Source organism: Hippopotamus amphibius, chromosome 9 (genome assembly GCF_030028045.1).
Source record: "Hippopotamus amphibius kiboko isolate mHipAmp2 chromosome 9, mHipAmp2.hap2, whole genome shotgun sequence".
In the NCBI taxonomy this organism is placed as follows: Eukaryota; Metazoa; Chordata; class Mammalia; order Artiodactyla; family Hippopotamidae; genus Hippopotamus; species Hippopotamus amphibius.
The window spans coordinates 122,409,710-122,651,407 of NC_080194.1; the positions used below are offsets into that span (position 1 = coordinate 122,409,710).

General features: G+C 57.0%; 17 protein-coding genes, 4 non-coding genes and 2 pseudogenes across 51 annotated transcripts; 10 read left to right on the forward strand and 13 right to left on the reverse strand.

The window, feature by feature from the left end:
* The first annotated feature begins 8,508 nt into the window (after window positions 1-8,508).
* On the forward strand, window positions 8,509-9,041 carry LOC130829113 (60S ribosomal protein L11-like; annotated as a pseudogene).
* A 6,628-nt stretch (window positions 9,042-15,669) lies between these two features.
* Window positions 15,670-16,179, reverse strand: LOC130861033 (nucleolar protein 56-like; annotated as a pseudogene).
* Window positions 16,180-16,461: 282 nt separating this feature from the next.
* Window positions 16,462-16,547, reverse strand: LOC130829576 (small nucleolar RNA SNORD86). Its single transcript, XR_009047600.1, has one exon. It is a non-coding gene; the product is annotated as a small nucleolar RNA SNORD86 (small nucleolar RNA).
* A 10,910-nt stretch (window positions 16,548-27,457) lies between these two features.
* LOC130861199 (NADH dehydrogenase [ubiquinone] flavoprotein 2, mitochondrial-like) lies at window positions 27,458-28,304 on the reverse strand. Its single transcript, XM_057749817.1, has one exon. It carries the CDS (start codon window positions 28,245-28,247, stop codon window positions 27,498-27,500), a length of 750 nt encoding a protein of 249 aa, XP_057605800.1. The 5' UTR covers window positions 28,248-28,304; the 3' UTR covers window positions 27,458-27,497.
* Window positions 28,305-39,814: 11,510 nt separating this feature from the next.
* HS3ST6 (heparan sulfate-glucosamine 3-sulfotransferase 6) lies at window positions 39,815-50,953 on the reverse strand. 4 transcript variants are annotated; one of them, XM_057750164.1, is made up of 4 exons: window positions 50,353-50,953; window positions 47,495-47,560; window positions 43,833-45,286; window positions 39,815-41,480 (listed from the first exon to the last, which is right to left on the reverse strand). In XM_057750164.1, the coding sequence occupies exons 1-3, from the start codon at window positions 50,763-50,765 to the stop codon at window positions 44,671-44,673; spliced, it is 1,095 nt and encodes a 364-aa protein (XP_057606147.1). In that variant the 5' UTR covers window positions 50,766-50,953; the 3' UTR covers window positions 39,815-41,480; window positions 43,833-44,670. The 4 variants fall into 4 exon arrangements, with proteins under 4 accessions (XP_057606147.1, XP_057606148.1, XP_057606150.1 ...); XM_057750165.1 differs by having other exon boundaries at window positions 39,815-43,124; XM_057750167.1 differs by lacking the exon at window positions 47,495-47,560 and having other exon boundaries at window positions 50,383-50,951.
* An 11,568-nt stretch (window positions 50,954-62,521) lies between these two features.
* On the reverse strand, window positions 62,522-66,924 carry MSRB1 (methionine sulfoxide reductase B1). 2 transcript variants are annotated; one of them, XM_057750175.1, is made up of 4 exons: window positions 66,709-66,891; window positions 64,754-64,902; window positions 64,285-64,399; window positions 62,522-63,361 (listed from the first exon to the last, which is right to left on the reverse strand). In XM_057750175.1, the coding sequence occupies exons 1-4, from the start codon at window positions 66,761-66,763 to the stop codon at window positions 63,330-63,332; spliced, it is 351 nt and encodes a 116-aa protein (XP_057606158.1). In that variant the 5' UTR covers window positions 66,764-66,891; the 3' UTR covers window positions 62,522-63,329. The 2 variants fall into 2 exon arrangements, with proteins under 2 accessions (XP_057606158.1, XP_057606159.1); XM_057750176.1 differs by lacking the exon at window positions 64,285-64,399 and having other exon boundaries at window positions 66,709-66,924.
* A 326-nt stretch (window positions 66,925-67,250) lies between these two features.
* Window positions 67,251-74,083, reverse strand: RPL3L (ribosomal protein L3 like). 3 transcript variants are annotated; one of them, XM_057750161.1, is made up of 10 exons: window positions 73,996-74,083; window positions 73,330-73,522; window positions 71,907-72,075; window positions 70,659-70,794; window positions 69,162-69,348; window positions 68,906-69,066; window positions 68,602-68,703; window positions 68,016-68,060; window positions 67,662-67,781; window positions 67,251-67,394 (listed from the first exon to the last, which is right to left on the reverse strand). In XM_057750161.1, the coding sequence occupies exons 1-10, from the start codon at window positions 73,996-73,998 to the stop codon at window positions 67,338-67,340; spliced, it is 1,173 nt and encodes a 390-aa protein (XP_057606144.1). In that variant the 5' UTR covers window positions 73,999-74,083; the 3' UTR covers window positions 67,251-67,337. The 3 variants fall into 3 exon arrangements, with proteins under 3 accessions (XP_057606144.1, XP_057606143.1, XP_057606145.1); XM_057750160.1 differs by having other exon boundaries at window positions 68,016-68,111; window positions 73,996-74,082; XM_057750162.1 differs by lacking the exon at window positions 73,996-74,083 and adding an exon at window positions 73,746-73,833 and having other exon boundaries at window positions 67,317-67,394; window positions 68,016-68,111; window positions 73,330-73,551.
* Window positions 74,084-76,604: 2,521 nt separating this feature from the next.
* On the forward strand, window positions 76,605-79,752 carry NDUFB10 (NADH:ubiquinone oxidoreductase subunit B10). Its single transcript, XM_057750174.1, has 4 exons — window positions 76,605-76,897; window positions 78,851-78,989; window positions 79,186-79,325; window positions 79,597-79,752. Exons 1-4 carry the CDS (start codon window positions 76,750-76,752, stop codon window positions 79,698-79,700), a joined length of 531 nt encoding a protein of 176 aa, XP_057606157.1. The 5' UTR covers window positions 76,605-76,749; the 3' UTR covers window positions 79,701-79,752.
* A 19-nt stretch (window positions 79,753-79,771) lies between these two features.
* On the reverse strand, window positions 79,772-81,600 carry RPS2 (ribosomal protein S2). Its single transcript, XM_057750169.1, has 7 exons — window positions 81,396-81,600; window positions 81,218-81,307; window positions 80,972-81,079; window positions 80,544-80,717; window positions 80,299-80,458; window positions 79,986-80,077; window positions 79,772-79,889 (listed from the first exon to the last, which is right to left on the reverse strand). Exons 1-7 carry the CDS (start codon window positions 81,570-81,572, stop codon window positions 79,809-79,811), a joined length of 882 nt encoding a protein of 293 aa, XP_057606152.1. The 5' UTR covers window positions 81,573-81,600; the 3' UTR covers window positions 79,772-79,808.
* Window positions 80,144-80,272, reverse strand: LOC130829544 (small nucleolar RNA SNORA64/SNORA10 family). The gene has a single exon (XR_009047569.1). It is a non-coding gene; the product is annotated as a small nucleolar RNA SNORA64/SNORA10 family (small nucleolar RNA).
* On the reverse strand, window positions 80,785-80,918 carry LOC130829543 (small nucleolar RNA SNORA64/SNORA10 family). The gene has a single exon (XR_009047568.1). It is a non-coding gene; the product is annotated as a small nucleolar RNA SNORA64/SNORA10 family (small nucleolar RNA).
* A 100-nt stretch (window positions 81,601-81,700) lies between the features above and the next one.
* On the forward strand, window positions 81,701-85,583 carry RNF151 (ring finger protein 151). Of its 4 annotated transcripts, XM_057750172.1 has the most exons (5): window positions 81,701-82,003; window positions 82,279-83,407; window positions 83,768-83,913; window positions 84,221-84,317; window positions 85,071-85,583. In XM_057750172.1, exons 2-5 carry the CDS (start codon window positions 83,405-83,407, stop codon window positions 85,554-85,556), a joined length of 732 nt encoding a protein of 243 aa, XP_057606155.1. In that variant the 5' UTR covers window positions 81,701-82,003; window positions 82,279-83,404; the 3' UTR covers window positions 85,557-85,583. The 4 variants fall into 4 exon arrangements, with proteins under 4 accessions (XP_057606155.1, XP_057606153.1, XP_057606156.1 ...); XM_057750170.1 differs by having other exon boundaries at window positions 82,279-83,913; XM_057750173.1 differs by lacking the exon at window positions 83,768-83,913 and having other exon boundaries at window positions 82,279-82,522.
* On the forward strand, window positions 82,070-82,196 carry LOC130829587 (small nucleolar RNA ACA64). The gene has a single exon (XR_009047610.1). It is a non-coding gene; the product is annotated as a small nucleolar RNA ACA64 (small nucleolar RNA).
* A 1,092-nt stretch (window positions 85,584-86,675) lies between the features above and the next one.
* TBL3 (transducin beta like 3) lies at window positions 86,676-92,947 on the forward strand. Its single transcript, XM_057750159.1, has 22 exons — window positions 86,676-86,801; window positions 88,320-88,371; window positions 88,452-88,547; window positions 88,633-88,680; window positions 88,792-88,933; window positions 89,021-89,105; window positions 89,191-89,361; window positions 89,446-89,521; window positions 89,599-89,692; window positions 89,778-89,959; window positions 90,051-90,192; window positions 90,281-90,339; window positions 90,423-90,526; window positions 90,980-91,127; window positions 91,213-91,443; window positions 91,524-91,594; window positions 91,678-91,834; window positions 91,908-91,966; window positions 92,205-92,308; window positions 92,405-92,476; window positions 92,565-92,723; window positions 92,807-92,947. Exons 1-22 carry the CDS (start codon window positions 86,761-86,763, stop codon window positions 92,914-92,916), a joined length of 2,403 nt encoding a protein of 800 aa, XP_057606142.1. The 5' UTR covers window positions 86,676-86,760; the 3' UTR covers window positions 92,917-92,947.
* Window positions 92,948-93,073: 126 nt separating this feature from the next.
* Window positions 93,074-100,689, forward strand: GFER (growth factor, augmenter of liver regeneration). The gene is made up of 4 exons (XM_057750163.1): window positions 93,074-95,296; window positions 97,541-98,470; window positions 98,820-99,016; window positions 99,945-100,689. Exons 2-4 carry the CDS (start codon window positions 97,664-97,666, stop codon window positions 100,105-100,107), a joined length of 1,167 nt encoding a protein of 388 aa, XP_057606146.1. The 5' UTR covers window positions 93,074-95,296; window positions 97,541-97,663; the 3' UTR covers window positions 100,108-100,689.
* Window positions 93,234-95,442, reverse strand: NOXO1 (NADPH oxidase organizer 1). The gene is made up of 8 exons (XM_057750177.1): window positions 95,377-95,442; window positions 95,202-95,282; window positions 94,942-95,017; window positions 94,664-94,841; window positions 94,311-94,492; window positions 94,099-94,212; window positions 93,661-93,778; window positions 93,234-93,580 (listed from the first exon to the last, which is right to left on the reverse strand). Exons 1-8 carry the CDS (start codon window positions 95,440-95,442, stop codon window positions 93,313-93,315), a joined length of 1,083 nt encoding a protein of 360 aa, XP_057606160.1. The 3' UTR covers window positions 93,234-93,312.
* Window positions 100,690-103,384: 2,695 nt separating the features above from the next.
* On the forward strand, window positions 103,385-107,697 carry SYNGR3 (synaptogyrin 3). Its single transcript, XM_057749767.1, has 4 exons — window positions 103,385-103,632; window positions 105,531-105,768; window positions 105,994-106,136; window positions 106,223-107,697. The coding sequence occupies exons 1-4, from the start codon at window positions 103,534-103,536 to the stop codon at window positions 106,430-106,432; spliced, it is 690 nt and encodes a 229-aa protein (XP_057605750.1). The 5' UTR covers window positions 103,385-103,533; the 3' UTR covers window positions 106,433-107,697.
* Window positions 107,698-109,221: 1,524 nt separating this feature from the next.
* ZNF598 (zinc finger protein 598, E3 ubiquitin ligase) lies at window positions 109,222-121,031 on the reverse strand. 2 transcript variants are annotated; one of them, XM_057695248.1, is made up of 12 exons: window positions 120,744-121,031; window positions 115,612-115,724; window positions 114,780-114,909; window positions 114,169-114,380; window positions 113,873-114,090; window positions 113,237-113,345; window positions 112,400-112,608; window positions 112,123-112,207; window positions 111,244-112,016; window positions 110,547-110,697; window positions 110,287-110,437; window positions 109,222-110,197 (listed from the first exon to the last, which is right to left on the reverse strand). In XM_057695248.1, exons 1-12 carry the CDS (start codon window positions 120,960-120,962, stop codon window positions 109,844-109,846), a joined length of 2,724 nt encoding a protein of 907 aa, XP_057551231.1. In that variant the 5' UTR covers window positions 120,963-121,031; the 3' UTR covers window positions 109,222-109,843. The 2 variants fall into 2 exon arrangements, with proteins under 2 accessions (XP_057551231.1, XP_057551230.1); XM_057695247.1 differs by having other exon boundaries at window positions 113,228-113,345.
* A 579-nt stretch (window positions 121,032-121,610) lies between these two features.
* On the forward strand, window positions 121,611-128,956 carry NPW (neuropeptide W). The gene is made up of 4 exons (XM_057749535.1): window positions 121,611-121,682; window positions 128,080-128,654; window positions 128,728-128,820; window positions 128,872-128,956. Exons 1-4 carry the CDS (start codon window positions 121,611-121,613, stop codon window positions 128,954-128,956), a joined length of 825 nt encoding a protein of 274 aa, XP_057605518.1.
* Window positions 128,957-134,166: 5,210 nt separating this feature from the next.
* NHERF2 (NHERF family PDZ scaffold protein 2) lies at window positions 134,167-144,915 on the forward strand. 3 transcript variants are annotated; one of them, XM_057695857.1, is made up of 7 exons: window positions 134,167-134,514; window positions 136,940-137,140; window positions 142,328-142,507; window positions 142,837-142,990; window positions 143,068-143,111; window positions 143,463-143,525; window positions 143,758-144,915. In XM_057695857.1, exons 1-7 carry the CDS (start codon window positions 134,302-134,304, stop codon window positions 143,914-143,916), a joined length of 1,014 nt encoding a protein of 337 aa, XP_057551840.1. In that variant the 5' UTR covers window positions 134,167-134,301; the 3' UTR covers window positions 143,917-144,915. The 3 variants fall into 3 exon arrangements, with proteins under 3 accessions (XP_057551840.1, XP_057551841.1, XP_057551842.1); XM_057695858.1 differs by lacking the exon at window positions 143,463-143,525; XM_057695859.1 differs by lacking the exons at window positions 134,167-134,514; window positions 136,940-137,140 and adding an exon at window positions 139,725-139,855.
* Window positions 144,916-145,584: 669 nt separating this feature from the next.
* NTHL1 (nth like DNA glycosylase 1) lies at window positions 145,585-151,553 on the reverse strand. Of its 2 annotated transcripts, none has more exons than XM_057748941.1 (6): window positions 151,347-151,553; window positions 150,044-150,279; window positions 149,315-149,485; window positions 148,230-148,389; window positions 145,899-146,004; window positions 145,585-145,809 (listed from the first exon to the last, which is right to left on the reverse strand). In XM_057748941.1, the coding sequence occupies exons 1-6, from the start codon at window positions 151,483-151,485 to the stop codon at window positions 145,686-145,688; spliced, it is 936 nt and encodes a 311-aa protein (XP_057604924.1). In that variant the 5' UTR covers window positions 151,486-151,553; the 3' UTR covers window positions 145,585-145,685. The 2 variants fall into 2 exon arrangements, with proteins under 2 accessions (XP_057604924.1, XP_057604923.1); XM_057748940.1 differs by having other exon boundaries at window positions 150,044-150,282.
* A 53-nt stretch (window positions 151,554-151,606) lies between these two features.
* Window positions 151,607-188,093, forward strand: TSC2 (TSC complex subunit 2). Of its 10 annotated transcripts, none has more exons than XM_057748930.1 (42): window positions 151,607-151,704; window positions 152,253-152,408; window positions 153,846-153,932; window positions 155,848-155,958; window positions 156,803-156,947; window positions 157,948-158,065; window positions 158,457-158,505; window positions 158,914-159,039; window positions 159,369-159,442; window positions 160,488-160,614; window positions 161,419-161,562; window positions 162,443-162,580; window positions 163,139-163,242; window positions 163,668-163,749; window positions 164,890-165,045; window positions 165,923-166,039; window positions 168,408-168,530; window positions 169,289-169,395; window positions 169,588-169,738; window positions 171,048-171,170; window positions 171,660-171,794; window positions 173,229-173,418; window positions 174,467-174,560; window positions 174,779-174,881; window positions 175,145-175,239; window positions 176,387-176,515; window positions 177,962-178,126; window positions 178,263-178,415; window positions 178,554-178,666; window positions 179,180-179,395; window positions 180,740-180,943; window positions 181,647-181,715; window positions 182,999-183,129; window positions 183,684-184,189; window positions 184,441-184,516; window positions 184,773-184,859; window positions 185,628-185,814; window positions 186,015-186,154; window positions 187,184-187,262; window positions 187,333-187,424; window positions 187,514-187,612; window positions 187,718-188,093. In XM_057748930.1, exons 2-42 carry the CDS (start codon window positions 152,271-152,273, stop codon window positions 187,886-187,888), a joined length of 5,454 nt encoding a protein of 1,817 aa, XP_057604913.1. In that variant the 5' UTR covers window positions 151,607-151,704; window positions 152,253-152,270; the 3' UTR covers window positions 187,889-188,093. The 10 variants fall into 10 exon arrangements, with proteins under 10 accessions (XP_057604913.1, XP_057604914.1, XP_057604915.1 ...); XM_057748931.1 differs by having other exon boundaries at window positions 177,965-178,126; XM_057748932.1 differs by lacking the exon at window positions 181,647-181,715.
* A 10-nt stretch (window positions 188,094-188,103) lies between these two features.
* Window positions 188,104-235,588, reverse strand: PKD1 (polycystin 1, transient receptor potential channel interacting). 9 transcript variants are annotated; one of them, XM_057748924.1, is made up of 46 exons: window positions 235,155-235,588; window positions 218,629-218,700; window positions 218,437-218,508; window positions 218,180-218,349; window positions 217,172-217,843; window positions 216,887-217,070; window positions 215,570-215,790; window positions 215,151-215,266; window positions 214,619-214,745; window positions 214,019-214,266; window positions 212,780-213,535; window positions 211,803-211,934; window positions 211,416-211,591; window positions 211,088-211,221; window positions 206,849-210,468; window positions 206,489-206,638; window positions 205,088-205,231; window positions 204,707-204,986; window positions 204,421-204,634; window positions 204,165-204,336; window positions 203,708-203,860; window positions 202,852-202,996; window positions 201,866-202,486; window positions 201,436-201,592; window positions 200,980-201,232; window positions 200,681-200,876; window positions 198,960-199,130; window positions 198,719-198,862; window positions 198,417-198,627; window positions 198,192-198,318; window positions 197,370-197,486; window positions 197,239-197,288; window positions 196,843-197,027; window positions 196,667-196,760; window positions 193,439-193,557; window positions 193,155-193,357; window positions 192,885-193,079; window positions 192,323-192,462; window positions 191,790-191,902; window positions 191,386-191,533; window positions 191,129-191,254; window positions 190,698-190,872; window positions 190,322-190,612; window positions 190,114-190,248; window positions 189,734-190,039; window positions 188,104-189,638 (listed from the first exon to the last, which is right to left on the reverse strand). In XM_057748924.1, the coding sequence occupies exons 1-46, from the start codon at window positions 235,367-235,369 to the stop codon at window positions 189,165-189,167; spliced, it is 12,924 nt and encodes a 4,307-aa protein (XP_057604907.1). In that variant the 5' UTR covers window positions 235,370-235,588; the 3' UTR covers window positions 188,104-189,164. The 9 variants fall into 9 exon arrangements, 8 of the variants coding, with proteins under 8 accessions (XP_057604907.1, XP_057604908.1, XP_057604906.1 ...); XM_057748925.1 differs by having other exon boundaries at window positions 193,155-193,197; window positions 193,318-193,357; window positions 197,239-197,486; XM_057748923.1 differs by having other exon boundaries at window positions 197,239-197,486; window positions 216,887-217,046.
* Window positions 235,589-241,698: the final 6,110 nt, after the last annotated feature.

A 241,698-nucleotide genomic window follows, 5' to 3' on the forward strand; every position in this document is an offset into this window, starting at 1 on the left:
GGGAGTCAAGGAAGGGAGGGAATACGGGGATATGTGTATAAAAACAGATGATTGAACCTGGTGTACCCCCCCAAAAAAAAAAATCTCGAGAGCATAATACTAAAAAAAAACTATAGTAAAAATGTCAGTAAAACAGGGGAAATTATTCCATATCTAAAGCTATTGACACCTAGATATTTGTGGCATTTTATTTTACTCAGATATGTGACCCCACGTTAGCCGCTGCAATAATGGTTCCATGGAAGCACTAAGGGACCCACAAAGAGTGAAGTTCACAGAAATCTTTATCATTCCCAGGTTTCCGACTCAGCACTGAAAGGTCTCGCTTTGTGCCCTGCTCTGGTTTTAATTGCCTTTTTGCACTTATTCCTAAATATTAGGTTGTAACTTGACACTCACTTCGTGTCTCCCCACACCTTTACGGCAACCAGTTATTGTTTCATAAAAAAAGCAGTTAAACAAGGGCACTGCTGTGTACCCGCTCATCCCTGATACCACAGCGGGACTGTGGCACTTAGGGATCAAGAGAGCATCAACTCTGACTCCTTACTCCTTGTTCTGGTGTTTCTCCTTTTAGGCCAACTCTTTTTTTTTTTTTAATTTATTTATTTTTTGGCTGCGTTGTTGGGTCTTCTCTGCTGAGCATGGGCTTTCTCTAGTTGCGGTGAGAAGGGGATACTCTTCTGTTGTAGTGCTCAGGGTTCTTATTGCGGTGGCTTCTCTTGTTGTGGAGTGTGGGCTCTAGGCACACTAGCTTCAGTAGTTGCAGCATGCGGGCTCAGTAGTTGTGGCACACAGGCTTAGTTGCTCCACGGCATGCAGGATCTTCCCAGCCCAGGGATCGAACCCATGTCCCCTGCACTGGCAGGTGGATTCTTAACCACTGCACCACCACGGAAGTCCCTAGACCAACTCTTGTTCTTTATTTCTCAAAGCACTCAAGACAGCTTGGAGGGTTAGATCCCATTTGTGAAAAAGAAGGTTACCTAGCAACCAGTTATCTATTGCTACATAACTAACTACCGAAAAACTTAGCAGCTTAAGACAACCTCCATTTTTCATCACTGCTTCTGTCGGTCAGGAATCTGGGCACTCCTCAGTGGGGTCCTCCATTTGAGGTCTTGCACAAGGTTGCAATCAAGATGTCATCCAGGGCTGAAGTCTCATCTGAAGGCTCAACTGGGAAAGAATCCACTTCGAGACTCACGTGGTGGTTGGCAGAATTCAGTCCCTCCAGGGCTGTTGAACTGAGGGCCTCAACTCTATGCCGGGCAGGGGGGGATCCCCAACAGGGAAGCTTGCTTCATCAAAGATTAAACACTGAGAAGGGATGGAGTCTGCTAACAAGATGCAAGTCACAATCTTTTGTAGTCTAATCATGGAAGCGATATCCCTCTACTCGCCTGCATTCTACAGGGCAGAATCTTGCCCACACTCAAGTGGGGAGGATGACCCAGGCATGGGGTCATTGGGAACCATCTCAGAGGCTGTCCACCACAGAAGGGCAGGCATGTTTATGTGCTTGATTACGTATAGAAAATTTCTGGTAGAATACTGAATAATTTGTCAGAAATTGTTGGTAGTGATTACTTCCAGAAATAGGACTAGGGCATCAGACAGTGGGAGAGCGGACTTTTACTTTTCACTTTTCTATATTGTTTTACTCTTCTTTTTTTATACAAATTTATTTATTTATTTATTGGCTGTGTTGGGTCTTCATTGCTGCACATGGGCTTTGTCTAGTTGCGGCAAGTGGGGGCTACTCTTCATTGTGGTGTGCGGGCTCCACACTGCCGTGGCTTCCCTTGTTTCAGAGCATGGGCTCTAGGCACGTGGGCTTCAGTAGTTGCAGCACATGGGCTCAGTAGTTGTGGCTCACAGGCTCTAAAGTGCAGGCTCAATAGTTGTGGCTCACAGGCTTATTTGTTCCGCGGCATGTGGGATCTTCCTGTAGCAGGGATCAAACCCGTGTCCCCTGAATTGGCAGGCAGATTCTTAACAACTGTGCCACCTAGGAAGTCCCTGTTTTACTTTTTTAAAACCATAAACAGTTTGTTTTGTCTTGTTTTTATTTTAAAAAGGAAAAAGGCACTCAAAGCTATTTTCCAATAGCTATATATTTTAAAAAGTAGTCTGGACTCAAAGAATAAGTATCAGTGAACCCCGTTTACTTGTGTGCACAAATTAGTAAAAAGTGTAGAAATGTAAATAAATACTTAGCAGTAGTGTTTTTATAAAATCATAAAATTGGATTATCTTTCCAAACTGCCTAAAAAGGGAACACATCTTATGTCACCTTCACTTCCCTCACAAACATTTTATTGCATTCAGTCTTAACACAGGAGCTAAGAGAGAGATCAGGACTAAACCACCTTCTGGAAATTACCTTGGATTTAATCCAATCCTTGGATTGTTTCAGAAACTATGACTGTTTTGACTCCATAAGGGGGCTCGTTTCATTGTCCTATTTCTCCCCAAGTCCATCTAGCATTGCCAGATAAAATACGGGAGGCCCAGGATGGCCCATGTAGTATTTGGGATATACTTACACCAGAAAATTACTCGATGTTTATCTGAAACTCATATTTAACCAGACGGCCTACAGTTTTATTTGCTCACCTGGCACACACCCCCAAAGTTGGCCTGATTGAGTTAGCACAGTGGCTCTCAAGGGGAGGATGGTGATTCTGACGCCTGGGGGACATTTGGAGACGTCTGGAGACTCTTGGTTGTCACAGCTGTGGGATTGGGTGCTCTTGGCATCTAGTGGGTAGAGGACAGGGATGCTTCTAAACATCCTACAGTGCACAGGACGGCCCAGGATAGAGAATCCGGCCTCAAGTGCCAATAGTGCCGAGACTGATATACCCTCCCTCTTCCCTCCCACAAACTCGGGCTTGACTCACCGCTGGCCCCAGTGAGGAACTGCGGACACTCAGGGAGGTTTGGAAAACAATCGCCAGGTGGGGGCAGGGTGGGGGGCATGGTCTAGGGTGAGTTCAGCAGATTCTCCCCACAAACTAACAGCTCTTTAACCCTCCAGCAGGTATACTCTGAAATGCTTATCACCGACTCATGCTTTTGTCTACAACTAGTTCTCCCCAAGATCTAAGCAAATCTCAAGCATCTCCAAGAATCTGCAAATGGCAAGTGATTCAAGCAACCTGGCAGATAATACAATTATCTTTTTCTTTTTTTAATTAATAAAGAGATTTCACTAATACCCTTGTCCAGACCATTTTACTGTGGTTAATGTTCCCAGAGAGAATCAATTCAAAATTTGCCGATAACACAGTGGAGAGGGATACCTGTAGCATCTAAACACCATTTTCCCATAAGAACTCATATGGCTTTCATCCATTCTAGATGCATCGTAGACAAGAATTTTATTCAATTATTTATTTTGCCTCTTAAAATTCTATTACAATTATTTGAGAAAGTTTACCAAGTAAAATCTTAACCTTAAAGGTAGATCAGAATTGCACTGCAAGGTACCAAAAATATGAAGTTGTATTTATGCCATGTGCTGGTGAAATCATATTTATGCTTCAAACAAGAAGAATACATAAAGCGAAATGAGAAGACCTGTAATTTAATTTTGTTTGGTCAGACTAGTGGCAAGATAAGTAGGGAGCTATAAAAGTATTAATTATTCTTTCCCTCATCCAATGGCTGTACTTGCTGTCAGTTGAACGTTGAAACATGTAAAATAGTAAGAATGTAGGTTCTCATGCAAGGAAGCAAATGTGAGAAATAGTGTGATTTTGTTTTTTAAGATTTTTTTGATGTGGACCATTTTTTATAAAGTCTTTATTGAATTTGTTACAATATTGCTTCTGTTTTACGTTTTGCTTTTTTGGCCACCAGGCATGTAGGATCTAGTTCCCTGACCAGGAATCAAATCCTCACCCCCTGCATTGGAAGGTGAAGTCTTAACCACTGGACCACCAGGGAAGTCCCTGTGATATTTAATCTAAATTTTTACTCTCTCACTTTAGTAAGTTATTCTTAACTCCTTTGCTGACTTTCTGGCTTAGGATTTATAAGTATGCAAATTATTTAGGCGTTAGAAAGCCTTTTTTAAGGAATCCAAGCACGTATTTAATAGAGCAAGTGACCAATAATTTACTAATCCAGGACTCTGGCAATGGAATGTCAGTTCCCTCCATTTGAACCAAATAACCTCTTAAAATCAAAGTGATTTTTATCTTAAGAATTTGGCCTTGACTTTATTTGCATGGGGGGGCAGGGGAGGCAATAAAAGTCCTAAGCCTGTATTGATTAGGTTTGCATGTAGATTGGTAATTCTGGCTGAGTTGGAGGATAGGATGGCTGTGTGCCCTTGGGCAAGCTGCTTAACCTCTCTGTTTCTTAGTTTGCTTGACTGGCCAACCTGTGATTCTGTCCTAGGTCTCTCCTTTTATTTTGTATGTTAGCATCCTACGCATTTCCTTTGTGATATTTCATGACATTGGTAATCATTTTGTTTATAGACTATTTATTTAGCCTGTTGCCCCCATTTGGATAGCAGCAATATTTATCTCGTGCTCCATTCTTAGGCTTTCATTCATTCAAGAAGCCTGCAGTTCCCACTGTGTGCCAAGTACTGACACAGATGCTGTAAATGAAACGAAGTCCCTGCTTATTCTGGAAACCGATCTGAAGCTTTGTCCTTGGGCCTCCATCCCATCTGCTGTCACCTTGAAGCTTTCGCTTGTGCAGGGGGCAGGAGGGCAAAAGTGTGTCCCCAGGGCATCTGGTCAGCAGAGCTGTTTAACCCCTTTGGACACCTGTGTTCATTTCCTGCGGCTGCTGTAACAAATCACCACAAACTGGGGGGCTTAAAACAACAGTTTTAAGTCTTCTCTCATAGTCCTGGAGGCCAGGAGTCCTAAATCAAGGTGTTAGCAGGACCACTTTTCCTCCCAAGGTTCTAAGGAAGAATCCTTCCTTGGCTCTTCCAGCTTCTGGGGGCTGCAGGCAATCCTGGACCATCCTCAGTCGGTAGCTGCATCACTTCTATCTTCGCTTCCATTGTCACATTGCCACCTCCCTCTGTGTATGTCTGTATCTCCATGGGGCTTCTTTTTTTTTAATTAATTAATTTATTTATTTTATTGGCTGTGTTGGGTCTTTTTTGCTGTGCGCGGGCTTTCTTTTTAATTGCGGTGAGTGGGAGCTACTCTTCATTGTGGTGCGCAGGCTCCTCATTGCTGTGGCTTCTCTTGTTGAGGAGCACGGGCTCTGGGCGCGTGGGCTTCAGTAGTTGCAGCACATGGGCTCAATAGTTGTGGCTCACAGGCTCTAAAGCGCAGGCTCAGTAGTTGTGGCACACGGGCTTAGTTGTTCCGCGGCATGTGGGATCTTCCTGTAGCAGGGATCGAACCCGTGTACCCTGCATTGGCAGGCGGATTCTCAACCACTGTGCCACCTAGGAAGCCCCCTCGAAAGGGCTTCTTATAAGGACATCAGTCACTGGATTTAGGGCCCGCCCTATTCCATTATGACCTCATTGGAACTGATTACATCTGCAAACACCCATTTCCAAATAGGGTCACATTTGGGGATTCCTATTGGACATAAATTTTGTCGGGGGACACGATTCAACCTAAGTACAGGCAGCATCCATTGGGGTAATTTTGTTGACACTTTTAACCTGATGGACCAATGGATGCTTCTGCCCCAAATATTTAAAATAAAGCCTTCCACAACATCACTCATTGGAGCCTCAGAATGACCTCGAGACACGACCCTGTAAGTATCACCCTCTTGGTTGAAATCGAGAAAGCAGAGGTTCAAGAAGGTTGTCATTTGTATCCCAGCCCTAAACAAATGGTGAAGGAAGGTGCAAAGTCAGGGCCACTGATGCCACATCCTTGGTCTATGCTCTCTCTGGCCTTTCTGGGGTAGAGAAGCCCTTGCTCCCTGGGTTGTGGTGTGGGGGTAGCATGGCCCTCTGCACTCTGGTTCAGTCCAGCTGCCCTGTCTCTTGGGCATGATGCTGTTATCATAACACCTACCGTCATGGTATTGCTGTGTTGCCAGGACCCTGTAGGAGCTTCTGCCCAAGATCAAGGTAAAGGACACCCTCTTGAGGGCCATCCCCAGAGCTCCCGTCTCTGAAACTATCCTTGCCATGCAATATATAGGACTTACTCCCTTTCTAGCAGCATTAAATGGGGGCTCAGCTTTACTTACAGGACACTGGATTATGCTAACCATTTCTGAGATTTATTAGGTTCTGCTGCAGTCTTAAAATTATGTTCTGGGAATTCCCTGGTGGTCCAGTGGTTAGGGCTCCATGCTTTCACTGCTGAGGGCCTGGGTTCAATCCCTGATTAGGGAACTAAAATCCCACAAGCCATGCGGTGTGGCCATAAATAAATAAATATATAAATAAAATAAAATTATGTTCTAATTACATTTCCTTAGACATCCAGATCCTTCCTACATACATGCATTGTAAGGGAAACACCTAAATATTATTGTTTCTGGCAATGTCCTGTTTTGTAAAGGCTGCATTGGCAGATGTGTTCTCAGCTTTAAAAAAAAAAAAGAAAGAAAGAAAGAAAGAAAAGAAAAGAAAAAGAAAAAAAGAAAAAAGTTTCTTCTTCAACCAACACTGAAATCACTGTAGAACACATAGATTCTGTCTGAGACGGCTTCATTGTGAAAGAACACCCCTACGTTGTATCAGTGTCAAAGCATTTTGTGCAATGTATGGATGGGCCAGGCTGCTGGCCTCAGGGAAGAAGACTGCCAGAGTTATCCATCGAAATCCCAGCTGCCCAGTCTCAAATCAGAGACTCCCAAGGGCTATCTATAGGTGTATAAACTAGAGCTACTCACATGTAGCAGCAGACAGTCTGTACATAACTTGCCTCAACTGCACAGGTTGCAATTTGCTCACAGACTTATATAAATAGTGTGTATTTTTCCTTTAAATAGCTCCATCTTTTCCTTATGTGCACTCTCTCAGGGATCCAGGACACCCACCCCCTTTCCAGGGATCTATAGAAGAGATGCAGGTAAAGGGACCAGAATGAGAAGAAAAGGGATTGGCACTCACTCCAGAAAAAATGCCACACGTTTGTACCCCAGACCCTCAATCGAGTAACTTCCACCATTAAAATGAGTCTGACCCGCTTAGTGATACCTGGGGGACAGGTACCCTGGGAAAGTCTGATGTCTGTCCTTTAAGACTATATTTGTCTCATAGATGCTGCTCTTTAGGAATCCTTGGCACTGGTTGCCTTCATCACAGCTGGCAAAAACAACTGCAGTAGATGCTTTTTGATCACCTTATTCTCCAGGTCTTTGCTAGAAAGAAGTCTTGCTGAGTCTTCCTGAAATATAAATTGAGTTTTTTGTGACAGGTAGATGGAGCTGAATTCTGGAGGAAACGCTCAACTCAGCCATCGATGGCACTTGTTCCTCGTAAGCAGCAGATCCCTGTGTGGAAAGCTGCACCCTCTCTTACAGTCCAGGTGGGTTGGTGTTCTCTGTTCTCCTGGCTGCAGGTAAGGCGAGTCATGTGCGGGATTCCCACCTGTATCCCCTGGATTTGACAAGCACCCGAAGGAGTGTCTGCATTTATTCCTTGTCTTGATGCTGATGCCTTTGAGAGGAGCAATGGAATGACTGAGACTGGGAGTGATTCTAAATAAACATTCAAAGGACAGAAAATCTTCGGCTGTCTTACCCCATCACTCTTCAAAAACAATACTGTCTCCTCGAGATAACAAAATAATTCCAGAGTATCTTAGGAGCATCTGGCTTGTGTTTCCTTTCGAGGCTGTGCACATAACTGCACTGTTTTGAATATTAGATTCTTTTATCAGATTTTAGGATAACCAAACTTCCGCTCCCTCAGACACTGGGTTTCAGAGAAAGGGCTGATGAGATTCAATGTATTCCTTTCTACTCAAGGGATGAAGTCAATGAGGCAAGTTTCTGTGGGAGGTTTCTTCTTTCTTCTCTTTGTCCCAGTCTTTTACAAAATTCTTTTGTCGGGGTTTTTTCCAATAGCAGGAAAACTGACACCCGTGTGGACAGGTCATCTGGGCTCGTTCATAAATTCATTCATGTGTCACATGCTTTTTGGAGCCTTTACACTGCCTGGCATTGTCCTGATCTCTGAGGGTCTCTTAATGGGGTGAGCAGGGGGGTCTGTCCAGTGGGGTGGTGGACAGAGCTGCCCCCAGTTAGGGAGCAGCAGCAGGAATAGAGCAAAAACAGGACTTGTGCTGGCACTGTTCCCCACTGGCTGGTGTTTATCTTCCAGAATCATCCATTTAAGAAAAGAAGAATCTGCCTTCCAAAATTATTCAGCATTCAAATTTCAGATTTACTCTCAGCTGGAATTCACAATGGTTAAAAACATTTCTCCCCCCTAAGTATGGGCAGTCAGTTCATATTATTGGCAGATTCCATATTTGTGAATTCACCTACTTGCTAAAATTTATTTATAACCTCAAAAGCAATATTGGGCTCTTCCTGCCTCCCGCCATGGCGCAGGATCAAGGTGAGAAGGAGAACCCCATGCGGGAACTTCGCATCCACAAGCTCTTCCTCAACATCTTCGTGGGGGAGAGTGGAGACAGGCTGACCTGGGCAGCCAAGGTGCTGGAGCAGCTCACAGGCCAGACCCGGGTTCTCCAAAGCTAGATACACCATCAGATCCTTTGGCACCAGGAGAAATGTAAAGATTTCTGACCACTGCACAGTCCATGCGGCCAGGGCAGAAGAAATCCTGGAGAAAGGTCAAAGGTGCGAGAGTATGAGTTAAGAAAAATAACACCTCAGATATTGGAAACTTTGGCTTTGGGATCCAAGAATACATCGATCTGGGGATCAAATATGACCCAAGCATTGGTATCTATGGCTTGGACTTCTACGTGGTGCTGGGTAGGCCAGGTTTCAGCATTGCAGACAAGAAGCGCAGGACAGGCTGCACTGGGGCCAAATACAGAATCAGCAAAGAGGAGGCCATGCACTGGTTCCAGTAGAAGTATGATGGGATCATCCTTCCTGGCAAATAAATTCCCACTGGTATCCAAAAAGCTAATAAAAAGTTTTCAGTCAAAATAAATAAATAAATAAAAGGAATATTGGACGCTTTTGTGTGTTTTTTTGCCATGCAACTTGTGGGATCTCAGTGCCCCAACTTGGGATTTAACCCGGGTTGGACCCAGGCCAAGGCAGTGAAAGCACCAAATCCTAACCACTAGACCACCAAGGAACTCCCCAGTACTGGACACTTCTGAGGTCATTCACAGACAAGCAGAGCAGCGAAAACTGGGTCTCCTGGTCACACTAAGTTTCCAGCTCTCATACTGTGAGTAGGTGTGATTTCCTGGTCTCTTTCATGCCATCTTTTGGCTAATTTTTGCATATTTGTTGATAGTTGCACTGTTTAAAATGGCACAAAAGTGCAGAAGTGATGGCTTAGTGTCCTAAGCACGTGAAGACTGTGACAGGCCCCACAGAGAAAATACACGTGTTATATAAGCTTCACTCAGGAAGGAGTTATAGTGCTGTGGGCCTTGAGTTCAATGTTAATCACCCAACAATATATGTCAAATAAGGTGTCTAGTTTAACAGAAGCTCTCACAAAACAAGATTATGTATTGATCAGTTGACAAAAATTTTGCTACCAGAGGTCTTGCAGGAAGCTGACCCTGTATTTCCCCTGGAGCGATGGGGCCGCGTTCCCTGACTCAGCATTCACGGTGAGTTTAGAGAGGTAACTTCTGTGAACAACGAGAATCGGCTGAATCTTTAACACACATGGAACGGCTAGTTCATTACACTTCTTATCCTGTAGGAAATGAGCACGAAGGCCAGTGATCAGAGCCAGGTATGGAAATAAACAAGTCCAAATGATTAATTAAAAATTGATTTTCTTTTATACTGATTAGCCCAGCTCCTCCCAGGAGTCACACATTCATACACCACAAACTGCTGAAATCCAAGATGACTAAGTCAACGTTCCTATCGGAGGATGAACCTAAGAAAATCCAGGCGTCAGCTCTGGTCCCCTCGGATACGCCATGTGTGTGCTCTTGGAGCCAAGAAAGTGACATTCCTGGGCCTTGTATGCAAAGCCTGGAAAATCTGCAGACAAGATCTGCAGATACAATTACTGCGTCAGCTTGTAGAAAAACCACCTGGGTGATGATGTTAACATGAAGATTCTGATCCCGGGGAACCCGGGTGGGGCTGAGGTCCTGGGTTTCCAACCAGCTTCCAGATGAGACTGATGCCAACACCAGCAAACTGCCTTTGCATGTAAGCTTGTTTGGACTGCACTTTTCTCTCCTCTGCACCCAAAAGATACCAACTGCCATCCAGGGATCTCAGGTCTGTTCCTTCCTGCCCTCTATGCTGCTCCTTATCCCATGCCTTCCCTCAGGGCTCCACTCTGCTTGGATGCTGCCTCCTCCAGGGAGCCTTCCCTGACTCCTGTTCCCTGCCCACAGGGACTCTCAGGAGCAGGCCCCAGGGCTGCAGTTCTCAACTTTTACTGCAAAATAGAATCACCTGGGAGCTTGGAAAACCCCTACTTTGCAGGCGACACCCCAGACCAATCAACCCTGAATGTCTATAGGTGGGGCCACATCTCTTTTAAGAACTAGGCCCCAGGCATGTATGTCCAACACTACAAAGTTGCTTTTTTTTTTAAGATTTATTTTTATTCAGTTATTTATTTAGGCTGCTTGGGGTCTTAGTCGTGGCATGAGGGATCTTTTAGTTTCAGTATGAGGACTCAGTTGCAGAATGCGGGATCTAGTTCCTTGACCAGGAATCGAGCCCGGGTCCCCTGCATTGGGAGGGCTGAGTGTTACCCACTGGACCACCAGGGATGTCCCACTTATAAAGTTTTGACAGCATCCATTTAGCCCTCAAACTGTGGGGAAAGTTCCATGTGAAAGTTCACCACACTGAAGGTATTCAGCCTTAAAAAGGAATGAAGCTCTGACACACACTTAACACAGATGAGCTGTGAAGACTAGTCTTCAAGACTTGGTTTCCTGCAGGGACTTCCCTGGCAGTCCAGTGGTTAGGACTTGGTACTTTCACTGCAGTCACCCAGATTCAAAGATTCTGAAAGCTGTGCAGCCAAAACAAACAAACAAACAAACAAACAAACAAAAACTTCCTACTTTGAAAAATTTCCCTGTTCCTCATCATTATTTAAAAAATGTTTGCATTTTCAATAGACCAAGAGCCAATGTACCAGCTCTCTGATCTTTAGCAGTTTTCCAAAATAAACGTTCTATTTTGGAATAATTTTAGATTTAAAGAGAAGTTGCAAAGATACGGCAAGTGCCCCCATACCCTCTCCCAGGTTCCCCCATCGACAGCATCTTACATAACCATGGTATATTTGTCACTAAGAAACTCCCAGTGGGACATTACTGCTAACCAGACTCCAGGCTTGGTTTGGATTTCATCAGTGTTCCCATTAATGTCCTCTCTGTCCCTGGATTCCATCCAGGGACCACATGGCATTTAGTCATGATTCCTCCTTGGTCTCTGGTCTGTGAAGGGTCTTCTGTCTCCATGTTTCTCATGACCTTGACAGTCTTAAGAAGTACAGGTCAGGAATCATGTGGAATGTCCCCTGGGCTGCGTTTGTCTGATGTTTTTGTGTGTGTGTGATTAGAGAGGGGCTATGAGTTTGGGGGGAATAACTCCATAGAAGTGAGGTGCTCTTCTCATCACATCGTATTGGGGTACATGACATCCCCATGACTCATCACGGATAACATTCACCTTGATCACCTGGTCAAGGTGTGTCTGCCAGTTTTCTCTGCTATAAAGTTACTATCTTTCTCCTTCCAGACTCTTTACTTTAGAAGTGAGTCATTAAGTCTAGCCCATCCTCAAGGTTGGAGGAAGGTGGGAATTGCTCCCCATCTCCTGGGAGGGGAGCATATGTTATCAATTCTTTCTTCAATAGTTTTTTAGGAGAAAGGATTACACACTACAATTTTTCTGCATGTAATTAAGCTAGTAACTCCCCAGCTAGACACAGCAGACTATACAGCTCAGTACAATTGCTCACTTTTCACATTTCTTACTGTTCAACCTAATTGAAATAGGTGAAAAGTTCATTTTTAAGAGGGACAGAGGGACTTCCTTGGTGGCGCACTGGTTAAGAATCTGCATGCCAATGCAGGAGACACGGGTTCTAGCCCTGGGCAGGGAAGATTCCACATGCCACAGAGCAACTAAACCCCTGTGCCACAACTATTGAGCCTGCGCTCTAGAGCCTGTGAGCCACAACAATTGAGCCTGTGTGCCGCAACTACTGAAGCCCGCACGCCTAGAGCCCATGCTCTGCAACAAGAGAAGCCACTGCAGTGAGAAGCCTGCTCACCACAATGAAGCGTAGCCTTCACTCACCACAACTACAGAAAATCCGTGTGCAGCAACGAAGACCTAAAGCAGCCAATAAATAAATAAATAAATAAAGTTAAAAAAAAAAAAAGAGGGACAGAGGTTGGAACATTATTCAGCCTTAGAAAGGAAGAAAATTCTGACACACGCTACAACATGGATGGACCTTGAGGACATTATGCTCAGTGAAATAAGCCAGACAAAAAGGACACATATTATATGATTCCCTTTGCACGAGGTATCTAGAGTCATCAAGTTCATAGAGACAAAAAGTAGAGTAGTGGCTGCCCTGGGTTGGGGAGGGAGAATGGGGAGTTATTGCTTCATAGGGACAGATTTTCAGTGCAAGATGAAAAGAGTTCTGGAGATGGATGGTGGTAGTGGTAGCACAACAATGTGAATGTACTTCATGCCACTGGACTATGCACTTAAAAATGGTTAATGGTAATTTTTATGTTATGTGAATTTTTTAATTTATTTTTTTAATTTATTTATTTATTATTTTTGGCTGCATTGGGTCTTCGTTGCTGTGCGTGGGCTTTCTCTAGCTGTGGGAGCAGGGGCTACTCTTCATTGTGGTAAGTGGGCTTCTCATTGTGGTGGCTTCTCTTGTGGAGCATGGGCTTAGTTGCTCCAAGGCATGTGGGATCTTCCCAGACCAGGGATCGAACCCATGTCCCCTGCATTGGCGGCGGATTCTTAACCACTGCGCCACCAGGGAAGTCCCTGTTATGTGAGTTTTATCACAATTTTTTTTAAAGATACAGATGGGCAACTAAGCCCGTGTGCCACAACTACTGAGCCTGTGTTCTACAGACTGCGAGCTACAACTACTGAGCCCACACGCTGCAACTACTGAAGCCCACATGCCTAGAGCCCATGCTCAGCAACAAGAAAAGTCACTGCAATGAGGAGCCTGTGCACCACAACAAAGATTATCCCCCACTTGCTGCAACTAGAGAAAGCCTGTGAGCAGCAACAAAGACCCAACACAGTCAAAAATAAATAAATAAATAAATAAAAATAAATAAGACACAGATAGGGCAAATGAAATTGTCGCTGATTGGCAACCAATCATAGGACATTGGTTGAATCAACTTTGTTCCTCTCCACAATGGAGTACACTACAGCTGCAAAAAAGAATGAGGAAGCTCTCTGTGAACAGATATGGAGTCATTTGCAAGCTATATTATTAAGTGATAAAAGCAAAGTACAGAAGAGCATATATAGTATGCTACATTTTGCCTAAGGAAAAAGAGATAAGAAAATGTGTGTGTGTGTGTGTGTACACACAAACTTATCTTTACAAAGAGAAACTCAAAAAGATAAACCAGAAAATAATGAAGTTGTTTATCTACGAGAGATGGAAGGAAACGGTAAGAGGGGTATTGGGATGGTTGACACTCCTCTGAATATACCTGTTTATATAGTTTCAAGTTTTGAAGCATCTTCTAGACACTCAAAAAATAAAAGCAAATTAACAATGATGGAAAGATAAAAACCCTAAAACTGAAGAAAACTGAGACAAATGAGCCCAACTATACCACTGATGGATATCATGACCCCACAGAAGAGGCTGAGAAGAAGTACCCCTAGCGTTTGTGAATCTGGGATTTCACTGTATACGCTTAGACTTTGATGGGAGGGGGAGGTCAGCAGAACAGGGTAAACTCTGGAACTCTTTACCAGATTTGTTATTTGTGGTGGAAATTGTGCAGCAGTTCTAATGCTATTTTAGATATAGGATTGAGCAAATGAATAAAGGTGTTGCTGGTATTGGGAGGAAGAAAATACAAATATGGACAGGAGGATGGGTTGGAAGTGGGGGTATTGGTGTGGACACATGGTCTCTAAAACAGGCACATGTGTGAATGCAAGCATTTGTGTACGTGTATATATTTGTAGGTACACGAGTGTGTGTGTGCATATATGTGTATTTATTTTCTAGCTCTGTCTGCTGAAAGAGTCTCAAAGCAAAGACACCCCAGCAAAAATGAGCACACCTAGTGCCCAGATCTTGGTGCTTAACACCATTCCTCACTAACAGGAACTAGGGCTCCTTGGAAAAATGGCTGATTCCAGGACTGGGACAGGAAAGGCCAAGATGAACCTGAAATACCTTGCTATACCAGAAAGTAAGGAAATATTAAAATATATATATATTGGTGCTTGGCCAAAGGACCCAGGAGCCAGCTTGACAGGGCTCCCACTGATCACACTTGGGACAATTTGAGCACCAAGATAATCAAAAAGTTGTAAGAACTTTATTTTTAAAAAATCATGAGGGCACACCAAAAATAAATACACCAATAAATTAAGCAGGGGAGAAAGGAGGGCCTCTAGATAGCCAACTGCCGACCAGTATGTGTGGAGGGATGCTGAATTGGAAAATTTCCATTTTGCAGCCATCATTGTAAAGATTGGTAAAGACAAGAATCACTAATGGGTTTCACATCCAGAGGGCATGTTTCATGAGATACATGACATTTGTGTGGCATCTGCCCACAGATTGCTTATTTGGGTGCAAGGGGAAAACACTAACCTACAGAGCTTCTCACATAGACATCTTGACATGAGCAACCAAAACTCACATCCCCAGTTAGGGGCAGCTGGGACTGTCGGCCTCCACCTGTGATACCCTGCAAAGGCCATGACGTCTCTTACATAGAATTCCACGGGGGATGAATAACCTGAGTCTAAACATGGGGAAATATCAGAAACCCCTAAATGAGAAACATTCTATTTCTTGTCATGGGCATGGGGCTGGAGTCTATGAAAATGACACCATGAAAGACAAAAAAAAGCAGAGGAACTGTTCCAGATTAAAAGAAATTAAAGAGACATGACAGCTAAATGCAGTACACAACTGTGGACTGGAAAAAAAATGCTAAGAAGGACATCACTGGGTCAAATGAAATTTCTAAAATAAGCATTGATTCATTTGAAGATGGCATTCATGAATGCAGCGCATGTTCACATAAATACTGTCTTAGTTATCATGAAATTAGTTTTAACCTCGCGAAACTCTGGGTGAGAAGTGTTGCCCTAAAATAAGGGTCAACATGTCCCGGAATATTAAAGAGCGTAATAAAGAACAACACTTGAAAAGCGGGTTTTCTTTGCCTTGGTTTATAATACGTGGGTCTGGAAGAAGCTATGAAACGTGATACATTTTTCTGTTGTTGTTTTCACTTTTACTGGGCTCTAGGGGGTTAGCTGGGAAATGTCTCTGCAGGTTATGCCCTACTAGGGAAATGTGCGTTCTCAGTTTCCTGGGAGAACTTTCGGAGATTTATTTGTTTCCTTGGAGCCACTGCTCTTGCCGGCAGCAGCCTCTTCAGGTTCACTGCTGAGGGACTCCTCCTTGGAAGAGAATTTCCTCTTTTTCTTGGGGACCCTCTTGTTTCCTGACTCTTCAGGAACTGGTTCCTTTTTGGGGAAAGATTTCTTCCTCTTGGGAAGACTTCCACTGCCAGCTGTCTCTTCAAGATCACTACTAACTAGCCCCTCCTTGGAAGAAGATTTCTTTTTCTTGGGTTTGGAGAAGGAGACTAATGGGTCTCCTGAGGAGCCTCCCGGGGTTTTTGCTTTTGCTTCTTTTTGGGTCTTTCACTTGTGTCCTCACACTCCTGTGGAGCACTGCTCCTCTTTTCTGAAGTTGCCAGGGTGATCGCAGCCAGCCGTTTCTTTTCCTTCTTCAAGGATTTCTTCTCCTGTTTCTCCAGCCTCCCAGTAATCTTGACAGCTGCTTCTCTGAACCATTGCCTCCTTCATGACATCCAGGGTCTTTCGTGGAATCTCTCCAGTCTCATAGAAGGACAGCCACTGCTCAACTTGTTCTCGAAGCTTCTCCCCAAATACACTGCTGGGTACCTCAGAGGAGCAGTCAATTCATGAGGCAGTACTGCATTTGTTTGCCAGGTATCGGGAGATGCAGGCTTTGTTCTTGACAGCTGCTCGGCCAATGAAGGTAGAGTAGAAAATGAGTCCGTGTTTTGGGGTGTCACTCCTTGTCTTCAGGGTTCTGGAAACTTGGTCCCTTTGCTGGGCCCAGGGAATCACTCAGACACTTAGAGTAGCCATCACCCCCATAGCAGAGGTATGTATAGGTCAGGGAGCCCTGGTCAACCATCACTGTGAAAACATGATATAATTTTAGCAAGTTTTTCCCAAACTAACTGGTCCTTCTTCTTGGTTTACTAACTGATGTCTCCTCCTGCAACGTAAAAAGTATTCCTTACCTTTGCCTGGATGGCAGAGACTCTGGGGCTTACCAGAATAAACGTCTGTATTCTGTGTTGACTTTATTAATTATTTAAGGAGACAACCAAAACCCAAAGGTAACCCACCTATAAAAGAGCTAAAGCTCTCTACCATCAGGTTGCCTTCTGTGTTTATTATTAAAATTTTTATTTCCACTTTGGTTAGATCTGTAATCAAGGATTGTTTCTCAGGCACCCCTGAGCCCACCTGAACCAAGTATCCAAATCTCCCCTGACAACTTTTTGAGTTTTGCTTTCCCAAAATTGGATCCTAAGTGTAGAAAAAGAAAACTTTCAGAATATCTTTTCCACTCAAAACCATCTTTACAATTTCCCAGCAGGCCCCCTCTAAAGTCACGAAAGTTTGTTCTTTTACCTTAAACAAATAGGTGCTAGAGAATTCCCTGGCAGTCCAGTGGTTACAACTTCGTACTCCACTGCCAAGGGCCTGGGTTCAATCCCTGGTCTGGGAACCAAGATCCCACAAGCCACACGGCATGGCCAAAAAAATAAATAAATAAAGTGCTAGAAATAGGTTTGTTTCTTGTGTTAACTAGAGTTGTATGGGAAAATGTGCGGAATCAGAAGAGACCCCAGCCCACAGCAGGCGAAGATTGTAGAGGCAAATGTTACTCACATAAGTATTTCAGAGATGGTGTGCTGAACGGGAGCCTCCCCTGGGTCCTTGTTAATGCCCTTGCTTTCCATAATAGTTGCTAACACCAGTGAAAATACTGACCAAAACTCTTGTGAAATAATTCTGTCCTGTGTCCTGGTTTATCAGCATCCTGGGTGTACTTTGCCTGTGCTTGTCAACAAGGAATCGAGGTAACAGTTGCAAGTTCAGTTACCACTTAGAATACTGATGTGGCCTCAACCTAACTTCCTTCCTTGGAATCTAGCATCTTCTAGGCCAGAGATTCCCAGTAGATGATACAGATCAGAGCTACTCCCGAAGTTTTATAAGAATATAGACGTCTCTTCCAGACTTACTGGATCTCTCTGCTTGATGTTGCTGGTTTTAAAAAATTATGTCTAAGGATAATTATATGTTCTATCTTGAGATGTTTTTTCCTTCATGAAAATTATGTCCATTCACTTTTATAATTCAGATGTAATATTCAATGTCTTCTTTGAAAATAGGCTTAATCATTAGCCTTAGAGACATTTTGTCTAAAAAAAATTTTGGAATGGTTTTATGATCTTGTTTTGCATGCTCCAGAAACAACCAGATTCCCTTGGGAGTTACATTATTCTTATTATGAACTCTCATCAGACCTTTGAGATTTGAAGATTATCATTAATTAATTAACCAGAGCCACCGAGTCTCAGTGTCTACAGATAGTTTTTGTTTTACTCTGACGCTTGTGTGGATGCCTTCCTATAAGCTATGGGCCAGAGCTTGTGTCTCCAACAAGGAAGGAATCTTCCGGGAAAAGTTCTGTATTGACACTTCACATAATAAACTCTTGAGAACACTCTTCTGAGCTGAGGCTACTCAAATAGTTTGCAGACGATAGTGGTCTGAGTCAGGATTTCCAGACACTCTTACTCAAGAAGCAGAAAGCTTCATGAGACCCCAGGTCCAGCAGAACCAGAATCAATCACACAGGACTAACAGAACTTAGAGGGAAATGTTATTACAGTTATTTGTTTGGAATATGGTTGATGTATTTCTAATATTCTATTTTCTGGATATATAAGGAAATGTTTTCTCTTCTTAAGCAATCTGTGATCCACAGAAATTCAGCAAAACTCTGCTTTCATAAGCTGAAATGAAACATTTAAAAATGACATAAGGGGACTTCCCTGGTGGTCCAGTGGTTAAAACTCTGAGCTTCCAATGCAGGGAGCATGGGTTCAATCCCTGGTTGGGGAACTAAGATCCCACATGCTGCATGGCACGGCCAAAAAATAAAAAATAAAAAGGAAAAAAAATATGATTTTCACTGAATTCAGAAACTTACTTTTCATGACAAAATATTTTACTGCACAGGTTCGTTAAGAATGTCTTACTCTTTACCGGATGTAATTGGATAAATTATTATACACGCAAGGCCAGGCTGGAGGGTCACAGTGGAGACACTGGTCACTGAATCAGGTAAGACCAGCTATTTTAAGGAATAAAAGTTGGTTTTAACCTGTGAATCCATCCCAGAAAAATGGTCCTGGTACCAGGCATAGCGGGGCAAGGAAGGGCATTCTGGACAGCCCTTAATATAGAGAGGAATTTGCCCAAATTTATAAGTCTTGCAGCTGAAATCTGGTGGAGAGAGCTTCTTGGGCTTGGTTTTCACATCTCAGGAAATAAAGGCTTTTGGAAGTCCAGTCCGAGATTCCTTACAGAGACTTCCAGCAAAGCAAACTCAAGAAGGCTTGTATGGTGAATTAACACTCTGGGCAGACCTGTGCAAATCACGAAGGCAAATCTAATGAGACCAGCCTATTTCATGATTAAGAATAGTCTTTCTTTGAGATTATCTCCCACCCCAAGGAGTGGGAGATGTGAAAGGAAAATCAAAATGGAGTTAGTACTGCTAAGAGAGCTCTCGAAAATAGAGGTACGTGACCACGGAGGAACGAATCTGACCTTTTGACCACTTACTCCCTAATGAAGACATCCGGTACATCTGCCAGAAACTCAAGATAGCTATCGGACCCTCACCCTAAAACAACCCATGAGGGCCATCCCTTAAGGACAAATGTTTCCTTTCTTGTGTCAGAGCAGTTTTGTGGTTTTTGCCTTTATAAGCCCCTGACTCTCTCTTCCCCAGAACACTCTCCATTTTATCCAAATCTGTGTTTCCTGAATTGCAATTCTTAAGACACCAGATAAAGCTCTTTTTTCTTTGCAGCCTTCATACTGACTATGGTTCAACAGACTATGGGGAAAACCGTGAGACTTCGAAATGGGTAAGAAAAGTTATTGGGAGTCCCAGCAAAGACCTTCCAGGGTCATCACAGTTTTTTGTCTTTGAGCTATTTTAAAACTCTGTAGGGGGGTTGAGATCCCGGAAGCCATAGGGCAGGGTCAAAAACAAACAGAAAAACTCTATAAGTTGTAGAAAAGTTATCAACAATGCAAATTAGCGATGCTGGTATGATGCAATTACTGCGCAGTGGACAGACACATCTGCCCATCTGTTTGTAAATTCCTTTCAGCCTTCCTCACTTGCCCAGAACTCGGGAGATTTGGACACTTCTGCCGGGAGGCCCCAGACGTCTTGGAGTCCTGGAGACACAGGCTCTGTCAACTCCCCAGACAATGGAATGTTCCAGAATTTTCTTGGGTTCCCCAGACACCACGGCTTGATTTTCCATGTATTCACACAGGCTTACAGAACTCGACCCAAATCCAGAAGAGTTTCTTATTTGCTGCCACTTACCTCACAGAGAACCACAGTTGTGTCGCATTATTACACCACCTCACAGTTTCATTTTCCAAAATGCGTCCCCTCCTGTCTCTTGAGGAGCAAGTAGGTGACGTAGAGCAGTGAAAAAAAGCCACAAAGAGCAGGGACTGTCCCACCTCCAATGAACTTGAGCAAAGCACCCAGCCCTTCTAGGACTGATTAATCAGCCTGCATCGAAAGGCCCCTTTGCCATCCAGCAGAAAAGCACAAAAGTACCATCATCCACAACTCCTGCGGCTGGTCCAGGATGCTACCAAGGTGCCTGTCAGTGTCCTCCTGCAAGGGGTGTTAAATCATCAAAACAAGGGTTTGAACCTCATGGTACCGTGCCAGGATGACTTTGTTTATCCCTGAAACTTACCAATCCACTCAAAAGGTCTCTTCCCTGTCCCACTTGCTCCTGGAGACCAAGCCAGGCCCTCGAGACACACAGCAACCCAAACACAAAGGAATTACAGGCACACCTTGTTTTCTGAGCTCTGCTCTATTGCATTTTTTACAAATTGAAGGTTTGTGGCCACCCTACATCGAGTGAGTATATTGGCGCCATTTTTCCAACATCTACTCACTCATGTCTCTGTGTTGCATTTTGGTAATTCTCGCAATATTTCAAACTTTGTCATTATTATTATGTTTGTTGCGGTGATCCGTGATCTTTGAATATACTACCAACGCACTGAAGGCTCAGGTGATGGTTAGCATTTTTCAACAAAAAAGAATCTTTGAATTAAGGTATGTAGGTTATTTTTTTTGACCAAAGGCAATTGCACACTTAATAGACTATAGCACAATGTAAACATAACTTTTATATGCACTGGGAGACAAAAAAAAATCCGTGTGACTTGCTTTATTGTGATATTTGCTTTATTTCGGTGGTCTGGAACTGAACTTGCCGTATCTCTAAGTTGTGCCCGTAAAGTAATTCACTCCAGTGGGACAGCTGAGGAGAACCGGCCGTGCTGATGCAGGACAGATGTCTGAGCACGAGATTTTGTCCTACTCTCAGGCTCAGAGTTCCGGAGGCCTCGTGCAGGGTTCTGATCTCCTTCGTGTCCCTGGGTTATATTTCTGACTTTAGGGAATTCCCTGGCAGCCCAGTAGTTCAGGGAACTAAGATCCTGCAAGCTGCGTGGCGTGCCAAATACACACACACACACGTACACATATATGTACACACACATATATACATATATATTTATATACATATTTCTGACGAGCCCACTGAAGCTTTACCATTGGCCTTACAGTATTTTCTAGTTATAATACAGTCTTTTCCCCTCCTGCCTCTCCAGTTAGGGGGGAGCTCCTGGCAACTGCCCTCGGGGGTGGTCCCCCAAGGGCCTGAACCTGATGGTGCGGAGGACAGGAGTGTCCCTGGATGCCAGGGCCAGGAACGTGGTTTAGTCCTTTTGACTCTCAGAAGTAGGGATTACTCACAAGACCCTGGACTCGGCCCGTGGGCTCCCGCCAGCACTGAAGTTTGGAGTGGGCCTCTGGACACGGTGAGGCGAAGGCCCACTGCTTGGAGCCCACCTGGCCGCCCGTTTCCCGCTCACCCAACTTGCCTGGGTGGATCAGGAAGCCCGCTCTTTTTTGGACCCTGCCAGCCACAGGGGTCAGGAACACAGCTGCAGCCCATCCCCACTCCATCAACCACAACTAATTAAAAAAAACATTCCAGCCCCTCACCTGAAAGCCCCCTGGAAGAGGGCTTGGGATTTGCTCTAATGAGATGCAAGCATCCTCTTCCCTGAAACAACAGACTTGCCTTTGAAGTCTGCAGGGGAGAATCCACATGCTCAGCCTGTCCTCCTGCACACAGTTTCCATCCCCAAGGCTTGTGCCCAGGCCACCCTGACCCCCGTGGGATCACCCCTCCTGTCCCTCCCAGGGGCAGCACTGAGCCAAACACTTAATTGACAGAGAACGTGATTAAGCACCGTTGCCCACTCCCCCACACATTAAGCAATAAGCAAGTGGAATGATCTGCTGGAGAACATCCCAGAGGTTCCAGAGGCTTCGGGTTTGGGTGAGTTTCTCCACCAAATCTCTCCCGTGACTCAACTCCACAATGCTTTCCTGACACAGACTCTGGGTCAGGCCCTGGGCTGGGCTCCGGGGTGAAAGACTGACACATGGTCCCTGCCCTCAAGTCACTGCCATGGAGCCTAGTCCTGTGAGGACTCAGGGGACAGAACCCAGCTGCAGGGAGGGAAGAACTTCAGGAACTGTGCTCAATCCGTCCAGCAGCAGAATGGGCCATCCTGGGAAGTTCTGGAGTGAGGGACCCATCGCTGAAAGTGGGCTAGCTGCCAGCAGACCTTCGCCCACCTGGCCCGAGAGGCAAGAAGAGCATTTCCACCCAGGATATTGGTGAAGGCCATCACTTCAACAGGCTCTGTCTGTTGGGTTTTCTTTCTTTATATACTTTTTTTAAGCCTTACATTACATACCAGGGAAGAGTCAGAACAAAGCAGACATTAGCAGCAAGAAATACCGTCTTGGTTCCCCGCGTACATAACCCAGGTGTTGGCAAAGGCACACACTGTGTGAACACGCTTGGAAAGGAATGGAAACTGACATTTTACAATGGTCCCCAAAGGTGTAAAAAATGGGCTGGAGGGCCGGGTGCCTGGGGTGATTGGCGTCAATCAATGGGAGCTGCGTTGATGCCTCACAATTGACACCCGATGTGTTTGTTGTAATTGGTTTCCCAGCCAGCCCTGCTGCCTTTATTAATTGCACACATTCCTTGACAAAAATGACACACTGGTGGCAGCAACATGGGCTTGAAGACACGGGTGCCTTTTGATCTAAGCCTAAAGTCACATTTGTGACCAGAACCTAAGACAGGGGCAGAGTCCGCAGGTCATTTCTCTCATGGGAACATCCGGACAGAGTGGCCTGTTGGAACTGCTCATGTAATTGTCGCCTAGATGTGCCCACTTGGTGACAGTTTTCCTGGGTCTGCTAACTCACAACGGACTTTAGAAAGACACTGTTTGCAGACCTTTGGCAGCTTGAGTTTAATTTTGCAGAGGAGGGGAAAGGGCTGCTCAGAGAATTTCTGGAATTCAAACCATATGCTCAATGCATCGAGGATGCTGAAATGAATGGGCAAAAGTTTAGGGGGAAACAGAATATGTTCATGCCTCCAAAGTACCTCGCCACAAAGATTTATTAATTACCAAGGGGAAAATAGTCACTTTACGTGGCAGACACCACCTTAACCAGAGGACGAAGGTTCACAGCACTGGGAATGAGACACATGGACAGCAGGAGCCCCCTGATGTGATGCACTGAAAGGCACCTCACCTCTGAGGGAGTCTTCCCCAAAATCCATCACCTCGATCCAATCATGAGAATGCATCGGACAAAACCAATTGGAGGGACTTGCTACAAAACCCATGGACACTGTTCTTCGAAAGGATCAAGGTCACAAAGGGAAAGGAGAGACTGAAAAACTGTCACAGATCAGAGACGACGGAGACATGACAATTAAATGCAATGTGGAGCCCCAGGACAGAGAAAGGACATTAGATGCAGAGCTGATGACATCCTAATGCAGTCTGTGGTCAGTTAACAGTTGTAGTGCCAGTGATGATTTCTTGATTTTGGTCGTTGTACTTGGTTATGTAACAAGTTGACATTCAGAGGAAAAAGCTGGGTCACAGGTGACAGGAACTCCCTGAATGATCTCTGCAACTCTTCTGCAAGTCTAAAATTATTTCATCATAAAAAGTTTTCCAAATGTTAAAAAAAAAAAGCTCAGCTCTTCCCCCTCCCCCAACCTAAGCTGCTATACTCCAAGGGGGCCACTTCTGGGGAAAGCCTGCTACCCCCATCTGTCACTCATTTTCCTGCATTTCATTTGTATAACTGTTAAATCAATAGCTACATCTTCATAGTAAATAATTGTGTCAGTGGTATTTTAATGGTCTCCTGCATTCAAGTTGTCAGGAGCATTCTTGTCAGCAGAGCAAAATCATTGATTTCCTGCCCACCCATCCAAGGCATACATGAATGAGTTGCCTGCAGCCTGGGAGCAGAGCTAGAGGGACAAACCCCAGAACCCGGAACTCTCCCCCCAGCACCAGCACCTACAAGCAGCAGATAAAATATTTCATTTCTGCTGAATCACATTCTATTGCAGTTAAGTTGCAGGGCAGAAAGCGTAAAGCACCTTCAGTTCAGGAGAGCCTGGGGAATCCCTGTACAGTGCGCTCTGCCATTTTTCTTTTTCTGGGATCTGAGCCCTGGAAGCAAGTGAGCAACATCACAGAGAGAACACGGGGTCAACCAGCAGGTGACTGAGGTGCCAGGAGCTCTTGGCTGGCAAACGCAAACGTTCTCATGACTGACCATGAATTGCAGCTTCCAATTGTAGTAAGTCCGTAATTGCACAGCGGTATTGTCCTTAATGCTTTTAAAATAGGACCTGTGTGTGCACGCTGTGTAGGTGAACATAAACGGTACGTGTCCCCGGGGAGAGGAAAAGAACTGAACAGGCAATGTTTGTGAGACGTGCTGCCCTCTGAGGTGCAGCTCGACCCCAGCAGCAACCCAAGGCAGCAAGAAAGGACGGGGAAGTGGGCGGGGCCAACCACAAATATTTGCACAGGTGAATACAATTTAGTAAAGGAAGTCAGTCAAAGCATTCAGATGACAGGGGAGGAGAGATGTGGTCCCACTGAGCTCCACACCCCAGGCACCTGAAGGGAAGCAGCTGCAGCCCGCGTTCGTGCATGGGTCCAGCAGGTGACTCAGGTCTGCCCCCAGGAACCAACCATAAACAGGCTTTGGCCCCCACCATGCAGGTCCCCAGTGGCCTAATGTGTAAGGCCCCAAATTAACACCCAATATTATATACCACTCTGACATCTGAAACCAGGAGAGCTTTGAACGTCCTAACTGCAAGTTCCCTACCCTACTTGGCTTCCACAGATAGGGTCCCCAAGCCATACAGCCCCCTTTATCAAATGGAGCACAGCCCCTGCTGGTCCATGAGCAGTGGGCTTCGGTTCCCCGCTAGCCCACGATTACTTAAGCAAACCCACCATATCCTCCTGTGGGAACCAGAAGGCACCCTGCCCTCTTGTTACTACAAAGCCTCCTCCCACAGCCTCTGCTGGTTCACTCTGTTCCCAAGTGCAACCCCTCGACTCAACAACTAGGAATAGAAAGGAATGTCCTCATAATAAAGGGCATCTATGAAAAGCCCACAGCCAAAATCATACACAACTACTGAGCCCACACACCTAGAGCCTGTGCTCCACAACAAGAGAAGCCACCACAATGAGAAGCCCGCACACCACAGTGAAGAGTAGCCCCCGCTCACCACAACTATAGAAAGCCCACACGCAGTAATGAAGGCCCAACCCAGCCAAGATAAATAAAATTTAAAAAATAAAATAAAAATAAAAAAGGAATCCCACATTTTCATTTTGCAGCACGCCCAAAGAACTATGTAGCTGGACCTGGATTTACTCCACACATGAACAAAAGCCCTTTAGGGTTTTAAATAATTCTTAAGAGTGTAAAATAAGTCCTGAAACTGAAAAGTTTGAGAACTGCTGTCCTAAGGGCCTCTTAGCTCAGGACCTTTGCACATGCTGTTCCCTTTGCCAGAAAACACTGTCTGCTTTCTACCTGTTCCTCCTCCCATTTCTTAGGTCTCAACCCAAAAGTCACTTCTCAGGGGGATGTCACTGAGTCCTTGTATTTGTTTCCTGTCACTACTGTAACAAATGTACTCTCTTATGCTTCTGGAGGCCAGAAGTCTAAAATCAAGGTGTCCACAGGGCTGGTTCCTTATGGAGACCCTAGAGGAGAAGACATTTCCTTGACCCTTCCAGCTTCTCAAGGCACCCGCTTTCCTTGTCTCATGGCCCCTTCCTCATATCACTCAGATCTTGGCTTCCATCCTCACATCTCCTCTTACTCTGGCTTTCCTGGCACCTTCTCATGAAGACCCTGTGAAGACACTGAGCCACTGGGATAACCCAGGATTAGCTCCCACCTCATTAATTGAATCCCACCTGCAAAGCCCTCTTACCCTGTAAGGGACGTATTCACAGGTTCTAGGGATCAGGACATGGACATCTTTGGGGTCCACTCTTCAGTTGACCACAGTCCCCTGTGGCACTTCCTGGCACTCATCAGATTGTGGATGCTGGGGGTGACTGTTTATTGTCTGTCTCCCTTGTAGACAGACCCCGTGCTCTGCCAGGCAGGGATCACTTGTGCTCTGTTCAAAAGGTACCTCCAGAGCCTGGCACGTTGCCTGGTATGTGGTACATGCCTGACACATATTTGTGGAACGATTGAAAGCAAGATTCTATGTGAAAAGGGCAGCCAAGAAGCTCTCCCCAGGCACATCCGAGTGGCAGATGATGAAACAAGGCCAGGGTGGGGGTGGTTCCAGGGTAACACATCCTGTGTGATGGGCCAGTGCACCTCCCAGGACAACCACCTTCATTTGCTTCCCAGTCCCTGCCTCTGTCCTTCCTCCTACACACCGATGACCAAGGGGAGCGATGCTCTGCTGTGTGGGATCCACAGTCCAGGAGACAGCGGAAACTGACTCTGCACCAAGATGCAGAGATGCAGACCAGAGGATGGGCAGCGGTCCCTGGGCACGGCACCAATAGAAGAGCCGGCCTTGGTCCTGGTCTACGGTATAGCTATAGCCACTGTCAAATCAATTGGCTCTCTCCAAGACCTCTCCCCTGGCAGGGTTAGAGTCAAAGTCCCTCGTGCAAGAAGAGAGAAGGCAGGGTCCAGAGGCCCTGAGAGCAGAAATGCACCGGAAACAAGGCCTCAGGAGCACTTGAGGCGAGGTGGGTACAACGTCTTGGCAAAATCAGTGCATAGTGGGAAGATAGGCACAAATTCTTCCCTGCAGACAACTCCATCCCCCCGAGTTTGCACCCTTGACAGACAGAGAATGTGGTCAGTCTGTGCACTGCACTTCCTCCAGGAGGAGGAGGTGCCCTGGCCCATCAAACGGGACACTCGACCCTGTACCACCCACACCTCAGCTTCTCTACCCGCCGGTCAGACTGAGGGGGGTTCAGGGAACTAGATCATCCAAGAGGAAGCCGCACTGATTTATACTCCTCCTCTTTATTCAAAGCCACCTGAACTTGGAGCCGAGAGAAAGTCACTCCCCCCCCCTCAACACCAGAAAAAGAAGAAAGAGAGAGAGAACAACAGAAAAGGCGTAGACAGGAAATGGAATTGACTCAGAGAGCCTTTGGGTTGTGATTTAAATGCCCACACCTGGTCCCTGATGAGACATGACTTCCCCTCTCCCTCTCTCTCAGAAGTAGGATGTGGCTTTGATTTTTTTTTTTTTTTTTAGATAGGAGATTCACATTTTTATTTCTCTGGTGACATATTTACAGCTGAATATAAATTAAAGGCCTGCTTGCACACCAAAGCCAGGTCCTTTAAGTGGTTCGGTCAAAGAGGTAAGACCTCCGGCTGGCTCACATGAGAAGCGTCCACTCCTTGGCCCAGGTCTGGGGATTTTGCCAGCCTTAAGTTCATCAATAATTTCTTCAATATCCTTAGGTGTCAGATCCTCATAGTAGTTGTCATTTATTTGAACCATTGGTGCATTTACACAGGCCCCTAAACATTCTACTTCTATAAGAGTGAAAAGTTTGTCAGGTGTAGTCTCGCCAACCTTTATTCCAAGCTTTTTCTGAATGGCCTCCAGTATGCTTTTGGAGTTTTGAAGCATGCAAGGCGTAGTAGTGCAGACTTGAATATGATACTTTCCAACTGGCTTTCGATTATACATTGTATAAAAAGTTGCTACTTCATATACTCTCATTGGAGGTACTTGTAAAACTTCTGCAACCTTGTTCATAGCAGAAATGGGCAGCCACCCATTCTGCCTTTGGGCTAAATCCAGGACTGGAAGCACAGCTGCGGCTTTGTGCCCTTCTGGGTAGTTTTTTACAATTGCCTCTATTCTCTTATAGTTCTCGGGTGTGAAATCAAATGGAGTATCTGGGTTATTCTCAGGAGTATCTCTGTGCACAAATAAGGCTCCTCCAGCTCCATTCTGCACAGCTGTCTTATGCAAATTCCTTATATGTCTTCCCCACTGGGCGGTGAGGCCTGCCGCGCGGGCCCGGAGCGCCGTGGAGAGAAACATGGCGGGCCAAACTGCGGGCCTTCCAGCCACGCCAGGCACTGATTTTTTTTCTAGTATGGAGGCAGGGGTGCTTGAGCCATCCTCACTCTCCTGGCAACCCTCAGTGGAGCGGGGGACACACCCACAAATCACAGCAGGGTGTGAATGCAGGAGGGGGCACAGGTGAATTCTGATCCAGGGCCTGTTAGCCCTGCTACCACCCCCACACCCCACCAGTCACCAGGACCCTCTGGAGACCAGCCACCGCCCTGTCTTACTCCCAGAAAGCCCAGCTCCCATCTCCCCCTGGAAGCTTCTGCCACCCTGATCTGGCAGCACCCCTTTGGGCCCCACACATCCCATCAGCATCCTGAGAGGGTAAGGGTTTGGGCTCTGGGGCAGACCGATCTGGGCTGAAGTCTTGGCTGGGGCTTTTCTCAGCAAGTCACTTGGCCCCTCAGAGTCTCAATTTTCTCATCTGTAAAATGGGAACAATGGTTACACCCACCCCATGAAGCCATTTAAGGCTGCAGGGAGACAATCCACGCATCCCAAGGGAGTGATGGGCGTAAAAATCTGGTAACAAGCGACTACAGTTACACTGTCACCACCAGTACCGCGAGGACAGTCATCACATTGTCAGCCTCGCCAGGTGTCTCCCCTGAGTTTCAGACTGGAAGAAAGCAAACAAGCCCAGCCCTGAGAGCTGGAGTCAGACTTTCCTTGGAGGAAAGAGGAGGGGGGCAGCAGGGCAGATACTGGCACCAAGACAGAGAGCTGGGCTTTCCACAGCCCCAAGAGGGTCTCCCTTTCCTTAGGGCTCCCTTGCACCAGCAGCACTCAGGAAGAAGTCCGGCCCAGGGAGCTGCTCTGAGAGTCCCTGTCCACAGAGCCACAGAGAGGGGGCTTCTGACAGCGACTTCGTTGCCTGCCCTGCAGCCTTTTCCTCCCCTTTTCAGGAAGGAAACATAGGCTAGAGGTCCACAGGCATCTACTGCGCCAGCACCCATGGAGACATGTCCAGGGGCTGGGCCCACACAGAGATGGGATGAGACATAGCTCTGCCCTCAAGGACCTGCCTTCTATCAGAACGAGGTGTACAGGCCTCAGAGGCTGCAGGTGAAGGGCCGTGACTGAGGCACGTAACCAAGCCTTACCAACAAGGCCAAGTCTACGTCTCTGTGCCAGCAGTGGGGGGTGGGGGGTGGGGTGGAATCTGGGAGGGGGGCAGTGAGTCAGCAGCTCCAGCCCACCATTAGAATCACCTGACAGGGACTTCCCTGGTGGTCCAGTGGTTAACACTCAGAGCTCCCAATTCAGGGGGACCGGGTTCGATCCCTGGTCAGGGGACTAGATCCCACGTGCTGCAGTTAAAAATCCCACATGCCTCAACTAAGGCCCAGCACAGCCAAATTAATTAAACTTAATTTAAAAAAAAGAATCACCTGCTTGTTACGCAGAAACCCACGGCCCTGCAGACCTGCTGAACCCCAGAGTGTGGAGGGACCAGAGATCCCCAGGTGTGTGTGAGACAGCCAGACCTGGAAAGCCTGGGAGAGCTCACCTGACAGCAGCAGGGAGCTGGGCCCCCAAGGGAGGATGCCCAGTAGGTGGATTCAGGGCCAGCCCAGGGCAGTGAGGTGACTGCTCCCCAAAGTCACTGGCCTATGACAGCTCATCTTGTGCCTCAGAGTCCCTGAGCAAAAATCAATCCTGGGGTCATCACAGTGATGGCCCCCCAAGGTGTCCACATCCCAATCCCTGGAACCTGTAAATATGTACCTTGTATGGTAAAAAGGACTCAGCAGGTAACACTAAGTTAAGGATTTGGGGAAGGGAGATCATCCCGGGTTAGCCAAGTGAGCCCAATGTCGTTGCGAGAGTCCTTAAAAGTGGGGACCTTGGGACAAGGGTGCCCACTCTCACCGTTATTATTCAACATAGTTTTGGAAGTTTTAGCCACAGCAATCAGAGAAGAAAAATAAATTAAAGGAATACAAATTGGAAAAAAATAAGTAAAATTGTCACTCTTTGCAGATGTCATGATATTATACATAGAAAACCCTAAAGACTCTACCAGAAAACTGCTAGCACTAATTGATGAGTTTAGTAAAGTAGCAGGATACAAAATTAATGCACAGAAATCTCTTGCATTCCTATACACTAACAATGAAAGAACAGAAAGAGAAATTAAGGAAACTCTCCCATTCACCATTGCAACAAAAAGAATAAAATACCTAGGAATAAACCTGCCTAAGGAGACAAAAGATCTGTATGCAGAAAACTTTAAGACACTGATGAAAGAAATCAAAGATGACACAAACAGATGGAAGGACATACCATGTTCCTGGATTGGAAGAATCAACACAGTGAAAATGACTGTACTACCCAAAGCAATTTACAGATTCAGTGCAATCCTGATCAAATTACCAGCATTTTTCACAGAACTAGAGCAAGAAAACTTACGATTTGTATGGAAACACAAAAGACCCCGAACAGCCAAAGCAATCTTGAGAAGGAAAAATGGAGTGGGTGGAATCAGGCTTCCTGACTTCAAACTAGACTACAAGGCCACAGTGATCAAGACAGTATGGTACTGGCACAAAAATAGAAAGGAAGATCAATGGAATAGAATAGAGAACTCAGAGGTAAGCCCAAACACATATGGGCACCTTATCTTTGACAAAGGAGGCACGAATATACAATGGAAAAAAGACAGCCTCTTCAATAAGTGGTGCTGGGAAAATTGGACAGCAACATGTAAAAGAATGAAATTAGAATACTTCCTAACACCATACACAAAAATAAACTCAAAATGGATTAAACTGGGACGGGGAGGGTGGGGGGGAGTCGAGGGAGGGAGGGAATATGGGGATATGTGTATAAAAACAGATGATTGAACTTGGTGTACCCCCCAAAAAAATAATAAATAAATAAATAAATAAAATTTTTAAAAAATGGATTAAAGACCTAAATGTAAGGCCAGACACTATAAAACTCCTAGAGGAAAACATAGGCAGAACACTCTATGACATACATCAAAGCAAGATCCTTTTTGACCCACCTCCTAGAATTATGGAAATAAAATCAAGAATAAACAAATGGGACCTCATGAAACTTAAAAGCTTTTGCACAGTGAAAGAAACCATAAACAAGACTAGAAGGCAACCCTCAGAATGGGAAAAAATAGTTGCCAACGAAACAACGGACAAAGGATTAACCTCCAAAATATACAAGCAGCACATGCAGCTTAATACCAAAAAAGCAAATAACCCAATCCACAAATGGGTGAAAGACCTAAATAGACATTTCTCCAAAGAAGACATACAGATGGCCAACAAACACATGAAAAGATGCTCAACATCACTAATTATCAGAGAAATGCAAGTCAAAGCCACAATGAGGTATCACCTCACACCGATCAGAATGGCCATCATCACAAAATCTGGAAACAACAAATGTTGGAGAGGGTGTGGAGAAAAGGGAACTCTCTTGCACTGTTGGTGGGATTGTAAGTTGGTATATCCACTATGGAAAACAATTTGGAGGTTCCTTCAAAAACTAAAAATGGAACTACCATATAATCTAGTAATCCCACTCCTGGGCATATACTCAAAGAAAACCATAATCCCAAAAGAAACTTGTACCATAATGTTTATTGCAGCACTATTTACAATAGCCAGGACATGGAAGCAACCTGAATGCCCATCAACAAATGAATGGATACAGATGATGTGGCATATATACACAATGGAATATTACTCAGCTATAAAAAGGGATGAGATGGAGCTATATGTAATGAGGTGGATAGACCTAGAGTCTGTCATACAGAGTGAAGTAAGTCAGAAAGAAAAAGACAAATATTGTATGCTAACTCATATACATGGAATCTAAAAATGGTACTGATGAACTCAGTGACAAGACAAGAACAAGGACACAGATGCAGAGAATGGACTGGAGAACTAGAGGTTTGGGGGGGCGGGGGTGAAGGGGAAGCTGAGACGAAGTGAGAGAGTAGCATAGACATATATATACTACCAACTGTAAAATAGATAGCCAGTGGGAAGTTGCTGTATAACAAAGGGAGTTCAACTCGAGGATGGATGAAGCCTTAGAGGACTGGGACTGGGAGGGTGGGGGGGGGGGAGTTGAAGGAGGGAGGGAATACGGGAATATGTGTATAAATACAGATGATTGAACTTGGTGTACCTCAAAAAAATAATAAATAAATAAAAATAAAATAAAATAAAATTCCAAAACAAACAAACAAAAAAAGTGGGGACCTTGGGAATTCCCTGGTGGTCCAGTGGTTAGGACTCTGCACTTCCACTGCAGGGGCACAGGTTCCATCCCTGGTCAGGGAACTAAGATCCAGAATGCTGTGTGGCTCAGCTAAAAAGAAAAAAAAGAAAGAAAAAAAAATTTTCTTTAAGTGGGGAGATTTTCCCAGCTGCAGTTGGAGAGATGCAACAGTGCAAGAAAGCTCAGAAAGATCTGAGGCATGAGAAGGACTCAGCCCACTGTTTCTGCCTTTGGTGATGGAGGAAGGGCCAGGAGCCTAAGAATGCAGGTGCCTCCAGAAGCTGGGAATGGCCCTCAGCTGACAGCCAGTATGGAAATGGGAACCTCAGTCCTACAACCACAAGGAACTGAACTCTGCCAAAAGTCTAAGCAGGAAACAGACTCTCTCCTGGATCCTCCAGAAGGAATGCTGCCCTGCCCTCACCTTTACTGGTGAGACCCATGCTGGAATTCTGACCTCCAGAACCATAAGATAACACATTTGTGTTGCACTAAGACACGTGTAACACAATATTGTAAATCAAGTATACATTAATAAAAAGTTTTTAAAAAGGCACAAGTGTGTGGTGATTCACTAAGGCAGTGATGGGAGGTGAATGCTAGGTTCCTTCTTGCAATGCCCCTGAGCTACTTCAAGTTCGCAGCAGCCCTCAGGCCAAACCCCACGCCTCTCTCCCCCATCCAGGACATACATGGTTACTGAGGCTCCACTGTGTCCCCCCCACCCAGGCAGACAGCCCTTCCAGGACCCACGCAGGAGAAGGGAAGCACTGATTCTTTTTCTCCAACCCTGTACTACTGTCCTGGGGCTGCAGTAACAAAGGAACTCAGACTGGGTGACTTCAAACAAGAGTTCTCAGGACTCCCTGGTGGCACAGTGGTTAAGAATTCACCTGCCAATGCAGGGGACACGGGTTCGAGCTCTGGTCCAGGAAGATCCCACATGCGGGGGAGCAACTAAGCTCATGAGCCACAACTATTGAGCCCATGTGCCACAACTACTGAAGCCCGCGTGCCTAGAGCCTCTGCTCCTCAACAAGAGAAGCCACCGCAATGAGAAGCCTGCACACCACAAGGAAGAGTAGCCCCCACTCACCACAACTAGAGGAAGCCTGCATGCGCACAGCAGTGAAAACCCAACACAGCCAATAAATAAAATAAATAAAAATAAATTTACAAAAAATCATCAAATTCATTAAAAAAAGAAAGAAGAGAAGCCTGTGCACCGAAGCAAAGAGTAGCCCCTGCTCGCCACAATTAGAGAAAGCCCAATGCAGCTAAAAATAAATAAAAATAAATATTTTTTTTTTTTTTTAAAGAGAAAGATTTATTCTCTCACAGGTGAGGAGGTCAGAAGTGTGAAGTCAAGTTGTGGGGAGGGCTGGGCTCCCTCTGGAGGCTCGGGGTTGCAGGGAGAAGGGATCCTTCCTGCTTCTTCCAGCCTCTGGTATTGCCGGGCATCCTTGGTGTTTCTTGGCCTCACTCCTGTCTCTGCCATCATCACATGGCCATCCTCTCTGTGTGTCTCTCTATGTCCTCACCACTTAAAAGGACATCAATCATTGGATTTAGGGCCCACCATGACCCAGCATGCTCTCGTATCAAAATCCTTAATTAATTGCATCTGTAACAACCCTATTTCCAAATAAGGTCACAGTCACAGGTTCTGGTTGGACATGAATTTGGGGGGGAGGTTATTCAACCCACCAGAGACCCCTTGGGCAGGTAAACTGCTGTGGCCTCACTTCCTGTCTGCTGAGGCAGCAGCCCCCTGGGAAAAGTCTCAATTTCCCATTCCACTCACTTTCAGGGCTGTGAGGGGTCCCTCAGTGGACCTCAGGCTCCCAAGAGTGAGTTCTGCTCAAATCACGCCAAGTGTGTCACAGGACTAGAAATGTCCCCAGAAAAGTTCCCAGTGGCAGCACATACCCTTACACAACCTCTCCTAATTGCTGCCCAGAGAGGACACAGACAGTTCCCATCACTGTCCACCAGCTCCTGCTTGATGTTGCCATAGGAAGGAGCCCAGGGCATTGTCATCAGGTTTGGGATTTTTTAGCCCTGGCTTTCCTCCCTTTCCTTGACCTGTCCTCCAAACCAGAGCTCTGTGGTGCAGACGGGGACTTCAGAAGGACCATGCACATCTTACCCATGACCCGAGGACCTGTGTCTTAAAGCATCTGTGTTTCCAATGAGACAGGGACTAAATGTTTGTTTCTGGCAGGAATTAATATTGAGCTTATGATAGTTAATAAAAACCAGACTGTACCCCACAGGGTCTCACCCAGAGTGGCGCCAGGCTTCCCAGTCCTTCGGGGGAGGGGTGGTGGGATAGGTGACCTGGGGGGGTGGGCTGCCCACCCACATGGGCCCACAGGCAGAAACCATTGGTAGAAAATGAATCACTGTCCCGAAGCTTCCAGAGTCTCCTCCACACACATCTCATTGTCCAGAAAGTGAGGGTGGCATAACCCCTGTCTGAGCCCTGCTCCTCTCTTCCAGAACATTTTTCCTGGCTGGCCCACCCTGTTGTATTTTTTTTCTTTGCTGACCAACAAATGATCACAATTTTAGCAATTTAACGCGGCCCCTCAGTTTTTGGGAGTGGGGAGTCGGGCACAGCTCAGCTCAGGGTCGGCCAGGATGTGGGTCTCCTCTGAAGCCCTGGGTCCGCTCCCAAGCTCTGTGGTTGTTGGCAGAATTAATTTCTTTGCATTTGTAAGATGGGGGTCCCTGTTTTCTCACTGGCTGTTGGCCGCAACCCTCAAAATTTGTGTTGAAATCCTAACCTCCCCAGGCAATGGTATTAGGATGGGGAGGCTTTGGGGCAATGAGGTCATGAGGGTGCACCCTCATGAATGGGATTAGTGCCCTTATAAGAAGAGACAGTAGTGCTCACACGCTCTCTCTGCTCTCCACCACGTGGGGACACTGAGAAAATGGCCGGCTGCAAGCCAGGAAGCAGGCCCCACCAGACACCAGGTCTGTCAGCATCTTGGACTTCCAGCCTCCAGAACACTGAGAAATAAATGTTCATCATTTAAGTCACCCAGCCTAGGGTATTTATTGTAGCAGCACATGCTAAGACACTCACTTTTATTCATGTTTTATCGAAATGAAATTCATATAACATAAAATTAACCATTTTGAAGTGAAAAATTCACTGGCATTTAGTGCATTCACAATATTGTGCAACCACCACCTCTGGTCCTACGTGTTTATCATCCAAATAAGCCCTTACAAGAGCCCACCTGATTAGGTCAGGCTCACCCAGAATGCTCTTCCCTGTGATGAACTCAAAGTCAACCGATTAGCAAGTAAGTCACAAGAATGTCATCCACCTGATTCACTTTTATTTATTTATTTATTTATTTTTGGCCATGCTGTGCAGTTTGCAGGCTCTTATTTTCCCAGCCAGAGATCAAGCCCATGCCCCCTGCAGTGGAAGTGCAGAGTCCTAACCACTAGCCTGCCAGGGAATTCCCAGATTCACTCTTGGGGGAGAGGATTTTACAGGATGTGCACACCAAGGACTGGAGATCTTTGGGGCCATCTCAGACTTCTTCCTGCCATGCCTGTCCACCAAGGACCAACACTGAGGGGCTGCTTCCTCTCTCTGCTTTAAGCTGGCATCCATGTGAACGCCTCACACCATGACACTGGTGTTGAGGTCCTGAGCCTCAGGCAGACGAACCGGGGTGCGCACGCTCTGCCAGCTCCTGGCAACTCACAGCCCTTCTCAGCCTTGGCTTACTCACCTGTAAAATGGGTAGTTGTAATGACACAGCTACCTGGTAAATAAAATAGCATTGATTGAGCACCTGCCCAATGCCAGCACCGCACTAAGTACTTTGAATACAGTCTTCTGTGCAAACCTCAAATTGCCAATTCCTGGTACAGAGGAAGTGCCTGGGAAATGCTACTGGTCATTATTATACTGGTGTCTGCCTTCTTTCCTTCTGTCCCATTCTTTCTAATCTCCTGACTTCTGGGCTCTTTCTGAGCACACTGCGAGGTCAGGAACTCCCTAGGGATAAAGGGAATCCTGGATTTGTTTCTCCTTCCTCTTCCAGAGCTCGCCAGGGATTCTGTGCCCCAAGAGATGCTCTCTGCTAGCCTGCCTGTCTCCCCACTTCCCACCCAACAGGAGCAGCCGGTGATGAAGGCACTAAACCCCCCTGCCCATCCCCCCTGCATAAGGGGACTCCCCCCACCCACTCCCCACCAGAGTCCAGACAGTGAGACCAGAGGTCAGACAGTTTCCGGATGCTTCTCCCCCCGAAATCGGTGTGGGTGGCGGAGGGGTCCGCCTGCTCCACGGCTGCTCCCTCTTCCCTCCCCTCATGTGGGAGACAGGCTTCCCTGCAGCAGTCAGAGCGTTGTCTCCAGACTGGCTTTCCATCAGATACTCCATCCTCCCTGTGGCAGACGGAAGGGAGTGATAGGATCTGACCTGTGGGCGGCTGTCGGGTCAGCCAGCTCTTCCCCTGGAGTTCAGGGCCGCTCAAGAGGCCTAGGAGCAAGACACGGGAGAACAAGATCTCTGACTGTTCACCACTACGCGACTGCAGTCCCGCTCTCCTCTCGAGTATGAAGTCCTCTTGGCAACAGTTTTGCATTAACTGTCTTGGTTGACTGGCTGTTTTGGTACGGCTCTTCCAGAGAAAAGCACAGGCAATGTGGCTCAGATTAAGCAGTATAAAAGGAATTACTCAGCCTCAAAGCCTGGAGCTTGGCTCTGAGCAGGAGAAGGGTCCCCAGCCTCTTGGCTGATGTCCCTGGAAGCCTGGGCCACGCGCATGCCGGGGGTCAGGTTACAGAAGGCTCATCATTTCTGAAAGGTGGGGCCCAGCACCTCAGGGCAGCAGGCTTGTGGGCAGGGACATAGCCTGAGGTCGGTGGTCTGCAGTACATATGCTCCTGGAGGGTCTCCTTGGCTTTCATGGCCCACCGTCCACAAGATCTTGCTGAGGACCACCATGGACAGAGGCGTCAGTGAGCCAGGACTTCAGGGCATTTCCGGCCAGGCTCATCCCTCGGCACTTAGGAGACATAGCCCTGGCATCTTTGTCCAGAGGGAGGGTCCCTGCCTCCAGACCCTAGCACGCTGGCCGGCCTCCAGGAGCCATCCTGGGCCTAGGCCAGCATGCCCAGCTTCAACCCCACTGGGGATGAAGGGTTTCAAGTAAATCTCTTCTCCCCAGGCCAGCTTGCCTGGCACAGACTGTGCTCCCAGGTGCACCACCCTCACCCTGGCAACAGACCAAAGAGCCTCCGAGGGGAGCAGTGTGGGGTGGGGTGGAATGGGCCACGAGGGGCTGCTGTACCCGGGCCAGAGGACCCTGTGTCTCAGACACATGCCCAGCCCAAGGCCCAAGCAGCCCGGGACCCAGAATGTCCCAGAGCAGAAAAGACAAAACCCCAGTATGGTGGGACTTCCCTGATGGTCCAGTGGTTAAGTCTCCATGCTTCCAGCTTCCACTGGAGGGGGCATGGGTTTGATCCCTGGCTGTGGAAATAAGATCCCACATGCCATCCGGGTGCAGCCAAAAAAATATATTCTTTTAATGGCATTGGCCTCCCTGTGTCATCACTCAGTCACCTCCACAAATTAAAATCCCAAGGGCACCTTTTGAGACAGCTGGTTCACAGCCTGGATCTCTGGACCTAATTGCAGGTCCTGGATGTCCACAACCAGACGAAAGTCATGAAAAAGAATAATCTGTAGGCAGTTTCTGGAGCAAAGTTAAAGTTGGGAAGAAATCTCTTACCTTCAGAAACATCAAAGCCCCTGGAGTTGCAGTAGTTCCTGAGACTCTAGGGAACCACGTGTGTCCATGGGGCCCAGACACACCCCCTCCAGTGTGTTAGGCCGGGCGTGGTGGGGGCTGCATCTCCACTCAGCTCCAGCCCCCTCATCCCCACCTCTTGCATGAGGAGCCCCAAGCCCCTCTTCCCAGAACCTGGAGACCCTCCACCTGACCCTTACTCAGAAACCCCCCTTCCAGGTGGCCCTGGTCCCACAAGGCCTTCAGTGGCCCCCTGAGCCCACAGAAGTAGTCAAGGTCCATCCACGGCTCAGTGCAACTGAATAACATGGTGTGCGGTTTTGAATCCACCTCCTGTGACACCAGGTCAACGTGCATCCATCCTCTGAGCTGAATTCCCCACCAGCGAGCTAGGCCTGCACAGGCTGGTCCCTCAGTGGCACTGTCCCCCAGGTTCAGGCCAAGGAGCCTAAGTGCCCCCTCTCCCTGTCCCCACAGGGGCTGTGTGACCCAAGTGACCTCCCTTACCTCTGAGATGTCAGGACCCTCCTTGCTTCTTGGATGGGGACAGAGCAGACAGGAGGGACGGGTGGGTGACAGTGATCAGTCTGGCAGGCACACCCCTCTGGCCAGAGTTGTCAGACTTGCCCAAGGAAGTCCTTTAGGACCCAGCCCTGTCCATCCTGTGGGATCCTTGGAGGGGACGTGTCCCGTTCCCTGCTAATAGCAAGGCCAGAGCCCGGCCAAGGCACAAAGCGTTGCCCTGTTCTATATCTTTCCTCAGAATAACACAGTCATTTCATTCTCTCTAATGTAAGTCTCCACTTCCTGCCGAGATAGAGTAACTGGGGCTGGATTTACCCTTCTGCCTGAAACAAGTGAAAAATGGGACAAAACCTACAAAACTGTGGTTTTCAGACATTGGACAGCAGGCAGCACAGGACAGTGTTGCTGAGAGACAGGAAACAGGGAAGTGAGTCCCACACTCACCCCAACTCGCTGCCCGCGGGGCAGGGAGAGGAACCAAGCCCGGCCAGGTGGCTCCCCGGCATGAAGAGCCAGGCTGAGCGTGTGGGAGACCAGGAGGCTAGAATCTGTGGGAGAAGAGAAAGCCACACACAGAGCCAGCCCAGAGACCTGCGGAGGGCCCCCCACCGTCAGCTGAGGGCTGAGGGGTGCAGGCACAGCGCACGTACCTGGAACACAGCTCCGTGGGGAGGTTTCCCTTCAGCCCTCTCGCAGGAAGAAGGCTCACTTTCCGCCCCTGAGCAGAGCCTCACTTATCTTCCACCCTGTTCCGTCTGTGGTCCTCATTCCTTACTGATTCCTTCACGTCCTTGGAGAACTAAGAAAGATCTCCCAGAACCATCTCTCTCTGACTCATCCCTGTGCTGCTGAGTTCTCTATCAAGCCTTTTTTTTAAATAGAGGTGAAATTCACATAACAAAATAAACCGTTTGGGGTTTTGGGTTTTTTTTTAGTATTTATTTATTTATTTAGGCTGCCTTGGGTCTTCACTGCTGTGCAAGATTGCGGTGCATGGGCTTATTGCAGCGGCTTCTTGTGCTGAGGAACACAGGCTCTAGGTGAGTGTGCTTCAGTAGTTGTGGCGTATGGGCTTGGCTGCTCCACAGCATGTGGGATCTTCCTGGGCCAGGAATCGAAACTGTGTCCCCTGCATTGGCAGGTGGATTCTTAACCACTGCCCCACCAGGGAAGTCCCAATAAACTCTTTTAAAGTGAACAATTCAGCAGCATTTAGTACATTTACAAGGTTGTGCAGCCACAACCTCTACCCGATTCCATATTTCCATCCCCCAAAAGAGAACCCTGTACCCATTAAGTGCTCACCTCCAGTCCCTCCTATCCCGAGCCCCTGGAAACCATTGATCTGTTTTCTCTCTCTGTGGATTTGCTATTCTGGAAACTTCAAATACATGGAGTCATACGATATGTGACCTTTTGTGTCTGTCTTCTTTCACTTAGCGTTTTTTTTCAAGCATGCTAATGTTGTAACAGGTATCACTACTTCATCCCTTTTTATGGCTGAATAGTATTCCATCACATGGATGGACCACAGTTTGTTTATTCTTTCACTCATTGACAGACACGAGTTGATTCTACCCTTTGGCTCTTGAGAATAGTGTTGCCATGAACAGTGGTGTATAAATTTTTATTTGCACACTATTTTTAATTGAAATATAGTTGATTTACAATGTGTCAATTTCTGCTATATAGCAAAGTGATTCAGTTATACATATATATTTTTTCTTTTTTTTTTATTCTTTTCTATAAGGTTTATCACAGACTATTGAATATACTTCCCAGTTGTGCACTTGTTTTTACTTCTTCTGGGTGTGGACACAGAGGCCTTGTTTTATAGCCACAGTTTTCTAAACCTGCCCTCCATTACCTGACCTCCATCTGTCTGCCTCCAACCTCGAGGTGCCTACTGTACCTGCCCCCTGTGTTTTTCCCGTTCTTTTGGAAGGTGGTCTGTCTCCTCCGGTAAAATAAGGTGGACATGCAGGAAAGAGAGAAGAAGCAAGTTCAGATCCAGAGAGAGCCCCAGGGAGGACCACAAAGGCTCCAGGCCACCGGAGTGGGGGCTTCCTGCAGGAGAGGGAGGGCTTGGCTATGCTATGGCCATGCCCAGGACCCATGGTTCCCAGTGCCCCAAAGGGTGTCCCCAGGGGAAAAGTGGATGAAATGGATTCTTTGGCTCCTGAGGCCACTGCGAACTCACACCCTATCACCCCTCCCTCCCCCATCTTCCCACTTTGCCCCCCACCCTCCCACCCCCAACCTACTCCCCACTCCCTTCCACTACAAATTCCCCCATCCCCCAAGTGGGCTTTGATTCCAAGGAGTGCATCCTCAGGAGTCAGCACTTGCCAATTTAAGAGGAAACTTCTAGAAAGGGGGAGTCCCACAAAAATGAGCTAGTGGACTCATGGTGTCAGCAAACCCCCAGGCCCACACTGCACGGCTCCCGAGGCACAGAGGGGATCCAGAGTCCCAGCGGGCTGCAGTGGCCACCCGGAAGAAGGCGTGAAGGTCTGCACGCTGTCCCTGGCCGTCCTGGAGGCAGTGCAGGGGAGCGCCTTCGGTCACCACAGCCCAGCAGCTCCTTGATGGGAATGAGGGGCCCCAGTGGGCTGGCAGGAGGCGGGGGTGCTCGGGCCTAGGAAGCCAGGAAAGAGGCGAGGATCCCTCATGAGATTCAGCTCATTGGAAGGCGAAACTGGCTCTCCCTCCACGTATCACTCAAGCCCTCTCACGGTGGCCTGTCACCCTCCTGGGAACAGGATCATCTAAAGCTGGGAGGGGCCTCTGTATCTGGCTGGAGGGACAGGTCCCAGGCGTGTCTACCCTGGGCCGCACGGGGACCAGCCATGGACACCAAGAGGATCAGGTCTTTCCCCAAAGCACCTCTCATCCTGGGATGAAGGGGGTTCACTGGTGCTGCCCGGAGGGGTCCCCCAGGATCCAGACCTCACCCCAGAGCCCATCTCCCTTCCCACCCCTGGCCCTGCCCTGCCTCTTCTCGTAGGAGCCTGAGAGGGGAGCGAGCGGAGTCAACTGGCCAGGTCCTTCCAGCCCTGACTGCTCTGACCACGGGGAGGCTGACCCAGCCCTGGGAAGAGGGGCCACTGCCGCTGAGGACGGGAGTCAGCAGGGCGGTGGCCACAGCTATGCTCTGAGAATCCCCAGGCTGGTGGGGTCTCCTTGGTGAGGGAGGGAGCCAGCGCCCATGGATGGCAGCAGGAGGACTCCGATCAGGCTGCCGGGACTTTCTGGGGCTCCTCCCCGGTCTAGAATGAAGACGCAGGATAGAAAAGTATTTGGGGGCCAGTGGAAGGGCGGATCCGGGTCCAACACCTCCCCTGTCTCCAGCCTGATACGGGGGCTACTCGGGCCCTTAGGGTCTGCTCAGGGTCTCAGTGCCTATAAGTGCAAGGCTCAGAGTGGAGAATACTGTCCTCACCCCGCTGGGTCCCCGACCCATACCAACCATGGCTAGCAGGTCTGGGGCGTCTGCCTCCCTGGACGTCTCCAAGCCCCTTCTAAGACACCCAGGGCTATGAAGAGTCCCCAGACCCACCCACCCCATCCCAGTCTGGCTGCCCCTTCTCCATTGGGAGGAACAGGAAGAGAGTAATTGAATCAGCATTGCTCACTCCATCTGGAACATTCCAACATGGAAAACTCACTGAACAGCTGGAGAAGCAGTTTAGGGACTTTAATTAAAGGCCGGTGACTCTCTCATGGAGCCCCACCCCCACGCGCAGCCAGAAGAACCCCCACATCTGCCCTCAGTGTGTTCTGAGGCCCAGCTGGGCACCTGGCACTGGGCGTTGGCCGTTAAGCCTGGTTTCCACTGGGAGGAGGCTGAGCAGAACAAGCTAGTTCACTCTTTCTTTTCATTGCTTCCAGAGTCTGCCTTCTGACCTGAACCTGGCCCCCAATCCAGACAAACTAGTGGCCCCCACAGCTCTACATCCAAGAAGCTTCAGGAAGGGAGAAGTGGGTCACAGTGGTAGGCTCGGGAAAGGAACTCTAAGGCCCTCCAGGGAGGAAATGAGTCAGAGGGAGAGTACAGCTGCTGGTGCTATGGCTGTCTCCCTCTCAATCTGCACCTTCTGCAGGGAAAAGCATTTCCAACAGAGGGAATAGCATATGCAAAAGCCATGAGGTAGGAAAGATCGTGGCAGGTGGAAGGACATTGACGGGGCAGAAACTTAGAGGCAAGATGAGCCCACAGACTAGTGGTAGGGGCACGCCTCAAAGAGCCTGAACAGCTGCAGTCAGGCATCTGGTCTTCATTCTAGAAGCAAGGGCAGTTGGAGAGAAGATTGGAGTGTTTTAAAATAATGGGACCTGGTTTACTCTGAAGACACCCCTCTGGCGGCCGTGCGTGCAGAGACCTCATTGCAGGAGAACAAAAGAGATGCCCCTGAAGCCATCCACCCATGAGATGGTGAAAGTTTGGACACGGGTACGTCCAGGGAGAAGAAGAAACACGCAGGGACCAGGCTGGAAACTAGGCCAGGGAGCAGGGGCTGTCCTGCCTCCTGTCCCACCCCCGCCACCCTGGGCAGGCTGCCACAGCGTCCCTAAGTGGAGCCCAGGTCCAGGGAGTAGAAACAGAGCTGCCAAGGCCAGTGCTCATCACCCAGCAGGATTCCGAAACGGAGTGTCACCCCTCCTCACCAGCCCTCCCGCGTACCCACATCAGAGGAGAGGAGGAGGCTGCAGGGTACATCTGCCCACATCTGCCACCATATTTCTACCAGCCCTGCCCCTGGCCTGGCCCATCTGATATGGACCCAAGGCCTGGGGTGCAGGGGCCACGGCAAGGTCCTGCAAGGGCCCAGGGCATGCCAGTCCTGGGGCTAAGGGGCCCTGGAGGTCATTGTCAGGGCAGCTGGTATGCACCTGACAGACAGCACTGTGGCCAGGAGCAGGTGACAGTCATTATTGAGGGGGAAGAAGGATGGACAGGACACCCCAGCCTGCCTGAGTACAGCCTCACCTGGTTAGGAGCTGAGCGGGCAGCTGCGCTGTAGCTGGGTGTTCATTCTTGCCCATCCCCAGGGAAGGAAGCTGGATAAACACCACAGAAGTGGGGCACGGAGGGCCTGGGGGAGTGGGCGTGCCCTGCAGAGTCTGGTAGGTGGAGCCTGTGGTGGGCAGTGCCTGGGTGGGTGACGTAGGACTGTGCAGGCAGCTGCTTGGAGGCTGTTAGCAGAACCACCCTGCACACAGGAGTCACCTCACACCCACCATCCAGAGATTCCACCAGGTTTCCAGGAGGAAGTGTCCAGCAGGCACAGGGACGCGGAATTAGCTGAGGTCATGGGTGCAGCCTGAAGAGCCAGACTGACCCAGATTTAATCCTGCCCCTCAACTCAGGCAGGCAACCTGGGGCCTCAGCTTCCCCATCCGGAACATGGGACAACCCAGCTTGGCATTCCAGGGCTGAGAAGAGAGCCCGAGGATGGCCTCCAGACTCACCAGGGCGGAGCTATGTGTCGCCAAGCAGGCCCCAAAGCTCTCTGAGCCTAGGCTGCTCACTTGTGACAGGTGGCCAAGCTCACTGCCCACCTGGAGGGATGGATGAGGATCGGGTTTTTAACCTCTCCTGGCATGAATGGTGCCCAGCAATGTGAACTGGTACGATTATCATCCCCCCCGGAGGTGGTACCTCCAACCCCACTCTACGACGGCTTGTAGAAGAGCACAGATCCGAACTTTTTTTTGTAAATATTTTTCTCTGTCCAGCATGTGTACAGAGCCTGCTCCGGCCAGGTGACAGGCATAAATTAAGGTCACTGAGTGTCCCCAGGCAGGGCGTGGGCCACCCAGTCCTGTCAGTCCCAGCCGAAGTCCTGACCAGTCATCTGGTAGAACTTGCGGTTGAAGGGCCGGTAGAAGGCCCGCAGGCGCTGGACCACGGCCTCAGGCACGTGTGGGTGGGGTCGGCCCTTGGACTTGCCCAGGCAGCGGGGTCGCCCACTGCCCTGGGCCTTCTTGAGGCAAGGGAAGCCCTTGGTGGCGTTGAAGTAGAAGTGCTTGTCCGTGACGACCCGCTTGAGGCCCAGGAAGTCCTGCACGCGGCCCAGCTCCCCGGCCGGGTCGCTGACCAGGCGCTCGCCACTGACAAAGAGGAAGTGCGACAGCGGGAAGTAGCGCAGCCAGTTGTCCAGGTGCTGAGCGTACAGGCCGATGCGCACAGCACTCCAGGCTGTGTCCACCGGGCCCAGGCCACGGCGGAAGGCCAGGGCGCCGAAGCTGGGTAGGCCCGGTGTCTTGGAAAGCGTCTGTGCATAGTCAGAGATGGCCCGGATCACGGGGTTCCGCACCACCACGATCAGCTTCGTGGCCGGGGACATGCCATGGATGCGGCGTGGGACCTCCCGGGTCACAAAGTAGCTGGGGGTCTTCTCCATGGTGATCTGCCCATCCAGGGTGCGGGGCATCAGGCTCCTGCAGGACAGTGGGAGGAGAGGGGCTGTGAGCGGGTGCTGGCTCTCCTCCAGCCCTCCCAGGCTAGACTGGTACCCAGGGTCCTGGGACTAACCTCCCCTTCCTCCAGGGAAGCCCCAAACCTACAAGCTAGGTGAGCCTCCCCCTCTCCCCCTCTCTGCCAGGACCACCCATCCTAAGTGCCTGGATGGGCAGTCTGGGGTGTGGGCAGTGAGGGTGCCCAGCTCACAATGGGGGCCTGTCCTGCAAGGCTGTCCACACCTCTCCCAGAGGTCAACTGCACCCCAACCCTGAAACTGCTGTGCCTCTCACCCCAGACCCAGCACTCCCCAGACTTGCCACCCACAAGGCTCCACTCACCCTCCCCATTTCAGCAGGCCTCTGGGCTGCAATTACCCCAGTCACATTTTCATTAAGTGGCTGATGGGCTGATGGCATTCTCCCTTGAATTAGGCCATTAATAATGACAAGTGTCCCCATCCAATGACAACCACCCTTCCTCTCACTCCTTCTCCTGCACATCGGCCGCCTGCCTTTGATGGCAGCCCTGCTAATTCTCCCTGACCTGGGCCCCCCAGAATGCTGAAAGCCACAGCCTAGCCCAGGACACTGGAGAAGTCAGTGAGGTGGCCTGAGGACCACCTCAAGACCCCAGCCTCCTGGGCCGCCCACACCCAGCTTGGAACCCATGGTGCAAGGCTGCAGCTGCAGCACTTCTGACCAGTCCTCTCATTCTGACTGGGGGTGGGGGTTGGGGTCCCCTGACCACCCCAAACCTGGGGAAGCCCATCCCAGCACCCTTCCCCGGGCAGGCCAGGGACCCCGGGCAGTGTCCCAAGGCCACCCTGCCAGCCAGGTAGAGCAGGGTGGGGCGGGGCAGGGTGCAGCGGCAGGGCCAGCTGAGCAAACAGCTCCGAGGGAGGGCTGGGAACTAGGTCCACAGAGGCAGAGGCTGTCAGGACCTGTGCTACAGATGGGGAGGGGAGGTCTCTGCTCTCTATCTCTGAGGGAGCTGCCCCTGCTCCAGTGACAGCCCCCAGGACTGCTCCCAGCCAGAAGGGTGACACACAGGACAGAATTCGGGTCTCATCCAGCCTAGTGACCTCCAGACTTGAGCCCCTGGGAGGCAGTCTCCTCTTCCCGCTCAGGCCAGGCGGACACATAGGTGTACAGACACACAAGCTGGGGTGTTCCGCTTGGAGGGTGCTGATGTCGGACCAGAGAACATGCACGTGTGAGTCCCGGGCAGGCCGCCGGCTCCCCTGACACCGCCCACGTGCCTCGGGGGAGTGGGGTGGACAGCATGGTCTGCCAGCTACGGGAGCTGACCCCCCCCCTCAAACTAAGGCCCTGAGCAGAGCTGGTCTACAGAAGTCCTGCTCCCCCCAGGTCCCAGGAGTGATCTGGGGCTCCTTCCATCCCACTCACAGCCCCATATGATCGGCAGGCACACTGAGGCTCAGCGATGGAGCAGGGAGTGCTGGGGTGGATGTGAGCCCCTAGCCCTCCCACCCCTGCACGGCAGCTGCTGGGACGTGGTGTCAGCTTGGCTTCTGCTCCCAGCCAGGAATCCAGGTGGGAACTGCACCCAGCCCTCCCTGGGGATAAGTTCAAAGAGAATCTGGGTGGGAACAAGGCCAAGGGCTGAGGTCCAGGGCCACAGCCTGGGGTGGCCAGCTCAGGGAACCCCCCTTCCCACAAGAGGGAGGACAGAAGAGGGATCTCCCCGCACTGGACCTCGATGCTGAGACCCACAGACTGAAGCCAGTGCCGACAGATGTCATCAGAAGTCACTGCCCTCTTGTCATCGCCCTCCTGAGGGAGGGAAACAGCTCTGACTCCAGGACCCTCCTCACCAACCTCTCACACCCCCTTCCCATTCCTTTCCTCCTCCAGGTGCCCAGGGACCCCAGGAGTGCCCTCTTTCCTTCCCCAGGCTGGGCCCACATGGTTCTCAGCATCCCTACACCTACATGCACGCCCAGGGGGAGGGGCTGCGAGGAAGCTGACAAGAGTTAAAGGGACCTTAGCACCCACTGCTGCTTTCTCTCCAAGGAAGTCAGAGGAGAGAAGTGGGGGAGGTGCCCCCGACCAGCCCCACCCCCAGCGGAAGGGGGTGGGAACGGGGATGGGGGAGGCTGACTTTTCAGTCCCACTCTTGCCACAAACCAGCTTTGAGATCTGAGATCTTTGGCATCAATTACTCACCCTCCCCAGGCCTCAGAAGCCTGTTCCCAGCCAGCCAGGCACAGAGGAGGGTGCGGATGGGGGCTCCTGGGGGGTGGGAGAGCCTGGGGTGAGGATGAGAGGAACAGGACTCTGACCCCCACAAGGCAAACATCTGACAAGTTGCTCTGCGGACACTCCCTCCCTGCTCATCTGGACTGCATTTCCCTGCAGCTTCCATCCAGCCCCAGCCCCAGGGCGACTCTCCCTCCTCTGTCCCAGCAGCCCCCCCACCCATCTCAGCCCCTTTCTGAGTCCCACACCTCGCCTGGGCCTCATCCAGAGGAGCCTGGGACTCAGCAGAAACCAGCCATGCCTCCTGTGTGGAACAGCCTGGTGCCAGGAGCCAAGGGGGCTGCCCTACCTGCATCCCTGCTGGTCTCTTTGCTTTTCCAAAATGCTAAGGTCAAAGTAAAGCCCCCACCTGCCCCCAGACAGGGCACCCCCTCCTGAGCTGAGATTTGGGGTGTCTGTCTGTGTGACCCCAGCACCTGCCAAAAAGAAGGTGCTCAGTGAGTCAGCAACTCAAACAAATGCTGTGTGAGCTTGGGGACACCTGGGGGTCACAGTCCCCAAGAAGGAGGACGCTCAAGAGCCTGAGGAATGAGCTGAGGCCCAGGGAGGTGGATCGGATTGGCTAATGTCAACTTTGAGCAGCCCTGCCGAGGCCAAGGGAAAGGCCAGAGTCACTGCCTGGTCACAGCCCAGTGGGGATGGCTGTCCCAAAACTCAACTGGGGGCACTGGCCACTTCTCCTCCACTCACCGCCCCTAGCCCCCACCCAAAACAGAGCTCTGGAGGCCAGACCCAGGGTCCTGAGAGCAGACAAGACAACCTGCTTGGGGACTTGGCGTCCTCTTTGCAGTTGGGGAAACTGAGACAGGAGTGGGCATTTTCAGAGGCTCACTGCACACTCACAGCTGGTTAGGACAGTTAGGCTCAGAGCACAGGTACTGTGAGCAACACCAAACCCATGTGAGCACACATCAGCACGTGGCCGCATCCCTTGGAGGGCATGTGGACACACGCACTCCAGAAGCTCAGCCCTGCACCAGCCAGTGAGGGGTCAAAGCACTAGCTAGCCCCAAGGGACAGCTCTGGATTAAAGGGGTGGAAGCCAGGGACCTGACCCTCTGCATCCTCTCTACCTACCCCTCCCCCTAGCACATCTCCTCTACCAGACTTAAACAGGCAGCTGAATCCTCCCACTCCCAGCTCGGGCCTCAGGCACACCAGTGCCCCAAGAACCCCTCCCCTGAGCTGAGGATCTGACCCTGAGTCTGGGTCCAGCTGGCTTCCTCTCAGGCCCCTCAGTCTCCCCAGACCAGTCCCCCAGAGCTGAAGCATGTGCCCAGGAAGGGCCTGGATGGGGTCTCAGGATCCCCAGCTCTTTGAGAACCCTTTCAGGTGTAAAACCAATTCTAGACTCTCCTGCAGCCCCTCGTTAGCTCAGCTTATGGGGTCAGTGGCGAGCTCTGAAGTTTGCATTAGGGTCACAGTGTGTCCTCCCCACTCCTCCTTATTCCCCCTCCTCCTCCCCCTCCTCCTCCCCCTCCTCCTCCTTAACTCCTCCTCCTCCTCCTCCTCTTCTTCCCCTGCACAGAAGTGAGGAATTAGGGATGCTTTCAGATGCTGTAGCACCGTCAGAGTGGGGTAGTGGTCTCTCCCTGAGTGCTGAGAATGCAGGGATTCAGACAGTCGGGTCCAGGGATGGACTCACCTCCCCCATCACCACACGACTTCCCTAGACCCCTGACAGCAGCATCCCTTCAGAGTTCATGAGCCAGAACCCCTGTTCTCACTGGGAACCCTGCAAACCCACGAGTGATTTGGATGCATTAAAAGCAAAGATAACAAGTGGGGGTGGGGGCAGTGTGCAATCAGTATACCAAAAAACTGGTAAACCTTGGGCAGGGTCTTCCCTGGCCCTTAGGGGCTTGCCCTAAACTTGGGGAAGAGTTGGGTGCTGCAGGGAGTGGGGTGACTCACCCTCCATCTGTAAGCCCTCCTTTCCCCCAAGGAAGCGGCCGTGCACGGAGACAGGCGTGTGCCCAATGGACAGAGGCGGCAGGCAGGGCCTCACCTCATCCTTCAGTGCTAACCTGGGCAGGAAGCGGCTGGTATTTGACCAGCCACCAGGACAGGCTACTTCATCTGGGACTGGGTGCTCCCCCACATTCCACCACACCCCCCAAGGCCATGCCAGGTGGGAGTCAGGGCAGCTACAGAGCCCCGTGACATGAGGCTGGGGTCCCAACTCCCACCCCTGGGCACTGACTCAAAGGCACCCTCTTTCTTTCTAAAGACCAGACTTTCTCCAGAACCCCAGGACTACGGAGAAGGATTCCTCTTTCCGGGGTCAGGGGGTCTTAGGGCTGGGGAACGGGCTGACAGATCTTTCCAGGAGGCTGCAGGGAACCCGGAGACCCCTTTCTGAGACAAGTGACCAGAGCTCAGACACGCCGCCCAGAGCAGTGCCGCTGACTCAACACGAAGCGTTTCTAAAGCGCCGCAGACCCTACTGGCTCCAAACTGCTTCTCTTCTGGAATCTCACTCTAGCCCTGAACCAGGGCTTTCCCTGGAGTTTTCAAATTTCTGGGAGCCCACGGCTAGTGACCGACCCTTAGGGGCTCTTTTCCATAAAACCTGCTGCAAGAGGGCCCCGTCCTCCCGGTCGGGCCTCAGCACTCCCACCCTCCAGCAGGCTGGTCTCAGCCCCAGAAGATGCCCGGAGTCCTCGCCCCGCCGCGTCCCCAGGGAGACCCCTGGGGCGCACCACGCGGTTTCCCGGAAGGCACCCGCCAGGAAGCCTATGGGGCCGACAGGCCCGGGCGCTCACCGGTACCAGGCGAGGCCGCGCTCGTAGCACCTGTCGAAGAAGTGGGGCTCAGAGCCTAGAGCGCGGACGTCGGGGTGCAGCCGCAGAAACTCCAGCAGGGCGCGCGTGCCGCCCTTCTTCACGCCCACGATGAGCGCCTGCGGGAAGCGCCGGCGGCCCGAGCCACTGGCCACAGGCAGGTCGGGCACCCCGGGGCTACGGGCGGCGCGGGGCGGCTCGGCGGGCGCGGGGGCCGGCGCGGGGACGCGGCCGGCCGGCGGGCCGCGTCCAGGGAGGGCGCAGAGGCAGTAGGCTCCGAGCACCAGCGCGGCAAGCAGCAGAGGCGCACGGGACGCCCGAAGTGCAGCCCCAGGCCCGCCCCCGGCGCCCAGGCTGCCCCCTGCCCCGCCGCCTAGGCCGCTGCTACCTGCCATGGGGCCGCACCGCGCCCAGGCCCGGGAGCCGGGGCTGCAGGAGGGCGCGCATTCCTGCTGCCTCTCGGCTTCTGCTCTGCGCCCCACTGTCCCGTCTTCTGGGAGCCGGTCAGGACCAGTGTGAGGACGAGATGCCCCGCCCAGCCAAAAGGCCCCGCCCCGCTTGGACCACTGCTCCGCCCGGGACACGCCGGCACCCACCCGCGCGGCCGCAAGACTCCGAGCCTCAGAGACTAGCCCGACGCCCCCGCTCGGAGACATCAGGCCCCAGCCCGCCCGGGGTGCGGCGGCGGCGGGTCAGGACGCAGGAGGGTGACAGGACTGCGCTGCTGGCCAAAGAACCCTCTCTTAGAGGGCCGATCGCCGCCCTTCCCGGAAGAGCGCCACGCGGCAGGTGCGGTGCGCGGGCGCAGCAAGTGGGCCAAAGAGGCGGGTGGACCCGGCCCTAGGACGAAAGGGGTTCCTCGAAGGTGGAGGGAAGTCTGCGGCGGGAATGAGGCGCATCTTGCTGACAGTTGGCTTGCCATTGTCATGCGTCAGGGTCTCGGGCAGGGCAGTTGGAGAGGACTAGTCAAGCTGATTACCATTTTAAAGTCCGGGAAACAGGCCCAGGGAGGACAAGCGTCTTTCCCAAGGGCCCAGTGAAATTCAGACCTCGGTCTCCTGACCCTTTCTACCATGTCACAGGGTCTGTCTCTGCAGCCTAGTTCACCTGGTGTCCCCCTGGGATGTCAGTGACCCATCTCTGATGCTGGCAAAGTGGCTTCCACTGGAGATGTGAAGGATTCGGTAGACCTGTGCTGAAGGAGGAGCGGGGGTCCTGTCCTAGGAGCTTCCCCTGAGGGGCAGTGATTCTCAGGGGCCATTCCCAGTAATGAGACCTGCTGGGCACTGGACACTGCAGGAGTTTTACGCACCCCCAGGTTCACTGAACCCCAGCCCAGCACAAGGAAGGCAGAGCAGAGCTGGCTGGAAGAAGATGAGCACAGCCCCAGGTAGAGACAGAATGGAATCCGTGTCCTCTCTTTGCGTCTGCTCCAGCCTTCCTGGCCTCAGGGTTGGTGCAGGTGGGCACGGGCTCCCTGAAGGGGCCAGCCTTCTTCCAGCCAATGCCTGGAGACCACTGCCCTGGCTTCTGCTGGTTAATGGACTGTTCCTAAGCCTAACGGTATCTGGACCTAAAGGCTACCAGGAACAATTCCCCAGGTCAGGGGCCTCCATGACCTACCCAGAGGTAACCGTGGCCAGAAGAGGGCTCTGCAGAGCCAGTGGGGTGAAGACCACTGACTAGGGACCCAGCCCAGTTCCCAGATGCCATGCCTGCACCTGCTTGTTAGGGCACGACTCAGCCTGGAACCCCGTGGGTGGGGTGTTGGCGCAGCACCATCTGGGGTGCATGCCGGCACATGCAGGGTCACAGGAAGTACTTCTTGTGGTCTAGCTTAAAACAGGATTTGTTCCAGACAGTCTGGTTCTCCTTAGAGCCACCCACTCCACCTGCAGCACCCACCTCAGCCTCAGCAACCACCACCCAGGGCTCCAGATTCTAGCTGTGAACTCTGATGGCCCGTCCATCTCCCTGCCCCAGCACAAGCACTGGCTCGGCACTCCCTAGCCTTTGCTCGTGCTGTTCTCCCTGCTGGGAATGCTTTTCCTTAGTCCTGCCCCCACCCCCCCCATACACAGACACACCTGCTTGAGGACTTTCCAGGAAGAATTTACCAGGAACAGCAGGACACCAAACATGCTGGGGGTAGGAGAGTGAAGTCCAAGGACAAGAGTCGGCTTGGTGTTTGGCAGCTGGTCCCCTCTCTCCACCCAGCATCTGGCTCTCAGGTGAGGGGCGGGTGCAAATCTGGTGACATCCACGATGACAGCCTTGGGACGTTTGTTCACCAGTGTATCCCCAGCACCTCACAGAACCTGGGACCTTATAGGCACCCAAAAAAGACCAGCCAGTGGAAGGATGGGAGGGGAGGGAGAAGCTGAGGAAGGCTTTCTAGAAGAGGTGATGGTCAGGCAAGGAGCAGGACAGCATCCCTGTCGGCTGGGGAAAGGTTCAGCAGCAGAGAGCACAGTGATGGGATGGGAGGTGGGGAGGTGGAGGCACAGGGTAGAGCTGAGGCCCATCTCCAGGGAGTGGGTCCCAGCCTCATCTTCCCCTAGCACATGGCCTCAGACTCCTACCAGCCCAAACCTCTGGTCCCTAAACTGGAAACCTCAGTCCCGACTCTGAAGGAAGAGCTTCATTGAAATGCAATTCCCATACTTTGCAGTTCGGCCACTTAGCTTCTCAGATTCAACAGTTTTCAATATATCCACAGTGTTACACAACCCTCACCACAGTACACTTCAGAATGTACTCATCACCCCAAAAAGAAATCCCATATCTGTTAGCAGACACTCCCTATTCTCCCCTCCCCCAGCCCCTGGCAACCACTAATCTACTTTCTGTCTCTGTGAATTTGCCTCTTCTCCACATTTCATGTAAGTGGATTCATACATTATGTGGCCTTTTGCAACTGGCTTCTTCCATTCAGCATAGTGTGTTCAAGGATCATTTATGTTGTAGTGTGTGTCTGTGCTTCATTTCTTTTTATGGCTGAATAATATTCCACTGTGTGGATGGACAACGTTCTGTTTATCTGTTCATCAGTCGATGGACTCGGGTTGTTTCCACCTTTTGATTATTGAGAATCACGCTGCTGTGAATGTTCATTTACAAGTTCTTGTGTGGACACATGTTTCATTTCTCTTGGGTATATACCCAGGAGTGGAATTGCTGGGTCAGGCAGTAACTACATTTAGCCCTTTATGAAGAGTCCTTTGGAAGATTAAATCTGGGAATTTTGGAATCTGCATCTCCATGCTTCTCCCCCAGGGCTGCTGTCTTCCTTCCTCCCCAGGATGTCTGAGTGGCTCCTCTGCTCTGCCTCTGTCCTGTTTTGTCATCAGAGTCCAGCCCCAGCTCCCTGCTGGCTCCCTTCTGTGTCACCTAGGGACAATGCATCCCCCTCTCTGAGCCACATGGTGAAAAGTCACTTTGGGGCCCCAAAAGAGCCCAGGCCATGGGGAGATGGGGTGGGTGGCTTTCCCTGTGCCCTGAGAGGGTGGCTTAACTTCTGCCCTGTCTGGTCACACCTCCTGTCAAGAGAAAACAGGTGTCAGCCAGGCCCTTCTGCCCAGCCTGATCTCCCGGGGGGGCCCTCGGCTTTAAGGGCTCTGCATGGCCCGATTTCAATTCCCCTTTCACCTCGTCTGGACCCTCTGTGCAGGCAGGATGGCCAGGCAGAGGTCCATCTGCTCACCCTCCTTAGGCCAGCCATCAGATGTGCAGATAAGTCAGGTCTGATGTGGCGGCCGGGCAGGAGCAGGGAGAGTGCAGGAGAGGAGGTAGACAGAGCTGCGCAGGCTACTGGGTCAAGTACACACCATCCCTGGGGGAGATGACAAGGAGGGTCAGAGCAGATGGGGACAGAGAGGGCAGGTCTAGGGAGGGAGTCCTGGGGAGCATGGTCGTGGTAGGAGGAAGGCCCAGCCTGGCCTCACGAATCCATGACCCAGCCACCCAGCTATGTCTGCATCTCCTTTGCAGACTGTAATTATTTCTTTGTGGGTGATTTTGGTCCCCATCTCTCTCCTCCACCTACCCACAAGCTCTGCAAGAGCAGGGGTAGGGTTAGTCTTGATCCCTTCCGTGGCTCCAGGCCTAAGCATGGTGAGTGCTTATGAATATTTGTTGAGTGACTGAGTGACTGACTCTGTATGTGTGTCTGAGAGAGTCTAGGGTGGACCCCTCTCCCATGCCCCTCTCCACTTCCTTCCCAACCTGTCCCCTCCCCAGGGCGGGCACCTCCAGCCTAGGCCCCCGCAGGCAGCATCGCAGGGTGTGCAAGCAGCTGCCCCCTCTGGAAAACGATTAATAACACTGTGCATTCCATCCCTCCATGGGGGAGATTTCACACATGCGGGGCTTCCAGAAACTTCCTCCCCTAGAACCACACCCTTACCCCCCAGACCCACTCCCACAGCCTGCTGGGATTCCTCAGCCTGCAAGGGGAGCCGAGGGGAGGGGGCTGCAGCCGAGGGTGGGCCCAGCTGTCCTTGATTTGTGTGGGGTTTTTCCACTTCAGACGCGGGATTTGCCCAAGCACATAGAGGCTGCGGTTTCCTCCCAGGGAGAGGCCCTAAGAGAGGTCTACCCACCTACCCCACCCACCCCCAGAGCCCAGTTCGGCCTGGTAGGGAATGACAGGGGCAGGAGGCCACGGGGGTGAGGGGGGAAGTGCAGCACAGCACAAGCTGACAGCAAGAACTGTCCAGGCGATGAAGGCTGATTCAAGGCCAGCTCTACCCCATCTAGCAGGTGACCTCGGCAGGCATCCAGCCTCTCTGAACTGCACTTTTCGACACTCTAAAACAAAGATGACACCAGCCCCCACCTCTTCGGGTGCCTGGCTTCTAAGCTTTAATGATAAGGAGGCAGTGGACATGTGACAGTGACCCTGGCACAAAAAGGGGTGCCTTGAAGCTGCTCCCACCCTGAGAGACCTAAGTACTTCATAATTCATTTTCCTGGGGACCAGGCTGGAGAGGAAAGGCTTCCCTGGTCTCAAGGTGTCCAGCCAGGCTGGCTTGCCGGAACCCAGGGTCTTGTTCCCAGTGACCAGCTAGACGTGGAGACACCGTGGGACAGAAGGGTTTGTCAGGGCAGATAAGATTCCCAGCATCAGGAGGGACACATGAAGGGCCCCTCGGCCAGGAGTGGGGAGGGCTTCCCCAGCCGCTCCGAGTGGTCACACATGTGCACGGGGCCTGCCTAGGGCTACAGCACTTGCCGGAAGGAGCCAGGCCCCTCTCCTGAGCAGGGATGGCCCCCAGCTTGTTTCTAGCCACCCTCATTCCTTTCCCTTGGGTCTTCCTAGAGAGCTCAGCACAGACAGGGCTGATTGCCACTGGCCCCTGCTTATACAGGAGAGGGCAGGGCTCTGGGTTCCCAGGATGCATAACTGGGCCTGCAAATTGCTTCCCACCCACCAGCCTGGCCCAGCTCAATTTACAGCAATCCTTCTAGTCTGGCAGTCCCAGCCCCGCAAAGGGGAGGGCTGGTAACAGCCTTTAAACCCAAGGTGAGTCTAAAGGGAGAGGAAAAGAGGCTCTCACAGAAACAAGACTCCCTCTGTCCTCACCGCATCCCCACCTCCTCCAGCTTCACAGCCCCACACCAGGCCTCTGGGCCTGGGAGCCTCTCAGCATTATAGGGAAGGCTAGAAACCATCCAAGAGTCCCCACGTGAGGCCACTGGGTCTCTGTGGCCAGGTCTCCCCGCCTGTGCCCTGCTGAGGGTCCCCGTGGACTGGAAGGTGAGCGTGAGCACATCCCATCAGGAGCAAGGGGCCCAGGGCAGGCTCCGGAACTCCACGCTCTGCAGAGGGCACAGGAGCGCGCGCGCGCGCGCGCACACACACACACACACACACACACACACACACACACACACACACACACACAGAGGCAGGAGGGGGGTTCAGAGACCTGCTGTCCGGCCCCAATCACTGTCCCCTCAGTGTGGAGAGCCCCAGGTTTGAACCTCCCTCCACACACAGCTGCACGGCCAGCACGGCCAGCGAACAATACCCCCACAGAGGGCCACACTCCATCACCTCGTACTTCCAGGGGAAACACCCCATGCCCACAGTTGGCCAGAGAGACATACAGACAGGCATGCAGCCAGGCTTGTGCTGCTCGGGCTCAGGAAGCCCCAGAACTCAGAGCCCGGGACTGAACGTTGAGGGGCAGGTGCTTGCTCCCCGCCAGACCCTGCCCTAACTGGCAGGCTTCCTGCTCTGACAATGGGACCTTCAAAATTGACCCCACCCCCTCCTCAGAGAACAATGACTCCATCCTCATCCCCTATACCAGTCAGCGCTGTCCTTCCTCTGACTCTAGCTTCCCTGTCCTCCCTCAATTTCCAGACACACCCCGGGGGCTCTGGTCTCAGAGATGCGGCACAAAAAACCCCCCACTCCTGAGACTAAGGAACCAAAAAAGCCACTGCCGTTGGAGATGGGAGAGGGAGCCCAAGGCCAAAGGCAGACTGCACCTGGGTGGGAAGGGCAGAGCCCCCAGGGCCCGGGCTCCTTTCTGCCCCAGCCTCCTGCAGTGCAGCCAAGCCCTCTGAAGCCAAGAGGAGCTTGTAAACATCCTGGTTGGAGATGAAACATGATAAGACATGAAACCAGGGGCTGAACCATGGATAATCTCCACGTTTTTACAAGGAATGAATCACGCCTAGAGACAGGTGCTGGGGGTGCTGAGGGGCTGGCATGGAAGCTTATCCGCAGGTAACCCTCAGTCCCCTCCCAACAGCCTCCCCGCCTGTCTGCTACCAGAGGCCTACCAACTGTCTCCCCTGGGCTTCTTGCCCCTAAGCTCCTTAAGCAGAGCCCTAGTGCCCAGGGCCAGGGTAGAGTGACAGGTGGTCCTGGGGTTCCTGCATCCCCCAGGCCACGGATACACTCATGCAGATGTGTGGTTCGCCCATCCTGAGACTGTGTGACCCCTGCAGAGGGAGCGGGCAGAGGATAGTGCAATTTGATGCACAGGCATCTGCAGCTACCACGCGTAGCCCCCCTTCAGGGCTCCCTGTTTGGGGTAGGGAAGGAGATTACTCCATTCTAGAATCGAGCCTGGCTGGCCTAGAGGCCCAGGTGCAGGGGTTTGGGTGCAGGGAGTGTGGGTAATAAAAACAACACAGTTATGATATTTAAAACAACAAAACAAAATGCTGCTCTCATTTGTGGAGTGGAAATCAAGCAGGAAGGGGTTCTGCGGAGCCTCAGCAGGCAGAGCCTGTGGGAACCCCTGAGGGAAGTTACCTGGTCTGAAGATTAGTTTGCAAAAACCACATTGGTTGGGACAGCTGGGAGCTGTCACTAGTGTGGAGGAGAGAAGTGGGCAAAGATACGTGGGAGGTGGAACCCCAGGACCTGGTGCCCTGGGGGTAGGCCAGTGTGGCAGCAGGTACAGTGAAGGCCTGGAAGGGCCACAGCAAGCGGCTAGGGGCATCAGAGCAGGCGGGTCCCACCGAACCACCCTGGAGAAGGGGCTGGGGCTTGGCTGGGGCTGGGGGCGTCCAGTCTCCACCTTCCCCCACCCCCCAGCTCTGTCCCGCTCCCGCTGACTCCGGAGGGGGCACCCTGGGCCTTGACTGCTCTCCCCACACCAGTCACTGTCTTGAAGCCCACCACATGCGACCGCACCACCACCGGCTGCCGCACCCTAGGACACCAGGAGGCCTCGGCCTGTGTGCCCAGCACTGGCATATTGGGCGGGAGCGACCTAGGGGCCGGGGATGCCGGCACCGACCACTGCGTGCCGCGGGGAAGCGACGCCGGGCCGCGGGGGCCGGGCCGCGGGGGTCGCGAGGGGTACAGGGTCGGGCTGGGGCCGGGGCGCGGGACGGGGAGGAGCGGGGGACGCGGAGCCGGGCTGTGGTGCGAGGCCGCTGGGGCGCGGGGACCCTGCCAGAGCGCGGGTCACGGGAGGGGGCGCGCCGCGGAGCCGAAGCCGCGAGCAGGGACCCGCCCAGGCTGTCGGAGCTTTCGCCGCAGCGCCTCCGGCGGCGGCACGGGAAACTGCAGCGCCGCTCAGACCGGCCCCAGAGCTCATGGGGCATGAGCGGCCCCTGCTGGTCCGTCCTGCACACGGTCCCTGTGCTCACTCCCAGAGGCGGGGACCTTGAGGACCGGTTGACTCAGAAGGGGGTCACAGCCCTAGGCCCCTCATCAGGATGTTGTATGGGGTGGGGGCACAGTGCTGACTTGGCGGTGACCTTCGCTGACCTCTCCTGGCCCCCACTTCCACTTGCTGCCCTGCCCACATGCATGCATGGGGTCAGGGGACCTACCCAAAGGACCTGCCCCAGGCAGCACCCCCAGCAGGGTCAGGACTCTCCCTGGCACTTGTCACTCAGAAGAAAGGAAAGCCTTGGATGAGCGAAAGTCCCAGGTGTTGTCAGTTCACTCATCTGTTCTGCGTTTATTGACCGCTTCTTGAAGCCAGCCCTGCCTCCAGGCTGGGGATCAGCAGAGTCTCAGGCACATTTCTTCTTTCTCCCACTGGTCCCCTGCCCAAGGTGCCCTGACCTGCTGTGCCATGCCCGGGCCTGCTGGCTGGTATTGGCTGGTGTTGGCAGAGCACCAGGAGCTGTCTACCCCCAAGTGCAACCCTGGCTCGAAAGACTGTGTCCTGGGGGGCTCCACCTGGCAAGGAAGGGGGCATGGGTGGGGAGCAGAGGGGGATGGGCTCTCAGAGAGCCTTTTGTTTCTCAAGAAGGAACTAGGGCTGCAGGCCAGAGGTTATGATGTAACCCAGTAGTGCGGGGGTGGGGGGGCGGATTTATGATTTATGACCCCACCTGGCCCTTAGCAGAGACACTGCCCGGGGCCATCCATTTCCACACTTGAGATGTGAGGGGATCTCGGGGTCCTGGGGCTCACCCTCCTCACTCCCCTCCTCCAAGGACACTGCATGCGAGCCCCAGCCCCCATTTAACCACCATGCACAAATGAGCATGGGTCCCCTGGGGTGCAAGCAGCCAGGCACTGCTGCTCACAGCACCCCTACCAGTCCCACCATCCCCAGCCCCGGCACACCTGGGCACAAGCTGGTCCTTAGCCCGCACTGCTACAGGTCTGAGCCCAGAGAGGCAGCCCCAGGGGCATGGTCTGGCCACATTGGCCCAATTTGTAGGAGGAGTCCAGCCTGCTCTTGGGCCAAGTTCAGGCTCAGGCACACCCTGGGCCAGGAAGCAGAGCCAGGAGTGTTGGGAAAGGTGAGCAAAAGTTCAAGGCCCATCCTGGCTCTGGGACCCAGAGAGTCCTGCTGACCACTCAGCTGGCTCCCTCCCCACCCCAGCCACCTTCAATGTGCTTGCTGCCATCAGGCTACACTCAAAAGGTGGTCGCAGCCTTCCCAGAGCCACTGTTTCTCACTGGGGGTAAAGAAGAGAGGAAAGGGACAGGGGTGGACAGACAGGACCTGAGGCTGAGTGCACTCAGGCAAGTCCCACCCCCTCTCTGAGCCTCCTATCCTTCCCCTGGAGAATGAGTACCTGCCCTACCAGGATTAGGGTAGAGTTTTAGCGCAGTGATGCCCAAGAAGACACACTAAGTGCTCATCACTGCTCACCTACAGTGGGCTCACTCTGGGCCAAAGCTGGCTGCTAGACTTGGTGTGGGTAGGCCACAGGCTGGGCTGGGACAGTGCCCCAAGGCCAGTGATGACCCCAAGTAACTAGGCTCCACTTCAGCTGGTGACCAGTTTGGAACACTTTAGCTGGTGACCAACTTGGGTTGGTCAGAGATTTGAACCAGAAACATGGGGTGGGGGACCCATTCCCTGCAACCCCAGGGGGATTTTCTAGCAGCTGCAATCAGTGCTGGCCCCAGCAGGACAGTGATGAAGAGGTTTTTCTCTACAAGGAGGCTGCCACACTGTGGGGAGGAGCCAAGCTGCAAGAAGCCCCTCCTGAATGGGGTTCCTCTGCCTTGGCCTCCTTAGTGTTTTGTCAGTGCTGACCCCTCCCACGCACCACATACCTTCCTCTGCTGGCGGCTGGGGTCTAACCCACAGAGCAACATGCACTCAGAATCCATGCATCTACACCACCCCCCTGCCCCAGCCCCTACGGCTCTCCCATGCCCTCATTCGACAAGGAGAAAGGCTGGGTTCCCCAGACAGGGGAAGGTTATGTGCTCCACCCAAGGTAGAGAATTAAGCTGGAGGCCCACCAATGCCCAGCCAGTGAGCTGGCAGCCCCTGCACAGTGACCCTGTGCCAGAGGGAAGACCCCTGACCTGTGGCTGGGGGTCAGGGGAGGGGCAGCGCTGGCCTCTCCCTCCTCCCTCCTCAGCCACACCAACCTCATCTGACCACCTCTGCCTTCACACTCTGCCGAATGTGGGGTGCTCCCAGCTGCTGAGTATGTCTATTGCAATCATGTACTCAGAACTGGGGGAATAACCACAAGATGTGTTTGGGGACCCACTAGACCCACTGTGAGACAGACCTGAGCTAAAACTCCACTGACCACCAGGACTCTCCATAAGCCCCTACTTGACATAGTTTGTGTGACCTGGAATTGGCATTAGTCCAGAGCCAGTGTCCCACAGTCCCCAAAATGTCTAATTATTTCCGTGTCCCCAGTGATGCACAGTCACCGTGGTATAGGTCACTTTGGAGAAGGCTGGGAGAAAGATTAGCAATCTAAATTTGTTTTTGTTTTTGTTTTTCACACCATGGGGCATGTGGGATCCTAGCTCCCTGACCAGGGATCAAACCCACATCCCCTGAACTGAACTGGAAGTGCAGAGTCTTAACCACTGGGAAGTCCCAACAATCTAAATTTTTGGCGATACCACAGGGTCCTTCCTCGAGGGGTCCCACCTCTGGTTCATTCAAGGGGTTCTGGGCATGTAAACTGGCTCAAGCCTGGAAATTGACTGAGGAGTCATGACTGTCTTTATGATGCAAGTCAGACTTTTCCTCACTTGACCTAGAACTCTTCTGCTCACACAGATCAAATGAGAATTCCTCAGGCTTCTGATCTATGTCACTTCCAGAAGCGCCCTGCCCCCCTGGCAGAGGCCGTAATTCTGTGCAAGTCAGACCATTCTGAAAGCCGCTTTGCCTCTGCTGGCCATCACGGTGAGCACCCCTCCTTGCCTTTGGTCACTGAGAGCCACGGCTTGGTCCTGCCACCCTGGAATCCAGTGACCCCCATGCACTTCAGTCTCCCAATTCAGCAGCAGCAGGTCTCATGTAATTCCTGTGATCCGAGAAGAGTGATCACAGAGGGCTTCTACTCTGCTGGGGCTCTGCTCACAAACCTTCCTCACAATCCTGGTGAGAGGTGTGCTGTCTGGATCCTCCAAGCTGGGAAAGCAGGTCCTAAATGACGAATCCACTCTAACTTTCCTGTCTCCCTGAGCCTTTGGATCCCTCCCTCTATTGAGCCAAGGCAGGTCTGGCATCTCAGCTCATTCAGTGTCGGCCCCTTTTTGGTCCATGTTTGAGCCAACCAACCAATCAAACGGTTAGAGCCCTTTCTGATCCCCTGAGCTATGTCATTAAAGCCAGAATCTCTCCTTAATGAGCCCCTAACAATAAATTTGACCTGACCCAACATTATGTTCCTTCCAAACTTATCCCACCCTTAGCATCCATTCCAACATGTTCCCTGGATTTCTGTCAAGATAAATCAGGTACTTCTGGAGTACAGCACACCTCCTTGAGGGGCCCATTATGCATCTCCCCACAGGGCCTGGGGTGGGCCAAGTCCACAGCCTTCTCAGGGCCTTTGCACATACTATGGGAATCTCTTCTTATTTGTATCACCATCACTGCTGAGCTGGCATGATCCTTCCTTGGTGTCACTCTCCCTGAACACTGGGCCCAAAGCACCAGCTGCCTAATTGCTCCCCACCCCCCGCCCCATATTCTAGCATCTTTCCCTGCTGTAGTTATACATAGCCCTCGTCTTAACCTGGCATGAATTTACTGTCTCAACCTTGAGGGCAGGCCCCATCTGCCTTACTCACGGCTGCATCCCCAGCACCAAAGCTGGAGCCTGACATTGAGCTCAATAACTATTTGTGGAGCAAGTGAAACAGCTGTGCAAAGCCCGACCCTGGGTCCTGGCATCCCTGATGTTGTTAATAAAGACAGCAAGGCTGGGTTGCATTTGTTTATTGATCTCCTCCTGACTATTCCAGAGAGGATTCAAGACGGAAGGGGCTTCACCCATCTTCCCCGATGGCAGGACCCTCAGAGCACGTGCAGTGAGGCACGGTCGCTGTGTTCCAGGAAGGGGTGAACCGTAAGCTGTGAGCTCCAGGATCCCCAGCCTTGCACAGTCAAGGTGATGGAGCAATAGCTGCTTTCCCAAGCCTAAGTGAGGCAAGCAGCATCCGCGCAGATGGTGCAACAGGGTTCAGGATTTCTTCTTTCGTAACTGAGAGGCCAAAGATCTGTCCCCTTTGCCTGCTCCCCCAGCAGGTCACGGATCATCACCACTCTGGCTTCCCGGAAGGGTTTAGCCAGAGAGAATCATAGAATGACCAGGGCTGGAGCAGCCGGCTGGGGCCACCCTGTTTGTCTTCTATCTCCTAGCACAGCCAGTGGGAGACAGGCAAGAGCTCCGGTCAGGGCCAGAGCCCATCTCAGAACTGAGCGCCATGGGGGTGAGTCCAGACAGGCAGGGAGGGGGCAGCGGGCTGAGGAGAAGGTGGGGGCTGCATCATCACTCAGAGATGAGCCAGGCCTAGAGCCCACTCCCTGAGACTCCTGTAAGAGCGACGACGGGGCCGCCAGGCCCTCCCCGCAGCTGAGGGTGGGCCTTCTCTTCCCAAGGAGAGCCTACTCAGAATCAAGGCCTCGGGAGCCGTCCTGATGTTTCAGCTACCCCCATCCCCATTCCCTAGTCCAAATGTCTGGGGTTCCACTTTTCAGGTGGGATGGCCACGAGGCGGTGTTCATCTGGGATGGGTGTGGGCTGCCCGCCTACTGTCCCTTGGAGGCAGAAGTTTCTTTGCCTAAAAGAAATGAGGGAGGGGAGAGAAAAACAAGTTGCTGCTAACTTAGATTTCAGACCCTGTTCCCTGGGCCAGCCCCCTCCCACTGCAGCCTGCAGGCCAGGGGAGGTGGAGGACCCAGACCCACAGCCTGGGGGCATCTCCATGTCCGGTTCATTCCCTGAGATCTGCAGGAGAACCCAGAGTCTGTCTTTCCTTCATACTTAGCGGAGGATGAGTAACTACAAAAGGACATAAGTATTATCAAACCCTTATCATGCACCAGCCCTTATGGACACCCTCACTTAACCCCCACTGTGAGGGCAGCAAGCAGGTGCTGTTAGCAGCTCCATTTTACAGAGGATAAAACTGAGACTAGGGACTGGCTGCAGTCCTGCGGGCAGCAAATGAGGAGATTTGAGCTACAAAGAGTTTAGAGGAGTCCAGAGGGCGCCTGGGGATGCAGACAGAGAACAAAGGGCCAGAGAGGACGCTGAGATCAGATAAAATGCAGACCAATGAGAAACAGCTCCCAAATAATCTACCAGTGATCAGAATACTGCCGACAGGAGCACATATTTATTGAGCCCCTACTGCTCTCCAGACCCCAGAGCACTTTCAAGCGGCCAGTCTCAAAGGGCCTGTGAAGGAGGCTCTGCCATCACGCCCACTAGGCAGAAGAGGAGATGGCTCAGAGAGGCTGACGAGCAAGCCCTCAGCCACATAGCCCCAGAACTCAGCCTCCGCGCCGCCATGCATGTGATCAACTAGGCTCAGGAGGCAGGCTATCTGCCCTTTGTCCCTGCCCCACAGCAACCTTCCAGTGACCCTGGGCAGGACCTGGTGCCCCCATGCTTTGTCACTGTAAGGGCACGAGAACAGTGTGCCCCTGGGCCTCTAAAGTATATACAGTCCTGTGTCCAGCTGCCAGCAGGCAAGCTCACCTTTAGGGATGAACTTCAGTGAGCTGCTGAATATTCAGAAGCGGGACTGGCCCCGCTTGGGGCCATCGTTCAGGAACTCATGGCCCAGCCCGCTGCCACACCTGCCACAGGACACCTGGGAAGAAAAGACAGCCAGGAAAACAGCTGCAGCCATGGCCCCACTGCCACAGCACATGGGGTCCTCCCCACACCCATTTCCCAAAGTAACTGCTGGCATGAGAGGTCAGCCTTAGCCTGGAGCCCACCCCAGAAAACCAGCTTGTTTGCCTGTTCCCACCAGGGCCCCAGGCTCTCCCAGTAGTTTGGGGTGGCAGCTCCCCTGGCTGAGGCCAGAGGCCTGGAAGAGACAGACCATAGGCCCCTACAGCTGCAGGGGGAGCAGCAGGAAGAGGTGGCGGGCTCTCAGGACGCCCCGGCCGACACCTCCTCACCCCGCCCCCACCCCCACCCCCATGCTGCTACTACCCACCTTTAAGGCTCCAGGCTGATTGTGCTCTGGACACTTGGCCACACTGTCAGCGTGGATGGTCTCGGTGAAGGCCGGCCATGGGGACGAGTGTGCATACTTTGAGCGGCTGGAGAAGAGCTCATAGCCACACCGGGCACACACGTAGATGCCTAGGGCGGAAGGGGAGGCAAGAGCAGAGATGCTGGCTCCAGTGCCTTCGGGATGAGCTCCCAAATCCTTGAACCCAGGAGAGGACTGAAGCACCCCAGTTACAGAGTGGGCTGCACACCCTCCCCACGCACCCACCCACCACCCATAGACCTGGGTATCGGCCCTGTAGGGGAGACACAGCATGGAGCTCACATTTAGTGGTTCTGAGCCACTTTTCACACTTGTCTCATTGACTCTTCCTAACAGCCCTGTGATGCAGACATCCCCATTTTACAGATGAGGAAGCTGAAGCTGAGGGATGCAAAACACTCAGCTATAGGGTGTGCAGCCAGGAAGGAACCCAGGCAGTCTGATGAGGACACAGCTCTGCCCCACACACACAAGCAGGCCCCACACAGTGGGGGCTCTGGCATGGCCAGCACCACCACTAACTCCCTCCCTTCCCACATGGACGCCCCTCTGCCCAAAGAAGCCTTGAGTTGGATGCCTAGCCACTGGCCTGCTCTCCAAGCAGGAAAAGACTGATCCCAGCAAAAAGACCTCTGGTCCAAACAGAAGGCCCAGGAAGACAGAGGGCCCAGGAAGACAAGATGGTCAGGGAGACAGAGGGCAAGGGAGAAGAATGAGTTTTAACCTATCTCTAAAAGATTACTTTGGGGGAAGAAAAGGTTGCAAAACTGACTTGCAGAACAGGAAACTGTTTGGGGGTCCCTCGAGGGGTACTCAGAGGGGTACTGAGTCACCCTTCGCCCCCTGCCCAGCCTGGAAACAGCCTTCCTGGAGTCCATGACCTACTCAGCCTTTACCAGTAACTTGAGGAAGAAAAGAGGAACCAGGAGCTGCTGTGGGAGTGCAGTTTCCAGCTCAGCAGAGTAGCTTGAGGACAATCCAGAGTCCAATGACCAGAGAGTCTGAGGGCAGGACTTTGCCCAAAGGGTCCTATGTCACAGCTGGCTCACCGAGACGCCACAGGGTGTCACAGCCCAGCCCCCCCAAGGGCTGATACCCAACAAATCCCGCCCAGAGATAGTTCCCTGCTCTAGTCTTGCCTGTGGGCATATTTTTACCAAATTAGTCCATTATCGGGTAGCACAACCCAGAAGGGGACTCAATCTGGGACTCTCAAAGCCTGGGGCCAGGGCTGAGGGCCAGCCATGCCCAAAACCAACCACTCACCACCCACCTACCTGGCCAAGACTGTCCAGTCAAACTTCACTGGCCATTGGCAGCCTGGCAGCACTCCTGGTTACCCAACCCTGGGGGCCCTAGGCAGGTGGAGGAGGCACCCAGGCAGTCACATTTGGATCCCAACAAGACGTTCTGTGCTTTCCAGCTTACCCCGCAGGTCTGGGGAAGGGGGAGTGAAAAGGGCTAGGGTAATATCAGGGGGAGTGCCCCAAGGAGAGGCAGCCCAGTCACAGGAGCTGCTCCTGAACAAGACTTTCCACAGCGTCCCCCTAAAGTTCCGACCCTGACCCGGATACCCTCAACGGCGTCACCACCCCCACGTACCTTGACCACACAGATTTCCGCGGAAACGGCCTCACTCATACTCAAGGCCTGTCCTCCTCGAGGACAGCGACCCCCTCTCTCCAATATCCCCCTCCCCGCAGGTACCCCTACTCTCCGGTCCCCCCAGACGCCTTCCTCCGTATCCCTTTTACCCACATGCGCTCCTCCCCGCGCGGTCACACTCGTCCCCTGTTCCTGGGGTTCCAGGGCTCCAAGGCCACCCGGAGCGCAGCGACGGCCCCTCTAATATGCGACCCCGCCCCCCTGTCCTCCCAAGAGGTCCTAGGTCGTACCCGGCTCAAAGTGGTTCTGGAAAACCTCGCCCCCGAAGAAGCTGCAGAACGACATGGCGCCGGCGGGACCGCAGCACGCTCGCCGCCTCCAACAGACGCGAGGCCGCAGACCTACCACTTCGGGCTTGTGTCCGCCTCCCGCCCCGCCTCCCGAGAACCAGTCCCACTTGGATCCCGGGTCGGCCCCGGTGCACCGAGGCCCCACCCCCCCCAGGGGCCCTATCACGTGCAGAGGTAAGAGCCACCCTTTCAGGGCCCTCCTCCCGTTGACCCGCCCCTTTCCGTGGACCAATCCCTCCCCGGGACGAGGGTTCCGGCTTCCGCCTCCCGCCTCCAAGAGGCCCCGCCCCCTCCAGAGGACCTTCCCCCCGTCTTCTCTCCAGGCCCCGCCCACTACTAAGGACCTATCCGGTGGCAGGCGCGTTTGGGCTGGCGGCGTGGTGCGCCCGGAGCTGTGTCCACCCTCGTCCTTTCCCCGCGCTAAGCCCCGGGCTACCGGCTGTTAACCAGCCTTTCCGTGCCCCGCAACTCTGAGACACGGCGGAAGAGTTGCTTCTGGCTTTTATTGGACAAGGGGACAGGCGGGGGTTGCGCCGCGCTTCTTTCAGGCTCCCTCCATCCCATCCTGCCTACAAGTCCACCGAGGTCTCCGGCTTTTCCTTCTCAAGATGCTTCTTCTGGGGACCCTGAGGGGCGAGGGACAGGAGGAGCATTAGTCACAGGAGTCTAGCCAGCCGCCTGGGTTACTCGGAATCGGCCCTGCGCCCCCTCCCACCGGTTCCTCCCCTACTTCCTTTCTGGCAAGAATCAGTGCCCAGGACTGGACCCCTAAAAGCTCCCTTCTGTGGGCGAGGGCAGAGGCATGTGTGCCACCCCCATCTGCTCAGCCTCCCCCCTCCGAGGCAGGTGGGATGTGGTGTCTGAGCCCCAGAGAGCAAGGCGGGTGGGCTCACCATGAAGACCCTCTTCTCCTGGGCTGTCTGGAAGCGGCCGTGTCCAAACTTAGAGGTGGTGTCGATGAACTTGAGCTCGATGTTCTCCAGGGCCCGGCGGCTATGATGCACCAGGAGGGACTGGGGCCCGTGCAAGAGGGAGCGTCAAGGCAGGAGGTCCCCACTCAGCCCCTCCAATCACCCCCAGTCCACACAGGAAGGTCTCGCTCACCCAGCTGCTGTTAGAAGCCCTCCCTTTTTGCTTTCCCCATCCCCGCCCCTCCTGGGGCAGGCTGGAGGAAAGGATAGGCCAGCCCGCCCACCCCTCCAAGGCCCATGCGGCTCCCACTCCCCAGCTCACCACCTGGCACTGACCTTCCTCAGCGTGATGACCCGTTTCTTGGTGCCCGCGATGCAGCCCTTCAGCATGACGAAGTCATTGTTGACTTCCCCGTAGTGGGGGAAGCCACCCTGTGGGAAGGGGGGGTCCAGGAAAGGGGCTGCTGGGTTAGGGGGTGGCTGGGAGCCCTAGGAGAATTCCCCTGGCCTGGGATGAGACTCTCACTCACTCATCAGGGCAGCATGTGAGCCACACCCTAAGTTCTTCCCATGATTATCTTATTTAAAAATCTGCATTTTATAGAGGGGGGAAACTGAGGCTCAGAGGGGTGAAGTCACTTGCTCCAGGCCCACAGCTGCTACATACTGCAGCTGGGGTTTGAGCACAGACAGCCGGACTCCAAGGCCACAGTTGGAGCTGCTGCACTCCATGCCCTGTGACAAGCAGCCAGAAGATAAGCTCTCTGCAGCGGAGGCTCTGAGGATGCAGGAACAGCAGGGGTTTAGTCCACCCAGGTGGCCGCTCATGGGTGCCTGAGCTCTTGGGGCAGGGCAGCACCCCACAGGCCTGCCCCACACATGCACACCAGGCCCCTCAGCCAAATTGGTGGCCCACCCTCACCAGTGGTGTGATGGATTTGTCGGTCACATCATAGTTGGTGGAAGCGTTGTTCTTAACCACCTTCCCATCCTCCGTGTGCAGCCCCCGGCCAATGCGGTATATCTGCCAGGAGAACAGGGCACATTGGGGACAGTAGGTGGTGTCTGGGGCCAGCAAGATGTCCACACCCATCAGAATGTGGGCTTAGACCGAGGTGCTGGTGGGGGCATTTCAGAGCCTTTGGGGCCAGGCAGCATCTGGGTCAAGTACCCCACTCATTGGTATGTGGTCACAGGCATCCCCCGCACCAGCCCTGCGGACACACCTTCTTGTTGAGCTCCGTGCGGTGATGGTAGCCCTTCTGCCCAGCCCGGGCAATGGAGCAGCCCACGCGGGCAGGGTGCCAGGCACCAATGCAGGCCACCTTGCGCAGCCCCTTATGGGTTTTCCGTGGCAGCTTCTTTGTATGCCAGCGGCTTGTGACCCCTGCAGGTGGGAGGAGCAGATGGCTGAGAGGCCAGTTTGGCCCCCCACCTCCTCCAGGCAGCCTTCCTGGAGCCACCATCCCCACCCAGCCCTACCTTTGACACCCCTGCCCTTGGTGACGGCAATGACATCAATGACCTCATTCTGGCTGAACACACTGTGCACCAGCACCTGCTTCTCCAGCCGGGCCTGGGCCCAGGCCACCTTCTCAGCCACCGTGCCACCATTCAGCTGGATCTCCATGATGTGGGCCTTCTTCTGCCGGAACGGCAGCAGCTTCATCTGTAAGACATGGCACGGCCAGTCGGTTCCCGGAAACTCACACACACCCCCATTTGCAGACAGGGCATGGCCAGCTGGTGACCCCTGGTACGCTTTCATGCACTCATTCATTCAACAGATGATCCTGTGCTCTGGTCTGCCCATGTGCCACATTCTGTGCGAGGCACTGGGATTACAGCATGGAATGAGGCAGACAGGGTCCTGGACCCCATGGAGCCACCATCTAGTCAGGGAACAGAAGCCAAGGAAACTCTTGGAGAGGCCCAAAGTGTTGTGATGGAATACTGAGGGTGGAGGGAACAGTTACTGCACATGAGAGTGGTCAAGGAGGGCCTCTCTGAGGAGATGACATCAATAGCAAGAAGGAACCACTAGGAGCTTTGGGGGCAGAGGGAACCACATGTGCAAAGTCCCTGTGGCAGGGAAGATCCTGGGGTTGGGGGTGAGCTGGTGGGACAGAGACAAGACCAGTGTGTCTGGACGGTGGTGAACATGGAGGAAGTTTCAGGATGATGAGAGGTGAGCAGGGGCCTGGCCGGGCAGGTCTCATAGGGAGTAACTTGGGCTTTATTCCAAGCGCTGGGTGTGATGTGATCTGATGCATATTTTTAAACATCTCTGGCTGCTGCTTCATAAGGCACAGGCTGTGGGGACCCCCAGGTCAAAGCACAGCATAGGGCTCAACCAGTACTGATGGAGGACCTGCTGCACCCAAGGCCCCCGGTGGGTGCGGAGACACAGCAGTGAGCAGGAAGCTGTGACCCCTCCCCCTGTGGAGCTCAAGCCTGCGGAGGTAGATGGATGTTAACCAATGACGCAGGTAACCAGGAAATGCAAGTGTGAGAGTAACAGAGGCAGGTGGGGAGGGGCACTGCTCCGGGCCTGGGAAGCCTTCCCTGAATGTACCAGAATAAGTCAGAGGGTGTAGGTGACCTGTCGGTCCACAGGAAGTCAGACCCCACTTACGAATGTTGATCCACACACACACGTGTGCCAGAGCCCAAAGGCAGGCGGCCAGCCCTCCACACCCGACATTGGGCAGGAAATCCGGGACCTCTGGGGCATTTCAGGGCCTTGGTTGACCGCTGGGTGTGGCCGCTGCCCCGCAGCCCTCAGAGTGCAGCAACGCCCAACACCCCATCCCCAGGGCTGCCGGCGGCCAGCCAGTCAGCCGACGCTTTGGGCCTGTGCCTGGGGCTCTTGGTATTTTTAGGCTGACATTTGCCAGGGCTCCTGGAAGCCAGGCTGGGGGAGGGTGGGCCTGGGAGGTGGACTGGCTGACTGGTGTGGACCCAGGGGTAGGGGCTGACCTGGGTGTGGACGATGACCCGGATGACCTTGCAGTACTTCTTCATGGCGGCAAAGTCCCTCTGCAGCTGCTTCTTGCCGTCAGCATCCCGCCACCTCCTGCAGGCCTTGGTGAAGGCTTTCTTCTTGCTCTTGTGCCTGAGCCACGTGCGGAGGGCATTCAGTGGGGCCAGCTAGGAGGCCTCCACTGCCCGCAGCCCACCAAGCAAGGCTTTAGATTTCCCCCTCCTCCTGCCTCCCCTTCCCAGGGGAGGAACTGCTGGGCACTTGGGGCCCCTGGGCTGGTTCCGGTCACCCTCTTTAAGCACAAACTGTCCCTCCCTCTCTAGGCCTCAGTTTCCTCCTCCTTGCCTCCTGGGGCTGAGGGTGAGCAGACGTGCAGGAGGCCGGGGAAGGGGCATGCTGGCCAGCCCTCAGCCATGTGCCCACTTCGCCACACCTGCTGAGCCCACTTCTAAAGCAGACAGCCACAACTGGCCAGCCCCCACCACCCCGTCATTCCTAACCCTCGCTAGGATGCTGGAGGATGGACATCATTATCCCCACCCCACAGATGAAGAAACCGAGGTTCACAGAGATCAGAGCCCTCGGAGGAGGGGCAAATTGATCACAACTGCAACAGTGAAAACAGGCCAGCTGGCGTTGTGCAGAGCGCTCGACACACTCCGCTCACCTCATCCTCACAGCCCCCCCGCAATGCAGGGACCCCTCCCAGTTCCATTTCATGGTGTCTGTTGGGGGGAGGTGTGTGTGGAGGGGTGAGGTGAGGTTCTAAGAGGTCAGTCAGCTCGCCTGTGGTCACACAGCCTGCTCTGACACTGGCCCAAGCTCCTCGCCTCCCATGAAGGCTACATATACCTCTGCCTCCATATGGAAGGAGGTGTCTGTGAGATCAGGTGTGGGGGGGGGGGGGTCCCTTCCTGGACTTAATGCCCAGGAAGATTTAAGGCCTAAGGATGCCTTTCTTTCTGATGAAAAGAGCTTGTCAGCTGGCTATGTCCCCTTTCACCCTGGCTGCTAGGAAGCTCAGAACCAACATTGACATTCCATCAAATTAGTTCCTTGATTTACCTGGAGGATGCAAATGTTTGCTTTCCTTTCTCCTCTAACCAATTTCCTCTCCAACCCTCTAGTCTTTGTCTTTTATTAGAGTGAAGGCATCACATGCACACACACACATTTTCCCACCTTCCACATACCACTGACCTCCTCCTCCTGCCCACCTGCCAGTCACCCCGCAGGGCCCTCACCAGTCCTTGTAGAAGCGGCGGCGGCACTCATCACTCAGATGCTCTGCAAAGATGGTCTTGAAGCTCCGCAGGCCTCGTGGGGTGGCCACATAGCCCACCACACCGACTACCACCAGAGGTGGCGTCTCCACGATCGTCACCGCCTCCACCTCCTCCCGCTTGGAAATTTCTTGATGAAACCCAGAGACAGAGGCATGGAGTAGCGAGTCCCTGAGTCCCATGGGGAGTCTCATGGTGGGGGGAGGGGTGGAAGAACAGACCACAGCCCCCGCGTCCCCATGGGAGAACCCACCACCACAGCCTCAGGGCTGCTGCGGACAGAGGCCCCCGTGAGCAGATCCCCTGACCTCCAGCCCTCAGCCTCCCCACTGCCTGCCCCGCACATGGAGCTGCCACTGGGAAAGACCCCACAGGTGACCACGCTGGCAGGCCTGACCTGCTCCTGCCTCAGTTTCCCCACCAGACCACCCAGGAGTGGGCCAGGAAGCCACAGCCGGGGCAGCATCCCCCAAAGTGTAGGGTTGGGCCTCCTCTAGTGGAGTACAAATGGGCACTATGAATATATGTGGATGAGTTCTAGAAAAAACCTGAGACTTGTCCAAAACTCATGATTTTATAGATGTTATTACAGAGGTTGACCCAAAGTCAAAGAAGTATATGTTTAAAAAATATACTAGGGGAATTCCCTGGCAGTCCAGTGGGTAGGACTCCGAGCTTTCACTGCCAAAGGCCTGGGTTTGATCCCTGGTGGGAACTAAGATCCCACAAGCCGCGCAGCACGGCCAAAAAATACATACATTAGGAGAGATGAAAAACAGATGAGTGGTTGCCAGAAGGTCAGGGAGTGGCAGCTATGGCTATAAAAGGGTAACAGGAGGGACTCTTGTGGGAAGGGAACGTTCCAAGGTGGTGGGTACAGGTATTTACACGTGACGGAACCTCACAGAACTAAATAAACGCACATCTTATTCAGGAGAATCCTGCATGAGGTGGGTAGGGTGTATCCATGTCACTATCCGGCTATGACATGTTACCATGGTTTTAAGAGATGTTTCCACTGGGGAAACTGGGTAAAGCGTACATGGGATTCCTCTGAATTACTTCTTATAACCATACGTGAATCTATGATGATCTTAAAACCAAAAGTATGTTGGGGCACCTGCCCTTGAATCTTGGCTCCTCCAAGCTTCATAACTGCTCGATTTCCTCATCTGTAAACTGGGGCAATGACAGATCGGTTCTTGAGACGTGGCCAGCCGTCACGGTCCTGACTGAGATGCCCACGGGCGGGGCCTGGCCCTTTCTGGGGCTGTTTCCCCTCCAGGAGCCCAGTTGTGGCTCCTAGCAACTGGAAGGGCCTCCAGATCTTCCAGCAGTGGGGGGTGCTCTGCCCGCCCCCCAGGGGCCCCTCATGGCCACTCACTGAGCCCTGGTCGGTGCACCTCCCGCAGAGTGTGCGTCATGCCTGCCTTGTAGCCCAGGAAGGCCGTGAGATGCACGGGCCGGCTGGGGTCGTCCCGAGGCCACGTCTTCACCTTGCCCCGGTGCCGGCGGCTCCTCTTGTGTGGCAGGAAGCCCAGGTGTCCATGCCGAGGGGCAGAGAACTTCCGGTGGGACTGGGGATGGGAGGGGAGAGAGCTGAGAGCTGGGGTCTCCCTGGTGGGGGCAGCTGGATGGTCCCAGAGCCCAGACTGGAGTGAGCTAGAGCCCCCAGGCTGAGACCCGATGGTCCTCAGGGCCTGCATCTGTCCACAAGGAGGGAAGCTTCGCCGAGGGCAGCATCTTAGGGATGGAGCCAGCGTCAGCCCCCATCATCCATGGGTTTCCTGCCTCAGTGGCCCTGCCTGGCTGGGCCCAGAAGGGGCAGGTCCACACTGCGGCCAGGGCCACAGGGGCACGGGGTCGCTGCCATCTGTCCCTCTCCTTGCCGATCCTAGCCTGCACTCAGGCCCCCTGCTGTCTCCTCCAATCACCTATTCCTTCACAGGCCCAAGCACCTCTCTGCTGGGAGAGACCCCAGAAGCCCACCTGCCCCTCCCCAGGAAGCTGGCGTGCTTCCCCACCCCAACCCCCCTGCCAGCCCACTGACCATGGTGGCCGGTCCTTGCAGGTCAGGAAGGGAAGGGGCCTCCCCGCCAGGCGCCGGAGGTCGAGTGGCAGGGCCAGGATGCACAGCGGCCAGATCCCAGATTTAGCCCCTGGCAGGAGAGCTCTGTCATCTCCTGTGGCGGGTGCGGACTCTGGTGCCAGGAGCGGGCCTGGCCTGGGGCAGGGGAAGGGGGGCAGCCTGGGCAGCCTGGGGGGGACGGTGTACCTGGAGCCAGGGCTGGCACTCTTTTCCTCAAGGGTCCTGGGACTGGCTCACACACTTTGTTTTCTGCTTTGTGTGACCCTCCAGGACAGGAACAAATTGGCCTGGTAGGGGGTTGAGGAACTCGGGTTGGGCGGCTTCCCTTGGGCAGTTGCTATTAGGAGGGTCTGAGTGCAGTTTGCTGGCCTTGAAGCAGAGTGGATTCCTGTCCTGTCCTGTCCTGAGGGCTGTGAGCCTGAGCTGGACAAACGTGGGGAGATGGGGAGGGCTGGCTCTGCGCCCAGGGAATCACCAGAGCTGTGATTCAGTATCAAGGTCCCTTGACTTGAGTAGCTGTGAGACAAGAACACTTAAGATAATTTTATGAACTTAAATTTTGAAGTTAAGCTTTGAATGAAAAGGGGATTGAAATCTCTTATTGTTTGATTCAAACATTCTATGATTATAAAGTTCTGTAACTGTAGAATCAGAGTTTTGTAGGCCTAAGATATCTCTGCAGGTCTGTGGATTTTTGCATCATTGAGTGCTAAAATTCTATGCTACTAAAATTTATAATTCTTTGTTTTCGTCATTGTTTTTGAATGACAAAGCTACTTTTAATACTTTGGGCTGGGACTTCGGTGGTAGCACAGTGGTTGGGAGTCCCCCTACCAATGCAGGGGACATTGGTTTGATCCCTGGTCCAGGAAGATCCCACATGCTGCAGAGCAACTAAGCCCATGCGCCACAATTACTGAGCCTGCCCTGTAGAGCCCACGAGCCACAACTACTGAGCCCATGCACCTAGAGCCCGTGCTCCACAATAAGAGAAGCCACCGCAATGAGAAGCCTGCGCACCACAACAAAGAGTAGCCCCCGCTTGCCACAACTAGAGAAAGCCCACATGCAGCAATGAAGACACAATGCAGCCAAAAATAAATAAATAAATTAGTTAATTAATTTAAAAAAAAAAGAGCATTTAAAAAATAAAAAATCCTGCTCTTTAAAAAAAAATACAAAACTTTGGGCTGATGAGACTTCCCTGGTGGCGCAGTGGTTAAGACTCTAGGTTTGATCCGTGGTCAGGGAACTAGATCCCACATGCATGCTGCAAATAAGAGCTCGCATGGCGCAACTAAGGAGCCCACGTGCTGCAAGAAAACAATCTCTGGGAAGGGGTAACCCCCTCAGCCCATAAGTGGCCCTGGGGAGAGGGGCTCTCTGAAGGAAGGAAGCACAGAAGGGACGCACTGCAGACTCAGGGCCAAAGGGAGCACCCTTGGTGCTGGGCCTGGGAGCACATGGTGGGGGCTCCAGACAGACAAGCCAAGGGCCAGTGGGTTGGACATGGAGCCACAAAGCTGCTTGGGTTCCTCCCTCTCCTTTGTCTTTTTCTGCTTCTGCTGCATGACCTCCAAGTCTGTCCGTGGCTAGGTGGCAGCAGAAAGCCGTCCTCTGGGCACTTTCCCTTAACTGAGTACTGCACTCTGCTTGCTCATATTCCTCTGTGAACGAGCTGCTGCTGGTTACTGCAGGTCATGTGAGGACTCCGGCCGGCCTGCATCGGGTCCCCTTGTTCAGTCCGACGTTACAGGCCAATGTTAGGATTCGGTGAGTCTGACAGTTTCTAAGAGTTCATGATTTGAAGATTTAAGGTTACTGTGATTCCAGATTCTGTGAGTCCATAGAGTTAATGACTGATTCCAGCCTCTGGGCAGGAAGTGACCAGCCCCACCCTTCCAGGTGCTAGCCAGGGGCTGTGCCAGGTATGGAAATCACAAGAGGGTAGCCAGCAGGGCCCTGGTCAGTGGCGCTGCCTCAAGGGCACAACAGTGCTCAGGGCCAGGATGGAACCCTCAGAATCAGAACAGAGTGCCCAATACCCAGAGTAGAAGCCACTTCTCCCTAGTTGGGGGTGGGGGTTGGAGAGGGCAAGCCCTACCTCCTGTGCTGCCCCAGGCAGCCCCCACTCTAAGCTCACTGGCATTAGCCAGTCCATGAGGGGCCCTGGCAGACACAGTGGAGCTCAGAGAGAGCTGTAGGGAATGGACAATCCAGGAAGGCTTCCTGGAAGAGCAGGGCTTCTGGTAGTTTGTGTTATCTGTTGACTTTGTTATTTGCTCTACTGGCCTGAGTTCTCCAGAAGAGCCCAGCTGTGTTCATCATCCTGCTACCTGCTGCACTTGGCACGTGCCTACACGAATTGAATGAAGAATTTCCTTACTCCTGTGTCTGTCTCCTCTTAGAATGTAAATAGGGATCTGTTTCCTTCACTGCTGATACCAGCGCCTAGCACCCAGTAGGAGCTCGTCGCGTGTGCAATGGCACCGCGGTTCCACGCGGGGGAGCACGCGCTGCGACGCATCTCCCGAGGCCACACTTGGGCAAGAGGGGCGAACTACAAGTCCCATGGTGCCCCGCGGGCGCCGGCCGGCAGTCGTGCGCAGGCGCGGTCGCCCTCCTGTGTCCTCTGTGCAGGCGAACTAGGCCGCGGAACCCAGGCGGAGGCCGGGGCAGCACGTCCGAGAGCCGAGCCCGCCGCGCGCCGCCGCCATGCCGGACAGCTGGGACAAGGACGTGTACCCCGAGCCACCGCGTCGCACGCCGGCGCCCTCGCCGCAGACCTCGCTGCCCAACCCTATCACCTACCTCACGAAGGCTTTCGACCTCCTCGTGGACCGCCCCGTGACCCTTGTGAGAGGTATGAGATACAGCCGGGCCTCGCCGCGCCCCTGGGCCCCCCACATCCCTGGCCCGTCACTCAGCCTGGACCTGCACTGCATCCCAGGCCTCACCTCCAGGGATGCCCCCCACACTCAGAGCCCTCACTGCTGTACGGCCCCTGCCGCCTAGAGAACCGACCTCGCTCAAATGTTAGGGGCTGTTTGCAGACCGAAATCATCTGCGTCCTGAGGCTTGTGAGGTCGCAGCCTCCCTGCACGCCTTGCATCCTGCGATTTGCACAGCAGGAGGTTACAGAGGCTGTAGAGGTGCAGGTTCTCCGGTAACTCTTTGCATGCCTGCAAAATGCACCGGGTGGTCATTGACGGCTGAGGCCCCTTCCGCCTAGGGGTGCTGTTAACTTGCCCTCCGTGTGTGCCCACGCTTGGGAGCTGCCATCTCTGGTCCAGAGCAGGTGAACGTTTCAAACCATTGCTGTCCAGTTTGTGGTTCACCCAGCTCGGGGGTGCAGCACAGCACAGTGCACTTAGTCACCAGTGGCCAGGCGATTCATCCATCCACCTAAGCGATCAATCCATTCGTTCAGCAACAAAACATTTGGGGTACAGAGCATGCTCTGCTGGCTCTTTTGGGGGGAGGAATCAGACCCCCCCCACACACACACACAAGGTCTGGAAAAAACAGCAGTGGATCTTCTCTCTTTTGTGTAGCAGTTTTTTAGAAAGTGTTTTATATGTCTGGCTGAATGAGATCTCACTAGGTCCAGCTTGTTCATTTGCCTGAGGGGAAGTTGAGGCCAGAAAGTCAGCGGTGGCAGAACCAGGACTGGAATCCCTGCTGGTGGCTCTCTGTTGGGGCCTCTTTACTTCCTCGGTGGAGTCCCTGTGCTCTGGGGCAGGTGGGCCAGCAGGACGGACTGTAGCAGGGTGTGGGCTCTGAATCCTGCGATTTCTGAGCCCGGGTCTCCTCTCTGTAAATGAAAAGGACCCGCCCCAAATAGGGTTGTTATCGGGACAAAGTGAGATAATCTATTATGCAACATAGGATGGTGCCTGGCTTACAGGAAACTCCATAAACTGTAGACATCACCATCCGTATCACAGTCCTTTTGAGGACTGTCTGCCAGCCCACACCTCTTTTTTTTTTTTTTAATAAATTTATTTATTCATTTATTTATTGGCTGCATTGGGTCTTCGTTGCTGCACACAGACTTTCTCTAGTTGTGGCAAGTGTGGGCTACTCTTCATTGTGGTGCAAGGGCTCCTCATTTTGGTGGCTTCTCTTGTGTGGAGCACAGGCTCTAAGCGTGTGGGTTTCAGTAGTTGCAGCACATGGGCTCAATAGCTGTGGCTCCGGCTTCCTAGGTGGCGCAGTGGTTAAGAATCCGCCTGCCAAGAAAAAAAAAGAAAAAAAGAATCCGCCTGCCAATGCAGGTGACACGGGTTCGAGCCCTGCTCCAGAAAGATCCCACATGCCGTGGAGCAACTAAGCCCGTGCGCCACAACTATCGAGCCTACACTTTAGAACCCATGAGCCATAACTACTGAGCCCATGTGCTGCAACCACTGAAGCCCACGCGTCTAGAGCCCGTGCTCTGCAGCAAGAGGAGCCATGGCAATGAGGAGCCCGCGCACCACAACAAAGAGTAGCCCCCACTCACCTCAACTAAAGAAAGCCCGCGCACAGCAAAAAAAAGACCCAACACAGCCAATAAAATAAAATTAATTAAAAAAAAATAGTTGTGGCTCATGGGCTTAGTTGCTCTGCAGCATGTGGGAGCAACCACTGCACCACCTAGGAAGTCCCACACCTTTTTGGGAGTCCAGTTGCCAGTCTTTGTAAAAGCTGGGAACATTGAGGAAACCTGCCTCTTTCACAGCTTGTGAGAAATACAAAGCTAGCTAAGAGCCCTTTCAAACTGTGGCCTGTCCAAACCAAGAGGGCCTTTGGGTCTGGGGTTTTCTCTTTACAGAGTTTATAGAGCGGCAGCATGCCAAAAACAAGTATTACTATTACCACCGTGAGTTCCGCCGTGTGCCAGACATCACCGAGTGCAAGGAAAAAGATGTCTTGTGCATGTTTGAAGCAGAAATGCAATGGAGAAGAGACTAGTAAGTCCTCCCCCTTGGGCTTCTGCTCTTAGTCGGGGAATACTGAGAGCACTGCACAGGGCTGTGCCATCATTTCCTCAGGATGCCATGGGGCGGAGGGGCCAGACCACAGGGCTTCCAGGCTCTGCCTTTATTTTACTTCCCCTGAGTACAGGAAAGGAATCCTTATAGACCACCTTTCTCATTTTCCTTTCAGCAAAGTTGATCAAGAAATTGTCAACATTATCCAGGAAAGGCTGAAGGCCTGTCAGCAGAGGGAAGGCGAGAGCTACAGGCAGAACTGTGCCAAGGAGCTGGAGCAGTTCACCCAGGTGGCCAAGGCCTACCAGGACCGCTGTGAGTTGAGCCCCTACCCCAGCCTGCCTCTAGGACCTCCTGCTTCTGCCACTTGACTTCCCAACCCTCCTTCCAGTCTCCACACAGCTGGGTGCTAAACACTTTACTAATCAGGCCAGTCTCTGGTGTTACAAGAGACTCGCCCTGCCTCATCCCCAGTCTGCTCAGTAACCTGTCTTAGCTGTCTGATTCCTCCCTGTGTGGAGAAAAGACCACAAGTTCCCATCATGGCAAAAGTGGCCCGTGACTCCCCTCCCCATCTCTTTTCCAGATCATGACTTGGGGGCCCATTATTCTGCCAGGAAGTGTCTGGCAAAACAGAAGCAGAGGATGCTGGCAGAAAGAAAAGCCGCTAAAGAGGCCGCTGCTGCCTGAGGCAGCTTCTTGTGCCCCTCACGGGTCTGTCACTGTTGCTAAAATAAAATAAACCAAGAGGCAACTATAAACCAGGTTCATTCACTTTATTTTTCTCACATAAAAAAACTATGTGGTGGCTACAGCTGGAGCCTGGGTCCTCTGCACGGAAACTCTGGTGTGGGTCTTTACAAGATGGTCAGTGAATTCCTAGAGAAAAAAAAAAGAAACTTTAATTGTAGCCAGACACACTGCTATCCTTTGCTTTGCCCTGCCTGCCTAACAGGGTAGTGGGGCAGGCAGTACCTGATATGGAGACTTGGTGAACACCGTCTCTTTCCAGAGATCAGGAGTGAGATAACTATAGGTCTTGGAAATGGCATCAAAAGTGGCCTTGGCTGGAAAAGGAACAACAGGAGAGGGTTGGTGAATTCACCTGAGGTGAACCCCCAGACGCAGACAGAAGCTGTTGCACTCCTAGGAACAGAGAGACCACTGTGGGCCAGTCTGTCGTGCATTAGGAGGGCCTTCCTCTCTCTCTCTGAAAATACGCCAATCACACACAGAATGTGATTAGGCGGAGCTGAGAGAAGCCAGAGTCTGTGCATGGGCCACCTACCGAAGTTGCCCAGGGTGGCGGTGCAGCCCCTGGCAGAGGTGTAGCAATCATCAATTCCAGCCATCATCAGTAGCTTCTTGGGCACAGGGGCTGAGACGATGCCAGTGCCCCTGGGGGCAGGGATGAGGCGCACTAGCACAGAACCACAGCGGCCAGTCACCTGGGAAGGGGCAGAGGCATCAGGAGAGGGGCTGGAGGAAGTCTGCACCACCGCAGGCCCTACCACACACCACCATCCAGCCTACCTTGCAAGGGACGGTATGGGGCTTGCCGATCTTGTTCCCCCAGTAGCCTCGCCGCACAGGGACGATAGAGAGCTTGGCCAAAATGATGGCCCCACGGATAGCAGTGGCTACCTCCTTAGAGCACTTGACACCCAAACCAACATGTCCATTATAATCTCCAATGGCGACAAATGCCTGCAAGGAGATTGACGTGGGTGGTGGTCCACCGACCTTTACAGCACCAGTAACCACCCACCGCACAGTCTGTTGCGCCCCTCCAGGCAAGACTGGCCACCAGGAGGCCAATCTGAGGTCCTGAGGAGATCCTTTCTCTCTCTCCCCATTACGAAAGTCACACGTGGGAAAACAAGTGCAACCATGCAGAGCTGAGAGAACCTCAGAAAGGCCCGTGGCAAAAACAGCCCACGAAGACAAGATGGCTGAGGTACCTTGAACCTGGTCCGCTGGCCAGCACGGGTCTGCTTCTGCACAGGCATAATCTTCAAAACCTCATCCTTGAGAGATGCCCCCAAGAAAAAGTCAATGATCTCAGATTCCTGCAAGAAACACATTCACGACAAAAATGTTTAATAAAGCCTAAGGTGAAGCCTAGGGTCCCTCAATGTCCAGCCAATGACAGAGCTCCCTCGAACCGAAACCAAGGCCTCCTCTAACAAAAGAGGACCCATGTTTACCTTGATAGGCAAAGAAAAAAGGTAGATCTCCTCCAGGGACTTGATCTTCATGTCCTTGACCAGACGGCCCAACTTGGTGACGGGGAGCCACTGGAAGAGGAAAAGGCGCAACAGGTGACCAGGACCGGCTTCCTGGTACCATCCAAGGACCTGTCTCCGGTACATGGCCCAAACCTACCTCTTTGTCCTCAGCCTTGCCTCCCCGAGCTCCGCGACCTCGACCCCGGCCGCGGCCCCGGCCGCGACCTCGACCCCGTACGCCGCTGCCGAAACCTCCGCGGAAGCCACCGCGGCCTCCCATCCCAGGGCCCCCGGGGCCTCCGGGCCCTCCCGCAGCACCGGCGTCATCCGCCATTTGCTGAAAAGAACAACAAAAATCAGCCAGTCAACGAAACTCTGGCATCTACGGCCGCCTGTGGCGCCCAGGCCGGGTTCCAAGCCCAGAACGCGGGCGCACCAGCCCGGTCCCCGACCGATGGCGGCGGATTCCCGCTGCCCAGGCCCACCAGCAGCCACTGGAAGCCCGCACACTCACGTGATTTCACGAAGAAGAAGAGAAAGGTCGTGTGGGAGGGAGTCTTTATAAAGCGCCAAGCGCCGCGAGATCTCGGCTGCCCCGCCCCAAGGGCCTATAAAGCAGCCTGTGATTGGCTCCGCGGGGCCCTGCCCCCCCCCCCCCCGCCGAGCTCTGCGTGCGCCTGCGTGTCGGCGGCCCCGGAATCTGCGCGACTGGGGCGCTGCTATTAAGGGCCTGCGGCGCCACGATCTCCTTCTCTCCGGCTACAGGTAGGTCTGCTTGGTTGGTTCCCTGGTTGTATCGCTCGGCGGGGGTGGGGGGTGGGGGGGATCGGCGTTGGTTGAAAATCACCTGCGGCTTTGTTCGTGGCCGCAGGTGAGATTCGGCGCCCAGAGCCACCGGGGGCCTCAGCTCACCGCCCGCTCCTTCGTGTGGGGAGGTGAAACCCAGGCCCCGACACGCGCCGCCGCTCCCGGCCCGGTTGCGGCCGTTCGCGTGTTCTGAATTTTGGTATCTAATCTCTGATCTCGTCTTATATCCGCAGGACACGTGGATGCTTAGTCTGAGGCCGACGCCGCCAGGACTGCGGCGGGGAGAGGGGCTCTCTTCTCATCTTCCAATAAAGATGTTGATCTAATTCATCCGTGTGTGGGTGTTCTTAGATCCTCTGACTATCAGCCTGGAAAATGCATCAGCTGACGCTGGGACCGAGGTGTGCTGTGGAGGAGAGACCTTTGTGGGACACCTCTTCCCGGCCAGCTCAACTCTACTTTGGATGCCATGCAAGGGTAAAATCCGGTCTTGGAGGTTGACAGGTGACTCCTAAGATCCCACCCTCACAAAAGCGGCAGAGCCAGGTTTGAAACCATAGTTTTGCTCACACCCCATATTTTCCACATCAGCACGTAAAGTACCTTGCGTTTGACGTGAGTCAGGCTGGATCAACAAATCACTAACAAGGGTGGGAGTGTAACACTTACAGCTCAGAGGCTTGCAGTGGCTCCCTATTGCTCTCAGGACGACAGCGTTAGGGCCTATAGTATTTGATGAGTTCTACACTCAGTGGCATTGAAACTGCAGTTCTCTGTTCTGTGCCTCACACATGGAAATATGCTGGTTTCCCCATGCCTTTCCTCCACAGGCCGACCCACGTACTCAGAGCCTACCTGCTTGGGGAGGCTCTCCCACATGCTAGACTTCTGCTTCAGTACCACGGAAATCTGGTCCTCACTCCTGGTCTGTACCCTGGAGCTAGCTCCATTGTTCTTTGGTCCTAAGAGACCTGGTGATGGATTAATGTCTAAAGCCCCCCAAGCTCTTGGAGATCTGGCCACCTGGGCAGTCTATTTGAGGAAGGAGAAACAGTCCCTGTGTTCCTACTGGAGCCTCAGCTTTGGGGAAATAGCCCCTGGAAGCTTGGTTCCAGCCTTAGTGCTATTTGAAGATCAGCTATCAGCCCCCTGAAGGCAGGGGCCCCAAAGAGCTGTCCTGGGTCTGGACTGCCCTACCCCTGTGACTCTTGAGGGGGAGCAAGAGCCAGCTGGTGCCCTGGGCCAGGACTGTGATTGGCCTGAGCTGGACAATGCCACTGTGATGTCGCCCTGCTCCTGCTATGAAATGGAGGCTCCTGAGCCCCAGCAGTCAGTGGAGTTGCCGTCCAGACACAGATCATGGTGAGCTCTTAGATTTGTACCTAACTCCAGAGACCTGCCCAGAACTGGAGCCGATTCCTCACTGAGATTATGTGCACAGTGGGGTACGGGTTCCCAATGGGACAAGGAAACCTTTCAGAGGGCTCTAGCCAAGTCAACTGAAGACCAAGGCCAGCTTCTACAGCTGGGGGTCGGTAGTCATGGGGGGTCTTGATCCTCACCACTGCCTCCTCAAAGTGGGTGCTGACCCAACCCTCCACTTGGGGCTCTCATGTGACCCACCTCCCATTCAAAGTTTCCTGGGGTCCCTCTCTGGGCACATGGGGCAGAGAGCCAGATCCTGGTCCCAGCCAGGCCCTGATGTTGGCCTGGCCTTTGCAGAGCGGCGGGTATGATCTCAACCTCTTCGCCAGCCCTCCTGACTGCAACTTCCTGTGCTCTGTCTGCCATGGAGTTCTTAAGAGGCCGGTGAGGTTGCCATGCAGCCACATCTTCTGCAAGAAGTGCATCCTCCGGTGGCTAGCCAGGTGCTGCTGGGCAACCAAGAGGCTGGGAGGGCAGAGGTGGGGCTGGGGGTCATTCCTGGGGCCCAGAACATAGAGGAAGGCCAGCCAAGCACTGAGTCACATGCCAAATCTCCTGGGACACTAACATATGTGAGTCTGGTCACCCTGTGGCATCTGCAGCCCCTAGCCCCAGCCTCAGAGCTGAGAGTTCCCTATAGACCCCTCATGTCTCTTCCCACAAGAGAGAAGGAGGGACCCCCAGGGGAAGCATGTTGCTGCCACTTGCTCCCATCCCACTCCCAGCAATTACCCCACTCATGTCTCCTAGACAAAAGACCTGTCCGTGCTGCAGGAAAGAGGTGAAACAGAAAAGGATGGTCCATGTGAATAAACTCCGGAAGATCATTGGCCGCCTGGAAGTCAAGGTAGCGCAAAACACCCACTCCCACCACCCTACCCTCCTCGCCCCCTGTAGGGATGGGGGGCAGAGCCAAAAGAGGGGATGAAAAGAATCCCATCCTCAGAACTGAGGGTTTCTACTCCACCAACAGGCTGCCGCCCCCCTTGGGGTCATCAGACTTGGCTGAATTTGAGTCACTTCTCTACCACTTACTTGCTATGTGACTTTGGGCATGTTACCTAACCTTTCTGAGGTCTAGGAGCCCCAGCTGTAAAGTGGGGATTATAGAGGATGGACTGTCTGCTGACTATTACTCACCAACCCCGTAGTTTTATAGATGGGAAAATTGAGAATTTTTTAAAAAAGCCTGGCTGAGGAGTTCCCTGGTGGTCTGGTGGATAGGATTCGGTGCTTTCACTGCTGTGGCCCAGGTTCAATCCCTGGTCAAGGAAGTATTATCCCAAAAGCCGCCAGGCTCAGCCAAAAAAAAAAAAAAGCCTGGCATACATACAACCCAACCAGACCAACTAACCCACCTGTTCCCTAAACCTCAGGTCCTCTCCCCCTCCTCTCAGAGATCTAGATTTTTCCCACCTCCAAGCATTGCTCCACTGTTTCCCTCTCTCCACCGCGTCATTGGTAGTGTAAGGAGGCTCCCAGTCCACTGGTTCCTGGTCAGTGGAATGTCATGGATGGTGTAATCTGTGGGCAGCGGCCAGCTCATGGCTGGCAATACCCGACCTGGTCTGGCTCACACGATGCTCTCCTCTACCCCCAGTGCAAGAACGCCGAAGCTGGCTGCCTGGTGACGTGCCCCCTGGCCCATCGGAAGGGGCATGAGGACTCATGCCCTTTCGAGTTGATGGCCTGCCCCAATGAGGGTTGCATGTCGCGAGTGCCTCGTGGGGCCCTGGCTGAGCACCAGCAGAATTGCCAGCACGGTGCCCATCAGCGCTTCCCCCTGGGCTGTGGGGCCACCCTGGGCCCAGCCGAACGCGCAAACCACAACTGCTACCGTGAACTGCGCGAGGCCTGGTGCCAGCACCAGGAGCGCAGCCGGACCCTGGTGGTGTGCCTGCTGCGGTGCATGCGCAAGGTGCACCGGTCCACCAACTTCATCCGCCGGCAGCTGGCCCAGCTCGGAGACCTCCTGGAGGAAGATGACGCCCTGCTCGTGGGCGCCTCGCAAGAGGAGGCTGAGGCCACCCCAGGAGGCAGCATTGGGGTTGAGGTGTGGGGGGCCCAGGGTCAAGCTACCTTGTAGAGGGGTAAATAAACGCGGAGCCCAGGACTGGCCGCCTCACCACCGCTGTGCTTGCTGGCCTCACACCCCTCCTCCAAGCACTACTCCCCTCATCTAAAAGGTACACCTTGGCCTTTTTCCCTCGCTCTCCGTTTGCCTGATTTCTTCTCACTCGAAGGTCTCTTCTGCACATAAGTTTTCCCTGATCATCCTTTCCCAGTCTCCTTCTTCCAGTCTGTTAACTGGCTTCATAGCCAGTAGCACAAACGGCTCAAAGCACCAAACTCAAAGTAAAAGCCAACTGCTCACAATGATTCCCGAGGATCCCTCATTATCTTCTGTTTCCTGTCCTATGTTCTTCTTCCTACTCACTCTCTGCAGCCACATCAGCTTCTGTTGCTCCTAAATGCCAGGCCTCTGCACTGGCTGTTCCTTAACCAGAAGCTGTTCCTCTAGATAATCATATAGGGCTCCCTGCTTCACCAACCTCAGGCTTTCCTTGGTTGTCACCTTTTCAAGGACGTCTCCTCCACCACCCAATTTAAAGTTGCACCCCCTGCACTCCGCTTCATTCCTTGCCCTGCTGCATTCTTTCCAGAGCACTAATCACTAAGATTATTCCTTGCCCTGCCTCGGCCCAGCCCTCATCTCCCTGGCACATGAGCTACTGGAGACACCAGCTTCTCTGGTATCTGCCAAGTGCCTAGAACAGTGCTTTGCGTGTAGAATGTGTTCAATCAATATTTGAACGACTCTGAAATCACCCAATCAATTTACCTGCGTGATTTCGCATACCATACGGGAAACCTTAAGGCAGAGCTGGGTTCACAGGCTCTTATCTGCTAACGCACCGCACTCGACCGCGCTTGTCCCAAATCCCAGAATGCCAGCGGGGCTGGAGTCTTGCGATTAGTTTAGTAAACATTTTCTACGTAAACCTTTAAGATGTCCATTTAAAGGACAGGCAGCTGGCGACCCCAGCACCCTGCCAGTCTACCCCACCATCCCCAGCCGCTTCCACATAGCTCTACACCCCACCCTCCAGGCCGGAAACGTCTCTGCCATCTTCCACTTCCGGACGCCGCGCCGCTGCCCACAGCAAAGATGTCGCCGAGGCCGCCGCGCCGATGACGCCATAGCAGTTGCGGGCGGTGACGCCATCTCCGCGCGCCGACAATGCGGAGTGGCGCCCTGGTTTCCCTCACGCGGCGGCGGCAGCGGCGACATGGCGGAGGTGGCGGCCGGAGTGGGCCGCTTCAAGTCCAAGTGAGCCGGGGGCGCTGGGGCTGCGGGCGCCGCCGGGGGAGGGAGCCGGCTTCGCAGCCGGGGTAGCGAAGGCGCCGGCGAGGATCAAGCACCCATTCGGTTTGGGGAGGGAGTGAGGGCTGGGTACTGAGGGGCCCGCGGCGGTCTCTCTCGCGGGAGAGCCGGCACTGACAGCTCTCGGAGGACGGGCACTTAGAGTTCGGCCCGGTGCAGCTGGCTTCCGCTACTTAAACTTGGAGCGGGTTTGCGGGGGTGGGGACAAGAAATCCCAGAGGGGGAGGAAGGGGCGAACTGAGCACAGATCGAGGCAGGTCCTGGACGGGAGCGGGATTCCCCACCGCTCAGGTAACGGGAGAAGAACCACCTCTGGGGCAGGCAGCCTGGGGAGCTTTCATCTGCTGTCCCTCTTCTCCAGAGAGCAGGAAGAGAGGTCAGGAGATGGGCTGGTCCTCCGTGGCCAGGAGGCCCTGAATTCTGTGCGTACTCAACCCCCAAACTTATGCTGAACATCTAAGTGCCCAGGGCCAGACAGACTCAGCCTGGCTCTATGGAGCATAGTCTGATGGGATAAACGTATTAAGCAAGGCATTTCCATCAGGGGCTGTGATAAGCAAGCACTAGCAAGGGATGCCCTGATGCCAAGAGTACCTCTGTTGGATGGTCGAGTGGGTTGGGGGCAGGGATCTGTTTCACCTTGGCTGTCAGGCTTCTTCCAGCAGAGTTAGCCAGGCACCTTTGAAATTCGGGAAGAGAGGCCCAGGCCGCATACAGGGAACAGCCTGTGTGAACACAAAGGATCAGGAGATGCCCCTCGAGGCAGGGTCTTGTAAACACATAAGGAGAGGGGAGGGTCTTAAGGCAGGGTGACAACATGAACAGAGTTATGTTCTAAAAGTCCTATCTGGGAGCAGGGTTTGAGAGCCTGGTGAAGAGGCTGGAGTAGCTCCCCAGAGAGGACAGTGCAGTGGCTTGGACCAACATGGAAGAAGCCGAGAGGGAGGGGAGGGGACAGCCTGACGCCTCTGCTGGAATGAGAATCTGATTGGAGAGTGGGATGGACGAAGGAGCTGGGATCGGGAAAGGGGCAGGCTGGACTTCAGGGATGAAGATGTTGAGGAGGATGTGGCTCTGGGCTGGTACCCAGGCCTGGCCTCCCATGGCCAGCAGGGGGCACCCAAGGCCTGGCTTACTCTGCATTGGGGAGTCTCTGGGAAGACTTGGACTGCCTGTGCTGCCCTGGGACCCGTGTGGATCACGGACCAGCCCAGGGTCTCAAATTTTCTGTCACATGGGGATACCAACACCCACCTCACAGTACAGCTGAGAGGGTTAAAGAAGGTAACACGAGAGCTCATCACTCTCCCTCCCTCATGCCCTCTGCATCCCTGCTGCTGCCCAGGAACTTTTCAAGGGCAGGGCCCTATTGGGTTGACCTCTGGGAGGGCACCTAGTGCAGGGCTGGGCCCTGAGGACCAAGGGGTGGGTGGTTTACTCTCTCTCTCTCCGTCTCCCCTCCAGCTATGCTGTCGAGCGCAAGATCGAGCCTTTCTACAAGGGCGGGAAGGTGCAGGTATTGGCCCTGGGGGGCAGAGTGGTGGGGCAGGCAGGGGCTGAAAAGCGTTGCCTTGGCTGAGACCCCTTTGTCACCAGCTGGACCAGACTGGGCAGCACCTCTTCTGTGTCTGTGGCACCAGAGTCAATATCCTGGATGTGGCCTCAGGGACTGTGCTGCGGAGCCTGGAGCAGGTGAGGGCGAGGAGGGTCAGGGTGAGGGGCTGTTGTGGGGGATAGTCTATTCTCATGGCATCCTGTGCATCCACTCTTGCCCCAGGAGGACCAGGAGGACATCACTGCCTTTGACCTCAGCCCCGATGACAAGGTATATGACAAGAGCTAGGATAGGAGGTGGGCTCCAGTACCTCCTAACCAAACTGAGTTGATGAGGACAGTGTCCATGCCTCTACCCCAGCTGAACTGTATGCTCCCCCAGGTGCTGGTGACAGCCAGCCGGGCACTGCTGCTGGCTCAGTGGGCCTGGCAAGAGGGTAGCGTCACCCGCCTGTGGAAAGCAATACACACAGCTCCTGTGGCCACCATGGCCTTCGACCCCACCTCCACGCTGCTAGCCACAGGTAGGACCTCAGCTGGGTTGGGGGACCAGCTGGAGCCAGGCAGGGGGCTTTGGGCACACAGCCCCCCACTTCAAACACATTCCACAGGTGGCTGTGACGGGGCCGTGCGTGTCTGGGACATCGTGCGGCACTATGGGACGCACCACTTTCGGGGCTCACCAGGCGTTGTGCAGTGAGTAGGGGTGGTGGAGGGTGGGTGGGTGGGACGTCACAGTCAGGGTGGCACAGCTCACCATCCCCACCCCACCTGCCTGCAGTTTGGTGGCCTTCCACCCGGACCCCGCACGCCTGCTCCTCTTCTCTTCAGCCGCAGACACCAGCATCCGTGTGTGGTCACTGCAGGACCGGTCATGCCTGGCTGTGCTGACCGCCCACTACAGCGCTGTCACTTCTCTGACCTTCAGTGCTGATGGCCACACGATGCTCAGGTCAGTGGCCAGCCACCCAGGCCTTGGCAGGAAAGGGAGGGCCACAGCTGAGACTCGGGAACTGAGGTGACCGTTTCCCTCCAGCTCGGGCCGTGACAAGATCTGCGTTGTCTGGGACCTGCAGAGCCTCCAGGCCACAAGGACTGTGCCGGTGTTTGAGGTGGGGCGCAAGGGCCAGAGAGTGGGGTAGGGTGGGGTGGGAGGCGGGGCTGCCACCTCTGACTCGCTTGTCCTCAGAGCGTGGAGGCCGCAGTCCTGGTGCCAGAGGAGCCAGCGCCAGAGCTGGGTGTGAAGTCCACGGGCCTGCACTTCCTGACAGCCGGCAACCAAGGTGTGTGGGGCCAGGCCAGGGCGGGCAGCAGGGATGAGGGAGGCCTGTGGACCCATGAGTCCGAGCAGCCCTTGTCCTGGCACAGGCACGCTGCGCGTGTGGGAGGTGGCCTCTGGGAAGTGTGTCCACGCACAACAGCGGCTGCCAGGCCCCGGGCGGGAGCTGACCCACTGCTCCCTGGCCCGAGCCGCCGGCCTGCTCCTCAGCGCCACTGCCGACCACAACCTGCTGCTCTATGAGGCCCACTCCCTGCAGCTGCGGAAACAGGTGAGCGAGCACTGCCTCTGCTTGGCCCGTGGCCCGGGGTGCCGGCCCTCCACTTACTCAGGCCCGGCCTGTGTCCCTTTCACGCCCACAGTTTGCTGGCTACAGTGAGGAGGTTTTGGACGTCCGGTTCCTCGGGCCTGAGGACTCCCACGTTGTCGTGGCCTCTAACAGCCCCTGCCTAAAAGTGTTTGAGCTGCAGACGTCAGCCTGCCAGATTCTCCACGGCCACACAGGTGAGGGTGCCAGGTCAGCGCCCCCAGGACTGGGTTGCCCCGCCTGCCACAGCCGATCTCTAGCTGCGCCCCCTCCACTTTCTTCCAGACATTGTCCTGGCCCTAGATGTTTTCCGGAAGGGATGGCTGTTTGCTAGTTGTGCCAAGGTGAGGCACCACAAGAGGTGGCGGGGACGGGGCCCCAGATGGGGAAGCCCAGCCCAGCCTCTCCTCACCCATCCTACCCCCAGGATCAGAGCATCCGCATCTGGAGGATGAACAAGACTGGCGAGGTGGTCTGTGTGGCTCAGGGCTCTGGGCACACACACAGCGTGGGCACTATTTGCTGCTCGAGGTAGCGGTTCAGGGCTGGGGTCCAGGGTGTTGCTTTGCTCTCTGAATCTCCAGCCCAGGAACATGGAACAGAGGACAGGGTTAGGGTACCCCCAGATGCCACTGGAGGGTGTTTCTTAGAAATGGCCTTGAGGCTGAGTGGATAAAAGGGAAGGGCTGTTAGAGCAAGGATGATGATACTGAGCAACGCCCAGGGGAAGAGGGTGCTCTTTAGGCCTGGGGGTCCCATTGTTGGGACCAAGTCCCCAGGTATGACAACACGGAGGGCGGGCAGTGCAAACTCAAGTAGAGGCAAGTGGCCCCAGAGGCGTGCGGGGGATGGCAGCGCAGGTCACATTCTAGGACAGTCTTTCTGGCCTCGACCGAGGTCTTACAGGCCTGAGCTGGGGTGTGCTGCACACGGGGCTGGCCAGGGCTCAGCAGGTGTCTCCCCCTTCCCCAAATGGGGCCTCAGGCTGAAGGAGACCTTCCTGGTGACGGGCAGCCAGGACTGCACTGTGAAGCTGTGGCCCCTCCCCGAAGCCCTGCCGTCCAAGAGCACAGGCCCTGATGGCGGCCCTGTCCTCCTACAGGCCCAGGCCACACAGCGCTGCCACGACAAGGTGACCACATGCAGCACACGGGTGGAGTCATGGCAGGGCCTTTCCTAGGATGGGGGTCTGAGCTGCTGTCTGCTCCCCTCACCAGGACATCAACAGTGTGGCCATTGCCCCCAACGACAAGCTGCTGGCGACCGGGTCACAGGACCGCACGGCCAAACTCTGGGCCCTGCCACAGTGCCAGCTGCTGGGCGTCTTCTCGGGCCACCGGCGTGGCCTCTGGTGTGTCCAGTTCTCACCCATGGACCAGGTGCTGGCTACAGCCTCGGCAGACGGCACCGTCAAGCTCTGGGCACTGCAGGACTTCAGCTGCCTCAAGGTAAGCCACCCTCAGCCCAGGCCTGGCCCCCACCCCCCACCTGGTGACACCTCACATCTCCCCACCTCCCCACCCTACAGACGTTCGAGGGACACGACGCTTCTGTGCTGAAAGTGGCCTTTGTGAGCCGTGGCACGCAGCTGCTATCCAGGTGAGTGGGTGAGGGTGGGGCAGGGTTAGGGGTGAGCTGGGGGCCGGCCCCAGGGCTGAGCGCCCTCCCAATCCCAAACCCAGTGGCTCTGATGGGCTCCTGAAGCTCTGGACCATCAAGAACAACGAGTGTGTGAGGACGCTGGACGCCCACGAGGACAAGGTCTGGGGGCTGCATTGCAGCCGGCTGGATGACCACGCCCTCACCGGCGCCAGCGACTCCTGCATCATCCTCTGGAAGGTGTGTGGGCTGGCATGGGGGGCAGTGGGCAGGACAGTGTGGGGGTGCCAGTCTGACCCCAGTCTGACCCCAGGATGTGACCGAGGCGGAGCAGGCAGAGGAGCAGGCCAAGAGAGAGGAGCAGGTGGTCAAGTGAGTTGGGGGTCTCCACCCAGCCCCTCATGGCAAGTCCCATGCGTCAGCACCAGCCCTCCCCTGGAGGAGCGCATGTTGGTGTCCCTCTCCCTATAGTGTGGGGTAACCGAGGCTCGGAGCAGCAACACAGCTTGCCCCCGAGCTGCAGACCCCTCCGCCGGCCCCCGGTGGCTCTGCCTCCAGCCTCAGCCAGGTCCCCCACTGGCCTGTCCCCTGTCCCCTGCTTCCCCCGCAGGCAGCAAGAACTGGACAACCTGCTGCACGAGAAGCGGTACCTGCGGGCGCTGGGCCTGGCCATCTCGCTGGACCGGCCCCACACTGTGCTGACTGTCATCCAGGGTCAGTGCTGCTTCAGGCTGGGCAGGCGGGGTGGGGGGGTCTCTGAGGGGTGTGTGGCGCCCCTTCCCCAGGGCTCAGTCTCCCCTCCTCCCACAGCCATCCGAAGGGACCCAGAGGCATGTGAGAAGCTGGAAGCCACTGTGCTCCGACTACGGCGAGACCAGAAAGGTCTGGGGCAGGCATGTTGGGGCTGGACAGTGCCTAGTCAGGCTAGGGTGGCCTGACAGGCGGGTCTGACCTTCCCCGTCACCCACAGAGGCCTTGCTGCACTTCTGTGTCACGTGGAACACCAACTCACGGCACTGCCACGACGCCCAGGCCGTGCTGGGCGTGCTCCTGCGACATGAGGCCCCGGAAGAGCTGCTGGCCTACGATGGCGTCCGGGCCTCACTTGAGGCCCTGCTGCCCTACACTGGTATGTGGGCCCGGCCCCAGGTTGGGGGCAGGGGGCCATCCAGCCAGACTCCGCCGACCCTGACCCCCGCTGTCCTCCCCCAGAGAGGCACTTTCAGCGGCTCAGCCGGACACTGCAGGCAGCCACCTTCCTGGACTTCCTGTGGCACAACATGAAGCTGCCCACCCTCCCAGCGGCCCCCACAGCCCTCTGAAACACACAGAAACGTGCTTTGCTAGCTCTGCTCCCTGTGTCTGTCTGGGCTTTATCTCACCCCAGGTCCTGGCCACAGCCTGGGCCAGCCCAAGTGTGGGCCCACCAGCCAGCCCTGTCCCCAGGCCCTGGCCCAACCAAGAGGCCCGGGATCCCCCAGGCCCTGCCTCTCAGCACAGACACTGGGTGGGGGTCAGTCAGGAGAGCTTTACTCAGAGAACAAGGGAGAGTGTAGCCTCCTGGCCCCACCAGCCAGGGGGCACCCCCCTCAACTGCTCCTCCCACGGCCTTGAGGCTGATGTGGCTGCCAGGCATCATTCCTGGGGTCTGGAGGCCCTGGGCTGCCGCTCCAGCCATGGGGTGCACAGTGCAGCCTTCCACAGTGTGCTGCACGCTCTCAACGGGGTCCCTGACACCCTGGGTCCCGCCCCAGTGCCTTACGGGTGATGGTGCAGCAGCGGCTCTGAATGGCACTCCGAGGCGGTCGGGCAGGCACAGGAGGCGGAAGGGTCACAGCCTGGGAGGACTTGGGGGAGCTTTGGGCTTCGCCCTCCCTGTCCTCCCCACCATCTGCCCGGAGGTGGAGCCGCAGCCCGCTGAGGAGTGTGCCCAGCACATCAGGCTGCAGCATGGCAGCTGGGAGAAGGCCAGTGTGGCCTTGGAACCTGTGGGGCAGGGCAGGGTTTGGTGAGCTCTGGGCCCTGCCCCTGCTAGGCTGGGCCGCCAGAGCCCCACCCCCACACACCTGCACAGCCACCAGCCACGGTCTGATGTTTCCAGCACACACACACGTGCCCCCGCGGGCACCGACAGCTCGTCAGCTTGGCTGCTCTCGTAGGCACGGGAAGCGTAGAACTGGGACCCTGGGAATGGCTGCTTGGTGGTCAGTGCAGGCCCACAGAGGCCAGGGCCCCACCTCCTGGTCCCCGCATCATGGACTGCTGAATCACTGCCTCCAGGCTCCCCTCTGGATTTCTGCTGACACCAGAGGCCACTCTAAAACCCACTGGGGCTCTGGCTTGCTGTGGGGACTACACACTACAGACCCATTCATCATCATCATCACCCCCCCAGCCCCCGTCATCCCAGGACCTCCCTCCCCAGTCTGCGTGCCGCTTGTGGCCCAGCCTTGCCAAGAACAGTGCCCCATGGTGGCAGGTGTGGGGAGGAGGGTTGGTCTCACCATTACTCTCTAGGCGCTGTCCCGCGTCTCGTCCCTGGCCCATGGCCACCTCCTCCAGGTAGGGAGCAGGAAACCATGCCGTCTGCTGGTCCTTGTTCACCACCAGCCACCAGCCTGTGCCCAAGATGGGGGTAGGGGGTGTTTTGGTTCTGAGTCCCACTGGGATCCCAGGGGGCAGAAGGGTGTGTCCCCAGACTCCTGCCCAGCCCCACCTGAGGGGTGTCGCAGCAGCACGTCTAGGGCCTCCTGGGCCTGAGCATGGAAGGGCTGGCCCCACGTATCCTGGGTGCTGAAGGGCTGCAGGCAGCGCAGGCTCTGGGCCTCCAGGCTGCGGATGGCAGGGCTGCCCGTGGGGCCTGGCAGGGGCTCTTGCCAGGCGGGAAGGATTACCAGGCTGGTAAGGGCCAAGGGCACAGGTGAGGGGTGGGTGGGAAGTGTGGGAGCTGCCTGGTGTCCCACAAGTCCATCCAGCCTCCGAGCCTCCCCTCCTCATTGGCCCTTCCTCCACCACGCCTCCGCATCCTCCAAATGTTTCTGCTGACAGAGTTGGGAGCGGGTTGGTCACCTGCCAGCTGGCAGCGCAGGCTCCAGGTCCATAGGTTGCGGTGCAAAGAAGCCAGTGAGTACAGGGCTGTGGGCCACACGCTCCCCTGCCGCCAGCAGCGCCCTTGTGTAGGTCTCCAGCAGCTGTAGGCGTGCCAGGCCTCTGCCCGTGCGGCCCCGGTGCACCAACAAGGATGCATCTGTGGGCAGGAGAGGGACAGAATGTGGGATCCCCCCCCAAGGGCTCCCCACATCAGACCGCTGCCTCCCCCACCCCTCCTGGGATCCCTGCGGCCTAACCTGGAAGCTTGGGGAGAATGCGGTCAGATCTCCGCAGCAGGCCTGCCTCCACTGGAAAGGTCTCCTTGAGCGTTTTCTGAGGGCAAGAAGGGGCATGTCGGTCTCTGAGGGCCCACTGGGTTCCCCTGGGAGGGCAGGGGTCCCTTGCCAGGATCTTAGGGGCAGCCCAAGTGGGCCCAAGGGCAGCAATGGGGGGATGGGCATGGTCACTGGTGGGTTATGTGGTTGGAGGCAGTCAGGGTGCCTCCAAGCTCACATACATGGAGTCTCCTGAACTCCTCCCAGCTCCTGCGTGCAAAGGTGTCGCTGTCATCCGACCAGCAGACGGAGAAGGCGAACATCTGTTAGATGAAAGGTTGGAGACAACTTAGAGGCACTAGGCCAGAAACTCACTCCCTCTCCCGTGGGGCCGGCAGGGATCCCATGGGTTCCTACCTGGAACCTCTCTGTCTGTACCAGAGCTGCCCCGTTCACAGATACCAGGTGCCGGGGACATGCCATCGCTGTGGCCTCCCCAGATCTCCGTCATGGGCTTCTGGAGTCTGTCAGGTGTGGCCGAGGCTCCTACTGCCTCCCTGCCTGCATGGGGAGAAGGGGAGGCCTCCAGTTCCAGGAAGACTGTTTGGAATTCCCCGGCGATACCCCAGATCTGCCAGGTCCTTGCTGCACTTCCTTGCCCGTGACTGGGTCCTTCACAGCTTCCTCACCGCACCCCTAGCCTGTGGAAGGGCAGGAGCACAGGGCTTCATGAGTGGGAGGGGAAGCAAAGAGATGGTGGAGGGGCTGGGACTGCGACCTGAGGCCCTCCTGCTGGAGTCTGGCCATGGGAGGAGGAGGAAGCGCCATCAAAGTGCCGCTGGGCCTGGCCACCCCTCCTGGCTCTCCCACACCCTGTGGTGTGGGATGGGTCAGAGCCGCCTGCCAGGTGTGCCCCTTGGTGCTGTCTTTGAACTTCCTGGGGAGCTGACTGCAGTCAGCGTCATCAGGAACCAATGGCCCAGTGTTAAAGGGTTTAAGTGCTTTGGCTTAATCCTCACATTGGAGGAAAGGTCTCCTAATGTCCCCAAATCACAGAGGAGGAAATTTGTATTAAACAGATATTGTCAGGGTTTTTTTCTTTATGTGTTGGGGAGAGGAGGACCTCAGGCACACCCCATAGGTTCCCCTGTGATGGAGAGACTTGGGGCAGGATGAAGAGGGTCCATTTCTAGTCACCAGTGCTTGGGGGATGGGGGAGGTGGTGACTAGGACTGTTTTGAGAGCCACCACTGAATTCATGATTTATCACAGTTTGCTGCAAACACAGCCTCAGATCAGGAGTGATCATCCCCCCCTGCTAACTGGGGTGGTGAAGGGAAGGCCCTAGAATCCCCAGACAGATGGTGTACCTAGGTGCCCCACATCTCTGGACTGCTTCCTTATAGGGGAGATTTTTGCCCCATCCAACCCTAGCACACAGTGGTTCTTCCCCCTGTTGCAGCCACCAGCTCTGTGTTGGGACTTGCTCTACCACAAGCTCTCAAGGGAGTGGTCAGCCTCTATGGCAACCCTCCAGGAAACCACCCTGGCCTTGACAAAAGGTCTTTGTCCAACCAGCGGCTCTTTCTGAAGCCTTCAAATCTCCCCTGGTCTTGGCCCAGGCAATGAACACCTGTGGACATAGGCCTAATTTTTGCAAAGTGCCTTCAGCCCAGCTGTCACACACTGTCAATCTCAGTGAGGGCCACTGGCCTGGTAGGGTACAGGGCAGGACAGATCCTTGAAAGACAGAAAAGAGAAGAGAAGGGCCAGTTTACTCACAGCCAGGGACCTAGACAGATGCTAAGTCCCCTCCCTATGCCAACTGACAACCCCTGCAACCTAGATCCTTTCCACTTTCTCTCTCCACACCCCCACCCTCATCTCTCACCTGGAAAACTACAACAGCCCCATCCTCCCCCAAAGTCTGTGCTCCTCACTTGCTCCCATGAAATCCACTCTCCAGAGGAATCTTTGCAAAACAGAAATGGGATCAGGCCAGGGAAGCCTACCCAAAACTTCCCAGCACCTTCCCAGGGTCCTCAGAATAAATCTCACAGCCATGGTAGTTGATGATGTCCTTGGTGGGTCCCTGGCCACCTCTGGATCTCTCTTCCCATCACCTTTCCCAGGTCCTGTCCCACTGGCCTTTCTGTCCACGCAAGAAGCCAAGATCCTCCTCCCTCCTGCTTTGGCCTTGACTGCCCTCCTCAGCTGATTCCTCATCCTTCAGCCTGCTGCCTAAGTGTCACCTCCTCAAGGAGACCTCCCAGATTTACCACATCCTGTTCATGGCCCCCATCGCAGTTTGTCCCTGAACATCTATTAGTGTGACGTTTTGTTTGTTTTTTCCATCTCGCCCCGACCAGTGCCTAGAACAGTGCTTAGAACAGATTAGGCGCTCCACAAATATTTGCAGAATGAATTAATGTATACATGGAAGTAGAGGTATCCCTGAGGCCACTGCCGACGTAGGTTTAACCTCTTCATGTAGGCTGTAGGATTCGGGGTGGGGAGTGGGTGGGGGAAGGGGGCTGCTTGGTGCTTGCAGGCGCCCAGAGACGCACCTCCTGTTTTGAAGGCACAGCCCCGCCCCGCGTTGCCAGGCGCCCATTGCCATGGCGCCGGTCGCCAAGGCGGATCCGTCGGACCCGCGGCTCCAACAGCACGCCTCTGTTTGCTCACGGCCCCGCCCCGCGTTGCCATGGTGCCAAGCACAAGGAGCTGGGCGCACCCCCAAGGGAGGGCACAGAGCCAAGCCGTGGGCACGGGGGACGGTCAGAGCGCAGCGATGGGGGCGTCGCGAGCCGCAACACGGGCGTCGCCGAGGCCGCAGCGCGTCTTCCACAACACGCTACTCTTCTACTGGAGGAAGCGGGAGCGCCGCCGCGGACGACGCAAGTCGGCCACGGGCCGTGGAACGAGGCCCAAGGGCGCGGCCAGGACTCGGGCCTCCGGCCCCGCGCGCACCCGGGCCCGGAACTCCGGCGCGTCCTTGGCCCGGACTCCTGCCTCTGGCTCTGCCTCTTCTCGCGCGCGGACCAAGGCCCCCAGCCCCGCCTCCACGCCGGACCCCGCCCCCGATCCCGCCCCTGGCCCTAGCTCAGGCCCGGCGCCCGCGCCCGCGCCCGCGGCGCGCGCGCCCGGCTCCTGTGGCCGCGCTCTGGCGGCGGCGCGCGCGCTGGCCTGGAGGCCGACTTGGAGGCCCAGCTGGAGGCCGAGCTGGCCCGGCAGGCATTGCGCGGGCAACATGGCGGCGCCTGGTGAGCGGAGGCGCTTCGGCGGCGGGAACCTCTTCTTCTTTCTGCCCGGCGGCGCGCGCTCCGAGGTGATGGACGACCTGGTGACGGACGCGCGCGGCCGGGGCGCGGGGCGAAAAGATGCCGCCGCTTCGGCCCGGACGCCATCCCAGGCGCCAGCCTCCGATTCTCAGGTCGCCGAGGATGCCTCCCGTAGGCGGCCCTGCCGGGCCTGCGTGGACTTCAAGTCGTGGATGCGGACGCAGCAGAAGGTGCAGATGCAGGGGGGCGCCACGTCCCCTCAGAGGCCCCGAGCCCTGCTGACTCCTATCCCCGGCCCCCACACCTTGTTCTCAAGCACCCTGGGCAGACTTCCCAAAGCCCAGGCCGAGAGTTCCCACAGGCCCTAAGCCTGACAGACTTTCCCCCCCGGGTTTGGCTGTCCCTAAACCTTGCCCCCAAGGTAGGCCTGGCCTTTCGGCTCTTAGCCACATGTGGGCTGGATCGACCTCAGGACTCCTGTCTCCAGTCAATGGGCCTCTGGCTGGGGCAGAAAAGGGAGATTTGTAGGTTTCTGGTCGGTGAAAACCGAACTGACCCTTGGTCGGCCTCCTTCTGCAGCGGGACAGCAAGTTTAGGGAAGATTGTCCCCCGGATCGCGAAGAACTGGGCCGCCACAGCTGGGCTGTCCTCCACACCCTGGCCGCCTACTACCCCGACCTGCCCACCCCAGAACAGCAGCAAGATATGGCTCAGTTCATACATTTATTTTCCAAGTTTTACCCGTGTGAGGAGTGTGCTGAAGACATAAGGAAAAGGTAAGTTGTGTCTGCATGGTCTGCAGGCAGCAGAGCATCCCACGTGGAGCCTGGTCCTGCGGTCCCTGGCTGATGTCATAAAGGGGAGCCTAGAGAAACAGATGCAGTGGGTTGCTCAGAGTAGGGACCACCAACAGAGGAGAGATTGGATTATCTGAGCCGTCTTCTTTCTTCTCAAAGGCCAAGCTGCCTAGGGCCACAGCTGGGTACTGCTTCTTTCTGCCACCACAGGGCTCCCGGGGAAGGCTTCCCCCATGAGATCCCTTGCTTAGCACTGACGGAGGCTCTGGCGGGTTTTGGAGGACTCCACTTTGCCTAATTTCTGGAGCAGGACTGCCAATTTCAAGACCTTGGGAACTCACTGCTTTTGCTTCCAAGAGACACCTTTTCTTCATTGGGGAGCCCAAGAACTGTTGTTTGGCACCCATAGGCATTTCTGGGCTGGAGGTCGGGGGCAGGGCAACCCTGCTGTCTGAAGCCTGGGCGTTTACAACAAGGTTTCTTGCTGAGCTGACACAGCAGGGCCACAGGAGCTAAGAAACAGATCTGAATTTCAGTTCTGCCTTTATGCCGGCCCCGCCCCTCCCCTTCCACACACTGCCTGGGGCCAGGGACACTGTGGTGAGGTGTTCTGATTATTATGAGGTTGTAAAGTTGAGGTCTGTGCCTTAATGTCTTGCCCAGGGCTTTTGTCAGGGTTTGTGAAGCTCTCCAGGGGAGGGTTTGAGCAGGCCTTGGAGTCCACCAGGCCTTGCTGCTGCAGGATCAGCCCCCTTCTGGGAATTCTTCAGAGCATGAGGGCACTCCTGGGTGTAGCTCACAGCAGCGCCCCAGCTCTCCTCCCTGAATTGAGCAGGCAAGGAGCTGGTGGGGTGGGGACAGTGGGAGCACTGCCTTTCTGCCTCCTCCGTGTGCTCCCCCCACGCAGGATACACAGGAATGAGCCAGACACGCGCACTCGGGCATGCTTCACCCAGTGGCTATGCCGCCTGCACAACGAGGTAAACCGCAAGCTAGGCAAGCCGGACTTCGACTGCTCGCTGGTGGACGAGCGCTGGCGCGACGGCTGGAAGGACGGCTCCTGTGACTAGAAGACAGCTAGAGCCGGTGGGCGGCCTGGCCAGAGAGGGCGGGGCTCATTAAAGTGCACGTCGGAGTGGGAGCCAGAGCCTGTCATGTCTCAGTTGGGTGGCCCCCAGACACTGCCCATGGAGCCTTTTCCTTCTCAGGTTTGGAGTAGAAGTGGAGGTGCGATTGCAGGCACCCCAATGGCCTCCTCCTCAGCCTGGGCCCCATGGGGCTGCGAGTGAAGGAGGCAGGAGCAGCCTAGGCTGTCCCTTCCTCAGGATTCAGCCTCCTGCCCACTTGACACCCTGCTGCCTACTTCCCTGCACAGGAAGGTGACAGGCCTGGTTGGGCTCCCCTGTCTCACCCCTCTAGGCCACACTGCTGTCTCCCTACCTTGCAGCTAGCGACAGCTAGGGGTAGTGACAGACTGTAGCCCCAGAGGCTGTGTGCTGTCTGCACTTCAGGAAAGAGGCCTGGGGGCTGAGCTCCTCTGCGCCTCCTGTCCAGCATGTGACCTTGAAGAGCTGTACCAAGCCTGTCAGAGGCTCCGTGGCGCCTGAGACCAAAATAAAATGCTGAAGAAGTGACTAAAGACCTGGCTTCAGTGTGTTTTCTGCTGGGACTTGCAGTGATGGACAGGGCCTGCCCTTGTCCCTCTGTGGTCTGCTGCTTCCTCCTATCTCGGTTCTGGCTCCTTAGGAAGCCGGAGCAGTTCCAAGGCAGGGGTGGGTCAGGATGTCCCAGGAACAGCAAGGAGACTGAATGGCTGGAGCTGAGGGAGGATTAGAGAGGCGAAGGGAGGTCACATGGCAGGAGGTCCTCAAGGCCCCAGCAAGGATGTGGTTTTAACACCCAGCTCCCATGGAACATGGAGGATTTGGAGCAGAAGAATGGCAAGATGTGACTTTTGAAAGGTCCCTCTGGCTGCTGAGCTGGAATGAGGCAGGCACCCCTGTGGCAGCTGAGAGGGAAACTTGCCCCAGGGTGAGTGGGACGCCTCACCGGATACACTCTGAAGGTGGAGCCCAGGGTAGCTGCGGGGTTCTGGCCACTGGAAGGAGGGAGTTTCCCAGTATATGACTGAGATGCAGGAGGCTATGAGTGGAGCAGTTTTGGGGGTGACCTGGACCCAGCTTTTGGGCTTTCCCAGATCCTCTCAGCCACACCTGCTCCCAGGCGTTGGCTCCCAGTGGAATGGCCCAGCAACAGTGTGCCCTACCCCTGTGGTCATTAAGCTCTAGTCACCTCTCCCAGTGGCGTCTCAGCTCCTCCCTGGGCAAGGGCCAACCTTTGGCACACCCTCCTATACATCTTCACCCCACTGGCCCCGCGGGCGTGCTGGCTTCCGCAGGTGCTGCCTAGAGGGGCCACAAAGAAATAGGCAAGGAGCAACCAGCAGAGAAGTTGCTGCTCTTTCCTCCCCCAGATGGACATCCCCAGCACAAGGCTTCTCTCTGGCCTTTCCCGAGTCACCTGTGTGCTGGGAGCCAACAAAGCTGTGGTCAGCTCAGGAGCACGGCACCCATGTTTGCTCTCTCTCCTTCCTTCCCTGCCTCACTTTCCTTTTCCCCTAACTCTGGCTTCCCCAGAGTTTCACCTCCCAATAAAACTCTTAACTTTGCCACAGATTCTGTTTTCCAGGGCATCTGGTTCAAGGGAAAGTTCTAGCTCAAGCTGTTAGCATGGAGACTAAGCGAGTGAACAGAACAAGGAGAAGAGCCCCAGGATCACACCCTGGGACCCCTAAAGCTCAAAGGTCACAGATGGCACAAGAGTAGGGAACCAGAAAGAGATCACAAGAAAAGGTCCATAAAGTAGGAGGAACAGGAGGAAAGGGTGACTTCAGAAGTGTTCCTAGGATGATGGAGACAGGATGGCAGTGCCTGAAGTGCCCCTGGGACTAAAGGGAGCAGTGACAGTTGGAGGGGAAATGGGCTCAGGAATGAAACATGTTTAGGCACTGATGTAAACGATCAACTAAAAGGGGAATGAATGATGCATGAGACAGAGGAAACTGTCACTGACAGGTGAGAAGTGATGGGATTGGATGCACAGTGTCATGGATGGCATTTCTGGCCACATCTGCCCTGGCACAGTAGGGGCCTGGATTTGAATCCCAGCTCTTCACTTTCTGTGATCAAGGAACTCAACCAGCCCAACCAGTCTGCCTTTTTTTTTTTTAATTTGGTGACACCGTGCAGCGCGATGTTAGTTTCCTGACCAGGGATTGAACTCAGACCACAGCAGTGAAAGCGCGAGTTCTAACCACTGGACAGCCAAGGGAATTCCCACCTGCCTATTTACCATCTGAAGAATGGCAGGAAAACAGTCCCTGCCTCCACAGGTTGTGGTGAAACGCCTGGCCCTGTAATTGCTCAACAAATGCAGACTTTCCTCAACATCGTAGACAGAAACAGGAGTCATCTGGGCCCCTGCCAGGCTGGCTTGGAACATGAAAGAAGGGACCCTGTGTAACCTGGGGCTGGGCCACCTGTGGAAAAGACCCAGCAGGAGTGCAGGGCAGCTAGGCACCTGCTCTGCCAAACTCTCCATCTCTGATGCTTCTCCCTGGTCCTTGACCCAAAACTAAATATGTCAGCCGAAAGTGAGTTGGGGAGACCCAGGAGTGTGGAGGGCTCAGTGAACATCCTCAGAATGACAGGAATGACAACATCCAGCCAGAGGAAAAGAGCAGAGATGCCCAAACTCCCACTTATGTGGGCATCTGGGCTCTGCCTGCATGGACAAGTGCCCCTGAAGGCAGAGGCCATTCTCCCTCCCTGTTAGGCAGGCTAGAATCCCCTGAAGGAGAAGCCAGGGTGCAGTGGTAAGTCATGGGAAAGGCCCCATAACCTCTCTCTGGTCTACAGGGACCAGGGGCAGGAAGCTGGGTTCCTTTCCCCTGAGGGCTGGGGGAGACGCTGGAGCCCTTGGGCCTGTTACCTACCTACACACTCAGGAAAGGGCCCTGTTTAGAGCAGCGCGGTTATGTCGGTCTGTCCAACCACGTGGCTACAGCAAGGGCTGAGCCCAGTGTTTTCCATCTGCCCTGCTGACTCCTGACTACTTGTGAGGGGACTTGGGATACTCAGCCCCTTGACCCCGCCTCCTGATGGGGCTCTGGCGGGTGGTCTCCATCTCAGGCCCTGGTCCTGCGGTAAGAGTGGGGCCGGGGCGGGGGGGGGGGGGGGAGGTGGGTGGGGCGGAGGGAGGTGAGGGCTCCAGCCCTGAGCTCGTGGACCAGAGGTGGGGTGCGGGCTCGGTCCCGCCCCGCGCGCCCCCGCCGCGGCCGGCGCGCGCTCCCGAAAGGCGGCGACGGCAGAGGCACCACTGGCAGCATCGGCGGCATCGGCGGCAGCAGCAGCAGCCCCGGGCGGCCTCGGGCGGGGCCGGCCCGACGGACAAACGGACAGAGGGCGCCGGGGACTCACGGCCCGCTCGGGCTGGCCATGGAGGGAGCTTCGTTCGGCGCAGGACGCGCGGGGGCCGCCCTGGATCCTGTGAGCTTCGCGCGGCGGCCCCAGACCCTGCTGCGGGTCGCGTCCTGGGTGAGTGGCCCCGGCCCCAGCCCACGCCCCGATACCCCGTCCCACCTCGCCTTGCCTCCCTCATCCCTATCATCTGCCCCTCGCCCCTGCCCCTCGCCCCCATCCTCATCCTCGCCGGCCCCTCCCCCGCCGGCCGCAGGTTGGGGTGACGTCACTGGGCTGGGTGCGCCCACCTGCGGGCGGGGGAGGGGCTGGCGGCGACAGCCGGGGACCTTGAGAGGTCACCGCCCGCCGCACCCACCTCCCAATTCTTCCTTAGGTCTAATTCAATCCCCTTCCTCAACCTCGCTCTATTTTTTCCTGTGCTCTCGTCCTGGAAGCGGGCACAGGGGTAGGGACGGGATTCGCGGAGGGGCTTGAGCGCTCAGCCTCAGCACGAGGAGGGGCTACCGGAGACGAGAGAATCAGGCAGAGCCTCCCCCCCTGCTTCTGCACGCACATCCTCCCAGCTCCTTCGAAGGGAGCTGGCCCTTCCCAAGCCCCTCAGTTGCAACTGTGAGTTAGGGGTGGGGTGCTCTGGGATTCCTCTGAGCGGGGCAACTAGAAGGGGCTCTGCGCTGGGAGGACTTCCTGGAGGTGGTGTGGGAGAGGCAGATTTGGAGGTTCCTGGGGCAACACTAAAACCAGTGGCCTACTCCTCCTTTCCATTCCTCCAGGCAGAAGAGATGGAAGGTGGAATGCTGAGTTCTGGGTTTTGTCCACCTGGTGGCGGCTTGTGGTGGCACCTACTCACCTGTCTTCCAGGAGGGTGGTGCCCAGGGTGGGGCAGGGCCCCTTGGGTGGAGTGACTCTGGCCAGACCAGGAAGTAGGGATTCTACGTTCTGGTCCCAGTTCTGACCCGACTTGTGTGGACCAATCTGGGGGTACGTGTCCCTATCTTGCATCTTGGTTTTCCTCTTGACTAAGTCTCTAGGAGCTGGGGCTGGAAAGGAGAGAAATGAAGTTGAAATTGGATGTATTTTTTTTTAGAAACACAGGGCTGCCCAGAGCTCAAAGAGCAGCATCTGGTTTGAAAGGACTGTGGTCTACCTCCTTTGCCTTCCAGCCCTCGTGGGCACAGGGCACTGAGGTTTGACTGAACCCAAGAGGTCGACGGTGTTGCCTTTTAAGCCCAATAGCATATGGATGGTATTAATTAATCACAGTCATGTGGGGTCATCATCCCTGGAGGGCCCACAAAGCAGGACGCTGGGTGGGCATTAGTCCTGTCCCCAACACCCAACGCCCGGTGAGTTGTGCCTGCTACATTTGGAATGCTAGAAAATGAGGCTGCACAGCTCCCAAATGCTGAGGGTGGGTTCCACTCAGGTCCTGGCTGACAACTCTGTGCAGCTGTCCCCCTGCTGCACCACCCCCCATGCTCCCGCCCCTCTGGCCTGACTCCACATCTACTTCCCCCAGCCCTGCTGACTCAAGCCTGGGAATCACTGGTCCAGGTGAAAGCTCCTGTGGGCCATAGGGGACGCTACGGGCTCCACAAGGTACAGAGGACCCAGCTTAAATGTCAGCCCTCAGTCTTATCAACCATTCGACCCTGGACAAGTCACTTCACTTGTTGGGGCCCCGACTTCCCCATCTACAAAGAGGATAAGAACAGTGACACTCTTATGGTTGTTTGGGAGGATTCCATGAGCAAAGGCATGTAGCCATTTGAAGCACAGTGCCTGGGCACAGTAGATGCTCACTAAATGGTCTGTTTTGTCTATAGTTACTAAACTTGAGGTAGGTATTAAGGGAGGGGGTCTCCAAAGACCCCCACCCAGAGATGGATCCTGTGCTGCAGGGGAACGCACAGACACGCCTGAGGGCGTGAGCACTCATGGTGGGCTAGGAGACCTCGGGCCTCGGCTGGGAAGAGGCCATCACAGGGCCCCTGAGCGCCTCCCACCGCCCACAGGTGTTCTCCATTGCCGTCTTCGGGCCCATAATCAACGAGGGCTACGTGAACGCCGACAGTGGCCCGGAGCTGCGCTGCGTCTTCAACGGCAACGCAGGCGCCTGCCGCTTCGGCGTTGCGCTCGGCCTCGGGGCCTTCCTCGCCTGCGCCGCCTTCCTGCTGCTCGACATGCGCTTCCAGCAGATCAGCAGCGTCCGCGACCGTCGCCGCGCGGTGCTGCTGGACCTGGGCTTCTCAGGTGGGCGGGGCCGGGAGGGCGGGACCTGGGAGCGCGCGTGGCTTCTCTGGTGGGCGGGGCCAGAGGGAGCGCGTGGAGATTCTCAGCCGATTGCCGCAGGACCGGTCCGGGCGGGGCGGGGCGGGGCGGGGCGGGGCCTCAGTCTGCGGATTCTCCTTCCCTGCTTGGTTGGGCTGGGCGCCGCGGTGGAGTGCGGCTTAACCCGCCCTTCCCGACCGCCGGCAGGGCTCTGGTCCTTCCTGTGGTTCGTGGGCTTCTGTTTCCTCACCAACCAGTGGCAGCGCACGGCGCCTGGGCCGGGCGCGACGCAGGCAGGAGACGCGGCGCGGGCCGCCATCGCCTTCAGCTTCTTCTCCATCCTCAGCTGGGTGAGTGCAGCCGGTGGCTGACAGGGGCAGGGACCCGGGCAGATCGGGGCAAGGCTGGCTCTGGCTGACCCCGGACTCCCCCTCAGGTGGCGCTTACCGTGAAGGCCCTGCAGCGGTTCCGTCTGGGCACCGACATGTCGCTCTTTGCCACCGAACAGCTGGGTGCTGGGGCGGGCCAGACCTACCCAGGCTACCCGGTGGGCAGCGGTGTGGAGGGCACCGAGACCTACCAGAGCCCACCCTTCACCGAGACCCTGGACACCAGCCCCAAAGGGTACCAGGTTCCTGCCTACTAGTGGCCTGCAGTCCCAGACCAAGGCGCAAAGGCTGCCCCACCAATGCAGGGTCCAAGGCCTCCTGGGACCTCCCTCAGGTCCTCCTGGCCCAGCAGCAGGGTGTGGATGCTGTGGGCCATCTAGGGCCAAGAGAAGTTAACCTCCAGGGTGCCTGGGCTGTGCCCAAGTTCCTCCGGTCCTTTTAGTCCCTAGTCCAGGGCCAGAGGTCCTGAGGAGGGGACAGCACAGTCCTGGGCACGTGTCCTCCAGTCTCCAGTGGACCAGCCTAGGCAGGGGGCCATTCCCCTCATGAGCCAGCCAGCTGGGGCTCACTTGTCCACTCTGGGGTCAGGGGTCCAGCTGCCCTCCAAAGCCAGGTGCAGGAGTTGCCCTGGACTGGGGGTGACCAGGAGAAGGGACATTGCCCTCTCCCCATGGCCTGGCAAGTGTGTCCACTGTTCCCCATCCCCTGTGCCTCTGGGTAGTGGTGGTCCTTGCTCTGTCCTGGTGGTTCACCCTGTAGGGCCAGGTGCTCTGTCTGGAGCCTCCCACCATTTCCTTTCACAGGCGCACTAGAGTAGCCCGGCCCTGTCGATGTTGTGATTGTGGTCAAGTATTCAGGTTTCACCTCGTAGTTCTCCACAAGCAGCCCCTCTGTCTGTGGCCCCAGCTCCAGCCCTTACCTGCCTCGGCCTAGGCCCCTGCTGGGGTGCAGGCAGCTCTGGCCAGGAAAGCACAGCATGGCTGTAGGCCTGGGCATCAGTCCTCTCCCAGTCCTTCAGTAAGACCTTGCTGGGGAGGCTCCAGACAGCTGGGTGCCCTGCAAGAGACGCCCCCCACGAGGAGAGAGGCCTAGAGATTCCACCTGTCCACCCTGCCCTGGAGACGGCCATTCCCTACAAACCCCTTTACCTTGGCTCCCTGGACTAGTCCCTCAAATCCCCACGTTGCACCCCATCTTAAGGCCCAGCCCAAGGTTGGGGGTCCCTCTGCATAGCTGAGTACTCATGCATCGCTCGAAGCTGGCTTTTCACATTAAGTCAATACCAAATGTGGTTGCCACACTTCATTCTTACAGACAGATGCCTCCCTCTGGAGTTGCAGTTGAGTGACAACCCTGTACATTGTAGCATAGACCAATTATTTGTGGATATTTAAGTGAACATGTTTACAATTTTTGTATATATGGATCTTTCCCTCCCTCTTCTGAAAGAACAATCCGTGATTGTGTATTTTCAGTGTCCCATGTCCAACTGCAACTTCTTTACAATAAAGACTGTAAATGAATTTACTTGTGACACTCTTGGAATCATTTCTACTCCTGCCCCTCCAGTGCCAGAGGTCGGGACCTGAGGAGCACCATGGCCCAGAATCCAGAAAGGGACAGGGAGGTGGAGACCAGGCTGACACCAGCGTTCTGAGAGCTTTGGGGAAAGCAGTCGTGATTTCTCCAAATGTCCCCTTCCTACTGCCTTCTGTTCCTGGGACCCCCCACCATGTGTACCATGCTGCGTCCAGAGCCACATTCCATGGCCAATGCCCCTTTGGAGATTTCCCCAGCTTGGTCTTGTTTAACTTTTGAATTTGTCTATTTGGATTTTTATCTCATTTACTTTTTCACTTCTATGATTTCTTATTGGTTAACAACCTCCTAATTGAATGAAAAAGTTAAGAGCTGGAGCTGGCATGCTGGCTTGGCCACGTTCAGGCTTGGTCTTTCTGGGCAAGTTTCTCAGCTTGTCTCTACCTCAGGCTCCCTGTTCTCCCAGGAGAATAGCAGTTCCCATCATCAAAGGTGCAGTAAGGGGTAATGTAAATGTGTGTAAAGAGCTCAGAGCAGTGCTTGTCACACAGCAAGCACCGCTAAGTGTTGCCTGGTATCGTTAATGGTTCTTGTTTCTTTAAAAATCGGTATTTTCAATATTGTTAATGAGATAGCCCATCTTCCAGGTTACTCTTCGAGGGTGTTGGTTGTGCTCAGGTCTGCAAAGAGGACATCAGCTATGAGGGGCTTCTCTGGTGTGGTGGGGAATGCAGGTGGCCTGTAGGCAGCCCCATGGAGAGTGAAGAGGGTGAAGGCTCTGTCACTTAGTGGACCCCAAGCATGGCCATCACCCAGGAATTTGCCCCAGTCTCAGCACCAGTCAGGCAGGCCCTCGGCTTCAGGTCAGCAGTGCCTATGCAGCTGTGTGGCTCTGGCCCGGCCCCAACGGCAGGCCACATCCCCTTCATCACCTTGGGGTACCCACTTCTGCTTCTTTTAGAAAAACATGTCTGTTTCTTCTCATCTAAGGATGTTGCCTTACTTGGATGTAGCTATGAGTTTAGACCTTTTTTCCTATTTATATATGTTTGTGCCTGAAAGGGGAGATGTCAGTTGGTGTCTGGTTCCTTTCCAAAATACTGGATCCAAATAATTAAGAGCAAATTATTTTCTTTCAGTATTTCAGATGTGCTCTGTACTGTTTCTAAATTGTTCTTGTTGGAATTTAGTAGCTCTTTCGCTGGTCTCTGGATGTAAACCTTGAGTCTGTGTGACCCCCAGGTTCTGGAAGGACAGTTTTCCTGGGTCCACAGTATAGGTCAAGCATGGCTATCTCTACTCCTGGAAGGCCTGGACGGCGCTCAGCCTTCAGGACCGGGGCCTAGGGTTGGCTGCTTCTTCCTGTGAGCAAAGCCTGGCTGCCCAGCTCTCCCCACAGGGCTTCCCCACCCCAGCACTCACTGGTGACCACCTGAGCTGCAGTGTCTGACAACTCTGAGTGGGTGACCCAGAAGGCAGAGAAGCTCAGAATACCAGCTATGTGCGTTATTGCAAAATAAATTTATTTGAAGATAAACTGTCTTATAAAAGGTCAGAGGCAATTTGAGATCCCAGATTCAGCTAGTCTCGTAAAAAGATTCAACTTCAAGTAGCACGATTTCGTGTCTGCTTTTAATCCTGAACATTCTTGAATCACAAAACAGCCAACTTTTATACAACACACTCAACATCTGACTCCAGCGCCTGTGGCCCCACAGCTCAGGGACCAGGGTGCTGCAGCCCACAGGCTCAAGAGGTCCCAGATCAGGCGACCATGGCCACCAGCTCTGACAGCACACATAGGTCCTGGCATCCCGGCCCATCTCTCTCAGGCACCTTCCAAAAGCATGAGAACATAAACCCAGACCAGCCTGCTGCTGAGGCAAGGGTCTCTCTCCAGTTCCCAGAAGAGAACCAGATGGACTCCTGCATGATGGTGTGCTGACAGGACAGGGCGGGCCTTCCTGGTGATCTCTGGCGGGCCAGCCAGCTGAAGCTCTGAGCAGGTGGCCTCACCAGGGCCTCACCTGGCTACCTGGCTGCCTGGCAGCCCAGGGGGAGGAGGAGGGAGAAAGGAGACTCATGGGTGAGGCAGCTCCTGCCTGAGCCGGCGGGAGCTACATCCGGAGCTACGTGAGGATCCTGGTGATGGCCTGCAGGGAGGGGAAGTCGTCGTCCCGGGCAGCGTGCAGCGCCTGGTGGCTGCTGACATCACCGTGTGCAAGCACCTGCTGGCAGGTGGGGCACACGCAGCAGTCCAGGCCTGCCTGCTGGGTGCTGACCTGCCACGCGCTCTTCTTATTCTTCTTGGCCTTGGTGCCGGGAGGCCTCTCACGGCCTCGGAAGTCCGTGTGTGCAGACAGCAGCTCCTGCTGTTTGACTGTGTCAGGCAGGAGCACCAGCAGTTCATTGAAGATCTTCTGGAAGTTCTCCCCAAGCAGGTCCCGGCAGCTCTTGTAATACTGGGCTGCGGAGATCACGCCCTGCCATCCAGACCCAGACCCAGTCACACCTGGCCCAGGCCTGGGCCCCAGGTGGCCGGGCTCACCCCCCACACCTCCACCTGCCTGACCTGTCTGAACTCCCCCGAGTGGCTCTTGAACTTGCTGAAGCGGGCCTCGTCGCTCTGCAGGAAGTCCTTGATGGACTGGATGAGCTGCAGGTTCCTTTCCCGGAAGTTCTCGGGGACCAGGTAGCCCCGTGGCACAGGTGTTGGCCTGGTTCTGGAATCGGGAGATGGGGAGGAGGTGGAGGCTTCAGCCACTGGGGTGGCGCACAGTGAGGGCACTCTCCCCACAGGGGCATGAGGCCAGGTGGCCCACCCACACTTACGCTTTCGTGGTGGTTGTAGTGCTAGGGACACAGGCCGGGTGGGGGCTAGGCGGAAGGCCAGAGAAGCCGGGGGGCGGCTTGCTGACGGGCGGCACCAGACCCGGCGGAGGTGCAGGTGGAGTGCTCTTCAGGAGCACCACGGTGTTGAAGCCTGAAGGGTGTGGGGGGCGCATGGGAAGATCCCAGGACGTGACCCTCGCTGGCCAGACACAGCCAGGCCCTGGTCCCCAACTTCCCATAAGCTGCCCACCTCACCAGAGTCAGGGTCAGGCTTTGTTCACAACTGCACATCCCCCGCAGAGCAGGCCCCTCCTCCACAGAGCAGGCCCAGGGCCTAATGATGCCAAGAGCCAGCATGCATGCTGTGCTCCCTCGTGGCAAACCCTGGCCTAAATTAACTCATCTGCCCTCATCTCAAGAGGGTGGTAGGACTTCCCCGATTTACGGTGAGGAAAAGGATGCAGAGAAGTTGTGGGGCGGACCAAGGTCATGCTGCTCACAGATGTGGAGCCTGCATCTAGAGTTGGCTGCCAGGCTTCCGAGGCAGCCGGAAGTCACTGCACTGGCTCATCTCGCCCCACCTCCACATGAACCACCTCAGGCTGTGCTCCTCTTGGGCCTGGGAGCTCCAGCCTGACTCTACTATCCTGGCCCCTTCCCAGACACCTAAAAGCAGGCCTGAGCCAGACATACATACCTGGAGGTGGGGGCATCCTGGGTGGGCAGGGGCCGCAGAGCGCTGGGAAGTCTTCCTGGGGTGTGGGGCAGGGGAGGGGCCCCAGGGGCCTCGGGAGCCCAGGGGGTTCCTTGGGGGTGCTCCGCGCTGGGACCAGCCCCTCTGTGTGTCCGTTGACGATGACAGCAGCTGGCCCCTCAGATCTGCCAGTGGGGGCCGTGAGGGCCTGCTCAGCCCCAGGGGGCCCATCTTTGTCAGGGGCCAGTGGCGGAGATGAGGCACCTGACTTCTCAGAGCCCACCTTCTTCTTCTTGCCAACCTTGGTGAAGGTCTGGGTGGAGGCCGCGGCCAGCAAGGAGGAGACGGCGACCGTCGTGGGCACGCTCCGCAGCTCCTGAGTGGTGAGGCCGCAGCGGCCGTCCTCCTCCTCCTCCTCCTCTGCAGGGGGCAGTCCGCCCTTTTTGCCACCCTTGCCTCCCTTCCCAGCCTTCCTGGGGGGCTGGCTTCCCCCAGTGGCAGACTGGGCCCCTTGGATCGGATGCACCACCTTCTTGCTGCCACTGCTGTTCCAGGCAGAGATGAGGCTGGTGGGGGCAGTGCTGGGCTTAGAGGCAGAGGACACCAGGGCAGGAAAGTCTTCCTCCTGGAAAGTGCTCCTGCCTCTGGCAGGGACAGAGTAGACCAGAGCCAGCCCCACGGGGCCTGGGGCAGCTGCCGCAGAACAGGAAGAAGCGGAGGCACAGAGACTTGGGAAGTCTTCGTCCTTGAGCTTCGAAGTGGGGGGCGGGAGAGCGCTGCGCCCAGGGAGGGGAGAGGAGTCATCGGCCTGCGGGCCCAGCCTGCTCCGTACCCACCCTCCATCCACCCTCTGTAGAAGCCCCGGTTCATGCACGTGTGTACCTTGGAAGTGTGGCTCCTGCAGCCGGGCTGGTTGCTGGGAAGGCCTCTTGGCTCACAGGACCATTTGTCGAGGCTTCCCTGGGGCCTAGAAGACACAAAAGAGCCCTAGGTCAGGGCTGACCAACGCTGAGGGGCAGGATCAGGCCCTGCGCTGTGGGGCGACTGGAAAGCACGCGGGTCCTCATCAGCCTTGTGGGTCCGGGCATCACGCTGGTCAGGAGCCTGCCTCCCACCTCGCAGGCCAGAGCAGAGCTGCCTGCAGGGAAGGCCCACTTACCTGGGCCTTCGCCCTGAGTCCGGGGCGGGCGCCGGGGGCCCCGGGCCTCCTCAGGACCCCGCACCCCGGCCTCCTCCTTCCTGGGCCTGCCGCCCTCCTCCCGGTCCTCGCTCCTGCGCATCTCCTGCTGCTGCTGCTGCTGCTGCTGCTGCTGCTGTGCGGCCACCGAGGCCCGGATGGCAGCTGCCACTTCTCGGTCCTCTTCTTCCCTGGGATGGGGAGGCCTTCAGGCTGGGCAAGGCCCAGGACTATAGTGACATGCAGGGCGAGGGACCGGGGAGGGGCCGAAGAGGGGCCTTGCCTCTGGGGGAGCCTGGACACCAGGAGGCATTGGCCAGGAGCCAGCAGAGCCAGTGCCAGCCCAGCCTCCCTGGCCAGGAGAGGGCGCTGTGGAGGCAGCAGGACCATCCACCTGCCAGCCTCAAGCTTGGGCTCCCTGGACAGCACCTGGCCCAGGTCTCTGGGGTAGCATCTGGGGTCCACAAGTCCCTTGATCCAGCCCAACCATTGGGGGCAGCCCAGCCTGAGTCCATGCCTGCCATGCTGGGGCTTCACAGCACAACTGCACTGAACCCCCAATGACCCAAGCCCCCCTCACCACCCTAATCTGCAGGATCCTGGTGCCTTTGGCTAAAACGAGGTGAAAGAAGAGGAAACCTCACTGATGACACCAAGCAGACCCTCTCGCCATGTGCAGGACATCAGAGGCCAGAAAGCCAAAGTCTCCTGACCCCGGTGCCTGTCCCCAGCCCAGCTGTTGGCCACTGCCACTGCCTCAGGGGTGGTGCCAGGAGAACGTAAATCCTGGTGGCTCGCAAATCCTCCCACCTCTTGTACCTCCAGCTTCCTCGGCGGCTCTGCTGGGCTCCGCGACCGCTGGCCCGGCCTGTGCGGCCCTGGCGGTTGTACCTGTCCAACTCCTCGTAGTCCTCACCACTGACGACCCCTGTGGCCAGCATACAGCCCGTCATGGGCCCAGGCCAGACTGAGGCCGGTGCTCCGGCTTAGACAGCAGAGGCCTCCCCGCCCACCACAGCGCCTGAACCCAGGGGATGGGTGAAGACACCTCTCAGGGTTCACAGCGGCCCTGGGCCTTAACCTAGGTGCCAGGTCAGAGCAAGAACTGGGCTGGGAGAGGGGTCTCAGCTTGCTGGCCCCACAGTCCCAGGAAGGACTCACACGCAACAGGCACCCAGTAATCCTCCTGACCCAGGAAAGAGTCCCAGGGACCCCAGAACAGCAGATCCGAGACCCCTTGGGAGCCAGTGGAGTGAAGAGCTCGCTGTCCCAGCATGCTCAGGCACCTGGGGCTCCTCGATGGGCCGGGGGAAGCAGGCTCGATGGGTGTGTCCCTTGTCCCCGCTGACACATAAGGGGTCAGATCAGGACCTGGGTCTGAGGCCTCCAGAGCAGGGCTCCGCAGTGTGAGCCCTGCCTTGCAGGGCCAGGCAGGAGTCTCGGGGCCCCGCTCACCCTCGTTCCGGCGCGAGTGCCGTGGCGTGTAGCTGAACTGCAGGTCAATCTGGCGGTTCTGGCGGGCCTCGGCGCGGCTCCGACTGTGGCAGGCCATCCTGTGCGCCTTGAGGTCGATCTCCGTGCGGAATGCGTGGGTAAACTGCTCGGTGCTGCAGCGGCCCTCCTCACACAGGAAGTGCTTTTCTCGGAAGTGCTCGCGCAAATATGTGTAGTCGCTGCCGGGGACCGGGTGTCAGCAGGGGCCCACGCCAGGCCCGCTCAGGCGTCCCGGGGTCACGTGAGCCTGCACCCACCTGTAGTAGTCCTGGGCCCCATCTGAGTCGCAGAAGTGGCAGAAGTAGTGGTCACGACGCAGGTGCTTGAGCAGCTCGTCATTGTCCAGGTAGCGCTCATCACAGAACTTGCAGAGCGGGTGCCCGCGGTGCGACGTGTCATCGGGGTCCCCCTGCATGCGGTGCCGAGCCAGGTCCTTGCGCGAGTACCACTTGCGCTCGTACGTGAAGATCTGCAGGGAATGGGGGGCTGGGCACAGGGTGTGGGCTCCCCGGCCTCCCACCCTTTTCCACAGCCTGACAATGCAGTGGGAGCCTGGTGGCATCAGTTCTGCCCCAGTGCCCTGGACACCAGCAGCCTGGTGGGCCCATAGAGTTACTGGGAGGCCCTCCCTGCCTGGGATCCTGCACCTGATTGTCCCCGCAGGGCCCTGTGAGGTGGGAGAGCTGGGGATGCTGGGGAACCCCTGGGGGAATGTGGCCTGTCCAGGGCCAGAGGCAGCAACAAGTCCCTCACAGCTGTCTGGCCGAGCAATGCATGCCAGCCTCTACTGGGCCTGGCCTCCACCCACCTCCACCAGGTGCTCCCTGGATGCCCAAGCTGCAGGCGGGTGCCGTGGGACGGAGCTCACCTTGAGGTGTTTGAGGCACAGCTTGCAGCAGAATAGCTCATGCTGCTTCCGCATATGCTGCTCCAGGTCCCCAAAGAGGCCAAAAGGCGGCAGCTCAGGACAGCGTGGGCACTCGTGCTGCAGCAGCTGCCTAGGGGGACACCAAGAGCCACCCGCCCCCCGCCGAGGGCACTCAGCGTCGCTGTCCGGAGGGAGCACTCGAACCTCCCTGCAGCCCCTCACTCCATGCCCCTGCAGATGCCCTGGGAGCAGGAGCCCTGGGAGTGGGCACTCCCACCGCCCATGTGCTTCATCGCTCTGATCACTGAGCCAGATGGTGCTGGGCCCAGGCCCTGAGCTGAACAAGGCCAAAGGGCGGGGCGGGGTTCACGATCCAGGATACTGACCCCTGCATCAGATGGACATGATGACTGAGCCCACACAACGGCCTGAGCCAGGAGGCTGCCCCCTCACCTGGAAGATGAGGACCACCCCCAAAGCAACCGCACCCCTTTGTAGGGTTTTTCCGCCATAGGTTACGAGCTTGACTTGCAGGAGCTCCCGTGCACCTCAAAGAGTCCCAGAAAGCAGGCGCTGTGTCCTTTCCCTGAATTCACCCCTCCCCCCCATCTCTACCACTGCCCCAGAAGGAGAGCTGTGAGCGTGCCCTGTTACAAGAGAGAAAACCAACGACAGGAGCCAGCCACCTGGCCGTGACGTCTTTACCACACCAGTACCCCCACCCCCAAGGGATGTGAGGAGTACTGGAAGGGACGGGGATGTGTCGGCTCCCCACCTCCCACAGAGCGCCCCACAGACCCTCAGAAACCCAGGCTGAGAATTCCTCTCTCACCTGTACAAGGCAAACACTTTTCCATCAGCAAAGTAGATGTCATACTTCTTCTCGTGCTGCAGCTGGTGGATAGGGATTGTGGCGAAGGCAGGAAGCTTCTTCCCAAAGACCACCTAAAACCGAAAGCAAAAGGGCCTGGTGAGCAGGGCCGTGGACGCCCTCTGGAGGACTTGTCGGGCTGAGGAGTAAGGGAGGCACTCAGGGCCCCTCCTGAAAGGCAGGTCGAAGCAGGCAGCACCCTGTGCCAGCCTGGGCAGGCCCGGGCCCCTCTCCTCACCTGCAGCCCACCCACCTCCGGCTGCCAGGACAGGGATGCAGCAGCTGGCCTTGCCACCAGGGGGCAGCCAGCTCCCCACGCATCCACAGCCAGGCAAACCGGGGCTTAATCACATGGGTGTTGAGCATAGGATGTCTTTCACTGGGAGAAAGGAGAGACACAGTCCAAGGAGCAGCTAAGGAAACAGTGAATGCTATCAGGCCAGACTGCATCAGGTGACCATGCGTCAAGGCCTGGCCACCCTCTACCCACCCATGATGCTTCCACGATGCCACAGGAGAGGGGCTCCCCCACACAGGAGTCAGTCATGGCCCTTGGCCATTCTTGGCCAGCTTCCTGCCTGTTAACTGGGCTGTCTGGGAGTGCCAAACAGACAAGCTGGGGTGCTAGACGAGGAAACCTCTGCAGCCTGGCTGCTTCTCAGGTCTCCAGCACTCACAGGTAAAGCCTGCTGGGCCTGGCCCAGAATCCTGCTCTGCCCCTCCACAGACCCTTGTCCCAGAGCCCCCAGCCTGGCCCCCAGTGCCCCCTTACAGGCTCAGGCCTGCCCCCTGAGCCAACAAGGGCACTGCTCCCTCTAGGGCTCCCTCGTCCTCCAGTCCCCCTTTCTCTCTGCCCCTCCCCCTTGAGGAAGACCACACTGACCCACCTCCTCTCTGTGCCCCTTTCCGATCCACCACTGTCCCCCCAGCCTGGAGCTGGCCGCCTGCCTCAGCTCAGAGTCCTCACCAGCATACCGGGGGGCAGGGAATACAGCCTCACCTTGGGAAAGGCCACATCAAGATCACCCTGTTATATTTAGACCCAGTCAGGGAGGATGTCTGGGACCAGGATGGCCATGAACTTGGGGAAGTATAGGACTAGCTGGGGAGAGTGGGTGGTTACACCATCGCCAACAGCAGGGTGGGGGCTGTGGGGGAGGAGATGGGGAGCTCAGCCTCTACTTTTGAGGATATGCTTGGGGGCGTGGAGAGCAGGCTGACAACCAAGCCTGCCCCCCCGCCCAGCTCCCACAGAAGCCCAAGGGAGGCATCATGGTCCAGCCACACCCATTCTGGAGGGCTGGCGGTGGGGGGGAGATGAGCAGCACCCCAACAGACCTTTCTACCCCTTGTCACCATGTCTGGCAAAGATGAACGTGGATGCCCACCCCCGCCGCTGGCCACACACTGAGTGCATCTCATCCCAGTTGCACCCCTGTGACCTATCTTCACCGGGTAGCCTTGGCTCTGCCTGCAAAGGGTCACCCTGCCCTGCCTTTCTCTGCAGGTCCTGAAGGGACATGGGGAAGGTCCCTGAGCCTCACACTGGCCTCTTCTCATGGGATCTGCCCTCCTGGAGCAGGCCCACGCCCAGCCCTGCCTCCCAACCACTCCCAAGGGTGCCTTTCCAGCGCAGACCCCAGTTCCTGCCCTGGGATAGACGTCTGCAGTCACAGGGCCATGAACCACTCAGGATGCTGCTGGAGGAGCACAGAATACAAGGAACTAACCACTGGGACCTGGCACCTAGATCCTCAGCCCTCGACCCTAAAGCTGCCAAAAAGCATCCAAGCTCGACAGACTCAGCAGCGGAACGACTTCCCTCCCCAGAGAAACCTGTGCCAGGAGGGTTCCCCCACCCCGTCACCACCACCACCACCCATCACCAGGCACCCTCCTTTCAGAGGTCTGCTCTGATCCAGCACGGGTGGTGTCTCTCCTTGGGCTGTGAGCACCCTTGCCGTGGACTGAGTCAGCTTGGGTGGGGTGTCTGTCCCTCCTGAGCAGCCTGGTGGGGCAGCCCAGGCTGGGCATACCTGAGCCAGGCCAGAAGGGGGACACTGGGTTGGCTCAGGAAGGGGCTGGAACCACAGAAGAGGCTTGGGAAAGGAAAGTGTTCATTTGAGAATGAGGGTGAGCAGGTTTGGGTGGGATGTAGAAATGCTAACTGCCCCTCAAAAACAGGCTGGGTCCAGGACTGGGCCCCCCAGGCCTGTACCAGACGATGGGACAGCAGTGCAGCCTGGAATGGCCAATGTCCCTGCCCTCAGTAGAGGGTGAGGTGAGCAGCAAGACTGAATGGATAGAAGAGGATGAGGGTGTGGTGCCTGGCCAGGGATGGGCAGGAACCCACCAGGGATCCAACCAGCATGGTCCGAGACCCACCCACCCTGGTGATCACCCTGATGGGAGGGGATCACAGGTCCAAGGACAGAGCTACAGGTCAGGCCAGGCCTAGATACTTGAGGATGGGCTATCCTGGGCAGCCCCTGGGTGGGCCAGGTAGTAAATGACCAAGGGAGAAAGGGTGCCCCTGGGTGACCCCCAGAAGATCAGCCCCTGAGGAGAGGGGGGTGGGGGCGAGAGCCCCCTGGAACTCCCCCACTACAGGGGTTTCTGCCTGGGGCCTTGCTGCTCCCCACGCCCAGAGGATGGGGATGGGTGTCAGCAGTGACCAGTGTGAGAGCGGCTGGATGGGGCACCCGAGGAGCCAGATGGGGACGAGCAGGTCCTCTCAGAGGCAGGCCAGGACCAGGCTGCTGGAGAGGCGCAGGAACAACAGAAGTGCATGACCCGAGTCAGCAGGTTCCACCTCCTGACCTGCCTTCAGCCTCCGCTCCCTCTTCCTGCCTATGAAATGGGGCAGTGGGGCTGTACCATGCGGCCTTCAGGGCCTCTCCTAGCACAGACACATCCCGCTTTGTACAGCAGCCCCAACAGGCCTCTTCAACATCACTGGGGATCAGGGCAAGATGGAAAGCAAGACAAGAATTGTCTTTCAGAAGAAAAGAGCCTGTGGGAAAGATATGACCAGGGAAGAGGGGACAGGAACCTGGAACTTGATATCAGTATCAGCCAGCATGCCCTCAAGACCAATGTTGCCTCTGCCCATCAGCTAAGAGCCTGCCTTGGCCTCCATCCTGAGCACCTGCCAGGCAATCTAAGTGATGTGGCTCCTTGTCTGACCAGCAGCTGCAGGGCTGCCCCCCGAGCCAGCACAGGGAGGCACCAGGTCAAGATGTAGGAGTTAACCAGCAAATGGAGCTGGACTGTCCCGCAAAGCATCTTGGCAGGCTTTCCTCCCAATTTTTTACAAAGACTTAGTCCCATAAAGGAGGAAGAGGAAAGGCAAGGTTCAAGGGTTAGGGGCTGCTGTGGGATTTCCTAGCAGGCAAGGGACACAGGATGTATTCATAGGACAGTGCGGGCCTCAGCATGGGAACAGGAGGAATAAGGGGGAGTTTCAAGTTCAAGAATGGGAGGGAAGCAGGATGAATGGAGAGGAGCATCATCTTCCCAAACTTCCCAGAACACCCTCCTGCTGCCTAGCAACTCAGAGCAGGCCTGAGAGGAAGGCCAGGCTCTGCCAGGGCACCTGATGCCAAGCCACACCCTAGCTGGAGCCAGCTGACAGCTCATGTCCACCCCCATGCCACAGAGCACTTGGAGGGTGTGGGACCCACAAGAAATGAGAGAGGCCAGATGCTAGCTATAGCAGCTACATATAGGTATCTACTTACTTCCTCAGTGAGACCTGCAGTGCCCAGGGCCGGGGACTCTGCTGCGCCTGCCTAGCTGCCTGCCTGCTTGCCAGCCTGGAAGGAAGATACAGATGTGCTGGGAAACCTGGCCATTCAAGAGTTACGTCATATCACGCAAGACTGGTCGGCAAGGCAGGCTCTGGCAAAGCTGGGAGGCGCCTTCTGACTAAGTCACAGACCCAAGGTTTCCCCAACTGCTCCTGCACCCCAGATCTCTCCCAGGTCCGGGTCCATCTCTGTCCACCCCTTTATAGACTGACAGCATCTCCAAGTGTCTTTTTGGGATAGGGCACAGAGCAGATGCCCACAGAGTACTCATAGGATTACAGCATTTCCTTGACTCCTTTAACATAAAAGTCTACTTTTAAAACAAAGTGAAAATAGGATGTCGTTCCTGCATCACTTCCAGGAAGAAGAAAGTCAGACTCCCTGGCAGATGTCACTAGCCCAAGCTTTCCATGAATAAACCAGGGGAATGTCACAACTCTGGAAGTAAACAGATCTTGAAGCACAGCAAACCAAGGGAGCTCCAGCTAGGTGCTCCCAGCAGCTGGCATTGCAGGGAAGGCGGGGGGAAAGCTCCGTGGTGCCCTCTGACCTCACCAGAGCTTCCAAGTCTGGATAGTCAGAAACTCCCTCCTCCCTGCTCTGGAGCTGAGTCCCCCAGCTGGAACTGGCAAGGAGGAAAACTTCGTTTAACACTTTTATCCCCACCCACCAAACACCCTGAGACTTCAGGGGTTCTGCCTTCCCCTCTGGTGGAGTGATCTGAGTACAACCATCATTTAATAGATGATAATGCCAGTCTCAGAAGGAGTTTGCTCAGCGTCACCCGGAGAGACCCAGAAACACAACCAGGCTGGAAATGCCCAGATTGACCCTCTGCTTCCAGGACAGATTGCTTCTGAAGGTGCCCACTTACGCTGTTCCCTCTACCGGAATGGAGACCCCTGAGGAATAACCTCCCAAAGAGGAGCGGGTCGAGGAGCTCCTGCTCTGATCATGCCCCTTCCTGTGGCCAAGCAGGAATTCCCGGGGCTCAGAAGGAAAACCCCCATGCTCTGTCCCCACAAGGACCGCTGCCTCTTCAAATCAGCTCGGCCACCTCCTGCCTCTCGCCCCCAGACGGCCCATAGTAGGCCCCACGATGGGGACCCCGCCCCGGGTGGCCCCGCCAGGCCTCTCTTTTGGAAGCCGGCGCCACCAGGCCTGTGGCCGGACACCAGGAAAGCAAAGTCCCCTTCCGGCCGCCGGGTGCCCCACCGCCCCGCCCGGCCGCGCCCCCGCGCCCGCCCGGGGACCCCGACACGCGGCCCTGCCGGCGCGGCTTACCTGGCGCAGCTCCTCGCGGCACACAGCGCAGTAGCGCTGTTCGCACAGCACCCGCATCTTGGTGGAGCAGCGGTAGCACACGGGGTGGTCGCAGCGGCCCAGCGCCGTGGCCTCCAGGTCCCCGCAGCACAGCACGCAGCTCCCGCCGCCCCGCTCGGGTGCCGCCGCCGCCGCCTCCAGGGCCGCGCGCCGCCCCTCCGGGCCCACCAACTCCGCCATGGTCCGGGATCCGGCCCTCTCCCGGCCGGCGCGGCGCGGCGCGGCGCGGCACGGCCTGGCTCTCGGCGGGCCCGCCCCTTCCGGGACGACGACACCGTCCCGCCCAGCAACGGCCCCGCCCGGCGGAAGTGCGCCCACGACTTCCGCCTCAGCGAGGCGCCGGCTAGAGCAGCGCCACCGGCAGCGGGCCCTCTAGCCCGAGCGGACAGCCTGGAGGTCCACCGCAACACTGGCTGCGGACGGCGGGCGGCGGGCTCACTTGTCCTCCTATCTTCGTGTCGAGCCAGCCAACCCTCTCCTCTCGGAGCAACGAATGTTTTAGTGTAAGTATGCCCCAAATATTGATGGGTCATATTTACACTAAAATGTTATTCGTTGTTCATCTGAAATTCAAGTTTAACCAGAAGTCCTGTATTTTTATTTGTTAAATATTGCAACCTTATTAGGGACCAAAAATCTCTCTCCAACCCAGATATTTCTCTTGTATTTGGGATGCACACGGGCCTGATCGTCGGGCACACACGTGCGCGTGCACACACAAACACAGCCCCTATCGGAAAAGACAACACGCGGTGACATCAGTCTCTAAGCCAGGGGCAGTCTCCTCTAGTCCGGATAGAAAAGGCAGGTAGAGAACCTGTCCTCTTCATGGCTGGGCCCACCCAGCTGAGCGAGGGGCTTGATGCAGAGAAACATCAGGGCAAGTTTGCTGAGTGGATGGTAGTGAATCCTGGGCCTTTGGGTTTCTCCAGCTGTTGGGGAGTCCTCCTCACTGCCCTTGGAGGCCAGGCACACTCAGGACCTCCCTTCCGCTATCAAAGGAGGCTAGTCCAGATCTGAACCCTTCTGGAAAAGAGGGAGTGTGTTCTGGGGATGATCTTGGACTTTAGAATCAGAAATGGGCTGGAGGGCTTCCTAGGTGGTGCAGTGGTTGAGAATCCGCCTGCCAATGCAGGCGACACGGGTTCGATCCCTGCTCCAGGAAGATCCCACGCCGCGGAGCAACTAAGCCCGTTCACCACAGCTCTTGAGCCTGCGCTTTAGAGCCCGTGAGTCACAACTATTGAGCCCACGTGCTGCAACTAGTGAAGCCCACACACCTAGAGCCCGTGCTCCTCAACAAGGGAAGCCACTGAAATGAGGATCCCGCGCACCGCAACGAAGAGTAGCCCCCACTTACCGCAGCTAAAAAAAAAAAGAAAGCCCGCGCACAGCAAAAAAAAAAAGAAAGAAAGAAAGAAAGAAATGGGTTGGAGGACTCCCTAGTAGTCTAGTAGTTAAGATTCCACCTGTCCATTGCAGGGGACACAGGTTCAATCCCTGGTCAGGGAAATAAGATCCTGCATGCTGACAGCCAAAAGAAATAAGAATTTTGTTTTTTTAAAGGCTGGAAACCGCAATTCGACTACTTATTTGCTAGTGACCTCGGTCAGCTCACTGAGCCTTTAGCTTCCTCGTTTGCAAAACAGGGATCATCATACCAATTAAACCTGGTGGATTGGCTACATCCAGGTGTCATCTCCCCCTCACAAAACCTCACTAAAAGGACAGCAAAGAAATAAAAGATTATTTTTCCATGGGCACAAAAAAGAGGAGAGGAGCAAGCAGCTAGTGAAAGATGTAATCAAATTGTGGAATGACAGAAGGTGGAAGGTGACTCATTTTACAAAATACCCTTAAGACCTTTGGGGGAACCCTGATGAGAAGTTTCACTGAAAGGGCTGAAAATAGAAGTGCATGGAAGTTAATGCATTGACTGGGAGCCTGGGCCCTCCCTGTATCCAATTCACCCCCTACTCACCCTAGCAGGAAACTGGAGGATAGTCCACTGAGGAAACTCACCAGCTAAAAAAGGATTGTCATACCCCATTAGGGAATGAAAAACTGTCCTGCTGCCCAGCTGCCCTACAGTGAAGCCCACATTCAGCAAGCCACGCCACCCCCCCAAAAGGAGCAGTCTGCCAGTGTTGTAAGGTTTCACTCATAACTGTGGCCAGGCAGGCAATGATCTCCAGACTCATGAGGAAAGCCTGCGGTGTATGATACAGGGATGAAAACAAGCCAACTCAGAGATCAGAAGGAAATGTTAGAAAGATATATATATATATACTATTCATGGAAAAGATACTGCTTCCGTGAAATGAGACTAGGATACCTTGAACAACCATAACAACCACAAAATGAAGCACAATTTCTAAGGAAAGAGCCCTTAGAAATTAAAAACATAACAACAGGACTTCCTAGGTGGCATAGTGGTTAAGAATCCGCCTGCCAATGCAGGGGACACGGGTTCGAGCCCTGCTCTGGGAAGATTCCACATGCCACGGAGCAACTAAACCCGTGTGCCACAACTATTGAGCCTGTGCTCTAGAGCCCGTGAGCCACAACTGTTGAGCCCATGTGCTGCAACTATTGAAGCCCATGTGCCTAGGGCCCGTGCTTCACAACAAGAGAAGCCACAACAATGAGGAGCCTGCGCACCACAATGAAGAGTAGCCCCCGCTCGCAGCAACTAGAGAAAGCCCGTGTGCAGCAATGAAGACCCAATGCAGCCAATAAATAAAATAAATAAATTTATTTAAAAAAAACATAACAACTAAAAGTTCAAGAGCAAATGGAAAGATAAAGTTGAGGAAATCTCTCAGCAAGCAGGAGGAGAAAATCAGATAGAAAACAGAGAAAATAAAAGTCTGAATCCAGACAGTGCAATATCTAATAGGAATTTCAGAGGCAACAGAAAATGGAGAGGCACAGATTATCAAAGACCCAATAAGGCAAGATATGCCAGAGCTGAAAGGGACCAACCAAGGGAGAAAAACTCTCAATGAGGGACAGCATCAGGAAATGCCAGAGTACTGCAGATAAAGCAAAGGACCCAAGAGCTTCAGGAGGGAAGGAGAAGAACCTATAAGATGGATTGAGAATCAGACGCAATCCTGGAATACTGGAAGCTAGAAATTCTCTCCAATTTCTTTTTTTATTATTATTTCTGGCTTCTTTGGGTCTTCATTGCTGAACCCGGGCTTTCTCTAGTTGCGGTGAGTGGGGGCTACTCCTCGTTGCGGTGCACAGGCTTCTCAGTGCAGTGGCTTCTCTTGTTGCAGAGCACAGGGCTCTAGGCATGCGGGCTTCAGTAGTTGTGCGCAGGCTCAGTAGTTGTGGCTCATGGGCTCTAGAGTACAGGCTCAGTAGTTGTGGTGCAGTTAAGAACACTTGAGATTACACTGGGCTCACCTGCATAATTCGCGGTGCTTTGCTTATATTAAGTTCAGTTGATTAGCATCTTCAATTTTATCTGCAACTTTAATTCCCCCTTACCATGTAAAGTATATATTCATAGGTTCCAGGGATTAGGGCATAGATGTCTTTAGGGAGGGGCTATTTTGCTGCCTACACAAATGAGTAAAGGCCAGGAATACTGCTTAACAACCTACAAGTGCCCAGGGCAGCCTCACAAATGCCATCCATGCTGAGGTTGAGAAAATGCTGATCCAAGACGATGGATGAGTTATGCTGGGGGCTTCTGGCTAGGAGTGGGGAATAAAAGGCCCCCCCCCCAGGGAGCTGAAATCTTTTCTGCCTTGGTCTGGGCTGTGGGCACACAGGTGTAGGCATATGTAACAAATACAGTTGTTAAGATGTGCACACTTTCCTCAACGCATGTTATACCTCCTTAAAAAGACCACGCATTTAAAAAATAGCAGTTAAGTTTATGATTTCAAAACATGGAGGCAAATGTGGAGAAATATCTGAAAGAGTTGGAAGTAGTTGCCCCTGGAGGGCAGGATGGGGATGTGAAAGGGTGGAACAGAGACAGCTTTTTTTTGTTCTTTATACTAGCATTTGACTTATAATGTATATGACCTTGATAAAACATAATTTTTTAATGAGATTTTTCTTATTTACTGTGTCATTAGGATGGGGTTCCTGTTGGGGGCCAGGCTCTGTGCCTTGGATGGGGGCCATGAGTGCAAGGCAGACATCGTTCCAGTCCGCGGAGGGCTTGGTCCAGTGTCAGGGGAGGTGGTGTGCAGATAGTCAGAAGCCATGGTCAGTTCACTTCTAGGAGGAGCTGTGTGTGGATGAAAGGAGTGGTGAACCCCAGAAAGACGAGGCGGCTCTCATGGACCATTAGGGTCACTTCATCCTCTGGCAATAGACTTTTGGCTCTAGACAACTAGGTCAGGGAAGGCTGGCAGACATTTGTCCCTGGGCTCCTGGGCTCAGGGCTGGGCAGGGCGCAGAGCCCCTCCTCCTAAGCATCGCAAACTGGGAGCCCCCAGGGACCACCAAGTTATTCCGTGCTTTTCTCCCTTACCAAGCCCAGGGCTCCCTTCCTGCCTGCCTTCCACATACCTCCACCTGACAGGCAGCCTCCCTGCTCTGTCCCAACTTGGCCTTCTTCCTTCACCTGCACCCTGACATTTTCACTCCCTCTGGTTTGCAAACATAAACAAGCCGGAGGGATCGCTGGTATTTAAACTTCAGACACTGGATGTATCATTGTGCAGAGCATTTTTTTCTTTGCCCAGCATTGCGTTTTCAGATTTATCTACGCTGCTAATTGTAGTTCTCTTAAATTTTCTAACTGCGCAGAAACCTCCATTACAGCATAGACCATGATTCATTGATCAGATTTCATAATGATGGTGTTCTCCCTGCAGAAGTTCCCTGTCCACCTGGTCTGCAGTCCCCTACATCCCCTTAGCAGGGAGGGGGCGGTAGCACCAGGGGACCCTGGCAGCCCGCGTCGTGCCATGCTGCCCGCCCACCACGCACTCCAGGCAGCTCTCAAGGCCAAGGGGCCCCAGGAGAGTGCGGCAGGGCTGGGAGGAGGCAGCTTTCCACTAGGCCTGCTGGTCCCTGAGGTCCTCCAGACCCCTTCAGGTGCGCAGGCGGCTTCCTTTGTACCCCTGCGCTGCCTGGTCCCTGGGCTATCAAAGGATTTTCTCTGACAGTTTAGGGGACAGCAACAGCAATAGATGGTAGCCACTCCATTTATTGAGTGCCTATTGTATGCCAGGCACAGTGTCAAGACCAAGCCTGGATTTTTTTTTTAAGATTTATTTTATTATTATTTTTTTTAATTTTTGGCTGCATTGGGTCTTTGTGGCTGCACGTGGGCTTTCTCTAGTTGCGGCGAGTGGGGGCTACTCTTCATTGCGGTGTGCAGGCTTCTCATTGCGGTGTGTTCTCTTGTTGCAGAGCACGGGCTCTAGGTGAGGGGGCTTCAGTAGTTGCGGCATGTGGGCTCAGTAGTTGCAGCACGTGGGCTCAGTAGTTGCGGCTCGCAGGCTCTAGAGCACAGGCTCAGTAGGTGTGGTGCACAGGCTTAGTTGCTCCGTGACATGTGGGATCTTCCCAACCCAGGGCTCAAACCTGTGTCCCCTGCATTGGCAGGTGGATTCTTCACCACTGCACCACCAGGGAAGCCCCAAGCCTGGATTTTTAATGCTCACAGCAAGTTGACCAGGAGGCTACTATGATTGTCCCCAGTTTACAAATGAGGAAACTGAGGCAGGAGACGTTTAGGCACTTACCCCTCCCCCCACACCCACCACTGTCAAGCCTGGGGCACTGAGCTCCAAGGTACGTTCCTCAGCAGCTCTGCAGGGCCTTCATTCAGAGAGCTGCTGCTGCTTCTAGACCTTGCCAGGGGATCGCCAGAACCTTTCTGTCCCTCATGCCTCCGAAGCAGGCACCATCCTCAGCCCCTCTGTGCCTCTCTCAGCATGGAGGTCTGAGAGGAAGGACAAACCCAGACTGTGTTCCTCCATGGCCCTGGGATCACCCTCCTTTTGCTGAAGAGATAGTTAGAAGGGGAGGGGAGTTTTCCATTGAGCGCTGCAGCTGGGGTCCCCAAACTGGAACTCTCAGGTTGGGGTCTAGGTTGGGCCCCACTCCTCCCAGTGCTTACCCAACAGGTGACCTGGAACAAGTTACTTTTGCCATGCCTTAGTTTCCTCATTGGTAGATGGAATCTATAATTGTCCCACCTTGTGCCATTGTTTGGAGATCAAAATAAGGTATTTCAGGATCCCTGGTGTCTGGGATTTAGAAGGTACCCCGTGAGTAGTGTGGTTGCTGGGGGGGGGGGTGGAGTGAGGTGTGATTATTTTGAGGGCTTCATCCTCCCTTGTTTAGGGTTCAGGCAAGAATGAGTCAGGCCCTGCCTTCTGGAAGGGGGCTATTAAGTCCAGGCAGGCACAGAGGGATACTCTAGGAGACTATTCAGAAAAGGGCTATTTAAGCAGGATCCTGAAGGATGAGTAGGAGTTTGCCAGAGTGAAAATGTTGGGGTATCCCAGGTACAGAAGCACAGAGGTGGACAAACTCATGAGCTGTTGGGTATGGCAAATGAATTAAGACCGGCCTGGCCAGAGGAAGTGGTTTTAGGGGGATCATAACCAAAGAGGAGGCTGGAGGTCTGCAGAGCCTTATCTTGCCCAGGCCAGGGCAGGGGGTATGAGTGGCTGACTCTTTACTCTGGGAGCTTAACCATAACCTCTGTCTCAGAGAGGGTTTGATGTGGCCAAACTTGCAATTTGCAAGCATCCATCCAGCTGCAGCTGGGAAGTGGGTTGGTGGGGAGAAGCTAGGGCTTAGGGACGAGAGGAAGGGGTGTGGAAACAGATTTGATAGCTGTGTTAGGTGAGGATAGGGAACAGTCCTCCGGGGATGAGATACACAGAGGGGTCTTGAGTGGTGCAGAGGGTCCTCACCAATCAGCTCTCCTGCTTTAACCCAGTAGGGGCTCTTCCAGCATCCCTGTCTTTGCTCTTTTTGTGCCCCACCTGCAAGAGCTCTGGCTCTGGGAATAACCTGTCCTCCCATCCCTATGCCTGGCAGTTCCTCTCCTTGGGGGGAAGAGGCAGAGAGGGCTGAGAGAAGGGAGCAGGGGAGCCCCCAGCAGAGCGTCAAGATGAATTCTACCTAAAGGCCCACTCAGCGAGGGTACTTCAGTAACCCACGTCCCCGCTCCGCTGCCTGCGCTCCTCTTCTCCCTTCATCCCTCCTCCTACCCTTGGGGAGCCCTGCAGGTACCGCGGGGGCGAGCAGGGGCGGGGCCACCGAGCAGTTATAGCTGGACCCGCCGGGACCAACTCCCAGCCTGTAGCCTCCTGGTCTCCGGCTTCCCGACGTGGCACGTCCAGACCCGACTGAGCCAGTTCCCAGTCCGCCCCTCCGGGCGGCCGTCAACGTGAGCACCCTGGCGCGGGGCACGGGGATGCGGGGTCCTGGGCGGGGGGCCCCTGCGAGCCGCCGGCTGTTGGCATTGCTGCTGCTGCTGCTGCTGCCGCCGCTGCCCGCCGGCGCCTGGTACAAGCACGTGGCGAGTCCCCGCTACCACACGGTGGGCCGCGCAGCGGGCCTGCTAATGGGGCTGCGCCGCTCACCCTACCTGTGGCGCCGAGCGCTGAGCCCCGCCGCCGGGCCCCTTGCCTGGGACAGCTTCGGCCTGGGCGTGCTCCCCCAGGGGCCACCTGCCAGAAGCGCCCTCCCCCCCGGGCCCGTCGCCCGCGATGCTCTGCTGCTTCCCTCCGAAGTTCAGAAACTGTGGGAGATGCGACGCAGAAGCTCCCACGCTGGGCTCCCGGTCGGTGCGCCTCGCAGCCCGCGCGCCCCGGAGTCCGCGCCCCAACCGGAGCTGCGGCTGGGCGCCTACTCCTGGACCTCGGCGGAGCAGGCCAGGTACGAGGGGAGAGCAGCGGACGAGGGGGTTTCGGGAGATCTGAGCCCGGAGCGCACGTGTGCCTGCCCATAGGACACCCTACGACATTTTCATCCCCGACTCCCAGCAGAGGAAGGCTTTCCTGGAGCAGTCTCTACTCTTCCAGCCTGGGGAGTGGGGAGAGCGGTAGTGGAGGGCGCACAACCCTCTCCCCACGGTCCTCTCTGTTCTTTCTAGAGCCTTCGGAGAGTCTCCTGCTCAGCCGTGGTCTGCGCGGGGAACCGCCTTCGCCAGCCCCCGCCTGGCCCCAGAGCCGTCCTGATCGCAGCCCCTGCCTGCGCCCCCGCCTGACCCAGGCGGAGTGTCTTCGGCCAGGAGGCCGGCCATCTGGTCAATAAAACCCGCCTAGTTCCCGCGCCCCCGCGTGTGACCCTTTTCCTCCGCGATGTGTACTTTGTCATCTAGCTTCGGGGCGCAAACAGCCGCGCCCACGCCCTGGCAAATGTCAGGAGCCCTCCGGCTGGCCAGGGGAAGCTCCCCACAACACACCCCGGCTGAGATCTGTATGTCCTTGCAGGGCAGAAGTGGGGACCAAAGGCAGACACTGCTGGGGGCTGGGTCCCCTTCTCCATTCTCTGCCAATGTTGCCCCTTCTGTTAGGGGGTGAGGTCATCAGACCAGGTCCCAGGATCCCCCAGAAGGGGAGGGGTATCCCACGGGTGTGCGGGAGGATAGTCAGACCCTGGGCCCTGCTGCCATGCACCAAGGTATGCAAGAGGAGGAGAGCAGTAGCTCACACCCTTCGAGCTGAGCTGCAGCTCCCACCCCAGCCTCCCAGGAGGCCCACAGGAGGCTCCCTCACTATGCCCCCTGGCTCGCCTGGGGAGAATGCCCTCCCAAAAGGGGGCGAGCCCTTAAGATCTGGCAGCCCATCCAGCCTTTCCCCCATCTCCCAGCATTCATTTCAAACCTGGATCTCCTTGGAACCCCTCCCTCCCCTCAGCCAAGGGCTTCCAGAGACAAAGTGGGAACCCCCTGTTACCATGGCCATGCTCTCTTCCTAGGGAGGAACGGCCCCTGCACCTGAGATCCCCTTGCCTCCTCAGGGACCCCTCCACCTCTTACGCCTTCTGCATTTCCAGTTATTGTCTCCAGTCACCTTTATAAAAGTGCTCAGCCATCTTGAATAGGAAGGACCTCCCTTCACCTGGGTCCTCTTCAAGCACCCCCCCCCCCATTCCACCCTTCTGCTCCCCCTTCAACCCTCTTCATTGTGGGCTCGGACTCCCACAACTGTCTTGGACCTCGAGGTGCCTGGTCACTGTGCCCTGATGCTTTCTGCCCTTGGAGTCCTCCCTTGTCCTTGCTTGGTACCCAGCAAGGACAAGGGAGGGGTGGCCTCATGTCTGCCTAGCTCTTGGCTTTGGGATGCCCATGTAGAGCCAGCTCCCACACTACCCCGCTTGGCCTTTGGAAGCACCCCTGGAGGCCTTTCCCCACTGGCAATTTCCTCTCATGTCCTGGGCACCTTTCCCCCACATGGTCTGCTAAAGTGGGTACTTTATTTTACCACCCTTCCAATTCTTATGGACTCCAAAATTTACTTACCCTGATTCCACTCAGGTTTTTTTTTTTTCCCCTCTAGGATCTGCACTGGGGGAAGTCACAGACCACTCAAGCCAACCTACTCTCTCCCCACTCCTCCAGTGCTCTTGCCTCTGCTCCTCACTGAACTTGGCCTTTCAAAACATGGGTGTCCTGACTTTGTCACCCCCAGTGCACGCACCTCAAGGGCTCCCACCACCCATGCTATTAAATCCATGCACTGAGGCTGGGCTCTGTTCCCCAGTCTCATTCCTCCCTCCCCTTCCCCACTCAGCCTGCAGGAACTCTAGGCAGATTCCAGAAAAGCCCTGTGCTCCACACTGCCTGAGGTGTCCAGGGCCCCAGGCCAGGTTAAATGCCTCTCCTGGGGGCTTCCCCTTGCCAAGGTACACAAATCTGTTTCCCTGGGTCTCAGAGATGTTTCCCCAGTGCTCGCTAGGGTCTGGCACCAAGTGGCCTGCAAGTTTTGTCACAAGTGCTGGAATACTCAGTGAGGGGCTAGATTTCATGTTGTCTGGAGATACCCCAGTCCAGAGACGTTGGTGCCAGATCTAAGATGAGAAAGCAGAGCCGATTAGGGGCTCGGCAGAGGCCCAGCTTCTCTGCCTACCACCCCCATGGCGCCTCTATGCTCCTGCAGTGCAAGCAGCCCTAGGGCGCGGGTCTCACCCCAATCCCCAACATGGCAGGGCTGGACCTGTCAGACAGAGCCAGGGGGGTGGGACCTTGGGCAGCTCCCCAGACGGTGCAATCCCAGGCAGAGCCGGAAGGAGGCGCTGCGCGGCTGCTCTCCCGGGCTACGGTTGCACTTCGTGCCTCCGGCGATGGGAGGGGCTAGGAGAGGGTAGTGGGCAGGGCCATCCCCTAGTGGGCGGGGCAGGCCTCCGGGGCGTCTCTTGCGCTTCCGCCCCCGTCTGTCCTCGCGGCCTCTCCCATTCTCTCTCCCTCTCGACTGTGGGCCTCTTGTCCTCATTTTTCTTCCCGTTGGGCTTGTCCCGCCGGCTCCAGTGTGGGGCTCTGAAGACAGACCTGACGAAATCTGAAGGAAGGGGTTGTAAGAGAGGCCCGGTCGTCGCATGAGGACCTTAATTCCCATTAGAGAGGCGGCGCCGGCCTGGGAAGCTCAGGGCCATTACCCGGGAATAAGTCTAATGACACCACCCCAAAAGGGCCCCCAGCCCTCCCTCTGGCAGTGACAAGGCCTCTGCCCACGGCCACACCCCAGGGTCTCCGTCCAGGCTCAGCCCCATCTCCACATGGAGGTAGTTTCAAAAGTCAGAGGAAACCCCCTCCTCTGAAACAGGAGCACAGGACAATCCCACCCCAGGTGGATCTAGGGGAGAGGAGGACCAGAAGGTCTGACATACCTCCTCTCCCTCTGTCACATACCTCCTCTCCCTCTGTCGCATCCCAGCGAACCAAGACGGCAGGAGTGGGGTGAGCGCAGGAGGGTGAGGGGGTGGGGGTCACCCAGACCTCCACTCACCTGTGACCTGCCCGACTTCCCGCCTGCTGCTGGCCTGGCGCTCACCTCCCCGAGTCCATCCCCAGCGACCCAAACAGCTTCCAGCCCAAACATCTTTCAGTGCACACTACAGGGCCAATGCCCAGGCTTCTCCCTCCCGTTTGCTGCCTGGTCTCTCTCCTCTCACACCTCTGCTCAGTGGGGCTGAGGGAAGAGACCTGGGAGAGTTTGCCCAGAGAGCTGCTGGGTCACCCTTCTTCACCTTTATCACCCCAGGCCCTCTGTACTCACCCTGTTCCCTCTCACTGGTTCCTGCTCCCCCTTTGGAGTGGTTCCCTGCAGGTTGTAGCCCGCTGCCTTTATTCTGTTGCTGTTACCCACTTCCTTTGTTACTCTGATGTTGGCTTTGTTACTCTGTTAACCTTTCTTGGTACTTCCTTGGCTTTTGCTTTGGGGCCTCCTTTGTTATTCTGGGATGCAGTGTTCCTGGCCCCTGGCTGTGACCACATCCCTTGGTTACCCCACCCTCCAGTGGTGTTCTTTTCCCATCCATCCGTACTCACAGGCTGAGTCCTGGGCTGCAGAAGGCTGATCTAGGAGTGTCTCTTCTACAGAAAGGGAGGAGGTCTCCAAGCCTCCTGACCCAAGGGACCAGGGGTTCCTACCTTCCCTACCCCTTGGTCTGTGGGTCTTCCCTTTAGCCACCTCCCTTGACTCTGGTGTGGCCTCAAAGCTATAGCCTGGGAGGTCCTGGGTGGTCCTGGTTGCTATAGGGTGACTCCTAAGCCCCACCTGGGGCTTATACCTAAGGTGGACCCCACTGTCCATACCCATCCTCACAGCCTCCAGGGGCAGCAGTACCAGGTTGTGTCCAGGGAGGCCTGTCACAGCCAGTCAGGCAGCCTCTGGACAGACAGACAGATGGAGGTGGCTAGCCAGGCAGGAGTCTATGGCAGCATTGGCCAGGAACTCAGAGGTGGGGGTGGGGGGGCAACCTTGCTGTTTCAGCCTAAGTGGCTTTTAGGGGCAGCAGCTGAGGTGTGGACACCCAAGGGGCTGTGGCCCAGCCGGCTCTCTAGAGGCGGGCCCTGTGCTCCATCCAGGGCTAGGAGCCCAGGCTGAGGGCACAGGCGAGGGAAGAAGGAGCAGCAAGGACTGGGCCTGAGCTGAGCCTGCTTCTCCCCTCATGGGGAACTGTCTGGGCCGCCTGTGCCTGACCCTGGGAGACCAGGTGGGTACAGGGGGCTGAGCAGGGCTGGGGAGGGGCAGGTTGAGGGTGAGCTTGCAGCTCAGCTATCTTCCTGTATGTGTGACTGAGAAAGCTGAAGAGTGTGGACTTGGAACCTCACTGCCCTGGGCCCAAGGGGAGCTGGGGAAACTTGCATGGGTATTTTCCCTCTCTAGACTTGTTTCCTGATCTGTAAAATGGCCTGAGCCCTCTAGGGCTGTTCTGGGTAAAATGTACTCAGAAATGTAAAAAGAATAAATGATTCTCCATTGGTTGGGGGAAGGGGGCATTCGTCCTGGGGGAGGTGGAGCGAGGGGAGGGGAGGAAGGGCTGGGGTGCAGGAGGGGCCTGCTCAAGGGAGCAGCTCCTGTGAATGCTGACCATTTCATGCTAGATCAGGAGGAGGGTAGCAAAGACCCTCTCCTTCCAGCCAGACAAGTGCATGTCATTCCCTCACCGTTTGCAGTCACCCACCAGGCCTGGGATGGGCAGGGACAGGAGTGAGGGGCCCTGGCAAAAGGAGGGGATGGTGGTGGGGAATATTTAATGGTCAAACGTAGCACAGATAGGCACAAACACTCCAGGGGAAGGCCAGGAAGTCACTGAGTCGCTGGCCTACAGGATATAGGTAGGGGTTGCTGCCTTGTCAGTTTCAAACCCCTCTTTTTGCCTCCTGGCCCATCCTAGGACTCTGTGTTGGGTCAGGGCAGCTCTGGGTGGCAGAGGGATCCTAATTCAGAAATGGGGCATGGGAAGGGGGCGGGGGGGGGGGGCTTCCCGAGGAGGGTGGGCAGAGCTGTGGCCCTTGTTCTTACCCTCTGGTCCCTGTATGTGGGTCCCTCAGACTGAGGACCCTTTCTCCATCCCCTCTCCCACCTTGAGGGCCTGCCTCAATGCCCGTGCTGCTCATACAGTAGGTGCTCAATAAATGTTACTGGCATAGGAGGCAAAGGCACTGGAGCCAAGGAGGCTGCCCAGAATGCGGGCGAGACAGAGGGGTCCTGGTGATCCGGGGGTCCCCTGGCCCTGCAGCCTCCCCCCAGGCCTCCCTGGGCTGGTGGGGCGCCGAGGCAGGAAAATGGACTGGGTGGCTTGGACCCGGGGCGGTGAGAGGGGCGGGGGCGGCTGGGCGGAGGGGGCGGGGAAGGGGCGGGCACGGGGGCGTTGCCGCAGCCCTAGCCGGAGCTGGAGCTGGAGCTGGAGCTGGAGCTGGAGCTGGAGGCGACGGGAGCCGAGCTGGAGGCGACGGGAGCCGAGCCGGGTCCCCAGCGCCGCCGCCGCCCCCGCGCCGGTCCCCTCGCCCCTGCCTGCGGGCGGCGGGCGTGAACGCCGCGGCCAGCCCTTGGCCGGCCAGTGGGCAGCCAGCGCCATGGCCGCACCGGAGCCGCTGCGGCCGCGCCTGTGCTGCCTGGTGCGCGGCGAGCACGGCTACGGCTTCCACCTGCACGGCGAGAAGGGCCGCCGCGGGCAGTTCATTCGGCGCGTGGAGCCGGGTTCCCCGGCCGAGGCGGCCGCGCTGCGCGCCGGAGACCGGCTGGTCGAGGTCAACGGCGTCAACGTGGAGGGCGAGACGCACCACCAGGTGGGTGCCTGCGCTCCGGCCCCGGCCCACCACCCCGCCGCGCCCCCCCCACTCCGCCCGCATCCCTGGAGCGCGTCCCTGCACCGCGCGCGCAGAGGGCGCCAATGACCATCGGGCTCGGCGCTGCTTGCGGCGAGGCCTCAGCTCCCTTCTCCCGGCCAGGAGGGCATCGCCCACGGGCCTGCGTGGGCTCCTGTGGAGAGGTGGGGGACTTGGCCACGGAGGCAGCGGCAGCCGGCCTCCTTTCCAGCCTCCTCCACCCCAGATCGGTCCTGCACTGAGCGGGGGTGGGGTGGGGGGCGGGAGGGAATCCTGGCAGGGAGGGGCCCGCACTGCGGCTTCTCTGGTTCTCAGCCCTTCCTCGAGAACACTTGCTGTTCAGTCTTGTTCCCGCCTCAGTGCAGTGTGTGGAGGAGCTGGCACCTCGGAGGTCTCCTTGTGCCTGGGGACCCTGGTGCTTTTCTGTCAGCGTGTACACATGTGCGTGTGTACACAACTGGGTATGTCTGTGAATGTGAGGGTCACTCATAGGGTCCCTCACATGTGTACCTGCGGGGGATGTCACAGTGAGGGCACAACTGTGTGTCCCTGCATCAGTTGAGTGAATGGTGTGCTGAACTGTGTGCTCGTGAGTATACAGGTCTGTGCCCCTGGAGGTGTATGTTTGTGGACAGGTCAGCATGCCTGGACGTGTGTGAACTGGGCTCTGTGTGTGTGTCCCAGCCTGTGTGTCTGCCCACCCGACTATGTGTAGTCCGCAGTGTGTCTGCAGCTGCTGTATTAGTGTGTGTCCTGGTCAATGGTGTTTACGTCCTGGTGGGAGTTGCCGCTGGTGGCAGCACATTCCTCTCCTAAGAGGCTGCTGGGCGGCCTGGCAGGGATCACTGGTTGCAGCCCCCTGCCTCCTGCAGCTCAAGAAAAAGGCCAGAGGAAGATTCTCTGCAGGTGCTGACTCCTGGGGGGGTGTCCATCTCCCACTGACCAGGGACTCACCTGGCTTGGGTCCAGTCTTCCTCCATCCCTTCTACTCAGGGTCCTCTAGCACCTGTCTGCGTGGCCAGCCCTGGACCTAGAGATGAGTGAATTGGCTCTTGCCTGGGCTGGGAGCTGAACTCCTGCTTCTACCCTTAGAGATTTTGTCTGGCTGCTGTCCCTCTGTCTTTTATCCAGAATGTCAGCTGGATAGGCTGTTTGCTGAAGGAGGGTGGGGGTCACGGCCAGAAAGCTTGGACTGACAGGCCATGGGGAGGGCCTGGCAGAGCTGGTGCCTGGCCTCTGTTTAACAGTCGGTGCCACCCTTGCCCCAAGAGCAATGCTTATCCCAGGCCTCCCTGGGTGCTGGTCTCTAAGAACTTCACACACAGGACCATGTGAGACCTTCCCCCTGTCTTGGGAGGGAGAAGGTATGATTATGACTCCCATTTTACAGATTAGGAAACTGATACTTGGAGATACTGGGTGACTTGTCTGGGTCCCCCAGTCGGGAAGCATCAGGTTCCTGGGGTCTTCCTGTGACTGTGGTTCATGGGGAGAGGCAGGTACAGAGGAGAACTGGGGCAAAGATAGGTCTGGTTCAAACCCTCCTATTTCTTGACAACATCTGGTGAGCAGCTAGTGGGAGTCCTGTCTGTCCTTCCCCAGGCCTTGGGGTAGGGGTGGGGTGTTGCCCTTCCTATCCCTATGCCTAGTGGGTACTGCCCCTCCTCTGGGCACACACTGGCATGTATGCTCCATGGCCATGCACATTCTCTAGACACTGCACAGACACCTGCATAACCATACCTGTTCTGCAGGGGGACCTGCCCCTCCCCACCTCTGCCTGCTGCATCTGAATCCTGCTTTCCCAGGCTGTGAGTGGGTACCTGAGGAGGTGCCCTGCCACAGGAACCCAGGTGTTCTCTCCACAGGTCCAGCAGGAATAGGTCCATGGTCATGGCCTGGAAGAGAACGGAAAGCGTGGAGGCAGGGGTTTAGACTACCATGGTCCACCACTGGGAAAGACAGAAAAAGACACAGATACACTCGAGACTGGGCCCCAGGGAGACAGTTCTCTCCCTCAAACCCAGACCTAGAGACACCCTGAAACAGAAGGCTGCTGGCCACACACATGTACACAGGCAGACTAAAAACCTGAAGCTTAGCTGAGATCATCTCTGTCACTTCCTGGGCCGAGGTGAGGCCCTACGAGGCCCCCGCAGCCCTTGCAGCCTGGGTCCTCTGTGTCCGAGTCCCAGGAGAAGAGGGAGGGAGCTGCTGGAGCGGGGGTGGGGGGTGGAGCCGGCGGGCCTCTCGGTCCAGCCGCCCACCCCGTGGCTGGTAGGCTCGCAGCCTGCCCGCAGCCCTGGGCCAGCCCTGGGTGGTGCCGCTGCCCATGTGCTGCCCGGAGTGCCGGCCGTGACCTGCTCCCGCCACCCGCCTGTCCCAGGTGGTGCAGAGGATCAAGGCCGTGGAGGGCCGGACTCGGCTGCTGGTGGTAGACAAGGAGACAGACGAGGAGCTCCGCCGGCGGCAGCTGACCTGCACCGAGGAGATGGCCCAGCGAGGGCTGCCGCCCGCCCACGACCCCTGGGAGCCAAAGCCGGACTGGGCACGAGCGGGCAGCCTCAGCTCTGAGGTTGCCCAGAAGGTATGGCGGGCTCTGCCCACAGGGACCACCCTGACCTCTCCCAGAACCACCTTCTCGGCCTCCTGACGGCAGCCTCCGCCTCTGGTCATCTCTAGAAGTATCTCTCTCCGTCTCTGCTGCCCCTCTGGACCCCTTTTCTGCCCCTGGTTGTGACCTTTTGGCTACTTGGAGCCACTCTTTCTGCCCCCAGCCTGTGCACTAAACCAGGTGGCATCAGGGCAGCCTTGCCCTGGTGCCCGGGCCGCTGTCTCTGGCCCTCTTCTCCAGGATGCTCCTCAGAGCCACTTGTCCTAGGAAGGGCCATTCTGACAAGCTGCCCCCTCCCTGGCCTAGGGGCTGAGGAACCAGGGGAGGGGCTGCTGGGATGTCCCAGGAATGAGTGTGCTTAGCTCTGTGCCTGTGTTTGGTGTCTGTCTTTCTGTCTGTCTGCGCTCTGAAGGCCTCAGAGAGGGCTGGCCCTCCTCTGCAGGGTTAGCTGAGGAATCTCTAAGCTGGGTCCTCAGCTGGGGGTCTGCAGGGGTTGGGGCATCTCCCCCTTCTCACTGCCCCCTCCAGACAGGAAGAGCTAGCTGGGAAAGAACTGGGGATGAGGAAGGTGGTGGTGGTGGGGAGGCCAGTTCTGCCTTTTTTAAGGTCGCAGGGCTTGCGGGGTGGCCTTACCGGGGCAGTGCCTGGAGCCCAGCAGGAAGAGCCTCTTGTCCTGCCCTCCTGGAAGCCCTGTGTTACTGTCTTTCAGCCCCCTCTACCTTCTTCTTCTTTTTTTATTTAAAGAGAAAAATCCCTTATAGGAGGATTTAAGCCAAGGGTTCCCCAGAGCCTACTTTGAGAACCACTGGCCTAGGGCTGGTGGGGGTGTGAGATCTGAAGTTTCTGGATGTGCAGGGGATCCTGACACCTGCCTTGTCCCCTTCCTGGATGTTTTCCAGGCGAGCTGGCTGTGCCCATGACCTGGATGGTGTGGGGCCTGGGGCTTCTCCTGGTGGGGGGATGGCATTCCTGGTGGGGAGGCAGCCTGGGCACAGGCGTGGGCATGAACCCCTGCCACCCTTTTGGTTCTCCATGGCTCGAGAGCAAGCTGAGGGGGTGGTTAGAGCCACAGTGCCAAGTCTTGGGGTCTGGACTTTGCCCCAGGGCCACCGAAGGACAGAGTAGGGGGTGTTAGGGTCAGATTTGTGATTTCAGGGGACCCCTGGGACAGTGTGCTGGTGGTGGTGGTGGGGAGCCCAGTTCTGCCTCCCTCCTTCCCAGGGCATCTCACCCAGGAGGAAGCGCCCCTCCCCCTAGACGTTTGTCCATTGATTTAGACACAAATGGCTGAGTTCACCTTCCTGTGGAAAACTCTGTCCTCGGGCCTTATCTGGAGGGTGGGGAGGCACCTTGTCCTTGGGTGGGAGCTTCCCCCTCCACTATTTCAGGCTCTGGGGGCTGCAGGAAGCCCTAGGAGGGGTCTTCCGCTGGTGTATTTTTAGAAGAACAAAGTGGGGCCCATCTGGCAGGTCCCTCTGTGGTTGGGGATGGCCTGGGGGCAGGGACCCCAGAAGGTCAGGGGAGCCCCTGAGGACAGGGTCTCTCTTTTCCCTCCCAGCCAGAGACCCGGTATTTAATGGGCTGAGCTCAGAGCATTGGAAGGAGGAGCTGGGCCTCCGCTGACCTCCACAGACCGGGCTTAGCTTCCGCCCACTGTGGGCTGTCAGGATGCCTGGGAGGATGATGCTTATATACAGGGCTGTGCCCTGATGGGGTCTCAAGGGCAGCAGGACAGGAGAACTGGGGAGAGGTGTGTGGTTTGCTTAGGTGCACGATGAAGGGGCCCACCCTCCGTGTCCTGTGGAGGGAAGGGCTGAGGTGGGAGTCCAGGCCCCGAGGGCCCCTCTGGCTCAATGTCCTCCTGTCCTGGGCAGGGAGGGGGGAGGTGGGCAGGGGAGGACACTGATGTGGTTGGCCCCTCCCTTGCGGGGGGCTGTCCGGGCTGTCAGTGGTGACTCCGCCCCGCTCAGACTGGGCTGGGGTGGCTGCAGCTGTGGTGCAGCTGATCCTGACAGTGATGACGGGGGACCGCCCCCAAATAGCAGTGGAGCAGCCAGTGGTGCCAGGGCTGTGAGGGACCCTGGGCCCTCCTCCACTCACAGCCAGCCCATGCCTCCACCTCCAGTTCTGGAGGCCTTCGGGGGCTGAGAGTGAGTGAGGGGACAGAGTCCTGCAGAGGGTGACTGCCTGGTATAGGATGCAGTGCCTACATGAGGGCTTTTGGGGCTCCCTGGTTCCTGCTCCCCATCCCCCCATGAGCTGCAGCAGGACTCTCTTATGTTTGGGGCCAGGGTCCCCTCCTTTGCCTCCTTGTCTCCCCAGCCCTGGGTCCTGGGAGCAGGGCAGGGCCTCCCAGCAGTTTCCTTCCTTCTTTTCTTGGGACGGAAACCTGGCTGGTGGGGGGCGCCGGGCTGGAGCCTGAGCAGGGGAGGGGGGCTCAGCCACCACCCTACTCCTCAAAGTGACTCAGCCCCATGTCCCCGCCTGTCCCTGGGGAGCCTGGGCCACAGTGGGAGGTGGATAAATGGGGTGGCAGCCTGGGCTGGCCGGAGAGCTCAGGCCACTCCAGCTGGATGCTTGCTGCCTGCCGCTTCTGTCCTGCCTCCCATGGCTCGCTCTGGAACTGCCACACCACCCGCCCCGGCCCCAGGAGCCCCTCCACGGAGCCCATATCAGGGGCTTGTGCAGGTCAGGTGGGGTGGGGGCAGGGTGGGCAGTGAGGACACTGGCAGCCGGCTTAGTCTCTGTCCCCAAGGGTTGAGAGAGGGGACTCTGGGGACCCTGGTGACCCTGGTGTGAGCAGGCTGGACCCTGAGCAACAATGGGGCCCTTTCTCTGCCAGGGCTGGTGAGTCACCATCTGGGGGGAGTACAGCCCGGCTCCAGGGGTACCCCCCATGCCAGGCTCTTTGTCTGGTCACAGGCATGGCTGGGAGACAAGGGATTGTCCAGCTCTGGGCTGCCTGGTTGGGAACCCGGGCTTGGAAGCCTGTGGAAGCCTGAGGGCCTAGCTGGGAGGCGGCAGGAAGTGCTCTGAGCCAGGGCAGAGCTAGGAATGTGAGCAATGCACTGGCCCAGCCTGCGCCCCCCTCCCCATGGGCCCCCCCAGTTCTCGACGCAGCCAGCCTTGTCCCCACAACCATTGAAGCCCCTCAACCTGAGGGACTAGTGCCAAGTTTGGCGCTCCTTGGACACTAATTTTAAAGAAAGGGATTTAGGCCAGATGTTAGGAAAAACTGCTTGGCTGTGCGGCAAGAGGCGGCCGTGCTGGGTTGAGGCAGGGAGATGGCCACTATGGTCTCGAACCGGAAGTGACTACATTCTGCCTGGCCTCATGGCCCCAGATGCCCCCCCCCCCCCCCCCCCCCGCCCCAGTCCTGCTTCCTGTTCAGGGGCCTTGAGAGACCATACCCTGAAACCACTGTGGAGGGCGTGGGAAGAGGCCACAGGGCCCGGGGCCAAGGGCTGTCCTTTCACACAATGGGTCGCTGCATGGGTGTGTGTAGCCTGTTTGCCAGCCTACTTTTGGATGTCTGGTCTCTGTGACCGTGTGATGCACCTCTGCCACCTGGTCCCATGTCCACCTGCCAGGTGTGGTCATTTCACACTTCCATGGTCACGCCCATCTCTGGACAGCCTCAGGACCTGTGCTCTGACAGCCCAAACCTGAGAGGCACCTCAGAGCTGCACAGCAGGTGTGCTGTACTTCCAGGTGTGTCTGGAGAAGGGATGGGTCTGTAAGTGAGCTCCTGGAGAACCCTGGGGTCTCACAGACCCCGGTTCAGCCCAGGTTGCCTGGCCGAGCCCCTGGGGGACGGAGGAGCAGCAGCCCAGTCCCTGGAATTGCTGGGGTTATGGGGCAGATGGTGGCCTGCAGCAGGGGTTCAGAGGGGGCAGGCTTTGGGGGTCAGGGAAGGGGTCCTGGAGGAGGGGCACAGGCTGGACTGGAAGAAGGTGTTTGCCGGGGTGGGAAGGCCCAGAGACAGGGGTAAGGCACCACTCTGTGAGGAAAGACATGCTTGGTCCCACAGCCAGGCAGTCACAGTCAGATTTGGGGTTTGGGGTGAGTTCGAAGGCCCAGAGGCTGGCCCTCCCTCAGTATGGCCCTCACCCTGGCCCAGGGTCACTGGCTACACACAGGGAGGTGGAGGGACAGGAAAAGGCCCTGGTGAGCACAGCTACCCCTCATAGTCTCACCCGCACGCACACTTGAGCCCTGAGTGCCCAGGAAACCTGAGCTGCTGGCCGCCCGCTGCCTCTGGCCACCGCCATGTTCAGTTGAGCACCGGTGGCCGCTGGCCACTCAGCGCTGTGGTCACTGCCTCAGGCCCCAGCTAGGTGGGGGCCTTGGGGTCTGGCTTCTGCCTGCACGGCCCCCTGTACCCCCAGCTCAGAACCCTACTGCAGGATGCCAGAGGTAAACGGCGGCATAGCCCTGGGGTGTCAGCGCGGGGACCCTCAGGGCACCGTGAGCCTTGCGTGCCGGGCAGAGAGGGTGGAGGCGGGCCCCATCCTCAGCCCCTCACTCTGCTCCCTCCTGCCCAGGCTGCAGCCCAAGCGTCCTGTCTCTGGGCCCTGTGGGGGTGGGGGCGGCTCCAGCTTGCTCTGGAATGTGAAAGCAAACACAGCCGCACTGCCATCAGCCCTAGGCAGACCTCTGGGAGCGTAAACAAAACTGGCCGGTCCTACAGTCCTACGCTGCCAGCCCCACCCTCCGGATGGGGACACGGTAGACAACAGGCGGGGCCCGTGGGGACAGCCTTCCTGGACACTGACGCGTGGCAGCTCATCGCCTCTGGTCCCTCCTAAGTCCCTGGTCTGTGCTCAGCCCTAGCCTTGAGCCTGCTGATTCTCCCAACACCACTGTAAGGCCCCTGATCCCATCACAGGTCCTTTGGGAGTCTGGAGACGAAGGCTTTGTCAAGATCCAGATGCTAGATTGTCACAGGCAGTCTAACCGCCCCCCTGCCCCCGCCGTGCTGGTCCCTGAGACCAGGGCTGCCGTCAGGTGGGGGCATGATGCTGAGTGTGGGGGGGGGGTCCCTCCCGCCACTGCCACTGCTGCCTTCGCACACAGGGGACCGGAGGCCTCGGGTGGGGGCAGCGCCTCCAGCGTGGGAGGTCAGAGTGGGAGCCTCACCCCACGTCCCTGTGCCTGCAGGATGTCAACGGGCCCCTGAGGGAGCTGCGTCCGAGGCTCTGCCACCTGCGAAAAGGCCCCCAGGGCTACGGGTTTAACCTGCACAGTGACAAGTCCCGGCCTGGACAGTACATCCGCTCGGTGGACCTGGGCTCGCCGGCTGCCCACTCTGGCCTCCGTGCCCAGGACCGACTCATAGAGGTAACCGTCCCGTGTGTGTGCGCCTGCGTCCTTTCTGTTTGTATCTGGGTCCATGTCCCCTGTGTGTGTCTGTGCCTGAGCGCCCGTGTGTGTCTGTGCCTGTGTTCTTCTGTGTGTGTGTGTGCGTGTGCGTGCGCACGTGTGTGTCTGGGCCCCAGGTCCTCACTGGGAGGAGGGAGATGCCGGGAACCTGAGCTGGTGCTCCTCTTGCTGCCGTGGCTGATGACAGTGTTGATGAATATTTGATGCCACACCTGGCCGAGTGGCTCGGGGGGCTGGTGGGGACCTGCGCTCAGGCAGCACTGATCCCGTGCTGGCGGCGGCGGCAGGTGAACGGGCAGAATGTGGAGGGGCTGCGCCATGCAGAGGTGGTTGCCAGAATCAAGGCGCGGGAGGACGAGGCCCAGCTGCTGGTGGTGGACCCTGAAACGGATGAGCACTTCAAGCGGCTGCGGGTCACACCCATCGAGGAGCATGTGGAAGGTGGGCGGCTGCCCTGGGGCCCAGGGCTGGGGTGAAGCATTGGGGGCTGAGTGGCCAGTGACACACTGTCCCCACAGGTCCATTGCCGTCACCAGTCACCAACGGGACCAGCTCGGCCCAGGTGAGAGAGTGGGAGTGGATAGATAGGGTGGGCCTGGGAGACCTCAAGGGCACTTCTGGGGGTCCCCAGGCCTCCCGAGATCTCTGTCCTTGTGTAGCATGGTTGTGAGGCCAAGCCTGGCCCTGTCACTCCCAGCTTGATGCCCCTTGGATCCTGTCTTGGGTCAGCCACAGCCCAGCCTCATAGGGCACTCAGGCACCTCTAGGGTGTAGTAGAAGCTCAGTGGCCACTGCCACATGGAGGAATAAATGCAGCTCTGGTGTGTGCACGCGTGTGTGTGTGTAAGCCTGTGTGTGCACAGCAGCTCCTGGGCGGGGCCCCTAAAGCCACACCTTACCCTTGGTTTCCTAGCTCAATGGCGGCTCCATGTGCTCGTCCCGAAGTGACCTGCCTGGCTTAGACAAGGACACTGAGGTAGTGGGTGCCTATCCACCTCCACTGCTGTTCACACGCTGGGGGGCCTGAGGCCTTGGGGGCGGGCATCTGTGGAGCTGTCAGCCTGGGCTGTAAGGCCACCGCTTCTAGGAAGCCCTCCTGGGCCTGCCACCAGGTGGCCTCTGGTGTGAACTCCCTGGGAAGGCCCAGTTGCCTGGGGGCCTGGGGCCAGGGCTCACTCTAGCCCCCTGCCCACTGTGCCCACCCCCAGGATGGCAGCACCTGGAGGCGCGACCCTTTTCAGGAGAGCGGCCTCCACCTGAGCCCCACAGCAGCTGAGGCCAAGGAGAAGGCGAGAGCCACCAGGGTCAACAAGCGGGCGCCGCAGATGGACTGGAACCGGAAGCGAGAGATCTTCAGCAACTTCTGAGCCCTCCCTGCCTGTTCCCCGCTGGGCTCCTCCTGCACGGACCTTGGGCCTTGCCCCTCAGGCCCACCCAGAGCTCCCCAAGCCTCAGTGGACTGGAGGGGCCATCCTTACCCCCCAAGCCGTGGTGGTCCCACCACCACCCAGGAACCAACCTGTGCCCCAGTGAGCCCCCATCCTGCCCTGCCACCCCCCCACCCCCCAACCACTGGGTGCTAGGGGCGTGTGGCAGCAAGATGGGGAGAGGGAGCTCCTGAGGTGTGAGAGAGACCCAGAGAGATAGTGAGGGGGTGGGGGGAGAGGGAGAGAAAAAGAGGGAGAGAAAGAGAGGGAGAGGGGGGAGAGGCAGTGGTGACCCGCGGGGCCCGGCCCCGGCTGCTCTGCCTGGGCCTGCTGACTTAAAGGAATTTGTGTTTTTGCTTTTTTTCCAAAAAGAACTCTAGCTCTACACATGTTTCCACTTAATACCAGAGCCCCGCCCCCATCCCCCTCAGGACGTGCTCTCTAAATAATTGCAATAAAACAAACCTTTCTCTGCAAACCATTTCCTCCCCATCCCCTCAGCAGCAGCCATCCCAAATGGGAGTCCCAGGGACGTCCAGGGACCGTCGGGGGGCTTGCAGGCCGTGTGCATGCTGGGGATGCCAGATGTGGTTGTGGGAACTGCCCCATTCCTGCCCTCCCTGCAGTGAGGGGTCTGGGGTACAGGGTCTGGGCTCTTTGAGGGGCCTGAGGATGGAGGCACTGTGCCCCTGAGGAGAGCAGCCTCTGGACAGGCCCCTAATCCCTGCACAGCAGCCCCCAGGCCTTCGGGGTGTGCCTGTGTGAGAGCCCACCCCAGGAGGGACACCAGCCTCTGGGCTTGGCCCCTGCCAGGAGCCTCCCCCAAGGAAACCCCACCAACTCTGCCTCCCCCCAGCCCAGAACCTGACCAACCGACCAACGTCGCTGTCTGCCCTATAAGCCATAGCGCATGCGCGCCCTCAGAATAAACAGGCCTTCCTCGGACCCTGGCTGTCTCTGTCCTTTCTGAGCCTTCATTTCAGGGGTTGGGGGGTCACAGTCTGGGCAGGGAGGCTGCAGCCCGCAGCTCCCCATGTCTCAGCTGCTGGAAACAGTCCCATTCCTAAGTCTCCACTCCCCCGATCCATCCGCCCGGCCCCTCTCCGTTCCTGCTCCCTCTCGCTCATCTGCCCAGCACAGCTGGGACCCCTGTGCCTCGGAGCCCTGCCTTTCTCTCACCAGCACCTCCTTGTGAAGACTTCTGGGTCCTGGTCCTCCAGCAGGTACACACAGGTCAGAACTCTCGTGCCCTGTGGTGCCCTGGCCTGGGCCTGCTGGTGTCCCTCTGAGGCCAGGTGGCTCTGTAATCACTGGGGGTGGGGCTCTCAGGGTGCACACATTCAGGAGGGGGCGTGTTTCCAGGTCCCCAGCCAGCTGCTGCGGGAGGCAGCCCGGACTTCCAGCTCCCAGCAGGCTTCCAGACAGCTGGCTGCAGCTGGCTCCCACGACCCCCCACCCCCCAGCACTCAGCCCAGATGGTCACGTCCCCATCCTGGCCTCCCAGGCAGCCCCGTGCCAGACACACGTGAGCACGGGTGCACACACAGCTCATGCATGTGCTTTCCTGCCTGCCCCCCACCCTGGGGTAGAAATCAGCCAGACGCAAACTACAAACAACCCCCAAGCTTTATTATAAACAGGCTACGGCTCCCCAGCAAAGGCACCAACAGGCAGTGGCCAGGGTGGCGGCGGGCAGAGGCCCCAGGCCCTCAGAGTCCACGTGCAGCTGGGCACAGGGCCTGGTTGAGACAGGCCTGGCAGCGTGGGTGGACAGGCAGGCAAGTCTGCTGGCCGAAGCCCACCAGCAGTCCGTTGATCTCGCGCCACAGCTCCCTGCAGGGGTGGGAGCCATCACTGTGGAGGGAGGAAGGAGGGGAGGGAAGGGAGCCCGCCCCGCCCCGCCCTGCCCCCACCCTGCACACCTGGGCAGCCACTGCTCCAGCGCCCTGCGGGTCTCCTCTGGGGACTTGGCCACCTTCTTGGTCCACCTGAGTCGGTTGGCAATTCTGTGCACGTGTGTGTCCACTGCTGCTCAGAGACATGGCAGGGTGAACACGGGGCAGGCTCACCAGGTGGGACTGCCCCGTCCCTGTCCATGGCTCCCAGCATGGGTTGGCGGGGGGCCGGGTCAGGAGTTTGAGTCCCCCTGCCCCTGACCAACCCCCACCCCCCAGCTTCTGAGGAGGGCCCAGAACTGCGCAGGCCTGAGAGCAGGTCACGTGGGCCACCCCTGCTGCCGGGCAGGGGCTGGAGCCAGACCCAGAGGACTTGGGCCTTCTTCCTGGGGTGCAGGCAGCAGTGCCTCCTGGCCCAGGCACTAGCCGTGGGTGCCAGGCTGGATGGCAGCAGCTTGGCCCAGTGGGCTGGCATGAAGGAACTGCCCACAGAGCCAGCACCTGCCACTGCACCATTGGACGGGGAGGGGCCAGGAGTGCGGTCAGGCCAGCTGCAGCTGTTGTCCATCTGGCCACAGCCCCTGCTCCCCAGACCAGCCAGTCTGAGGCTTGGCCTGGGCACCTGCTCACCGAGGCCCCCTCCCCAGCCAGATGCAGCCCCTCTCTCCTCCTCCTCCTCTCACGTCTGCCGAAGAGAAGGCGAGTTCCTGCATCGCTCACTTCCCCTGCTGCTGGCTGCCCAGAAAAAGGCCTGGGCCGCCCCAGACAGGGATGACGGGGCCCCCCGGGGGCACAGGGAGAGCATGCAGATGGAGAAGCCACACCCTTGGGTCACCAAGCCTCAGTTTCTTTCTCTGTAACCCAAAGGTGACCATGCCCTTAAGTTACCCAGAAGCCCAACGCAGGGCCACACCACACTGTGTAAGCCCCCTGTGGGCCGGTCCAGGAGGGCTCTGCACATCTGTGCAGCTAATGGGAGGGGCAATTGCTTCCCCCACTTTGTGGCCCAGCTCAGAGAGGCCATGTCCCTCACCCAGGGGTCACCCAACTGGGAGGGTAGAGATAGGATCGGCTGCTGTATCCTATGGCTCTGGCTCTCTACTCAACAAGGCTTCTTTTCACAGGAAAAGCCCTGGGAAGTGGGGCCCACCCTCCCTAGGATCTCCCTGCAGGTGGCCTGGCCCACAGACAACCAGAAAGGGCAACATTCCCACACTCCTGCCTGCTGCGTCCAGCTGAAGGTGGGGGCCCTTCCCCCACAGACCTGCCAGACCACTCCTGGACACGGGCAGCCGAGGACAGCGCCCAGATAAGCTCAAGTATCTGCTGAGAGGCTGGCAGTCACAGGAACCCAGTCGGGGAGGCTCTGCCCTGTCCCCGCCTGGCCTGGCTCCTGCTTTTCAGGGCTTCTGGGTTCCAACCTCCCTAGGTGGCCAGAGCCCTCCTCCTCCCGTGGGCAGTACAGGGAAGGGGGCCCCACCCCAGGGGCAGGCTTCACAAGCTTTGGAAGCCCTGGGGGGATCCCCACCACCTCTCCTGGCTCCTCTGCATGAGTCCCTGAGAAGCAGCATGGTGGGGGCATACAGGCAGGTCATGGGTCAAGCCCTGGTTTCCGGGCTGGCTGGGCCTGTGCTGTGCAGCCTCAGAAGCCCCAACTTGCTGGGCAAAGATCTGAGGAAACAGTCCCACCCCAACCCAGGGGTCTGTCTCTGTCTGGAGCTCCTCCAATGCCAGAATGTGACACAAACACCCAGGAAAGGGATTCCAAGAAGGGGCATCCCCAGCCCTTTCTTCTTCCCCCAGGGTCCCCGTGTCTTCACTGCACCTCCCCCGTCTGTCCACGCTCATTCCAGAACCTTGTGCTCTGGTTCTCTCCCCGAGCTCGTGGCTTTGCAGATGCTGTTCCTCCTGCCCGGAATGCACTTCCTCCTCTTGGCCTGGCCACCAGGCCTCACCCTTCAGCTTTTGGCTGAATTACCACCTCCTCAGGAAGTCCTCCCAGATGCCCTAAACCAGGCCGACTCTGAAGGTACCCTGCACACCCCCATCGGTGTTTCTCCCCCATGAGAAAGGAATTGTCTGATGTCTCTCTCCCTCATGCAGCACAGACACGAGTCCATCGAGGGCCTCCCCCAGAGCCTGGCATGCCATAGGTGCCCAGCAAACTGGAGCTCCTCCTATCAGTACCCAAATCTGGGTGGGGTGGGCCTAGCTCTGGGCTGGGAACACCTTTCTGACCCCTCTGGCTGAACTGTGAGTGAGGAGACCTGAGTTGGGGTCACGGGTCACAAGGACATGGGGAACCTCAATGACAGCCTGGAGCCGGCCACTCCTGCCTCGTGGGCGTGTGCCACTCACCAATGCCTGACACGGTGCCCCAGGCCACCGCCATGGCCAAGTGTGCCATCTTGGGCCCGACGCCTGGCAGTGCCACCAGTTCTGCCACGGAGGCTGGAATGTCCCCATCGTAGCGCTGCTGCAGAATAGCACTGGTCTGCTTGATGTACTTCACCTTGTTCTGAAAGATTGGGGGGTTAGCCCTGGAGGTCAGGGGGATAGCCCGACCTGGGAGGACAAGGCCCAGAGGAGACCCACAGGTGCCCAGAGCTCCCTGTCACCTGTCTAGGACACATTCAGAAGCACCTGCTTGCCTCTGTCCCCGCAGTAGGTGGGAACAAGCTGAGGGCAGCAGAGAGCCTGTGGGAGGCCCAACACAGGCCTAGACCCTGCCTCCCACCTGCCTGGGGCCAATGACAAGCATGTGGGGTCCTGCTCGAGTCTCCCTGCCCCGTCACTCCCCACAAGAGACCCGGCAGGCTAAGCAGGGCCAGCCTGCCCTAAACAGGGCTCAACAGCACCTGGGCCTTCAGGAAGGAAGGCTGGAGCCTGGGGCTCCCCCACCACCCGCCAGGCCAGCTGGGCGGTTCCCATCCTGTGCCTGAGTGGACAGAGCTATTTAAAACCCATTCGATGAACTGCAGCCCACGCCAGTGCCAAGGGGAAGCAGCCCCACCCACCCAGCTGCCTTCAACAGACCCGCCCACCCGCCACCCTGTACTCTGTGGCCTGCTGGGGCACCAGAGGGGAGGAGTTGTGCACTCCAGGGAGGCTTGGAGTAAATAAAGGGACAGGCAGGTGGGTGGGCAGCCTTAGTGAGGAAGGGAAGCGCCAGGCGGCTGGGTGGGGAGGTGGAGGAAGGAAGGGGTGGGCTGCAAACAGGAAAGGCCAAGGAGCTCCAGGGCCTGGACTTGAGGCCTCATGGCCCAGCCCCCTGTGGGCTGGTCAGAGCAGCGGGGGCGGGAGCTGTGTTCCAGTGGGAGTTCACAGCCAGGCCCCCATGGCCAGGGATGCCCGTCCTGGCCTCCCACACCCCACAGCCCACTCAGCCTCCTGAAATCTTTCCAGGGGCAACCCCAGCCCCACTCGCCATGGGCTGGGCTCACCCTCCAGAAGCCCACGGGGTAGATGAGCATGCCCAGCGTGCTGTCATCCATCTGCAGGATGCTGTCCACCGTCAGGCCCTGGGCCCGCAGCCGCTGCATGGCGCCCGCTGTCACCTGGTCCTTGGTCTGGCTGGAGAGCATCAGTGACAGCAGCACCTGGTACCTCCGCACCTGCTTGCACGGTGACAGGCACCAGGATGGTAGTGGGTCCTGGGCGCTCACCCCACCAAGCCTTTTACTCATCTCTGCACGTCACCCCGGGCAGCAGGTGGGACACCCACCTCCCATCCGCCCTGGCCAAGGTGGCGTGTGTGGCCTCTGGCCTGGGCCTGTTTTTCCATTTATAAGGAAAGTAACAGCAGCACCTGCTTCGCAAAATCACTGTGAAGCTTAAAGAATTATTACTGTACTTAGAAGCTCACCTGGCACGACGCCAGTGCTCAGCAGCTCTTGGTTGCTCTTGTTATCGTGAGGGCTTCACAAAGGATGCTGCTGCCCACTTTACAAACAAGCAAACTGAGGCCCAAGTCACCAGGTAGCAGAGTTGGGATTGGAATCAGGTTGGTCTTAGGACCAGGCTCTAGGCCAGTGAAGTGTAAGGAACTCCCACTCTCTCTCAGCAGACGTTACTGAACATCTCTGATGTGCCAGCTGTCCCCTGCTAAAGGCCTGAGAGGAAGCAAGTGTCTTGTTCAGAAGGAGGTCACCAGCAGATGGGTTTCTGCCTACCTTTGGGGGTGCACTGGAGTCATAGCAGTGCTCAGCCCCCAGCTGGTCCACAGGCGCATCCTTCCCGCTCCTCATGGTTCGGATGTTCTCCAGCTGCTGCCGCCAGTCCTGAGGTTCCCAGGCTGGTGCCTGGAGGTGCTCAGCCCCGTCTCCTTTCTCACCTTCTGAGGCCTCATAGGCCACTTTCAGTCTCTGTGCCTTCTGCTGACGCTTCACAGGGTTGTAGCTTTTCCGGCCTTCTGCAAAAAGTGCCACTTGGTCCTTTCAATGAAGACTACAGGTGAAGATAAGGTGTGGGTGCTTCCCTACCTGCTATCTCATTCTACATCATTTATTCAATAACCACCCAACACCTACCACAGCTGGGAGTGCTCTGGCCTCTGCAGCCTGCACTCCGGGCCAGGTCAGCCTTCCTTATGCTGCTGGCCCTCTGGCCAAGTCCACTTTAGCACATGACGACTCTAGGAATGGCCCCCACCATGGTGCCCCCAATCCAGTCTCGACACTGTCAGAGAGAAATTTCTAAAATCTGAATTGAGTTGTGTCACTTCCTGTTCAAAACTTCTCATTGGTTTTTCCCTGTACTGAGGACGGACTCCAAACTCTGTCCTGGCATCAAAGGTCCTGCTTACCTGGCTGGCATCGTCGTGTGCCTGTCCCCCCCTTGCCATGCTTCTGCCCAGTATGTCATCTTATCTGGACTATTCCTGGGGTCTTTGGGGGTCTGTGGGAATCTTCCTCTGGCCAATCCTGCAGACGTCCAGATAGGACAAGTGGCAGGGGCCCTGTCATTCTCACCCACCACTGAATCCCAAAGTAGATCCTTAAATAAGGACATATGCAGGTCTGTAACAAGGACGTATAGGCACGGAAAGTCACGCCGTTTCCCATTTTCTCTCAGAGGCAACCTCCAGCGGTGGGAGAAAACTTCTGGCTGGGAGTGTCCTTGGCACCGGGCCTCTGAGCTGGGAACAGCTATGAGGACAGGGCCGGTTTGCCTCCCAATCAGCCTGGCACAAGTGGAGTACCTTAGGGCATGCTAGCGGGACGGGGAGAACTTTCTTGAAGAGGAGGAAGGTGGAGGAAGTGGCAACGCCTGAACCCAGCCCCTCTCTCCTGGGAACAGAGCGCAGGGCGAGAACTAAGGGCCCCACGTGGAGCCCAGGAGCTCGCGCGCAACTGCCGGGTGCCAGCCCGCGCGGCGCGGAGCCCTCACGTGTGGCCCGGGACCCCAGCCCCCAGTCCCTTGCAGGCCCCCTCCCCCGCCTCTCCTCCTGTGTCCCCCGACCGGGCGCGGCGCTACCTGCAGCCGCCTCTCCCCTCCTGAGCGGCGCGGCCTTCTCCCCAACCCTGTGCGGACCGGCCCCGGGTCCCCGGCTCCTGCTGCGGGTCACCATCCTCACGCTCGCCGCGTTCATGCCGGATTCCTGCGGACTACACATCCCGGGGGCCCCCACGGCCCCATCAGGTGACCAGACACTCGCCAAGCCTTTCAGCCAGAGAGCAGCCCAGAACTACGACTCCCAGCACGCCCAGCAGCGGCTCTCGGCGCCCTCCCGCTGCCGGAAGTGCGGGCCGCGCTTCCGGCGGCCGCTTGAGGCTGGGGGTGTGCTTGGTTCTCCGCGCCTGGACCACCGGGCGCGCGGCCGGCGCCCCGAGTGGTGAGTGGCTCGCGGCGTCCCGACCGCTGGCGCCGGCTCGGACCGCGGGGTGGCCGGCCCCTACGGGGCAGCGGGGGAGGCTGCCTCCCCAGCATTGAGGCGGTGGGGGCGGACCCCGCAGCGTCGGGCCAGGCCCTCGGGCGCGCTCACCGCAGCCTGACCCGGGAGCTCCAAGCATTCCTTGGTTTTAAGTCATGGCGGGTGCGAGGGGGTCCCTGCTCCCGGCGTCCCCCGACCGTCCTCCTCCACACGGGGAGAAGAGAGACGGCAAACGCCAGGGCTCCCCGGATCCCGCGGCGGCCGCCCCCTGGCCCTAGTTCTTCTCCCTCACTCCATGCATTGAGTCAGGCGGCGCGGGCGGACGGCCTGGCATTTCCCGGGTTTATTTCTGGCCGGGACCTCCTGGCTGTGGTGGAGTTCTCCTGGGGACTGTGGGAGGAAGAAAGGTCATGCCCACCGGAGACCTAGGGTTCGCGGGCGGCTGGCGGTCCGTAGCGGGGCAGGTGGGTGGAGCTGTCCCTGAGTTCTCTGCCTGATTCTCGGCACAGAGGAGCGCTCTGCCCAGCATGGCCAAGCCAGCAAGCAAAGACTCAGGCTTGAAGGAGAAGTTCAAGATACTGCTGGGATTGGGAACTCCAAGGCCAAATCCCAGGTCTGCAGAGGGTAAACAGACGGAGTTTATCATCACGGCGGAAATCCTGAGAGTGAGTGAGCTGCCTGTGTCTTCCCTGCTAGCTTAGTGAGAGGTGCAAGGAAGGCTGAGTTTGGCCTGTCACCAGGTTCTGTGGGAGATGGGCAGCTGGTGACTGTCTGTGGGGCTGCTATCCCCAGGACCAGGGTGACGTACATGACTCTCCTTTGGAGATTCAAGAAGACAGGGTCTTGGTGATCTGGCCCAGCACACTTGAGTTAGTCTTCAGATGTTAAGGCAAGAAAACCTGTTTTACTAGACGTGACCTGAACACCATGGTGTCCGCACGTGATGAGTGTTATGGCCAGGTGCAGCTGGTAATTTGTGAGTTCCTGAGAGAAGTAAGTCTTCACTTTTTTGTCTGTGTTGGAATCTCCTTACCAACATGCCTACTCAGTGCATTGCCCATAAATAATGTTTTTGTACTCGTAAAGTTTCCCGTTCAGAAACAGCCAAAATGCTTATCAGCTGGTGAACATGTAAACAAAATGTGATACATCCATACAATGGAGTATTATTTGCTAAAAAAGAGGAATGAAGCACAGATACATGCAACAGCATGGACGAACCTTGAAAACGTTATAGGAAGTGAAAGAAGCAAGTCACAAAGATCAGCATAATGTATGATTCTGTATATATAAAGTGTCCAGAACAAGCAAATCGATAGAGACAAAGTAGATTAGCTTTTGCCGGGGCCTGGGGGGAGGAGGGAATGGGGAGTGAAGCTTCCTTTTGAGGCGATAAAAATGTTCTGGAGTTAGTGAGTGGACCTGATTGCAAGCACTGTGAATGTACTTACTAGAAGTGGGATTATACAGTGTAAAGTCATTACAATGGTTAATTTTATGATACATGAATTTTATTTTAATGAAAAAGTGCAGCTGTGAAAAAGAAAAGGTTGTCTGATGTCACTCCTCTAAAGTGGAGTAGTCAACTCCGGTGATTTCCTGGTTTCAGAAGGCTCTGCTGCGGGTTTCCAGGGTAGGAAAGGCAAGGCAGTTCTTAGAGTGCTCTGTGATTGACAGATAAGGAGACCTGGTGCCTGAGCGCTGGCCCTCTTTGCTTTTTTTTTTTTAACATATATTTATTTATTTAATTTATTTATTGGCTGTGTTGGGTCTTCATTGCTGCACACAGGCTTTCTCTAGTTGCTGAGTGCAGGGGCTACTCTTCATTGTCGTGCTCAGGCTCCCCACTGTAGTGGCCTCTCTTGTGGAGCACGGGCCCCAGGCGTGTGGGCTTCAATGGTTGTAGCACATGGGTTCAGTAGTTGTGGCTCACGGGCTCTAGAGCACAGGCTCAATAGCTGTGGCACACGGGCCTAGTTGCTCCACGGCATGTGGAATCTTCCCAGGGCAGGGCTCGAACCCGTGTCCCCTGCATTGACAGGTGGATTCTCCACCACTGCGCCACCTAGGAAGTCCCCTCTTTGCTTCTTTCTTCTCTACAGGAGCTGAGTGTTGAATGTGCCCTCAGCAATCGCATCCGGGTGATATGGCAGGTCTGTGAGGTTGCCAAAACGAAGAAATTTGAAGAGGTAGGTGTATCTCAGTTGGGTGCCTGGAGAGATTCATATGAGTCACGTTAAAGCCTGATTTGGCTCTTTTTAGGAGCAGGGTTGACAGCTGACTTCACTAATGAACTTCACTAATGATACGCACCATTTGAGGGAAATTTATTCTGCATCTTAGCGACGAGGAAGCTTTTGGGAATGTCCTGAGCACAACCCTGAGAAGCCAGTCACGTGTGGAGGTGGGGAGCAAGGAGATTAGGCTCTTGTAGCAGATCCAAAAGAGGTTTTGAGGTGGCTTACAGAAACGTACGCTCACTTGTCCTCTCGTATTACAGATTTGCAGGAAGGAAAAACAGGAATGTCAGGAGAGTGTGTGGTTTCACAGAGAGCAAGTGCAGGCACACCAGTCTCTGTCTTTCTGGGAGAGGTGTTTGGGTGATATTAAGCAGCCTCACTGACGAAGGCGTATTTATTTCGGGCAAATATTTCCACGCTCTCTCTTGATGTTCTATGGACAGAGTAGAAGTTGCCCTTATAGTTTCTCAAGGACTCTGCTTTCTTCTCGCCCCACTTTTGTGTGAGAGACATGGGTCTCATACCTGGCAGATTCAGATCTGCTTAGGGGGAAAGTGACTACTGTGTCCCGTGCAGGTCATCTGAAGCATGCAGGCTGCACATTACCAGGGATAAATGTGAGGATAGGCATCTATGTTCTTTTTTTTTTTTTTAAGATTTATTTTTTTATTTTGGCTGCTTTGGGTCTTTGTTGCTGCATGCAGGCTTTCTCTAGGTGCGGTGACCCGGAGCTACTCTTTGTTGCAGTGCACGGGCTTCTCATTGCTGTGGCTTCTCTTGTTGTGGAGCATGGGCTCTAGAGTGCAGGTTCAGTAGTTGTGGGGCATTGGGCTTAGTTGCTCCGTGATATGTGGGATCTTTCTGGAGCAGGGCTCGAACCCCTGTCCCCTGCATTGGCAGGTGAATTCTTAACCACTGCACCACCAGGGAAGTGCCCCGGCATCTATGATCTTAAAGTTGTCTGTGTGAGTACGGAAAGGGGAGCTGTGGCTGAGCTGCCATCAAGTGAATAGACAGATAGGCCTGAGAGGCTGGGGTTGTCCATGAGCTCAGTGTCTGTGTGCTCTTGTGGCTTAGGTTGCATCAATAGGAGTATTTTGAATGCGACAAAGGAGGTAAAAGTTCCAGTGTGTCTCCGTGTATTCAGTGTATCCCAGTGTATGAATGAATGTTGGTCAGACAACATCTAAAAGACATTTTAGTCCTGCTCTTAAGAGGAGTGAGCCCAGGAAAGGGTGAGTGGTCTGGAAACCCTGGTTTGAGGGATGGTTAACATGCAGAAGGGAAGCTGACATGAGAGAGACTGATTCCGGGGAGTTGTGGAAAGGACCCAGCAGCTCACTTGTGGGCTGGGTGGAGGAGGCAGATTCCAGAGGCTGCACAGAGTTCTTAGCAGGTCAAGCTGGGCAGCAGAGGAAGGTCACGGTGGGGTACTGAGTGGCCCAAAGCGGGCTTGTTTGCACAGGGGGGAACCAGAGTGTGGGATTTCTGGGTCAGGCTGTAGGCCTGGGTCTGCTGTGGAACTTCGGGTTCTGAGACTCTTCCAGTGACTTTTCCCACGGAGTCTGAGTAAGCTCTCAGTCAGGGCTCCCTGCTGATCTCTGGGGGCAGCCAGGATGGCCTCTATGGCCTGCCTGCTCTCCTCCCTCCCCTCAGCCTATGTCCTGGTGAGGGTGGAGTAGCTTGGAGCTGTTCCCCTCGTCAGGCTCGTGGTCGCTGTGAGCTGTGACAGGTACATGAAGGCTTTAGAGGAGTGAGTTCTAAGTCAAAAGACCATGTTGTTCTGCTCTGTCCTTTGCCCATGGGATTGTCCCTCAAGTTTAGGGGCCAATACACCAATCCCTGTCCCCTCTTTGCCGGGCAGCACGCGGTGGAAGCGCTCTGGAAAGCTGTCTCAGACTTGCTGCAGCCAGAGCGGCCGCCAGAGGCCCGGCATGCGGTGCTGGCTCTGCTGAAGGCCATCGTGCAGGGGCAGGTAAGGGCGCCGCTCTGTGCCCGGGGGAGCTGGGGGCGGGCTGCGTGCTAACTGCTCCCACTGGCCGCTTTGGCCTCTCGTCTTTGGTGAGAGCACCAGGCACAGGTTTGCTGGTTCCCAGGGGTTCTGCAGCTGGACTGCCCAAGTGGGCACACCAGTTGTCATCTCTATTATCTATGTGACCCTGAGCAAGTCACTGGAGCCCCCTGAGCCTCCACCTCCTCTCCTCTAAAATGGGGACTCCTGTCATTCCTTTTTGGGATGTTTGGGGGAGTAAATGAGGCATTTCCCCCAAAATGATAAGAATGGCTCCTGGCACGAGAGAGCCATTGTCATCTTGCTCTCACTGATCTCCTGCCCCTCGCTGTGGGCCCCGTCCGTGCCTCAGCCATTCTGGAACACCCAGGCTACCTCCCACCATTCCTGCCTGGAAGGCTCCCTCTCCTCCTGGCCCATTTTCTCTATGCCTTCACACCCCACTGCTGAGAGAAGTCGCCACTCTCAGCTTGGTTAGGCAGCTGTCGTCATTCTGTGAGCATCCTTGAGGGTGGGTTCATTGGCCCCTGCTGTGTGCCCACCCCCACGTCCAGACCTGGATGCACAGTAAGTGCTCCACACATACGCTGGTCAACCGATGACCCGTGCGCCTCATCCCCTACCCAGTTTGTCCCTCACAGCCGCTTCCTGGGGGAGAGAGAAAGGACCCCAGGGGAGGGAGAAAGGACCCCAGGGTTGGGAGTCTTGGAGCCCACGGCACTTCTTGGACTTCTCAGACTTCTCGCAGCTGCTTGGGAAACCCAGGGGTATCCTGGCAGGACTGCTGACCCCATGGTTTTGTCTTCAGGGGGACCGCTTGGGCGTTCTCAGGGCCCTCTTCTTTAAGGTCATTAAGGATTACCCCTCTAACGAAGACCTCCACGAGAGACTGGAAGTTTTCAAGGCCCTCACGGACAATGGGAGACACATCACCTACTTGGAAGAAGAGCTGGGTGGGTGCCACGTTGGGTGTGAGGTTTCTCTGGCCTTGGTGATCAAATTTAATCTGGGATGTGGGAAGGCCTCTGGGGCCCTGAGGGAGTGCCGCAGTTCACAGAGGCGGCCTGCAGAGGGCGCTGCAACACACTGGTCAGCTTCTCTGTGTGCAACCAGGATCAGCCACCGAATCTCCTGGGGAGCTTGTTAAAAATGCAGAGTCTGGGCTTTACTCCAGACCTGCTGGCTCTGAACCTCTGGGGAATCGGGCCTAGATGTGCCTTTTAGGTGTGCAGGAGGTGGTCTGAGTTTTGCTCTTGGGAGAAGGTGCTGCTGACCCAGGCCTCAGGCCGAGTCTAATCCAGAGTGCCCTGAGGTTTCTGGGCTGCCTCGCTGTGTCTTCCTTCTTGCCCTTTTCGGGGCTGGTCTGGTCTCCTAGCCCTTCCCTTTGCTGGCTGTCCTCCCTGTTGTCCTTCCATGAGTCTTGCGATTTCATGGCACTGTTGTGGAGAGAAGAGGAAGGCAGAGGAAGAAGTAAATCTGACTTGGGCCTTGCTATTCTGTCACTTGGAAATGGGCCTCAGCTGTCGGTCCACCTCCAGGACAGGTGCTGACAGTGAGGCTGTGGTTCGGTTTGCTGTCCAAGTTTATGTGTCTAGCAACCAAATATTGCTTGTGTCTCCTTTGAGAGATTCTCTGTGGGGATGGGGGCCTCCTAGACACTCGTCCTGTGGTTGCACCCCCAGCATCAGGGGTCAGGGCTCTGAGCATCAAATGCACAAAGGCTGCCCCTGCCTCAGCCCAGGCCCCTTCATGCATCCTGGGAGCCGGTGAATTCCAGAGTCCGTGACATGCTGACCTGCTTGGGCTCCAGCCGAGCCTCCATCGGCCCCATTCTGGCCCACCTGTCATTCTGTGGGGACTGATGACGTGGTTTCTGGCAGTGAATGGGACAGGGACTCATTTTCCTGGGGAGGAGGTGAGTAGGAAGGACGTTGCTCTCCTCTTCTCCCCTAGCTGAGTTTGTCCTGCAGTGGATGGACATCGGCCTGTCCTCAGAATTCCTTCTGGTGCTTGTGAACTTGGTCAAGTTCAACAGCTGTTACCTCGATGAATACATCGCATCCATGGTCCAGTAAGAAGAGCATTTCATTAACGTTGCACTGGTCACAGTCCCACTGTCTTGTGTCTGCAGTTCAGCGCTGCAGGGTGAATTAAGTTGTCGAAACCATCAAATAAATGGAGACGTTGGAAGTGGCCAAAGCCACCTTCCACGTGATATCTGTAACAGATGTATGTTACTTGATGTTTTGTTTATTGTTACTTGTCATTTGTTCACAACGCTCTGTGAAACTCTGTGGGCAGGGGCTGCACACCCAGTGCTGAGCAGTGATTGGGTGAGGGGAGCCCTGAGGGAGGATGAGCCACTTTTTTTAACTGACATTATAGAGGAACCAGAAAGTAAAACGGAGCCACCCAGCCTCTGGGAAGTGTCCTCTCAGCTGACTTTGTGTTTCTTCCCACAGCATGATTTGCCTGCTATGCGTTCAGACCGTGTCCTCTGTGGACATAGAGGTCAGTACCGCCCCCTCCAGGGACGATCCCTTTCACCCTCCTTCTGAGCAGGCCAGGTGGCATAGTAGCTGAAACCCCGGGCTCTGGGGTCAAGCTCTGTGCTGCCCCTCACTGGCTGTGAGACCTTCAGCAAGCTGCTTGGCCTCTCTGAGCCTCAGGATTCTCTTCTGTAAGGGTGGTTGGGTGACATCCATTGTGGGGTTGTAGCTCACTATGGGATGACCCACCATGATTAGGATGTAGAAGTGCTTTCCAGATGCTTGCTCACTCTGGTTCCCAGAGGGCTGCTTTGGCAGAGGGGAGGGGTGGTCATCGCTGACCAAAGTGTGGTCTGTGGGAGGAGGCTGAGGGTGTCACCTCCCTGTGGGAGGAGGCAGGGCCGACCTGACCGTCTCTCCGCCCCACCAGGTCTCTCTGCAGGTGCTGGACGCCGTGGTCTGCTACAACTGCCTGCCGGCCGAGAGCCTCCCCCTATTCATTGTCACCCTCTGCCGCACCATCAATGTCAAGGAGCTCTGTGAGCCTTGCTGGAAGGTAGGGCCTAAACTCTCATGCTGCAGAGTTCTTCCCCGGATGAAGTGATAAGTCAGGCCCGTGGACTGGACAAGGGCCGTCTTGTCCTCAGTGAATGGCCGTCTGATTCTCTTAGCGGCCAGACAGTGGTCTCTTGAGGGGAAGCCAGTGGCATTTTCCCAGTGGCTGAGCTGAGGTCAGGGTTTTGGTGGCATTTTGAGAACTCGGCTGCCCCTGTTCGGGAGGAGATGGTGGAGAGCATCTGGACTTGGAGGGCTTCAGAGTGGTGGCCATGCAAGGCCTGGGGCTCGTGCCTGTCTGTCTCTGACAACGTGTGTCTTGCTTCCCAGCTGATGCGCAATCTCCTGGGTACCCACCTGGGTCACAGCGCCATCTACCACATGTGCCGCATCATGGAGGACAGGCGAGTGTGGGTGGCCCAGCCAGCATGGGTGAGGGTGGCTTGGTGGTTGCAGGGCCTTCTCGAGGAGGCTCCCTATGTGGGCTCTCACCCAGCACAGGCCGATGGGGAGCTTCCTGTTCTGGTGGGGTGAGCTAGGGCACACATCTTATGCTCCTGATCAGCTGTCCTCTCCTCCTCCTGCCAGTAAAGTCAGAACATTCAAAACTGAGCTCTCGACCTCCCTCCCACATCAGGACCTCCTCCAGTGGGGCTGCCTCACCACTCACTCGTCAGGAGGCCCTGCCTCACCTGCCACAGCCAGACCATCGCAGATGGTGTTGCTTCTGCCCCTGAGATGGCTTGCCTGTCCACTCCCGGAGCACCCACCCTAAGCTCTCACCTCCTCACTGCTCTCCTGCACCCACTCCTGACCTCCCGAAGTCCGTTTCTCCACACAGCAGGCACACGTACTTTTTCCAGCCCAGATCTGACTGTGTCACTTTTTGCTTAAAGCCACAATGGCTGATAGTGCTCACAGGATAAAAACCAAGTGGCAAGGCCCAGGTGGTCTGGCCCTGCTCAGCCTGTGAGCTCGTTCTCTCCATCTTGCCTTTCATCTTGCTGGAATGTCTGTCCTCCAGGGTTGAGTTTCTGAGTGTCCTTGATATTATAGTGTTGTGGTTAGCTTTCCTGACCGCCCCGAGCAGGTCTCCTCTCGTATCCCATGGTTTTCCTTCTTAACTGTAATCTGAGTTGAAACTTTGGTGTTTGCTTATGCAGGCCTTTGTTTCACACCTGTGTCTCCTAGGCCATCAGCACCGCGAGGCTGAGGGTCTCACCTTTGTGCCCTGGCGTCTAGTGTGGCTCCTCGGTCAGCAGTGGTGACTGTTGAGTGAACGTGTGAATGAGTCACACAGTTGTGCCGGCCCCGTGTCCCCTGCCCAGCCCCCTTTCTCAGCTTTGCCTCTGCCTCATGAGTGTAGGAACCTCCTGGGAGGCCGCCAGGAGCCTGGGCAGATGCTGGGCTGGGCTCTGCTCACATCCTGTCTTCCTTGAACGCTTTCAGAGCCTACATGGAAGATGCCCCACTGCTGAGAGGAGCCGTGTTCTTTGTTGGCATGGCTCTCTGGGGAGCCCACCGGCTCTATTCTCTCAAGAACTCCCCGACATCGGTGTTGCCATCGTTTTATGAGGTAACTTGGCTCCTGTACCACAGTGAACTAGCGAGGGCGGGAGAGCGCATCTCAGCCCCGCCCGGGGGGGGGGACAGGCCCATCAGACGGGGGCAGGGGGCAGAGTGGGTGAGGGGCCTGTGCAGTCACTTGCTTTGCAAGTAGGGATGGGGTGTGGGGCCTTTGAAGGTTTTATCCTCAAGCAAATATTCTATTTTGTGAATTTCACTTTCTGCAAATTAGCATCAGGACCGCTCAAGATTCCCCCTGGGGATAGCGACATGCTTGCTTTCGACAGTTCCTTTGGTTAAGTGGCAACCTCGCTCTTGCTCTAGAGCAAAGCCAGTGATAATAGCTTGTGTTTCCATGGTGCTTGGTGGAGTTCAGAGTACTTTGCGTGTTTTTGTGTAGTCGTCACAGTACCCTGGTGAGCTGGGGTGATCATACCATCCTCATCTTACCAGACAAACAGATGAGCTGTGTCGTGTCCCGGCTCGTACCGTGTCCCGATCTAGGTCCTTCTGGCCATGTCCCGTCTCTTGGGCGTGCTCTCTGTGCATTGTTTGCGTCAGGGAAGCTTTCAGGTTTTGCTGGGCCAGTAAGCCACGGGCCCAGAATTTGAAGTGAATGGTCTGGCTGTGTCAGGCTCTTTGGAGCCAGTATAGAAAACACACTTCTGGGCTCCTGAGATACCACTTCTGTGGCCTGTGAGATGTGTGTGGGAGTGAGGCATCTCATGCTAGGTCCCGAGGGTGTCCTGCTGGGGCTTGCTTTGTGCGAGCGAGAAGGGGCTGACGCTCATGCCTCCCGGGCCCCGTGTTTCAGGCCATGACCTGTCCGAATGAGGTGGTGTCCTATGAGATCGTCCTCTCCGTAACCAGACTCATCAAGAAGTACCGGAGGGAGCTCCAGGCCGTGACGTGGGACATCCTGCTGAACATTATCGAACGCCTGCTTCAGCAGCTCCAGGTGAGGTGGGCAAAGGGAGGGCCGAGGCCTCAGACCTGTAGGCCAGAGGGCCCCTCCCTGGGGGACGTGGACCCGTGGGGGCAGCTCCCTGCACTTCTGGGGCCATCCTGCTGGGCCTTTCTCTGATGGTTCTTAGGGGTGGCAACTCCCCGTCCACTGAAGATGGCTGTTTTTCCCAAACCCTCTCCATTCATTGGAGCAGGATTGTGTAGTAGGTGAGCAAGGTGGGTGGCGGGCAGTGTCGATCAAGATCAACAGGGTAACATGCCAGGTTGCCACCATGGCCTGCAAGTGGGCCCGGAAGACAGCTCCTAAAGTGTCTCGAATGCCACCCGCAGCTTTGGTGGAACTTTGGAGAATGGTGTTGACCGTGGCAGGGTGGAAGACACACTGGTGCATGGGCTGCAGATGAGATGAGGCCATTCTAGCGCAGGCTTGGGGCTGGGCCTCCTAGGGCACTGGAGCAGGTACTGGGCAGGCGGCCAGGCCCGTGGGAGGGAGGATCAGAACTCAGCAGGGCCTGGGCTCTCATCCTTCAGGGGTGGCCACTGGGCCAGAGCATTGTCACTGACTGGCTGGTCAGGCAGTGCTTTATCTTGAAGTGATGGGCTGGGAGGCCATACCCCTGGGGCCTCTAGAAGATGCGAGAGCCTGGGAGAGGCCTGAACACACCAGTGGTGGAGGCCCTGCAGTGTGGGCACAGCCAGGACTCCTTGGGATGCGTTGTTCTCCACTGGGCAAAAACAGCACTCTTGCCCCCTGCCCAATGTGGGGGCCTGAGGGGGTGTCTGGATTCAGCTCATTTGAGCTAAGGACTCCGAGACCAAGTACTTGAAGGGAGCTGAAATCCCTCATGTGTAACCGGGCCTTTGTGTTGTAGAACCTGGACAGCCCGGAACTCAGAGCCATTGTCCATGACCTGCTGACCACGGTGGAAGAGCTGTGTGATCAAAATGAGTTCCACGGCTCGCAGGAGAGATACTTTGAACTCATTGAGAGATGCGCGGATCAGAGGCCTGTAAGAGTACCTCTCTCACCAACACAGTGGGGCCTTTGGTGCTCAGGCAAGAGGGTGGTTTAGGTCAGGCTGCTGGGGGAGGGGAGGGACCACTCAGCTCCCGGAGGCCTGGCGTGTGGGTCTGGAGGCAAGTTTTCCGTGAGTTTGAAGTAAAGGCCCAGGCAGACTTCTGCTCCCCCAGGATTTGTGCTCCGCAGGGAAGTCTGCTGAGGTGTCAGCAGGCTGAATGTGTGTGGGCCTGTGAGAGTACAGCACAGCCTAGCCATCCATTTCCTTCCACCGGCACAGAGGGAGGGCCGGTCAGCTCTGTGCTCAGCACGTCTACTCCCTGAGCAGCAGGCAGTCCAGGTGCCAGAAAGGCTCAGCCTGTTACAAGGCTTTTATGTGGATTTTTAAATGAATTTTCACTGCTGTCAGCGGAGCTTTTATCCTGTGGGCTCCCTTCCTGGGCCTTGGAGTGGCCGGTCTCCTGGGCTAGCAGCATGGGGCTGTATTTATTACAAAACCTCTGGGAGGGCAGAGCGGCTCATTAACCTCAGGTCTTTCTTTTTCTGACAGGAGTCCTCCCTCTTAAACTTAATAACCTACAGGGCTCAGTCAATCCATCCAGCGAAGGATGGCTGGATTCACAACCTGCAGTTACTGATGGAGAGGTTCTTCAGGTAGGCAGCCTCTGGAGGCCACCCGACCTGTCTGCACTGAGGGCCTGGGGCCAGGACTCTGAGAATTAGCGCTTTTCTCTCCGGTTTTGGAAAATGACAGTTCTCACTGAAGAGGAAAGGGTTTGTTTTCCAGTAGGACAGAGTCCTCTGTGCCTACTCCCTCCTGTGGAGTGGTTGTGTAGAAAGAGGCCATCTCTGAGGGCCAGGTTCTCTGTCCCTTTGCCCCGTTCTTGGTCTAGATGTTGCCTAGCTGGGCCCCGCATGGGAAGGAACTGGAGTCAGTCTCTCCTGCCATAGAGGTGGGTGGGTCTGGGGGCCTGGGTGCCGAGGGAAGCCGTTGGCGGTTGGGCTGCTCGGGCTGGCGGAGGGTGGGGCTGGCGGCTGGTGCCGCCGCGCAGCCCCAGCAGGTGTGCCCCTGCCCCCAGGAACGAATCACGCAGCGCCGTGCGCATCAAGGTGCTGGATGTGCTGTCCTTCGTGCTGCTCATCAACAGGCAGTTCTACGAGGTGCGTGTCTGGGCCGGTGCGAGCGCCCTGGGACACGGGTGCGAGCGCGGCCTCCATGTGCCGTGCAGGGCGGCGCTCGCTCGATAGGCAGCACGTGGCCCTTGCTGGGCACTGCTCACCTTCTGGGGTTGGCCTGGGACCTGGGGTCTGCCGGCACCCCTTGGTGGTAGCCTTTGTTTTCTTGTTTATCCCTCCCTCCCTCCCTCAGTGCCTTTTGCCAGGCCTGTCGCTGAGCAGCCAGGAGGGCACAGTCCCTGCCCTCAGGAAAACAGAGCCTTGTGTGGGGACGTTTTCTTTCCGTTTTGTAATCACACTCACCCTCCAGCCTCTGGGCTGATCGCCAGCTGCCAGGGTGGTGCCAGGCCCTGCCTGCCTCCCTACTGTGTTTCTTTCCCTCCAGTCCGTCCTTCACTAGGTTTCTGGCCAGAGCTTGTCCTTTCAGAAACGGTGGCTGCCCCTGCACGCTGGGCTCTTTTCCCCAGGAGATGTGCTCAGGCTTTGCATCTCCCCTCACTTCCCAGCACCTTCCTCACGGTAGCCTTGCTGGAAAGCTTGGTGTCCCCAGGACCTGCCTGCCTCTCCTACCCTCTCAGCCTTCCCTTTCCCTGCATCTCTGTTCCCTGGAATTCACTCTTCTTCAGAGTCCAGCTCAGTGCTGCCTCTTTCCGGAAGCCCTCTGGGTTCTTGGGTCCCTCGTGTTGGGGTTGCTGTCATCCTGCTCTCTGCCCCTGTAGCGCTTTGTACCTGTCTCTCTGAAAGTGCTCATCCTGCTGCCCCATTACAGTGGGCTCTGTGATGTCGGGGACAAGGTCTCTCTCCCCCTAGGGCGCACACTCAGAGGGCCCTCCACAGGGGATCCTTAATTGTGATGTTGAATGATAGGAAGTGGGGACATTCACTGCTGCCTCACATCTGAGTCTGAGCCCGAGCCCGGGGGCCGTGCCCCGGCTGGCCACTGTGTAGCCGTCGTCATTCTCCTGAGCTGAGGGGCCATGTAGAGCACCCTGGAAGGGGCCCGGGCCCCTCAGGCATTTGCACACTCCGCTGTGGGTTGTCCCGAATGACGTGTCTCGAATGATGTGTTACGTGTATTTCGGTTGTCGTCGGTGGCTCACCTGGCTTTTCTTATGCTTGGTGCAGGAGGAACTGATCAACTCGGTGGTCATCTCGCAGCTCTCCCACATCCCCGAGGATAAAGACCACCAAGTCCGAAAGCTGGCCACCCAGTTGCTGGTAGATCTGGCTGAAGGTTGCCACACACACCACTTCAATAGCCTGCTGGACATCATTGAGAAAGTGAGAGCTGCTCGAGACTGGGGCTTGGGGCGCCTGGGCTGTCATCGGGACCCCTCTTTGTGGCAGAGCCCAGCAGGCAGCAACATTCTTTGGACCCACTGTCTCCATTCTCTGCAGGGTGACTGCCTGGGTCTCTCCAAGATGGGGTTCCCTCCTAGCAAAGATGGGGTGGTGTTGGGAGGTCTGGCCAGGGTGCTGCTGCTTGGCTGTGTCCTGCTGTCATGCTGCCTAGGAGTCCTTTGACATGGCTCTGTGGCTTTAGGGGAGACTGGCTGGGGGTGGGGCTTGGGCCCATTGTCCTTCTGCATAGCCAGCACACCTTTCTTTTTTTCTTTTCTTTTTTTTTTTTTTTTATAAATTTATTTATTTATTTATTGGCTGTGCTGGGTCTTTGTTGCTGCGTGTGGGCTTTCTGTGGTTGTGGTGAGCGGGGGCTACTCTTTGTGGTATGTGGTCTCCTCGTTGCTGTGGCTTTTCTTGTTGCGGAGCACGGGCTCTAGGCGCCTGGGCTTCAGTAGTTGTGGCACATGGGCTCAATAGTTGTGACTCACGGGCTCTAAAGCTCAGGCTCAATAGTTGTGGCGCACGGGCTTAGTTGCTCTGTGGCATGTGGGATCTTCCTGGAGCAGGGCTCGAACCCGTGTCCCCTGCCTTGGCAGGCGGATTCTTAACCACTGTGCCACCTAGGAAGCCCCCAGCATACTTTTCGTTTGAAAATGCATTGCAGTTTCTGAACCATGCCTTGGATGGGTGGGGTGCATCTTTCCTTTCGAGAAATAAAGGAGAAAGTATGTATTGGTGAAAAACATCGCATCTGATGATTGCTGCCTCAGGGAGCCCAGAGCTGGGGATTTACATAGAGATCTTCTCTCCGCAGGTGATTGCCCGTTCTCTCTCTCCACCCCCTGAGCTGGAGGAAAGGGATGTGGAGGCATACTCGGCCTCCTTGGAAGACGTGAAGACTGCGGTGCTGGGGCTCCTGGTCATCCTTCAGGTGGGCCTCTGCATCTCGCTGGAGTGCTGTGCTTTAGAGACTCATACCCGAGGAGATCTGGGCACTGCCTGGGGTCGCAGAGGGCAGCCTAGGTGTGATCCTGACTCTTCGTTACCGTGGGGGTAACTAGGGTAACTAGGTCAGAGCCCTGACCAGGTCAGGGAGGGGTGGACGAGGCCTAGCCAGAGCCGGTCTGTGGGAACCACTCCCTGAGTCAGTGCCAGAACCACCCCCTCAGATCTCCCCACAGCCACTGAGATAGGAAGGGCTACCTTCTGTTCTGGCCCCATGGTTGTTTGGTCTGTTTAATTTTTTAAAATTTTTATTTATTTATTTATTTATTGGTTGCGTTGGGTCTTCATTGCTGTGCATGGGCTTTCTCTAGTTGCAGCGAGTGGGGGCTACTCTTTGTTGGAGGTGCTTGGGCTTCTCATTACGGTGGCTTCTCTTGTGGAGCACAGGCTTTAGGCTCGTGGGCTTCAGTAGTTGTGGCACATGGGCTCAGTAGTTGCAGCACTCGGGCTCTAGGGCGCAGGCTTCAGTAATTGTGGTTCACGGGCTCTAGAGCACAGGCTCAGTAGTTGTGGTGCACGGGCTTAGTTGCTCCGTGGCATGTGGGATCTTCCCAGACCAGGGATTGAATCCGTGTCCCCTGCATTGGCAGGCAGATTCTCAACCACTGCGCCACCAGGGAAGCCCTGTTTGTCTTTCTTGAGTTTAAGAGTTTTTTACATAGCCTGGATTCAAGTCCTTCATCAGTTAGACAGCTTGCACATGTTCTCTCTCCCCAGTTACTCTTGCCACATTGTGCTGGCTGTCGTAGCATACTCCGAAGCACCGCCTGGCTCCTAAGGCTTGCTGGAGCTGTGGCTTTGGTCCTTCACTCCCCACCAGGGTAGTGATCAGGCTCTTCCGCTGGCCAATGCCCTTGATCACTGACTTGCAAAGCATCGTGGTGTTATCAATACTTAAGGTCACCTGCCAGTATCAGTATTGTATAAAATGTAATATTTGAATCAATTGGTTCATAAACTAGTTTGTAAACGTTGATGGTAGAACAGTTTCTGTAATGTTTATACATGACGAGTTTTTATTATCTGGCATGGAAGTTTAGAGCTTGATAAAACCTGAATGTCACTGCCTCGGTGTCTTGTCCATAGGAGCCCCATTTTCCCTATGCCCTGACTTGAGGGGGGTCATGGGTAGCCCTGTGGCCCGGATGAACCCAGAACTCTGTAGCAAGAAGGAAGAAGAGATGATCTATTGCCCTCACTTGGAAATCCAGCCCCGGAGACCTGGGGCCACAGAACCAAGCTGTTTCCTGCTTGAGCAAATTCCTGGGCCAGCCGTTTTCATTTTTCTCTTTTTTATAATTAAAAAGTACTATATACATCCAGTTAAAACATGCAAGTAGCATAAATGTAGCAAAAAGTTTGATTCCCTCCTTCCTTTGCACCCAAATGGGCAGGTAGAGCAGCAGCTGCCCAAGTCCTCAGCTGTCCTTCCCAAGACGCTTGTGCTTTGTCAAGCATGATGTCCAACTCCCTGCCCTCTCCCCTGTGTGTGCGTTTTTTGTTGTTGTTGTTTTTTTTTTTTTTTTTTGTGGAAGACAGGGATAATGCTTTTGTATCGTTTATTGTTTTTTGAACCAAAGAGACACTTCTCTGTTAATCATTTTTCCTTTAAAAAGAAGAACAATGGTACTTTTTTGAAGCACTGCTCTCCTCCAAGGCTCAGAGTACCACGAAGGGGACCCTTGGCTGAGCCTGGGTCCCTTGGGTCCCTCCTGCCCCAGCACCTCCCCGTAACCCCTGTCCCCAAAACCAGGTTGCTGGCAGCCCCAAGAACTCTCACCCCTGGCCTCCCCAGGCCTCGCCTATCAGGGAGGTATCCTTGCCCTTGCAGAGGTGGGGGAAGCGGGGCTCATGGTGGGGATGACAGCCCCAGCAGCTAGGGGAATAACCCCCTTTACAGCCTTTCCCGGAGTACACCTCCCACCTTGCTCTGCCCCTGGTTTCTCCTGCTTTGCCTTGAGAAGGCGCTGTTGGTGCACGTGGATCCTGTCATGCGTTGCTGCATTGTACGCCACTGGGCAGGTTTCCCTGATTCCTTAACTGATTCCCTGTTGAGGACGCAGACACATGGCTGTTTCTAGTTTTTTGCCCTCACCAAGGGTGGGCGCACCCATGGGATAAAGCTCTGGAGTAGAGTTGGTGGCTTGAAGGATTTGTTCATTGTAAAGAACGATGGGTGCGGCCAGTTACCTCCGAAGCGCTTGCCTGGCCTCTCCCCCGGGCATCAAGATGCTGATTCCCTGGCTGCCGTTTGGCCTCCTGCCTGCGCAGTGACCAGCACGCTTTCCCTGCAGACCAAGCTGTACGCCCTGCCTGCCAGCCACGCCACACGTGTATACGAGACACTCGTCAGCCACGTCCAGCTCCACTACAAGCACAGCTACACGCTGCCCATTGCCGGCAGCATCCGGCTGCAGGTATGTTCGCTGGGGTGCCCAGCAGCTGCGGCCGGCTCGGTGAACATAGGGACTGCAGGCTGGAGGGGTGGTGCGGGCCCTGGGAGCGGTCTTCAGCAGACTGTTCCCTCCTTGGCACCAGCTGTGGCTGCATCCTCCCCAGGACCTGCGGCTTTTTCCTTTGCCTGCGGTCTGCATGCCTCTCAGGCACATGGCGGCCTGAGAAAGGGAATTGCTCTGACTTTTGGGGGGCCCAGGGCTGCTGGTGCCGTGGAGTCTGTCCGTGACCAGCAGCAGGGGGGCAGGGCGGGGCACACTGGTTTGACCTCCCACCGTGGGAGTTGGTACCAGGATGAGCACAGGTCGCTGGGATGGAAGCCCCGGTCCCTTCCAGAGCATCTGCCCAATAGTTTGGGGAGCCCAGTTAAATGACCCGCCGTTAGTTGGGAGAAGCTACGGTGTCCTGAGCAGAGCTGTGTTGTCTGTACTGGGGCTGTATGGTGCTGCCCGGCCAGGTGCGAGGCATCCACTCCTCCCACCCCACTGCCCCAGGCGAGAGAGGCCGCCGTGTCACCCAGCTTTTATGGGAATATCACGGCCTCCGTGGGCTCTGAGGGAGGTGGCTGTGAGTGCCTGCACCTCTCTGCTGGCAGCACCGTCTGCACAGTGAAGTCAGGACGTGGTTGCGATTAGCATAGCAGCCTTTCCCGAGAGCTGTGCGAGTCTGCATGGCTGCGCAGTGGTGTTCTCTGTCGGACCGCACCTCCCACTCTCCACAGGCCTTCGACTTCCTGCTGCAGCTGCGGGCCGACTCGCTGCACCGCCTGGGCCTGCCCAGCAAGGATGGGCTTGTGAGGTTCAGCCCCTACTGCATCTGTGACTACATGTACGGTCCTGGGTCTTAGAGCGGGGTGGGGGGGAGCTTGCTGCCCTCGGCCCTGGTGTGGTCCTGTGTCTGCAGGAAGGTCCCAGAGGCATCCTGAGCACAGCCGTGGGTCGGGTCTCAGGGCCTCCATCCGTCCTTAGCGTGGTGGAGCAGGAGCTCTGGCCTCAGGGCATCTCCCATTTGCTTCCACAGGGAGCCAGAGAGGAGCTCTGAGAAGAAGGCCAGTGGCCCCCTGTCCCCTCCCACGGGGTCCCCTGGCCTGGCGCCTGCAGGCCCTGCTGTGCGACTCGGCTCGCTGCCCTACTCCCTGCTCTTCCGTGTCCTGCTGCAGTGTTTGAAGCAGGTGAGATGGCCAGACCCTCCAGCTGCATTAGGTCAGACCGAGCAGTGATTGGTGCTGCCTGGGGGCACGGTTCTTCCCCCACATGGGCGACCTTGGGAGGTTTGCTGCCTGTTTCCAGGTTGTCTGCCCTGAGGCCCCACAGTGGCTCCATAGGTGTATGTCGAGCGCCTGCTGTGTGTGGTGCGTCACTGGAAACTGGGTGTGGACCCGAGGAGCGTTTCTGCCTCCAGGAGGTGGTTTTGGTACCAGAGTGATGTGTATAAACAACTGGATTATAGGATGGCATGTGCCTCAGGAGGAGGCACTGACAGGCTGTGTGGGACCAAAGGGGGAGTGCTATCACATCTGGTTAGAGGCATGAGGAGGGGCAGGTGCGGGCAGTCTTGAAGGGTGGGAAGGTTCCAGCAGCAGGGTAAGCAGAGCCTGAAAGTGGGGGATGTCAGTTCCCTGTGGCCAGAAATGTAGCTGGGGCCGAGGTGGAGGTGAAGGAGCTTGGGCCTGTTCTCTGATGGGGCGGCGGAGGAGGAGGGGTGGTCAGCAGTGTGCCGCAGGCAGGGCTGGGTGTCCTGGGATAGGTTGGGGGTGCTTCCATGGGCCACAGGTGGGGAAGCAGGGCTGGATGGAGAGGCGCTAGCAGTTTCTCTGGGGGTGCCAGAGTTTGGCATTAAAGGGCTTCGTCAGAGATTTCCTGAGTATCTCAAGGTCTTCGTATCACAGGTGGGATCTGGGAAAGGCTTTTAGGACTCTTGGCCATCAGTGTAGTTTATGGGCAGCGGTCACCCCAGTGGAGGTTGGGAGGGCTCACTGGGGAAGGTCCATGCGGGCCACAACCCTGCTCTTCTCGTTGTCGTGGCTCTGGGTCAGCTTTGGTCCTGTGGCAGGTATCTGGACTTACGGATCGTTGAGGAATACTTGCTCCTCTTTCCTTTAAGCCAGTATAGTAGCTTCTTTCCAGGTCCATCTTCATTGTGCTCTGGGCAGGCATTGTCAGGGCCCCTTGGGTCCAGTGCGCTAGGCAGGCCGTCCTTGGGTCACCATTGGACAGATGGGGAGGGTGGAGCTGGTGTGTGAAAGTTCCAGGTCCCACTGAGAGGAGAGGAGCAGTGCTGCTCTGGGCCTCCTGCCCCGTCTGGCGTTTGGAGGCAGCGGCCACCGTCCACGACTGACTTTCTCTGAGCAGCATCTGCTCCCGTTGCTGCAGGGACTGAGGGCCCAGGCTCGTGTGGGGAACAGGAGAGCAGGTCTGAGGCCTCGCTACTGTCCAGACCAGGCTTCCAACCCTGAGACCCCATCTTCCCTGCTCCTGCAGGAGACCGACTGGAAGGTGCTGAAGCTGGTGCTCAGCAAGCTGCCCGAGTCACTGCGCTACAAGGTCCTCATCTTCACCTCCCCGTGCAGCGTCGACCAGCTGTCTGCCGCCCTCTGCTCCATGGTGCGCCTGCCGCTTCAGGCCCTTCTGTGTCGTTCACAGTGGGTCCGTGGCCTGTGTGGTGGCGGGGGGCCACAGCATAGTTCCTCAGCTCTGAAAGAACAAGGTCTGGGAGGCAAACTTATTTCCCTGAGAGGCTCAGTCCCTGGCTGGAGTGCAGATGGTGCCTCTGGGACCCTGTCCTCCTACCCCGGCTCTCGGGTAGAGGATCAGGGGCCTCAGCGAAGGGCTAGAGCACACAGGACTGAGCTGGGTCTTGACTCCTCCCCAGGGCTCCCATGACATGAGCATCCCGTCTCTATGTCCCTTGTGGATCAGTGGGCACCCTCCCACTTCTCTGAGAACACAGACTGCTAGCTAGACCAGGAAGTAGGACTGTCTCTGGGCTTTTGACCCCTTTTTCCGCTGGGCCTATGTTCTCAGGGGTCTCCCTGGCCACTTAGCTTGACCCAGCTGCCAGGCAGGGCTTCACATGTGGGACTTGGCTCTTAGCTTTCAGGTCCCAAGACCCTCGAGCGCCTCCGAGGCACCCCGGAAGGGTTCTCCAGAACTGACCTGCATCTTGCTGTGGTTCCCGTACTGACAGCTTTAATCTCTTACCATAACTACTTGGACAAAACCAGACAGGTACTGGATGGGAGAGGGATGGTTGAGCTTTGAAAGCCTGGTTCCCAGGATGCTTGCTTCAGCCAAAGGAGCCCAACATTTTTCTCCTAATCTGGGTGGCTGTTGGGCCCAGGGTAAGGGCAGCTGGCTTTGCTTCCCTATGGGGCTGCTGCATCCCTGCTGGCTGGCCCAGCCTGGAACCGCAGACGTTTGAACTCACTGGTGCTCCTAAGTTCTCTCAGGGGGTGTGGGCTTAATGCAGCGCTTGGATATCTCCCCTCCACGCACATGTAGCCCCATTTTCTCTCTAAGGAGCATTGCCTGGCTTGTTCTTACTGTAGCTTTAGGATAGGTGCTAAGCCACTTGGTGGCGTTGAGCCTGTTTTGAGAGGCAGGGCAGCCAGGCCAAGGGCTCCTCCACTGTCCCCTACCTCTGCATCTGTCATCAGGTGCAAAAAGCACGTGTGGTAATGCCGATTTCCTTAATTTTGCACTGCTGGGTGTGAGGCTTGCATTGAGCTGTCACCTTTACTTTCTCTTTAAATTCCTGACACTTCTTTTTGTCACTCTGCCCTTGTCAGTCAGGGAATAGAAGTCTTGGGGAGGTCAGGTAGCCCACACAAGGTCACAGCAAGACTCAGACAGTACGGATGCCTCAGACCAGGCCCTGAGCCGGTGCTCCTGATCCAAGTGCTGTTGGAAACTCACACTCGACTTGCCATCTCTCCACCTCACTGCCCACCTCCACAGCTGGAGCATGAGCTCCACCTCCTCCTGTGTGGCCTGACCTGGTTCTCACTGGCTGTGCTGTAAAGGAGTAGTTGGCCCTATTGGACTGAAGGTTCCCCGAGAACCTTCAAGGCCCAAAATGTTTCTGAGGGGTGGGACTGGCTGCAGGAAATCAACTCATCCGCGGGGCCTTAAGCTACCAGGCGGTTTGGCCCGAGACTGTGGCCTAAGCTGGCACTTGTTTCCTGCTGGGCACAGCTGAGTCATCTTCATGGGGGACTCTGCCCAGGGTTGGTGTGAGCCTGGTGGCCTTGCTGTGTCAGGCAGAGCCTCCCCTTGCCTAAAGGCCAGTCAGTTGGGGATTTCAGAAGCAAGGGGGTGACGAGCCCAGCGTGTCCTGGCTCCAGGGTGGGCTGGGGACCCAGGAGCCTGCTTTTGTAGGAGTGTGGAGGTGTCAGGAAGCCCTTGACCTGATCAGCCCTGCTGTCCACTTGGCTCAGGTGGGGTCAGCTGCTGGTGGCTTTGCCAGTTAGGTGCCCAGAGACCTGGGATAAGGTGCTTGGCCTTCCTGAGTCTTGGCCTTCCCCTCTGTAGAACAGTCTGGAGTGGGGGGAGGGGAGACCAGGCCATGGCTCACCAGAATGGCTCTCTGTGGGCGTGGGCGGGACACAGAGGGCCGGCCTGCAGTGGGCCTGGTCTGAGGCATCCGTGCTGTCTGTCCCTCAGCGGGAGGTGGTGTACTGCCTGGAGCAAGGCCTCATCTACCGTTGTGCCAGCCAGTGCGTGGTGGCCCTGGCCGTCTGCAGCGTGGAGATGCCGGACATCATCATCAAGGCGCTGCCTGTCCTGGTCGTGAAGCTCACGCACATCTCGGCCACGGCCAGCATGGCCATTCCGCTGCTCGAGTTCCTGTCCAGTAAGTGTCTGTGGCTTCACAGGTGTGTACCTGGGTGTGCGTGAGTGGGGTGGACCCTTGAGTTTGGGGCTGTGCCTGGCCTGAAGTAACCCGTGCCGACTTCTCAGACCTCACCTTGTCTGCGTATAGGCACGCTGAGCTTTGTGGGCTGCCCTCTGCTACCTCAGGGCTGTTCTACCTCCTGCTCCTGTGCTTTGAATGGTTTCCTTCCTGGCCTTCAAGTGGCTGCTTCTTTCCTCCCCTCAGTGTCAGGTTTTTTTGGTTTTTTTAATATTTATTTATTTATTTGGCTGCACCGGGTCCCTTTGTTGAGGCACGTGGACTTCTAGTTGCGGCATGCATGCGGGATCTAGTTCCCTGAGCAGGGATCCAACCCGGGTCCCCTGCATTGCGAGCGCAGAGTCTTACCCACTGGACCACCAGGAAAGTCCCGCAGTGTTAGTTTAAATGGCACAGAAGTCTCCTGTTGCCTGACCCTGGTCCCGGTGCTTGGCCTGGCTCTCAGAGCCTCCTCTCTGTCCCCCTCAGCACACACCACAGCTTGGAGGGGCTCTGTTCACCTCTCAGATTGTGATGTCCAGGAGCTCGGGGTGCCTCACTCACCCCTTCCTTCCCAGTACTGCGTGCATGTCTGGCCCTCAGCAGGCCCTCAGACGTGTGGACAACAGGAGCAGGGCAGGGCTTTGCTTCTGTAAAGGGTCACGCGTGATATGCCTGGCTGCATGTTCTTTTTGTTTACAACTTTTTAAAAAGTTAGAAACCATCCTTAGTTCACAGGTCATAAAAGGAGACCACTGGCTGGATTAAGCTTGGGGTCCATAGTTTGCCAGCCCTTGGAACAGAGAGCCGAAGCCCAGGGGCAGGGGAAGGTCATGTTTGGGTGGGGTGCGACCTTCACTCCTTTGCTGCCCTCTTGGGTTGGAGTAGCTGCCCTGGCATTTAGACACATAGCCCAGGACCCAGGCGACCCCAGCCCCTGCTGTGACCATGGGCACGTCTTTGCCAGGCTGGTACGGGCTCCCTCATCAGCTGTGTCCTTGTGTTGCAGCTCTGGCCAGGCTGCCTCACCTCTACAGGAACTTCGCCGCAGAGCAGTACGCCAGCGTGTTTGCCATCTCCCTGCCGTATACCAACCCCTCCAAGTACGTGCTGCCCTGCATCCCTGGGAGGCCCTGCCTTTCCTGGTTGTGGCCCAGGCCAGTTGGAGGCCTCTGCTTGCTGGAGGCCAGGCCTCTCGGAGTAGAAAGCCACGTAGGCCTCCTGTGGCCTTAGGACCTCTGCACTGCAGCTGTCGCTCCCGGCACGTTTCCCTTGGGTGCCACGCTGGACCTCCAGCACTTTCCTTTTCTCCCTGTCACAGGTTCAATCAGTACATTGTGTGCCTGGCCCATCACGTCATAGCCATGTGGTTCATTAGGTGCCGCCTGCCCTTCCGGAAGGATTTTGTTCCTTACATCACTAAGGTAAGCCAGTGGAGGCCTCATCCCTTGTTAGGGCTGGGACCTGCTTTGCGGTTGGCTCTTTGTGGCTGGAGCAGGGTGACAGGCAGGGGAGAGAGAGGTGGGCACCACTGGGACACAACTCTTTGCCTCCCTTGTCCTGGGCCTGTAGCTCGTGCCAGGCTCACAGTGTACCTGGGCTGGCAGGTGCAGAGGGAAGAAGCCTGTGGGTGCCTGGAAGGCCAGTGCCTCTTGGCCTGCGGCTCAAATCTGCTCCACTCTGCCAGGGTCTGCGCTCCAACGTCCTCTTGTCTTTTGATGACACCCCCGAGAAGGACAGCTTTAGAGCACGGAGCACCAGTCTCAACGAGAGGCCCAAGAGGTGCGGGGCCTGCATGGGCGGGCCTGGTGGCAAAGTGGGGTGGGGCAGGCCTGCGAGCTGTGGCCTGCGACTGGCATGGTGCATCCGGGCCGGGGCTGAGGGTGTGCCCCACGCAGACCATTGCTGGGCTCCAAGGTGCCCTGGGGTTGCGAGGCAGGGCGGGGCCTGAGAAGGCCACCAACACCGCACATGTGGCTGGAGAGGCCAGCGCTGCTTCTTAGCAAGCTGGTCGCTGTGGCCTGCGGCGTCGTGGAGCCTGTGTGCTGAATTGTGGCCAGTTCCTGCCTGGATGGCGGGCGAGTGTGGATTCACTGAGTTGGAGGTTGGGGTGCTAGTTCTAGGGTGTCTGGGTTCGGGACTGACTCCACTGAACAAGCCTAGGGTTGCATCAGGGCAGCTGTGACTCTAGAGAAGCCAAACACCTGGCCAGGATGGGAGGATCCAGGGCCCGCAGATGCCCAGCCTCGGGCCAGGGTGGCCTGTCCCCCCGAGCTCTCGCCCAGCCCATTGCTGATCAGGGGCACGCTCTTCATCACAGCCGCTTGCGCCAAGTCTGAGAAGAGCCGTGCTGGGCCTCGTGTTCTTGTTTGCGTTTCATTTGAGCAGCTGCCCCCCTTCCTGTCCCCCACCTTCCCATCCAAGCTTTTTTGGCTCCCCCTAGGTGGGAATACGGCATTTTCCAGAATGACCACGTCAGTGTGACCTAAAGTCAGAAGCTGTTCTCTCAAGGTCCTGGTGGCTGGGGGCCGGGGCCTTGAGCTAAGAACTGGACTCCTTTTGAGCTGTAATCTTCAGGGCCTCAGCACCTGGTCCCGAGCGGGTGGGCGGGACACCTGGTCAGCACAGCCTGGAATCTGCCGTGCGGCACGATCCACACACGTTTAATTTGCACTAATGTTCTTTGTTTTGGTATCATGCGTGAAACCTTACTTTTTCTCAGTCATGTATACAAGCTGTATTTTCATGCGTTTTTGTTTTCTGTTTTTTCCCCCTGCTAACTGGCCTCTGGCATGGTTTTTTGTTCATCTCACCTGTGGGCTCTCCATCCTGACCCTGTGGCCTTTCCTCCTCATCCCTCCAATGGCTTGTTCTCCCTTCCCGGGAGCTGGGATCTCTGGGGCTTGGGCCTTCCTTCCTCACCTGGTAGTTTGAGGATAGCCAGGCCCCCCAAACAAGGCTTGAATAACTCTCCACCTGTGAAAGAATTCAAGGAGAGCTCTGCAGCCGATGCCTTCCGGTGCCGCAGCATCAGTGTGTCTGAACATGTGGTCCGCAGGTAGTGGGCTTTGTCGGGTGGGGGGCTCAGACCCTGGAGCTTGGCCCGTGAAGTGGCGCTGCCAGGCGGGAGCACCCGGGTGGCGGTGCATGGGGCTGCTTGCATGACCTCGTCGCCTGCCCACACCCTCCCTGGCCAGAGCTGGAGGAGAGCCCGAGTGGCAGCCCTTGGGCCGCAGGGGCCTATCCTGCCGAGCCCAGCCTTTGGGCCCGGGGAGCCTGGTGGAGAGGGGTGGAAAGGTTGCATTCTGTCACCAAGCCTTGTACAGGCGCGGGTTGGCTGCATGGCGTCCTCAGAGGCCCGTCTGGGAGCCCAAAGCAGGGTGACCACCGTGCGATAGCGGGTGTCCAGTGGCAGCATTCGCAGCCGTGTCCCCGGAGGTTAGGGGCCTTTGCAAATTAAAGCAGTGCCCACGCAGGTCAGGTGGGGACACACTCTCTAGGGTTTGGCTTTTCTTTCATATCCTCTCGAGTGGACTTTCTTCTTGAGCTTTTTCTTCTAGAAAAAGGTCTGCTTTCCATTGTAGCTGAGGGGGAACGGGGGCTTTTGTTGTAGGGCACGGGGCTGGGGGCCAGCCGGCGAGGGGCCGGGCAGGGGAGGCCTGGCCTCTCCAGGGGTGCAGCCTCATCACTTCTCCCTGCTGTGTCTGGGTGCGGGTGTGGGCTCTCCAGGGGCTGGCGGGGGGGGGGTCACTGCTTCATGCCAACAGGCCAGACTGCACTGTCTCCTCACCTGGAAGCCCCTTCAGGCCTCAGTGTCCCACAGCTCAGAGACCCACACCCTCGCTGACACCTGGCTAGGGCTCCAGCCTTGGGCTGCCTTCTGCCAAGTGGAGTTTGACTTGAGGGGGAGCCGGGGTTGGGAAGTGGTCAGTGAGGCCCCCTCTTAGCTCTTTTCCAACAAATTCTTTATCATGAGCAAAACTCTGCCAAGGGGAGTGTGGAATTTGTACCAGGGTGAAACCTGTGCAGGCCCCTCCTCCTGGTCATGGGGGTGGGGCTGGGGTGGCCCGAGTGAGAGGGTGAAGAGCCTCACGTGAAGCCCAGACCCTTCCTGTCCTCTGTGGGAGGTGGCCCCATGGGCAGAATGCAATCTTTGTGTGTGTGTCCTGTGGTCCCCGTGTCCCTGCATGACTACACTTTCCTGCCACCAAGCCATCACCTGTCTCTCCTGCGCTTCGGTGAGGGGACAGCCTGTCTTTCCCCATTTCCTAAGCCTCTGCTCCCATGAGCGGGCCTGGGTCTCTCCTATGAGCCCCTGTCTGCCCACCCCCTGGGATGATGTGTCCAATCAGATTGCCAAGCTGTGGCTCGACTGGCCACATGCCCTGGTGGGTCTTTCTGAGCGCGGCCCTCTCAGCGCCTGCATGCCTTGAGCTTTGGCCCCGGTGGTAGCTGGCTTGGGCCCCGCCCCGCAGCTTGACCTCGCCATGGCTCCTCCCTCCAGCAGGATCCAGACGTCTCTCACGAGTGCCAGCTTGGGGTCTGCAGATGAGAACTCGATGGCCCAGGCTGACGACAACTTGAAAAATCTCCACCTGGAACTCACAGAGACGTGTCTGGACATGATGGCCAGATACGTGTTCTCCAACTTCACGGCTGTCCCCAAGAGGTGCGAGTCGGGCTCCAGAACTAGGGCAGGGCCCAGCTTTTCTTCTGTGACTGCACTTGGTCAAAGCAGCAGCAAGAGCAGCATGCGAGGCTCCTTCCTCCGGGTGAGGTCTTGACTGACACTCCTGTGCTTTCAGGTCCCCGGTGGGAGAGTTCCTCCTAGCTGGTGGCAGGACCAAAACCTGGCTGGTTGGGAACAAGCTTGTCACTGTGACGACAAGCGTGGGGACCGGGACCCGGTCGCTGCTGGGCTTGGACTCAGGAGAGCTGCAGGGCGGCCCGGAGTTGAGGTGACTACACCTTTTGCCCCCTGTCTGCCTGGCCTCCATGGTGGCTGTCCTGAGCCCAGGCCTGCATGAGACAGTGTCATGCTGGCCTGGAGCCCATGAAACCTTGGTCACGCTCTGTGGGGACCCTTCTGTCCTCAGCTCTGACCCCAGTGTGCACATGAGACAGACAAAGGAGGCGCCAGCCAAGCTGGAGTCCCAGGCTGGGCAGCAGGTGTGCCGTGGAGCCCGGGACCGGGTCCGCTCCATGTCTGGTGAGCCTCTGCCTGCCCTGCCTCCTTCCTGGGTGCCTCTGCGAGTCCCTGTGCTCAGGAAGGCACTGGGAGCCGAGGGTCAAGGGGCTTGGCTTTAGGCCTGGCCCAGTTCCTAGTCATGTGGTTGGGGGCAGGGGGACATGACCTTCTGTGCACCTGTGACACGAAGCCCCCTTGCCACGGGGGCATGTTCTTGTGGCCAGTGTTTCTTATGAGCCCTCAGACCTGGCCTTCAGCCCAGCTCACCCCTGAAGTTTTTCTCTGCTGTAGCTAAAATGAGCCATGGTCTGACTATGGGGCAGGACCTGGGGTCCCTTCCTGCTTCCCTGGGTCCGCCAGGGCTGACTCTGACACCATACACCATAGGAGGGCCGTGCCCAGGGGGACTGAGTTGCCTCTGGGCACCAGCTCAGGGCTTGGCCAGTCTGGACCCCAGGTGGAGCAGCCAGGCCTGTGCTGGTGGCTCTTGCACTGGGTGGTGGGGGTCACCAGCCCTCCTGCTCTCCTCCTCAGGGGGCCATGGCCTTCGCGTTGGTGCCTTGGACACTCCAGCCTCCCACTTTCCTGGTGGCCCTACTTCCCCGGGCTCACAGACTGCCCCAACCAACAAGCCCGAGAAGGCCTCAGCCGGCACCCAGCCCCCGGGGCAGAAGGAGAAGACGAACCTGGCAGCTTACGTTCCCCTGCTGACCCAGGGCTGGGCAGAGATCCTGGTCCGGAGGCCCACAGGTACCCAGGGGGTGGCCCTGTGCTCAGCTGGCCTGGGCTGCTGTCAGCACATAGTGTAAGACAGTTACCTAAAGGCTCCAGATACACAGGAGCCAGTGGAAGGCCAGTTGGGGTACAGGAGCAGTTCAGAGGTGACTTTTGAGCAGAGTTCCCAGAAGGGAGCAGTGACGGGAGGTCCTGTGACTAAGTGAGGAGAGGATCTGTCCTGCTCTGCTCAGGCTGTCATAGCAAAACACCACAGACTGGGCAGCTTAAACAACAGAATTTATTTCCCCCTGGCCCTGGAGTCTGGAAGTCCATGATCAGGGTGCCGGTAGGGCTTGTTTCTCTTGTGGCCTCTCTCCTTGGCTTTTAGATGGTTGTCTTCTTGCTGTGTTCTCACATGGTCATTCTTCTGTGTCTTAATCTTGGATTTGAAGGACTCCAGAGTGGATCAGGGTGCATCTGTGTGGTCTTTTTTTACCTTAATCCCTGCTTTAAAGAGCCTGTCTTCAAATGCACTTTCTGAGGTCCCAGAGGCTAGGGCTCCAGCACATGAATATAGGGGGACCCAACTCAGCCCATGACAGGGGCATTTCAGCCAAGGCCCAGAGCCTGGGAGGCATCTCAGGTGTGGTGTGGGGCCAGTGGTGACTGAGTGATGAGTGAGATGGGGTGCTGGCCCCGTGGAGGCCTTGAGGCTCTGAGGCTGTGGGGGTCGGGGTGGGGAGAGCCTCCTCGTGTGTGTTAGCCTGGTCCTCCTGGTTCCTGTGAGGGAATGGCCACAGGGGAGGCAGGAGAGCAGATGGGCTGGGAGGAGGTGGACTGAGCTCAGGTGAGATGCTGGGATGTGAGGCTGCTCAGTGAGGAAGGTCAAGTCCAAACATGGTCCCCTGGGCCTGGAGGGGAGGATGGATAGAGCCCAGAAGCCTCTCTGGGCCCCACCCAGACCCCACTTTTGGAGGGGAGTCTGCTGCTTTGAGTCGCCTTGGCTGCTCCCCCTCTGGCCCTGAGCCTGGCTGAGCCCAGCCGGAGTGTGGGGGCTTCCCTGGGGCAGCAGGTGCTGTGAGCTGAGGGCCCCTTGTGCTCATCACCGAGGCACGAGACCAGTGGTGCTGCCCTGACCTCAGGGACTAGGGCAGGAGGACTGGGGGTGAGAACGTCAGGGTGAAGCCAAGGGTGTGCCTTACCTGGTCTCCCCACCATTGCTCCTTGGTGGACCGTGAGGCACCTTGCAGGCCCCAGGCTTGTGCCCTAGAGGCTGGCATGGTCAGGGCTGCCCGGGGAGGGCTGGGAGGAGATGGCTGTTCGGATGCTCTGGGTCTGAGCCCTGAGCCCTGTGGGGTGCTGGCTGCCCCTCCCCAGGGAACACCAGCTGGCTGATGAGCCTGGAGAACCCACTCAGCCCTTTCTCCTCGGACATCAACAACACGCCCCTGCAGGAGCTGTCCAACGCCCTCATGGCTGCCGAGCGCTTCAAGGAACGCCGCGACACAGCCCTGTACAAGTCGCTGTCAGTGCCGGCGGCCGGCTCAGCCAAGCCCCCCCCACCCCCACGCTCTAACACAGGTGAGTGCTGGCCCCTCGCCCACCTGGTGTGCCCATCTGATGGCAGATGCACCAGAGGTGGGGTCCCAAGCCTTCTTGGTCCTGCTGGCCTTGGGCATTGGGAGGAGGCTGACCGTGGGAGGACGCCCATCTCCAGGCCCTGGGTTTGAGAGCAGGGCCTGCTGCTGCAGGGGGGACCCTCTTCTTTGGAGATGCAGTACTGTGAATCAGGGGGCTTGAGGCCCCTCTCAGCTGGCCCCATTCATGGGGCAGACACGGGCAGAGCTTGGCGAGGCCTTTGTTCTGCATCTTTCTCAGGGTGCCTGGTGCCAAGGGTTCCAGGAGGCGGCCTCACTTCTGCTTGGGTTTGGGTTTGGATGCGCCGAGCACACCTGCGCCTGCCTGCGCTCTCTCGTGACCCTGCCCGGCTAGGCCCATGCCATCCTTCATCCCCCAGCCTTCCCTGTGGCCAGATGACACTTAGAGGCTGAGGACCTCTGCCCATGAGAAGGAGGGAGGCACTCCTCCCCCAAGACGTCCTTTCGAGCAGCTTGGAGAGTGGGGACCCATGTGTGCCACGCCTGCCCTGCCAGCCAGTCGCTGGCCCTCCCCTCTCTCTCTCCAGGCTCGGGGTCTGTGCAGGACTAGTGGTGCCTGTCCTCTCTGCTCGACCTGTGCATAGTCTCTCCTTCTGCTGACTGGCCGCTCACGGTTTCCCTTGCAGTGGCCTCTTTCTCCTCCCTGTACCAGTCCAGTTGCCAAGGAAAGCTGCACAGGAGCATTTCCTGGGCAGGTATTCATGCGTCTCTTTAAGGAAAGCGGTGTTTGCTGCAGAGCGCCACTCTGCCCCATAGATGCTCTCTCATCGTCCCTCATCCGCTCATCCCTCCATGACTGCGTCTGAGCCTCTCATCTGGGAGCAGGGCCCCGACGCGCATGAGGATGTTGGTGCCGAATGCCTTTGTTTTGCCGGCGGGAACCCCCGCTGCCTTGTGCCCTTCGTGGTTGAGCTCTGTTCCCAAGCCAGACGGGCCCTCCCGGCCCCTTCTCAGGCCTGAGGAGGTGACCTCAGACACCTGCACCCCAAAGGCCGGCAGAGGACAGCTTTGGGGGAGCAAGCCTGGCTCTGGGGCTCAACCGAGTTGCCCCTGCCCTGGCCTCCAGTGGTCCCATTGGCTTTGTGAACCCACAAATTGGGGTGTGTCTGCCTTTCATAGTGGGTTGGCCGAGGGCCTTGCAGACCAGCTTCTAGCCCGTGGCTCCCAGGCCCCAGCAGGGAGGGTGTGGCCCACACGGTGCTCCAGCTGCCTGGGGCCTCCCGCATGGGCAGGAGCCAGCTAGGAGGGGGCAGCGGCAGAGGGCTCTCGTGGGTGGCTACCGGGCTGCGCGTGTGCGGGGTTGTGTGCAGGCGGCCACGGGCGGCGCTAACTCAGTTGCTTCTTCTCACCCCCCTCACCCTGGCGCTGGCACAGGAAACAGGCTTGGGGGCGTCACGCCCTCCCCTTAGCGCGCCCGGCTCTGGGTTGGCTTGGACTCGGAAGGCGAGCCTCCGCTCTGCAGAATGCCTTGCGAGCCTGTGTGTGCACGGGGCTCTCCCGCTGCAGTCTTTCCATCAGGGCCAGGCAGGGAGGAGCTCTGGCTTCTTCCCCGTTCCTGAGGGCTGGTCTAGGTGCACCCTCCTCCTGAGCTGAGGCCCTGTCTCAGGCAGGGGCCTTCCACACAGGGGTCTGGCCTGCCCTTGCTCACCTGCCTTGCCGGAGGAGCAGAGGTGGCTTCTGTGGACACTGGGACAGGTGGGTGGGAACTAGAGGAGCCAGATGCCCCCTTGTCCTGGCCCCTGGGAGCCCACGTGGGAGACACCTTGTGTCAGGGCTCACACCCAGGGCGCCCAGAGTGCCCTCCTCCAGCTGGCTCAATGGGAGGGGTGGCTTGGAGCCACAGGCAGGAGAGCCTTGGGTCAGGCCCTGCTGGGGGGACCACTGTGCCCTCTCATGCGGCAACAGCTGGTACCCCTGAGGCCACGTGAGCTCCTGGGGGCCGGGCCGGCACCCAGCAGCACTGTGTGTGTCTTTCCAGACTCTGCAGTAGTTTTGGAGGAGGGAAGTCCAGGCGAGGCTAGTCTGCCAGTGGAGCCCCCCGAATTGGAAGACTTTGAGGCAACACTAGGCACAGATGGGCGTTACCAGCATGCTGAAGCTTTCAGCAGGGTGAGTGCAGCTGGAGACTAGAGCTGGCCTGAGGGTCCCTGTGGGTGCTCGCCGTCTGGACCTTCACAGCCAGGCAGGCCTCTAGACTTCAAGCCTAGCTACTGAGAAGAGGGGGGGTCGGGTGGGAGGCGGGGACTGAGTCGGGTGGGGACAGGGGCGGGACCTCCACCTTAGGCTTTGTGGCACATCGTTGATGTGCTCTGAACTCCAGCAAGTTTTTGCCACTGTACCCCCCCATCCCCATCCCCTTGCCTTTTCTTATGTATGGAATGGCTGGATGTTCTTCCAGGTCCCTGTTGCAGGACAGTGTGAGGTTTCCCAGTGGTCCCCCCAGGGATAGAGCTCCTCACTGCTGGCATCCTTTAGTCTGTGGGGCTCTGGCTTCTCTGCTGAGCGTGGGGCACAGGGAGGTGCTTTTAGGGGAAGGGAGACCCATCAGCTTGGTACTGGGCAGCTCCATGGCTCTGGGCTGGAGGATGGGTGGGGCCTCGTTGCCTCCAAGTAAACTCCAGGTGGGCTCTGGATAAAGGTTTTCTTTGATTCATTCTTTCCAGTCTTCTTCAACCTCCAGCCAGGAGGAGAAGTCATTCCACGCTGAGGAGGTGGCTGCTGGGGGGATCCCCATCGAGCGGGCCATCTCCTCTGAGGGCTCCCGGCCCTCTGTGGACCTCGCCTTCCAGCCCTCACAGCCCCTGAGCAAGTCCAGCTCTTCTCCTGAGCTGCAGACCCTACAGGACATCCTTGGGGACCCTGGGGACAAGGCTGATGTTGGCCGGCTGAGCCCTGAGGCCAAGGCCCGGTCCCAGTCAGGGATCCTAGACAGGGAAGGCACTGCCTGGTCAGGCCCAGGCGAAGAGAGCTGTGGCCCCGGCCCAGGCCCCACCCAGCCCGAAGGTCCCTTGCCTTCCAGCTGTCCCCTCTCCCCCAGTGGGCTGCGGCCTCGAGGCTACACCATCTCTGATTCGGCCCCATCACGCAGGGGCAAGAGGGTGGAGAGGGACACCTTCAAGAGCAGAGCTGGGACCTCCAATACTGAGAAGGTGCCGGGCATCAATCCCAGGTGAGCCTTGCCCTCCTGGCAGGAGTGGCTGAGCACTCCCCGTGGGGATGTGGTATCTGAGGGGCCCTGGGCAGAGCAGGCTGGGGTACAGGTCCGCACATCCTCTGCCGTGGGGCAGGTTGGAGCCACAGGAGAGGGTATCTTCTTGGGTGATGAGGCTCAGGCCCTGCTGCTCTCCGTGTGGGCTTGGGACCCCTGGGCCTGGGCCTGTAGCGCCAAGCCCAGCCCCCATCACGGCTCTCCCCTTGCAGCTTCGTGTTCCTGCAGCTCTACCACTCACCTTTCTTCGGTGACGAGTCCAACAAGCCGATCCTTCTGCCCAGCGAGGTAGGGCGAGCCGTCTCTTCCCTCTAGGGTGTGCCTGGAGCCTGGCTGGGGGTGCACCGTGGGATGATGCCCCAGCGTTGGGCAGTGGGGGCTGTAGCCCAGGGTTGCCGAGGGCTACGGCCTCAGGTCCCTGTGGTAACCTGCCTGTGTGAGGAGAGGCCTCTCCCGGACAGGCATCGGGCTGGGGCTGGCTGGGCAGGGCTGGTGGCAGGGGACAGCCTCTGCCCTGGGTTCAGGCAGCGCTCTGTGGCTACAGTCTTTCGAGCGGTCAGTGCAGCTCCTTGACCAGATCCCATCATACGACACGCACAAGATCGCCGTTCTGTACGTGGGAGAAGGCCAGGTGAGGCTGCAGGGCTGTCAGGGGCGAGCCTGGATGTTGGGCAGACCTGGGTGGCTGCCCCGCCTGGGGTGGGGATGGGGGCCTGGGCCCTTGTTCTCCACGGCAGAGCCACTGGAGTGTCAGGTGCCCACTGGGGCGCCGTGCTGGGGTCCCAGGCGTGAGGGCGACAGGTCGCGTGTGAGCTCGTGGTACACAGAGTGCTGAGGAGGGGGTGGCGGGTTTAGGGAGCCTGCACAGGTGTGAGCGGCACACTGCTTGTGTCGCTGATCCGAGGGAGGTGATGTCGAGCAGAGACATGGAGGAGGTGAGGGAGGTGCGCATGCGTGGGGGGTGGTGCACCGTGTGCTCCAGGGCCAGAGCAGAGGAGTGCCAGGCAGGGGTGGGCAGTGGGGGTGGGAAGCAACGGGGACAGAACCGGTGGAGACGGGCCATGGGCCGAGTGAGCGGCAGGTTGGAGGAGTGAGAGCAGAGGGGTGCCGAGGGCTCTGGGTGTGTTCTGAAGCTGAGCTGGCCCAGCGGAGTGGCAGGCAAGTTACACGAGAGCGGGGGAGCGGGGTGGCGTACCTGGGCAGTGACGGGAGTGCAGCTGCCTCGCCCCGAGCTGGGTTGACGGCAGCAGTGGGGCTGTCTGCCCAGCCACACCAGTCACTCCCCCCTTTGGGATGCCAGCAGCAACACGCTCTTGGGGTCCTGAGAGCCAGCATGGGGCAGGGTGTGGCAGAGGGGCGGCCTGGGAGCAGGTGCCAGTGTCCCCCCGTCTCCCCGCAGAGCAACAGTGAGCTGGCCATCCTGTCCAACGAGCACGGCTCCTACAGGTACACAGAGTTCCTGACGGGGCTGGGCAAGCTCATCGAGCTCAAGGACTGCCAGCCAGACAAGGTGTACCTGGGTGGCCTGGACGTGTGCGGGGAGGACGGCCAGTTCACCTACTGCTGGCATGACGACATCATGCAAGGTGTGCGCGCTCCCCCGCCCGCTGCTCCCAGTGCTGCAGGCCCTCGGGAGCCTCCCGAGGGACCCAGCCTCCTCTCAGGGGCACTGAGGGCGGTGCCCCCTGCTGCTGTCCTGGGCCCAGCCCCAGCCTGAGGCGCCCTTGCGGGCAGCCTGCCTGGGCCGGCGCGGCCCTGCTCAGCGCGGCCCTGCTCCGCCCCGCAGCTGTCTTCCACATCGCCACCCTGATGCCCACCAAGGACGTGGATAAGCACCGCTGTGACAAGAAGCGGCACCTGGGCAACGACTTTGTGTCCATCGTCTACAACGACTCAGGCGAGGACTTCAAGCTGGGCACCATCAAAGTGAGTGAGGGGCCCTCCGGGCACATGGGCAGGGATCTGGGCCCTGAATCTGGGCCCCGGGCTAGAGGCGTTGTCTCTCTGGGGAAGTGCCCGCAGCCATGTGTTGAGCGGAGACAGAGAGCTCTGCTGGGTCAGCGTGGGTGACATCATGACCCGCTTGTGTGCCCCCAGTGCAGTGGGCCCCTACCTGTGATGAGGACGACGCCCGGTCGGTTTCCTCATGGAGCCACGCGCTCCTCTGGGTTTTGTGCGTCTGTGTTTAGCGGGTGTGCAACACCTGCTGGTAACGGCCTTGAGCCCTGTCCACCTGACACATCCCTTGTGTCGTTGCGCAGCATTTGGGCTGGCCCAGTATCACCCCCTTTCCTAGAGGCAGTCACTGGGGCTTGAGGTCCCATGGGGAGGAGGCAGGCTCGGTGCAGGCGGCCTGTGACAGGGTGGTTACGTGTGGATGAGCTGCAAAGCCTAGTGGGCAGGTGCTGGTGCAACCCAGGGGCTGAGGTGCCAGCACTCAGGGCTGTTTTAGATTTGTTCTGAGTGCAGTGGGCAGCCTTGGAGGAGGTCACTGAACACAGACCCCGCTGGGGTTTGGGGCAGAATGTCCGGTAGAGGCACGACTGTCTGTGGGGAGGCCGATGTGGGCCTCCTGCACTGCAGAGCTGGGGGGTGGGGTGGGGGTGGGAGGAAACCCTGGAGGGGCCTGCGGTGTGCCATCCCGGGCGGCCCGGGAACCTGCAGAGCTCTTCCACGTCTTGCTCTCAGCCGACAGGGAGGCAGGTGTCCCCTGGGTGGCACAGGAGTCCTGGGCAGTGCGTAGGGCTTGGTTGCTGTGTGCCTGTCTGGCTTATTCAGGCTGTAGGTGAGGCAGTAGCGGGGTGACAGGGTGGTGGCCCTCAGGCTGGGTGAGGAGGAAGCGTGGGCTACACGTGCTGAGTTAGTGAGCATCTAACCAATGAGCCCGCTGCCCTCCTGGGCTAAGTGTGGGGATGGCAGAAAGTGCCAAGGTGACCCCTGCTCTTGTCCGGGCAGGGCCAGTTCAACTTTGTCCACGTGATCATCACCCCCCTAGACTACGAATGCAACCTTGTGTCGCTGCAGTGCAGGAAAGGTAAGGCGCAGGGCCGGGTTGGGGAGGCCCCTGGGGCTCTGAGCCCCATGTGAGCGCCGTGTCTCCCCAGACATGGAGGGCCTCGTGGACACCAGTGTGGCCAAGATTGTGTCGGACCGAAACCTGCCCTTTGTGGCCCGCCAGATGGCCCTGCATGCAAATGTGAGCAGAGGTGGCCCCGGGAGAGGGGGTGGGACAGGCTCACAGGTGCCACCTATGCAGGGCTCACTGTTTTGCCCTCCCTGCCCCAGATGGCCTCGCAGGTGCACCACAGCCGTTCCAACCCCACAGATACCTACCCCTCCAAGTGGATCGCCAGGCTCCGCCACATCAAGCGGCTCCGCCACCGGGTAGGGAGGCTGGGCCACAGGCACGCTGAGCATGGGTTGGGGGGGCGGGGGGGGGAGCACGCGCCACCCCTTCTGAACTTGCTGCCGAAGTTCCCTCTCGCTCAGATCCGTGAGGAAGCCCACTACTCGAGTGCCAGCCTACCCCTGATGCAGACACACCCTCCTGGCCATGCCAAGGCCCCGGCACAGGCCCCGGCCGAGCCCACGCCCACCTATGAGACCGGCCAGCGGAAGCGCCTCGTCTCCTCCGTGGACGACTTCACTGAGTTCGTGTGAGGCTGTGTGGGGGCTGGTGCCCAGTCCCACTGGGCTTCTCCGAGCGCTGAGCACGTGCCTGGGCTCCCTGGCTGTCATCTGAGCAGTCGTGCTGCTGGACCTTCCCTGCCCCCGTGAGGCACTGGGTGGTATTTATTTGTGCAAATAAAGTGCTGCTGTGGCCCAGGCCTGTGGGATCGGACACAGACGCTAGAGTGGACACAGACACTGGAGCGGTCAGTCAGTCAACTCATTTATTTGACGTCGTCTGTTGGCGGGTAGGCTGGGATCAAGGCTGTAGCTTCGGCCATGCCCACTGGAGTAGGGAGGGGGCCTGTCAGGCTGCTGTTGGGGCCTCCCCCTCAGGAAAGCCTCACACGTGCACTGTCACGCTCACCTTCCCCGGCCTGGGAGCCAGCCCCCAAGCAGAGGTCTTTTCCCCCTACCCACCCTAGGGTTCTATGCCATACACTGGTACTGCCCCTCACCCAGACCCGACACCAGCAGGCCTGGGCAGGGCAGGAAAATAAGGCCACGGTGGTGACGAGAATGGCCTGGGTTGGTTGTGTCCCTCCAACAGCCCTTTCTGCCCAGCACCTGCCCAAGGCCAGGCTTGGATCCAAGAAGTGGCTATTGCTTCCCCAGCCACGTGGGCAGGTGTCTGGGGTGGGAGGCCAGCTCTGCGGTCCCAGCTCCCCCTCAACGTAGGTGACAACGGGCATAGGCTATTTCAGCCACCAGGCCCCTTGGCCCTATTGAAAAATAAAGCGACGTACAAAAATATACACATTTTAACCCCACATAAATTACTGACAATAGACACACAGCGGTAGCTGGAGGTGAGTGCACTCAGCAGGGGGACAGGAGGTAATAATTTAGGGGGAGGATGACAGGAGGTGCAGGGTCCCTCCCCGTAGCCTGGATCCTTAGCAAGGGGGAGATGTCTGCCCAGGAGGTGGGGCCGGGCACAGCCCGCTGTACCTGAGGACTTGGGAAATAAATTAGCATCTCAGAGGCCGGGCACTCAGTCCAATACTGCTGTGTCCTCCCACAGGGAACTGGGGAGGGGACCCTGGGTCCTAGCTGGCCACGTGGCCTCTTTAAAGTGCTGAAGCCCACAAAGAGACAAGTGCTGCCTGCTCTCTGGGGAACCTGCGTGCAGCTGTTCTGCCTGGCCCAAAACCTCGAGGGTGGCAGAAGATAATAATACTGAGCGGTGTCTGCTCTGGCTCCAAGGGGCCAGAGTGAAGCCACAGGCCCACCCCAGGGAAGAGGCATGAGCCCAGATACTCTGGGGCTAAGTGCTGCTGGGGTGGATCTTGTTCTTGGCCTGCAGGGATGCCCTGCTGGGGCCTGTAGCCAGGCCAATGCCTCGACTGGCCCGGGCAAGGCGGCTGGGCAGGACTGGCCGCGGGCCTGGGGAGGGGCCAGGGAGGGGCGAGGTTGGGGGCCCACTGCTCCTGCGGCCATGCAGGCTCTGTAGCCGCCGCTCCAGCTGGTAGACGTCCTCTGTGGCCTGGTTGAGTCGGTCAAACTGGGCGAGTAGAGCCTCAAACACGGCTTGGAGACGGGAGGGCTCAGGCTCGGGCTCCCCTCTGGGCCCTGGCCGGCCCAGGCCCACGCTCAGCCCATCCAGCTGGCTGGAGGAGGTGGAGGGGCGAGAGGTGTCGGAACCTCCACTGGCTGGGGGCACATCTGGAGAAGACTTGGAGCCTCTGGATGAGCGGGAGGGCAGGGGCTCCATCCCTTCAAAGCGGACTTTGTGGCGGAACTGGGGGCGGCACAGGGGCTCGGTCAGTCCGGCTGCGCCCTGGGCTCAACTGGGCCCAGGGTGCGTCCCTCTCCCCCCCACTGGGCCGTACCCACCTCCTTGACCTTGCTGAAGCCCATCCAGAGGCGCAGCCGGCGCACGAACAGTTCCACCATCTCGTAGTCCTGTGGCTCCCAGGCTGGGCGGTACAGCTCCCCACGCAGTGCGTGGTACCGCCACCGCAGGAGGACTGCCCCCAGCCTCAGGGCACCCCACAGCCGCAGGGCCCAGAGCCCTGTGCACAGCATGGGGGACAGACGCCAGGACTCCGCAGGGCACAGGGCAGGACCCCCAGCCCCGGGGCACAACACCAGGAGGGCTCGGGCGGCGCTCCAAAGCGAGTCCACACAGGAGGAGACCAACTGTGGGGAAGGCGGCACTAGTGAGGGGTGGCCTCAGCTAAGTCACCCTCTCTGATGGCCCCACGGGCACCTACCAGGACAGCCAGCTGTGTGTAGGCCACAGCAAGCACCACCAGGCCTAGGGCCACCCCCACGAGTTCCGGCAGGGCCCGGCACAGCGTCTTGCCAAAAACCGACCACTGGCGCACAAAGCGCAGCTGCTGGGCCGCCTGTGGACAGAGAGCGTCAGCCGACCGACCCCACCAACGCCAGCCTGCCCTGGCCCACCGGCCCAGCCCTCACCTTGACCAAGAGCAGGAAGAGCAGCGAGGCGGTCAGGCCACGGGCCGCGGCGCTCAGCTGTGCCACCTGCTCAAAGCTGGTGAAGCGGCGCGGCCGGCCGCGCAGGAAGCGGGTCCACTGGCGGTCAGCGGCGCCCAGCTGGGCCAGGCGCACCAGCGCTGCGGCCGCCGTCAGCGCCACCAGCAGCCACCGCGCCCAGGTCCCAGGCCGTGTGGCACGCGCACGCCCCTCCCTGCGCCAGGCGCGCACTTCTGCCGCCGAGAAGTACACGGCGAACAGCAGCAGGCTCACCTGTGGGGGCGGGGCCGGGTCAGGAGGGGCGTGACCAGGCTGCGCGGCGGCGGCAGCGGCGGGCGGGGGCGGGGGCGGAGCCTACCGAGGTGAGGAGGGGCAGCGAGAGGCCGGCACTGAGGCGCCGCAGCGCGAACGGGCGGACGCTGAGCGCGGCCACCGCCTGTCCGGCAGCCGGGAACTCCAGGCACAGCGTGATGGCGGCGTGCAGCCCCACAGCTGGGCTGTAGCGTGTGAGCTCCACGAACACGGCGCGGCTCCTGCGCAGAGGGCGCGGGCGGGGATCCGGAGTCAGAGGGGGTGGGAATGAAGAGGCCACGGCGGGAGAAGCCGGTGAGCTCACAGAGGAACGGGCTTGCGCCGCAGGTGTTGAGGGGAGGCTGCAAGCGGGCTCGCTGGGCCCCTTCGGGGATGATCGGGAGCCCTGCTGGGCGTGGGAGTGAGCCGACCCCCCGACGCACCGTGACCGACATGCGCAGTGGGCGGGGGTGGGGAGGGAGCTGAGGGTAGGGCCACCTGTTGTCTATCCAGTTGTGCAGCTGCAGGAAGCCCAGCTGTGCACGGCTCTCCTCTAGGCTGGATCCCAGCTCCTGCACGTAGCCCCCGCTGTCGTACACGGCGCAGGAACCCCAGTACCAGACGCTGCCAGGGAGGCGGCAGTGTCAGAGCCAGCACCCTGCAGAACCTAGATGCTGGCTGGGGCGAGGGGCTCCTCTGGAGAACTCCCCCTGCCACCCCCCACCCCCCGACCGTGCCCCGTCCTCTGTGCTCACCCCAACAGATCTGGTGCCGAGTAGGCCCACATCTCAGAGCTGTTGTGGGCAGCAGTCCCCCAGCCAATGCCGTAGTCGCCAGTGCTGAAGCCTCCAGAAGCTGCTGAGCACGTGGGGGCCCCTGAGCCGGGCAGGTCTGGGCAGAGCGCTGAAAGCAGAGGGCAGGGGGATGAGCCCGATCAACCAGGCGCACTGACTCTTCACGAGCCTCCTGGGCTGAGCTCTGCGGGATCTCACTGAACCCTCCCAGTAGCCCAGAAGGTAGACGGCACTGTCTCACCTACACGTCAGGAAACTGAGGTGGGGAGGTCACACAGCTAAGGGAGTTGGATTCAGACCCCGGCCAAAGGCTTCTCTTTGGAAAAATGGAAGGATAAGTGCCAGGGTGCCCCTGCCCAGCTCACCTTCCTGCAGCCGCACCTGCCGCAGCCGTGGGGGCCCCAGCTCTGGTCTGGACTGGTTCCCATGGATGTAGGGGAGCAACACGTGGGACATCCACGGCCAGAACTCATCAGACCTGCCCACATCAGACAGAGTCACATGCTCCATCCCTCAGCATCCAGAGCCCACCAGGGATCAGAGGCCCAGAGAGGATTGCTACTGCAGGCCTGGCCCGGCCAGCAGGAGGCGGCCAGTGCTGCCCTGGGGGACGAGGCATGACCTGGTTCCTCAACCCGGGTTTCCTGACACTCAGGGGCTGATAACACTGCTGTGGGGCTGTCCTGGGCACATAGGGTGCTGAGCAGTGTCTGTGGTCTCTACCCACTGCCAGCAGAACCCACTCCAGTTCTGACAATCAAAAATGTATTGAGACACTTGCCAATATCCCCCAGGGGCTGGGCTGGACCAAGGGTGGGATCGAAGTGGACCCTGGTCAGCATCAGCACCGCTCTGGCCCAGAAAACAGACCTGTGCCTGCGTATCAGGGTATCCATACCGGGTGATGGCCAGGAAGGCCTGGCTGTCCAGCTCCTGCTTGATGGCATTCTGCAGGCGGTAGGCATGGTTGTGGCATGAGGTGTCCCCATAGTTGGCTAGCAGCGTCACCAGCAGGAAGAACATGTATACCAGAAGGCCCTGGGGGGAGGGATGGCCCTGGGGTCAGCCGGACCCCGCCTGGCCCCTCTGTGACAGAGCAGGGCTTCTAGATGCTGGGCAGCAAAGTGCCCCCAGTCAGGGGGTCTGGTGCTGAGAGCCGGGTCTGTGGCAGATGTGGTCTGTGAAGGCCAAGGAGCTGCACCAGGGTCCCATGAGGCCAGGTAGGAGCAGGTATTTGAGTTGGGCAAGAGGAGGGGTCAGGTAAGGACTCAGGGTAGAAGGTGATGGGAGGGAGTTGGGGCAGGGGCTGCAGAGCCCTACACCACCTGCTAAGGCCCTTTGGTGGTCAGGAAAAGGGTGCATGTGAGGTTTTTGAGAAAGTCAGGACCTTTTGGAAGATGCTGCCCTGGCCAGGAGGCCAGAGAGGGAAGGCAGGCACTGGCGACACAGCCCGAGCTCACCCGCAGCATCCTGTGCAGCCTCTTGACCTTTCGGGCTTCCTCCTTTGCCAGGAAGAGCGCGAAGCCGTGGGGTGGCCGCACCCGGGGCACACGCTCACTCACAGGTGTCACGGCCGGGCTTTCCACCAGGGTGTCATCTTCATCGGGGTGCAGCCGCTTGGCCACCAGTGAGAAGTACAGAGCTTCCAGCAGGACCTGGACCAGGGCTGGCATCAGAGGGACCCACGGGTGGCAGAGGCTGGCAGCCTGGCCCCCCTGCATCCCACTTACCTTGAGCGGCTCCCAGCAGAGGAATGAGGCCAGGAAGCTGGAGCTGCTTGAGAGGAGCCACATGACAGACACGGTGGGGGGGAAGCCGGCGCCGACCCACCCTGACACCCCCACGGCCACAGCCACCAGGAGCAGGCTGAGCCCATGGGCCAGGGGTGCACACCAGGCTGGCAGCAGTCGCTTCCGGAGACCCTCCACCAGCCCTGGAGAGGCAGATACAGACAGGTCACCAGCAGCGCAGAGGAAGGCGTGGGGAAGGCTGTCCTGGGGACTTGGGAACGCACCTGTCCTGGAGAGCTTTGCCGGCTGGGGCTGCTCCCACATCAGGCCTGGGCTGGGCAGCCCCCTCTCCCCCGGCCTTGGCAGCATCAGCGTCTGAGTCCTCTCACCAGGGGTGCTGCACCTGGGCACAGGCAGAGGGGAGCAGCCAGCACTCACCTGTCAGCCCGCACACTGCCCAAGGGTGCGGCCAGCCCACCTCTCTGGGCCTGAGCATTCCCTTCCCCTGGTCTGTGGAGAGAGATGACACTGCCCCAAGCCAGGTGGAGATGATGCTGGAGGCCAGAACACCACGGGTCACTCTGGGAAGGGGCCGGGAAGTCCTGCAGCCTCTGGTCACCTCCTCCGGGACCCGGTCCTCGCCTCACGTTGCTGTGACCTGTTGCCCGTCCTGTCCTGCCACCACTCCAGCAGCCCTCGCCCCGCACAGCACCACCATCCGGCCTCCAGCCTCGTCCCCTGGCCTGCTCTCCACACCAGCAAACCAGGCCTCCCTGCACCCTGCATGCCAATGCAGCTGTGAAACCCAAGACTGGCTTCTGGACGAAGAAACGTACGCACGTCTCTCACATGCCGAGCGCCAACTGACCTGACCTTCTGGGTTCTAGAACCGCTACAGAGAGAGGGCAGCTACGGGAGCAGAGAGGAGAGGAGGGGGAGGAGGAAAAGAGGGAAACGAGACCATGACAGGCACGAACTGGGACAACGTGCACACACTTAGCAGAGGTTTCCAACAGCTGTGCCCTGAAGAGAATGGGCCTCCAGATGTGCCAGCCACTGAGCAGCAACAAACCTTTCTAGTTTTGTGTGTCTCCCAGGGAATAAAAGGCGCTACAGACATGAACACACAGGACACTTTTCTTGCAATGGACTTTTCTGATTATAAGGATAGCATAAACTATTTGTAGAAAATAGAGTAATGACAGAGAAGAGATATTCACTATCAGCATTTCTATCATGCAAAGAACAGTAGTGTTAATAGTTATTTCTAGTCCTTTTTCTCTACTTGTGTCTATATTTTACACGTAGATAGCAACAGGTCATATCAGGACCAGTGGGTCGGCACAGAATACACAGAGTTTTATATCTGACTCAAAACTGCAGGAGAGCGAAGGCCATGCTGACTGGAAAAACGTTCGCCGAGTCCTTCAGGCCCAGGCGGCGTGATATCCCCTACCTAGATGCCAGGCCCTGCGCTGCGCACCGAGAGCCAAGGGCACAGCCTGTGCAAACGTCAGATGCACACGCTGGTGGGGGAAGCAGAGAGAAAGCGAAGCAGGGAGGACACGGAGACAGAGGCCTGTGTCTGCCCCACACGAGTACACGCCCCCCTGCACCTTTTACGACATTTACGTGGGGCAGGAAGGAAGGCTCTGATCAGGAAGCATCTGAGGGGAGACCTGAAGGGAGTCGAACATGATGCTCCTGTCTTGGGGAGGAACCCTCCAGGCAGAGGGAGCAGCAGATATAAAAGATGAGGACAGAACAGCAAACGAAGCTGTAGCCAAAGGAAGCAGGGTGACAGAGCTGGCAGGAGAGGCCGGGGAGGCAGTAGGTCAGATTGGGTGTGGCTGGGGGAGCATCGTGAGGACCGCACCCAGTTGTGGTAGGCCCCCTCCAAGATGGCCCCAGTGACACTTTCCTCCTAACCAAGAGGATACTGTGGAAAATGATCACATGTGAATAAGGGGCTAGACCACTTGCTCTGGCCTCCAAGTCATGAGGGCGCTCAGCAGCCTGGTGCAGAGGAGAAGAGCTGAGCGCTCCCACCAACAGCCTGCAGCAGTGTGCCTGCCAACTGAAAAGTCGGGGGCAACAGATAACCAGTGCCCCCGACAGGACGCCAGTGGCAGGGCCCACTGCAGGGAGATGGAGGCTGAGCTGTAGGGGAGGAACAGGACCCTGCTGAGTCCCCGAATGGTCCAGGCAGAGGATGATGTTCAGGTGCAAGGTGCAAGGGCAGGTGGAGAGAAGGGAAGATTCCGAATCTGGAAGGTAGCAGATGAATCTGTTAAAGGCTTGCGTGGGGAAGGTACTCAAACAGAGAGGAGTCGAGAGTGAATGCAAGAGTTTTGTCTTGGTCAGTCTCAGACCGCATCTGCCCTTCCTGAGACATTTCATGTTACTGGCAAGTCTGTGTGGCCCTGGACACCCACATGGAGAAGTTGCTTACTGGCAGTCGGATGTCTGGATCTGGGTGCCAGGAAGGGCTCTGGGCTGGAGGTGGTCAGCTGCTAGTTACTACCAGGAGTTCCTCACAGAAGAGGCTTCTATATGGACTGGCAATTCCTTCATTAAAAATGCCATCATGGCATACATATTTCTCTGTCTTCATAAAATGTATCAAGAATCTTTCCCTTTTTCTCTGTGTTCTGGGAAAGTCCATCTATCTCACTAACTTTTGGTTGCTTGAAAATTAGAAGAGTTGAAAGGAAATATGGGTATTAAAATAGATACAGATGAGAAAAGAGGTATGAGATAATTCTATGAATCTTAGTTACTAAGTCAGAAACCAGCCAAGAAGTTGAGAAATTCTTAAAAACATAAAATTGAGGGACTTCCCTGGTGGCATAGTGGTTAAGATTCTGTGCTCCCAATGCAGGCAGCCTGGGTTCCATCCATGGTCCAGGAACTAGATCCCACATGCATGCCACAACTAAGAGTTCACATGCCACAACTGAGGAGACTGTGTGCTGCATCTAAGGAGCCTGCCTGCCACAACTAAGGCCCGGTGCAACCAAACAAATACTTAAAAAATAAAATAAAATAAAATGGAGTGGGGATTCCCTGGCGCTCCAGTGGTTAGGACTTAGCACTTTCACTGCCGGGTCCTGGGTTTAATCCCTGGTCAGGGAACTAAGATCCGGTAAGCTGCACCACCAGAAAAACCCCCAAAGAACAAAAACCATAAAATAGAAATAGTGTCAAAAGGAAAAAATTAGATATTTAAAAGGCTGCAATGACTCCTCATCATGGATCACAGCCAGGTCCTGCCAGCCTCACACTGGTGGCCTTTTATTACTCAAACATCCCTCACTCCTGCCACCCTAAAGGGAACAATGGCTGGGCCCTGGGTGACCCCAAAAGGTCCTTTCAACAGATGAGGGACTCAGAGGCCTAACAACTTCACTCCAGCCCCGCACTGGCTGGACAGCACGAGGCTGGTGCCAGACAGGGAGCAGGGCTATTGGCTGGGCTCCCCACTGCCCCCACTGCCAGGGCCGGGCACTCACAGGCCAGCGAGCAGGTCCGTTTCTCCTTGAGTGTCCTGGGTGGGGGCCAAGCTGCCAGCCCCTTCAGCCAGGATCTGCCGGATCAGGTCTTCATCTAGAGGGAGCAGAACGTGTCTGCCCTGGAACCTTCCAGGGCGGGGGCGGCTGGGGACACCACCGTCCCCACCCCTGCTCACCTGAAGCTGAGAAGTATTTGGCGGGTGAGGAGGGGCTGACCAGGGAGAGACTGTCCTCCTCTGGGCCTGGCATGCGGCCCATCTGGCCCCGGGCAAGCCGCTGCAGGGCACTGCCCATGACAGACGGGTCACTCAGCAAGTCTGGCCAACTGAGGGTGCCTTCGCTGGACGGCCAGCACACCAGGCTGCAGACAACAGGTCAGCAAGCAGAGCCCGGGGGATGCGTCTGCACACACACCCAACCCAAGTCCCATCACATGTGGACACATGGGGCTGCTGAGCAAACACTCCCGGGACAGAACACACAACACACAGACGAGGACATGCAACACTGCACACGCGAGGCGCAGCGGACCTACACGAGAAACAGCTCACGTTTTCTCTAGGCACCCCCACCTTTTAGAATCCTCCAAAAATAAGTCGTGTTTCATTTGTCCAGCAAAGGCCTGTTGAGAAGCGCAGAGAAAACCTGACTCCAGGCTGCCCAGAACATGGCCCAAACTGGGCAGCCCCCAGGAAGCCCCCACCTCAGTGCCGAGTCCTGGGAAAGCAAGCATGGAGCTGTCTAGCACAGACGAGTCGAGGCAGCTGTCCATGTCCAGTGCCTGCGGCCCCACGGGGGTGGGGCTCTGGCCCCCGGCCACCTGCGGGAGAGGCAGGGGGTCAGCGGGAGGCAGCTCAGGCCCCTGTTGCGGGGAGGCGAGCTAGCTCCTGGTGGGCAGTCTACAGCAGTGCTGTCCTGGAGATTGCTCTAGAATGACGCGCACCTTCTACACCTACACTGTCCATCGTGGGAACCACTCGTCACGTGCCAATACAGAGCACCTGAAGTGTGGCTGGTGTAACTGAGAAGCTGACGTTTTAATTTTATCTAATTTTAATCAAATTTATAGTAACAGCCACATATAGGGGAATTCCCTGGTGGTCCAGTGGTTAGGACTCCGTGCTTCCACTGCAGGACGTGTGGGTTTGATCCCTGTTTGGGGAACTAAGATCCCGCATGCCCCATGGTGTGGCCAAAAATTTAAAAATAAAAAATAAAAAACAAAACAAAAAACTCCCCCCCAAAACAGCCACATACGGCTAAAGATGGCTGTACTGGGTCCGGGGGAAATGCCGCTTGGTTGCGGTGTGTGAGCCTTTCTCAGGAGCTGTGGGTGTCAGAAGTTCATGGGGCCCCTGGCCAGTCCCGTCTGCCTCTTTGGTGTCTGCAGTGACCGCTGTTCACACCTAACTCTGACGCTCTACAGCTCTCTTTCCCCGGCTCCTGACCCCTCTCTGGCTGCCGTACTGGACAGCACAGCCCTCGGCAGAGGCAGCGGTGCCCACGCCCCAGGAGCCCCGCCCACCTTGCTCCGGGACATCCGGAAGAGGAACAGGATGGCCAGGTAGACGGGGTAGACAACCAGGCTGGACACCAGGCCAACGGCGATGGTGTCGACGCTCAAAGGGATGAGACTGGACATGGGCCCCATGCTGCGGCGGGAGAGGAGAGACCAGGCCAGCTTGGGGGAGGGGCAGGAGGGGTTGGGGATTGGGCGGAGGGAGGGCATGCCGACCCCCACAGCACCCACCTGTAGGCAGCATCTCCCACGGCCCCGTACCACACGGCGTTGGCACCCAGGAAGAGGCAGATGAGGAGGACGCAGCAAGTGGCCCGCTGGACACGTGTGAAGCGGCTCCGAGGTGGCCGGTCCCACATGGAGAGCCAGACATGCTTGTCAAAGAAGCCACGCTGCAGCTCAGCCACCAGGAGGCGCCGGAACCGCCACAGGGCCACGTCACCTGGGGGGGGGAGGGGAATAGGAGGGTTCAGCAGACTCCAGGGCCAGGCGCGCCCCCAACCCTGGGGCCCGCCGCCCAGGCAGCGCCTTACTTGCTGCCAGCACCTCCTTCTCCACCAGACCCCCATTGGCCTCCGTCTCCACCGACAGCCAGTCGTTGACCAGGAAGAAGGTGCTGCGAGCACTCTGCAGGTCCCTGACGATGACGTGCTGCAGGAACCAGGCAGGGCTCAGCCCTGCAGGGGGACAAGAAGCGGGCAGTCAGGGTCGAGGGACAGAGGGAGGGGAAGCGGGCAGTCAGGGCTGGGGAGCGACAGCAGCAGGGCCCCAGACCTTTGTTGTCATGCCACACGCGAATCTTCCACACGCTGCCCAGGCTGTGTGGGGTGGCGATCTGGAAGACGTCCAGGCTGTTGCGGTGGAAGGCTCCATCCCCATCCAGGTGCCGGTGGCCGCTGCGGCTGTCTGCCCCATACAGCATGATGCCCACATGAGCTGTGGTCCCTGCAGGACAGGAGGAAGGACTCTGGGTTTGCTGCCCTGCCCTGCTGACCTTCCTTCGACGGGCATGGGCAGCCCTCACCCTGCAGCTCCAATACAAATGGATCTCAGTCGCCTTAAACCCTTAAATGAACAGCCCCCAGTGACGTGACTCAAATGCCAATTGTGGTGGTGCTTTAACCACGAGTAACCACGTGGAACAGGAACGTGGCTGCCAGCCTTCAGTCTGCTACACGAGTAAGAGGCACGTGTCCTGATGGGTGATGTCACCTCTCCCAGAGCTTCCTGGTGGCTGGTCGCTGTGCACCTCTCAGTCCCCACACAGACAACCAAGCACACAGCAGTGTTGCCTCCATGTCTCCAGTGATAAACCTACACGTTTTATAAAAGTGAGTCATCAGGAATTCCCTGGTGGCACAGTGGTTAAGAATGCACCTCCCAATTCAGGGGACACCGGTTCGATCCCTGGTCTGGGAAGATCCCACATGCCCTGGAGCAACTAAGACCATGTGCCACAACTACTGAGCCACATGCTGCAACTACCGAAGCCCGCGAGCTACAATTACTGAAGCCCGGGCGCCTAGAGCTCATGCTCCATAATGAGAGAAGCCACCACAATGAGAAGCCTGAACACCACAACAAAAAGTAGCGCCCCCTCGCCACAACTAGAGAAAGCCCACACGCAGCAATGAAGACCCAACGCAGCCAAAGATTAAAATAAAATAAAATAAAATAAAATAAAATAAAATAAAAGTGGGTTCATCAACAGAGAGGACCAGGAAAAAGTTTAAATACTAAAAATAAAAGAGGGGACCAGGTGACAAAGATGAAAGCACAGCAAAAAAATGAAAAATGGTGCCAAGGAAGCTAACTTTGAATCAAAGGGAAATGACTGAAGAAACAGCCAACCACAGGGCTGCTTCTGCTGCCCCAAGGGCTCCAGAAAGGCTGACGGTGACAGCAAACTCACCAACATGAGTGAGGACAGCGGTTGTGACAAAAAGGATGAAGACGTTGCAGAGCAATGGATGCCGGCAAAAACTTCACGTGAAAAGAATTCTCAGAGGTATTTCACAGTGAGAAGAGCAGGATAAGACGTCGGCAGTAAAGTGACTGCTGGCCGAGGCACAAAGATGCCCCTCAGGTGGCAATTACAGACGAGAAGGCAAGCGCTGCTCAAACTACTCTTGGTAAGTTTTCCACAAAGAAATAAGACACTTTAGTTCTCAGCATCTAATGCTTTATGTTACGCTGTAAAAACTCCACATCAGCACGTTTCTCTGCACATTTATAACCAACAGTCAAAGAGCTTTTGACATCTTGAAAACAATCTTTTTACCAAGACGACTTATTACCACTTAATAATCATTTCTCACATCGCTCACCAGCCTCTTCCACCTGGCTGCGCACATCGGGGGCCGCCCACATCGACCGTGAGCCTCCTGTGCACCCACAGGTTGCTGCTGCCTAGCACAGCCGTGGTGACCTGAGCCCCTGCTGGAAGCCACCCCTCTACTTACGAGAGTCCCCGTCAGGAAGGTGGCCTGCCTCACCTGAGCCCCGGCCCCAGCCGGTCTTGACCAGGATCTCATACTTGAAGCGGCCCCCCTTCCCGCAGAATGGGATGACACGGACCCGGCTGACATCCAGCTGGTCCAGCTTACGCAGGATCATGGCCATGACCGCGTAGGTCACCAGACACACGGTGCACGTCAGCAGGACGATGTAGTTCACGCCTGAGGCCGGCTCCTGGGGAGACACAGCCATCAGGCCCCAGAGGCACAGCCCAGCCCTCGCCTGCTCATGGTGGGGCTGGGGCTCCCCAGCAGTCCAGGGATGCGGCCCCACTCACAGGGAAGATGAAGTGGACGTGGCTGGGAGGCACAAAGAGACTGGCACCAAAGGCAGTGAGGTGGCGGGTGAGGCAGACCGCCTGGCTGGGTGAGGTCTCCTCCAGGGGCACGAGCCCCTCTGTCCTCCAGGCCATCTCCTTCTCGCTGAAGTACTGGCAGAGGGATGTGTACAGACCCACGGACACCTCCAGTGCTGACCAGCGGAAGTGGCTGGTCAGGTTCAGGTAGTAGCTCGCGCCCAGATCTCTGGTCCTGGAAGAATTGGGGGTGTCATGGCTAGACCTGGCCTGGCCCGCTCTCCGGCCGTTCTGCTGCCACACCTGCTCCCACGGGGAGCCCACGGGCTGCCCACAGGCCTCGGCACATACGGATTCAATCATGTCCACCTGCCCTCAGAGACCAGCCCCACCCTGCCAACGAGTCCCGCTGCTCGAGTCCAGGGCAGGATTGCTCACCCCGGGGCGATGAAAAAGGTGTAGGGCCTGTGGTCGGCCCCCACCAGGGTCTCCAGGCTGATCCTCCTGCTGGCAGAGCAGTTGTGCTCGTTGGGCTGGGGCAGCGAGTGCAGGTAGGCGGCCAGGTAGGGCTCAGGCTCCTCCGGCAGGTAGTGCTCTGCGGACGGCACATGTAGGCTCGGACCCCGGCCCGGGCAGCTCACACACTCCAGGGGACACTTCCGGGAGCCCTCCTCAGCCCCCCCTGCTGCCCTCCAGCCAGGCCTCCAGGGCCCCGTGAAGCAGGAAACAGACTTTACCGAAGGCCATGAGTTTGGGGTGCCCGTCATGAGAAATGCCTGCTCACCCAGTCACCCCACTGCCCCCACACAGGCTGGGCCATGGGAGGGAAGAGGAGGCCGCCCGCTGACGGCCCTGCCAAGTCACGCACCATTCAGCACCGTGAAGGTGAGCTGCAGGTGCAGCCCGGCCTCGGGGTTGCTGTTCTCGGGGGTGACCACGACGCTGACCGAGGCCTGGGGCTGGACAGTGGCAGAGCCGGCAGGGACGCGGGGGCCTTGGGCAGCCTGGTCTGAGTTGTTGGGCACCTTCACGGTGATAGCGCGCTCCGAAGCCAGCTGCCTGATAGGGATCTGGGCTCCGGCCTGTGTCTGGAAGGCCATGGATGCCACCTTGGTGGAGACTGTGTAGTTGCTGATGTAGCCAAAGGGGAAGGGGTTGGAGTCGATGAGGAGGATGAGCTGTACCACATCGCTGAGGTTGGACAGGGCCCCGCTGAAGGCTGCAGGGATGGAGAAGTGGCAGCCGGGGCCCGAGGCATCGCCCTGGCACAGCAGGCTCAGCGGGTCCGAGCGCTTGCCCTGCGCCACAATCTCCTCACCCGCCAGGGTCAGGGGCTCCTCGTTGAGCACACGGGAGCGCATGAGGATGCCCATGAGGGCCGACGAGAGCTGGTAGGCTCTGGACGCCACCAGAAGCGATGGCGGCTCGGCCCCCAACTCTGAGGGCTGCGGGCCCTGCACGTCCGAGCTGGCCAGGTGGATGAGGTCGCCTGTGGATGGGAGAGATTGGGGGGAGAAGTGGGGGAAGGGGTTGTGGGGAGGGGTCAGAGGAAGAGGTGGAGGAGAAGAGGTGCAGAGGGAGAGGTGAGGGGAAGAGGTCAGAGGGGGTGAGAGGTCAGGGAGAGATCCGGTGGGGGGCAGAGGTCAGCGGGGACAGATGGGGAGAGAGGTGCGGGGGAGGGGTCAGAAGCGGGGAGAGGTCGGGGAGAGGCTGGGGGGAGAAGTCTGGTGGGGGGCAGAGGTCAGAGGCAGGGGAGAGGTGGGGGGGAGACGTCAGGGGAGAGGAGGGGCAGGGGCTGGCGTGGGAGAAAGGTGGGGGAGAGTGGGGGGTCCGGGCAGCAGCAGGCGTGCACACCTGTGATGTTGAGGATGCTGTCGGCGATGGCCGTGGGTGTCCCCGTACCCGCGGCAGTCTCTGCCTGCAGAATGCGCACCATGCCCTCCAGCTTGTGCAGCGTCTTCTTCAGGCACGAGTGGCATACGAGCTCCCGGCTGGATACCTGCAAGGAGCCCAGCACCGTGTCCAGCCCCACTCCGGCCTGGCTGACTTGGGCCAGGTGGGGGCCACACAGCGGCAGCTCCCCCTGCGTTTGCCCCTCAGCCCAGCTCGGCCCTGCCACACGCGCCATGATCATGGGGCGGCCTCCGCGACAGCAGCCTCCCTGCCTCTGTGGAGCCTTTCCAAACCACCTTTCATGTTGCAGCTGCAGAATCCACGCCAAACACCGCTACACCCATGGGCCTCTCTGCCAGGAGCCCTTTGGTGGCTCTTCCCCAGAAGCAGGCAAAGATCAAGGTAATGTGGCCCCACTGGCCACCCCGGCCATGCACCCAGCCAAGTAAGCCATGCAGCAGACAGGGTGACCCCCACCCAGAAGACTCTCCACTAGGCCTTGGCAACAATACCCTGCCACCCTGGGCACAGTGCCCCCCTATCAAGACAGCCTAGCCCAGTTGCTGAGTCCTAGGCGAGGGTGGTGGGCTCAGGGGTAACCACAGATCCACAGGGAGAGCACAGAAGAGCCTCTTCACGTCACCCTTTCCCACACCTGGGCTGTTCCTCATGTCCTGGACCCCTGCAGGGTCACCTGTGGCTCTCGATGGGACAGCTGAGAATAGGCATGCAGCCACGCAGACTTGGCTGGGAAAGGAGCTCTCAGGTCATCAGGGTGGGGGACCCAGGGATGCTGCAGGTCCTCGGTCCCACCTACCGTGCACTGGGCCAGGGCGGCCGCGACCTGCTGGATGTCATCCACAGTGTTGACCCGCAGGGAGACCAGGGTCTCCGTGATGTTCTTGCGTATCTGGGCACGTAGCTGCTGCCTGGCGTCCGGCTCTGCCGCCACGGCCAGGGCCTGCTCATACTGTGGGCACAGGGGAGCCGTCAGCAGGAGACAGGCAGCCCCATGCGTGGTGCAGGCTGGCCGAGGGTGGGCGACTCAGCCGCTGCAGAACACCAGCAGCAATTCAAGCCCTGTGTCAAGGGCAAGAGGGGGCTTCCCCAGGACCCCGTAAGGGGCTAGGGGCACAAGGAGAAGAGAGGTGGGGGCAGCCTGGCACTGGGGGGGCCCCATGAGTGGGCACTGCTGGGAGCCGGTCAGGAGGGGGGGGTCTGGGCTGCGCCCAGCACTGAGGCCGGCGCTGGAGGGGCTCCTAGGCCGCACTGACCTCATTGAGCACGGCAATGAGGGCCAGCGAGTACTCGATGACGTGCTGGGGATCAGCCTGGCGCAGCAGCCCGGGCAGCGTGCTCTCTGTGAGGCTGTACAGCCAGTGGGTGAGGTCCGGGGGGCTGTCGGGCAGGTCCCTGGGGGGCTCTGGCAGGGTGATGGCCAGAGACCTGTGGGCAGAGGCTGTGGGTGAACAGGTCGCAGGCCCCTCTCCCACCCCTGGCCAGGCCCTGCGCCCACAGGCCCAAGCTCACCTGTTGAGGGCGACCACGGCAGCACCCAGCTGGTCCTGCACAACCACAGCCAGGCCCACCACAAAGTGGGGCGCAAAGCCGGGCGGCAGCACGGCCCCATAGGCGGAGAGGCTGCCCTTGTAGACACAGAATTCCTCACAGTGGCCCTGGCGACAGCGCCGCAGCAGCAGGGCGTACACCAGTGGAGCACCTGCGTCCTCTGCGTCCTGCCAGCCTGTGGGCCCCCAAGGCGTCAGCGGGGTCCCCACGTACCCCCCCATCATTAGGGCCCCACAGCCATACTCACCTGCACACTCAAAGTGCACCTTGGTGGTGAGGGCGCGTACGGCCTCAAGCGGGAAGAGGCGGCAGGAGCCTCCCAGAGGAGGGCGGTTGGGGGCCAGGCGGATGGAGGCGCAGCCCTGCTCCTGACCCGAGCGGCCCAGCACCGTAAGCGTGAACGTGTAGCCCTCGCCGTCCCGCAGCACGCCACGCCGCACCACCAGCCGCATGCCCGCACCCCCCGTGGACGTGGTTGTCTCGTCCAGCACCAGTGTCTCGTTGCTGAAGCTGCGTGCAGCCCAGCGCTGAGGGGCACACAGATCATGGGTGCTCGGGGGCGGGTCTCCCCCAGGCCCCCGAGGGCCCCCACCTTCAGTCCCCGCCAGGGCCCCCCACCCCCGCTCACCCCGCGCTCAAAGCCCCCACCGCAGTTGTCACAGCGGCCCTCCAGGTACACGTAGGAGCTGCGGCTCACTGTGTACACCGCCTGCGCCTTGCAGGACACGCACTCCAAGGACACGATGGGCACCTGGCCACTCCGGATCAGCACCTAGAGGCCGGGCAGGGTTAGAGAGAGGCATGCCCACCCTGGCTAGGAGCTCTGCCCTGTGTGGTGGGTGGTAGTGAAACCCACGGAAGAGCAGGGCTCCTGCCCATGCCGTCCCCCCACCTGCGAAAGCCCCTTGCAGGCCCGGCCAACTCCTAAGTCAGCCCAAAGCCCAGGTTCCGTGGGAACGTGAGCTCAGCCCTCACCCAGGATATTCATGTCATTCTGTGACTCCCAGGCTTGGCCCAAGGAGTTGGGGAGGAGGGAATTTAAGGAAGCGCAGACCATGATGGGCTTATTTTCCGCAGCACCCAGGGCCTGGCTTGAGCCTGGCACACAGTAGGCGCTCAACAGGTGCTCAGCTACAAACGGACAGTGTCGAACGGATGAGTGTCTGCATGGGGACAAGGACAGCTGAGCTCGGCGCAGCTCCGAGTTTCCCACTGCTCTCTGCACTGTGGGTGGGGCCAGCATGACAGCCTCAGACAGCCCCTCTGGGCAGGACCCCCCCCTTCGGGCAGAGGCCCCTTCCCGGGCACCAGCAGGGCCTGGCACAAAAGCAGGAGTGGTGCTGACCCGCCAGTGCACGGGGTCCTGACGCGCCTGGCGGCTTGGGGAGGGAGAGAGAGCATGCGCCACACATAGGTGAGATCAGGCCCTCCCCATTCAGTGAGGGCACGTGTCTCCTTGCTGTTGGCCGTCGGTGCTGGGGGAACAATGTGTTTCTCACCAACCACTAGGGCCTGTGACGCGCCTCTAAGCTTTGTGTGCAGCCATGGCCTCTTTGGAAGAAAGCGTGCCGGAGGAGCCTCATGCTAACAAACATAAATGGCATCCCGAGTAACAGTAACTCGGGACGTGCATGGTGGTGGAATGGCTAAGACTGCGCTCCCAACGCAGGGGGCCCGGGATCAATCCCTGGTCAGATAACCAGATCCTGCATGCACGCCGCAGCTAAGAGTTCGCATGCCACAACTAAGGAGCCCTCGAGCCACAGCTAAGGAGCCGGTGAGCTGCAACTGAGCCCACCCGCCAAAACTAAGACCCAGCGCAACCAAACAAATAAATCTTAAAAAGTAATGATGACTTACAACCAATAGCTTCTAGAAGCACTGAAACATTATTAAAAAAAAAAAAAGCCTATAAACCAGTGCTCAGTGCTACATGCAGGCAGGGGCCCTGTGCACTCAGCCTCCCTGGCAGTGACCCCCCCCAACGCTGGGGGCCTGTGGCTCCGCCCGGGGCCGGGGCAGCACCCACCGTCTGGTTGGTGACCTCCTCCTTGCGGCCCGCCTTCCACACAGTCAGGTTGAAGGTGTACTCCACGCCAGCTTGTAGGCGCTCCCGAGGGATGGTGACCACGCTGCTCCCACGGGGCCCGAAGTTCAGCACACACCCGCCAGTCTCACTCTGTAGCCCATAACGGGGGGGCAGGGGTGAGACCCTAGGCCTGCCTCCAAGTAGAGCCTGGCCCAGGGACGGCTGGGAAGACCCCTCCCCCTGCTGGGATCGAGCCCACCAGGCACTTAGACATCAGGTGGACCCCAGAGCCTGCCAGGCTCATTCACACAAATGACCTAAGGGGCACCAGGAGGACGGCTGCCCCGCCATATGTCTGACCTGCGTCGAGGCCACACAGGCCCAGTGGAAGCTGAGCGGCGTCTGGTCACCGTCCTCCAGGTTGGGGTCGTAGGACTTGCTCCCATCCAGCACCAGGTCCTGAGAGTCTGACCACACGCGGTAGGAGCCGCCCTCGACGATGGGCACCAGGCGCTCAGGGGCCACTGTCACGTTGGCCTGGATGCTCCGTGCCAGCGGTGTGTCCCCAAACGACACCACAAACACAAAACAATACTGGCCCACGGGCAGCGCCAGCCGTGGCACCACCAGCTGGGGCCGGCTCACATCCACACCAGGCAGGGTCACCTGGGCCATGCGCCCAGGCCGCTGGCAGCTGCTGACACGATACACCTCCCAGCGGTACTCAGTCTGGTACGTGATGCAATCGCGCAGGTCGACGTGGGCCTCCAGGTAGTTGCGCTGAGAGCGCCGCATGAGCACCTGCGGGGGCAGGGCCACATCCACCTCAGGCTCCCTGCAGGCCAGCACGTGGACGGTGACCGTGGCCTGTGCCACAAAGAAGCTCACCAGATTGGAGGCATTCACCTCCACATGGTAGTCCCCAGGCTGCAGATAGGAATGAGCCACCCAGGGCACATCCGTGTCCTCTGCCAGGGCCCCGTCCCCAAAGTCCCAGTGATAGGCCACGCGCCGGGGGCTGGGGCTCGTGGCAGCCTCAAAGCGGGCCGAGCGGTTGGTAAAGCAGCGGCCGCTGCGCAGAGCCACGTGCTGAATGACGTCCTGTACCTCAACCACGAGCGTGCGGTTCACGCCGCCCAGCTCGTTGAAGGCTCGCACGTGGATCTCCAGCAGCCCCGCGGCCACAGGGGTATAGGTGACATCGCGACCTGACAGGATAACCAGTGAGTCCCCCTGGACCTTCTGCAGTGAGAAGTACCACGCGTAGGCGACGCGGGAGCCCCGCTGCACCCGGGCCGTGAAGTTCCTCTCGGTGCCCGTGGCGATGGCCGGCTCACAGCAGTTGGGCACCTGGAGCCCACCCACGGCCTCCAGCACTAAGACACGAACCTGCACCTGAGCCCGGCTCACGTGGTTTTCAGCCTGGATGCTCACCATGTAGTCCCCAACCCGCGGGAAGCTGCGAGAGAAGTGGGGCCCAGGGAGCGCCTCAAGGCCAGCTCCGCTGACCTGCAGGTGGAAGCTGATGGCCGAGCCGGCGGCCAGAAGTATCTGAAAGTGGACCAGCTGCCCGGGCTCCACCACCTTCCTGCTGGCCCACAGCACCAGGCCCACGATGGGCTCCTCCACCGTGAGGTTGTGTGTGGCCACGACCCAGCTGACCGCGTTGGAGGCGTTGAGCTGAACGGAGAAGGTGCCGGTGTCTGGGAGGACTACGGTGATGTGCTGGCCATGCCTGCTGCCACCTGGCACGGCCCAGCACCAGCTCACGTTGGTGCCCAAGGCCAGCTGCCCCCAGAAGGTCACGGTGGAACCGGCCACCACAAAGCTGCAGTCCAGTTCACCGGCCCTGATGCTGAGGCCACTCACGGGCACCTGCACAGCCACTTCAACACTGGTGTTAGCTGAGCCCAGCTGATTCTTGGCCGTGACTGTGACCAGCTGCAGGCCAGGGCTGGGAAAGGCATGGGTGGTAGATGGCTCTGGGGTCTCCCAGCTCAGCCCTTCCTCCAGGGACCAGGTATAGGTGACGCCGCTGCCACCAGCCAGCTCAGCATGGAAGGTGACACTTGCGTTGACAGCAACCGGGTTTGGGGAGGCGGCAGCAGCCAGCCCCCCTACAGGCTCCACAAAGTCCACGGTGCGGTTGGCCGAGGCGCTGCCCAGCATGTTGGTGGCCCGCAGCTGGACGTGGTAGGTGCCGGCCTCGAGCACGGTGAGCGAGAAGGCTTTGCCACTGCCAGCCAGGGCCGGGCCGCCGTACCGCTGAGCAGCCCAGCTGTAGGAGATGTTGGTGCCGTCCCTGACTGCGGCCTGCAGCTGCAGCGTGCGGTTGGTGGGGAAGCAGCAGCCGCCGCCACCGCCCACTACCTGCAGCCCTTCGATGTGCTGCAGGACATAGATGAAGATGCTGTCCTGGGCAGCGCCCACCTCGTTCTCGGCAGTGACGATGATGTTGAAGGTGCCAACAGAGCGGAAGGTGTAGGAGATGGTGGGGCCCCCGGGGATGGGCGTGCAGCGATCACACAGGACCCAGGAGTAGCGCACATCACTACCCACCTCCAGCAAGGTACTGAAGCTCACGCTGCCGTTCAGGGGCACCACCGTGCGGCTGGCATTGACACTGAGCCCCTGCACGCGCCGCTGCACCGTGACATTCAGCCGGGCCTCCCCACGGCTCACCTCATTCCAGCCGGACACCCTGACGGGGAAGCAGCCTGTGCTGCTGTAGGCATGGGTGACAGTGGGGCCCTGGAGCCGCCCACCATCCCCCAGCTCCCACAGGTAGGTGGCGGGGTGCCCACGTCCCACAACAGAGAACAGGTACGGCCGCTGCAGCTCCAGCACGTGGGAGCCGTTGACCACGATGCCTGTGAGATCCACGGGCTCCTGCACCTCCACGAGCGCAGAGTCATTGGCGGCAGAGATGTTGTTGGACACAGTGACTGTCACCAGGTAGGAACCCGAGTCCCGGTAGGTAAATGTGGCCTCAGGGCCCCCGATGCAGGTGGCGGCATCCTCAGTGCCAAAGTCCCAGGTGTAGCGGTAGGGAAATGGGGGCCATGTGCGGGTGCCCAGTCGGGCCATGTCCCCAAGCCGCACGAATTGCCTCTCGGGCCGCAAGGTGACATTGCCCACCTCGGGCTCCACGCAAACGCTGCTGAAGTAATGTGCCTTGTTGGTTCGGCTCGACAGCACCAGTGCCAGGGGGAACGTGCCGCTGTGTGTGAAGTTGTGTGTCACCGTCGGATCCCCCCGCACGGTCGTGTTGGACGAGCCGTCCCCAAAGGTCCAGTCGAAGACGTAGTGGGTAGGGTCCCCAGTGACGTGGGCCGTGAGCCGGGCTTGGGGCTGGGTGGGGATGCAGGCTCCAGGGTCGATCCACAGCACCTCTAGGACGAAGACCTGTACGGGCAGGCTCTGGGCCAGGTGGCCAGCAGGGCTGGATGCGCCCACAGTCACTGTGCAGTTCTGCGCCCTCAGGTACACGTGCTCCACCGTGGCCTCAGGGCCCGTGAGCACCGTGCCATCCCCCATGTCAAAAGTCCACGTGACGTTGTCGCCTGAATCCAGGGCGGCACTGACCACAATAGGTGCGCCCTGCTCCACGGTTGGGCTCAGGCTCACGGTCAGGCCACGGAGCTCCTCGAAGACACGGACACTGAGACCCGCCACCGTGCTGCTCACTGTGTTATTGACCTCCAGTCGGATGTGGTACGCACCCCTCGAGGCGAATGTGTGGTTGAGCTCTGGCTGGGGCTGTGTTACAGCTGGGGAGCCATCCCCGAAGTCCCATGTGTACAGGACACCCCCAGGTGAGGGAAGCGGGTGCGGGAAGAAGGTGACAGGCCAGCCAACTACCAGGACCTGGCTGCCCACAGCCACAGCTATGGCGGGCAGGGTAGTGCGCACACTCACAGGCACTTGCTGCGTCAGGTTCTCGAAGGCATTGGACACGAGCAGGGTCAGGTTGTATTCACCTGGCAGACAGGCTCGGAGTGGGGACAGGGCCGAGGCCACCACCATCACCTACTCAGCAAAACCCCTCCTAACCCCATGCTGTGTGCGGGGGCCTGGGGGTGGGTGGCAAAGCAGGGCACCAGTCAGAATGTGAGCAGAGAACGCCCTTGGACTCAGGCCTGAGTACTCGTAACACAGGGTGAGACGCAGGGCTGAGGCAGAAGAAGAGTGACCAGCCCCAGGTACGAGTGCCCTAGGGTGACAGGCAGATGCAGGTGCAGGGCTGCGATCGCAGGGGCACCACTGCTCACTCTGCATTTGTGTGCGTGAGGCTTCTGGAATTTTAAAAATGACCAAAAGGAACCTCCCTTCTCCCCCAAAAAAGGCTCAGAGGAGGAGCCAGGAGGGGATAGGAGGGTCCAGTTTCTGGCTGGCAGACTCGAATCATAGGTCTCAGAGGCCTAGTCCACCCCTCACCCTCAGACATTCCTTCTTCACCCTAGTGAGGGCCCTGGGCCATCAGCCCAGGCTGGACCCCAGGAGTAAGGACCAAGGGGGGCTGTCCCCCAGGGAGGGGCTGTTCCCCAGGGCAGGGCTCGCGAAGCTGGAGTCTGGCAGGGCGGCAGGCCCGCCTCTTACCTGGGACCGTGTAGGTGTGTGTGGTATTGTGCTCCACCAACACCTGGGCCACTGTGGAGTCTGGGACCTGGAAGGACTCGTTGTATGGAGGCTTGAACTGGCCGATCACCTGTTCCCCATCCCCGAAGGTCCACCTGCCAGGGCAGCGAGCAGATGGTGAGCAGACTTGGGGGAATGGGTGGGAGGGTCCGGCCACAGCTGCTTTCCTTGTACCTCTTTCCAGGGTACCACCCGCCCTGCTGTAGCCCCCCAGCCCCTCCCAAGGTCCTATGCACCCAGCTTGTCCTGACAGGTGAGGAGGTGGGGGCTGGGGCCCCAGCGCACTCACAGAAAGGCCACCTCCACGGCCGAGTCCACCAGCACACTGGCTGCCAGCGCCAATGTGGCATTGGGGGGCAGCACGGGCGGCACCGCAGACACCCGCAGGCCCCGCATCCTGTGCATCCGCTCCACAGTGACGTTGTAGTTCACGGTGACATTGCTCACATGGTTGGAGGCCGTCAGCTGTGGGGACAGGCGGCAGTGAGCAGGCTGCCAGACAGCCACAAGGCAGCGTGGACAGACACCCTCCCCGCATTCACCCACAGGCTCCACGGGGTCCTCGGGAGCAAAGCAGAACAGAGGCACAGGTGAGCAGCGGACAGCCCGGCCTAGCTCCCGTGCCCCCTCCCCCCAGCCTCCCACCCTGTGCCCACGCCCACCACCCACCACCCACCGAGAGCTTGAAGACGGCGGCACTCTGGTAGATGACATTGAAGACCACATTGTGGAAGGTCAGGGACTGCTTGTCATCGATGGTCCAGCAGAAGACCACGTCTGAGCCAGCCTCCACCACGGGGCTGTACCTCTGCGGAAGGGCACAGCGCCAGCTGGTCACGACCCTGCCCCAGCCCAGGGTCTTTGGAGAACCAACCCTGCCCTCAGCCCATGTCTATCCGCCTGGACACAGCTCCCTATGGGGCTCCCCTCTCGGCTAAGACGGCCATACAGAGCCGGGGCTTGGTTATGTCCTGACCTCTCTGTACCTCAGTTTCCTCCTCTGTAAAGTAAACCCAGCACCCGTGACAAGAAGCCAACCCATCTCAGTCTGTGCACACACCCATCCCAGGCTCCCGCCCCAGCCCCTTAGCTGGAAAGAACAGCACCACTTGGGAAGGCACATGAGTCTCAATGGGCCTCCATGGTTCTGGATGTTTATCTGAGTCTGAACAGAAGAGGTGTGAACAGGGAAGCCAGGGGACACAACGGCCCAACAGCCTCTGTGCAAAGGCTGCAGAACTGGTGGCCTTGACAAGGGTGGGTACCCCCAGGACAGGGACAGCCTCTCCCGGAGTGGCACTGAGAGTGGCCCAGTGGCATCAGACCCCAACTTCAAAAAGCATTCACTTTAGCCAAGTGGAAACAGAGCAGGGCCCTGAAAATGCACCCAGGATCAGCGAGGTCAGAGGTCGGTGAAGAGCGCGACAATTTGTGCAGGAAATGTGAGAGCAGAAAGAAGTATTTTCAGAGCAACTGTCTCAGAGGTGACTTTCCAGTAACTCAGGAATTAATGAACCGTCTGAGGAGCCACCTGACAGGACCTGCCCAGAACTGACAATGAGCCCTGGCAGCCAAGTGCCCTCCTCACTGGGGAGAGGCAGCCCTCTGCACGAGCACCTCCTCGGGGCAGGGTGGGGCGGGGCCCACACTCACCACCAGGACGCCCTGCAGCACGCGGGCCTCGGGGCTGGGCGTGGCGCGGAGACCGCGGATGGGCTCCTCTGCCTTCACCTGCAGGCTGAGGTTGGCCCAGCCCACACCATTCTCCACCACAACCTCCACCTCGTGCTCCCCTTCACGGAGCCCGGGCAGTGCCAGCACTGAGAACAGGGTGCTGTTGGCCTCATGGGCACAGCCGGGCACTAAGGCAGCCACAGTCGCGGGGCAGGTGGCCTCGAAGGGCGCGCTGACGTTGCCCCCAGGCCAGCGTGCCGTGGCTGTGGCATTGGCGCCGGAATCCACCTGGAGCACCAAGGCCGAGCCGTTGGTGGGCACGTAAAAGCGGCCGTCGTACGGGGCTGGGTAGATGGTCCGAAGCCCAGTCACTGGGGAGAGCACATTGAAGCTGCAGGACAGGCTGTGCCTGGACACGCTGTTGCCCACCATGGCCCTGACTTCATAGCGCCCCGGCCGCTGGAGCCCTGGGTTGGGGCTCAGGCCCAGCAGAGGGGTGAGCTGCTCTGTGGCAGCAAGCAGGCGTAGGGCGCAGGCAGGGCCGGTCGGGGCCGCCTCCAGCTGGGCAGGCAGGTGGGCCAGCCAGGCCGAGACATTGGTGGAGAAGTATGGGGCCTCGGAGCCAGGGCGGCCGAGTGCCGGTGGGCAGCGCAGGAGGGCACCTGGTCCGGCATCGTGCTGCAAGCTGATGAGGTCACCAGGGAGCAGGGGGCTGTCCTGGCTGTGGAAGGTGACCTACAGGAGAGGAAGGTGGGCCTATATCAGGTCCTCACAGTGGGTCAGGGGCCACTGGGCTGGTGGCTCCAGCAGGTTACCCCCCCACCCTGGGGTACCCCAGAGTCACCCCTCACAGGGGTTTCAACACTCCTCAGCTACTCACACACCATCAGGCTTCACAGGGGCCTCCAAGGCACTCAAGGCAGGGACAGATGGAACACACAGGGCAGAGAGGATGAAGACAGGGGTGGGGCTTCCCCAGAGAGGGGAGGAACCTCTGAGGGACACTAGCCAGCCATGCCCAGAGAGGGGAAGAGAGTCCTCCTTAAATGGCAAGTGCAAAGGCCCTGGGGCAGGAGCTTCTCATGTTGGCAGAGGATGAGGGCATTGCCAAGGTGGGGGAGGGGCTGTGGGTGGGGAACTGAAGGGCTGTGCAGAAGAATTTGCATTTTGTCTGTGTTTGATGGGAAGGCACAAGGCACCTAGGCCAGTGACACACACCGAGTACTGGGCGGGGGGACCTGCAGGCACAGAGAAGAGGAACTCTTTCCATAAATCATAGGAGGCCCCAGGGAGCCCCAGCCCTGATGTGGATCCATTGGCACAGGCCCGAAGGTGGCAGGGGGCATCCAGAGGCAGGCAGATGTTGGATCTGGGGCACAGGTGTCCTTCTGGTGTGCACGTGGGGGTGGGCTCAGTCCTGTTTTCCAGGAACCTACTCTCAGGCTCGCTGTTGTTTCCTGGGGCTCCTGTAAGGAAAGGAGGTGTATCAGGAGCCCCAATTAGCTAACAGATCATATGGACACCCTGCTACAACATGAGATCTTGCCAGGTAGTGTCCCTGGACCCCACCATCAGTCCTCTAACCCTCCTGACACCAGGCCAGCTGACTGACACCGGTAAGTCCCCAGCCCCTGTAATTTCCCCACCAAACCCATCCCTGGTATCCCCAGCATGAGTTGGCATCCCTGTGGACCCTACTCTGTCCACCTTGAGACCAGTGGCTGGGGACCAGTCCAGTGGGCAAGGGACCAGCAGACACAACAGTGCAGAGAGGCCGCTCGAGCCCCCCAAAGTCCCACTGCCAGGATGGAGACCCACCTGCTCCTTGTGTGGCCCGGTACACCTGCAGCCTCAGCTGGGAGGGCAAGCTGAGCTCCTGGGTCCCGAACTCAGCAGTGGTGAGGAAGGCTTCACGGCTCAGGCTCAGGCCAGGAAACGCCATCACCTGGTAGGGCAGGGGACCCAGCTCCATCAACCCCAGTCCTCAGCCTGGCTTCACCCTGATGCCCAAACATCCACCAGGTCAGAGGGAAAGAGCCACCAGATGGGCCTTCAAGAGGCTGCCACTGGCCTCATTTCACACAGTGGGAGACAATGTCACTCAGGAGAAAAAATCATGTCAAAACCTTCTGTGAGCAACAGGAATTCCACCTTCCTTTCTAAAAAATCCCCAAGAACCGAGAGAAAAGGCTTAAAGCGTTCAGGGCTCTCCCGATGCTGGGCCTGGGTGCTGCTCCTCTCTGTACCGTCTCTACTGGACACGGGACGTTAACATGGCTCAGAAAAAGGCTTCTTGTTTTTTAAAGGGACCCACAGCAGCCAGGGCAAGAAGCCTGGAGGGCCAGCCTACCTCAACGGGCTTCCGGGGGTCTGAGAGGGCCTCCTGCTGCGTCAGGGGGCTCAGAGGCCCCTGCAGGTCCCCACTGGGTGCTCCCACGAGGAAGTTCTCTGCGTCCCACACAGGGCCTGGGGTGCAAGTGTGCAATGAGGTGCTGATCCCAGGCGAAGGACGAGTGTGTTGGGGGCCCAGGGTGGGGCCAGACCTGGGACTGAGCCCCTGGCTCCCTCCCCGTTTTGTCCAATGCAGGCTCAGTTCAGGACAGCAGACACTCTGCAAACACCTAACGAACACTGAACAGCTAAGGAATGAACCCAGGGTGCCAGGGGCAGCGGTCCTGGCCAGGATGGGAGGAGCTCCCAGAGTGGCCAGGGGACCCTGTGTACTTTGGGCGGCAGGTGCTCCCCAGCCCCTCAGGGGCCCCAGCGCACCTCCGGGCCGCAGCTCACAGACATAGCTGTGCGGTGCTGAGCACAGGTCCGTGTTGCACTGGCCGGCGGGCCCGAGCCGCACACAGCGCTCAGCCGTGGCGGGGTGCGGCTCCCCGGGCAGCCAGTTCTGGCAGCTCTCCAGGCTGAAGGCCTCACCCCGCGGTGCTGGGCCCACCTCCGCCCCCTCTACAGCCGAGAAGCCGATCCACACATCCAGGCTCCTGCAGGCAGACAGCAGGAGGGCGGGCGCTCAGGGGCACACAGGACAGGCACCCCTCCCTCTGCCCCCTGTGGGGCACCCTCCTCACAGTAGCCTGTCAGGCGGGCTCTGTCTCCGTCCCACGTTCCAAATGGGAAAACTGAGGCTCAGATATGACTTGGCAAGCAAGGCCCATGCCAGTGCCCACCCAGTCACCCATCCCATGGGGCCAGGGGCCTGGCTGAGAGCCGCATGGGGCTCCACCTCCCTTTGGCCAAGGGCCACGTAGACCTGTGTGTGTCCTGAGGGGAAGTTCCAGGTGTGGCATTTGGGGGCCAAGACACCCACATAACAACCCCCAAACAGGCTACTCCCCACAGCTCTGCCAGGGCAGAGACCCTCCTGGAAGCAAGGCTTGCAGATACAAGGACAGGGACAAACACTGAGCCAGGGTCAGGCAGAGGGACAGGCAGCAGGAGGGGAGTGAGGTGCTGTGGTCAGAGTTGGGTGCTGGGGCTGCGTTACTGCCTCGTAACCAAGTGACCCTGGGCAAGGGCTTTGGTCGCTTTGGGCTTCGATTTCCCCTCGGGAAATCTAGGGTGACCCACAGTCCAATCAGCCCCTTCCTACACAGGGACTCCGGGAGAGGGAGGGGGCCAGCCTCCACCCCATCCCCCCCGCCCCAGCCATGGCAGGTGCTGAGGGCTGAGCAGAGACCAGGCGGGGCCACCTATGGTGACCACTGCAGAGCACACTCCCCACCGCGTGGGCAGCCAGAGAGTCTGAGAGGCTCGTGCGCGTGGGCGGCACTTGGCAGCAGTGACCGCCCGGGAGGGCAGCAGCACAAGCAGTAGGAGGAATCGCGTCCTCGAGGTCACACCAGAGCCTCCCCTGCCCCTGCCCCTGCCAGGAGAGGCCGGCACGAGACAGTGGGGGGCAGGACACAGGACCAGGGGTGTACCTCCCTCAGCGGGCACCCCTGCATCCACATCTGTGTCCAGAGAGCCGATGAAAATGGCCACCCACTAGGCACAACACAGCCCCTCCAGACACCCCAGTGTGCTCAGGCTCCATCCCCACCCCAGCGCTCTAGGGCCCAGTGGCACGTGGGCAGGCACCTGGTGACGCGGGAGACCAGGAAGTGCTGGACGGCAGGACTGTCCACCATGGCCAGGGCGGCCCCGGCCCAGGCCCGGCACTGCTCCTGTGCCTGCAGCCAAGCCGCCTTCTCCACCACCAGGCGGTAGCAGCGCCCATTACCAGGGAAGATCTCGGTGTCTGAGGGGCAGAGCGGATGCACCACTGGGGGGGGGTCAGAAGGCAGAGAGACGGGGCATGGATGTGTGCCCGACAGGGGCGGCCCCAACCACCCCAACTCAGATCTGAGGGCGGGGAGGCCCCACCTCGGGCTGGCTCCTCGCTCAGGGCCACGATGCTGTAGGCGGCCTCGAGGCCGGAGCCACCGCGGTTTCGGACACTGAGCTTCAGGGTCTCGTTGCTGTGCACGGAGGCCAGACACTCGAGCTCCAGGGCTGCGGGAGCCGCCTCCACCTGCACCTCCGCCCTCAGCCGAGCAGAGCCAGCCCCCAGGGCCAGCACGGCTGTCACAGGATAGCGCCCAGGCAGCACATAGCGGTGAGTGGCGTCCAGGCCAGCGATGTCCATCTCAGGGGAACCATCACCAAAGTCCCAGCGCGTGGAGCTGACTGGCAGTGAAGCAGTGATGTGGAAGGCTGCAGGCTGGCCAGAGTCCAGGGGTCCTTGGGGCCCCACCAGGGCAGCCCCAGGGGAGGCAGGGAAGATGTTCCGGAGGAGGGTGGGCCCCCGGCAGGTGGGGGCAGGAGGCAGCAGGGGGCTGGAGCAGGAGGGCAGGCAGGCCGCAGAGGCATTGGGAGGCCGGGCCGCCCCACACAGGCACCAGCCCTGCTCTGAGAGGGCCGCGAGGCCCTGGCCGGCCACAAAGCAGAAGGCGCTGCAGGCCTCAGGGGCCAGCGGGCCCTCGTGGGCAGCTGAGAAGGCCACCAGCTCCACAGCACCCGAGCTGTCATCAGGGACGCAGGCGACGTACTCCTCACCTGGAAGGGGCAGGCAGGCTAGTCCCGAGGGTGCAGCCCACCCCATTCTAAACCCTAGATCACATCACCTCCAACCTTCCAACAGCGGCATGGCACTCACCTCCACATGCAGGCTGGTCTCCCTGCCTCCCGCCCACACTGCCCCTGGCCCAGGGCCTCCCTGACTCTTCCCCTGGTCTGTCTGCCTCAGCCCCTGTAATTATTTTCTCTCGTGCAGCTGTTCCCCGATCCCTATGTACCACGCTAGGCTGGTGACCCCTGAAAACCTGCCATGTTCCTGCCTGGCTGCACTGCCCGGCAGGGAGGGACCAAGTGTGTCCTGCCTGCCCCACTCACCACAGCTGCCGTCCAACAGGGGGTTGTCAAGGAGGGGCCGGCCGGCCAGGGAGCCAGGCCCAGCGCACGTGGCTGCCTCGGGCCGCACCATGCGCACCCGCTGCTCCTCCGCCCAGCGCGGCAGCCAGGCCAGACCACAGTCACACTCCAGCGGGTTGCCGCTCAGGTTTCTGCAGGAAGTGGGGCACAGGCTCAGAGGGCAGGTGTGGGGGCCACGGGCCCAGCCGCTGACAGCCACCGAAACCAACAAAACTTACATTTCACTTAAATTAAATAAATTAGCAAATATTCCCTCTTCTAATGTAGAAATCTTGTTGTTGCTTATGTCCCTGGAAGAAAGGAGGGATTTGACATGGTCTGACGAGAGTCCCCTGAACCACAAGGGTGACAGGCAACTGCCACCTGCCAGCTGCATGGACGGCTACAGCAGCCCCGGAAGGGACACTCACAGCTCCGTCAGTGCCGAAAGGTTCGCCAGGAGCCCGACATCCAGCGACCGGAGCAGGTTGTGGGAGACGTCTCTGGAGAGCAAAGCAGCTGCAGGTCAGTGCTAGAGCCCAGGGCAGGGCACAGAGCCCACCTGGGCCCACCCTAGATGCTCTCCAGCTGCAGCCTCCCACCCTCTGAGCTCCCTCTTTTCAGGGCGAGAGGTGGAAGACCTCAATGAACTCTCACCTGGGGAATCCGAGGCAGGAGAGAGCGGGCCCCTCAGCACTCCACCCACGCCCTGCTCCGACCCCTCCCACCCCCTGCCCCCAGCCCAGCAGGGTCGGATGGCACCATGGAGGGGAGGCTTCACCCCTCCACACAGGGTTCAGAACACATAAGGCAGCCCAGGGGTCTCCAGGACCAGGGGCCCGGCTGCTACCTGCTGGGACTTGGGGGGATGTTCCTGAGACGCAGTGGGGCACAGACCAGACAAACGGGGAGGCGGCTCTGGTGGACGACCCCAGAGCAGTGACAGCCCGTGTTAAGCCTCTGGGGTCCAGGCATCAGAGTTAGAGCTGGATCTCCATAACCCCAGGCGCTCAAAGTCAATAGAACCATATCAGAGAACCAAATATAGTGCAAGACACGGGAGAAGAGTCACAGGTCCTCGAAGCACAAAACTATGAACAGAATTAAACATCAAAAGCCAAAAGATCCAACTGCATAAAAACATGCAACTTCCACATAAAATATCATAAAATCAGAAAACAAACTCAAGGCTTCCCTGGTGGCACAGCGGTTAAGAATCCGCCTGCTAATGCAGGGGACACGGGTTCGAGCCCTGGTTCGGAAAGATCCCACATGCCGTGGAGCAACTAAGCCCGTGTGCCACAACTACTGAGCCTGCGCTCTAGAGCCCGAGAGTCACAACTAGAGAAAGCCCACATGCAGCAACAAAGACCCAACACAGCCAATAAATAAATAAATAAGTAAATAAAGTTTAAAAAAAGAAAAAGAAAAACACACTACAAGTTGGGAAGAGCACTAGCAATTTAGATGATGGATTAAAGGCCCATAATACCCTTTCCACATATGCTGCTAACAAGCCATAAAGAAAGCAAACTACTCAGGAAAAAAAAAAAGCCAAAGATGAGAACAGGCAAGATTAACGAAAGAAATAGAAATGTCACAGAAACACAGAAAAACATCGTCTCATGACAACTGGAGAAACACCAATGAAAACAGCACAATGGCATTTTTTATCTACCATCACCCTCAGCGCAGGCAACGTGGTGGTGACACACCAGTGACTACGCTCCAGTGACTATACGACCCCAGCCCCTAGAGAGTCTTTCTGAGGACACGCTCTCTAGCCGACAATTCCACCTCCCACCTGGCCAGTCGCCCCTCCCGTCCACCTCCCTGACAGGGACCCCGGACCAGCCTGACTCAGTGGACACCTCCAGTCGCCACTCCCCCAGGCCTCCCACAGGTCTGTGAACCACCCCCACTCCACCCCCACACCATAGTCTCCAAACTGACAAGGCCTGGGCCTCCCACCCTTGGAGCCTCTGCCCTTCCAGATGTCAGGCTGGCCCTCTGATTGTTCCTAGAATGCCTCTTCCCACTGAGGACCACCCAGTCACGCAGAGGCCAAAGGTGTGCCAATGCCTCCTCCAGGCCTGTCCGTCTCCAGGTCCTGCCAACTCAACTCCTAAAACATTCAGACTCCCCCAACTTACCCAGGGCACAGCGTGGTCCAGACCCCCACCCCCAGGGACCCACCCAGCCTTCACAGCCCCGCTGAGCTCCTGTGGCAGCCTCAGGGGTGTCCTGAAGCCCAGCTCCATTAGCCACCCTCTGGAATGGGTCCTGCTCTCCCCAGCTCTGCCACATACAGCAGAAGCTTAGTAAGAACTGGCTAGTGTGAAGACAAGGCCCTCTTGGGAGGCAGGACCCTGAGTGCCAGTCCAGACCCCAAGGCAAAGCCCAGGGGTGGTGCTGGGATGCCTGGTACAATACCTCTGCCTGGCTCACAATGTCCAGGACCACTTCTGGAATGAAGCAGAGAGAATGACCCACATCCCAGCCCCTGATCACTGCTCCTTCCTGGAGGCCTGCTATCCACATGGGGCTTCGTGGCCCCCTACACCCAAATATTGGCTGTGTGCCAAGGGCTGGGGGCCAGTTCTCAGTCCAGCTGCTCATGTGATCCTGGCTCCCAACATGGTCAGGTGGCCACCTTGGGGACTTCTGGAGGGGCACCACCTGCCTGCAGGTGACTGATGAGGGAAGCTAGGCCCAAAAGGGCTCCCATCCCCCTCTGGCCCCCACCTAGGGGGTGAGTGAAGAGGGACTGTGGACATACTCAGCTAACCCCTGGGAGCCCGGCCTCTCCCTCTGCACAGTGGGGCAGCCACTGGGAGACTTGGCGCTGCGTGGACAGCACATGGAACGATGTGCTCAGCTGATGCTGCCTGGGGAGGCAGCAGGCCACAGGCAGCCTCCAAACCCTAAGGCCTCAGGCAGGAGGGTGTGGGCAGTAGGTGGGCAAGACCAAAGTCCTCCACTGAATCGGGGGCTTCCTCAAGAGGGCCTGTGATTACAACCTCAGGCACAGTCAAAAGAGCTGAAGAACAGGGGCAAGGTCCTCCCAGCAACGGGACCTCTGAGACCTGACAGGGGTCCCACGGGGTCAGGGCTGGGGCTGGAGCTCCTGCTGGGACCAGATGCTGGCGAAGGCTTCAGCCCAGAGGAGCTGCAATCCCACCACTGCTTTGACCACTGGACCCAACTGTGCAGGCTGTGGGGAGGTATGATTTGGCAAAGGCTCTAACTCGGCAACAAGCGCAAAACCGCAGTGTGGGTGCCACCCAGTAATGCCACACCAATGCAGTCGCACGCACGCCCTGAGGCACAGCCTTCCTTCCCTTCGCCCATGAGACAGGACAGGAGCCGGTCGGCAGGTGTGGCTCACACCCCCACTCAGCCACAGAGGCAGGAGAAACGCAGCTGCAAGATGCAGCCCCTGGGACTTCCCTGGTGGGGCAGTGGTTAAGATTCCACGCTCCCAATGCAGGGGGCCCGGGTTCGATTCTTGGTCAGGGAACTAGATCCCACATGCAGGCCACAACTAAGAGTTCGCATGCCACAACTAAGGAGCCAGTGAGACGCAACTAAGAAGCCAGCAAGCTGCATCTAAGAGCCAATGCAACCAAATAAATAAATAAATATTGGGGGGAAAAAAAGATGCAGTCGTCCCTCCCTCAGCAACTGTTCAAACTCAGGTAAGAAAGCGCCAGAGGGGTGCAGAGTAACAACCCCACTCCTGACAGCAGGGAGGCCCCTCCATTTCCCACACTCTCATGCTGCTCTTCAAGCAAGAGGAATTCAGTGCCAGAGGGCACAGACAGGCTGCCCGAGGGTACCTAGGGCGGGGGCTTCAGAGGGGAGCAGATGGCGAGGGACTGGGCAAGGGGGGCCAGCGGCCACACCAACCGAGGAGGTTAGGGCAGCAAGGCCTCCTCCACTCCAAGAAGCGCACTGTCCACTGACAGTGGCTCAGGGCCAGAGCCCTGCCCGACTCGCCCGGTGCCCTGGACAACCTCACTGAGCATCTGGATACAGGCGTGTGTGCGCGCGCACGTAGGTCTCTTCCCCCAAGGGCTGTGCAACAGGGAGCCCATGCCCAGAGCATGGGTTCCAGGAACTCCAGGAGCCTCCACAGATGCCCTTGGAGGTCAGGGGACATAGTGACAGGACCCTCTGGCAGGGTCACCTCTGCCCCTCACAATGGAGCCTAGCCTCCCCCTTCCATCTGGCAGTGCCACTGGATAAGCCAAGCTGGGCACTCACAAGCAAGTCCAAGAGTGGGGGGGGAGGCAGCAGTCGGCATTCCTCTGGGGTGTGCAGTGGGCTCCACAGGCCCCCCAGCCAGCCGATCCAGCGCACAGACGGGGAGACCAGGCCCAGCAGGATACAGCAGACATGGGACTTATATGTGGCATGGCAGCTGCAGCCACCCGGGGCTAAAGAGCCCACGGTGCCCTCCCATCACTGTGTTAAGCTGCTAAAGTTCGCTCAAAACCTTTAGTCTGTTGCTGAGGAGTGAGCTGGACGCCATTGCACAGTCACAGAGCCCTGAATCCTTAATGGTTAGCAAAGATTTCACATACAAATTCTTTGAGTTTATCCTCATTGATCCAGGCCATAAAGCTAGCAGAAGGAATCCTGACACCCAGCAGATCACCAAAGCACAGTGGGCTGCTCACCGTGCAGCCTGAAGAAGGGGCAACGCTGTCTAGCACCGCGGATACCGCTCATGGAAGCACGCCTGTAAAACTCCTACCCAATAAACAATGTAGGACAGTCACGTCTGTTCTGAAAGAAAAAGACACATGGTGTCTTCCAGCACAGACCAAAGCCCTCCACCACTGCACACAAGCATGTGTGGCCACAGCTGGGCTGCTGGGGCGTCCACACCATCCCCGGGGTGGGGCGGGGCAGCCCAGGAGACCAGGGAAGGGCAGCCAGACTCCACCCAACATCAAGTACAATGCCCCAAGTGGGGACAGCTGTGCCATGAGAAACTTGAGTTAGACCCAAGCAGGGGCGTCTCTGTGACTGACGCGAGGACAGCTGTGGAATTTGCGCCTCTGAGAAGTCGGGCTGCAGGGGCCCAGAAGCAACAGCCCTGGGCAGTCAGATGATCCAGAGAGACAGGGCCTGGGGGACAGTGGGACACAAGGGTGAGTGCAGGCCTGAGACACTCACTAGGGGCACCAGGGGCAGCTCCCCAGCCAGGGCCTCAAGCAGTAGAGGAAAGAAGGAAAATCCCTACAATGTTTTTCCATATCCCATTTTCTGGAAAATCCATCATTAGTGGCAGCTGCTGGGAGCCATCTGTGGTGCCAGAAAAACCAGGGCAGGAGGAGGGGCTGCATCCACCTCAGTGTCCCAGCCAGTGCCCACCCTGGCAGGACACCACCATCCCTGGCCTCATCGGCCCATGGCTCCTGGGCACCCTCGGCCCAGCTAAGTCCTCTATCCAGCTCGGCCTGGCCCAGCTGCCCCCAGAAGGCTTTCCCCCACCGACTGACAAAGACAGCCTCACCCCACCATGGGCGCTGGCCACATGCTACCCGTGTTCCCGGCCCCAGCGAGCCCCTCCTCCCCAGGACTCATCTGGGCCTGGCCAGGGCGCGTGGTACAGAGAAAGGCCCTCCCTGGCAAAGCTCCTGAGGCCTGAAGGCAGAACCAGGACAAGACCAGGCGCACCACCACAGGCCAGGGCTGCCTGGGAACATCCGTAAGGGGCAGGCCATGGGTAATGGTGTGAGCTCGGGGGAGTGCGGGGAGGGGAGGACAGTGGAGGCGGACACTGGTGAAGTCCTCACCGGCCTCATAGCCCCGAACAGCCACTTTTCGTCATCTCCATCTGCTTTTGCCGTCACTGTTCTGGGGGAACGCCAAGGCTGCTGTGGGCCAGCCCCACCCCCCTCCAGCCCCTCAGGTTTCCTCTGCACCCCCAGGTGACATCATCATGGTCACTAACGCCCTGCCCCCCCACTCGCGCTCCCCCTGTCTTACAAAGTGGGGGAGGACACAGCAGGCCCAGGGAGCCGTCTAAAGGAGTCCAAGGAGCCCAGAGAGCTGGCAGAAGCAGCAGAGGCTGGCTAAGCACCACGGTGGCCAGCCCCCACTGGGAGGAGAGCCAGTACCCAAGAGGTCCAGGGCCAAGCAGAATCCACCCTCTGGGCCATCTGGACCCTCTCAGACCCCTCCAAGGCCCAAGCCAGCAGCCTCCAGGGACCCCAAGGCTGCAGGGGTCAGGCCAGCTCAGGGAGAGGGGTGACCTGGGGACCACACACACCACATGGGGACAGGTACACATCCACAACAGCACAAGACACATGTCACCTCCCTAAGTACCAGGGACCAAGCTAGAAGGCTGGCCCATCACTGCCTGCAGCACCGGACCGAGATGGGGGTGCTCTCATACCTGGCCCGTCCCTTCCTGTTCCCTCTCCTGACCCAAAACAGGCAAGTGCACTGGGGGAGGAATGAAGACCCCTGTTCTGCCCCCACACCTGGGCCTTCCTCCTCCTCTCCCCACAGCGCCCAGCAGTCACTGGAGAGCCCAGTCTGTCCCCCACACTGGGCTGTCCCAACTTCCTCTGACTTCCAAATCAGACATCCAGCCTCCCGGGGGAGTATGTCCTTCTGGCTCCGATCTTTCCTGCTCTGAGTAGCAGCTGGGGATGGGAGGGAATTCCTGCTTCCACCACCAAGCTGGAGATGTCCAGCGGAAGGTGCTGAGGGCCCCCCAACCCGTGGACAAAGCCAGCTCCCCCTGCCATCCCCACACAGGGCTCAGCTCCCGCATCCTGCCCCTGTTCATATCCTAGTTCTTGCAGAAGGGAGGGGAGGGGTGTCTCAGGGCACATCAGGGAGAGATGGGGAGGGGGCTGTTAGGTAAAGCTGAGTGGGAAGAGGTGTGCGAGGCAGAGGCCAAGTAGAGGGTCGTTCTTGAGCCCTGGGTGGCTCCGAGGGCAGAACCTCCTAGAGCTAAGGAAACAGAGGCTGCAGACAAGCCAGGACCCTGCCCTGTAGTCCCAAGCAGCCTCAGTTTCCTTCTCTGCCAAGGTGGGGGAGCGGTCCAGATGCCCGCTACCCAGTCCAGATGCGAGGCGGGGTCTGGGGGCCAGCTGGAACCCCCAAGGAAACATCTGCACATTCCAGACGCATGTGGTCAGCAGTGGAAGCAAGCACCAGGTCCCAGCCCAGGACCCCACCCGGCGCTGGCCGCCACGCTGGAAACAGGGCTTGGGGGGGAACGGGCTCCGGAGGGGCCGCCTGCAGATGTTACGTAACTGCTCCACCCGAGCCAGCAGCTGCCTCCTCCCTCTGGCAGGACAGGACAGTGCTGCGGCGGGAGAAGGCCCCCCCACTCCCCATCCAAGGCCCAGGGCTCCTGCTTCCCGCTCTCGCTGGGCTCCCGGAACTGCAGCCTCAGCTGCCCTGTCCTCTCCATGGAGGCCCCAGGGCTCCGGGGAAACAGGCTTCCCTCAGCCCTGCCACAGGGACCCCCAACACGTTCCCTCAGGAGCCAGGCTGAGGCAGAAGAGACGAGAAGCCACAGGCTGGTCCCGGGCCCCTGGGACCCCACAGGCTGGTCCAGACCCCACCCACATGCTTGGCCCCCAGCGCCCCTACTCAACGCCATGGTAACGGCTCCTTTTGGCAGCAGGATGGGGTGGGTCAGTTTGAGTCTAGTAACCTCACTCTGTCTTCATTCCCTTCTATTTATGGTGAGCGAGGCTGGCTTCCAGGGCCGGAAATGATGATGTTTAAATTAATGAATTCAAGTTTTGGAGAGAGAGCTGATCTGAAGAAAAACATGTGGAGAGGGTGAGCTGAAGGGGTGGGCAGGGGGCAGGCTCTCAGCAGAAGGGGCATGGAGGGCCTGGCCCGAGCCGCCCACCCCAATCTGGCTCCAAACGAGGGCCCAGGGAATTTGCAAGAAGAGGGGTCTGGGTCTCAAAGACAGGGAAAGGCCTGCAAGAGCCCCCTGCTGTCTTGTCCCAGGGCGTCAGAATGGGAGGTGGCCTTTGTTTCCCAGAGCATGTTATGAGCTCCCTCAATGCGGCGTGGCCATCCCACGACTGAAATGTCACCAAGATTAGACAGGCGTCTGGTGTGGTGACATCACCCGCCCAGGAACCCCCTGGAACCACAGGCCAGGACAGGGAAGGGAGCCCTGAAGAGGGTCTTTCCCAGACCAGCCTACCCAGAGGCAGCCACCATCAGGGCATTAACAAGACCGGGGGGTGGGGGTGGGGGGTGGTGGATGGCAAGGGGCTGAGAAAGAGGGGATCCTCCCAGGAGAGGGCCCAGCTTGCTCAGCCACCTGCAGCTGGGGATTTGGGGCCACCCTTTAGGGCAAGGGGAGGAAAAGGACCACGACTCAGGGATGCCAGTGCCCAGGTGCTGCCTTCAGCCGGGATGTCCCCCTGTACTCTGGCCAGTCACAGCCAGCCGGGGCAGGGGCTGTGCTGTCCCCTTCTACAGACAGAAACACCGAGGCTCGGAGAGGCTGCCCTCCTCACCCCGCAGTTGCCTCCCGAGAATCCAAAGAGTGAGGGAGAAAGGCAGCTGGGGCACTCCCCATCCTGGCCTGGGAGCCAGCACATGGCCTCCAGCATTCCAAGGGCAGAAGCATCGTCCAGCGTGGCCGACAATCCCGTCACCAAGTCAGCGGCTGGACATAGCCAATGGGCTACAGGGGCCAGTTTAGAGGTACAGGATCTGGAGGCCCCAGGTGCTTTTAGCCTTGCCCGGAGCACTGGCCCTCGTTCCTTACCTCAGCCAAAAGGTAAGGCTGGCTTCTGCCCCATCTCAGGACACAGCCCTTTCCAGGGCGGCCCCGTAGGATCCCAGAGTGGGCTCCAGGCCTTCAGGGCTGCTAGAACTGAGGACACACTTCGCCAGGCCTGGGCCCATTGGTGCCTCAGAGGGAGAAAGAGCCCTGCCCACCATGGCCCCCAAGCGTAGCCCCCTCCCTGGCACAGGAGGCCTGGCACTACCAGGCCCCTCAGCCGAGACAGCTGCCAAGCCGTAAAGAATGAGGTGTTCGGGAGGAGAGGAGTGAGCCGCATTTTCCAGCTGCGACTGCCCGGAAGCAAGACTGCAGGCACACGGGCTGGCCGGCCAGTGCGGAGGGCCAGCCCCAGCGCGCCCAGCCCAGGCAGCCACCGCCACCCCAGACGGCGCGGCCGGAGCGGGTGTTTTCATTCCAGGGCTCGGCTGCCTGGGCCCGGCTGGGTTCCCACTGCAGCGCTGGCCACCACAGAGTGTTCCGGAAGGGAAAATGCACGTCTCGTCCAAAATGGCTTCCTCACTTAAAGCCAAACCCCAGCCGGGGTCCCACTCGGGCAACAGAGTCCCCACATGCCTGCCCACGCAGCACAGGCCCCCCAGGCGGGGGGCGAAGGTGGCAGCACTGCCACCCGACCAGCTGTCACAAGACGGCAGAGCAGCCAGAGAGGAGCCCCAACCTAACCTCCGAGGGGGGAGCCACAGAACAGGCCTGCAGAGATCCACGAAGGGGAGACCGAGCCTGTGCACGCTGGGCACACCTGCCCCAAAAGCACCCGCGCAGGTCGGCTCCTCAAGGGACATCACGAGGGCTGCGGTAAGAGGGGCAGCCGCGGGGAGCACGGAGCAGCTGGAGTGTACACGGGTTCCAACGGCGCCTCAGCGTCTCAGGGCACAGAACAAGGTGTACACGAGAGCCCACGGCGCTGCTGACGCCTCGTAACTTCACCATGCTACAGGTCCACACTTGAGGCGCCGAACACACAAATGCATAAAACTGAGGTAAAGGCACAAGAGACGTGCCAGGCGTGACACCGGGCTCTGTGTTGAAGGCACCTCTGAAGCCAGACCAGAGGAGGCAGGAAGGCTTCTAGAAATGGGGCCTCCTGGACTGGGTGCTGAGGGGGTTGTAGGAGCCTGCTTGCCCAAGGCTCATCTGCTGCAACGTTTGGTCTGAGCAACACAGTCGGGGCACACGTGCACCAGCTCCACGCCTCTCCTCAGGCTTTTTGTCTGCTCTGCGGGAGGGCAGGTCCTAGGAGCCCAACTCCTGGCCAGTGCTCTGGGACAAGGTAATGGGCTCTGAGAACACAGAAAAGGGACTGGGGTGGGGTGAGGGGCCACTGCGGCAACAGTTATGATTATTGTGGCCACCATCAACGGAGCCCTGTGGGTGCACCACAAACCCTCACCTCTGAGGCCCCACAACCACATACAGTGTATCCACTCGTGGTGTCCATTTCACAGGTGAGGCAACTGAAACTCAGAGAGGCTGAGTGACTCAGCCAAGGTCACACAGGAAGCAGAGGAGCTGGGATGTGAACCAGGTCTGCACCAGAGCCTGAGTCCCCTCTTCCTGTGTTCCATGCCTCCCTCTTGGAACCAAATAGGAAGTCAGTGGGAAGAACCAGAGCAGGGATAGCCAAGGGAATTTCAAGGAGGGAACTGGTGGGAAGGGCTGGGTAGGGCACAAGCAGCTGGGTCTGAGTCCAGAGCCCACCTGGTCCCATTCAAACACACCCCAGTCCCACTCAGGGATGACCCCACTGCCACTTCTGTCTGCTGACAAAGCAGGTCGCTGGTGTCGTACCCCAGGCTCCAGAGTGCAATTCCAGGGATATGCCCCAGAGTGTGCTGATGAAATCACCTCTCTGCCACAACCTACCAGCCATGTGACCCTAGGAAGTGACTCAACCTCTGGGAACCTCAGTTTCCTGGCTGTAAAATGGAACCAAGTGTAGTTCCAACCCGATTGCATCAGGGCAACACATCACGAGATAAAGGGCTCAGCAGAGAGTCCCATTCATGGCAACCGTGGAGGGAGAAGATGAGAAGGCCAAGGAAGGGGGATGTACCCCCTAGATATTTTCTTCAGAGAAAATATAATGAAAGCTCACCCTATAAAGCTCACCCTTCTAAAGTTTACAGTTCAGTAGGTTTTAGTATATTCTCAAGGTTGTGCAAGCACCACCACCATCTAATTCCAGGACATTTTCATCCCCGCAAAGAGAAATCCCACAATGCTTGGCCACCATTCCCCAACCCCACCCCAGCTGTAACACTAGTCTGCTTGTGCCTCCATGGATTTGCCTGTTCTGGACATTTCTTATCAGTGCAATCACACAACATGTGGCTTTTTGTGTCTGGCTTCTTTCACTGAACGTGTTTTCAAGGTTAATCCATGTTGCAGCATGTATCAGTACTTCATTCTTTTTCATGGCTGAATAATATTTCATGGACAGATCACATTCTGTTTATCTATTCATCTGTTGATAGACACCTGAGTTGTTTCCACCTCTCAGGTACTGTGAATAATGCTGCTACAGACACTTGCATACAAGTTTTTGTGTGGACGTAGGTTTCGTGTCTCTCGGGTGTACACACACCTGGGAGGAGAATGACTGGGTCCTATGCTAACTCGACGTTTAATCTTCTGAGGAGCTGCCAGACTGTTTCCCAAAGTGCTGCCCCATCCTACATCCCCACCAGCAGTGCACAGGGATTCCAATTTCTCCATATTCTCACCAACACTCAGTATTGTCTGTCTTTTAGTGACAGTCATCCTAGCGGGTGTGAAATGGTACCTCACTGTAATTTTGATTTGCATTTCCCTAAAGGCTAGACACTTAGCATCTTTTCATGTGCTTATTGGTCATTTGGGTATCTCCTTCGGAGACTGGTCTGTTCAGACCCTTTGCCCATTTTTCAGCACTGAGTCATGAGGGTTGTTATATATTCTAGCTACAGGTCCTTCATCAGATGGATGATTTGCACACGTTTTCCCCACCCTGCAGTCGTTTTGCAGGTGTGTACACCCTCCTGGATGGTGGCTGTCCTCACTGCTCCCAGGTACTGCCTGGCTCCTGAGGGTTACTGACACTGGGAATGCTCTCGTGTTGGTCCCTTCGTGTCCCGAGGTGTCACAGATGTAGCTGAAGCCTCCCTATTCACCTGCCTGCCCAGCCAGGGGAACCATACAGAAGGCAGTGTACCCTCATCCATAGTACTGACACATCTGCAGTCCATGTCTTACCAGGAAACTAATGTTACACGTGTACTTACAGTCTGCCTTTCCAAGTGCCAGCCATCACATGCAGCTCAGGGAATGAGGGTGAGACCAGCTGGGCATGCAGGACACCCAGGGCATCCCGATACCCACTGTCTCCACACCCCAGCTAGCGTTCTTTCTAGAAGATGCCAATCATGACACTTCCCTCCTGGGTCCTTCAATGCTGCCCCCCACTGCTCTCTCGATAGAGGCCCCACCTCCCGCCCCTCCATCACCTGGCACCTCTGAGACTCTGCCAGGCTGTCCCCTCTATCTGGGATGCTCTCTCCCAGCCCCGGATGATTCCTACAGGAGCAATGAATCTTGGCTTCAATGTCACCAGCACTGGGGATCCTTCCAGGGAGTCCCTTCAAAGTGGCCTGCTCTCCATCATCTGTATTTTGGTTTAACACTGGCTCCGCTGTGATAACAGACTCAGAGGTGCGTGCCCTGAAGACCCCTGGCACAGGTCCAGGTACACAGCAGCCAGGTCCCCCCTCTGGTGAGGGCCCAGAGACAAGACCCTCCACTGCACCACCAGCCCGCAAAGCAGCCATGCACACAACATGAGCAATCTAACATGTTACACACACGCCAGGCCCACGCCAAGTTCAGGGGTCTACTCCCTGACGTCTACCTTTCCTCACACCCACGTCCTGTGCAGACCCCAGGGGCTGAGTCTCCCAGAGTTCCCCACACTCCCCTATTATTTAGGGGCACAGGCGAGGAAGGGCAAGGCCCCGGGTGGCCCCAGCCAATGGAAGACCCTAAGGACCCAATATTTTAATCAGCGAACCAAGTCCCTATTGAGTCCCTGCTCTTAGCCTAGTCCTAGACTCAAACATTCACAAGACAGTAAGAGGCCCACTTTGGGCCCCTGGCCAAAATTAGCAGCGCATATCACCTGAGAAGCCGTAAGCCAAAAGCAACAACACCTAAAAATGATCAACAAACCACATCTGGAACAGTGCTGTCACATCTAGAACTCTCTATGCCGTCCTGTCCAACACAGTAGCTGCTGGCCCTATGGCTCAAGGAACTTGAAATGTGGCTCACCACACAACACAGCTCTGGACTCGACCACTGATGTACATGAAGAACACCAAGGGCAGAGGGACACACAGAGAGAGACACAACCCAAAACCCAGGTGCCTTCAGAGCCAGTTTCTTCAACAAATTGCACAAAAGGAAACAGAGATGGAAGGAAAGCCTACACATTCACAGAAATTTAAAAGACATCAACTAACCATGCTGCCACTATGTGGACCTTATTTGAATCCTAATTCAATCTATTAAAAAAACTGAGACAACCACAAATTTGAACACACTGAACATACAAAGGGATCAGGGAATTGTTTTAGGTGTGATCAAGATGTCACCATACATTCCAAAATGCCTATTGCACTGTTGGTGGGAATGCAAATTGGTACAGTCACTATGGTAAACAGTATGGAGGTTCCTTAAAAAACTAAAAGTAGAACTACCATATGACCCAACAATCCTACTACTGGGCATATACCCTGAGAAAACCGTAATCCAAAAAGAAACATGTACCACAAAGTTCAATGCAGCATTATTTACAATAGCCAAGACATGGAAGCAACCTAAATGCCCATCGACAGATGAATGGATAAGGAAGATGTGGCACATATATAGAATGGAATATTACTCAGCCATAAAAAAAGAATGACACTGAGTTATCTGTAATGAGGTGGACAGACCTAGAGTCTGTCATACAGAGCAAAGTGAACCAGAAAGAGAAAGACAAATACCGTATGCTAACTCATATATATGGAATCTAAAATAATGGTACTGATGAACCCAGTGACAGGGCAAGAATAGAGATGCAGTTGTAGACAACGGACTTGAGGACACGGGGTGGGGGGTGAAGGGGAAGCTGGGAGGAAGTGACAAAATAGTACTGACATATATACACTACCAAATGTAAAACAGATAGTGGGAAACTGCTGCATAAAACAGGGAGATCAACTTGATGATGGGCGATGACTTGGAGGGATGGGATAGGGAGAGCAGGAGGGAATCACTGGAGGGAGGAGATATGAGGATGTAAGTATAAATACAGATGATTCACTTTGTTGTACAGCAAAAACTGGCACAACAGTGTAAAGCAATTATATTCCAATAAAGAGCTTTAAAATGTGGGAGAAAAAAAAAAAAGTCGGATGGCTGGAATTTGCTTCCAAAATGGGTGGGGGTATGGAGGGGTGGGCCAGGCCACAGGGCAGTGGGTCCATGAGGTCCATCACACTATTCTGTCTACTTTTGTGTATGTTCAAACTCCAGGATAAAAGCTTTAAAAACAGGAGAGCAACACTATACTGAGTAACGTCATTTTTTCAGGCTGCCACCTCCCAGCAGCATCACTTAACCCAAGAAAGGCTGGGTCTCAGAAAACTGGGCCATCCTGCATGCTGAGGCCCAGGGGCCCCAAATCCCCCACTGGCCAGCCCCTGTCCTCCCACCCAAGTCTGGACACAGCTGTCCTGCCATATCTCAGGCTGGCCAAGGAGTCTCAAATGGAGGAGTGGCTGTGAGATGCTGATGACAGAGACACCAGGCCTGAGCCCCCCTAGAGGAGGCTGCTGGTGACACCCAGGAGGCAGGGTTACTGGGGCCCCTGGATATGCACACTCTCACCTGGGAGGCTCCCTGGTATCTCCGAGCTCAGCCCTGCTCCCTTGGAGGACAGGGTTACCTGTCTCCTGCTCCCTGAAGAAGGGGTTTGCAGGGTAGACAGGCAGAGTGGCTGGGGCAGCCCACAGAGCACAGATGATGGCCTGGGGAATCGGGGTGAAGGGGCCTTAACATTTGCTCCCAAGGGCCCAGTTTACCAGTTCGGACCCAGCCCCGCAGAAAGCTCCCAGTGGCAGCTTCAGAGTGTCAACAAGAGCGTGAAGTTGCCTCTATTCTCCATCCCCCTCCTTCCAGGGCCTCATTATCACATGCTGTGGGCCAGCAACCCTGGGAATCCTGCCGGCTCAGGCCAGGCCACCAGCTCCCTAGACCTCCAGAACCCAAGACCAGAGCCTAAGAGGACACATGCAAGGCAACAGGCTCAGGCTGCGTTGCTATTCCCCGGGGGCCTGCACCCTGCTGTAGGCCCCTGGCCAACCTACTAGCACCCTTTATTTCCTGGACAGCTCCTGGAGGCCAGCACACCACCAGGTGATGAGGAAGCAGGAATAACTAGCAGGAGCTGGGGCCTGACCCCTCAGCAGCTCTCAGCCCACCAGAGACAGAGGTAACCTCACTCACAGCATCGAGAAACAAGCAGTGGGGTGGATCCAAAACAACTGTGCAGGCACTGGCTGCAGGCAGGAAGCCCATCTCCACAGAGTCAGCTGCGATGGCAAACACTTTGGCTATCAGGGAGCAAGACGACAGCATGGCCCCATGGCTCCCAGCCGCCACCCTGGAGAACCTGCTTACCCCCAACCCCTTGCCAAGCCCCAGGAGAAACCCTCCAGGAGAAGCACCCACTCCTGCCCCTCAACATCCAAACTCATCTGTACACTGACCACAAGGGTCCCCCTAATAAAAGGTGGCCACACACTGGAGTCACCCAGGGAACAATAAACCTGGGAATATTAAATGCCCTCCAAAGGATTCCAGCATGCAGCCAGGGAGCAACGGTTTAGGTGTCTGGAAGTACCCAAATGGGGCCATAGGGATGTGGATCAGCAGGCCCTGAGCCTGCCCCCCAGCTCTGGAGACAACTGTCTGAAAATCTCAGTCCCCTGAACCCCTTTCAATCCAACCCTGAGCTTCTCACAGTCAAACCCTGCCTCTGCCAAGTTACTTGTAACTTGTGCTTGAACAAGTCACATCACCATTACCTCTGGCTTGTTTTCTCATCTGTAAAATGGTCATCTCCACTATACCTCACCTCAGAGGGTTAGGATGAGGGTTAAGCATGACAATTCAAAACCAGAGCTTAGCAAAGGCCCGGGCTGGAGGGAAGCTCTCCATAAAGAATGCCTTTTATTATTTCTGCCAAAATGCAAACCTGACAACAGCTTTGCAGCGTTTTAAACCCCTCCGTGGCAATCCTACCCACCCACTGTTCCCAGGATAAGATCAGAGCACTAAACTGCACAAATGAGGCCTTTTGTGACCCCAGCCCACTTCCCATCCTGCCCCCACTCCCTCACACTCTCCCCGCCCCCCCACAGTTGCCACACTGGAAGTGTACCCAACACCCACACTCGACCAAGTCCAACCTCCAGGCCTTTGCATACACGGTTCCCTCCTCCCTTCCCCTAAACCCACTTTTCTGCCCCTCAAGTATCAGGCCAATTCTTACCCATCCATCAAATCCTTGCCCGCCTCTTCCGGGGAGCCTTCCCTGTCATCCCAGAGAGCCCTCTCCATCTCCTAGATTCCTACTCCTGGGCTCCCAAGCGCTGGGTATGCCCCCAGACCAAACTGCATCCTATTAGTCTCTAATTATTATTTAAGTGTTTGTCAGACCTTCCCGCCCCGCCCCTGCACGATGCCACAAGCCCCCAGTCAGCTGGCGTTAGCGGAGCCCCATCGGGTGTGATGTCTCCTCCTGCACAGAATCTGGGATTTTCCTATTTCCCTCTGGCCGAGGCCAGGCGGGCTGAGAGCCGGCCGCGGTCCCACTTTTTCCTTATTTAGTCGGGCCGACCTCACTGCGCTGGAGCCTCGCCCTGGGAGAGGCCTGGCCCGCACTCCGTTTCCCCTTCTACAGGCCGGGGACGCGCCTACGCCCTGCGAGGCCCGCCAGGCCGGCGGCCTGCCGGGACGGCCTCTGCCCGGAGAGTGCAGGCGCCCCGCACCCGGGCCGCCGCCAGTCCTCGCGCCCGCGGGGTGCCATGGCAACCGCCCGGCCCGCGTCGCTGGCAGCGGGTTACTCACAGAGAGGTGGCGTCCGCGGGGATGCGCAGCGCGGGCCCGAGCGTCCTCAGTCCATGGCCTGAGCAGTTGACGAGGCAGGCGGCGCCGGGCGCCGGGCCGCAGAGGCAGGGGGGCGCGCACGGTCCGCAGCCGCGCCCGGGGACCCCCGCCAGCGCCCCAAGCCACAGGCCCAGGCCCAAGGCGAGCGCCAGGCGGGCGGGCGCGGCGGGCGGCATCGTCAGGGCAGCGCAAGCATGGCCCCGGCCCGGTCCCGAGGCCCCGAACCCGCCCGGCCCCGGCCGCCGCTGCTCAGGCGAGGCCCGCGCACGGCATGGCTGGACGCGGGGCGGGATCCGGCGGGGTCCGCGGCCTGTCTGCCTGCGCGACGCCCGCTCGGCGCTCCGGACCGGCTCTAGGTCCACCGCCGCCCGCTCGCGCGCTGGCGCTGCAGTGCGGGCCGGCCGCCGGCTCCTCCTCCCCCCGGGGCGGCGCGGCGCGGCGCGGCGCGGGGCGGGGCACCCTTAGGCCCCGCCCCCTGCGCAGCAGTGCGGGGCGCGGCAAGGGGGCGGGCGCCAGGGCGGGGCATCCGGAGGCTCCACCCTTCGCTCTGCAGTGTTGCGGCTGGCGGGGCGAAGCTAGGTGGGCGGGGCGTATGGAGCTCCGCCCTTCTTACAGAGCAATAGGGCGGAGTCTCCGGCTTTGCTCCCCTGGGAGCGGAGGCCCTAGCTCTGGGCTTTCGCCTCTCACAGTCGCGTGCGCGCCTCCCAGACCTCAGCGCCAGAGTGGTCACAACACTAAAAACACCAGCCGGGACCTCCGAGCTCCCGCTACGCGTGCTCTTCCACTCCCAGATCATCCGTTCCTCTCCACCACCGCCCTTTCCCGAGCGCTTGGCACACAGTAGGCACTTAATAAATGCGCATCGCGTCCTCTCGTGGAGTTGCCAGAGCGCCAGCAAGGAGTGGCGGCTAAGTTCTCTCTGTCATGGAGTTGACGCCCAAGGTGGGCGTCACCTGAGCAGTGAAGTTCAGCATTCCAGCCGTCCGCCGGCCGCTGGGCGAGAGGCTGCCCTCTGCGCATCTGGGCACCCGCGTCCTCCCGATGCCGCCGCAGTTTGCCGGTTCTTTCTTTTCATGGTGCGATGTACTCCGTGCTGTGACTCTGCCAAGGGAGCTTTTGTTCCTCTGTGTGCTCAGGAAGAATCCAAGCCGAACATGGATGAACCCCGAAAATATGCTAGAAGCCAGACACAAATGTCCAAAATAGGCAAATCTATAAAGACAATAAGTAGATTAGTGGCTCCCGGGGCTGGAGGGAGGGGGAATGGGGAGTGACTGCTAATGGGTGTGGGGTTCCTTTCAGGGATGATGAGAGTGTTCTGGAATTAGCGGTGATGGTTGCCTTGTAAATATACTAAAATCCCTGAATCGTGCTCCTGAAAGGTTGAATTTTGTGGTGTGTGAATTATATCTCAACTTTTAAAATAATGAAGAAATAAAAAAATTGTATGTAGGATTCAGTTCCCTGACCAGGGATGGAACCCAGGCCCCATACTTTGGGAGCCTGGAGTCTTAGCCAGTGGACCACCAGGGAAGTCCCAAAAATTTTTTCTTAATATGGGAGAGACTTGAACCAGTTTTCCAGGCTAACGGAAGACTGCCAACAGAAAGGGAGAAGCAGACCACAGAGAAAGAACAAGAGAGTGTGTGCACAGAGTGTGAAAATATTAGTGGTGAGAACTTCTTGAGAGGTTAAAGAGAAGAAACCCACATCCTTCAATTCTCCACCCATTCATTCATTGCCTTGTTCCACTGACTCTTCACAACTCTAGGAGGTCCGTTCTGTTATTATTCCCTTATTAAATAAGGTAACTGAGGCACAGAGAGTTTAAGAAATTCGCCAGGTCACACAACAGGTAAGTGGAAGGAGTGAGATTACTTTCCAAACCCAAGCTTTTAATTCCAGTCAAATGACAAACTGATAAGATTCAAGGACTCAAGATGAGGGAAGTTACATCCATAACAAACAGTGATGCAAAATGAGCAAAACAGATTAATCAAGTCTAAATGATGGTTTGAAGGTGGTTGTGGAGTAAATGCAAGTATTTGGAAAGGATTTCTGAAATAGAAAAGATGTGTATGTGTGTGTGTACACATACGTGTGTGTATATATATACATATATATATGGGGGGGTTGTTTTCCTTTTTGTTTCTGTTTTTGTTTTTTGCCGCATGGTATGTGGTATCTTAGTTCCCTGACCAGGGATTGACTGGACTGCCAGGGAAGTCCCCAGGAAAGACATATGTTTAAAGAAGAAAAATAATTATCTGGAAATGAAATTCTAGACTATTTCAACGAACCACTTGGTGAGTCAGAGGAAATAAAATGTGCCAAAGATCTTGTCTGATTCAGAGAGGGGGACATTGGAGAAATGATTAATTCTTGACAAAATATAAATTTAAAGGTTTTTATTAATAGTTAATGATAATTATTAGCATAAAATAAAGAGGAAAACTAGAGGTAGGGGGAAAGAAACAAGAAAACCTGATTGACCCAGGCAGGAAAGAATTAAAAAAGAAAAGAATGGATCAGTGTATTAATCAGAATACAAAATAAGACCAAGCATGTGGGTGATCATTATAAACATAAATGAGTTAAATTCTCCTGTTAAAGAGCAAGGATTCTCACAATGAGAAGACACACTAAATCCAGGTAAATGTTGTTTACAGGGACATAGCTAAGATAAATAACCCAGAAGGCTGACAGTAAAGAAATAGAAAAATGAAGACACAAAGAGGGTGGGGTGGCAGTATTAATACTAGAAAAATAGAACCTAAAGCAAAAGATAGTAAATGGGAAAAGAGTCCATTTTTTTACACTAATTAAAGGTACAATCTGTGTAGAACATATAATGAACAGAACAACTGTTCTCAAAAAATAGAACATCAGCACACACAGCTACACTGTTAAAAATTCACAAAATCATTGTGGATACTTTCTACACCTTCCTTTGAATTTTACAAACCAAGTAAAAAAATTTTTTTAAATTCAGTAAAGTTACGGAGAGTTTGAACAACACAGTTAACAAGTTCTAGTTTTTGTAATAATATTCTGTCAAGTATCTGGAAATGATTAGGCAATAAAGTGGCCTAGGAAACACTGCCCCCTAGAGGTGCTCTAGGTCCTTTCATCTGCTAACTCCACCACATCATGAGTCTAGCCCACAGCTGGGGCTCCCCCAAACTCATCCTAACCTAGGGATGCTCACCTGAGTAGAAGTCTGAAGAGCCATTCACTGAGGTTCTTTGGACAAGGCTGGACATCCTAATGACTCAGATATTTGAAAGGTAAATGTGGAAGTGATGGATGTCTTCATTATCTTAACTGCAGTGATGGTTTCATGGGTGTATACTTATGTCAAAACTTATCAAATTGTACATTTTAAAAATGTGCAGTTATTGGATGTCAATTAGACCTTAATAAAGTTGTTTCTTAAATATCTAACCACTTACAGTAGCAAAAGCAGATCAGTGGTGGCCAGGGGCTGGGGTGGGTGGGTGGAATTACTGCAAAGGGTCATGAGGAAATTTTGTGGCAACAAAATGTTTTATATCATGAATATGGTGATGTTTAAATAACTATATATGTCAAAACTCACCAAATTGGTTAAAATTGGTGAATGTCAGTGTACATAAATTATGCCCCAATAAAGCTGATTTTTAAAAATCTAACCATGTAGAAATTGAAATACCCTCTTTTAAATCTTTTAACTTTTAAAATTTAATTTTAATAATTTTAAATCAAAATTAAAATCAGATTCTACAGAAATGACTAGTAATGAGCATACATCTTACCAAACCTCTGGGTTAAAAAGTTATATTGATACATGAAAAGGAACTGATAATATTACTTTTTTAAAAATGTTTTTAAAATGTTTCTTTATTTATTAATTTATTTGGCTGCACCGGGTCTTAGTTGCAGCATGCAGGATCTTTGTTATGTCATGTGGGAGCTTTAGTTATGGCATGTGAACTCTTAGTTGCATCATGTGGGATCTAGTTCCCTGTCCAGGGATGGAACTCCTGCCCCTGCATTGGAAGCGTGGAGTCTTAGCCACTGGACCACCAAGGAAGTTCCCCACTTTTTTTAAATTGATGAGCATGAAAAACCAAACTAGTATATAAATTAAACATCCCTGTCAACATTCTGAAAAAACAACTATAAAATAAACCAAAACAAAGTAGAAGGAAGGAAATTTGAAAGCTAAGAGCATAAGTTAATTCTTTTAAAAGAAAGAGTAGAATTGATTAATAAAATCAAGAGCCATTTTTTAAATAAATAAATTTATTTATTTATTGGCTGTGATCGGTTTTCATTGCTGCATGTGGGCTTTCTCTAGTTGCGGTGAGTGGGGGCTTCTTTGTGGTGCACAGGCTTCTCATTGTGGTGGCTTCTCTTGTTGCGGAACATGGGCTCTAGGTGCGTAGGCTTCAGTAGTTGCGGCACATGGGCTCAGTAGTTGTGGTGCACGGGCTTAGTTGCTCCATGGCATGTGGGATCTTCCCAGACCAGGGGTCATACCCGTGTCGCCTGCATTGGCAGGAGGATTCTCAACCACTGTGCCACCAGAGAAGTCCCAAGAGCTATTTTTAATACGTAAGGCTATTAAGTTCTTTTTTAAACCTGTTGGCAAGTGTAGCTGCAAGAGAGATGAAAATAAAATACAACACATTAAGATTAAGAATGAAGGTTTATTCACAGAAATAAAGAATGAAAAATTACGAGAAGATTATGTGTAATTTTTTGTCTAAAAACATATTGGAATAATATAAGCTATAAAAACTGATTTAAGCTACTTCCCTGGTGGTACAGTGGTTAAGACTCCGTGCTCCCAATGCAGGGGGCCTGGGTTTGAACCCTGGTCAGGAAACTAGATCCCACATGCGTGCTGCAACTAAGAGTTCACATGCCATAACTAATGAGCCAGTGAGCTGCAACTAAGGAGCCCGTGAGCTACAACTAAGGAGCATGCCTGCTGCAACTAAGACCCAGTGCAACCAAATAAATAAAATAAAATAAAATAAAATAAAAATAAAATAAAATATTAACAACAACAACAAATGACTCAAGAAGAAAAAAAAAACCCAAATAGACTAACAGTAAAGGAAAATATATCAGAGCCCTTCCAGGAAAAGACGCTCAGTCCAGATCTTTTAATGGGAAAATGGTATCAAATGTGGAAAGATCAGATACTTATGATTTTATTTATACTCTTAGAGAACAAGGATTACAACTCAATGTACTTTATGCATATTTATGCATGAATTTGCAATGTGTTTAGTAACATAATTTGGATACCTAAACAAACTTGGATGAAGACAAGATAGAAAAAGAAATCCATAGTCCAGTGACTTTTAAGTCTGCTCAGCCACCGAACCCTTGTTTCAAACAAAGTCCCCAAATAGAAAATTTGAATGGCCCTATTTCAGCTGAATAATGGATCCCAAAGATATTACAGGTCCTAATCCTCAGAACCTGTGAATGTTACCTTATATGGCAAAAGGGTCTTGCAGATGTGGTTGATGATCTTGAGACAGGGGAATGATCCTGGACTATCCAGGTGGGCCATAAATGTAATCACAAATGTCCTTATAAGGAGATTTGGGGATTCCCTGACAGCACAGTGGTTAGGGCTCTGCACTTTCACTGCCAAGGGCCAGGTTTCAATCCCTGGTAGTGGAACTAAGATCCCATAAGCTGAGCTGCACAGCCAAAAAATAAAAAAATAAATAAGGAGATTTGATGGCAGAGGAGAAGGCCAGGTGGCCATGGTGGAAATGCAGTGATGTGGCTATGAGCCAAGGAAAGCTGGAGGCCACCAGAAGCTAAAGAGGCAAGGATTCTCCCCTGAAGCCCCCAGAAGGAATCAGCCTTGCTGATGCCTTGACTCTTGTCCCATCAGACTCATCTCACGCTTCTGTCCTCTGGAGCATAGGAGGGTAAATTTTAGTCATTTTGTGCCACTGCGTTTGTGGAAATTTTTCACAGCAGCAATAGAAAACTCACCCAGGAGCCATTACCAAACCTAATGGTGCTTACCCCTGAAGGACAGGATCTGGGTGGGGGAACGAGGACTTTTCTTCTTGCCTTTCCCTTTTGTGTTGTTGACATGCCTACAAAACTCATATATTATTTTTACAATTAAGAAAAAAGAGGAGACAATGCAAGCAAAGCACTGGGCCCACTCCAGGGGCAGCCAGTGCGCAGACTTCAGTGGTTGTCATGGTGACAGTGGAGTTCATTCCATTCCTTTACACAGACACAAATGCCTCCCCTGACATGAGGCCACGTGTGGTACCTAAGAGCCACGAGTCGGCGGGCGGTGTTCTGTGCCACCGGAGCCCAGAGGTCTCATCCACGTGGGGCCTCAGTGCAGGGTCTGGATCAGAGTGAGGCCCCCCCCCGCGCTCCCACTCTGCGGCTGGCACATTTTATGTCGCGAGGTTGCCAAGAGTACTCAGATGTGAGTACCTGAGCATCTGTGGGAGGCAAGGATAGAGGGCAG

What these genes read in the sequence shown, in the direction of transcription:
- TBL3 (XM_057750159.1), top strand. Translation starts at nt 86,761, where the DNA reads ATGGCGGAGGTGGCGGCCGGAGTGGGCCGCTTCAAGTCCAA. An exon ending in GGCTCACCAGGCGTTGTGCA is followed by an intron (nt 89,106 to 89,190) that starts GTGAGTAGGGGT and finishes ACCTGCCTGCAG; the next exon opens with TTTGGTGGCCTTCCACCCGG. An exon ending in GATTCTCCACGGCCACACAG is followed by an intron (nt 90,193 to 90,280) that starts GTGAGGGTGCCA and finishes ACTTTCTTCCAG; the next exon opens with ACATTGTCCTGGCCCTAGAT.
- LOC130861199 (XM_057749817.1), bottom strand. Translation starts at nt 28,247, where the DNA reads ATGTTTCTCTCCACGGCGCTCCGGGCCCGCGCGGCAGGCCTCACCGCC.
- NDUFB10 (XM_057750174.1), top strand. Translation starts at nt 76,750, where the DNA reads ATGCCGGACAGCTGGGACAAGGACGTGTACCCCGAGCCACCGCGTCGC. An exon ending in ATGCAATGGAGAAGAGACTA is followed by an intron (nt 78,990 to 79,185) that starts GTAAGTCCTCCC and finishes TTTTCCTTTCAG; the next exon opens with CAAAGTTGATCAAGAAATTG. An exon ending in CAAGGCCTACCAGGACCGCT is followed by an intron (nt 79,326 to 79,596) that starts GTGAGTTGAGCC and finishes TCTCTTTTCCAG; the next exon opens with ATCATGACTTGGGGGCCCAT.
- TSC2 (XM_057748930.1), top strand. Translation starts at nt 152,271, where the DNA reads ATGGCCAAGCCAGCAAGCAAAGACTCAGGCTTGAAGGAGAAGTTCAAG. An exon ending in GGCTCCTGGTCATCCTTCAG is followed by an intron (nt 166,040 to 168,407) that starts GTGGGCCTCTGC and finishes CTTTCCCTGCAG; the next exon opens with ACCAAGCTGTACGCCCTGCC. An exon ending in CCGTATACCAACCCCTCCAA is followed by an intron (nt 174,561 to 174,778) that starts GTACGTGCTGCC and finishes TCCCTGTCACAG; the next exon opens with GTTCAATCAGTACATTGTGT.
- NTHL1 (XM_057748940.1), bottom strand. Translation starts at nt 151,485, where the DNA reads ATGTGTAGTCCGCAGGAATCCGGCATGAACGCGGCGAGCGTGAGGATG. An exon ending in ACTCCAGTGCACCCCCAAAG is followed by an intron (nt 149,486 to 150,043) that starts GTAGGCAGAAAC and finishes CCGTGCAAGCAG; the next exon opens with GTGCGGAGGTACCAGGTGCT. An exon ending in ACCCCGTGGGCTTCTGGAGG is followed by an intron (nt 148,390 to 149,314) that starts GTGAGCCCAGCC and finishes CCAATCTTTCAG; the next exon opens with AACAAGGTGAAGTACATCAA.
- ZNF598 (XM_057695247.1), bottom strand. Translation starts at nt 120,962, where the DNA reads ATGGCGGAGTTGGTGGGCCCGGAGGGGCGGCGCGCGGCCCTGGAGGCG. An exon ending in GCACTCGCGCCGGAACGAGG is followed by an intron (nt 113,346 to 113,872) that starts GTGAGCGGGGCC and finishes TGCTGGCCACAG; the next exon opens with GGGTCGTCAGTGGTGAGGAC. An exon ending in GGAAGCTGGAGGTACAAGAG is followed by an intron (nt 112,609 to 113,227) that starts GTGGGAGGATTT and finishes TCCCCATCCCAG; the next exon opens with GGAAGAAGAGGACCGAGAAG.
- PKD1 (XM_057748922.1), bottom strand. Translation starts at nt 235,369, where the DNA reads ATGCCGCCCGCCGCGCCCGCCCGCCTGGCGCTCGCCTTGGGCCTGGGC. An exon ending in TCTGCTGGGAGCCGCTCAAG is followed by an intron (nt 193,080 to 193,154) that starts GTAAGTGGGATG and finishes GCCCTGGTCCAG; the next exon opens with GTCCTGCTGGAAGCTCTGTA. An exon ending in GGCTGCACAGGATGCTGCGG is followed by an intron (nt 192,463 to 192,884) that starts GTGAGCTCGGGC and finishes CCCTCCCCCCAG; the next exon opens with GGCCTTCTGGTATACATGTT.
- SYNGR3 (XM_057749767.1), top strand. Translation starts at nt 103,534, where the DNA reads ATGGAGGGAGCTTCGTTCGGCGCAGGACGCGCGGGGGCCGCCCTGGAT. An exon ending in TGCTGCGGGTCGCGTCCTGG is followed by an intron (nt 103,633 to 105,530) that starts GTGAGTGGCCCC and finishes CACCGCCCACAG; the next exon opens with GTGTTCTCCATTGCCGTCTT. An exon ending in GCTGGACCTGGGCTTCTCAG is followed by an intron (nt 105,769 to 105,993) that starts GTGGGCGGGGCC and finishes GACCGCCGGCAG; the next exon opens with GGCTCTGGTCCTTCCTGTGG.
- NPW (XM_057749535.1), top strand. Translation starts at nt 121,611, where the DNA reads ATGGCTGGGCCCACCCAGCTGAGCGAGGGGCTTGATGCAGAGAAACAT. An exon ending in GCAAGTTTGCTGAGTGGATG is followed by an intron (nt 121,683 to 128,079) that starts GTAGTGAATCCT and finishes CCCAGCCTGTAG; the next exon opens with CCTCCTGGTCTCCGGCTTCC. An exon ending in ACCTCGGCGGAGCAGGCCAG is followed by an intron (nt 128,655 to 128,727) that starts GTACGAGGGGAG and finishes GCCTGCCCATAG; the next exon opens with GACACCCTACGACATTTTCA.
- HS3ST6 (XM_057750164.1), bottom strand. Translation starts at nt 50,765, where the DNA reads ATGGCAGGTAGCAGCGGCCTAGGCGGCGGGGCAGGGGGCAGCCTGGGC. An exon ending in CGCGGCCTCGCCTGGTACCG is followed by an intron (nt 47,561 to 50,352) that starts GTGAGCGCCCGG and finishes CCCACCCCCCAG; the next exon opens with GAGCCCCCATCCGCACCCTC. An exon ending in GCTTCTGAGGCCTGGGGAGG is followed by an intron (nt 45,287 to 47,494) that starts GTGAGTAATTGA and finishes ACTGTCCTGCAG; the next exon opens with GAGCCTGATGCCCCGCACCC.
- NOXO1 (XM_057750177.1), bottom strand. Translation starts at nt 95,442, where the DNA reads ATGGCATGTCCCCGGCACCTGGTATCTGTGAACGGGGCAGCTCTGGTA. An exon ending in CCTGCGCTGCCAGCTGGCAG is followed by an intron (nt 94,493 to 94,663) that starts GTGACCAACCCG and finishes GGCCCTTACCAG; the next exon opens with CCTGGTAATCCTTCCCGCCT. An exon ending in ACAGCGCCTAGAGAGTAATG is followed by an intron (nt 93,779 to 94,098) that starts GTGAGACCAACC and finishes AGCCATTCCCAG; the next exon opens with GGTCCCAGTTCTACGCTTCC.
- GFER (XM_057750163.1), top strand. Translation starts at nt 97,664, where the DNA reads ATGGTGCCAAGCACAAGGAGCTGGGCGCACCCCCAAGGGAGGGCACAG. An exon ending in GGATGCGGACGCAGCAGAAG is followed by an intron (nt 98,471 to 98,819) that starts GTGCAGATGCAG and finishes CTCCTTCTGCAG; the next exon opens with CGGGACAGCAAGTTTAGGGA. An exon ending in GCTGAAGACATAAGGAAAAG is followed by an intron (nt 99,017 to 99,944) that starts GTAAGTTGTGTC and finishes CCCCCCACGCAG; the next exon opens with GATACACAGGAATGAGCCAG.
- RNF151 (XM_057750170.1), top strand. Translation starts at nt 83,747, where the DNA reads ATGTTGGCCTGGCCTTTGCAGAGCGGCGGGTATGATCTCAACCTCTTC. An exon ending in ATCCTCCGGTGGCTAGCCAG is followed by an intron (nt 83,914 to 84,220) that starts GTGCTGCTGGGC and finishes CATGTCTCCTAG; the next exon opens with ACAAAAGACCTGTCCGTGCT. An exon ending in TTGGCCGCCTGGAAGTCAAG is followed by an intron (nt 84,318 to 85,070) that starts GTAGCGCAAAAC and finishes CTCTACCCCCAG; the next exon opens with TGCAAGAACGCCGAAGCTGG.
- RPS2 (XM_057750169.1), bottom strand. Translation starts at nt 81,572, where the DNA reads ATGGCGGATGACGCCGGTGCTGCGGGAGGGCCCGGAGGCCCCGGGGGC. An exon ending in GCAAGGCTGAGGACAAAGAG is followed by an intron (nt 81,308 to 81,395) that starts GTAGGTTTGGGC and finishes TTCCTCTTCCAG; the next exon opens with TGGCTCCCCGTCACCAAGTT. An exon ending in GCCAGCGGACCAGGTTCAAG is followed by an intron (nt 80,718 to 80,971) that starts GTACCTCAGCCA and finishes ATCTCCTTGCAG; the next exon opens with GCATTTGTCGCCATTGGAGA.
- RPL3L (XM_057750162.1), bottom strand. Translation starts at nt 73,818, where the DNA reads ATGGCAGCGACCCCGTGCCCCTGTGGCCCTGGCCGCAGTGTGGACCTG. An exon ending in GGGTCATCGTCCACACCCAG is followed by an intron (nt 69,349 to 70,658) that starts GTCAGCCCCTAC and finishes CATGTCTTACAG; the next exon opens with ATGAAGCTGCTGCCGTTCCG. An exon ending in CAAGGGCAGGGGTGTCAAAG is followed by an intron (nt 69,067 to 69,161) that starts GTAGGGCTGGGT and finishes TCCCACCTGCAG; the next exon opens with GGGTCACAAGCCGCTGGCAT.
- MSRB1 (XM_057750176.1), bottom strand. Translation starts at nt 66,763, where the DNA reads ATGTCGTTCTGCAGCTTCTTCGGGGGCGAGGTTTTCCAGAACCACTTT. An exon ending in CCAGAACCACTTTGAGCCGG is followed by an intron (nt 64,903 to 66,708) that starts GTACGACCTAGG and finishes CTTCCGCCCTAG; the next exon opens with GCATCTACGTGTGTGCCCGG. An exon ending in ATCAGCCTGGAGCCTTAAAG is followed by an intron (nt 63,362 to 64,753) that starts GTGGGTAGTAGC and finishes CATTTCTTTTAG; the next exon opens with GCAAAGAAACTTCTGCCTCC.
- NHERF2 (XM_057695857.1), top strand. Translation starts at nt 134,302, where the DNA reads ATGGCCGCACCGGAGCCGCTGCGGCCGCGCCTGTGCTGCCTGGTGCGC. An exon ending in ACGGGACCAGCTCGGCCCAG is followed by an intron (nt 143,112 to 143,462) that starts GTGAGAGAGTGG and finishes TTGGTTTCCTAG; the next exon opens with CTCAATGGCGGCTCCATGTG. An exon ending in GCTTAGACAAGGACACTGAG is followed by an intron (nt 143,526 to 143,757) that starts GTAGTGGGTGCC and finishes GCCCACCCCCAG; the next exon opens with GATGGCAGCACCTGGAGGCG.